General features: G+C 33.4%; 1 protein-coding gene across 1 annotated transcript; it reads left to right on the forward strand.

Annotated features, from left to right (window-relative positions):
• The first annotated feature begins 67,330 nt into the window (after positions 1-67,330).
• On the forward strand, positions 67,331-229,910 carry LOC143235039 (neural cell adhesion molecule 1-like). Its single transcript, XM_076472783.1, has 14 exons — positions 67,331-67,599; positions 120,905-121,237; positions 167,311-167,421; positions 168,209-168,412; positions 182,060-182,353; positions 186,357-186,647; positions 190,597-190,884; positions 194,654-194,959; positions 209,539-209,670; positions 212,690-212,720; positions 213,705-213,793; positions 223,945-224,060; positions 228,946-229,146; positions 229,641-229,910. Exons 1-14 carry the CDS (start codon positions 67,479-67,481, stop codon positions 229,671-229,673), a joined length of 2,550 nt encoding a protein of 849 aa, XP_076328898.1. The 5' UTR covers positions 67,331-67,478; the 3' UTR covers positions 229,674-229,910.
• The last annotated feature ends 518 nt before the right edge of the window (positions 229,911-230,428 follow it).

Genomic DNA, 230,428 nt, shown 5'->3' on the forward strand with positions numbered 1-230,428 from the left:
GCCCGACTCACCACTGTCTTTTTGAGACACCACAACATCAACATTCTTCCCTGGCTCTCCAGATCACCAGATTTAAACCCTATCGAACATCTTTGGGACGAGTTGGACCGACGTCTGCGACGGCGACAGCCTCAACTGCAGACTCTACCTCAGCTTTGCAGGCTGAGTGGACAGCCATTTCACAGGATGTGATTCGTCATCTCATCGCTTCCATGGGCAGGAGATGCCAAGCAGTTATTGATGCTCACGGGAGGCATACTCATTATTGATGTTGAGTGACGTTAAACTTTAACTAGTGAGCGTGGACTTCGCCTTTGCAGGCTTTGGATGTTCAGCAGTGAATTATATTATATATATATTGTTTTTTTGAAGAGTATATATTATTTTATATTATATATATATTGTTTTTATTTCATATATACTATTTTATATTTCTAAACTGAAACGTTATTTAACGAAAGTAATATTAGTGACAAGTGTAAATAAAATGTTACACTATCCTGTTTATTAAGATGTAAGTTTTTATGAAATGTCTTTAACATTTTCCTTAAAATGTAAAACAATTATTTTCCATTTTCCTTTTGCTGTTTACCGAGTTTTGATTTTACAGAAAGTATGAATATATTTTTACAGATTTCAATGAGTTAATGCATTAAATCAAATATTTTATTTATTACGAAACTACGACTGTCTAAACAGACGTTTGTATATTTTGTAACATCGAATGAAAAACTCAAACTCTCGCAAAATTGCTAAGAAACCGTTCGTATTAGTGTTTAGCATTTAATGTATACATTTATCTGAATTATTGAAGTTTCATGTTAAGTAAATAAACTAAGGTTATTATTGAAAAATAATTTTTTTCACCAGTAAGTTATTACTTATGGTAGAAAAGTTTCATCAAAATGTTTGTCCTACTTTTTAAAAATAACGTTGTGAAATGAGAGTTAACGTTTTGAGCTATAAGTGAAGGCAACAAATTGTAATAACTGGGGTAACTCAGAACATTATAATGTTAATTTCTTTCTGATTGCGTTTAATGTATAGAATCATATTTGCGGAAAAATGGAAGTTTTAATATTTTCAACTTATCAACAAACAACACATTTTAAATGAGTTTTTTTTAACAAACCATTACAGACGTTGTTCTCTGGATTCTATTCAATGTGGGAATCGAGATTGGATTTATAATATTGTCAATTATAAATCTTATCGCTCAATAATTAGGAGGCAGAGAAATATGTTTTTCGATTTAAGTGAAACACAATTAAGGCTGTAGCTAGGTTAACGTCAATCGATGTTATTAAAAGATTTTCAGCGATCTAATACAGCATTAGTTGCGTCAGTATTTTCCAACAGAGTGAGGAATAACTCACTTTACACAATTTGACAATTTACACTTGATTACCTTGAATTTTTTCTAGAAAAATTATACTTGAGGGTAAGTAGACAATATAGTTTTGAATATTTCGATATTACGATTATTACTTACGAAGTTATAAGTTACAAAGTAATTGACTTTTTAAACACAATTTTGGAATTTCGTAAATAGTTCTTTGTGATATATTTGATTTGAGCGATTCTATAAAATCTAAAAAAATATTATTATATTGAGTATGTCAGGCTACATTTAGTGTTACCACATGTTCGTTAAGGTTTCATAACATTTTCAAATTTTTACAAGTTACTAATAATACATATTCCTGGCATTTGAAACAGTTAAGGACATAATCAGAAAATGGCCAGTGAACAGATATTTTGTTTGTTTTTATTACTTTTCGCTTATCTCCTACACATCAGCTGCTTTATTACATGTTTTTAATTAGAGAAAACTAATACATTATTTAATTACGTTTATAAGGTTCCAGACGTATCAGAACGATTGCTTTGCAGTAACGTTTAAATTACTTAGTCAGGTTTAAGCTAAATATTTTAAGCCACTCTGTCTTACGTGCTGCTATCTGAAATGTTCGAAAACAGATTTTACAGCAAGTGAACAACGGTATAAGTTAGTGAAAGTTTATTACTGCAGGTTCTGTAACTTAATTAATTGACTAACACTTTAAAAGGTGTTTTGTATTCGTAATTTAAATTCATTTCAATTAAGTTGCATTTTAAACCAAGCGTTAGTAACTAACTGGTCATCTCTTACTTGTCAGGGCCCGGCATGGCCAAGCGTGTTAAGGCGTGTGACTCGTAATCTGAGGGTCGCGGGTTCGCATCCCCGTCGCGCAAAACATGTTCGCCCTTTCAGCCGTGGGGTCGTTATAATGTGACGGTGAATCTCACTTTTCGTTGGTAAAAGAGTAGCCCAAGAGTTGGCGGTGGGTGGTGATGACTAGCTGCCTTCCCTCTAGTGTTACACTGCTAAATTAGGGACGGCTAGCACAGATAGTCCTCGAGTGGCTTTGTGCGAATTCCAAAAACAAATAAACTTACTTGTCCAGTTGTTCTATGCGTTTTATTATTTTGGTTTTACGTTGAAGTTTTGGATTTACAGTGATTACGTTACTTACAAAAGTTTCAGCATTATTATTTTAGAAAAGACTGAAATGTTTAATTTAAAATATCTGAGAAATATTCTGACCCAACAATGTCTACAATGCACTTGCAACAATTGGCGTGACCTCATATCCCAGTATGGTGATATACAGTATAGATAGGCCTCATTTCGATAAAATAACCGTAAAGTAACGTACAAAAAGACCTTTTTATAGATATAAAATTGTGTCGAAATTAACGGGGCAACAGACAATTGTCAACTGATAGTTAATAAGATAGATTTTCATACTTGGTTTAATTTTCTTAAACCCATTACGCTTACATCATTTAAAATGAAGTCCTGACCCATATTTCGATACTGTCCTAACAAATCAAAGGTTAAAACAAAGAAGAAAAAATGGGAAGGAAAAATAGTTTGTATACATTTACTAAAACATTCCACAGATGGCGGAGAAATCACCATCTAGCACTGGTATCATTCAATTGCATACACAACTGTATTTGTCAGATGTAATAAGCGGGAAACTAAAACTATTAACACTTAGTTTAGAATTAAATCATTACAGCAAAAGAAAAACAAAGCATTCATCATACCTGAGACAATCTAAACAACACTTGAGTTTACAATCATTTAATCTTGGCAAATAAAAGAGACAGTTTTCTGCCGCTACAAAATGTGTTTTCTGTAAGATACTTGTATTTTATGCTTTCTACACATTGTCAGTTAAAAGAATGAGTTAGCAACATCGAATATTTATAATTATGTTAACATTTTGAGTGTAATGAATGTGATCACTCATCATTATTTTCTCCAGACCATTAATAGCTGATAGATCATGGTTTACCCCCACCCAATGGCTCAGCGGCATGTCTGCGGACGTACAACGCTAAAATCCGGGTTTCGATATCCGTGATGGGCAGAGCACAGACAGCCCGTTGTGTAGCTTTGTGCTTAATTCAAAACAACAAGATCATGGTTTATTTCAGTAATCTTTACGAACTATAAAGCACAGTGAGATGATTTAATATTACCGGTTGATTAAATTCAACTATTTTAATTTATCCATCAATGTACGTTGGTAAATCGTATAATGCAGATGTCTACTAATCTTAGACAACATCTCGGTCACGAAGAATAAAGCTCACTGTGGGTGCTGTTTGTATCTTTACTGAAACCGAATGAGAAAAGAGTATTGAGAAAAACCAGAATTAAGTGTTGTTCTCAACATAATATTTGAGAACTTAAAAACCTGCAGATAGGTATAGTAAACAAAGTAAGATACTATAGATATTATTTATTTAAGCTACAAATACCTATGTTGACTCCATGTTGTTTGCTAGAATTACGTGTGGTAAAGTCGAAACATGGATTTGTTGTTTAAGTAAGCAATTCTTACACCATCTTCAGCTTTGTATGTTTACCTGTTTACTATCCCTATTAGCAGTAAGTTCGTTTGGTCACTCTAATGACTATCTATCTTGTTTCTATATCTTCCAGCTCCCCTCTTCATTCTCTTCTTTAAAATAACAATTTTTAATTATCGTGTTTCTTAAGTTGTTATGTTCAATACAAACATAAATGCGTATAATAGCAGCAATGTACTATTTGAAAAAAATTAGTTTAATTAAATATATCGTTGGCGTATGATATTCTGTTTGGAAACAGTAACAACCTTTGGATTAGCTTCATGTAGAATGTTTGTTTGTTGTTGTTTTTTTGAATTTCGCATTAAGCTACACGAGGGCTATCTACGCTAGCCGTCCCTAATTTAGCAGTGTAAGACTAAAGGGAAGGCAGCTAGCCATCACCACCCACCGCCAACTCTTGGGCTACTCTTTTTACCAACAAATAGTGGGATTGACCATCACATAATAACGCCTCCACAGCTGAAAGCGCGAGCATGTTTGGTGCGACCGGGATTCAAACCCGCGTCTCTTGGATTACGAGTCGAACGCCTTAATACGTTTGGCCATGCCGGGCCCATGTAGAATGTATGATCACAATGATGCATGGTGATCAAGATACCACAAGTTATGTGTATACTTGTTAAACATATGTAGATTAGTATATCTATATTATGAAGATATATGGGTAAGCTGTAAACACTGGACTGGCAGGACTAACGAACTATAATGGAGTGATGCATGGACTGGATTTTGTAAACGCATCAGTTTTATATATGTATGCACAAGCAATGTATATTGACTAGTATTTATATCTATAAATACGTATTCAAGCTTTATGGTTTTTTTTTAAGTTTAAAAAGTTTATATATATAAACCATATATATAGATAATATGAATTTTTCAAGTTGTATAGGTGCATGCATATATATTCAATGCAAATACAAAAAAAATTGTTATAATATATGTCATATGATATGTGTTATAATATATGTCATATTATACGTGTTATAATATATGTCATATTATGTGTTATAATATATGTCATATCATATGTGTTATAATATATGTCATATTATGTGTTATAATATATGTCATATCATATGTGTTATATGTCATATCATATGTATACAAATAAGCATTTTTAAAATTTCTTATGGAAGTTATATTTCCCCCTTTCCTCATGATTTTGGTGTAGCTGGACAGATTTCCTCTTAGAGTGACATTATGAATGATCGACCAGATCCAAAGTTGTTAATTAATAATTACGAGTTCATTATATTAACATAACTTTCCCGCCTCCATTTCTAATGGAGTTTGGGTAGTAACATTTGTACGACCCTCTTCCACTATGATGATCTTTATCTGAAACTAATTATTTTTAAAATGGAATATAAAACTACGAAACTTATACCTCACTTTCTCCTAGAATCGCTATCGTTTTCACCATTTCCTGGTTGCATGACTTTTTTTACTCTTCATAGTCAGTTTCAACGATGGCTAGTCTGTGTGTAGTATCTATAAAATTTAGAATCTGGCTGTGTGGGTTATAATTCGACACTTATCATCGGCAGAGTCACCGTAATTACTAATTTGATGCTCCAAACTGAGCTTGATATTATTTTTTTAAAGTACGGTTTAAAGATGTCGTTTATTGGTGACTAACTGATATGGTTCGTGATGATTTACTGTAACCATGGGCTATTTGATCGCATTAGTTCGATATAAAAAATTTAAGCTGGATCTGGAGATTTTCATAGATATTTGTCTGAGAATATAGTAAGCATGTGTAGTTTTTGTGTCACTAAGTTCTCTTTATATAATGCATAGCAATGAACATATACATATACTTAGACTAAGATACAACCTCACTAAGGGCGTATAAAATTTTACCAATAGAAAAGAAGCATTTTCAAATAAAACATATACATCTAAAAATATCAATATTTTGTGGTTTCTAAAGTAATTATTTTGTGAGTGTATGCAATAAATGTATTGTTGTTGTTTGTTTTTACTTTTTCACGTCATACATAATACAGTGGCTGGTTTCATAAAAACACCGATTGTATAGTGTACAAAGCATTGAGTATCTACATGTTACAATCATCTGATGTTCATATTATTGAATGGTAATTCTTGTTTCACCCTGAATTTAAGTTTTATTAAAGAACACCATATATTTGTAATAGAAAAAATCCAAGGGGTAATGATCATATAATTTACTTAAGAATGATGATTTATTTAGTTTATGAAAATAATAGAATTAACATTAGAATTACCATGCGCAATGCGCAATGATCCTTTTTTTTGCTTAGGTTTTATAAAAATACTCACGCCCGTTGTTGCTGTAGGCTGGTGAAGCAATACCAATAATAATAATAATAAGAGCAAATGGGCGATCCCTATTATGAACCACTACCATGAGATTAAGTTAAGAAAATAATGGAAAAAAAGTTTCTAATTAAACTTTGGTAAATTTAAGAAAAGCTAAACCTGGAGGAGCTTATTTTAACACTGCTACACTGCTAACACTTCTACAATTTGAACAGATTTCGAATAATAAGATTATATAGTAGACTGATTTTAAATCTAAATAGTATTGAAAGTTTTATTTTATATCTTCCTTAAAACATAATATATAGATATAAGTTTTCAATGCAAGAGAAATAGAAGATAAATGTGTAGTCACCATCTTATACAATTAAGAACAAAACTAATTTTATAAACACATTTTAGTCAAGCTCTTCCTCAGTTTTGTCCTCACTGATCCAATTAACTGTACTTAAATGTCATGGCAACATTTTTATTCAGGTATGCAAACACATAATAACACAGCACAATCAGTTGTAGATACTGTGTATTGATTCAGATGTTTGTTTGTTTGTTTTTTTAATTTCATGCAAAAACTACACGAGGGCCATCTGCGCTACTGATTTAGAAGAAATGATAATAGCCAGAGTTCCTAATTTCAACTCGAAATGAGCCGATTCAGTGGAGCGTTTGTTCGTGATTGGAAATCAAATGGTGCCTCCTAAAGAGTATTATTTAAGGCCGAGAGGTCACCTGAAATTATAGTTTCACAAGGTAACGCCAGAGATCAAATAGTTCAAAAGTGTGCTATTAGAAGCGAATAAATAATTTCAAGTTGTGTTATTAATGGCGGATAGCTCCAAAATATGATGTTAGCAGACCATTGACACAGAAATGCTTCACAAAAAATGAGTGATGTTAAACCTGTTTTCTCCTAAAGTGCTGTTTGTATATTAATATAAAACACTTAAATTTTTATGTATATATCGTGTGCAATAAAACAAATATTATTTCATTCGCCATATTCAATACTATTTCACTTTCGTGATTAATATTAGAATCTGGTTTGTAGATTCATTGCAATATCACTAACACATTTGGATATGTTAAATTATTATTTCATCTATTTAGTAGATTTGTATAATGTTTGAATAAGTAAGGATTAATATCTAGTTTTGCATGTGAGGTCGCAACTTCAAATTTGTTTCTTTGTACTTATGTACAAAGCTCCATCATGGGCTATCTTTGCTAAACCCACCACTTTAAGTTCCCAGACATGCCATAGTGTTTGCGACTTACTGTTGTGACCTTGGGCAAAGTACTTTCTCCCACTTCTTTCAGTCTGCAAAGCTACTCGAGGGCTATCTGCGCTAGCCGTCCCTCATTTTGTAGTGTAAGACTAGAGGGAAGGCAGCTAGTCATCACCACCCACCGCCAACTCTTGGGCTACTCTTTTACCAACGAATAGTGGGATTGACCGTCACATGGTAACGCCCCCACGACTGAAAGGCTGAGCATGATTGGTGCGACCCTTATTCGAACCCGCGACCCTCAGATTACGAGTCGAACGCCTTAACCCACCTGACAATGCCGGGCCCAATTGTATGACTGGTATCAATTGTTAGGTGACCGGTAACATGTAATGGATGAACATATAATGTATAATCTCACTCACCTCAAAATAGACTGTTTATATTCATCTCATACGTGAAAAGTTTAAATTATACATAAATAATTTATTTAATACGTTAATTACTCATAATGCAGTACAGTTTGTCTATTAATCTATACCTATACCACCTTTAAAATAAATAGTTTTAAAAAACTGCTTTTTATATTACTAAAAAAATCATTGAAATTCTAAATGTTTTCGTCTCATTCATATATAAAAACATACACTGTGCCCAATTAGAAAATAAACACTACGACTGTATTCGCCCCCCCCCCCGCTAGTGCAGCGGTATGTCTACGGACTTACAACGCTAAAATTAGGGGCTCGATTCTTCTCGGTGGACTCAGCAAATAGCTCGATATGGCATTTCAATAAGAAAACACACACACGACTGTATTTTTTGTTATAACGCATTTCATTCGTTCGTCTGATTTTAAATAGATTTATTAAACTCTAAATGATTATTTTGCTTGAACTAAACACAGCCATCCTGATATTATAATTTTTTCAAAAGGTTTTCTGTATGAATACTTACTGTAGAAGAAATTCAATTATTCAAGGAACCCTTTCAAGTTTGCTATCAAAAAATGTAAGTAAAAATTAAATAGCAGCCTTACCAGTGTTACGTTCAGCCATGGCATCGGACACGATATAACAACTTATGTAATTTTTCTGTAGATGGTGTGGCTTGCTTTGTTTTAAATTTCGCGCAAAACTACACGAGGGCTTTCTGTGCTAACCGTCCTTAATTTAGCAGTGTAAAACTAGAGGAAAGGCAGCTGGTCATCACCACCCACCGCCAACTCTTGTGCTACTCCTTTTTACCAAGGAATAGTGGGATTGACCGTAACATGTAACGTCCCCACAGCTGAAAAGGCGAGCATGTATGGTGTGATGTGGATTTGAACCCGCGATCCTCAGATGACGAGTCGACTGCCTTAACCACCTGGGCATGAGATTGAACAAATTACATATAAAACACGATACAATTCTTCAAGACTGAGTGAATTAAAAAGTAGTGTATGAATATGAATATAATGCTAAGACACGATACAGTCCATCAGGACTAAGTACATTATAAGGTAGTGTATGAAAATAAATCTGATGCTAAAACACGATACAGTCATTAAGGACTAAGTATATTATAAGGTAGTGTATGAAAATAAATCTGATGCTAAAACACGATACAGTCCTTCAGAACTAAATAGATTATACGATTGTGTATGGGTATGAATATAATGATAATACATGATACAGTCCTTCAGGAATATGATGCTAAGATACGATACAGTCCTTCAGGACTAAGTAGATTATACGATTGTGTATGGGTATGAATATAATGATAATACATGATACAGTCCTTCAGGAATATGATGCTAAGATACGATACAGTCCTTCAGGACTAAGTAGATTATAAGGTGAGGTTTGAATATGAATATTATGCTAAGGCTAAATGTATAGAATGTTTTATGTTTATATAACAAATAGGTCTTTATATAAGTTGAACACATTAATAATTATCCATTAAATACGCAATATAAATATTCATAGTGAAAAACAAAACACTTGTTTTAATTATTCAAACGTTTTTATTATTCACTGTTGTTATTGGAGTGAAACTTAACGATAAAAAAGAAACAACTGTTATGTTAAAAACTATAAAGAATGAAACAGCTGTTTCTTCTTAACCCTTAAGTTGTTCAAAACGACCCCCTTATAATAAACTTCAAAGATATTACCTTTACAATACGGTTGGATCAGAACGACACACAAATAACAAAAAATTTAAACAGAAATAAATAGAACTAAAACAGTACATCCATTTTGCTCGAGAATTGATTGAGAATATAAAACAGATAATAGCAGGTAGAGAGTAGTACCAGCTGGTCACCAGGTTGGTACAGCGATAATCTATGGATTTACAACAGCAAAATTAGAGGTTCGATTCCCTTGGTGAAGTCAGCAGATAGCTTGATGTGTGTTGCTTTGGTATAAGAAAGCAGACACTACCAGCTGAGAGAGGATATCAACCTGGGTCATCTTGACCCCATCCTATACATCATATACGATACATCATATAATCATTTTATATTATTACGAAAAATTAGTCCTAGCAACCAATTTTTGAACTACCCATCACTTGCAATAAATTTTGAAATTCTCTACCCTTCTCAACACAACTTAGTACTGCTTACCCCTAATGCTACATTTGGAAGTGTTCGCTCTCTTGTTCCACTGTGTAAAATGGTGTCACTTGATCTCTCGGTATTGAAGGATATCTTCCTCTGCACCATTTTATCTCATTTCACACAAATCCAATAACATGTAGTAGCTGCTATTAACATTCAGTAACTTTTGAGTTTAATGGACATTATTTTATTACCAACGAACAGTCAATGACAAATAAATTGATGAACATTACTTTTTAAGTTAATACAATACATGAAGGCGAAAAACTTTAAGTTTCCATAGGTGATTAATAATGAGGCATGATCTTCAAGCAATTTAAATTTACAATAATCTTTAGGAAAGTAAGTATAAATGTCATCAGCATGACTATGAAATGTCATCAGCATGACTATGATAAATATTTGGACTATGGGTTTTTTTTTCAAATATTCCTTCTTAAAACAATCATATACATTTCACTTAAATGTCGAGATAAAAATCTTTCCATACTCTCATTTTTTAAATTATAAATTTTGACCAGGTGGTTAAGGCATTCGACTCGTAATCTGAGGGTCGATGGTTCGAATCCCCGTCATACCAAATATCCTCGCCCTTTCAGCCGTGGGGGCCATACAATGTGACGGTCAAACCCACTATTCGTTGGTAAAAGAATAGCTCAAGAGTTGGCGGTGAGTGGTGATGACTAGCTCTAGTCTTAAATTTCGCGCAAAGCTACACGAGGACTATCTACGAAAGTCCTCGTGTAGCTTTGCGCGAAATTTCAAACAAACCAAATCAAACTTATGAATTTGATTTTCAAACTGATACTATGTACAAGTTCCAAGTAATGCAACTAAGGAAAGAATTTCAATGTCATTACCAGGTGAAATATTCGTTGTGTCATTCGTGATTTAACAAAATTAATCGCTTGTAAAGCCAGTGGTTGAATGGAAAATATTTTAATCCCAATTAATATTATCCTGGTATTATCTCTATTTCGACATTTTAATTTAGTGACAAAGAAGATAAATGCTTATCTGTGTACTTACTCAATCCTTTAAAATTACTTAGAAGATTAGATAAATGAATCGTTATTCACGTGACACAGCGGGATTTCTGCGGACTTACGACGCTAGAATCCGTGTTTCGACACCTATGGTGGGCAGAGAACAGATAACCACTCGTGTTGCTTTGTCCTTAACTTAAACACTTGTAATTATTAGTGACCTTGTGCAATTCTGGTATCGTTACTAGTCGGGGAACATAGAGACTAGAACATTTCTTATTTAATGTGTGTGTGTGTTTGTTTGTTTTTTTTATAGCAAAGTCACATCTAGCTATATGCTAAGTCCACCGAGGGGTTTTATTTAATATGGTTTCGTTTTTGAATTTCGCGCAAAGCTACTCGAGGGCTATCTGCGCTAGCCGTCTCTAATTTAGCAGTGTAAGACTAGAAGGAAGGAAATTTGTCATCACCACCCACCGCCAACTCTTGGGCTACTCTTTTACCAACGAATAGTGGGATTGATGGTCACATTATAACACCCCCATGGCTGAAAGGGCGACTATGTTTGGTGTGATGGGGATTCAACCCGCCACCCTCGGATTACGAGTCGAGTGTCTTAACCACCCACCTGGCCATGCCGTGTCTTTTATTTAATATCAACCGGTATATATTTAACGTTTTTTTCAAGTTATTCTTTTCATATTTACACCATCCATTCATTATTTAAATATTTAGCTAATTTTGCGTAACTACCGTTGCTAAGCAGATCATTACTTCTTCTTTCCATGTTTATTCACATTCATCACTATATTCTTGTTTCCTTTATCTACTGTGCAGTTCTTTGATTAGTGTTGTTTCTAAGTACATTCAGTGCACTCCATTTTACAAAATTAAAATTATTTAAACTACTTGATGTAGCAAGTATCTTCTTCCTATATTTACTATATATTATATCCCCCTCCAGTGATTGAGCGGCATTTTGTGGCTTTGAGATTAACAACACAAAAATAACGCATATTTATAAACAATATAATAATGGTTTCACTTATATTATTATTGCTACTGGCGGTTTTATAATCACTATTCTAACAACAACAACAGAGAGTTTTCAACAATATTATGTGGAGAGACGTAAATATTTTCCACGATCAACATGGAGTAAATAAAAAATTAAATTATCTTAAAATGTTGCATTAAGTTGTGAGTTTAAACCAAACGTAATGAACATTTTCCTTAACAAACACTTTAACTGTAATTGTCAAAAAAGGAAAAACACTACGTTACCTAGTTTGTTAAAAGCATTCGTAAAATAAAATAATTAAAAACATGATTTTAGAATTACTTATTAGTCATTTAACAAAATGTATTTTTATTTGTCTAATTGTAAAAATGTCGCAAATCAAGAGAAAACACATGCCCAGGTGGTTAAGGCACTCGACTCTTAATCTGAAAGGGCGCGGGTTCGAATCCCCGTCACACCAAACACGCTCGCCCGTTCAGTGATGGGGGAATTATAATGTGACGGTCAATCCCACTATTCGTTGGTGAAAGCATAGCCCAAGAGTTAGCGGTGGGTGGTGACGACTACCTGTCTTCTCTCTAGTCTTACAGTGCTAAATTAGGGATGACTATCACAAATAGCGCTCGTGTAGCTTTGCGCGAAATTTAAAGCAAACAAACCATCGCATTAGACTTACACTATTTCTTCTCCGCGTGTTCAGAGCTTACATAATGTATCATTAGTACACTGCTTACAAACGGATAAAGAGAGCAGTATTTAAATGTCGACGTTAGTGCAAATTGGTAGTACTGTTACCAAATGTGACTTGAGCCAGCAGAAACGTATAGAATTTATTGATTTTAATATACTTATGCCTTTAAAGACGTTGTAGTGCGTGTAGCTGCTCAGTTGGTACCTGTCACAATAAGAAAGAAAAGTTAAACAATCTGTTTAAAACAACAGCTACAAGTTATGTAGACTTTACAAACTATTGTTACGATACTGGTGTTCATAAGATGTTAATTTCGTATATTTCACTCGATAATAGTTGGGACAAATTACTTGTATACCTCTTTTAATTCGCAATTGTTTTAAAATGTTTTATTGTTAAAATAATTTGTATAGTCGAATGGTATTTGATATAAGATATTCCCTGATCAGGTAATAATTTCTTCAATAATACGTGTGTAAAAAGTTGGAACTTCATATGTTTTAAAAATTAAAACTAAACATACGTCAATTTCAAACAAAGTTCTTTTGTCAATAACGTTCAAATACTTGAGATTTTGAGACCCTTAAATACATAATGTGAGAAATGATATCGTGATACATATATTCTTACAAAATAAAACCAATATATTTCAATCCAATGATGCAAGCTCTACTAAATAGTCCACGTATGTGTGGTTTAAAGAAAACGTAAAGGACAAAAAAGTTTCTGCTTATTGGATTGGCTAAAAGTTCACGAACAAAAATCATGTAAGGAAAACAGAAACAGGATCAATCACAATACTCTTGCCTTATAAAAATATTTCTCATATATTAAAAAACAAAGTGGGAAAACAGGAATACTTTATCCTCGAGAAAGATTTGATTATGGAGTTTAGTATAGATATTGAGTGTGTGTATACACGAGTAGTAATAATGTTTTTACAATATGTTTTTTTTTTTACTTAAACCAAAGCCACATGGAGCTATTTGCTGTGTCCATCGAGGGAAATCAAACTCCTGATTTTAAATTACCGATGTCCCACCGAGGGACGAATCACGTAGGAGAGTATTAAGTTAGTTAAGCGAGATATGAAAATGTGGTACCAAATAAAGTTCGTTTGGACTGAGGAACACATAGCATTCGAATAAACCATCTGCAAAGACGTTTTTGTATAAACATGTACAGAAACGTAGGTGAGTGTTTTAAAGTTACTAATGAAACGTTTGAATTACCAGATCACGTATTTTCAGATTGTGGTCATTGTGTTTATTCATAATTTCAGGTTAAAACAATTTTTTGAAAAGATTTTGCTGATTGTGACAGGTACCTGGTGGGTATGCACAACTATAGTTTTGGTTTTGCTTCATCACGTAGGAATTCTAAGAAATAGACAGTTAACTGTTTACCGTATTTAATTGCGTTTATCTTTCTAATACGCTATTACGTTCAACATAATTAAAAGTATTTTGCTCCTGATTTTCGTTTGTATTCGATGTCCGGTGCATCACGTTGCAGTGTCCAACAGTAGTCAGCAAGCATTGACGGATTCCAATTGCCCTGATATCGTTTTTCCATTGTAGCAATGTCCTGGTGAAACTGAAGATTTTGATGAAACGGTACGTGATGGGCAAATTTGGATGTGATTTTCCTGATTAACAGCCAAATATCTATAAGGAACACCCAACAGTGTTTAAGAAGTAATAGACTCTCTGATACAAGTAACTAAAATGAGAAAATTAGTATTAATTGTTTGTTTAATGTTTGCTAAGGAAGTCTACGTTTCATATCTCGGGTGATGTTCAGGATTTTAATTAGTACCCTCTTATAGAACGTGGCAGTATTTGGGAATTAGCAGTAAATAACTGGAAGTTTATAAACAAGTCTAATACCGTCAGTTAATTCAGTGTAAAATACTGAAGCAAACAACTAGAGTATCGGTTAACGTTCCCTGGTGGGAGAGTTGTAAGTCTTCAGGTTTACAACGCTAAAACTGAGGGTTCAATTTCTCCTCGGTGAACACTACAGGGATACCAACGTATCTTTGCTACAAGGGGACACATATCTGTTGTTTAACAGGTTGTAAGCCATTTTTTATAGGTTAATATTACTTTGACATATCTAACTTATCTTGCTTGTTCAGTATAATTTTTAGTTTGACAAACAAGTTTAAGTTCTTTTATAATTATGAAAATTGATAGTATTCGAAGAGAAACTAGAGAAATCTTCGCTACTCATAAGAGGATTATATGAAATCTAGCTAAGGAATAAAGGCTAAAGAGAATAAAAATGTCACAGTTATTTTTGGAAAATGGTTGAATACAAAATCTACCTTTCCTGACTTTGCTTTAGAGATAAAATTCGATATCTAGTTTGCAGAAAGAATAATCAGTCAAAGGTACAATAAGATTCGATAGGAAAAGTTCCGAAACAAAATTAGGAAATGGAAAAACATCAACGAGCCAAACCAAATAGGATGTAAAAAAATATGGTGGGAAAAAATGGGTGTTCAGTTCTTAAAAAAAAATATGGTGTGAAAAAATGTGTGTTCAGTTCTTAAGTAAAGCGAGAAAGTTGTAAAGAAATGATCGAAAGCGTGAAAAATGTAATCAAAGGGGTGCCAAAAGAACTATAGACAAAAAACCCTTATAAATATACAATAATGAAAACGAAGCTAAAAAAGTGAAGACGACCTAGTCAATTTAACATAGTCTCGTCTAAAAAATAAAAAAACAAGTAAAACTTTTGCAATTATATCGTAAAAGTTCGATTTCAAATTTACATTAAAAATATTTTACTTTTTTGTGGTTTAGGTTTATCTTCTTTTTATCACAAAGTATAAAACCTAATTTTAGGCATTATAAGCCATCAGACTAACAGCTGAGGAACCAACCAGGGAACAATTTTTTTTCTATTGTTTTATTAAAAGTTACACAATGAGCTATCTTGACTTTATATATTCTGGGAAATCGAACCCTGTATTTGAATTACGTACACCTAACGCAAACCCACAATGAGAAAGTTGTTTAGAAATAAGTTCCAGATCAACTGGTAAATACATACTTTTCATAAACGGCTCTTTTTATGAAGCTAGAATGTTAACTTGTTAATATCCAAAGGAAGAACGGAGGTTTAAGTCCAAATTTTCTCAACAAGTTATCTGTGTTGTACCAGTCCTAGAGGACTCTAACTTTATATTATTGTCCATTATTTCAAAAAAAGTAACATTAACTTCTTATGGTATTAAAAAGTCATAGACTTTTAAAATAATTCGAAAGCCATTCATTTATTATCTTATTAAAAATGCATCCCAATTGGTTCAAAAGTAAACCAGGGACTTAAAATACAAAAATCCAACATTTGATTCCCCGAGATGCACATTCCACAGTTAGTCTATTGCACATCTTGATTCACAGAGCCAACAAAAATTGTGCAATTTTTATACAGTTTAATTATATTTCAACCTCACTAAAAGCTAACCTTTTATAATATTCATACAAATGAATACAAATAATACATATTTTGACTACGTAACTTAGGAAAATGTAGAATTATTTTTAGTGGATATTCTATTTATTTCTCCAATGACACAGCGGTATGTCTGCGGACTAAAATCGCTGGAAACCGGGTTTCACTACCCCTTGGTGAGCAGAATGCAGATAGCCATTCGTGTAGCTTTGTGGTAAATAACAAACTACAACGATTATAAAGTATAAGGTTTATTTGCAATTAAGTACAAAACTACACAGTGAGCTCCCTGTGCTCTGCCAACCTTGGGTATCGAAACATGGTTTATAGTATTGTAAGTCACACCGCTGTGTCAATAAGAAATGAAAACAGTATCTACCAAGCTTTACTAAATAAGATACAATGGCTTTTAAAACAGTTGTTATTGCGTTATCTAATTTCATTGAATGTTGCGTAATTTATACCTGAACTTAACTAACTTTTTATAAAGTGAAAAGCGTTTCGAATAAAGACCCAAGGCAGCTTTAATTTCAAAAGAATTATAATAACCAAACGGACTTAAAATACTAAAGTCAGTAATAATGTAAAATAGTAAAACGTGATCTTATCTGTTCATCTCTGATGCTGACATTTACATGGAATTATGTTGTTAACCAAAAATACCGTTAAAAGTGACAACAACAAAAAAAACCTCTATCTGAATAAGATATTTCAAAATTTATGTATTCTGCTTTCTTCGTAAACTTTTAGAAGAGTTTTCAAGTTTTAGTGTTGTTTTTGTTTAAAGATATTTTTTATTACTTATGTGTTCGAGACAAATATATTCACACCACAATTCTGAACATAACTTTTGTGTTTTTTCACGTTTTACCCATTTTCAAAAAATCAAAGTAACCCGAAAAAGTGTAGTAAAACCTCTGGACGCAAGACACATCAAGAATAACCAATTTAACACAGAATGATATCTCAGCAAGGTTGGTAGTGGCTGGTAACGAACCATAAATCGATAAACAAGTATAACGATATCCACAGAAATTGGACTGTCGTGAATAAAGGGATTATCTCCTTAAATACACGTGAATAAAGGAATTATCCCCTTAAATACATGTATTTAATTCATTTCCAACAATAATGTTTTCTTTATTTCCGATAAATCATATGTTTTAACAGTGTAATCCGCAAATATTCTATTACTTTTTGCAAAATAGCCAAACAGCTTAAAACTACAAATAAAAATCTCAGAACTGAATATTATGCTCCATAGCAACATTAGCTACACATAAAGTAATTTCTGCTGGCACAGATGGAATATAAAATGATTTATTATTATATTTCCCAGATTGTTTGATACAAGAATTAAGAATTTAACTCAAGGAATGGAAAGAGTTTCGCTTTAAATAAAAAAATATAATAATAATATCGTGTTTGAACTCTGGGGATAAAGATGAGAGAGGGCGTCACAAGGGAGTAGTTTTATTGTAAACAGTTCATACATTATGCATAGCGATGCTCTAGGAATAAAATAGAAGGTGAGCTAAAGAGAATCAAATTCCACATAGGGATTGAGAAGACGTGGGGGGGCGTTACTGGTAATATACGTATGCATTTAATAGAGAAACAGTTTAACAGAAAACAGGGAAATTGTTTGCATTTTGCGTGAATATGAAAACTTCTTTAATATAATATATCGGCAAATTACAAGAGTTACAAAAACTGAAAGGGGTTGGAATATGCATTAGGCATTGCGAAAAATATATTAAGAAACACAAACAACAATAAGACTGAAGGATAATATATTTTCAAAGTTTGTTGTTTTTTTTATGGGTTGGTGAAAGTCGTCTGCTTAGTCTTCTGTTATTTAACCTGGTAACATCAGGTTTAGAGAACGTGTTACTGAACGCTGACGTAAGAGTGTCTTATTTTCTTTGTTTATGCACATGATACAGTTTTGTGTGAAACAGAATCAGCGCTCTAAAATAAATTATTGGTATTTACGGAAAAAGTAGGGAATAATCAAACAAATATCGCTCTAATACTCCAGTTTTATCTGTTAAAGAAATAAATTTATGTAAAAAAATGTTGGTTGAAGGAAGATGAAATAGAAATAATGATTCATTTCAAATATCTGGAGTTTTATTTTCAAAGTAATGATGATGGAAACTAAAAATCGTGCAACTCCAATGAAATTGATTTTGGGGCTACGGATATTTTAAACAGATTTCCAGATATGGATACAACTAGTCCTAAGACAGCGGTTAAAAACTGTATTAGCTTATGGAATAGAAATGTGGGGATGGTTTGATCAGGAAAAATTACAGAACCTACAAATACAATATAATAAACACAGAGGGGGGAAAGACCATGTTACATACATTGTGATAGAATGTGTGTTTGTTGTTGAGCACAAAGCTGCACAATATACGTTTCTGTTTCATTTGTTTCACCCTAATGTGGGATAAATAGAAATGTTTATTTCATTTTACAAGCTTGCCTGCGTTATGAAGCTTGCCTACGTTATCTTGAGTGTTGGTCATTACCAAGTATTTTTGATTGCTTTCATTAACTATACTTTCATTATCCACTTAATAATGAAAAACAACGTATAATACTTATCTAGTAACTTAGGTTGAAAGATTCAATTAATTGTCCTTTCGTTTCATAAATACCTGTTCTATTTCATGTACCTAATGTATTACCTAACTGAAATTATTAAAAATTACGATTTTAACAGCGGAATATTTGTACTAGGTCACTTTTTTCTAATAATGTTAAGTAGCAAAAGAAAGAAGATTGCTTCAAGTACCTACAGTCTTCATAATATACTTACTTTATGTGTCAGATATATGTATTACAAATACATAGGAAGTTATCTGGTGACTATAAAATAGTGTCTCCCAGTGGAACAGCGGTAAGTCTTCATATTCACTACATTAAAATCAGGGGCTCGATTCCTCTTGTTAAACACAACAGATAGTCCGATGTGGCTTTGTTATAAGGAGTGTTTGTTTGTTTTTCTTATAGCAAAGCCACATCGGACAATCTGCTAAGTCCACCAGGGGAATCGAACCCCTGATTTTAGCGTTGTAAATCTGTAGACTTACCGCTGCACTAACGGAGAACTGTTACAAGGAACTACTCACATGTACAATACAGTATTTTTACAGGAAATAAAATGTACAACTTCAAAGAAAATATTCATTGCTTTCAAATATAGCCCAACAAATATTTTATTTTTAGCATCTTGCATTAATTATGGCAAAATTATAGTTACATCTAAGTAAACGAATATTTTAACATTAGTATAAAATTATTTAATAATTGATATTTCTAAATGATTCTGTTTTGTTTTGTTTTTGTTTCAAACCTTTAGCTTGAGAATCACGCTGTTAAATAAAAAGCTATGAAGTAAAATATCATATCTGTGTTCACCCTCAAGCTCACAACTGAGCCGTAAGTTGAACATTAATATTGTTATTCAAAGAACTATTGCACAGGAAGTTATACTAAAATATCGTGATCCGATACTTTGTCGTGTTGAGCGTATTTTATAGGAAAACAACTAGAAAAGTAAACCATTTAAATGGATATTACACCCTATGAGGAAAGATGTATGCGATGAAAGGTTGTGAAGCCTGACGTAGGTCTCAGAACTCTTTTATTTGATATTGTATTCAACGAGTTAATTAGAATAGCATCTACAGGCTTTTTAGAGAATTAACAGGTAAATAATCATATTATATTCCAAGACGACTTCGAAATTGGTAACATCAATACTGAAAATTGGATGGATAACAAGTTTCCATGCATTAATAAGAAAAACCGCTTACTAACTTAATAGTTATATGTGTTTCAGAAAAAATCGCAGAAAGTACAGTTGATATGACCATTAAGAATGAAAATAGAACTAGATGTTCAAGGACGATAAAGAAAACAAAATAAAAATAAGGATAAAAAGCACAGCTTAAAATATTTCTTATCAAATATTGTAGTATGCTTAGTAACTACTTGTTTTAATGAAATAAATATATACTTACTTCTGTTAACAGTAATTCTGTTATGAGGCGCGTGTACGTACTCATGTTTATTTGTTTTTGAATTTTGCGCAAAGCTATACGAGGGCTATCTGCCCTAGCCGTCCCTAATTTAGTAGTGTAAGACTACAGGGAAAGCATCTAGTCATCATCACCCACCACTAACTCTTGTGGTACTCTTTTACTGGCGAATAATGGGATTGACTGACACATTATAATGCTTTCACTGCTGAAAGAGAGAGCATGTTAGGTGTGACTGGGATTCGAACCCGCGACCCTCAGAGTCGAGCGCCCTAACCACCTGGCCATACCGGGCCTGTCATGTATAAACACACACTGACATAAGCCATCAGTTTTCCATTATTCACATCATCAATTCGATGTCACAGAAATTTATAGACGTTGTTTCCGATGACGATACTGCGATGTCTTCTTATAAACTAGCATTAATATTTGCTTCGTTCTTCAACAGCTTGAAGTAGGTGATGTTGAATAAATGCATTGCTTTTCCAGACTAAGATCCTTCTTAATAATGTTACTGGGTGTAGACTGGGGCACGTGGACAGCTTTTGACCCCTACATTTCTGTTCAAAGATTTTCACCTGTTACAAAACACCGCACTTAGCTTACCGTGGCAGGTCTCTCTTGTAGATGGTCCTGAATTATCCAGGCTTATTCTTTACTTTACAGTATCATTTACAGAGTTACGATATGTCGCAGGTCTCACTGTAGATGGTCCTGAATTATCCAGGCTTATTCTTTACTTTACAGTATCATTTACAGGGTTACGATATGTCGCAGGTCTCACTGTAGATGGTTCTGAATTATCCAGGCTTATTCTTTACTTTACAGTATCATTTACAGAGTTACGATATGTCGCAGGTCTCACTGTAGATGGTCCTGATTATCCAGGCTTATTCTTTACTTTACAGTATCATTTACAGGGTTACGATATGTCGCAGGTCTCACTGTAGATGGTCCTGATTATCCAGGCTTATTCTTTACTTTACAGTATCATTTACAGGGTTACGATATGTCGCAGGTCTCACTGTAGATGGTCCTGATTATCCAGGCTTATTCTTTACTTTACAGTATCATTTACAGGGTTACGATATGTCGCAGGTCTCACTGTAGATGGTTCTGATTATCCAGGCTTATTCTTTACTTTACAGTATCATTTACAGGGTTACGATATGTCGCAGGTCTCACTGTAGATGGTCCTGAATTATGGCTTATTCTTTACTTTACAGTATCATTTACAGGGTTACGATATGTCGCAGGTCTCACTGTAGATGGTCCTGATTATCCAGGCTTATTCTTTACTTTACAGTATCATTTACAGGGTTACGATATGTCGCAGGTCTCACTGTAGATGGTCCTGATTATCCAGGCTTATTCTTTACTTTACAGTATCATTTACAGGGTTACGATATGTCGCAGGTCTCACTGTAGATGGTTCTGATTATCCAGGTTAATTCATTATTTTACAATGTTATTAAACACAAGGAATAACCAATTTTGGAAATTCTGAGTTTCCGATCTGAACACATCTTTACAATCTGAGTCAATAAGTATTTTGAGTCGCAAAGGGATACTGTATTTTTTCTCAAAAATGATCAGTTTTCAGTGGCATTATACTACCAATCAAATGCCAAGCAATGTCTAAATCTATTTCTGATACATGCCTCTCCACTTCGACTGTACATCAGCGGTGATTGTCAAGTTACCAGCTGATGTAAATATTCAAAATCGTTTTGATAGAGCGAACCGATTTCTTCATTTATCGCCTTGAGTTTTATATGTTAAGTATATTATTTGCTATTTATTTGGTATGTTAAAACTTTATATTTTTTCAGGAAAAAATATGCTATTTTTAATTGTGTTCACATGAATGTTTTAAGATGTGTGTGTATATATATGTAGGTTTTAAAACTCAAGTCCTAAGATGTTGGAATATTCATTGTATAAGTTGTTTTGTTTGTTTTTGAATTTCGCGCAAAGCTACTCGAGGGCTATCTGCGCTAGCCGTCCCTAATTTAACAGTGTAAGACCAGAGGGAAGGCAGCTAGTCATCACTATTCACCGCCAACTCTTGGGCTACTATTTTACCAACGAACAGTGGGATTGACCATCACATTATAACGCCCCCATGGCTGAAAGGGCGAGCATGTTTGGCGCGACCGGGATTCGAACCCACGACCCTCAGATAAGAGTCGAACGCCTTGCCGGGCCGTGTAACTTGTTATATACAGCTTTCAATTTCAAAATATAAAGTGTCATAAGTAATTACTTATAATTTTTTGTGCACATCTATGATATATTTAATACTGTCTTCAAAGTAATGATTCATATTTAGGCATTCTAAAATCCTTCAGGAAATTCTACTAAAACTCCTTTTAATGGGAATCACAAAATAAAACTTGGCCATCCGTATTTACTGCAGCGGTTAGATTTAAGATCTGATAGGCGCAGAAATTCTTTTTCCAATTCACAAAACACTCGCGAGAAGTATTACTATATCTTAAGTGTTAAATTTTTCCTGTATTTCTCATATTTATTTATCTGGCTGCAGGCTGAAATATTAACTGGTGACTGCAGGACAAAGGGATACTGGAATGCAACGGATGCAGATGCAAGAGGTTAAGAGGCAAAAATAAAAATATGATCAGAACTAGGTTCTTTGGAAAAAGCAATGTCAGGAAACATCAGACATTTGTCGAGGAATTGCGTAATCTCAATGTAGCCCTTTTAAGCGTGTTCAAAATTCAATAATATAGTGTTTTATACGCAAGATGACCTCGTTACGTGCAGAAGTCAATATATTATGTTTGCCGGTCGTGCGCACTAAAGTAAAAAGCGTGATTGGGTTTCAGTGTTAAACAGAGTAAGAAATTTAAAACTTGTTTCTTGCAATGTTCCGCGACAGAAAGTAATAAATTTCCTTTTCTAGACTAAGTTGTGAAAAAAATAGGAAGTGACATTATTAGTTATTATTAGTTTTGGGCAGAAGTATAAATTACTTATTAACAAATTTAAAAATACAATTACAAATTCATTACAGATTATAACTACAATTACAAACAACTATTAAATATTTTGTACAGATCTGTTGCAACAGAACAACGAACAGGATGTAAGTACTTTGTATACATATGTTAAAACAGAAGAGCAAACAAGTATTAAGTGTTTCATACAGATCTGATACAACAGAAGAACAAACAAATATTAAGGTTTGTACAGATTTGTTGCATCAGAATAACAAACAAGTATTAAGTGTTTTATACAGATCTGTTACAACAGAAGAACAAACAAATATTAAGGTTTGTACAGATTTCTTACATCAGAATAACAAACAAGTATTAAGTGTTTTGTACAGATCTGTTACCACATAAGAACAAACAAATATTAAGTGTCTTGTACAGATTGTTTTGGAATTTCGCACAAAGCTACTCGAAGGCTATCTGTGCTAGCCGTCCCTAATTTAGCAGTGTAAGACTAGAGGGAAGGCAGCTAGTCATCACCACCCACCGCTAACTCTTGGGCTACTCTTTTACCAACGAAAAGTGGGATTGACATTCTCACAATATAACGTCCCCACGGCTGAAAGGGCGAGCTTGTTTGGCGCGACTCGGGCGCGAACCCGCGACCCTCAGATTACGAAGCGCATGCCTTAACGCGCTAGGCCATGCCAGGCCCGTCTTTTACACATCTGTTGCAATAGAACAACAAACAGGATGTATTTTGTATACATATGTTACAACAGAATAACAAACAAGTATTATGTATTTTGTACAGATCTGTTACAATAGAATAACAAACAAATATTAAGTATTTTGTACAGATATGTTACAACAGAATAACAAACAAATATTAAGTATTTTGTACAGATATGTTACAACAGAATAACAAACAAATATTAAGTATTTTATACAGATATGTTACAACAGAATAACAAACAAATATTAAGTATTTTGTACAGATCTGTTACAATAGAATAACAAACAAATATTAAGTATTTTGTACAGATATGTTACAACAGAATAACAAACAAATATTAAGTATTTTGTACAGATATGTTACAACAGAATAACAAACAAATATTAAGTATTTTGTACAGATCTGTTACAACAGAATAACAAACAAATATTAAGTATTTGTACAGATATGTTACAACAAAATAACAAACAAATACTAAGTATTTTATCCAGATCTGTTACAACAGAATAACAAACAAATATTAAGTATTTTATCTAGATCTGTTACAACAGAATAACAAACAAATATTAAGTATTTTGTACAGATCTGTTACAACAGAATAACAAACAAATATTAAGTATTTTGTACAGATCTGTTACAACAGAATAACAAACAAATATTAAGTATTTTGTACAGATCTGTTACAACAGAATAACAAACAAATATTAAGTATTTTGTACAGATCTGTTACAACAGAATAACAAACAAATATTAAGTATTTCATCCAGATCTGTTACAACATAATAACAAACAAATATTAAGTATTTGTACAGATCTGTTACAACAGAATAACAAACAAATATTAAGTATTTTGTACAGATCTGTTACAACATAATAGCAAGGAAATATTAAGTATTTTGTACAGATCTGTTACAACAGAATAACAAACAAATATTAAGTATTTTGTACAGATCTGTTACAACAGAATAACAAACAAATATTAAGTATTTTATCCAGGCCTGTTACAACAGAATAACAAACAAATATTAAGTATTTTATCCAGATCTGTTACAACATAATAACAAACAAATATTAAGTATTTGTACAGATATGTTACAACAGAATAACAAACAAATATTAAGTATTTTGTACAGATCTGTTACAACATAATAGCAAGGAAATATTAAGTATTTTGTATAGATCTGTTACAACAGAATAGCAAAGAAATATTAAGTATTTGGTACAGATCTGTTACAACAGAATAACAAACAAATATTAAGTATTTTATCCAGGTCTGTTACAACAGAATAACAAACAAATATTAAGTATTTTATCCAGATCTGTTACAACATAATAACAAACAAATATTAAGTATTTGTACAGATATGTTACAACAGAATAACAAACAAATATTAAGTATTTTATCCAGATCTGTTACAACAGAATAACAAACAAATATTAAGTATTTGTACAGATATGTTACAACAGAATAACAAACAGATATTAAGTATTTTATCCAGATCTGTTACAACAGAATAACAAACAAATATTAAGTATTTTGTACAGATCTGTTACAACAGAATAACAAACAAATATTAAGTATTTTGTACAGATCTGTTACAACAAAATAACAAACAAATATTAAGTATTTTATCCAGATCTGTTATAACAGAATAACAAACAAATATTAAGTATTTTGTAAAGATCTGTTACAACAAAATAACAAACAAATATTAAGTATTTTATCCAGATCTGTTACAACAGAATAACAAACAAATATTAAGTATTTGTACAGATATGTTACAACAGAATAACAAACAAATATTAAGTATTTTATCCAGATCTGTTACAACAGAATAACAAACAAATATTAAGTATTTTATACAGATCTGTTACAACAGAAGAACTGAAAGAACAATTAAAACAAGTGATGTTTTGTTAAAATCACTACTACGAAAAAATATAAACGTGGACGAGACGTTTGTCTGAAGTCAATTGAAATGTTATTTTTATATATTAGTAGATTAAATGAGTAAAAAGGGATTACTAATCGTTTAACTCCTTGTGTGTAACCATCTTCAGAAACTAAAGAAAACCGTATTATATTTATTTTACTGAATGAAGCGTAGATTTTAAGTTTTCAGTGTCAGATATTTTAATGTCATTGTTCCACGGACGTCTTGTCTATTTAAAACTAATTAGACAAAAAATACCGCTCAATAAGGCAGGAGAAAAATTTGTATTAACCCATTACGTGAAGAGAAGCATTATGGAAATTATGTTAATCAAAACTGACGTTTAAAATTATGAAATATATACGGTTCATTTAAATCCAAACCAAATATTGAAATTTCTGAAAACAATTCAAAGAAACTACTTTTGATAAATAGAACTAAAGTCCTTCCTCTAAGTTGAAGAAAAGAGCGTGAAAAATGTAACATTAACTGAAAAGATTTGGTTATATTAATATTATATTCTAAGCATATTGCAATATCACAAAACATGGCATAAACAAAGCACATGAAGTATGTTAGTCATTATTTGTTTTCCCGCCATTTCAATTAAACAAGTTAATAATATAGATCTTTTGTCTAGTATGTATGCCCTATTAAGTATGAAATAATAATGGATCTGGTGTGTCTTGTACCAATACTTTAGTAAACATCACACGATAGCAAAAGTCGTACATTATGTGCACAGATTTCGATATAGAGGTATTGTGGTTCTAATAAATTGTACCTGAAAATAAAAAATAAAAACATAAATTATATTTGTGTAATAATTGTAATTTTATGTTTTTGTTTGTTTGTTTTGTTTTATCAAAACATAACCGCCTAACGTTATTCCTGTTTACATAATTTTATGTTGTCGTTGCTTTTGAACCGTATTCAAGTTTGGTTCATTTGTAATATAAATGTAAATAGACATCAACATTAGATGAAACCTTAGAAAGTAGTATTTTTTATCAAAACAGTATTCAATATCATCATTATTTCTACAACATTAATGACGAGTCATTGTCTGAGAATGTTCATCTTTATGGTTATTTTAATTCCCGTAAAAATATTATTTGTATGTTTTGTTTTGAATTTCACGCAAAGCTACTCGAGGGCTATCTGCGCTAGCCGTCCCTAATTTAGCAGTGTAAGACTAAAGGGAAGGCAGCTAGTCATCACTACTCACCGCCAACTCTTGGGCTACTATTTTACCAACGAATAGTGGGATTGACCGTCACACTATAACGCCCCCAAGGCTAGGAGGGCGAGCATGTTTTGTGCGACGGGGATTCGAATCCGCGACCCTCGGATTACGAGTCGAACGCCTTAAGACACTTGACCATACCGGGCCCATATTATTTGTAATATCAGACCTCGAGTTTTATCGCAGAATTAAGAACATGCTTTTTTGTGCTGAAATTATTATATGCAAGTGTAATAATGACTTTTGTTAATATTAATTTGTCGTATATTTCATAGAAAAAAAAGAGATTGGTAGTAAAAGTGCTTTGTAACTGCATGTTTTCCTTTGAAACGTAATTTAAAAATTAAGATGTTTTGTTGAATATTCTGAATGATAATTTGCAAGTAAATTGAAATCGACATTAAACTTATTTTATCGCAAATTATCTCAGAAAGTGAAATCAATTATAACATAAACTAGTTATTTTAACGAAAATGAGGAAGTTAATAGATATTTCTCGTGTTCACTTAACAAAAGAAATCGGTTTTACGCGTATAATAATGTGCAGACAAAATACAGTCTTGTCTCAACTGGTAAATCGCATAAAAACGTTTCCAACTGCAGTTTTATATCATGAAAAACAGAAGTTTTCTCTCTCTTCTGGTTGGAAGTTTCGTACTAAATTGTAATGCTCTATTGAGCTTTACTTATCTAAAAAAATTATCGCAAACTGCTTAAAGGAATTATTTAGTGATAAAATACAACGGGATGCGATCCGATAATTACAAATAACGTAACAATTATCATCTCGATAAAGTATATTGGTATTGTCTACACAAACGATACCTCTCGACATTCATTACTGAAACGGTCAGACAAGGGATTATAAAGTTTAGGCTTAGAAGTCCCTAATTTGGAGCTACTTTTCAGAAGAAAGGCAGCCATCAGCTGTGCTGCCCTCCAATAACATTCTAAACCGAATGGCGAAAAATGAATGCCACTTTTATAATGTAGCCACATCCTGATAGTATTAACATCATACCGTATTTAGTGAAAGAATCTTCACGGATACATAAAATTCAATCGTTAAATCCAAGGGCTTAGTATTCTCTGTTACAAATCGTATCAGTTACATTCTTTTACAAAAACTTACAAATTAGAAGAAGCATATATAGTAATAGATAAGGCTAAGAGAAATATTTTATTATTAAAGAAAAATATATATATAATATTGGCATGACTATTAGCAGGGCGACTGGTTAATTAGCAGTAGATGAATTTGATGTTTTAACAGAGAATACGGTTAACAAACATTATGATAATAACCCAAGGTGATTCCCAATAACACGACGCAAATAAGTGAAGAAATATAGTACAGACATGACGTTTGGTATGCAATTAATCACAAAGTTTTCAACAATTATTCGTTTCATATAATTTTCTGTTTTGTAAATAAACCACCATCGTACACTAGATGGATTAGGGAAAGAAAGCAGGCAACAGAGTTATGCTTTTGACATAACAACTTTACAAATTTTGTTTTGTTTGTTTGTTTGGAATTTCGCGCAAAGCTACACGAGGGCTATCTGCGCCAGCCGTCCCTAATTTAGCAGTGTAAGACTAGAGGGAAGGCAGCTAGTCATCACCACCCACCGCCAACTCTTGGGCTACTCTTTAACTAAGAATAGTGGGAATAACCGTCACATCATAACGCCCCCACGGCTAAAAGGGCGAACATGTTTAGTGCGCCCGGGATTCGAACCCACGATCCTCGGATTACGAGTCGAACGCCTTAACACACTTGGCCATGCCGGGTCATACTGTCTATATACGTACGTTAGCTAAGAATTATATCTCACTATTCTTCGATAAATTCCTGCTAAACGTAACTTAAGAACAAATAAACATACATATACTCGTTTTTGGTACTTATAGAATTGTATGCTGTTTTGTTTTTTTTCCAATAAACTGAAGCTGTCAGTATAGTCGAAAGAAGTTAACGAAATGCAAGGCTACTGAAATAGGAGTTTAACATAATATCTAAGTCTAACATAATACCTTTATACCTTAACTGTTAAGGAAAAAAAGTTAAAACACATTAAAAAAAAGATGTTAATTACATTTTTCTATTTCGTATTATTCATTCAGAATGTTATGATAAGCCCTGTAGAGTCTTAACATTTAAAAAAATGATGGTATGCTAAGATTGTTTTAATTCCCAAATGTGTAAGGAATATAAGATTAAAAACTTTCTATTTTATCAAATTATTACGTGTTTTGGTGTGTTTTGTTACTAAATTAGGCGCTCAGCAACCGTTATTAATTCGTAAAACGTTTCTTCGTGTACATGTTTGGGGGAGTGTGTGCGAGTATCTGTTCACATGCGTAGAAATTAGCGACATTAGGTTGCTTGTGAATTGGAGAAAATGTACACCTTCATTCTCTGCTAAAATACTACATTCTTAAATAAGGTTAATTGTTCACTAAAAAGTAAAAACATTAAGCGTCTTTTTGTTTCATTTTATCTCTACTGGCAAGCCTTTTCCTTATAAAACAATCTAACTCGTAAAAAAATATAAAACAAAACGAAGGAAAGCGTCTACATTAATTTTTATAAGTAAATTATTGATTTCTGTGGTTACTAGCATGAAGTTGAAGGAAAATAGAAGGTGTAATATCTAACGAACCTGTGAAAACATGTTCTGTCAGATGGTTGAGAGGAAATTTGTTATTCAGTACATGCAGGGTATACTGGTCATAAATTATTGGATCTAAGGAAGTGACTTGAGTTTATAGAGTCTATTTAAAAAATAGTAGTGAGGCGTAATCGAGTTACTACTATCACTTGTTTTTGTGTGTCTTTTTTCCCAGGTCAACGATGGTAAAGTACACAGATTAATTATTCAATGTCAAATTGAAAATGTAGATAAACAAGTAAAGGAAAACACTGGAAATAAGTGAAACATCAAAAGTTAATCAGCTGTATTCATATAGCTAAGATTAATCTTTCACTGGGATACGAAGAAAACTAATAATTTGTGTTTGTGTCTTATGAGTAATGTTATATTCTATTAAAGCTAATCTTATTAACATTTTGGATTAAAATGTTTAATTCATGAATATAATTATATAGATATATAATATAATTTATACCTTATTCTTAAGCCTTTTCAACCATACAATCAACAGAAGTTTTTACAACTGAAAATATTGATAACATGGAGAATACAAGATGCTGGATCGTTACATTCTAATCATTTTAACTTTCTTTGTTTTCGTTTTATGGTAATGCATACTGTAGCTAGATTAGCATGCTAAATTAGTAGCTATTATTTGATAAGTTAATTTCCAGTTCAATTCTATGTATGATTCCTACTGTGATGAAAAGTTGTTGTGACAAGACTTATGGAAATGGCATAAGTAGCCGCAAACTTGTTTAAAATATCTTCCAAGGCCAAAGCAACATGTTATAGTGATTATTCAAGAAGGCTGTTAGTCACGTGGCTAGGATTCTGTGTCACTCTCCTATTGCGATATGAAGAGCCAGTAACACAATTTATAAAAGTATATATGTGTGTGTTTTTTTTTTTTTTTATAGCAAAGCCACATTGGGCTATCTGCTGAGCCCACCGAGGGGAATCGAAACCCTGATTTTAGCGTTGTAAATCCGTAGATATACCGCTGTACTAGCGGGGGGCAAAAGTATATATGAACCGACAAATGGTCTTCTCTTGTATGTGTGATAGAAATAATCAGTCAAGTAAATAACATGGGATTTTGAGGTGTAGTACTAATTCATGGTCATCCATAGTTCCTATAGCCTTCGTCAAGTTCAGGAGCATTTTTTGAGTGTGGTCTAATAATTTCGTCGCCCAAACAACGACTAAAGCTGATAATTTTTTCTGATTAAATATTAATCCTTAAACGATAATTAATCTATAATTTAACGAGCTTACATTGTGTGTTGTGGATATTTGAAAGAAAGAAACGAAAACTATTGACGTCATGGAGAAAATGGAATTTCGTGCTGTGATCATATATTTGGTTAAACGGTAAATGACACCTACAAGAAATCCATTAGTATATGAAAACGGCATTGGAAGAGAGTACCTGGCCTATTAAACAGTGACAAAGTACTGGGCTGAGTTTAAACGAAATGGAGAATGGTATAAAGATGATCCAAGATTAGCCTTCAACATCGACCACGACAAAAACTGTAGATAAATTTCAGGATTTGGTTACATATTATAAAGAAATTACCATAAGGAATATACCAGAGGAGCTTGGAATCGGTAAAAGTACTGTATCAAGTATTCTGAATGACAGTTTGGACATGAGTAAGGTTAGTTTTAGATGGATTTTCAAAATGTTGTCACATCAGCAAAAACAGATCCGTGTTATTGTAAGCCAACACCTAATCCAAATATTTTAGTAGATTTATAATTATGGATTAACCGGGAATTTAACACTTCAACCCAGAGACAAAAATGCAAAGTTTGCACGGGAACACTCAAGTTTACCCATCTCAAAACAGTATAAGTGGCACACTGGTGCTGCCGTAGCAGCATTGTTTTGGAATTCCAAGGACGATTTACCAAATGATTACTTGAAAGGAGATCACACTTTACAGGATGTTACTGTGTATCCTTAATTAAGAATTAGCGTCCACAAACCACAGAAGAACGAAAAGGATTGCTCAAGAAAGATATCCTCTTCTATCAGGATAATATCCTTGCTCACAAATCACGTGTTGCTTTGAACGCTATTCACGATGCTGGCCTCGAATTACTCAATTAGACCCTCTTACTCACCGGAAGGCCCGGTATGGCCAAGTGGTTAAAGCTCTTGACTCGTAATCTGAGGGTCGCGGGTTCGAATCCCAGTCGCATCAAACATGCTTGCCCTTTCAGCCGTGAAAGCGTTATAAAGTGACGGCCAATCCCACTATTCGTTGGTAAAAGAGTAACCCAAGAGTTAGCGGCGGGTGGTGATGACTAGCTGCCTTCCCTCCAGTCTTACACTGCTAAATTAGGAACGGCTAGCGCAGATAGCCCTTGAGTAGCTTTGCGCAAAAAACGAACAAACAAACTTACTCACCGGAATTAGTTCCAAATATATTTTACTAAAACCTAAAAATCTTTATGAAAGATCGAGCATTTCAGAATCATTATGATGTCCAGTCATGGAAAGAGGGCCAAGGAGAAAAATTCTTTCACAAGGGCATAAAGTGTAGAGAACTGCTGGCGCAAGTGTATAGTGTGTGTTGTTTTCTGATAGCAACGTCACATTGGGCTATCTGCTGAGCCCACCGAGGGGAATCGAACCCCTGATTTTAGCGTTGTAAATCCGTAAATATACCGCTGTACTAGAGGGGAGCCAAGTGTATAGACTCAGGAAAATGTTATGTTGAAAATTAAGTGGTTGAATCAATGTCTGTTTTTATTTTAGATCTGGCCACGAACATTTCGGACATCTCTCGTACTGGTACTTCATTAAGCATTATAATTCGTCTTTGAAAATAACATGGTAGACTGGCGACATGGTTGCTATCGCTGCAATATTTAAAAGTATACGAAAATAACATTAAAGATTCTATTGAAATACAAGACAAAGAAAAAGGAGATTATGAAAACATTTATGACAGGTCTTTGGATATTGGTTGTAGCAACAGTTTAACTTTAGGTCATAAATGTTATTTTTCCCTTTGTTGATAATGTCAAACACAAAATTACACAATAGGTTAGCTGTGCTCTGCCCACCATACATATCGAAACCCGGTTTCTAGCGTTGTAACTCTGCAGACATACAAGTGTGCCACTGGAGGAGGGGATATTTGTCTTATGTTTCAAAAATTAGTTTAAGAACCCTGTAAGTAGTAGGAAACCATACTTATGTATTCTTTATTAAACATTGTATTTCATTGTTTACATTTGAAATCGAGTTTTTAGTTTGTTGTATTTTGTAATTCCACTTTTCTACAAGCACTGTTTTTAACCACTACTATTTGAATACCTAATAGTCTCTATTGGACGTGTATACATTGTAATATCACAGGATGTAAAATCTTTAATATGGTGTATCAACACAACAGTTTACGAAAAATATAAATAATGCACCTTGTTTGAGGTTTGTAAGAAAATGAAACATAACAGAATTGATGTAGATTGTCCATAACTTTCTATATTCTACTGTAGTGATTCTCAACGTGTGAAAGAGTCGCAAATAGACCAGGTAAATAGATAATAAGTTATTAATTTGGTATGCCACATGTTTTGGGTAATAATATTTTTTAATACGTAAAGCTACAAATCGAGTAGTTTGAAGACAACAAAATTGTAAATTATCTTTATACTCTAATTTACTACTTTCAAATGACGATCCCATTATTCGTTGGTAAAAGAGCAACCCATGAGTTGGCGGTCGGTGGTGATGACTAGCTGCCTTCCCTCTAGTCTTACACTGCTAAATTAGGGACGACTATCGCAGATAGCCCTCGAGTAACTTTGCGCGAAATTCAAAAAACAAACGACAAGCGCAGATAGCCCTCGTGTAGCTTTGTGCGAAATTAAAAAAAAAAAACCCAAATGACGAGACTTCAGAAATGATAATACACACAAAACATGAAATAATAATAATAACTTGCAGTAAAATTAACACATGACGAAAGGACAGGTGATACTTTAATTTTAAAATAATTACGTTTAACTCATTCAACAGAATTTTTGAAACAAGAAACGAAGGTTATACGTGAACACTAACATTCTAAATACTTTACCTTAATACACAATCAAGTCCCCCTGGTGGATCAGTAGTGAACTTGAAAAATTATAACTTTAAAACTGAATTTAGTTATCATCAATTCTTTAAAATATTTGAGAGAATAAAAACCGAATCAACTATTTTAAAGGAAATATGATAATCTACAAAACTTTCACCTGAATTTCTTGTCAGTTTTTTGTTTTAAAACACGGAATGCTGTGAAGTAAGATATGTCTTTTTTACGTTACGCAGTAGGTTTTATAAAACAAAATTAGATCATATTAGGTTGTCCCATAAATGTACAAGTTCACTACAGAAATGCTAAATAAACCTTCATTTGTTGTCCACGGTACGAATTAGCAAAGTCCACTCGTGATGTAATTATAAAGTTCACACCTCCGTCAAGGAAGAAAAGTCGAGCCAGACATAATGACACAAAATCGTGTAAAAAATATATAATCAACTACCAAGCAAAACAGATAACCACGTTCATCAGAATTTCTGTTGACGATCAAAACGAAGTCCACTCATTAATTACTCCTGACATAATTCACTGATACTGTCACCATGTATTTAATAAAGTTGACACCCTGCCAAAGCATTCTGCAATGATTTAAATACCAAACAATCAACCCTTCAGTTTGTTACAAACGTTAAATGAGATGGAAACATTTCAGAATGCTAAATTTAACAAGATCAGGCTTTATCATACTGATGTTATCTTAAATTTCTTAGAACAGCCCAGTTTGTTACAGTCATTGTAAACACCTTTACTCAAAGCATACCATCTATTTCAAATAATACGATTAGTCCACAGAACAACACTAGTAAGAGAGCACAAGGTAATAAAACTAGAGTTACGGTTATTAGACTGGAAATTGTTTCCATCTAGCAACATCAACAATACCATGAAATATTAAATAACCAAATAATATGCAACCCTACGAAGTAAAGAGTCAACCTAATTTACATCCTTTAAACCAGAATTTCGTGAGAAACCTACAACTTTCCTAATTCCTTCATGTCGTAGTCCATAACACTCAAAGTGTTTCTTTATTACTCACTTATTGTGACTTCCAGTTATTTGATACTTCGTCGAACACGTATCTTTACCATTTAAGCCTAAATATTGTCCTTACGGTTATAACAAAAACACCTTTTTGTCAAACATTCAAAATTTAAATTAATCTCCTGTTAGTCACATCTAACATAACTTTGGATCCTCGTGTGTCCTCTCTATCACTTTCTCTAAATAATTTCTTTACACAGGATCTATTTCTTCTCTTTAACAAAGAACACTTCGGAATTTATTTTCACAAAGTGCTTTCATCACATCCTGTTAAACTGGTTCTAACAGGCATTTATTTTCACTCAACATTATTGTCTACATTATAACTGTTGCTCTCATAGAGCTTTACCATATGTTAAAATGTTACATAATACTTTTATTTAAACAGCAAAATTATTATGCTAAGTGTTTTCAACAGGTGATAGCCGTTCTGAAACTGTAGACACACGAAGAATGAACTCTCTCACCAAATGTTCAAGAACATTATTTCTAGTTAACTACAATATTTTCAAACACACTGTTGTCATCGAAGATACATTGGACATTGTATTCACTTCACAATTTATTTTCCACAAAGCCAGCCTACATCTTTAACCTTTATAACAGTGTTGGAAGAGTTCACTACTGTATATGTCTTGCGATATTTATCTTAAACTCCTTTAACTTTATAGCACAATTCTTTCAGAAAATTTGATTACGTCAACTCCAATTCTCACTTGGACCTGGATAATAATTATTTTTATAGCGCTCTAAGTATCAGCAAAGACATTGGTGAAACAGTCCAGAACAACTTTTTCAGCTAAACAAACTAAGATTAACCTTAAATGCACACAGACATTCTTGAACAAAGATCTACGATGATTATACATCAACGTAATAACTCAAAGCACAAACTTATAAGGGAATGCACTCAATAACGCCATTAAAAAGCTCATCAAACCACATTAGTAACATTTCTATCGATCGTTCCTCCTTTTGAAAAAATCTTTTTTTTTTCCTTTTGTAAAAAAAAAAATTCACAGCGTAACAAAGAGCCAGAAAACGTGACACTTCTTTAATCTAAAAGTTTATTTTATTTATTTTATTTTGAATTTCGCGCAAAGCTACTCGAGGGCTATCTGTGCTAGCCTTCCCTAATTTAGCAGAGTAAGACTAGAGGGAAGGCAGCTACTCATCACCACCCATCCCCAACTCTGGGGCTACTCTTTTACCAACGAATAGTGGAATTAATCGTCACATTATAATGCCCCCACGGCTGAAAAGGTTAGCATATTTGGTACGACTGGGATTCGAACCCGCGGCCCTCGGATTAGGAGTCAAACGCATTAACACACTTACTAATGTCGGGCCTAACGTAAACGGCAAAGCATACAGATAATGATCTAGAAAAACTCAAAATATTTTCAATTATCCCTTTCGCAACAGGTCAGGGTTCAAAGACTATGCCATAGCGTTTGTTGACTTGCACTAAAAATTTTATTGAGCTACTATTTTATAAATTTATGTCAATAACTTTGGAATCAAATTGTAGATTATAATTCAAATTTTAATATTATGTGAGTTAATTTTCTTATTTAAAAGCAAATATTAAAATAACACATCAAAATATAGATATGCTGATTGCAGACTGTTCAAAATTAGATGTTTGTGATGTCAAAATACTAAGTTTACAGTTTCATAAAATTAGGAACTCAAATTACTGATACCGACAAGCTATAATATTAATAAGAAACTCATATCTTTATTTTGCTGAGATATGGTTTATGTTATCAATAAAACAAGGTGGCCCCGTTAAACTCCTTAATATTTTTAGAAACAACCCCTTATGTACTCTGACTACAGCATATTACATGTAAATAACCAATCAACAGCTTAGAATGTCCTCCATAGTGGTTTTTCACGCCATTTTCATCTTTTAAAAGGCTTCCATGTTCCCCCGATCCAATATTTCAATAAGGTGAGTTTTGTTTTAAGTCTGCTCGAAGTTCCATGTTTTTATAAAATCTAAATACATTTTAGCTCCTAAACTTAATAAATTATAGTGGAATTCTGTGGTAACAGTGTATTTATTTATAATTTTTTTTTATCTATTCAATTGTATAAATACGCTGCTGTCAAAAATTTAAGACCATATATTCCAAAAAGAAGTCCTAAACAGGATAGGAAATGCCCAACAAGAGGTCTCAGTAATGAGTTGCACGGCCGTCATTGCGAATAACTTCAAACATTCGCCTTGGCATAGTCGATATAAGCGTTTGCAGAAGACTGGCTGGAATGTTATTCCAAGTGGTGAAGATGGCTCCACAAAGATCGTGCACTGTTTGAAATTCACGTCCATTTCTATAGACTTTCCTTGCCATCCATCCCGCTTGAACACAAATGACTAAATTTTGTTAGGTGTTTATCGATTAACGCTTCGTTTCAGTATGGTCTTAAACTTTCGACCAGCTAGTATTTAGGCTAATTTCATAGTGTTCACATTTTCCCTGTTGAATGCTAAAAAAAGTGTTTTTTTTATTTTTCCTTATCTTATTTTCATCTTTCGAAGCTCCACCCAAATAAGTGGTTGAGTCTAACAACGCAAAATGAATATTTTTTCTTTATGTTCATTGGCTTTAAGATTTTGGCCAGCAGTGTATATATAATATTTAAAAAAATTGTTGTTTCATATCCTCCAAGTATGAAATTTTAAAAGGCTTAGTAGCCTATGTCCAGCAACAACCAAGTACAAAGGTCGTAGCGGAAAGAGATAATTGCCTGTTCTACTTCTTGATTTCTTTTCTATGTTTTACAAAAAATAAGTTAAATAAGTTGTTTCTAAACAGTAATAATTTATATGCACGTATAATGTATAATAACTGAGATGTGACTATGTATATTACGAAATACTTGTCCACTAAAACACAGCCAGAATAGGGAAGACTAATGGTCAGTTTTATGTTTCTAGAGACGTGACCTGCGTGCACGTACACCGCGTCAATGCAAGCTATGTAATGTTAAGTTAAGCATGTCTAGAACGTCAATATAATAAATATATATGTTCAAATACAGAACTATGAGACTAAACATTTGTATTTTTGTGTTATGATATGTAGTCATTCTGAAACAAATAAAGCATAGTTTATGTTTATTCCCTATTTTTTATGATAGTTATGAGGTTGGTCAAGTGACAGACCCCACATAGTTAGAGTATAGAAAATAACATAATATATAATTTTTTGCTGAAAACAAAAGTTTGAAATGTATTTAGGAGATTTTATAGCTACGCAAATAATATTTGAAGTTTGGGGGACGAATGATAGATTTTTTTAAATCATAACATGAAATAACTTTGCTGTTGTTGTTTAAGTACAAAGCTACACAATGAGCTATCTGTGCTCTGCCCACTACGGGTATCGAAACCCGGATTTTAGCGTTGTAAGTCCGTAGACATACCGCCGAGCCACTGGGGGGCATCACTTTGCACTCAGAGTAGTAATGAAGAAAAAACATTAGTGTGCAAGTGTGTAAACGGTGTATATTATACCGTAAGTGAATGTGTACGAATTGTCTTTCCATCAATACAAAAGTTGAATTATGATATTATTTATAAAACGAAAACTGATTTTTTAAATGTAGTTGAGTGACTGGAAAGAGTTTTGTGTTTCAAATACAAAAGTGTGTCATTGGCTGCGTAAAGATAGGCCTAATAAATGAAAAACAGTATGAAAGTCTCTTCTCACATTAAAAGACATTTTTCAAGGGCAAATACAAACATAACACCACATGTTTTGAGCTGAAATTCAGCTTTTAAGATTTACTGTTATGGTATACTACCAAAAATGAATTCAGCAAAAAAAATTATTTAGAGAACATTTATAATTTATTAAAGAGACAAAAATTCTTTAATATATGGAACTTTAAATATAAATAAGATAAACGTTTTTAGACTGTAAACAATTTCTGTTAACCATTGAAAGTTTGAGCAATTAATATATATTTTAACGTAAGTGTTCATAGCTGGTAGGCCCAGCATGTCCAGGTGGTTAGGGTGATTTGTGGGTCGCAGGTTCAAATCCCCGTCAAGTCAAACATGCTTGACCTTTTCAGGCGTGGGAGCGTTATTATGTGACGGTCAATTTTGTAGTAAATGAGTAGTCCAGGAGCTGGTGATGGGTGATGATGACTAGCTGCCTTCCCTGTAGTCTTACACTGCTAAATTAGGGATTGCTAGTGCAGATAGCACTCGTGTAGCTTTGCGCGAAATTAAAAAAAAAAAAAACGAAACTTAACTGGTAATTTAGAAAAAAAATCTAACGTAATATACTCCTCCAATTCCGAAAGAAAATAAAAAATAAGATTTCGTAACCCGTTCTGATCATTTCAATGAATTCAACTTCAGTTGTCATAATTATTATGATTTATAAAATATATTATATTGCATTTATTCCTCTAATTTATTAACAAAGAGATAAAACATTTTAGAAGAATCAAATGTTATTATTTTTATGGAATATACCAACTCTTGTTAATTCGTATAGTTTTGTATCCATCAGAATACATTATAAATATTTACATGATAAGTATAGACGTTAGGGATCATACAAAAGTTTAATTTAATAGAATTGAGTTTTTTAATTTGTTTATAGAAATTTATTTTCTTTGCCAGAATTTTAGTGAGGTCATCTCGTCAGTGTGTTTTATCTGTAACTAGCTTTCACTTTATTCGATTCTATAGGTGTTATTTGTTTTATTACTGATGCTGAGTTCTGATCAATCGAATGTACTTACTTTGAACAAAATTAATAATTAATCCATTAGTGAGAATGCCTAATTAAATTTACTTTTCTTCGTTCTTACGTATTATAAATATTATAATACACTTTCGTATGTGTGGTACCCTAGTTCTTAACGACATTGTTGACCTTAAGTCGAATAATAAACCTACATTAGCCCTAATTACATATAAAACCTATCAGTTTTAAAAATATATATTTGTAAAAAAATAATCAAAATATATATTTCACACACTCTAATTTATAGTTTTAATGAAAATAGCATTAAAGTAATAGATTATACCTCAGTTAGAGGAGACACATACTTGTCCTTAGCTTGAAGTACTGTTGTAAATTCAATGGTTGTTTTACACTTTAAGATCAGTGTGTCCGTGTTTCATCAAAACTCTCGACATTGCTCCCTGAAAACCTTTTGTGACAAACGAAATTGCTGTTAAACATCTGTGACGTGTTACTTTAGTAGGGCGTGGCATGTAAGATAAATTGTTATAATACGTGTCATTGGTTAGATGTAAAGTGAAACAAAAGTTCGGTACTAATTGTAGAGACAAATATTTATAGTTACAGAAACAAAAAACAGTAACTAATAAGAAATTCAAGCAGTTAGCAAAAAATAATGATATAATGTCACCTTAAATAATTAATAAGCAATTAGTGTAGAAGTGAACATTTTTGAAAAGATCATGGTATTCTGTAAAAAAAAAAAGTTAATTTAATAATTAGTGGAAAGAATGCTATAAAATTTCCAGAAAAAAATGAATTACTTTTGATTTAAAAGGGCGATAGAAGAAAGTTTATTTATGACAAATATGAATGAATTTAACAGTTTTGTCCACTAAATCTTGTCACGTATATTGTGTCTAATAACCTATAGAGAGTTAAACATTTCTAAAAATAATTAGTTTGTTTCTTTTACTTTCGCACAAAGCTACACGAGGGCTATCTGTACTAGCCGTCCCTAATTTAGCAGTGTAAGACTAGAGGGAAGGCAGCTAGTCATCACCACCCACCGCCAACTCTTGGGCTACTCTTTTACCAACGAATAGTGGGATTGACCGTACATTATAACGCCCCCATGGCTGGGAAGGCGAGCATGTTTGGCGCGACACGGGCGCGAACACGCGACCCTCGGATTACGAGTCGCACGCCTTACGCGCTTGGCCATGCCAGCCCAACTCTTGGGTTACTCTTTTACCCAACCAATAGTGGGATTGACCGTCACATTATAACGCTCCCACGGCTGAAAAGGCAAACATGTTTGTTGTGACGGAGATTCGAACCCGCGACCCTCAGAGTAAGAGTCGAACGCCTTAAACCCCCGGCCATGACAGGGCCTTCTGAAATTAGAAACTGAATTTTATAATATCGCAATTAAAAGTATTCGTTTTATTGAAACCTTCAACTGAATGTTTCATTAATGATGCTGATGTCTGATTGCTGGTTCTTTGCTTTGTTTATATAGAACTTTTCTTCTCCAAAATTTGTTGTGCATGAAATTCAAGTTCTAATAAATACAAAGCTGACAAATTGCGGTGAGCAATTTCCTCTTAATATAACTTTCTATACTTGTTGGGAGACACGTTAGCCGAATTTTACAAATGCGTTTCTTAATAAAAAGTTAAATACTTGTAAGATTCTGTTTATTGTGAAGGGATGATAATAGTTCTAAATTAAACTGTCGTAGAAACATTCGTGTTTACTAACGCAAAGTATTCATTTACCAGAATTAATAAAATATCTTGAAACTGTTCAAGAAATTCTTTATAGATTCACCAATAATTAAAAGCTTCTCAATACATAAACGTCTATTTTTGGTCTCAAAGCCATTAACATTCTGTTTACATTGTATGGAATTACTGATGGTAACGGATGAGTTGATACCGATTTTTAGTTGCTTATATAACCTTATTTGTTAAAAGCTCTTTACTGTACCTCAGACCATTACCTATAGGAATCGACGAATTCTTCGTCATGAGATTTGTAACTTACGCAGTAAACTAGTTTTTCTATGGTGATTTACGTAGTTTGGGAGTCCAAAATAATTTATCTATCACATTACAAAATATAACAGAATGTACTGGAAAGTTTGATAAAATGTTAATGTGTTTTGTGAGATACAATCTTTATCATGCTTGGTGTGCATGTATGTCTTATCACCCGAAGGTTTTAATGGTTTTAGATTAAACCCTCTCTTCTGACATAAAATTGTAATATACTTTTTTTTTATCGAGAGAAAACAAAGTTGTTTTCAGCTCTTTATACGAGAGTGATGTATTATCTACTACATAATGAATGTAAATAATATATACCTTTTATTAAAGCTGAAATTCCTTATGTATGTTATGCGATTACGGATTTTGTCTCTAACTCTGTTTTTACTTATTTTCTAAACAAGACTTCTGTTAAGCTATTTACATTCTAAGTGAAATTGTACTGATTGATATGTCGATAATTTGTACGTTTCTAATTAATTTTAGGACCTTTCCAGAACTTAAAACATTTCGTCATTAATGGTTTCAAATCTTCATTAGTTAGTAGGATTAACAGAGAGTACGTGTTCATTACGATAATTCATTTTAAGAGATCGTTCATATTTCCAACGAGATGATAAAACGTCATATAAATTCCCAATGTTTATGTTAACTGACATTTTAAAGTAATTAAACATTTTGTTTCCGATAGCTCTTTCAAGAACATCTAATATCTTGGTATTTAATTTTACAAGTATTAGCTAATCAATGCTATATATAAGAGCAGTATCTGACTGGTATATTCTAATGTATAACTGGTCTTAAACCTCTATGACAGTGGTTTTTAACCTTGTTGGAGGTACTGAACCCCGGAAGTTTCGTACTTTCATTCACTGAACACTTCGTTATTGGAAAAATAAAATAAGATTTTTTTCAAATTCAAAACATAAGTAGATATTTTATTAGTGCACAAAATTAACCATGCATCAGTTGCATACAATATCACTGTGTTCAAAGAACAAAACCAACAAAACACAAATTTCACACAAAAACAAAAACATAACTCAATGAATATTTACTGCAAATCAATGTGATTTTTCTTGTTGCCTTTCAGAGACAAGCTCAGAAATGCGCGGCTTCACCATGGCAAGTGCCACTCTCATATCATTTTCGCAACAAAGTCTGTTCCTTTTCTTTGTTTTTATGTCTACCATCCTCGAAAAGGATTACTCACAAAGATACGTTGTAACACACGGTATGAGTATCTCAAGGGCTTTCTCAGCAACGTTGACACCAAAACGTTGAGAGCGTTGTTGTTCTGAAAAGTTGCTGTTGAACCTGGCTCTGCTGAAGTTCAATGATTTCGTCGAGGTATTCATCATTGACATCTGCTGTCGCAACACTAAACGTGAACGGCTGTCTCACCCATGCTGGATATGACACTCTGGTGGGGAAGTATCTGTCGAGAGACTTTTCGAGCTCATCTAAATGCATGGCAATTGCTTGCTTCAGTTCCCCGGGTACAGAAATGTCTCCGATTTCAGACACATCTTCGATCATACTTACACAGTCGTCCAGCAGGGGAAAGTTTGCGAAGTTATCATCCTCTGTTCGTCGTTTCCATAACGGTAGCTTTTTCTTAAAAGCCTTCAGGTTTTCTTCCGCTTCGATGATGTCGACTCCACCGCCCTGCATCTGTTTATTGAGATGATTGAGAGAATTGAAGATATCGGCCATGTACGCCAAAATGAGAATGAACTCAGATTTTTCTAAGCAATCTGCATGACAATGTTTCCCTGGGATAACCACTGAACGTTAGAATGGTACAGAAGTACCTCGAATTCAGAGCCCATTTCATTACACAGCTCTTTGAAGATGCGGTGTTTCAGGGCACTAGTTCGTACAAAGTTCACACATTCCACTACAATTTTTAATACTTCTACCAGTTTTGAAGGCAAGGTTTTTGTTGCCTGTGCATAACACAGTGCGTTACAATGATGTGTGGTGCATTGGCTTTCACCAGCGCACCAACCACCAGAGTTTCGTCCCAGCATAACTGGAGTTCCGTCCGAAAAAACTGCAGAAACCATATCTCACAAAAGATCGCTGTCTCTGAAGAAGTCATCCACAAGTTTCTTCATGTCGGCTGCCTTAGTTGTTGTTGTAAGAGGCTTACAAAATAAAAAATCTTCTTTTATCTAGTCGTTCTTCACATAGCACACGAATACAACGAGCTGGCTTGGATTGGAAACGTCGGTGGTCTCGTCGAGTTGAAGGCTGAATTTTTCTGGGCTTGAAATCAGATCTGCAACTACTTGAGCCAAGATGTCATCTATTCTGCTGCTGATGGTGTCATTTGAAAGAGGAATTTGGGATAACTTATTTTTAGCAGCGTTTCCCAGCATGATATTCGTCATCTTCAAAACGCAGCTGGTTTTACGAGTGCTTCACCAATGGTGTGTGGTTTGCTCTGCTTTGCGATCAAGTACGCAACTTAGTACGATGCTGTAAGGATCGGTTTGTCGATGGGTACAAAGCCGAGAACAGGCAAAGTAGATTTTTTTCATCAAACCTGGCTCTCTTTACCTTGAATTCAGCAAGCGTTGTGTTCTTGTATTTCCCATCTCCATGCAGCTTTAGAGAGTGTTATCTTAGTTTTGCCGGTACTAGACTAGAATTGCTCAACTTGGCATTGCAAATCATGCATTAAGAACGCTGACTCCCATCATGTTCCGTTATACACATGAATCCATATTGTACGTATTCGACCAACCACTCTCTGTTTTTGCTCGACATAGTTAATATGAAGGGATTTAAAGATTAGGGAAAAAATCACAAATGACGCACGATTATTACAGTCACAAGTCGACTGATAAGCGCACGAAATTCCATGCAGCACAGATATTAAGGCCAAGTGATGTGACGTGATCAGCTGAAGCCAATGATGGCCAAGTAAAGCATGACGTCTCGAATCATATGAGTGGGGTGAACGGAATGGACACACACATAATGTGTGTGTCTTGACCTCCGCCGAACACCTGAGACTGACTCACCGAACCCCTGGAGTTCGATTGAACCCAGGTTAAGAACTACTGCTCTATGAGTAAATGGAACTGTAAGGTAAACCTTTTCTTGATTACATATAACAAGTAAGAGCTAGTCTAAATGAGTCATCAAAACTAATGACATTTGTATTTGAATTTTATTGGATAACGGCAAGCTTATTAACCAATGGTCTTCGTAGAATAACGTATAACTTTTAGAAAACGTTAATTTGATAAACTTCTAGAAGATCTCGTGCTTTTCTCTTACTTTCTTTGTTCAGTTTTTGCACTCATGATTACATAAATAGCCATAGTGTACTAAAACGTCTTGCGATCAACTAAAACCCAATAAAGTGTTCCAATAGTGGAACGTTATAGGAGTGTGATATCTGATATGAATTGCTATGAGACATATTATTGTTTAGTTGTCCCTTGATATAGCAAGTCAGACTCATAATACATTAAAATTAAATATCTATTATATTTAAAAATATATTAAGCGTACTATAAGTAGCTAAATGGACTTTTAATATCCTCTGTCATCTAATAAAACATTTAGAACGGATAACCTTAAGTAACAATTGATGTTTGATTCTTGAATATATAGAACTGAGCTAACTACTACGAATTTAACGTTTAGGCATAGTATTATGCCTATATTTTTTGGTGTTTTATGCTAAATAATATCTTTAGTCATTTTAAATACTATCCCCCCAGGTGGCACAGTGGTATGTCTGTAGACTCATACCGTTTAAAACTTGGTCTCGATACCCGTGATGGGCAGAGCACAAATAGCCCATTGTGTGGCTTTGTACTTAATTCCAAACAAACAAGGAAACACTTTCCTTATGAATTTATCAGTTATATTATATTTCTAAACGTGATATGGAGATAGTTTGTGATAATATAAGTTTCACTCTTAGATTGTATTTAATAAAATAAATCCTGCCCAACACAGGTCGTAATAAATTTAGATGTTTATATTTAATTAAAACCAAAACAACCCAAGGCTCAACCCCTAATTCTCTTCCACACTTTTCATAACCATCTTTGTATTGAAATATTTAAAGCTGTGCATCCAAAACATTGGGCTCCTTCAGCATTGGCCAAAAATTTTCAAATGTCTTTCTTGTATAAATTTCGTATTAGACTAATATCAAATGCAGTTTTCTGAGATCAAAACTATATATATCATGTAACGTAAAACAAGGTACTTCAGTCTAAATTATTCTTTCTAAAGGGTTTTTAATGCATATTAGACCAATACTTTATTATTTTATCAGAAAGATTCCAGTTATTTATATCAGTAAAGAAACAATGTGCATTTCATTTTAGAGCAGAAATAAATACTGCCGTGGATATCACGTGGACGGTTTCAGAGTAAGCTGTAGTTCTTCGTTTCTGTTAACAGATATTACAGGTTTTAAGTCTTTTTTTCCTATTATATCAAAGCACATTTGAATATAAAAATGATGCTTCTGAATAAAAAGTTAATCTAATCTACTGCTAATCTGTAAACATCATTCTTTAGTGATATATCTAATGCTGAAACTCGAAATGTACTTTTGCGATTAGGATTAAAACTGCTAAGCATCCATGGAGTTAGGTTTACAACCAATTGTGCGCTTATACAATATATGTTTTATTTTGTTTTTACACACATACGCGCAAATATATATATATATTGTATGTATGGCTGTAAATAATATATTTATTTATGTTTATTTATTTTAGAACAAATCCATATTGGACTATCTGCTGTGTCTATCCCGGGAATCGAACCACGGATTTTAACTATATATTAATTTTCAATAATTAGTATCATTGGCACATTAACAGTCATCTGGATTACACCGAAAATGACAGCTTCCAGTATACCTGAAACCCGATTGTACTCTTATGAATAGAAATAGAGTTTGAAATTGGATTGATGAACGAAATATAAAATATTCTTTTTTTTTGTTTTTCTTTCTTTTTTGACATTTCATACGGATAGTACAAAATAAAAATGTTATTTGTAATTAAACTAAAACAACACTACGACGTTAGACAATAAAACGACGTGTGAAAATAACACCAAGTCCACAGAAGTAATGTATATCGTCATCATCAGCTCTCTGTTTTAATAAAGATTTTTTGTGTGTGTGTGTAGAACATTTAATATTTTGGTGAAGCTTCACTTAGATCAGATTATCTATAAGTGATTATTAATTTTATTTAACATACTTATACTTTATTGGAATGTTCATTTATTGAAACATAGTACAGTAATTAATGAACTACAAAATACACTACTTTATCACTTATTAACAATGTATTAACCTACTCCAAGAGAAGCAATTCCACTGCGTAAAATATAACTTCAAACAATGTAATATAAACACACTTTTTACAAAATTCTCTAGCATTCTGTCCATACCTGTTTCCTTCATTTCACCATAAGCTGACCTCTTTCTTGTTGATTTATTGCATCTGGACCATATTTTTATCATTTTCCATTATCTCCAAATCACCTCTTCCCCTACACGATCTCTGACGTCCACCTTCATCACACTTATCTTTATTTCCAATTTGTACCCCTTGACCCACATCTGCAAACCACTCATTTCTAATGTGAGAAATATTTTTTAGCTCTGATTGTTAGCCTGACTTTTTATATGACAATATATTAATTACCCAATAAGTATTTCTATGTTTGACTTGTAGTATTAACCTTTTCGTTTACTGTAACACTAAATTTTTACTAGCTGACAGCCCATCATATGACGGTAAATACTGATTATTATTATTTTCTCAAATTTACATTGAACCAAATATTTTACTTATATTTTTTCTAATAATTAATTATATTATAGTTCATCACATGTATAAATAATGCTCATTGTTCGTACAGCGGTCCCCGCTGGGAGAGAAGTAAGTATATGGATTTCCAACCCTAAAATCAGGAGTTCGATTCTTCTCGGTAGACACTGCAGGTAGCGCGATGTCCGTTATCTTATGAAAACGATACATTCGGTCTATAATTAGAATTTTGACAATTTTATGCTTTCTTTTCAAACTTTTATTCTGGCCAAGCCTTATAGCTTGAGCAATGCGAAAATTTTTTCTCAGTGAAATATCCTACATGTATGGTCAAATGTCTTTCTTATTTTTTTAGTATTATTGTTGCTAATTTTTTAATTATTCAACAAGCTTGTTGTAAATATTATAATAAACATAACATAAAATACGGACTCAAAAAACTTGAATGCGAGACTTCTGTAGTATAATCAAATGTTAACAATTAATTAAAATTCTTAATGTTTGCAATTTTTATATACCGACGGGAATCTTTACAGCAGGTGTCTGTGATTTGTTGGCGATAAATTTCAACAACAAACAAACAGTGCCCAGTCATATTGTTTGAAAATGATATATGAAATCAAGTGAAACGTGCATACAAATGTATAACACTGTTGGTTACCAAAGTTGCAGCCAGTTGCTTTTAATAATTGTTTCTAGTTCAGTTACTTTAAAACACAATTTGATAAGAATAATTATTCTTCCTGATGTGTTGTTACAATACAGGCAGTGATAATTTCACTTTTAAAATCATCCTATAACTGTTTGTTATCGCAGTTGTATCATGATCCTTGTCTTTTTTTGTCGAATTCCATACAGACTGGTTCAGTCATTTTAGAACACGATTTTGCATGATGAACTATTCCCATATACTCTGTTATTGTAATACAATGTGTGGCAAATTAACTTTATAAATCGACAGTGTACGCTCTTCATGACTAAAGTCGCAATCACGCAGTCCAGATACAACTCTTTTTAACTAACTAACTCAAACTACACTTTGAACAATTATTTATAGCCCGACTAAGGCCTAGAACATTCCACATACTACGACATAATGCAATAATACTCATTTAAAACAATGATAAAAACTTAGAATGTTCTAGTAACATGATGAAACAATAAAATAAGTGTCAGTTCACAACACATTATTCACGCGGTTACATAAATAATTCTGTGATAAATTATTGCTTGTAAAAATAATTATATTTTACACTCACATTGTACTTTAACTATTTAAATCGTAGTACTCACATTAGACTTAAACAGTCGTGTATATCCAATATCTAAATGTTATTGATTTTTCCTAATATTACAATATCTTGCTCTAAACATGAGAAGTTAAGAATTTTAAAAAGTTATAAAAATTTCTACTCGACTTCTGCTTGACACAAACCACTGAACAAGTCTAAACATTACCATCAGAGAGTGGAGCGTTACGAACAGAGAGTTGCTTTTATTATACAGACAGCACAGATAAAGCAGTCAAACTGATTATTCTCTCTGTTGTATTAACTAGCTCGATCATAGAAATAGCAGTTTCTAACTATTTGTACTTAATGAAATTCTCAATGCTACATATATTAAATTAATTGAAATATTTCATAATTATATGTTTTATTAACTCATTCTATATTTTAATTACAATTTTAGTGACTTTTATTGTACCTTGGATTCCTTTGACATCTTTGCAGATTTAGTTTTCTAAGTGTGAAAAGACTGAAGAAAAAAACTAAAAAGCATCAGAGTTAATACGTTCAGCTTTACATTTAATTTCAGATTCTTGCTACATCAATTGTACCCCCAGTGGCACAACGGGATGTCTGCGGACTTACACCGCTAAAATCCGAGTTTCGATACCCGTGGTGGGCAGAGCACAGATAGGCCATTGTGTAGTTTTGTGTTTAATTCGAAACAACTACAACCATTGTCTGTTTAGTTTTTCTCAAATACCTATATTCTTGTTCAAACATGCCCGGCATGGCCTAGCGTGTTAAGGCGTTCGACTCGTAATCCGAGGGTCGCAAGTTCGAATCCCGGTCGCAACAAACATGCTCGCCCTTTCAGCCGTGGAGGCGTTATAAGTGCCGATCAATCCCATTATCTGTTGGTAAAAGAGTAGCCCAAGAGTTGGTGGTGGGTGGTGATGACTAGCTGCCTTCTCTCTGGTCTTACACTGCTAAATTAGGGACGACTAGCGCAGGTAGCCCTCAAGTAGCTTTGCGCGAAATTTAAAAAAAACAAAAAAACACCTGTTCAAAATTCAGTTTTACAGTACGTTATATCAAGACTATGCAACTGTTATTTAGCTTTTTTTCTGTTCAAAATTATTTTTGATGCAAAATATTATGACTCAATCAGTTATATTGCTGTGAGGTGTTTACGACATCAAGAGAAAAAGTTTCAGATAAATTGTTTTGCTTACTAAAAAGTTCAAAAAAGATCATTTACTAAATAGAAATAATTACTCAATATGTTAATACTAACTATACTAAATATACCAATAAAATATAACATTGTATCACTACCATTTGAATAACAATTATGTGTTAAGATTTCTGATCAATTTTAGATTCATGTCTGGTATATTTGCTAGATTCAATTTTCTATTGCAGTCTTTAAGTAATATATCTGTTTTGTTCTCTTATGCTTTATGCACTGGCTAGAGCAAAATATGAATTAATAGCAATTTGATATTTTAATCTGATTCAAACTTTCTGTGCAAAACCTTTATATTATACAATAAAACTTAGCAAATTGTCTGAAGAAAGAACAATATACTTTCCTTGTTATTTCCTACTTAGTTTTATTTTTTTACAGTGGTGTTGCTGTTCAAATAAAACTCTATAACAGGTGGATTTTAGTAAAGAAAACTGCTTATGTGTAATAGTTTTAATTCTATTAAAAATGAAAATTTTTTGTATAAAATAAAATGATTTTGAGATTTGTCATTAAGTTTCATTAAATTCAGTTATCATTCCAACTTTTTAATAATTTTAGAGTTGAAGGTTCATTTTTCTGATAACTTGTAACTAAGTAAACTTAATTATAGATTTATATAATTCCTTTTTTTTTTTTTTGCAAGTTTCCCAAATTAAAAGCACCTGAACTGCATATTTTCATAACCAGATAATAATATCTCTTTGTTTAGGTAAGATTAGTTATATTTTTTTAAATTATGCAATTACATGTGTAAATATTTTGCTTCTACGTAATTTGCATCCTCGTAAGCAGGATATATTCAGTTGCTAATTTGCATTAATCTAAAATTTTACGTAAAGGTTACTTGATACATCAAGTATTCTGTTGAAATTTATGATATTGTTCTGTATCATTGCTCCACGGGGAGTTTAAATTGGGCAATGACATGCTCAAGCTATTATGAGTTGGATGTTAATCTCTATTAAACTTGCATAACATAATGTACGGACAAGAAAAGTCAATATGATCCTTCAAAGCGCTTCGTATACACTCACTCATAGGGTAAGAAAATATTTAAATTGACCAGTTACTTTTCAGGAAATTATCGAATCCCGTTTTGAACTCCAGTAAAGAGTTTATCTTCACTAAAGGGATCTTGTTCTTTAAAACAATCACCCCTTCAGGGAAATAAAGCTGTCTTTGCCGGAACCTATCCTGGTGTTTTCAAGTGTGTACTCCTATTTATATATTCAGAGCACATCACAAAGAACACTGAGTGCCAGGGTATCTTAGCTCATTTCCTCCCTTTGAATATTAAACGTGTTATCATAAATGTTGATAACTAGAATCCATAACTTTTAATCTGCTATGATAATTTGCCAAATATTTATTCAAGCTGTCAATTTATACAAGTCATTGTGCAATACTACGGAATCCTCGCTGCAAGTAGAAGTTACATTAAATTTCCAAACCGTTTTCTTCGTGTAGGTAACAAACGTCATATTTAAAAAAAAAACAGTAACCAGTTAAACATTTCCGTGTTGTTGAAATAATTTTAGCTTTCCTTTATAATGTCAAATCTCACCAAATGATTTTATAAAGCTTTTTTTTATCTCATTATATAGAATCATCCCCGTTGATGAATTAAACCAATACTGCATATGAGAGAGCAACTCTTAAAACACTAGACAACTGCCTACTCTGCATAAAAACATCTAAAATGAAATAAAGAAGTTAAAGTATCAAACACTTTATGTCATTTAAATCCTTTTTGATCTAACCAAGTTTATTAACAACTTATAGTCTCTGTTTACTTATCATAAAGAGATTAGCATCTACATGAATCAATTTAATTCCAATAATTTCTATATAACGCTCAGGAATATAATATTCCTAACATTTGCTCTTGCAAAATTAGCAGAGAAGACAACATTTGAAACCTCAGACAACTTATAATCTTTACCAATAACCTTACTTTTAGCAACCTTCAATCGTTACTATTAGCTGTAACATTATAAGTCAGGTATGTCTCATAAGCTCGATTTTTTTAAAATTTCAGTAACCATATCTCTAGTCCACTAATAGTTCTGAAACTCTTCACCTTTTCTGTTAGTTTAAGCTTTTAATGTTATTGTATTTCTCGCAGATGATTTGCTTCTATGTTCTTTTTAAACCGGTTAGGTTCCGTTTTTTACGAACACACTTATTTTGAAATAAAATAAACTTAATTTTAAATATTTCTCCAAGATATCTTACGTTACTTCTAACGTATTGTTCCAGGGCCTCAAAGTTGACTTTATAAAAATTATAAACTAAAATTTTATTAATTTTTATGAAAAGAAGTATCAAAACATTGAAAGCAATTATGGAATGATCACTCGATTCCAGTTATATGTCTACTTCAAGTCTTTCATCCATATCTTCATAAATAGTTAACAATAGATCTAATTAGTGTACCCTGTTTGGTTCACTTACAGTTTGGTCTAAAAATCTATCATCACTTCAGAAGATCAGTCAACACAATTCCAACAGATGTGTCTAAAATTAAAGTAAAATAATTAGTAAATCTGTATTCTTATTAGTATCAAACTTCTTCTCACGATACAAGTTTTTATTTACCCTAGCTTTCTGACCGTTTTTTGTTACAGACAAAGCTATATAATAAGGCATTTGTACTTTGTCCACTTTGGGTATCGAAACCATAGTTTTAGTTTAGTAAGTCTCGCGTAACCCATAAGCTTCTTAAATGTCATTTTTATCCTTTCTCTTAAAATGTTTATCACTATCAAATTTGTTACAGTACAATTTGGAAGTTCAAAATTACTTCTTTATCTAAATCTAATCAAATTTTCGTAATTCCTATTATATCGTAGTTTTAAATTTCTATTATATCGTAGTTTTAAATTCCTATTATATCATAGTTTTAAATTCCTATTATTATTTCTATCGTAGTTTTAAATTCCAATCATAGCTCAAACTACTGACGTTTTAATTAGGGCAACCAAGTTTAATTTTGATTTATGATAGTTATACTTTCTTTATAAAAGTTGCACTGGACTTAATGTACCCTAAATACACTTTTCTACAAACTCCTTGTCACCTTCACTATAACATAAATTTATTTATTGGGAATGTTATCTATGACTTAGATAGCCTGGATTGTGGGTTACCACAGTAAGACTTCTTTCTTATTTGGCAATATTATATTATCACAATTCCTGCTTTTATTTATCTAGTGCAGGCATAAAATAACAATATCTGTATCACTAGCCAGAATACAACGACAAAACAATACCTCTGTGACCAATTAGACGACCTTGCAAGGTGCCCAATAACTTCCATTTTTGCTCAGAAACAGAAAAAAAGCTCAACGATTGACCAATGAACTTTAATTCTGTTATACGGCTTCACACGTTTCTTTACAGGACAAAGAACTTACCAGGCTTTTCACACGCTTTGAAAGTTTTCGCTGTTTGCGAGCCAAGAGTTAATTTATTGATTAGCGTACCGGACTGTGGATTTGATAGTCCTTCGATTTTGTTTCTTTTCTGCTAGTAAAAGTTCATACATTGTACGTTGTAGCTGTGAGTGTGTTATAAAGGTGACAATAAGTCCCACTAATCAGTCAGACAAGATTAATCAAAATATGTCGTGGGTTTTAGTGACTATTTCCTGCCCTTTAGTCTATCAGTCCAAATACTGCTAGCTTATATACCCCCTTACTAGGTTAGGACGAGGTCTCCACTGGTACAGTGGTAAGTTTACAGATTTACAATGCTAAAATCAGAGGTTCGATTCCCCTCATTAGACTTAGCAGATAGCCCTATGTGGCTTTGCTATAAAAACAAACACAAACGCTTTGCATCAATATCCAAAACAAACAAGTAAAACCGTTATATGTTTACTAAACAAAATCTATATCATATAATCGACCTGTACTTGAATTTTTAGGCTAAAATTTCTTTCTTGAAGGATGTATAGAAATGCAATGGATACCTACAATATTTGTTGGAAAATATATCACTTGTATTGTTCTTTTAAAAAAAACATTCAGGTTACCCATAATATTAAAACTAACAAAATACTCATGTATAACATCCCTTCATTAACAAATTTAATCTTAAATATCAACTTATATACATATTAACTTGAAACTATCATAAGTTTAATTTAGAATAGTCTTTAAACATTCAAAACTTTTTTGGCTATGAAAACTGCCTTACAAATTTCCTAATCTTCATGACTTGTCTATCATTACACATGTGAATATTGTAAAGCCTTTTTGATAAGCAAGACCAAACACCTTTTAAAAGTAAGAATCTATAAAGATATGGATTTTTAAAAAAATAAATGGTAAAAACCTTTGCATTTCCTCAATACAACAACACTGAAGAAAGAAATCACCAGCTAAGTTTGCTTTCTCCAAATCGTCCATCCACAGCAGAGTCAGTAGTGATATAGAAGATACGAGAAAAACTAACATTTTGCAATTCACTATCTACCCTATGCTCAATAGCACACACTATTTCCTTAAGCTATTCCCCTATATGACAGCTGCTAATCTACAGACTCTTAACGCCTAAATCTGTGGTTCGATTCCTCTCAATAGATAAATCAGGTAACTTAATATTGATTTTCTTTAAAAACACAAGCAAATCCCTTAATCCCTACATTATTAAGTCTTGCTTTATGTAGTACAATATTTGTGTAGTCGAATATTATTATATTGTTTAAATTGTGTTATAGTTTGTATATCTCATTCCGTATACTTCGTTTATATATTGTCGTCTACAGTTATTTAAAATGGTTTTGTATTTTATACTCTTCAGAAAACTATATTTATTAGATATGGAAAAGGTAACCAACTGTATTCCAAATGTTATTTTTCTTAAATAATGGCCTTCATTTTATTTCTTCAATTTGTTAAGTATCTACAAACCAAGACACTACCGACTCTTATTTTAGGTTATTTTGAGCAAGATATTGAATCTCCTACAAATTTTACACACACACAGATATGAGTCTAGTCTACATTATTCTAGTGAGTATGTAAAACATACATGGCACCATTTATTATCTAACTATCAAAATATTTGTTCTTCCTTCAGAAATGTACAAATTGAGCAGATTTTTAACATATTTCACACTACATTGAAAGACAATTTTAATCCTAAATAAAAATTCTGACCTGACTGACAATAATTTGATACATACAAATACACAGTACTAAATCATACTGCAATGGAACTTTTGCTTATATGATGTTAGAAAAAAAAATTATTTCGCAAAGTGCAACCACAAACTTTGCGAAATTCTTATCCTTTGCGCATGTAGATCTGTAATATAGGTACAATTTTTCCGTTTATCCTCCTTTTTGTGTCAGAGAGAACTTTATTTTCATCTATCATCAGGGTGCAAATATGACGAAATAAATACGTCCCACTAGGATCTAATACCTTAACGCCATCTATACAAATATAATAGTACTGCCAGCTGTATGTTCATGGAAATACTTCACAGGGTGTGGATGGATCTTCACCAAAATTGGAATGGAAGCTTATTAGATCCATGTGGAAATATACACGAATTTTCAATTTTACATTTTGGTGTTTTTATGAGTGTTTTTTTTGTGTTGTTGTTTTTTACCATTATTTCGTCATTGTTGATGTATCTTCACCAAATTTGGCATGAAGGTTTGTTGGGTCTATGAGGAGATACATGCAAATTTACTATTTCACATTTTTTGCTGTTTTTTTTACATTTTAGGGTGCTTTTTAAATTATATATAAAAAACAACTTTTCATGTCCTAAGATAACCTTTCATTAGTCGTGAATTCATATAACTACCCTTCAAGATACAAATTAGTATGTATAAAGGTGTTCCTTCAAACGCATAAGTTGGCTGCAACTTATATCGAAAATACAAATTACAGCAAAATATATGCAAACGAAAGTAACACTCTGATTACAAAAACACATTTAGCACAATCTATTTTTACTACAATATGGCTAATCTACAAAGTTCATTTTAACTATCTGTTTCTCCACATTTATTTCAACGTTTTAAAATTTCTTTATAAATATTTTACAGTTAACAGCTGACGTTACTTCTCCAGCACAATATATTCTTATTTCAGCAGTATTACCAGTTATATTCACAATTGTGCAAAGATACACGAATACTATGTTTCTTTCTTATACAGTTTGTCGATGGGTCACCAGTAAATTTCTTAATTTGCAAAAGGTTCAATTTTTCGTAATGAATAAAATACTGCTGATTTATTGTATAGCTTTTCACGAAAAAACAATGACGAAAATATTTTCCAAACAAGTTTTCTAGAGGGTCTACGGATAGCTTCTAGACTTACAATGTTAAAATCCGTAGTCCACTTGGTAACTTCGAAAAAAGCTAACAACAAAATGTTAAAAATTAGATACGTAAACCTAGTCAGGTTTAATTTATAGCTAATTTATAGCTTCTTCCATATTATGTAGCTTCTTAGAATGTATTTGTTCGTAGATTTTTCTTTTCTTTCAAAGTTTTTATTTCTCTTTGTAAATACTATTGCTATTTTAATTCTCCAAACGCTACAATTGCTTTTCCTTCACTTAGAAAAACCATAATGCTCCTACTTATTATGCAGTGACATTATTATGTATTTATTTCAACTTAGATGGAAATATTCTTTCATCTATATGTTGTCCTGAATTTTAGAAATAATTGTTTATTTTATTTCAAGTTTTTTGTGGTTGTTCAAAACTCGTTTGAAAATAACATATTTTAACTTAAAGTCGCAAAGTCTTACATTTACGCATTACCAGCATAAAAAAACAATCTGTGACAGAAATCCTTTTGATCTTATAGGTTTTACAAACCGCTCCACAAACATAGTAGACCCAAAGAGGCAATGACTCCTTCATTGTTTTGACCCAGCACTACAGAATGAGTCAATTGTGATCATCCTTACCACGAAGAGCAACGTCTTTATCAATTCTATTACATCGATAGGATCAAGGTATTGAACATTCTGGCAAAAACTGTTAAAATATCTTGGAAATAGATTCCGTGGTATTTCAAAATAATCAGACAAACAAAGTTTTTATTAGTTGCGAATCTGGAACTCAATATGCAATGATGATGTTTTGCAGAACATGTGAAGACAGTTGGAAATAACGAGATTTTTTTTGGTCATTTTGCTCACCAACAGGAATTGATCATTTGTTGCTTTTGATAGAAATGTGAGAAATATTTTAGTTTACCAATATCAAAGACATGTAGTTTGAAGTATGTATACATGTGTAAGTGTAGTCACGCACACACATATATATGTATTTGCAAAGAATAACAATAACAAAAATCTACAAAATAATAACTGAATAATAAATCACTGAAGTATCAACCTCTTACATCTACCTAAAATCCTTATATTCTTACTACTGCACCATCGGGACACCTGCTTGAAAATATACATCACATCTCCACAACTGGTGTCGTAAATTTTCAAAATCACCTTTCAGTCTATTTCAAATACTTCTTTTGTAGTCAAGTTTAAAGAAATTAGCTTTTATTCTTGTGTTGTTTGTTTCCTTTAAACCAGTAACATAATAGGCTATCTGTTTTCTACCTACTGTATTGAAACCTGAATTTAAGCATTATATTATAAGTCCTAAATTTTATTACTGAATCACCAGAGTGGGGTCTTACTACGTGTCAACACAAGTTAGTTTTATGTCTTTCCTACCCGTAAAACCACACTTCGACGGGTTCATGTTTCCAATTCTCAACTGAATGGTGTTGAGCATAGGTTAAGCCCTCTTCTGGATTTAATGGTTGCTGCAATGACTCCTTTGTATACAGATTGTAATTGAAGGAGCTGAGGTCCATCACGCACACATTTGCAATGTGCAAGCAACTCAGTCGTGTGGCTAAAATATTTTTTTCATCTATAGCTTTCGTATGTAGTTGTCACTACAGTGATAATTTTAAATAATTTTAGTAAACAATGTTTCAAATCTAGTACATCATTAAATCACATATATACAATATATTTATAAGTATATTTTCTTTATTAATACTTCTGTTTCTGTAGAAACGTTAAACGTGAGATATAACAAACATTTGAATACACATTCTCATATTTTCGACATTGGTTTTGACTATTTGGTCTTTCATGTTCTGCTTTAGATGACCAAGCTGTTATCAATACCCTGACACTCTTGCTGGCAGATCTGCTTAACACGTACAAGAACAACAAATGAGTTTTAAGTTTAAAATACGAGAACTTTGTTGTTTGATAACGTTATTCTGAGTGAAATAACAATTCAAAGCTGAATGTGTTCTAAATTCTCAGCAACAGTCTTTTTAATGTAAATAAATTTAATGTTATTGAACTATGAGTGCAGACGATGATACATTGCAAACTGCTTCAGTAAAGTTGAGCTTTTGTCTTATAATCGACATTCATAAGAAAAATCCCAGATTCTTTTCTCAGCCATTCTGTGCTATGTGTTGCCAGATAAACATCTGATTAGTAAATGAAATCAGTTTTGAAAGTATTTCTACAAAGAAAATGTAGTAGAAAACTTACGGTGATAAAAATCACATGGCTTAAAAAATACAACCCAAATATTCCTGATAATATGAAGTAGAAAACTTACGGTGATAAAAATCACATGGCTTAAAAAATACAACCCAAATATTCCTGATAATATGAAGTAGAAAACTTACGGTGATAAAAATCACATGGCTTAAAAAATACAACCCAAATATTCCTGATAATATGAAGTAGAAAACTTACGGTGATAAAAATCACATGGCTTAAAAATACAACCCAAATATTCCTGATAATATGAAGTAGAAAACTTACGGTGATAAAAATCACATGGCTTAAAAAATACAACCCAAATATTCCTGATAATATGAAGTAGAAAACTTACGGTGATAAAAATCACATGGCTTAAAAAATACAACCCAAATATTCCAGATAATATCCAAACGAATACAATAATGACTACGTTTTTCAAACAAAACATTTCGAACAGTATGCACTTGAGATTTTTCAATTCTCTCAAAATAAATTTAAAATCTAAATTTACTTTATATTTTTAATAAGTAAAAACCAAGTTTTACAAATGTTTATTTAAACTCATTTTTGTTCAGGTGTTACGAATCAAAAACACAGATTTATCGGCTACAACTTTAATCTCATTAACTACAAATAAAGCATAGAACGTTAGCACCCTACAGTCTTTAATACAACTTGATATCGGTTCATTATTATATTTCGTATATCAAAAATACACAACATAATTTTTTTTAAATGAGCGGATATATCGACATTCTAACTTGCATAGATTGTTGTTTGCTGATGTTTTGAATTAAGCACAAAGCTACACAATGGGCTATCTGTGCTCTGCCCACCACGAGTATCGAAACCCGGTTTGTAGCGTTGTAAGTCCGCAGACATACCGCTAAACCACTGGGGGGCATATAATGTGTTTTCTTTTAGCAAAGCCACGTTGGACTATCTGCCGAGCAGCCCACCGAGGGGAATCGAACCCCTGATTTTAGCCTTGTAAATCCGTAGACATACCGCTGTACTAGCGGGGGGCAACTTGAATAGAAACAACACAAATAATTTTTGAACACTATACATGATTCAAAGTAATTACGTTTTAAAAATTAGTTGCCATTATTTTACTCATTACCAGGCTTCTGTCTCTACTGCCCAGTTTTAGTGGTGTTTTTCATTTAGCAATAAATATTTTGAGCACCTTCTTGCTGTAATTGGAAACAACAACAATAATGTTATAGAAAATTTAAAGGTCTGATAAATAACGTATCGTCATGGTTAGGGCGCTCGACTCGCAAACTGAAGGTCGCGGTTCGAATCCCCGTTACCTTAAACACGCTCGTCCTTTCAGCTTTGGGGACATTGTGATGTGGCGATCATTACAACTATTCCTTGGTAAAAGAGCAGTTCTAGAGTTGGCGGTGAGTGGTAATGACTAGCTGCATTCTCTCTGGTCTTAAACTGCTAAATTAGGAACGGCTAGCGCAGATATCCCTCGCGTAATTTTGCCCGAAATTCATAAACAAACATCGTCGTAAAAGCCTTTGGCAATATAATCAACATATCACAGAATATTATGGTTTAGTCTATAAACACTTGCTCATTCGTTTGAAGTTGAGCACATCTATTTGTGCTCTGCCCACTATTTATATCTATTATTGCAAGTTCGTAGACATACTGCTTTGCCACTGGACAGGGATGGTAACTTGTTAGCACTGGTGGCTTTGGATTGTTTTTGTTTTGTTTTTAAATTTCGCGCAAAGCTACTCCAGGGTTATCTGCCCTAGCCATCCCTAATTTAACAGTGTAAGATTAGAGGAAAGGCAGCAAGTCATCACCACCCACCACCAACTCTTGGGCTATTCTTATACCAACGAATAATGGGATTGACCGGAACATCATAACGTCCCCAAAGCTGAAAAGGCGAGCATATTTGGTGCGACGGGGATGCGAACCCGCGACCCTCGGATTACTGAGTTGCATCCTTAACCCACCTGCTCATGCCGGTTTCCCAGTGGTTTTGAAGTATAAAGTCATATGAAAATGTAATTTAATGTTTAGCCTAATTTATCATTCTCAAGATTAAATCTGAGTGCACTATTTGTAGCTATAATTACAAATGCAAGATTTATAGCTCTGACATCACTATACAAATAATTTATTGATGTGATGTTTTAGACTACTAATAATTTAATAATTATTTAGCATAACCACGTGACTATCAATATTTAGTTGTTATAGTCCCAACTTTTTAGTATTGCAGGGCTACCACTTATAAATTACATTTGTTTATAACAGTAGGAAAAATAGTTCATATTAGTTTTAGATGGAGGTTAAAACTATATAGTTTAAATGCTAAATATATTAAAATTATAAACTTTCGTAACAAAATAACATAGTATTATAATAATATTTACTTATCGTAATCATTGAAACTTCTGAAACGTAACATGTCTCACAGCGTGTTTTGAAACTTACTTCTCTGTTCATGTTGGTTGTCAAACTCATCGGTCGTTACGTTTTCAGATGTTAACAAATAACCATTCGTCGTTCTGACAGCGTTGTTATGGTCTTGTGGAACACATTCCATGTCTAATAGGCACAGAGTGTTTTCCGCTAAGCTACGAACATTTTCACTAATAAACACGGAAATTAGTAGAGCTTAGTTAAATTGGACTACCTGCCTTTCAACATACCGATTTTTCTCTTCAACCTTTTATGTACTTCACAAGAGCTGACGGACCAAGCATTCTTTATACGTTCACTGCCACAAGTAGTATTAATAATTCCTACCTTATTACCTGCCGACTAAGCTTTTCCATTTCTTACTTAACCCAGGTGTTCACTATTTATATGGGTAACTATACTATATTTAATTAGCTCATTGAAACCACTTGTAATACGTGACCCACAGTGAGTCACGCGGTTCTTAACCGCGAAAGTGTTAAAGATAATAGCGATTTGTGGGTCTCAGTTTCTTTCAAAACAACAACATTTGTGGAGAGCATGCTACATGGACCCAAATAATAGCGCTCGTTAGATTATAATTATGTACGGATGCAGTAAAATTTCGGATAACATGTAACAAACTTTATTTCTGCCCCTTTTTTAACAATAAGAACAAGTGAACAACCGAAAGTTTGTCACGCTATATGACGTTACTTTCTTCTGACCTCTTAGTAAATGTATTGTTTACACTTCCACTTCACTGTCGATAGTGCGCATGACCAAGCATTGCTACCATTGTAAGCACAAAACTTTCACTCTCTCAAACAACTCCCATCTAAATCTTACTTAACAAGTGGTACAGCGATAAGTCTACGGATCTACAACGCTACAATCAGGGGTTCGAATCCCCTTGATGGACTCCGCAGATAGCCCAACGTGGCTTTGCTATAACGCACTTAACAGGTAACGCGTTGCACATGTTGTATTTTCACTCGTTTCTAATATACTTGTCTGGCGTGTCTTTGCTACTGTTGTTGTTGTTAAGAGCAATGTTACACAACGGATTATTGCGGTATGCTCAACACAGTTATCAAAACACAACTTTTAGTGTTATAAGCATACCGATGAGCCATCAGAGGTCCTACGGTTTCAGTATTTTTAAGAAGTTTCATTCATATAAAATAAATACATTATTTATTTTAGATGTTTAAAAGCTGTTCAAACATTTACGGAGAACACTGTATTCCTAGCTTCTAGTTATATTTAGAAATTATCCACGCCTATTATTTTTAACATTTTAAATAAGATTAAACTTATTTGTTACGAGATTTCCGAGTACTTTCGTGAAGAATATTTCTGGGTTGAATATTATTTAGCCCACGTTCGAACATTAGGATAACATTTTTAAATTGTAGGAAAAATGGTTAATTACAGTTGAGTTATTGATTAATATATCGGGCTGCATATCAGAAGGTTCGTAGTTAGAGACGCGATGTCAATGAATACCCTCCACACTCTCAGTTGTGACTGCATTATAAAAGTCACAATCAATCCCCTTATTTACTTCAAAGAGTCAAATAAAGTCTCTCTGGAGGCTCTCTGATCTTTATTTCTGATCTCTGATCTCTCTTTATCTCTGGGTAGCAGTTCCTTATAAAACGATGCTCTGGTTGAAAACTTTCGAGTCAGTTGAAAGATTTAAACTTAGCACAACACTTTATTTCTAGATTGATTATAATTTTAGTAAATAATCTAAACAAGAAAAAAAATATCTCCACTGAAAATCTAAATTATTATTATTTTAATTAATTTATGATGTTTCTGAAACAGAACTGCAAAAATACATTTAATTAAACCTACACCTTGCCAGAGTTTAACCAACGAAACATTGTAGATTTATTTTGTAATTCTGTGATTGGTCACTTGTCATGAAGCTTAACGTTGGAATACCTCAATGAGTGCAAAAAAATGTATTAATTTAAATCATGAAAAACATGAAATTTTAATTTGATTTTTATGTACATGGAAAATTATTAATGTAAAAATTCATAAATATTTTAAATATCACTTCGTACATAATATTTAATAGCATACGTATTTCTCCTTCAACAATAAATGTAAATTTCTTAACGTAAATCTGCATATAGTTTCTGCATTTCTAAAAGCTTAATGGTGAGTTTTCGAACTTACTATAACTTCGAAATTGTTCGTTTGAATGTTTTTAATTTCGTACAAAGCTATACGACGGCTATCCGCGCTAGCCGTCCATAATTTAGCAGTGTAAGACTAAAGGAAAGAAACTAGTCATCCCCACCCACCGCCAACTCTTGGGCTACTCTTTTACCAACGAACAGTGGGATTGATTGTGACTTTATAACACCCCCACGGCTGAAAGGGCGAGCATGTTTGGTGTGACGGGGATTACGAGTCGAATGCCTTAATCACCTGGCCATGCCGGGCCTAACTTCGAAATGTTCTTCAATGCATTCTACAGAAATTCAGTTAATGCTTTTATTAATAAAGTTAAATGTTTAATTAACTTGAAACTTTCCTGGATTACAATAACTTCTGTTTCAAACTTATCGATATTAGTCTTTAGCATGCAATTTGAAGTCTTTTTGTGGTTTAAGCATCTTTAAGTAATGTTTTGACTTGTTCTATTTAATTTAAACTCCTATATCAGTCGTAATTTATAATGAATAAGCTTCAAAACCACTTAATAATGATAAATATAAGTAATTTTTCATCGTGGAAGACATGAAATGGAGACAGCTCTCTTAGTGATTTGTACATCAAAAAAAAACTTCAAAATAACGTTATATATTGCGTTCTGATTAAAAATTACAATCTTATTTTCCATTTTCATGAAAGCATAATTTCTGTTAAGTTTAAGCACAGCCATTATGAGGGATTATTGTCAACTGATGCAAGAACTCAATATTTCCTCATGAAATCACGTACAATAAGACCACGCAATGCATGAATTTATTGATTTATATGCAGAATTCAGCGTATAAAAATCATACGTTTGAGGTCTTAGCTTCAAGGAATTTCTCCTATACATAAATTTTTAGTTTGTAACTGAGTGAAATAATTCTCAAACATGACAAACTTTTTTCTCCTCCCATTGTCTCTCAGTAGCAGAATACTGAAAAAATATGACTTATTCCCAGACATATCCTTAAGTCTTAATTTAAGTTGTCAAAATGCCAGGCACTTCTTCTGAAATCAGGTGGGCAGCTAAATTAGTTTGAAATTTTTATTACTCTAGGAAAAAATCTCGGTTGATTTAGTTTGTTTGTTTGTTTTTGAATTTCGCGCAAATCTGTACGAGGGCTATCTACACTGGCCATCCCTAATTTACCGACAGCTGCTCCTCACCAACTACTGTCAATAGTAGGATTAAAGGTCACATTATAACGCCTCCACGGCTGAAAAAGGACGATCATATTTGATGTAACGGGGATTCGAACCCGTGACCCTCTCATTACGTGTCAAGTGTCTCAACCACCTGGTCATGCCGGGTACTGTTACTTAGTTTATTTCAGATATTCACACGATGCCATACCAGGACTTTCTATTCTAGTTATCCCTAGCTTGAACTGATAGACTAGACGAAAGATGGCTGTTAGTCAACATCACCCATCTCCATCTATTGAAATATTCCAAAAGTATGGTGGAATTTTACTGTCATTTTTATAACGCATCCAATGCTCAAAGTTTAAAGCATGATTCTATGTCATATGAACGAAATTGAACGAACCTCAAATTCACAGTTTATCAAACTAACCACCGATCCACGCATGACTACTTGATATAAAATTCATTACAGTAAACTGATAATTAAATAGTTGTGTCCCCGTAAAATAACCACAGGTTCGTAGGAAACAGAAACATATATATGGATACTCGAGATGTGTCAGCTGGCGAAATGAAATAGACGAGCCGGAAGATGTGCAAAAAATAAAAAAAAACACATTTTTTGGATCACTGGAACAAACAACTGATTCTGATGGCTAAATATGACAGATTGTCGTGTAGTGGTAAGACAAGTCGAAATTACAGTAAACATAGTTTACCATGAAATGTTACTTGTGTAAGTTATTTCTACTTGTAAGTAAACTTTTGCATTTTTCTGTTTCCATCTCATCAGCTCCAGCCAGAATAAATTTAGTATTCTCTGCTGTAAGTTCTTGAAACACTACAAGGTAATATAACAGTCGTGATTGACTCAGTACCATCTAAGAGCAATACTATGCATGTGTTACTACCAGGCAATGTTCGAGCCAGTATGAATTGAATGAATTATCAAACCTTTTGACATTAAACTTCTTCATAGTTAAGTGACCTAACTCATTGTGAAACTAGTTTGTTTAAAACAGTTCTCATGGTTTGCAGTTATTCCTCTCACTTGTGGGTGAAACTTCGGTGAAGTACGTTCTTTCTCATCTTTTAACGTACTTCAGTTGGAAGTAGACAGTCCGCTTTCCATTGTCCTATACGTTCTCAGTGACGATAGCTTGGAGATTAATTGTTATAATAGGCTTGCCACAGCTGTTGTTCAGAAATTTAGACATTCCTACCTCACGAATATATTCCAAAGTTATTGCTATTTAGTAGTCTATTGGGACTTTGAAGAAATCGCCTGCCAACATACATTTATTTAATGATAAAATGCCTAAGTGATGAAACATAGGCTTACTTGGAAGACCCATAATGAGTTATTCCACAGATTTCGTAAGTGGCAGTTGTAGAACTGTTCACAATGAATACAATGTAAGTCAGCAATATAGAAGTTTGAGTTATACCGATTTTGGATAATTCCGCTACTCATAAGAAACAGGCAACAAGGTCAAATCGAAACTTAAAGAACAAAATAATTTGTTTTGATTCGTTGCACAAATAAAGAAGAAATATAACCATAAGTTATCGATGAATTTGACAGATTTTTACATGATAATCAGATAAAACAGAATGCATAAAACTAGGTGTAGAAATTTAAAGTAAAGTTCTGTTATAATTTCAGGCTAAGACAAACTCTTAACTGGCTGTCTTAGCACAAGACTCTATATGAATAAAACTTTTTTACTTTGATGTTTAGAACAAGAAAAGTAAATAACATATTCACAGATGACTCAAACTGTCCCTTCTAAAGCAATAGATGTGTTACTAAACAAGTAAAGAACAGTTACATCATTACAGCACAAACGAAACTAAAAGGTAGAATGCGCGTGTTCTATTTCTGTATTTGCTTATGTGGTCGAACCAGAACAAATATCTTCGTTTATAACTTGGAATATATTGAGGTAGTGTTCGATTCAATTGACATAAATCAAAACAGGTCCATAAGAAAGCTTTAAACAGATTGTCAGTCACCGATGTATTGGTTACCATGACTAACAATAATAAAACAAGCATTTTGGATGGTTGTATAGAGGGTTACAGTAGAAATAATGCAAATACATATAATACGAATTCACAGTCTTTGAATTTTGTAGACTGTTATTTATTTATCTTCAAACAAAGTTACAACATTGAGATTAATTACTTAAAATTAAATTATCTAAGAAATACGTTAAGAAATATCAAGACATTTAAGAAGCAAAACCAGTTAAATAAAGCCAAAATATAATAAACCAAATAAACTAGCCATAATTATAGGGCAGTTCTTAAATTCTTATAAATCATAAAGCTTATCAAGTAACTATTAATTGTTTCTCTGTTGAACAATGGTAAGCTTACAGATTTTAAACGCTAAAGTCCGGGGGTTTGATTTCTCGCAGTAGGTTTATTCTAAAAACAAATGAACAAACTGCATTATGTGGCCAGCAGAGTATTTTAGTTACTGGATTTAAAAGAGAGGTGTGTGTTTGTCTTATAGCAAAGCCACAAAGGGATATCTGCTCAGCCCACCGAGGGGAATCGAACCCCTGATTTTAGCGTTGTAAATCCGGAGACATACCGCTGTACTAGCGGGGGGCTTAAAAGAGAGGTAAAGTATGTTTAATTCATGGCAACAATAATTTATTTTAACCATATCAGGTACGATTTATGTTCACAATGTAATTTACTGTGTGTATTTTCGCTGTAAAAACACTTTGAATCGAGTAAAGTGGTTAAACGTGTGATTCCTGAAGAGTGATGTTTCTACTTTGATAATCAAGGCATCGTAACACACAAAAGCAAATTTCGCGTCTATTCTACCCTATGGTTTAATAGACTGAGCCAGGCTATGGTAACAAGATGCGCACCACATCAGCTAGTGTGGCGATTGGCAGTCAAGGAAGATGGTCGTTGATTCGCTCTTCCCTTAAGATTTAGATTTTTTTACAGTTGTTTAATGTTTAATATAGATTTTAGAAAACATTTCACGACAGACAATATTTTGTATTCTAACTAACTGATGTATCAGATTGGAGATTTGTGATACGATGGCTTACACACATATTATATCACATATTAAATGGTTTAGTTGTCATGCGGGTTTGTTTGGACATTTTAGTCTTCTCTTCTGGAGATTTTTGTTTGTGTTATTCATTCCTCTAAACTCAGGTAAGAAAGCCTGGAATTTATAATATATTCAACTATTTATTTTTATTTTAATAACCCCGTGAAGGATAAGGAAATAACATACAGCAATAAATAAAACGTTAGGTATGTTAAAATAACATTTCTGTCCACAGCTAAAATATCAAAAGAACTGTCAAATAACCAGACATACATTTATAAAATGTCTAGAAAGGTAACAAACGTGGTCACTATAGACGTTCTTTATGAATGGATAAGTGAGCTTCCATTTGTTTATTGTTGCTTAAAGTCTCTTCTTCGTGGTGCATATGTTAAATAATTACTAGTTGGTTGTTTTATAGCAAAGTAACTTTGGGTTATCTTCCTCTCGGGACATCCAACCCTGTATTATAACTCGCAAGTTTGTAAACTTATTGCTCTCTGTGTTGAACAAGCACTATACCAACCGCAGAAACAAACACCCTAGTTCAAAGTAGATACAACTGTATCTAATATCTGGACAATGAAAATACTTTTATATTGAGATTTTTGATTTCCATAAATAATTAGTACAAGGGAGACCGCCACTGTTACCTCTAAATATGAGAAGTTACAGTTCACAGTTAATACTTTATAGTGTATTGAAAAACACATCAAATGTACATATTTCTGTAATTTTGTCTCTATTTCGACTATCAGAAATCAGCGAGAGATTGTTTGTTTGTTTTGGAATTTCGCACAAAGCTACTCGAGGGCTATCTGTGCTAGCCGTCCCTAATTTAGCAGTGTAAGACTAGAGGGAAGGCAGCTAGTCATCACCACCCATCGCCAACTCTTGGGCTACTCTTTTACCAACGAATAGTGGGATTGACCGTCACATTATAACGCCCCCACGGCTGGGAGGGCGAGCATGTTTGATGCGACGGAGATTGTTTTCTAATGCGATCTGTTTTCGCAACAGCCAGTAGTTATCTTCATGATTAATATATATATATAAGTATATTTATAATAATCTGAGGGACAAAATATTTAGGGTTAGCTCAAAATAAGTCATATTAATCTCCCATGATTTATCATAAATTTCATTTTCAAAGAGCTGATGTGTTTTCTCGTGATATTATAGCTATTTACAAATATTATTTAATCACGATTTCCATGGCAAAAATGATCACCTTAAGAAATGGGATAAACGGTAAAACTATACATTCTTATGCAGTGCTAAGCTTAACATACGAAACCCAGATGACAGAAGATTTAGTCGTATTTTACTTGTACACAGAGAAAAACACAGTTACATCACTGTTGAGATTTAAGCATAATATTATTAATTAAGGTAAGTCTAAGAGCAAAGTGTCGATCAAACAAGTTTAAAAATTGAAACATCTTTAAATGTATTACCTAATACAGAAGTGTGATCAAACACGTTTACATGTTAAAACAACCTTAACTATTCTAACTAACAGCAAAATGTCGTTAAGTAGGTTTCACGCGTTAAAGCATATTTAACTATACTAACAGTGAAATCAAACAGGTTTCACATGTTAAAATATATTTAGCTATACTAACAGCGATGTATGGTCAAACAGGTTTATATAATAATACTCAATTTTCGTCTGTTCTGAAGATGCGCACGCAACTTACTATCTAAATGCGCGTTCGCGCATATCTCATTTCAACGGATGAAAATTTACTTTAGTTTTATGTCTGTTCTCCAAGTGCGCAAGCAGTTTACTATTTATATGTATATATGTGCGCACACTTCAACAAATGTAAAGAAAAGGCAAATATAAATTCACTTTAATTGAAATTCTGTACAACAACGTATTAAAAGCTTATCAAAGTTTATAAAAAAAAAAAAGGTCTAACTTTAGGTTGTTGAATAACATCATAAGTTTACTTATTGGTCATTTTAAGTAAAGTAAGTCTTATTCGTAACTAAACAAAAGCAAAACGCGAGTACAAGTTAGGCCCAAGACTAGTCCATTCATAGATTTTATTGTCTGTGGTTAGAATTCTTTTGCATTATCTTGATAATCCTGTATTTAAAGAAGTATACTCTTACAATGAAGGTATTGATTTCTCCGCAATTTTTTTCAGTTTTGCAGGCGTCTGATAACAGTAAGTAATAGCGTAGTGTAGTGATACAGACATAGTCGTCAAAACATTCTTAAGTGTACTGAAAGGATAGTCATAGAGATTTACACATTAAACATTTTTACCTATTCTAACAAACAGCGAAATGTGGTTAAACGGGCTTATACATTCAAACATCATTAATTATTTATTATAATTCATCTTCTTCATCAGGATTCGATCCATGTTTAGGACAGGTTCAGCTTTGGTCTCTTCCTTCCTCTCATGAATTATTTTGTTTTCTTTGTTACTAAATCCTAGTTAATAACTCTTGTCACATTGTTGCATCACTCACAGTATATTCAACTTTCTCCATTATCCCGTAGGTTATAATTAATATTCCTTTTTCAAGCCATGTCCAATGCACTGGGAAATATAAACTCGTACATTTTCACTAGTTTCACTTATGTATGGTCGCAACTATTAGTCTGTGTTCACAATAGAGGTTCACTTACCAGTCATATACAGACACACATAATTCTATTTTTAAATACAAAAACATTTTTCAAATATATCTACGTTTGTGTCTAGGATACTTCTAACCTAAAACTGTTTGGGAGAGGTATTTAGGGCTTGCTTCATCATGTATTAATTAACTCTTTAATTTATTCAACTGTTCATTTTTATGTCCTACAGTGGCAGAGTGGTATCTCTGCGGGTTTACATCGCTAAAAATCGGGTTGCGATACCCATGGTGGGCAATGCATAGCTAGATCATTATGTAATATGTGCTTAATTTCAAACAAGCAATCGTCTTTTTTTAAATATCGAGTTATCTAGGAGTCTTTTTGGCATGTTTGAATGGTAAATCTAAGACTTTATATACTTTCATTGAAATATAGTTTGGTATTTGCTATAGCTTGTTGAAATGTTTTTTCTTATATATTGATCTATGTTACACAGACATATTCTATTAATGTCATTATGTATATTCCGTAAATTAATATATGGTAGTTTAGACCATACAGGCTCCTAATTCTCTCCAAATTCTGTTTTTTTACACTATTAATGTGTGGTGTCCAGTTTAAATTATTGACATTGCTATCTGTAAATCTCGTCTAGATGTAACTGTAGTATTACTTGACTTGTTTTATCGATTATTACAATTAATATGACCTGTGTTTTGTGTGTATTAATTTTAATTTCCCACTTATACAGATCTATTATAATAATACTCAGATAAAATGCTCGTGCATCTTACTACCTAAATGCGCGTATAGATGTAAATGTACATTTGTGGACGTATTATGCAATAACATATTAAAACGTAAGTTTTTAAAACATCCAGCATTAGATCGTAAAATATCAGTAAACTTCACAAAACCAAAGCAAAAAACGTACACTAGTTACAGTGTTAATTTATCTCTTCATCCAACACAAGTCATACTTAATTAAAGCTTGTCTGCTGTTAGGCCTAAAATTAGTGGAGTTATAGATTTCAGTGCCTTCAATTATAATATTTTTTTATAATTATAGTTATTAATTTGACTGCTAATGTTTTGCAAATCTCTGCTAGTACTAACAAATAGAGAAGTGTAGTTAAACAGATTTACAAATTAAAACATCATTAACTACACTAATTAATAGCGAAGTGTAGTTAAACAGATTTACAAATTAAAACATCATTAACTACTTTAATTAATAGCAAAGTGTAGTTAACCAGATTTACAAATTAAAACATCATTAACTACATTAATTAATAGCGAAGTGTAGTTAAACAAATTTACAAATTAAAACATCATTAACTACACTAATTAATAGCGAAGTGTAGTTAAACAGATTTACAAATTAAAACATCATTAAATACACTAATTAATAGCGAAGTGTAGTTAAACAGATTTACAAATTAAAACATCATTAAATACACTAATTAATAGCAAAGTGTAGTTAAACAGATTTATACATTAAAACATCATTAAATACATTAATTAATAGCAAAGTGTAGTTAAACAGATTTATACATTAAAACATCATTAAATACACTAATTAATAGCAAAGTGTAGTTAAACAGATTTACAAATTAAAACATCATTAACTACATTAATTAATAGCAAAGTGTAGTTAAACAGATTTATACATTAAAACATCATTAACTTAACTGTGAAATCTTTCAATACAACGTTTTATTATTTGACCTGAAAAAATATTATTGTAATACTATTTGATTAAAGTCTTTTTAAACAGCAGTTCAACGTATTTGTAAGATCAATCCTGTAAGGTTTGATATTGTTTCTTTTTATTACAATTCGTAAATATAACTACAGCAGAAGATATATAATTACATTTTGTTACTTAATCACAATCTTTTGCATAATGTAATAAGAGTATTTACTTTTATCTTTGCCTCATTTTTTATTACATATGCTATTAAGAAACTAATTTTGCTTCTCCAAGGTCTCTTACACAGAAGAGTATAACTTATATGAACTCTACTAGAAACTGAACAAGTATGAAGTTCATAAACATAACAAATGATATCTATATATCCTGGATATAAGCTGTAAATTTGAAGTAAATGAAACAACTCCTTGAGCTCAGCAGCAAAGCACAGGAAATAAGAAATGACTGGTATAATTTAACCTCCGTGAAGGTAATAGTTGTGATAAATAATCTATCTAACGCACTACAATAAAACGTGGGGGTTCGTGCATTGGAACAGTTCATTTCGTTAACTGTTGTGGACATGGAATCATGGAGAGTACTATTAACTTTCAAATAAATCATATTTTGAGAGCTAAATGGTTTACATGTCTTCACAAGCTAAGTGACTTCGTCTGTTCTTAGCAATGTTTTGTGGATTGTAAGATATATATATATTATTAATGTTATTATTTTAAAAATAACTTTGAACAATAAAAATATTTCGCCCCTCCAGTTTATGAACCGAAACCCATTAACGTAACACTAAACACTTAATACAATAAACTTGAAATATAAACTAAGAATATTAAAAATTATTGACGATATAACATTTCCATTTTGCACGTTCACTTTGGGTAACCTAATAAATAAATTCGCAATATTTAAACTGTATTTCTACTCATATAATAAGGCTCTTTTATACTTAAAACTTAAGTGTCATAACTTTGTTTATAACTTCTACTTTTAAATTCATTCCGTTTATAGAAACAGTGAATTAATTACATTAATATTTAGTTTACGATCTTTGTACTGCCCGGGATGGCCAGTTGGTTAAGGTCGCGTGTTTGAATCCCTCATCACCCCAAAATTACGCTCGTACTTTCAGCTGTGAGGGCATTATAGTGTTACTTTCAATCTTACTGTTCGTTGGTAAAAGAGTAACCCAAGAGTTGGCGGTGGGTGGTGATGAGTAGCTGCCTTCCCTCTAGTCTTGCACTGTTAAATTGCGCAGATAATCCTCGTGTAGCTTTGCGCGAAAATTAAACAAACAAACATTTCTTTGTTCTAGGTAGTATTTGTTTGTGAGTTTTAATTAAAATGAAAGGTTAAGAATAAATTAATATCATATGTTTTAGAATGAAATATGTTCTCCGTTGTGACAGCCGTAAGTCTACGTGCCTACAACGCTAAAATCAGAGGTTTGATTTTCCCGGTGGACACAGCAGATAGTTTGATGTGGCATTGCTATAAAACACACACATACAGAATGAAATGTAATGACTTATTCCAAAAAATGATTAAAGTGCTGGATGATTTTCATAATGCCTGCACTTCTTACTATACTATACTATAATGTTAGTGGTAAAAATATTTATATTCAAACAATATTAACCGAATTCTTCCTTTTGTAATAAACTATTTTAGCAATATAAAATAATTATTTCTTTAGTTTTGCTTGTTTAGATATTGAGCACAAATCTACACAATGGGTTATCTGTGTTCTGCCCACTACGGGTATCGAAACCCGGTTTTCAGCGATGCCGCTGAGACACTGGGGGACATTTTTTTAATTACTTGCAGAAGACGAGGGCGTAAAGCACTTAATGCTTTTAACTGATGTGAGGCACAGATACATTCACGAAATGACTCTCAAACCTGGAGTCAATTTTGTTGTTTTTCACATTATGCTTTTTTTGTTCTTAAAAATAAATTACTTTAAAATTTGAAATCACACCACAGGAAGCTACTATGGAATGACTGTTTCATTATGTATTAAACAGCTGGTAAAAAATTAAACAAACTGTATAGTAATAATAATTATGCCCCAGAAAAAAAGGGAACAATGATCTTTGGGTTATTATTGTTTTTGAAAGGTGATTTGTGCATCATTTTCATTTTATGTGCATTCCAAGCATCGTGAAAATGTCCCTCAAAATCTAGTGTAATAAATAATATTGAACTTTATTTTTAAACATATTGATTTTTGCCCGAAAAACATCAATGTTATTTTATTAGTATGGGAGAGTTAACTGAAACTGAATACCTGCTTAACTAAGAGTCACTTACAAAAACTTTACCATAAACGTAAGATATATATATATACATATATTTTCATTCAAACTTAGTTTTTATGTTGAGTAACTAAGTTCATTTTATCTCTAGACCAGTTTCAACCTAATGAAGTATAATATAGGTTGCAGTTTACTGTCTTATCGGTTTATCCTGTTGCAAATGTTAGACTTTTTTGTCATTTTCGATGGTGATACTTTAGGTCCATTCAATGATTGTTGAAATATCTGTGAAGAGATTTACTTCAAATTTAACTGAAGAACTGATCTGTGATCACGTTATAAAGGCATTTTTAGATAAGAGTAAATAGCTCATACAAGTGATTGTGTCTCGTCTAAATTTTCTTAAACACAGGGTTTAATCTTTTTCAAAAAGTAACTTATCACCACTATTTTAGAATTAATTCCAGCAAGCTAAGTGCGAATTGAATAAAACAAGAAATGCTATTCTTGTATTTACATTAACGAATGTTCCTAAACGTCAAATGAAAAGAATGGAAAATAATCATTTATGTTTCTTTGCTATTACCATAATTTCAGTAATTACGTAAAACGTATTTTTTGTTTATTTTCGAAATTTGCAAGAAACTGTTCCTAGTTTTTAAATAAAAGACTACAGAGAATGCAGCTAGTCAAGACCGCACGCCACCAACTCTTGGGTTACCAAAAAGAAAGGTGCATTGTCACTTTAGAGAAATAAATTATGAGGGTAATAGCTGTGATCTCTATTTTCTAACAGCCAATTAAGATGCTAGAAGTCACATGACATTTTTTCCTGCTATATCTAATTAAGTTCTAAATGTTAAAAACAGAGTAATCCGAGAGTCGAATCCTGGTCGCACCAAACATGCACGCCTTTTCAGCCGTGGGGGCGTTATGATGTAACGGTCAATCCCACTATTCGTTGGTAAAAGAGAAACCTAAGAGTTGGTGGCAAGTGGTAATGACTAGCTGCATTCCTTCTAGTCTTACACTGGTAAATTAGGAACGGCTAGCGCAAATAGCCCTAGAGTAGCTTTGCGCGAAATTCAAAACAAAACAATTCTGAGTAGTGAAATGCAGCGTACAAAAGGTATACAAAAGTTGCTGGAAGGTTTAGGAAATATGACTCCAATGTTTAAAATCGCGCTTAGATACCCGCGATATATCACATCACAGATAGCCTGTTATGTAGCTTTGTGTTTACAAACAAACTATAGCTAGTACTCTGTTTTCAGGCACCAGTAAACCTGACTGTATTTTTTGCAAAATAAGGAAAATATTTATTTAGAGCTGAAACTTTGTTTGTTTATATATATCCATGTGTATATATAGATAAATTAGAGCGTACTTATATTGCTGAATAAAATTATTAAACTGATAACGGTGACACACGCATGTACGCACTTACAAACCTCACCGATTTGCAGCCATCATGAAAGCTCGTTACCAATGTGGAAGACAAAAACAAACTTTCAAGTTTTCCTCTGAATGATTCAGAGAAAAGGTGGGAAACGTATTTTAAACATTATAATCATTAAGCGCATATGGCCCTCGTGTAGCTTTGCGCGAAATTCAAAATAAACCTAACCAAACTTCTCTTTGTGTCTCAGTAGCAATTCTTAGACAACAAGTTTTCAGAACGCAAAACATATTTATGTTAATCTAGAGATTACTAGTGAGTAAAGTGTTTGGTCAGTTTACAGTATGAGTGAGCTTTCTGAAAAGAAAAAAAAATCAACCACATACCTCTGCGTAATTTTGTTACGTAAACACCGCTTAATTTAATCTGAAGAATGCGTTTTAGGGTGTGCCTTTACCAATTGTAATTTCATTTCCGGTTTATAAACCCGAATTATAATAGCATAATACCTAAGTAATCATTCAACAATCTTTGTGAGACTTGTGCTCTAAAAAGAAAAACAATATCAAATAAATGCTTTGAAGTTAGAATGCTATAAAAAAAATAACTGGTGCATTTGTGTTTGATATAGTGCATGTTCTTTATTATTTCTTCCTGGTAGCTACTTAGAGTATTGTTAGTTATTTAGTTTAGCTATATCTGATGCTACAAATAAGTTACAGTTTTCAGAAAATATTCTAGTTTACAGACTTCGTACATAACAGGCCATTAGAGAGCAAGTGCCGATAACACGGTAACTGTTAAAAACAAAGGGAGAGCTCTAACCGTTAATCTTTCGTTGTCAAAGGGATGTCGCGTTCTGAAAACTTATTGATAATGAAGTTGAGTAATATGGTACATATAAGGCAGGAAATGTCGTCTATACACATTCTAAGTGCTGCCTATATTAATATAAATATTGTAGTCTAAACCCTTCGATGTATTCTAACTACCTATCTTTCATCGAAGCTTGCCAATCAAAGAATCGTTCTATCTATTAATTAATTGTGGAAGTTATGTAAATTTAAATACGATGACAACGTATAAAAATGTTCTAATTACACTCGGCATTCTCGATAGGGGGAACTCAAAGATATAGTTTATCAATTAACACTGAATAAAATTAACACTGTTCATTTGTTAAAAGGTATCTCAGGACAGCTGGTATGGGTATTAACACTTTTGCTAAGAAAGCAGAGAAGAGCGTTTCGACCTTTCTAGGTCACCTTTGTTAACTTTATAAAACAGTCGTTGTATTCTTTGTTGCTACGTTCTTTAGTGTAATATTTTTCAGCTGTTGTTATCATTTGAAAGAAATGATTGATCTTTATCCAAAAGTAGTTGAAAGTATGGATCCTGACGAACGTGTTATACTGGGATTGGAAGAATCAGCATCATTGTTAAATCTTCATTCATTTTCAGTCCTTAGACACATCTTCACAGCTTTTTTAATGCACCTTGCTCTTCAAGATGATTTTTGGCTGCCTTAGTGATCCATTGGATAGCAGCGAGGTGCTGACTTGAACACCCAGTAGCTTTGTGACACTTCACAAAACATAACCACCCCTTGTATCTCACCCCACACCTTCACCGTGAACCACTTTTTGTAAACCGTAAATGCTTGATCCATATAATACATTTATCAGAGCCACCTAGTGGTCACCTCAAGCAACTTGTGGATATCTAGACTGATGTCTATCATCATGAACCACCGTTGTTACCCTATGAATGTGGTAGCTAACATATGTAGAAATTGTATAGCAGTAACTGAGTCGAATGTATATGTAAAAACGGCTGATTGGGGTTGTTTTTACATATATATTTTTCTCTACAAGTGGATTTTCTCGTCATCACTGATTAGTAACTGAGTCTCTCTCAGTCGCTCAGTCTCAAGGTCAAACTGAGAATGTGTACACGACCTTCTTCTCTGTAAAACTATTTTCATAAATAATCTGAATAACAGCTTATTTGTGCGTTTTAAGGAAGTTTTCTTTTTCGATAGCGCTGGGCTCATTTTGTGATGTAGTTTTAGTAATCCAGGTCTAAGTTAGTAGCTAATATTTTGGGGAATTATCTTTATTATTACAGAATTTTTTAATTTTTCTTCGTCATATCACAATATTTTGACAAAGCTAAAATGCACGTAAGATCAGAACGTTCTAACAATCTCTGTATAACGTATTAGGACTCGATTTATATGTTTAGGGTTAAATCTAATTTTATGCACTAAAGCAAGAACGACAATCATAAACGTTTATAATCAACAATATAATCAATGTGATAATCAACAATTATAATTATACACAATACAGGCATCAGTTAGTTTAGATTAAATACAATCTCAAATTATTTATTTCTTACGAGACAGAGGAATATACAAAACATCCATTATACTGTTTTACACTGAAAATTCTATTACGTTTCATTTAGCATTTAAGTAAATTGTAAAAGCGTACATCATAATATTTATTTCCTACGTTTTAAAGAAGGTTTTAAATATCTCTATTTGTTGATAGCTTTTATATAATATACCAATATTTTGTCTACTATTACTATTAAAGTTGGCCCAGAATTTAATATGCAAATACCTGTTCGTCCTTTAAGAGTTGGAACGTTCTATATATATCCCACTCTTATAATATCACACGAACAAATGCAAATCTTAAACAACAAGCTATAATTTGCTGACAGTTGAATCTTCAGGATACCATATTTTTATTCCTTAAAATTACCGAAAAATCTAAATATTAAAAGATTTTATATTTACGTATATTATTTTTAAGTTTTCTTTTTTTATCATCATAATATAATATACATGTTTTTGTAAAACAACTAATGCTACTAATTTCTCCTTCAGTCTTCATCAGACAAGCTGTTTAAGATAATATTTGTTTATCTCTCGTCCCCATAATTGTAACTTCCCTTTGAAGTAGACTGGTTTCGGAAGATTTCAAAATGAAATCAATAATCCTGGATAGGAAATTCGAAAAAAAACAACAACCCACAAATATAAATTCAGTGTCATAAACAAAAGACAATCTAAACATAGTAAATGTCTCCTAATAGTCTGCAGTTTGTTTGTTTTTATAAAAAGTTACAATACATTTTAAAACTGCTTTATTTACCCCTTTAATACCATTATTTCATTGCTAACGACCGTTTTTTGTTAACCATAAGGATACAAAATGAGATATTATTGTTCTGCCTACCGCTAGTATCAAAACCCAATTTTGACCGTTATAAGCCTTTAATATTACCACTGAGCCAAAGGTGGTCTTTCATAAAGAAGGATGATGTTTTTCTTTGCTTGCTCATTTTTCATGTTAGAGAAAACACAAGGCAAAACGTTCAGTGTTTATAACTTCCTTAAAAACGATGACTAAACTAAGCTGATCCTTCTGCACTATGGAAAGTAATCAATAGATGAAGTTTTGAAAAAGGATACGATATTAGAAAAATCATTAATTTTCTATTTGTTGTACTTTCCAATTCCTTGAGATATGTAAAAAACTTGAAATATTAGATAAACATCACGTAATTTACTTTTGAAAAGCTCGTGACTTGTAACAGTTTGTGGTATAGTAAATTCACAACAAAAGGAACGTGTTTTTTTAAAAATGAATTCAGCTATTGACAAACTAATAAAGAATGAAGCTTTAGCTTCATAAAGCACCTAACTTCTTCTCTTATAATTTACCTTTTCTTTTTACCCTACGTGTTTTATATTTGTTAAAATGGTAAAATTGAAGCTACAGGCATTGTCTAATTTAGTTTAACTTTTTTGTTTAAAAATAGTGTTAGTAACTGGATTTAATTAATAGAGTAAAAAAATCTTAAAGAATGTTTACCATACATAAGTACAAGCCACTATTGTTTGTTACAGTCTATTCTAATTAGATATGGAAAAGTTCTTACAAAACAATGTTCTAATATGACCAAATACTTTATAAAATGAAAGTAAGCAGATTGTAACAATTTATTTAGTCTGAAAACGAAGTTATTAGTGAGAAATAAATAACGTTTTTAGTGGGTATTTTTTACATCTCAATTACATACGATGCTGAAAGCATAAGACATTGAATATCTTAGTTTAAACCTTTTTAAGTGAGTTTCCAGTAACAGGAACAACTGATAGTAATATGAAGGGAATTTTACCAATTTTATCTCTTGATTCATTAGTTGTTTTTAAATTATTATCTATGACCTTTCTTGATCAGAAAAACTAGCTTATAAGCACTAGTTGTCGGCATGGCGTTTTGCATTTGCAGTGACGGATATTGGTTAATCAAAATTGTTTTCCACGTAATATTGCAATTTTTCTATTAATAAATGAACAAATAAGCAGGCGAACAGCTTCCTACGTGTTTTTTGTAATTTAATAATTCCATTTTACGAATTCTTTTTAATTACCATAAGCGTCATTATACGAAAATATTCACCTCTCAGTGCCACAATGGAAGTATGTCTGTTGACTGGTACCACTGAAAACCAGGTTTCGGCTTTGTGCTTAACCCCAAGCAATAACAAATATATTAGAATGTTGTGATTACGTCTTTGTTTATAAATCTGACGTAACTGTATACTAAAAGGAAATATGTTTATTTACATAATTTGAATCGATTAGCAATTCAGATATTAGATAATTTTATGTTTCTTTTTGAGAATTTTCTCGTATCTTAGTAAAAGATTTTATTTTCGGAGAACGCATTCGTTCAAAAAATTATTTTGATTTCACTTTACTGAATTTAATTATCTAGTGGGCAACTGGTAAGATTTCTGATTTACAACGCTAAAATCCAACGTTCGATTCCCCTCTGTAGACAGATTGCATATAGTAAACAATGTAGCCTCCGTACACAAACTTTATCAAAACTGTGTAATAATTAACGTGAAAGATTTCGCTGTTTCCGTTGCAAAATACTTGGCCTTAAAGGCTGTCATGTTAAAAGTACACCACTACGCTCTACATGCTCTCCACTAATAATGTAGAGTACAAAGATAAGGTTTCCTAACTCATGTGTCAGTAGTTTGGCTGCTTTGAAATCCACAAGTTCTGCATTTAGCAACTTAAATGGTGTATTTGTGTAAACAAAACCCAAAAACAAACATGAACTACCGCTTTTCTATGTAGTCACTAGAAACATGCGACGGTTGAACGGATATACCATGGGAATGACTTGGATACACATAACTTACGTTAGTTTTACTGATAAAGATCCTACTTGATTATATCGTGTACTGTTACCTTTGACACAGTGTCAAAGGGAATCCCAGTAATAGTAACATGTTGCAGATATCTTTCAGAATGGTAGATATCCTTTACTTTACCAACACTTTTATGTGAAAGAAATATTTTCACCTTGAAACTTCTTAATTTCCAATCTGAATATGTGAATATTTTATTAGGAAAAGTAGCTACACAACCTTCTCACAAGCGATCAGGCCCGGCATGACCAGGTGGGTTAAGAAGTTCGACTCGTAATCCGAGGGTCGCGGTTCGAATCCCGGTTGCACCAAACATGCTCGCCCTTTCAGCCGTGGGGCGTAATAATATGACGGCCAATCCCACTATTCGTTGGTAAAAGAGTAGCCCAAGAGTTGGCAGTGGGTGGTGATGACTAGCTGTCTTCCCTCTAGTCTTACACGGCAAAACTAGGGACGGCTAGCGCAGATAGCCCTCGTGTAGCTTTGCGCGAATTTCAAAACATACCAATCAAAATGTAGAGAAGATTTAGGAATATTGGGTTTCTATTTTTATTAACTGTTATTTGAGGTGAAATATTTTATAAAATATGACAATTCTGAAAGAAGGTTTTTATTTTCTTTGAAAGAAATCCTTAAACTGATAGTGACAAATCGTATCAAAGGTTTTCGTTCGTTAATCGAACTTTTCTAAAAGTAAGTGCATGCGATAATTCAGTCGACGCATTTAACGTTAATAAAAAGTTGTATCAGAGAATTATTACTATATATTCCAACTAAATACAACGTTAATAGAGAAAATCGGGCCTTGTATGAAATCGGCTGTTTCCGCAGTATGTACAAAACGTCGTCTACACAATGAATATTGAGCCAAAACGTCGTCTACACAATGAATATTGAGCCAAAACGTCGTCTACACAATGAATATTGAGCCAAAACGTCGTCTACACAATGAATATTGAGCCAAAACGTCGTCTACATAATGAATATTGAGCCAAAACGTCGTCTACATAATGAATATTGAGCCTCTTATTCTCATGTACAAAATATAAAGAACAGTTAGAAAAAATAACCCATTGCGAACTAGATTTACGCTAATTAAATTCGGGGTGTAAACTGTTGGCTCTGTTTCAAACTTCTCTGAAGTAGGAGGCATGTGTTGTCTTCAAAAATTAAAATCAATGATTTAGCAAGTATATAACTTACTTTTCACGTTATAAGTACGTTTGAATTTTCTGTATAAATTAAATAAACATAACATCATCAAACTGATTTATAAGACAAGCAGTTTAGAAACATTTACTCTTTTGCTTATGTGTATACTGATTATTTTCAGGTGTGAATTTTTTGGAACGTTTGCATAAGTTAAATACAATAATTCGAATATAAATAGAAAAAAATATAATTAAGCCAACAGGTGTCACCATATATATAATGAAGATGTACGTGCCGTTGTAGATATCGGATGAATCCCGGCATGACCAGGTGGTTAAGGCACTCGACTCGTAATCTGAGGGTCTAGGGTTCGAATCCACAACAAACATGCTCGCATTTTAAGCCGTGGGGTTTTATAATGTTACGATAAATCTCACTATTCGTTGGTAAAAGAGTAGCCCAAAAGTTGGCTGTGGATTGATGACTAGCTGCCTTCTCTCTAGTCTTGCACTGCTAAATTAGGGATGGCAAGCGCAGGTAGCTCTCGTGTAACTTTGCGCGAAATTCAAAAGCAAACAATATGTCGGACGTTTACTTATAAACATTTCGAAACGAGGTGTAAGATATTTTCTAAGAAAACCAATATATTTACTTTCTACAAGCTTACAAATATAATATGAATAACTCTTTTGCGTATTGTTATATATTTTGGACGAGTCTCCGATTTCTTACGATATATACATTAAGTATTACTACTTCAACTAACAGGAATCTAAACTTGATCTTTGTAGTTAATCAAATGTTAATGCGTATTAAATTTTGTTATTTGCCAAATAGAATGATACACACAATCTCATTTTTTAACACAAATGTATTTTAATATACAAATATAAAAAATACAATTTAAAATAACAGTTATTACTAAGAGCTATTGCAAATGACGGTTTACATACAACAGTTTTACAAACTGACAGACAACGGAAACGCTTATATCTGGTTTAGAACTGAGTATTTTATCGATGATCCAAGTCTACGCCGAGCACATTAATTCCGAATTAATACTGTTACACTTCTCTCAAGCTAACAACATCTTTCACGGCTAGCCTCACACCGGCTACAAGTTCACTCCTTGGCGAAGAAAATATTTAATTTCCCCCTTAGAAACAGTAATTTCTGAAGTAATTCACTGAAGTTGAACGGTTTGTAATGTTTGTTATATATAAACGTTCCTTGTAAAATTCTGTAGTTTTCCAATTAATGAGGCGTTAATCACAATTATAGCTTCCTAGGCCTGTAGCACACTGCCTTTTACTGTCCAGTAATATTCGTCTTCACTGCCTCTACGGCTGGTTGATTTTTATACAAATAATGCGAGACTCTTGAAGCTTCACCAAAGCTCGCGACAATACTGTCAATCACTATTATTATATACACATACAGTGCATTGTTGATCCTCACTCAAGAATTCTCTACACGTTTCGAGAACAGGCGGGGCTTGTGCAATACAGAGTTAAGAAGCTATGTCACAGGCAAAAAAAAACTGTACTGAAAGAAGGGTAGGTATCAAAGTAAATGTACAACAGTAAATTCGATACACTTTTATAGGTCAAACTTCTGAGCCTAAGTGTTCAACAAAACCTTTTTGTGATCTATATAGATGATATTATGAACTATAAATCAGCTGAGCATACTAGAAGCAAAAGTTTAGGAAAGATAAAAACTGATCAGAGCTTTATAAGACCGATGTTCCATATCTTACTGTTGACCTTTGACCTACTTCTTTCATTTGGTTTTCTGTTGTAACAACCCAATAAGAAGAATATCTCAATTACTATTAATATACAGAATTCCTTGTAATTAATGTCGGTTTTAAGGTAGCATTTAAGCAAGTCAAAAGCACAAAACTGTATTGAAGATGTTGTTTCTTATGAAAAGATATGTTGATTTCAAAATATAAGTGGGAAAGTGACTTTTAGGGCCATATTTTTATATTTTGATACATAACACAGTTAATTGTTTTATTGTTTATGTTTTATTATTTCATATTAATTTGTGTATGTTGAATTAAGCCTTAAACTCCACTATATATATATATTGATAAAGGTGTCTAACACGCGTAATGTCACTTATCTAAATAAAACGAAGTTTTAATATCAAACTAGTTAGATTCTATAATCTGAATCACCTAATCCAGTGTTCAAAAAGTATTTAAAAACTATATGTGACACTACTGATTAATTAAGAAATTTATTGTTTTCAGTTACATTGTTTTAAAAGTCAAAGACGTTTATGTAATTGTTAATTATCTTATGCTAAAAAATGGCTTAAGTTCTCCATTGTTATCGGAAGCAATTTAGAGTTTTGAATGGCATGGATGAATTAAACTACTTTAAAAATATTTGGATGCAAGTTTATCTCTAAACTTGCAAATGCCTTTTATCGGTACCTGTTTCGATGTGACGTGATTTTAACAGCAGTTCTAGGGGCATACGTACTTCACATTTCGAAAACCTTTACATGTAATAGGGTTATTGTTGTTACGAGAGATGCTCAAAAACATGAGCAAATGTACACCCCTCATTAATAGAACGATATGTATGCACTGTTGGCCTACGTTATCCGGATATTCGTTGATTTTGTAATAGGATCCAACCATCATGTTCTACATGGTAAGCTGTACCAAAGAAAGAAATAACTTAAACATCTTAAGATAATAGTTGAAAGGTATTTAAATAATATATAAAAAGCTGACCCGTGTGTTAATACCTGAAGGGCTTAAACAACCCAATTTAAAGATTATTCCTTTTTACGATAGTGGTTCTTCGGTTGGTGTTAGAGAGGGCATGACGTAAGGCAAGCACTTTAAAGTGCTCAAGAGAATGATCAGCTGTGTTGAAGTGTCGTGCTACAGGTTTATCTTTAATCAGGATGCTACGTAAATGTTCCATTGTACGTTCAGCGAGTATTGGCTGGTTTCTCCTATGTATATTTGGTCACAGTTGTTACAAATAATACAATAAACTAAACATTCAGACGTTCAGGAAAAATGACTGTTCACGGAATACGTTGATGCAGGGCCTCTGATAGATGTTTTATAATCAGTGTAAGGGAAAGCAGCAGACGATAGTTGTATGTTTTTAGTATGTTGACTACAGACGAGTAAATTTTTGATGTTAGTGTCTCGTTTATAAGAAATTAGAGGTTTGTTATGGTACATGTGACCAATGGTATTGACTTGTGTTATGATGTAAAAGTTATCATAAAATATGTGTTATTTGCATGTTAAATGGGTGATCATTAACCGGATCAAACGAAATATCCACTTTCATCTCTACTTTGATTTCAAGTTCAGAAGCTAACTTTACAAATCTATTTAATTTTACGATAATTTTAGCAGCATATAAGTGGTTCATAGAATTGCTCCGAGTTTGTTTCTTATCAATAACAAACTTTCAGCTCATAGCTCCATTATCTCTTGACCGATTTGAGATCTAATGACAGTTTTAGATTTAGAATGTAAAATTCTTTCGGTTTTATTTTGCCCAGATTAATATACTCTAATCCAACAGAAAAGAATTCCAGTTTGAGGTTAGGTTGGCAGAGATCCTGATAAATAATAAAACCGAATCGAGTATACGCACACCTCACACTTGATATTGCTGGCCCACAAACATACAGCTACTAAAGTTGGGAAACAAAAGTTTCATAGATTACTCTAATCCTGCCTAAAAGAATTTCAAGTGCCGCAGCTATTGGGGATTCGTTTTTTATCTGATACGTTTTGCTTACTTTTTTAATGAAATGACGTATGGGCATTGCGAGGTTATAGAGTACATTCTATAACCTTATAAATTGTGTATAGAATAACAATAAAATAGGTATTCAAATATCTCCAAAACTGACGGCGATAGGCCTGTTGAAGAAAGACGACAGCGAAAGAAAAACAATAAATGTTGAATTTTGGTTATTCACTGGTTTTCAACTTTTGGACTTTCTGGTTAACTGGACAGCGGCATATAAACCAAAAGTAGAGCGATGGTACCAGGTTACTTCTTCATGTTTAGTTTCTGATGACGTGTAAAGAAGAAACTAAAAATGACATTTGTATTGGATTAACACGGGCGTCCGTTCCATAGTGATAGTTTCCCTCGATGGACTCAACAGATAGCTCGATGTGGCTTTCCGATAAGAAAATATACACACACATCCATAGTGGTAGCCCACTCACCTATGTATAAATATTACTATTATTAGTTTTCCTGTTCCACACTAGACTTACAAACATTTGAGGTTTACTTTAAGGAGAAAGTATCCAATAATAAGTAAGAAAAAAATTGTTTGAACGTATTTGTTTATTTAATTCGTCCAAATCTAGAAACAAACTTAATGTTTAGGATTATTTTTAAAATGGACTCAATGTTCATTGGATTTTTTCTGTATTTTCTTCCTTGATAATATTTGTTTCATAGATATTAGGTTCTACTGAATGATCCAGGAAAATCATTTAATTCATATATTTATAAAAATATTTGTGATACAAATTCCAACTAAAAGAATAAAAAAAGGCAAATAAAAATAATTTTCCGTCCATATTTTTAAGGGCTAGCAAATAAAACTTTTCCAACATGTTCTACAAGAAATGTGATGCTTTTAACACGGAAACTTTTGGTTCGTTTTGAATTTCGCGCAAAGCTATACGAGGGTTATCTGCGCTAGCCGCCTCTAATTTAGTAGTGTAAGACCAGAGCGAAAGCAACTAATGATTACCACCCACCACCAACTCTTGGGTTACTCTTTTACCAATAAATAAGGTGTTTGACCGCCACGTTATAACGTCCCCACAGATCAAAGGGTGAACATGTTGGTGTTACAGGGATTCGAACCTGCGACCTTTGAATTACGATTTGAGTGCCTAACCACTCAGTCATACCGTGCCACATAGAATTTCGCTTAAACTTGATACATGTACGTAACATATATAACGAACGAGAAAATCATAATTTGTTAGAAAGTTAAGCACAGATGAATTACAACGTTTCACATTTCAAGAACGACGTACTTCTTTTAGATAGTAATTTTTTTTCTTTCAAACCTATAACATGTGTACAAACAGATTCTCTGCAGCTAACAATCCTGGTTCATAATTTGCTAACTCATTAATATTATATACAAAATGGTGTTGTGACTTCGATATGAAATTTCACTTTATTTTCAATAAACCTAGTGAAAATTATTATTACATTATTGAACCTTGTCAGAACAATTGCATGATGAAGCAACAGTGTGATACATGTCTTATTTCCCTCTATAGAAAGGTACTTTCTGTGTGATTGCTCACTCTTTCAACTTGGCCCGTCCTGACCAGGTGGTTAAGGCACTCGAAAAGTAATCCGAGAGTCGCGGTTTCGAATCCCCGTCACACCAAACATGCTTGCTGTTTCAGCTGTGGGGCATTATAATGTTCCAGTCAATCTCACTATTCGTTGATAAATGAGTAGCCCAAGAGTTGGCGGTTGGTGGTGATGACTAACTGTCTTCCCTCTAGTCTATCACTGCTAAATTAGACACGACTAGTAGAGATAGCCCTTGTGTAGCTTTGCGCGAAATTAAAAAAAGTCAAATTTATTCAACTTGAAAACATACAGAAACAGTGATACAAGCTTAATTACAAATGTACATTGTATTCCTCTTTACGTATCTGATGAATTATTTAGCTTTGTAGTTGTAGTTAATCAAAAATGCGTCCTGCAGTTCTTCTTAAAGAGAAAAATAATTTATATGTATACTTATAATATACATATATTATATTTCAAGTACAACTGAGCTAATTTGTTTGTTTTGGAATTTCGCACAAAGCTACTCGAGGGCTATCTGTGCTAGCAGTGTAAGACTAGAGGGAAGGCAGCTAGTCATCACCTCCCACCGCCAACTATTGGGCTACTCTTTTACCAACGAATAGTGGGAATGACCGCGACCCTCGGATTACGAGTCGCACGCCTTACGCGCTTGGCCACGCCAGGCCCTGAGCTAATTTGTAATATAAACACAAGTAAATAAATTAGTGATAAACAATAACTAATGTATATTTTAAGAACTTGTTTTACTGTAATAAACATAGATTTTTAATTTTAAAAAAATCGTTTACAAATTGCTTCGAAAACGAAATGTTTTGGTGTTCAAAATTTATTTGCGTTGCATATATAAATAATAATTATTGAAAAGATAGCTGAATTTTTAAAAGCACAATTGAACTTTTTATGCGCTTAAAAATTTCATCAGTTTTATTCAGAGACATTTGATTAAAAGACGTATCATATTATCGTTTTTGAACTGCATCTCCGATAATGTGCTTCATACGTTATTTTGTTCTAGAACCCAAATCAAAAACGTGTATCTAACACTGATTACGCTGAATAAATAAACCACAGTACATTGTACCACATTCTTAATAGCACTTTTATCGTTGATATATGAGTTATTTTTATTCATTAGTTGTGTAGGAATTAGTGTTCATAGCAAATGGAAATAGCTTTTTAGCTGCTGGGCCTTTGTTCGGAATAATTGGTATTTATGTTGCTTCAAGAAATTTTAAAGTATATAGTTATATACTCACACAATAAAATTAACAAGAAATGTAACTATACAACTAATGTTTTTTATTCTTCCCAAAGGCATGGTATGCTAGTGTACTTATGTCTAAGTCGGGTAAAATCGAACAGATTTATATCTTGTTATTGTGCTAGCTTTATTATATACGATCCATGTTACGTAATGATGTATTATATTCATTTCATATAATAATAATACAATAATGTTGGTTATTTTGAGAGAAACAGAAGTGTTTAATGATATCTTGTTCAAAGAAAGAATAGTTTAAAGACATTTTTTACAACGACTCAAGTTTAGTCTGGATAAACTGAAGTGGTCAGCTGTATCGACAGAGATAAAAACTTGAAAATAGCTTTCACAATCCTAAATGACAAGATGAAGCCAAGATAATTTTTAAAGAATCCAAATAATATTGATTACAATCAAAGAAGTCTATCGTATGTGCCTAACAGAATATATCTTTTAACATGATTTAGCTAAGGAAAATAAGGTGCAACAAAACACAGTAACTCTGTTTCTATGCAATTAAACTTCCATATCAATGATATTTTAATAATTTCGAACACTTCAAATACTTTACTGTGCATTGGTTTCTATGGCAGCTCTTGGAATTAGTACAATCTCTCACCGTTTCAAACCATCCATCTTAACCCTGTATATCACTGATGACTATCACAATGAGTAAGTTCATGAAGCAACACTAGATGTAAAGATATGAGAAAACGTGGGGCGAATTTCCTTTATTTTCTACATCAAGTACACGAGAGTCTCTGGTAGTAATTATTGTGATTAATTACACTACTACGGCCAGACTTGCAATCTGAAGGTCGTGGGTTCGAATCCCAGCCGCACCAAACATGCTCGCCCTTTCAGTTGTGGAGGCTATATTATGTGACGGTCAATCCCACAGTTTGTTGATAAAAGAATAGCCCAAGAGTTGGCGGTGAGTGGTGATGACTAGCTGCCTTTTCTCTAGTTTTACGCTGCTAAATTAAGGATGGCTAACGCAGATAGCTCTCGCGTAGCTTTGCCCGAAATTCAAAACAAAAAAATTTAAACTGCTTTTGATACTTTTGTTTATTTTCTTGTGTGTGGTTTATAGATTATTATGGTCGAAATAATCAACTAAGTAATGAGCATAGAAACCATTTGCTGCTTAAACAGTTTAAAAAAGATGTGTAAAAAGCTTAAAGTGTCCATAAGGTCTCCATCTGTTTTGTCTTTGTTTCATTTTGTTGATGTATTTTACTGGTATTACACTATATATGAAACATATGAAACTTGAAAATGTTCATTAGTATTGAACATTGGAAATTACGTAACATAATTTGACCACATCTTAAGTATTGGAATTCCAATTGTGTATTGAGTTTATGACATGTTCCCATGCAAAATGTGAAACATTTCAACCATTTTTATTGTATTCATAACAAACTAGTAATGTAAATGTATTTCTAGTTGTTTATTTCTCCAATCTTAGTGTAAGTATTAGTTAAACTATAATGAATAAAACAAGTTCTCACATTGTCCTGTGTATTCTAGAAACTGCTGATCCATACATAATATTTAATCTTTAAACCCACACTATGACCACTGCTAGAAGGTTGTACTAATGTGTTTTAATACAATGGACCTTGGACAATACAATATTTGTCCTCTTAGTACAGATAACTGATACATATATAGATACAGAGATTTATTTTTAAAATGTGATTTATCAGGAAATAACTTCTCTACGTTAAAGTTACGATAGTGTCTTCAGAGAACTTCCAACCCGCAGATACATTTATTATATTTTCTTTAGCTAATATACACAGCTCTTCGTTTTTGTTCTGAGTCACGAACCGAGTTGAAAAACCGAGTTGTTTAAGAAATGATATCAGTTTGGACAATGTTATTGTTTTTGTAATCATATGTAACATCCATAAATATATTAAGATTGTTTGTTCGTTTTCTGAATTTAGTTTTGCGCAAAGTTACTCGAGGGCTGTCTGCGCTAGCCATCTCTAATTTAGCAGTGTAAGACTAGAGGTAAGGCAGCTAGTCATCACCACCCACCGCCGCTTCTTGGGCTACTCTTTTACCAACGAATACTGGGATTGACCGTTACATTATAACGCCCCCACGGCTGAAAGGGCGAGCGTGTTTGGTGCGACCGGGATTTGAACCCGCGACAAATATATTAAGAACACGTAAGTTTGGGTGTTGGGTGAGCAGTGTTATTTTATCACGATTTTTATTAAGTGCATAAAGAGTGTGTGTTTAGTCGTTAAATATATAAAATGCATTAATATCTATTGTCTCATTTCCCAAACTACATATCATACTGGTTTTAAAATTTCGCATCTTTTTCATTGAAAACGTACAATACTAATATTTATTCTAACAGCAATACGTGTACACCAGTTTATCAAAAACAACTAAAGAACATACTTTAATAACTGAATATGGATTTTCACAACGAGTGTCTCATTTTAATATGGAGTTGGTACAGCTTTGGCGTTAATGATCGTCTGAATTCTGATGATATAGACTGTCACTCCTATTACAAATCACCTTCAAGTATAGTGATGTTTCAACCTATTCCCTAACTGTTTTACAGGCAATGTTCAGAAACTTCCCATAATTTGACTAAATCAGAATCCTAGAGGAGGTAATAAATTGTAGACGCTATTTGAATCAGACCATTGCTGGCTACATAGACCATATGGTACGTCATACAGAATTGGTTATTATTATCATGAAAGAATTATGGTTCCTCTCCATAATATCACATAAATTCTAGCAGAACTAAACTTTATAAGACAAATCATTAACGGCTCTCTTAAATATAACAAATGAACCAATTCCGAGCACAGTAAAAGAGGTCATGGTTGTACGACGAGCACATACACAATTCGAAACAACCTTATAAAATCCAATGTTGTCCCAATACTTAGGATACTACACTGTATATATAGATTTATATATATACATACATGTTCACATAACCTGTAAATATTACAAGAGGATAGATAGACAGGAAGAGAAAAAAAGAAACATGCTATTATGTATCTCAACTGCCAACTCTAATTCACACATGAGTCGTATTTTTCATGGTGTCTCTGGTGAAATGCGAATAATAAGCCATTCATAAACCACAGCCATAAAAATGGAACAGCAAAACAATGCTTACGGTAACACATACATCTAAATACGAACACGCATATATATAGATGTATAAAACTCACTTATAGACTCTACCTCAGTTCATGCTGTTATGGTAAATTATCTAAAATTTCTAATCACTTATATGTGTGAGTGGAAATACATGAAAATACCAGTTCGGGATTTGCAATAACAAATAAAATATGTCCAGGCTTCGGACAAAACAAACTATAGGATATATGTAGACAATAGAAAGAGTTGATATTACTTGCTTGGTGCTTGAAATGTATAAGATAATTTATAGCGAGTATAATATAAGAATTGTGTTTATAATAAATAATCGTCAAAGAATATAATACGACAGATAAAACATTATACTGAGAGCAAAAATGTCGGAACAGGAAATGTTTATGTTAATTGTTTACAAGAAATAATCTGCACACGTTATTTTGTAGTGCAGATAATTTATGAAACTAATTTATGTAGAAACGACGGTTGAAAGAAAAGATGTGTTTTTTCATTAAAATATCATCACAAATTTTATATGATTTTTGTTTTTTTGAATTTCGCGCAAAGCTGCCCGAGGGCTATCTGTGCCAGCCGTCCCGACTTTTGCAGTGTAAGACAAATAGTCATCACCACCCACTGCCAACTCTTTTACCAACGAATAGTGGGATTAATCGTCACATTATAACGCCTCCACAGCTATAAGGACGAGCATTTTGGTGCGGCGGGAATTCGAATCTGCTACCCTCGGATTACGATTCGAACGCCATAACCCACCTGGCCATGCTGGGCCTAATTTCATGTGCAAATTAAACTTTGCTAACATGTTTTGACTTCACAGTTCAGCTATTGGTTTTTGAAACTTTATTATAAAAACTAATTTTCTCTGTTTAGAATCAAGCACAAACCTACACACTGGGCTACCTGTGCTCTGCCTGCCACAGGTATCGAAACACGGTTTGTAGCGTGAGTCCACAGACATGCCGCTGTGTCACTACGGGGCAAGAGGTGACTTATCAATCCTTCACTACAACCTTCACCTTGTTTGCTTTGTTCCTTGTTTTATTTAACAACCTTGATAAAGCTTATCAGGATGAAGAATAATTATTCATTTACTTCTTATGAAGTTGGCCAGGTGGATTTAGGTGTTAGACCCGTAATCTGAGGGTCGCGGATTCGAATCCCCGTTGCGAAATTCAAAAATGAGCTAAACAATATTATGAAGTTAATTAACCTCATAACTTACACATGTCAACTTTTACATCAATTATATATCTAATAACTTCGATACTTAGTGCTATTTTTCTTATCAACTTATAGTTATAACTACTAATTATTGCCTGTAAGGTTACAGTATGTAATTACCCATGTTTTTTATTATTTTACAAAACTGAAATTCAATTACCTTGTAAAAACTGTTACTGAACATAGTATTGTAGGTACTGACGTTACAATAAATGTAACGGGTCAAATGTATCACAGATTTATATATATTTACATTTATATATATATTCTACCTGTAAAAGACATACTTTTTAAATAAGAAAAGTAATAATAATGAAATATAGAAATTGGAGCAACTTGCAACGTAAGTTTAACATCAGACAAACCTCAAACAAACTGAAAAAAATTACAAAAAAATTGTAGCACTTAGATTATGTTAGCAGCCAACATTTAAGCAGTTTCTTGTGTTTTATATTCATGCAAAAACTTTCTACAAAGATATTTGAAAATTGACTTTTCATATAGATTGGGCTGGTTCAAAGATGGTTGTGTCACAAAGAAAAACAATCGTTAATACGTAGATCTAATATGAACTATTGTACCACTTATAGGGGGTTTGAGCCCGTTTAACTTCACCGTATAATAACCTGAGTTAATTTAGGCATGTGAATAATATAATGACATTTCGTCAAATTCATTATTATACAGCGGACTAAAGGCTTAATAATTGTGTGTGTGTGTGTGTATATATATATATATATATATACATACAGTCTACTACGCACTTGATAAATAAGATTTCATATTAAATTATACGTATCTAAGTTTCTTGTGTTATAGTCAGAAACATCAATAATCGAAACTGTTAAATATACTGCTAACAAACGGCTAAGTGTACCCTGGTGGTTAGTGTGTTCGGGCTATGAATACATACAAAAGAAAATGCGATTTTTAATTCTGAAGCCATACACGTTATAACACTAACGGTAAAATCCAACAGTTTAATGAGACAAGAGCTTGCTGAATTGTTTTTAAGCAGCTACCTTCCTTCTAATGCCCAGCATGGCTAGGTGGTTAAGGCACTCGACCCGTAATCCCTGGGTCCCGGGTTCGAATGCCCGTCACACCAAACATGCTCGTTCTTTCAGCCGTGGGGGCGTTATATGTCACGGTCAACTAACTATTCGTTGGTAAAAAGTATCCCAAGAGTTCGCGATGAGTGGTGATGACTAGCCGCCTTCCCTCTAGTCTTACATTTCTAAATTAGGAACGGACAGAACAGATAGCCCTCGAGTAGCTTTGCGCAACATTCAAAACAAACCAATCCTTCTAGTGTCTATGACTTCAAAGTTAAGGACAACTGTCCACATAAACCCGCATCCCAATTTTTAAACTTAGTACCAACTCAAGAAATATTCCTCCTAAAGTCGGGTTACCCTGTTGATCAGTGATGAGTTTTTCGATTTGCAAAGCTAAATTTTGGAGCTCAATTCCTCGCGCAGAGAGACCAATAACAGTTAGCTTTGCGGTAGAACAAAGCTTTCTTATAATAGATACTCATAAAACGATCTACAGTTCTCACTTAGCAAAATAGGCCAACGCATCTGCTTGTTATCACGTCTGTAGAAATGACGTGTTCATCGCAAGGCAATACTAATGGTTTTATATGTGTAACTTAGAAACTATCTCCAGTTGAAACACTGTAAAATAAATATTCCAATATACAAATATTTATGTATATTGTATTTAAGCATATTTTATATTACAGCGATTGTAAACCAATGTTGAAATAATTTTCACATTCCGGTTGATATTGACAGAATTTGAACAATAAAAGGTATGTACTATACAAGTTACAATATGTCCATAGTATACTGGAAGGCTTAGTATGTTATATTAAGACGATTTTAGACAAATAATTTGCAATTTACATAATAATTGCATTCGAGAAAAACTCGCGGCAGAAGATAATCTATCAGAACTACATCTTGATATTGCTTGGCTTGATATGGATAATGTGACGTCACCGATATTTGGTTGCTTTTGAATAGGGTATGTTTGTTTGTTTTTAGAATTTAGCGTAAATCTTCTACACGAGGACTATATGTACTAGGCGTACCTAATTTAGCAATGTAAGACTTGAGGGAAGGCAGCTAGTCATCACCACTCACCTTCAAATCTTGGGCTACTGTTTTACCAACGAATAGTGGGATTGACCATGTCATTATAACGCCCCCACAGCTGAAAGGGCGAGCATGTTTGGTGCTACGGGGATTCGAACCCGCGACCCGCGGATTACTCATCGAGTGCTTTAACCACCTGGCCATATCAGGGATTTTAATAATAATATACTGAGATAATAAATATGTGTTAATATCAGGGATTTTAGTACTAATATACTGAGATAATAAAGATGTGTTCATATCAGATATTTTAATAATAATACACTGAGATAATAAAGATGTGTTCATATCAAGGATTTTAATAATAATACACTGAGATAATAAAGATGTGTTCATATCAGGGATTTTAATAATAATACACTGAGATAATAAAGATGTGTTCATATCAGGGATTTTAATAATAATATACTGAGATAATAAAGATGTGTTCATATCAGGGATTTTAATAATAATACACTGAGATAATAAAGATGTGTTCATATCAGATATTTTAATAATAATACACTGAGATAATAAAGATGTGTTCATATCAAGGATTTTAATAATAATACACTGAGATAATAAAGATGTGTTCATATCAGGGATTTTAATAATAATACACTGAGATAATAAAGATGTGTTCATATCAGGGATTTTAATAATAATATACTGAGATAATAAAGATGTGTTCATATCAGGATTTTAATAATAATACACTGAGATAATAAAGATGTGTTCATATCAGATATTTTAATAATAATACACTGAGATAATAAAGATGTGTTCATATCAGGGATTTTAATAATAATATACTGAGATAATAAAGATGTGTTCATATCAGATATTTTAATAATAATACACTGAGATAATAAAGATGTGTTCATATCAGGTATTTTAATAATAATACACTGAGATAACAAAGATGTGTTCATATCAGATATTTTAATAATAATACACTGAGATAATAAAGATGTGTTCATATCAGGGATTTTAATAATAATACACTGAGATAATAAAGATGTGTTCATATCAGGTATTGTAATAATAATACACTAGGATAATAAAGATGTGCTCATATCAGATATTTTAATAATAATACACTGAGATAATAAAAATGTGCTCATATCAGATATTTTAATAATAATACACTAAGATAATAAAAATGTGCTCATATCAGATATTTTAATAATAATACACTAAGATAATAAAGATGTGTTCATATCAGGAATTTGACATTTCCGAAGGTGGAACATATTTCGTACTTATAGACATTGGAAAACAAAGGTATATAGGTTAGAACCTCCCAGAAAAAAGATATTCAACAGGTTGTATTTCAGTAATGATAAGCAAAGTGTGGTTATTTGTAACACGTGAGAATCCCCGAACATAAAACATACTAGCAACATACGTTTCACCAGCAGCAATACACAGCATAATAAAGAAGGATCTCCTTCTATAAAAGCACCTCAAGTCACATGTACACAATATATTTTCATGACGTATCAATCGTCACGAACTCCAAGAAGATGAGGAATGTTACAGATATTCATTTCATACCAAAACGTGCATGTTGATTTGCTGGAGTCGGTGCTTTTAAATTTCTCTGTATGATTCAATTGTTCAAACGAGTACTGGGAAACCGTATCCCTCGTGCACTACATGGCTTATGGAAAGCAGCAAGGAAAAGAATGGAAAGGAGCGCGTGTGTGTGTGTGTTCTGTGAATATATAAAGTAGCATTATCACTTGTGTGTGTTCTGTGAATATAGAAAGTAACATTATCACAGTGTCTTTCTCAATGAAATCTACTTCTGAAGTTTCGCTATTAAAATGCAAGGTCGTCAGATATTCACGTGGCGACATGAAGTGCAAAGACGTGGTGAAGCTTTCTCTTTGTTGTAATATAACGTTCTCAACCACTGGAGCACTAAAGAATAACATGTTTAACCCAGTAGAAAACCAACACTCCTACCATATTTGCAGCTACGCTAATATTTCATTACTACTACAATTTAAATTCGTCTTTAAACGTTCATTGCTTTAAAAACTTCGTTATATGTTTCTGGTGTTTTAATTGCTGTTTTGTTTGAAGACGATCTTTCAACCACAGAGTCTGAGAAATACCTAAAATCAATGTACAAACACGAGTCCCTAAACATTGAAACTCCTTCTTCCATACTGATTGTTATCTGTGTTATAACCCTCGTCATGTGTGTTATAACCCTCGTCATGGGCCATTGCTCTGGAAAGCAGTTTCTACTATTGAAAGCTTCTCCACAACAGATGATGTCAACGTTGTCCACTCCTTCTTACATGCTTTCCACATTCCGTCGCCCTTGTGCAAACAACGACTTCCCAGAACATGCTTGAGTAGCCCATGAACATAGGATGACATCATAGTTTCCAAATAGTAAGATATAAATTACCTTTCGTGCTTAGATTTTGTGGAAGTAATGGGATGTTGTTTGTCTGGAGATTACCTAAGAATGTCGAAACGTTGTTCTCTGCTTTATTAGTGAAAGTGTTAATACCCATACTAGCCGTCTTGAGATATATTTTTACTTTAAGTGGGTTTCTGGTCATCACGAGAGACCTGGTGAGTCGATATGTTATTATGGGTCAAGAATTGGCCTGTTTATAAGTCGTAAACCTAATGATTATTGCAGTTTAGTGATTCGTAAGAGCAAAGCATTACAATGATACGAAATATAAAAATTTGAAGACATGTAATACTATAAAAAAGTTAAACTTACTTTAGTTTCAATATCAGCTTTGTACCAGAAGAACGTTGCCGATTTTACATCCTTAGGATTATCACACTGAAAATTCTGAGCGACGTAAATAACAGATATCGCATATTGTTCGAAAACTATAATTCTTTTCACTGTCTAACTTAAGCAAAATATTTAACATTCTTCAAGTAATTTATACACAAGTATATTTTGTATAACAAGAAAAATGGTGTGAGAGTTACGATATTTATGATTCAAGGTCTGTCCAATAACTTAGTATAAATTATATTTGCCAGACTTTGTATATAAATTTTTCAATGATAATTTTTGAATGAGAAGGAGTAATCCAACTTAGTTCTCTTGTGACTATAATACTACCATGCTTAACATTATAGGCAATTTATATGTGTGTGTGTGTGTGTGTGTACTGGTTGGCCACTTTATTAAGGACTGTTTTCTTCTAACAAAGGCCCGGCATGGCCAGGCGGGTTAAGGCGTTCGACTCGTAATCTGAGAGTGGCAGGTTCGAATCCCCGTCGCACCAAACATGCTCACCATTTCAGCCGTGGGGGCGTTATAATGTGATGGTCAGTCCCACTATTCGTTGATAAAAGAGTAGCCCAAGAGTTAGCGGTAAGTGGTGATGGCTAGCTGCCTTCCCTCTTGTCTTACACTGCTAAATTAGGGATAGCTAGCGCAGATAGCCCTCGTGAAGCTTTCTGCGAAATTCCAAAAAGCAATCAAACAAACTGGTCTAGTTAATTTAAAATTAAAACACTGTCATTCGTACAAAGAAAATATAGGTTGTAATTTGACTTACGTTTATAAAAATATATCATAATAAACTTCAGTTAGCCTTAAACAATGTTAGTAATAATAAATGACACCTGGTATTACATTTATTGGATATATATAGGATAATAATGAATATAGAAAATATATCGATTTATCCGATATAATATCGGTAAGAAAAAGGTTATAGGTTGGTATATAGGGAACTATAAATAAAGGAATATTTTATACTTTAAATAGCCCCCAGTGGCTCGGCGGTATGTCTGCGGACTTACAACGCTAAAAACCGGGTTTCGATACCCGTGGTGGGCAAAGCACAGCTAGCCCATTGTGTCGCTTTGTGCTTAATTCAAAACAACAACAACTACTTTAAATAATAAATTATGAAATTCAAGCTTTAATTTTATATCGAAATCACGACGAATAAAATATTTTATGTTTTTTATCGGTGGTATCCCTGCAGTATTGAGTAATTGTTGTTCGATATTTTCCACTGGTGGTCCACTGTCTTGCCTTGGATAGTAATAGCTTCATTGGTGTTTCTACGTTCGGTGTTTGCTTTTCTCTCTATTATTTTGGCATTTTTTTAGATCTATCATATGGCCATTTTCCTTAACGTAGAAAGCTATATTTGACGTGTTCGTAACACAGTTCTTGATATTTTTTTTATTCTTACCTATAACAGGCTTTGTATTTCCCTGGTATATTGTTTATTACTCTTACACCTAATGCAACAAATCAAGTTCTTTGTGAGAGACTAGGAATTAATAATTTTACCTTTGTAAGGCTCTCGTGTAGTGTAAAAACATTACAATAATGTTAAATTTATTAGAGTTGAGTGCCTTAACCACCAGGCCATGCTGAGCCCTACTATATTGAATTTTGGTTGATTTTATGTGATTTAACTACTCAAAACTATAACTGATTCATGCTTGGAAAAGTTAAGAACTAGAGATGTGTTTTTGATTTGTTTTAACATTAACGGGAATATTCACACAGATACACATACGTATATTAGAGGTTGAAAGTTGAGAGTTAACAAACGTTTCACACATTCACAACTAGTTTTGTAAGATTTTTCTTAAAGTATCAATTTACCTAAATGGTTTGGTTTGTTTTGAATTTCGCGCAAAGCTACACGAGGGCTATCTGCACTAACCGTCCCTAATTTAGCAGTGTAAGACTAGAAAAAAGGCAGCTAGTCATCACCACCCACCGCCAACCCTCACGCTACTATTTTGCCAACGAATAGTGGGATTGACCATCACATTATAACGTCCTCAGGGCTGAAAGGGCGGGCATGTTTGGTGTAACGGGGATTCAAACTCGCGACCCTCGGATTACGAGTCGAACACCTTAACCCACCTGGCCAGTGCGGGCCAAATTATTTGCATCGAGACAAATGTCCGGCAAAATAACTATGTTTAGGATGCTATTAGACGTTCCTGTCGAAAATGAGATGTCGCCACTTAATAATTGTTTGTGTCTTGTTTCTCTGGTATCTGTAGCAGATATCTTGATAAAAAGAGATTCTATCTCGAGTTTAATCATAATATCGTCTTTGAATATTATTTGGTCAGAATTTAGTTAACGAATTTTCGTAAATTTCTACTTGAATAAGCTGGATGTCTTTTATCGTAGAGAAACGTCCATGTTTAATTCTATAGGTTAATTTATCTTCGTTACGAGTGTTGAACAGAAAAGTTTGATTGTAATATAATGTACGAAAATAACAAAACCCTTCATTTCTAACTGCTATCAGTGATAACAATTTCTACTTATGTTAAGCTCGTAATAAGATAAAAGTATTTAATAATAAAGTTAAATGTAAAGGTTATGTTCAAATTTGAATAAATATCTATTTATATTTGTTCTATTACACGCCTTTATACTCTATAATAGCGACACAGATTTTTAAACCAAAATACAAGATAAATAATTTTTTTAAATCATTTTTAATCTCTATAGAACAGTAGCTAAACCTAAGACCTGGCATGGCCAGGGGGTTAAAGCACTTAATTCGTTATCCGAGGGTTGCGGGTTCGAATCCCTGTCACACCAAACATGCTTGTCCTTTCTGCCGTGGGAACGTTATAATGTGACGGTCAACCCCTATTCGTTGGTAAAAGAGAAGCCCAAGAGTTGGCGGTTGGTGGTGATGACTAGCTGCCTTCTTTCTCTCTGGTCTTATACTGCTAAATTAGGGACAGCTAGCGCAGATAACCCTCGAGTAGCTTTGCCCGAAATTCAAAACAAACCAAACCAGCTAAGCCTAATAAAATCAGTATGTTATTAGGCCTAATTATTATTTGTAACAGATGAACATAAAATTACATACGAAATATGTAAATAATTTTTAATGTGGATATTTAAGTACCTCATGATGACGACTCTTAATCGGGTGAAAGGTCGTGTGAAGTATCAGATGATTGGTTTTATACGTCTATGTTCTCTCGTTCTTGTTTTATTTCCATTTTGTTTTGTTATAAATTTAATTCAAAGTTAAACTTGTTTTATTAACATTGTTTATGTTTTTTTCCGATCTTTTGTAATTTGATAATGATTTTAAGATGAGAAACTTTTATATTTAACACATGAATGACAACATTTAATTTATTTTGAAAACGAGAATTAAAAGGATGGTGCATTTAAACACCAGAGGTCATCTTTAACTTTATTAATATGTAGTTATGAGTGATACGATTATTTCTTTCCTGGGTTTAAAGTGTAAAATTATGCCTTTTATCAGAATTTAATGATTATTCTAAAAAACAGCCTACCCTTTGTTAATTTACATAAAGTAGTTTGTTTGTTGAGAATTAAGCAGAAAGCTATACAATGAGCTAGCTGTGCTCTGCCCACCACGGGTATCGAAACCCGGTTTCTAAGAGGATGAGTCAATAGACATGTTGCTGTGCCGCTGGAGGGCGAATGTACATGAAAACATCCTATCTATGTTAAACCTTGTAATATAGCAAATATGTCGTTTACCACCTCTCGTATTCGTTCGTTTGCTTAATTTTATACACAGCCATTCGAGGGCTGTGTGCGCCAGCTATTTTTAATATTAAAGTGATAAGCTAGAGAATGGTCAACATCATTCACTCCCAGCTTTGGTCTACTTTAATTCAATAGTGGGATTGATCGTCAAATTATAATTCTCCCATGGCTGAAAGAGTAAACGTATTCGATGATAGGATTCGAAACCACGACACGAAGATTGTGAGTCAATTACCCTAATCACAAGAAGGCTCAACAGGTGTGATGAACCTTTACGTTTTACGAAAGGCTTAGTCAGAAATTGACGTAGCAGATATAGTTTAGTTATCATGTTATTGAATTAGTTATTACATGACTCATAGTTTCTTGAAAGTAGAAAAATTTTCCTCAGCAAAATGAAAATACAGAATTTACTTTGATATTTATTTGAAATTAGTCACGGTTAATCAATAAAACCTCTAAAAAGTACTAAGTTTCTATTATTAATTTTAACCAGGCTCTTTCGAGACTCGTTTCGGTTCTCTTGTTATGTTTGATACCGTATACTATCACATAAGTGTAATTATGAACAGCTTGTTAAAATTTATATTAGTACTAATTAAATTATATCTTTGTGTCAGCTGCAAAAAGTCTTTTGTATAGTGAGAATAGTGGTACGGAGGCAATATTGTGTCTTCGTGATAAAAAGACTTGTGTGGTACCACTGTCTTGATTGTCTGGAGTTCCCTCTTTTTAGAATCAATCAAGTATTTCAATGCTTTAAAGACGGGCATTCATTTTATATGGACTTCTCAGTTGACTGAGTGCATTATCAGTTAGGTGATTCAGAAGACTGTTTAATTTTTTCCTCTCGTGTATATGGTTCATATCCCATTATTTTCATGCTATTCCTTTTGAATATGTAGGCCTCTATTTTTGGCATCAATTGCAGATATATCTGTATTACAAAGATTTCTTAATATTTTTGTTTTCAAACTTATTGAAGTCCACATTCACAAAAAATGTTGAAAGAAATGTTTTGTTCTGCATTGGGTCTTTACGTAGTTTGGTGTGTACTAACTATCATTATACTGTGTTGCAGCTTTTGAATAAGGAAAAACGAGGTAAGAAGTCCACTATTGTATGTCATCAGTTATAACATTCTGCTATCAGAGGGATTATTCATCAACACTTTGGAGAATGACACTAATGTGTTAATGATCACATGACTCCACTTATTAAACCCTTGATTTACTGTAAGCATTTTCAATATTTTCATCGTTAAGGTGGTGATGGCTAGCTGCCTTCTCTCTGGTCTTATAGTGCTATATTTAGGACAGCTAGCGCAGATAGCCCTCATGTAGCTTTGCTCGAAATTTAATAAAACGAAGAAAAAATAAGCAAATTTGAAGAATTCTAAATAAAAAATCAAGTTAATTAGTGAAAGCCATGAAATGTAAACCCCACTCTGAATCCACCTGATCAGAAAATCTGCCCTTAACAACTTCAAAAAAACTGATTCAAAAGACAAAACAGTAACAATTCTGTCACTAGACAAAGGGAATACCACTGTAATTACAGACAAAGAGGAATAACCCATCAAACTCTAGTTAAGGATAGCCATTAGACAAACGTCAAGTCTAACCCGACTGACACGGAAAAGAAACTTAACTAACTGAAGGAATGGGAGAGTGATCTTGGAATAAACAAACAACAGTCATACAACATCTGTTTACACGTTCATTGTTTATGTAGGGTTCATAAACAAGGCTTTTCTTTCCGTCCTTTGGTTAATTTCAGAAATTCACAATGCCATTCTTTAGCAAGATCTGTTATATATAATAACACCGTTAAGATATAAACATTCTCGCATGTTAAGAGCTTAGCTCTTTTTTTATAAATATTACAAAAATAATTGCGATATCCTCACAAAATAAAGCAGTGACATATTAAACAGTTTCACTAATACATCCACCTTTCACGCACCACAAATACTTCAAAGCTGATACAACTTAAAGAACGCACCCAAATGACATTACTCATAACAGTTTGTTTGTTTTGCTTGTTTGTTTTTTTAATTTCGCACAAAGCAACTCGAGGGCTATCTGTGCTGGCTCTCCCTAATTTAGTAGTGTAAGACTAGAGGTAAGACAACTAGTCATCACCACCCACCGCCAATTCTTAGGCTACTCTTTTACCAACGAATAGTGGGATTGACCGTCGCATTATAACGTCCCCACGGCTGAAAGGGCGAGCATGTTTGGTGCGACCGGGATTCGAACCCGCGACCCTCAGATTATGAGTCGAACGCCTTAACCCACCTGGCCATGCCGGGCCTTACTCACAACAGAACTCACAAGTTAATAATAATAAGGTACGAACAAAAGTTAATTAAAATAATGTTCAGTTACAGATTACAGTCAACTATTTCTCAGTTTCATGCATCCCATCCTTTAGTGGTCGATGACTTTTAGATGGGTAAGCTCCAAGGACTAAGAAATGTGGGGTCTTGAAAACTTTCTCGCAATGTCCAATCACTCCAGTAGTCTTGCATACACAGCCTGAAGCTTTTAAGTAATTGTAAAATGAATGCTAGGTTGCACTTCACAAACTATTTTTAAGCAGTTAAGTATTTAGTTCTTACAGTTCCAAAGAAGAAACTCACCAGGCTTTCATAAAGAGCCGAAATCATTATATGAATGGTCATTCTTTGGAACTCCACAAGAATGACAGAAAATTAGACGCAAAAAACGTAGGTTAAAATAAGTTTGTACTTAGTATTTAGCTAAAAATAATTAATAATTACACATAGGTGATCGTATCTACTAACCACGACGACATTTAGTATCACTCACCAGGACCTTAGAATAAGTACAAGTTAATAATTAGCCTGAAGTAAAACATTTGACTTAACCATTCCTATAGACTATTAATTATGACACCTAATGATATCTGAGCTCCACAGCCGTACATTAAATGTTCGTTTTGGTTCTAATTTGTACTTTTTGTATTTTTAATGAAGATCTAGATGTTTCTCCCTTTAATGTAAGTTACATTTAGTTGGATGTTTTTATTTAAAAACGCTTATCTTATCTTTCTTGTTAAAAAAAAGTATTAATAATATATCATAACAACATCAAATACTCTGCGATCAAATGGTTTCATAACCCAAAAGACAGTGTCGTAACTTGAAAATTCATACACGTGTCGTTTAGTGTAGATAAAATAAGCAATAGTGCTAGTTGATTGCCCTATGGGATAATATTGATAGTGTTACGACCCTGTATTACCATCTTGTATGATACGTAAAAAAACAAAAAATGACAACTCCGCAGTTTTACAGTTTCATAGATATATGTTGAAATACAGACATCAAATGTTAATTTATATAGAATAATTTATGAGTTTACAATACCAAAAAAGTCGCTTTTTCTTGGTAGATTCACGTAAGAACTGTCTCTCCGGTTCAACGTAATCGCTTCAAACGTAGTATGTCGAAATTCAGCTTTAGGTTATAAATTTAAAATTGAAATTCAAGCAGGATTTAACGGTTACAAAAGTTTAATGTTCTAATGTCAGTTGCACCAAAACTTCTCGATATTTTCAAAAACAGGTTTCAACAGTTCTCAGAAGCACAAGGCTTATAGAAGTTAAGACTAAATGTTAAACTTACTACCTCTTCACAGACATAAACAACAAAACATATTAACTTATAATAAAAACCTACAATTAATATCTAGGTTTAAAAACTCTTTCAATTTCGATGCAGAAAATATCTGTCTCAAATGGTCACTCAAACTAAACCTCAAACCAAACTTTAAAAGAAAAATTATCATTTTATATTAACGGTTTGTTTTGAATTTCGCACAAAGCTACTCGAGGGCTATCTGTGCTAGCCGCCCCTAATTTATCAGTGTAAGACTAGAGGGAAGGCAGCTAGTCATCACCACCCACCGCTAACTCTTGGGCTACTCTTTTACCAACGAATAGTGGTATTCACCGTCACATTATAACGCCCTCACTGCTGAAAGGGCGAGCATGTTTGGTGCGACCTGGAGCCGAACGCTTTAACACGCTTGGCCATGCCGGGCCCTTATATTAACGGAAACTTGAGACTTTTTACACACAACCCCCCCTAAAAAAACGATTAAAGGGTACCCGCGTGCGAAAAACTGTTGGTTACGTTAATGATTAGGAAATACATCTACAGTGCCTCTCAAGTAAATGTTTACAAAGATACGACATCGTAACAATAACGCTTAATGCAAACAATAGTTAAAGGAACGGAAAAATGGCTGAGGGAAATATTGTCCCTTTACAGAATTATAGTCAGTATCTTATATCCCCCCTCAGTGTCATGCATCTTTCGGTAGTCAATCAACTTTACATGGGTAAAGATCCCAAGTGGCACAGCGGTATTTACGCGGACTTACAATGCAAGAAACCAAGTTTCGATGTCCACAGTTGGCAGAGAGCAGATAGTCTATTGTATGGTTTTATGCTTAACTTCAAACAAACAAATACATGTGTTAGCGCCAAGGGTTGAGAAATGCGGAATGTTGAAAATATTTAAAAATTGTTTGATTATTTCAACACTTTTGTGTTCGTTGTTTTAAGATAATACATATTGTGAAGAAGGTTTGTTCTTATAATACAATGTGTCTTATCTCAATGAGATACTAATACAGTCCTCTGTTTAGGGGCAAAGCTACTCAAGAGTTATATACGTCACCCTGTCTCTGAGTTTGAATAGATAGACTAAAGAGAAGGTGACTACTCAATAGAACCCACTACCACTTCATAAGCTACTCTGATGAAATAATAAAACTCTTATAACTAACTCACAACTAAAGACGGTGCGCAATATTATTGCAAAGATTGAAATATAAAGAAAACAAATCTCACACTTAGGTTTCTCTGCTTGTATATTAGAGTGCATAGTCATGTGCAACAACTATTGTGTAATTTAAATAATCAAGAAAAAAACTTTCTTAGGCTCATATTACGACTTTCATATTTCCTTACATTCACATTACAACTTTCATACTTTCTTATACTCACATTACAACTTTCATTTCTCCTTACATTCACATTACAACTTTCATACTTTCTTATACTCACATTACAACTTTCATTTCTCCTTACATTCACATTACAACTTTCATACTTTCTTATACTCACATTACAACTTTCATTTCTCCTTACATTCACATTACAACTTTCATTTCTCCTTACATTCACATTACAACTTTCATACTTTCTTATACTCACATTACAACTTTCATACTTTCTTATTCTCACATTACAACTTTCTATACTTTCTTATACTCACATTACAACTTTCATACTTTCTTATACTCACATCACAACTTTCATACTTTCTTATACTCACATTACAACTTTCATTTCTCCTTACATTCACATTACAACTTTCATACTTTCTTATACTCACATTACAACTTTCATACTTTCTTATACTCACATTACAACTTTCATGCTTCCTTATACTCACATTATGACTTTCGTTTCTCCATACGTTCACATTACAACTTTCTATACTTTCTTATACTCACATTACAACTTTCTATACTTTCTTATACTCACATTACAACTTTCTATACTTTTTTGTACTCACATTACAACTTTCATGTTTCCTTATACTCACATTACAACTCATTTCATCCTTATACTCACGTTACAACTCTATACTTTCTTATACTCACATTACAACTTTCTATACTTTCTTATACTCACATTACAACTTTCATACTTTCTTATACTCACATTACAACTTTCATACTTTCTTGTACTCACATTACAACTTTCATGCTTCCTTATACTCACATTACAAATTTCATACTTTCTTATACTCACATTACAACTTTCATGCTTCCTTATACTCACATTACAACTCATTTCTCCATACGTTCACATTACAACTCTATACTTTCTTATACTCACATTACAACTTTCATACTTTCTTATACTCACATTACAACTTTCATGCTTCCTTATACTCACATTACAAATTTCATACTTTCTTATACTCACATTACAACTTTCATGCTTCCTTATACTCACATTACAACTTTCATTTCTCCTTACATTCACATTACAACTTTCATACTTTCTTGTACTCACATTACAACTTTCATACTTTCTTATACTCACATTACAACTTTCATACTTTCTTATACTCACATTACAAATTTCATACTTTCTTATACTCACATTACAACTTTCATACTTTCTTATACTCACATTACAACTTTCATACTTTCTTATACTCACATTACAACTTTCATACTTTCTTATACTCACATTACAACTTTCATGCTTCCTTATACTCACATTACAACTTTCATTTCTCCTTACATTCACATTACAACTTTCATACTTTCTTATACTCACATTACAACTTTTATACTTCTTCATATTCAAATTACAACTTTTAAACTTCCTTTTGCTCAGAAGTGAACATTTAGTCTATTCAGCTCTAAATACTATAAAGATTTTATAAGGATGCTGTATTTTGAGAAAAGAAAACAGAGTATTTGAATAAGCAGATTTCATTTAAAGAAAATATTCCAATAAAAATAATATTTCTATACTACAGAAACTGGATTTCTTCAATATACTGTAAAAGAAAACACTGATTTACTATAGAAAACTACATCTAAAAGTGTTGAACATTTCAACAAATAAAATTTGAGCAAATAAGTGGCATAATCTATCCAGTAAAAATATTTTTAACTGTTTTTCTGCAATGTTCTAGTATATTTCTACTACAAAATTACAACGTTCAGAACAATAAACTTTAGGACTACCAGATGTTTATATGGATGTCAATAAAAATGGTCGACTTAGTGTTTGTACAGAGTTTGTATTTCCTATTACATAACTGGAATTCTTTGCCCTGCCAAGTTATATTCTTGAAGTGCATCCTGTTTGATAAAGTAAGAGAAATTTTTATTATATAGTATCAGAGGTTTTATTTTCTCATAAATTCATAGGAGGAAATTTAACATTATCCAAATAAACGGACGACAGTGATCCAATTAGAAGTTGGTGACGCTGAAATATGTGGTTCGATTCTTTCAGTGAAGTTATCACAATTAGCACATCGTGCAACTCTTCGTATAACACTAAAAAACAAAGCAAACATATTATATGAGATTTAAAGCATTTTTAAATTATTTTATTGAAAAGTTGAACGTAATCAGATTTTTATGTTTTCAGTAGCACTGATACACGGTAACGATTTATCTGAGAATGAGTAATTTTCAACATTAGATAGTTAAGGTTTATTGCTAAGCACAGTGCTACACAATGGACTATCTATGGTGTACAAACCAAGAGTATCGATACCCTACTCGTAGCGTTCTAAGCCTTCAGATGTACTGCTGAGCCACTGTGGGGCTCAATATTAAATGAAAATAGTTGCCTCTGCAAAATAATAATAAAAATGTATCGTAAACATATTACTTACATTGTTTCATATACAGCGTTATATGTCTTAGAAACCTGATATATGCAAACAAACCGGATAAAAACTCACTTTCTTAAAAGAAAAAAAAAATTTTGTTAACATTTCTTTTTTATAAAAAGACAGAAATAATTTTGTAAAAAAATATTAACCTAAAAAACCTTTACGTCACCGTATTATACATTGGATACATCATCAAGTTACTGTAGTCCCTCCCCTGAAAAGAAATATTACTATTTTTATCAAAAAAAAGCCACCATCTTTACATTATTTATTTAAAAAGCTTGTGGATCATCCTTATTTTTCTCTGCTAAGTACATGTATGCCACTAACAGGTGGCGCCATTATTTCTTAGATGTTGTCGGTTTCTCTTTGCTGAACGTGTTAACGGAATGTATTTAAAAAAGGAAACGAAAAACACTTTTATTTTGTAAACTTTGTTTTTCTAACCGATAAACTCCAAGCTATGAGGAGCTCTATGCTGGGAGTTTATGTGGTATATAGGAATATATCTGCAGTTGAAAAGTTCGTCTATATTATGTTGAGTTTATTTTTAACCGAAACGTATTCATCAAATAAGTTTCGCGAAGTATATTTCTCCAACTAATCGTAAAGTTTTATCTCAAGTAGCCAGTATTTCAGTAAATCTGTGGTAAATGTGCAATTCTCTATTCTAGATTGCATAACAGTATAATTTAGAAGATTTAGTACCATTAAGTGATTATGTGTACAGTTTGTTTGTTTTTTGAATTTCGCACAAAGCTACTCAAGGGTTATCTTCTGTTTAAGACTAGAAGGAAGGCAACTTGTCGTCACCACCTACCGCCAACTCTTCTGGGCTACTCTTTTTTACCAACGAATAGTGGGAATGACAGTCACATTATAACGCCCTCACGGCTGATAGGGCAGGCATGTTTAGTGCGACCGGGATTCGAACTCGCGACCCTTGAATTACGAGTCGAGTGCCTTAACCACCTGGCCGCTCTGTGTACAGTGTCATATGGCATTTTGTGTATTACTATGTCCATCTGCAATTTGCTGAATAACAGCGAATAGAAACGATAAATAATACTGAAAATTCTGGTCTTTTTCTCACTATTTCAGAGGTTTATTCGCTGCTTATACTACCACATCAAACAAGATAAGAATTATATCGTAAAACAAATTCAAGAGAAATAGAACAGAATAATTAGGCTACGTAATAATATTTTCTTAACCGCATTAATTTCTATTCTACAAAAGCAAGTACCAATGTCCATGCTGGAAGTGTTATATTACACAAATAAGTATTTATAAAAAAGCTTGAAAAGTTAAAAGTGATAATAATTGATGTTTTTAATTTTATAAACAAAAACAACAAATATAACACATTTTTCTTACCTATTTTATTTACGAAATTGATTTTCATGACCTTACAAAGATTGTTTTTCAGTATTACTAACTGGAGAAATTTTTATAATTTTTATCATTGGTTAAACTTTATTATTCGACTATCATTTTGGACTTCAGTTTATTGAAATTAACATTAATTTTAACTTATTTATGTTTATTATTCTGAACGATTTTATATTTTTAAATGTCGTTTTTTACTCTTTTAAATTTGAAATATTTTAGTCTCTAATTCTGAAAAATATCAAGTTTAATTTTATTATTGTAAAAGAGAGAACAGCTAAGAGTAAAGTTTGTTTGTTTATTTTTTTTAATTTCCCGCAACGCTACACGAGGGCTATCTGCACTAACCGTTCCTAATTTAGCAGTGTAAGACTAGAGGGAAGGCATCTTGTCATCACCGCTTACTCCCAACTCTTGGGCTACTCTTTTACCAACGAATAGTGGGATTGACCGTCACATTATAACGCCCTTATTACTGAAAGAACAAGCACGTTTGGTTTGAGGGGGATTCAAACCTGCGACCCTCAGATTACGAGTCGAACGCCTTAACCCACCTGACCGTGTTGGGCCACATTTAATATTAGAAACAGATATCTCACATTACCCAACAAAAGGTTGAAGCAACTACACATAATTTTTCACAAGTTTAACACCATGTTTCTTACTTGGTACATTACTGGAACAAAAGAAAAAAACACTGTTATTTTAAGATTTAGTCAAGTAGATTGAGTTGAACAAACTATTTACCAACGAATAGTGAGATTGACCGTTACATTATAACGCCCCTATGGCTGAAACAGCGAAAAGTATAAAAGTGTAGCTAATTTAAATCAAAACTAAGTTAAAACTTTAAAAGTATTGAATTTTTTCGAGAATGCTTCAAAACACTGAATTATAAAGAAACATAAAATGTTACTTTCCCTATGTGCACGACTGTTTTCCTATTTGTAAAATAAACAGTCTTCCTTTTTCTCCTGTCCATGAAATGAAGTTTAAAACTGTGGAAGTCTTCTTATATCACGAAAATAACATGAGGCCACTTAAAAACTAAGAAATGTAATTCAGAAATACCTCATAGACATTCCTTGTTTGCAAGTTAATTAAAAGACTGAAGAAAACGCTAGAATAATAATAAAAACCCGCCTTTCAGGCCTAAGCTTGTATTAGCTGTTGAATGATATACATATCTTTACTCTTTTCTTCTCTTAATTATATGTCAACGTAAAGTAATATTTATTAGCAAAAACTATACCTTAACTATGATGAGATCTACTTGAAAAGAACTTAACCGTTTTCTTCCAGGTGTATTGTTTTGTATTGCATTACGCCTAATTAATGTTTGGTGTATTGTTTTGTATTGCATTAGGCCTAATTAATGTTTGGTGTATTGTTTGCTTTGTGCCGTCCTTTCAGATAAAATTAAAATGACAACATATTATAAATGACATTACCACCATAATAGAAATTTTAAAACAAGTTTTCTTGTGTAAGTATTTTTTTTAATTTAACATGCACATTAGACAGACTTCATGTATCTCCAAATAACTAAAAACACAGAAGCGAAAATTATCTGGTATTGTTGTTATATTTTTTATTTTAGCGCCAAAAGTGTAAGAAATGTCGTGTGTGATTAGAAGATGTGGTATTTCAAAAACATCAAATATTAATATTACATTTGCTCTGTAAACTAAGAAACAAAAATATGTAAAAGATATATCGTTTTTGAATGATAACTATTAAAATAAATTCTGTATATTGTTTTATTTTCTATATATTGTTTGAATTTCTCGCTTAGTTACACCAGGGCTATCTGTGCTAGTCGTCCCTAATTTACCAGTGTACGACTAGAGTAAAGGCAGCTAGTCATCACCACTCACCGCCAACTCTTGAACTACTCTTTTACCCAAAGAATAGTGGGATTGACCGTCACATTATAACGCTCTTACGGCTGTAAGGGCGCGCATGTTTGGTGTGACATGGATTTGAACCGGTGCTCCTCAGATTACAAGTCGAGCGCCCTAACCACCTAACCATGCCGCACCGGAAAAAAAACCAAAAAAACATAGTTGACTTCTAAGGAACAAAATATTAGAGGTCAATAGTTGTACATACCAAGCTCAACGTTAATGTAACAGGGATTGAAAATATTATAATTATCATACAAGTAAACTTCTGTCATCTCTCTACTTCCCTTAGACCTAAAACTAGTTTTGATATCCGAAATAAATCATATGGTTGATATAGAATTTTTTTGTTGTGCTGTTTTTTACTTTTTACGAGAACACGACTTCATCTTTGTAAACGAATAATTTTCGAGTTCCAATAAAACTATAAGATCATACATAGAGTAGTAGTAAATAGACCCAAAGAGATTTGAAAACATAAATCACTTATGCAATAGTATAATTATACAGACATGTCACTAATCTTTGAAAATATAAATTTAAGAGATAAGTTAAGCTATACTAATTACTATCAAACAGCACAACCTTCAAACACATATCTTTAAGGCAATTGATTTAATGTTCCATTAGACTTTGGGTGAAAATATTTATCAGCCTCTTTAGTAAACCTAGAGTTTCATAACTTCGAGGTTTTTCAGTTGCACGGAAAGGTTTATAATTAGAAATTAGAACGAAGAGGCATCGGTTCTCGTTAAACAAACATGATTAATGGATTTCCTATTGTATCTCTGTAGTTTATGATAATATGTCACCTGTAAATCCAATGCATAGAATAGAAAGTACATTTTCTAATTAAAATAACCAAACTTATTCCTTTACTTTCTTTGAATATGCGTATTTTGCGATCCCTTTAAACTTCAGTTTCGTGATCAGATTAATACAAAACTACATACAAAGTTAAAATATTCCTTCCAGTCATGAAATAATTATAGATATTGTTAATTTAGATTACTATTATACTTTAAAGGTAGACAATAGTTCGTTTAAAAAGTTATATAAAGAGCTGTTTATATCATGTCTAGAAATCCTGTAGACTTAAGAAACATTTCTTAAGTTTGACGATATTTCAAATTATTTTGTGTTTTTTTTCAAATATTTTGTACCTTCTGCAGTTCCTACTTTACTTTATATATGTTTGATCGAGTTGAGTGAGCTTTACCATTTTTATTGGCCAAGAGGACAAGTGTCTCTCAAAAAATTTGTTGTTTAAGGGCTAAGCTGCTCAGCAGTTTACCAGTCATGTAAGTTTTCTAATGTTTTGCCTAAAAAATGAATAGTGCAGTAATTACAAAAGTTAGAAATTGAATTTAACCAATGTTCAAAAATTAAAAAATCCTAAACGCAAGGAAGATGCAACTACACTTAAACCTTTATTACCTTGGGTTGGGGGTGGAAGAATCCTTGAGATACCATGATAGTGAGATGATTTAGATACTACCTTCAGATGCAAATATCTGCAAATAAATTGCTACTTCAGTTCGTTGCCCACCACCTTATCATAATTAGCGATTTTGAGACTGTTCTACTTTAACTACAGATCTTTCTTCCACAGAAAAGTAAAAAACTTGACAGATTTGTTTCTTCTGGAAATTAATGATCCAACCCAATAGAAGCAGATACGCTCTGCTACGGGGAAGAAGTCAGTCTGGGTTCCCTTGACTAAGAGGGCAGCACACTCTTTTTACACACTATAAAAACAGTAATGAATTATAACGAACTTGATGATTTAGAAATTAACTAAAAAGAAATTCAAGTAAGTGGTACGAATACAGGTTTCACTCACATAACAAATCCACAAAAAAAATCGTTTGATGTTTCAAATCAAATAAACGCAACCAAGACAGATATGTTTAAATAATTTTATTGAGCCTCAGAAATTGACACACTGTTTAAAAAAAACAGTTCACTTGATGTATAGACAAGTTATTGATATTATTGAAACCAAATCAAACAGATAAATTGTTTAAAAACAGATTGTTGTCGCATTGTATGTGAAACACATGCATTGGCAAGTAGCCCCCCGCTGATACAGCGGTAAATCTACGGATTTGCAGCGTTAAAATCAGCGGTTCGATTCATCTCCGTGGGCTCAGCAGAAATAGCCCCAAGTGGCTTTGCTATAAAAACACACACACACACATTGGCAAGTAAAATATGTTGTTCTAAACCTTTGTATAGATTAAATTTCTCTAGCTAAAGAGATATTTGGATGTTAAACGAACATGCTTTCTAGTCTTACTACAAAATAAGATATTTTTGCTGTCATAAACCTTCAAAAGATAAAAATAAAGGGTTGAAATTTTCGATATTTCTTTTATTAATCGTAAGCCATATTAAAGTATCATTTTATAGTCTAGTTTGATTGTGCAGGTACGTAAAACATAACTTTTACTGCTTTGATAAATATATCTTATGAAATAGTACATATATCAACATTTTGTGGTTCGTAGATATAACCTAGTTTCTCTTCAAAATATAATATTTTTATTTTGTATGCATAAATAGTTATTCTTGAAAAAGAACTTAAAATTTTATAAAGTTTTTCTCATTTTATTATTCTTAATTTTTCTACTGCTGTGCATTTGAAGAAAGAAAAATTGCGTAAGAATACGAGGTCTGTTCAAAAAATACGCGGACTGACGTCATAAAACAAAATGTACTTTATTTAGAAGTTCCAGGTCTGGGACCCCTTCAAAGTACTTACCTCCCCAACGCACACACTTATCCCAACGGTGTTTCCACTTGTTGAAACAGTCCTGGTACGCTTCTTTTGTAATGTCCTCCAGCTCCTTCGTCGCATTTGCCTTAATCTCGGGAATCGTCTCAAATCTTCTTCCTTTCAAGGGTCTTTTGAGTTTGGGGAACAAGACAAAATCGCAAGGAGCAAGGTCAGGTGAGTAGGGGGGTGGGGAAGAACAGTGATCGAGTGTTTGGCCAAAAACTCATGAGTTCTGAGGGCTGAATTTCGCAGCAACGCGGTGCATCTTCAATTTTTCGGTCAAAATCTCGTAACAAGATCCAACTGATATCCCACACTCTTTAGCAAGCTTCCTGACAGTCAGACGTCGATTTGTCCGCACCAAGGTGTTGATTTTGTCGACGTGTAGGTCGTCAGTTGACGTGGAAGGACGTCCAGGACGCTCATAATCTTCAATGGACTGTCGACCATCCTTAAAACGTTCATGCCACTTGAAACATGCCGTACGCTTCCTAGCAACATCACCGTAAGCCGTGTTAAGCATAGCAAAAGTTTCAGTCGCAGATTGTCCAAGTTTAACACAAAATTTCACAGCAAGTCGTTGCTTCTTTAGGTCATTCATTCTGAAATCCGCCAAACGAAAAAATCGCACTTCACTTAAAACCGCGTAGCTAATACACAAATGAAGATATCTGCAATCGGGAAATGGCGTCGTAATCAGCTGATTTGTGCAAACCTAGCGACACCAAGCGAATTCCCCTGGAACCAACTGGAGCCGCGCAATTAAAACAGTCCGCGTATTTTTTGAACAGCCCTCGTATCAGAAGCGTATTTTTCACATCGATTTCTAACTGAGTTTAACTGGTACATTAGCTATCGGAAGTAAGCACGTGTCGTTCAACTACGTATAAGTAATAATCCCAAAGGTCCAACATAGCCATGTGGTTAAGGCGCTCGACTAGTAATATGAGGATCTCCGTCACACCAAACATGCTCGCCCTTTCAGTCGTTGGACTGTTATAATTTACGACCAATTCCACTAATCGTTGGTGAAAGAATAGCCCAAGAGTTGGTGGTGGGTGGTAATGACTAGCTGCCTTCTCTCTAGTCTTACACTGCTAAATTAAGGACGGCTAGCGGAGATAGCCCTCGTATAGATTTGCGTGAAATCCAGAAACAAACAAACAAACAAGAACTCCAATATATTCAAATAAAACTCGAATATTAACAGGTTTGCAAAAAATAAGAGCCTACTATGAATTTCCTATCTTAGTTTGAGACTTTAATTTATTGATAAATTAAAATAATTTATGCAGATGAAATGTAATTTCAAAACCTCTATACGTAAAAAATGGTTTCTTCTTGAATTTCGCGCGAAGCTACACAAGGGCTATCTGCGCTAGCCGTCCCTAATTTTTCATTTTAAGACTAGAGGAAAAGCAGCTAGTCACCACCACCCACTGCCAACTCTTGGGCTACTTTTTACCAATGAATAGTGGGATTGACCGCGGAATCATAACGCCCTCACGGCTGAAAGGGCGTGCATATTTGGTGTGATGGGGATTTGAACCCGAGACCTCCAGATTACGAGTCGATCGTCCTAACTATCTAGCCATGCCAAGCCTCAGCTGGAAGTCTGAGGGCATATAACGCAAAATATTGGTGGGTAGGACACATGTGCCCTATTGCGTAACTTACCAACAAACAAGCAACAGCAATATGTACATTTCTCTTCTCAACTTGTAAAAGTATACTGGATTCAGATTTGATTATTTTTTCTAATATGTTATTTATGTTATCAATGCGTCGCAGTGTTACCTGCTGGTAGGAGACAAACTATAGTTTAACTACCAGAACAGCTCACTTGTAGAAACCGAACTGACACAGAAACGCCCGTTAGTTAATGTTAGTACATCCAGTTTGTTGTGGGAGATAAAGGAATTATAATCTAACAGTTTGGAACTTAGACTGTTTTCAAAATTTAAGAAAAATCCAGTTACGACAACTAAGTACCATTACCCACAAAACACTGTATTTAAAATTCTCCAATTCATTGTCCACAACTAACCTACAAGGTAAATTGTATCTACGTTTGCCCAGTAAATGAGCAAACACTACTTTAATTCTTTGTAAAACTTGTTTTGACAAGAAAGTTTTCGGAAAAAACACTTTTCTTGAAGGTATTATAGTTTATTGTGAAACAACGACCATGTGAAAGGTATACTCAAAAATAAAACTATATTTAACGCGTGTACTTTTTAGTTTGCATTTATCATTCCTTTAATAAAAGGTGTGATAAGGGTAAATGTAAAAGTTGTACCGGTATCGTTTGTGTATTCTGACTCTATTTCATTTACGTACTGTTCCAAATTTTATCTTAAGAAGTAAAAATACGTCATTAAAAATAGTGACTAAAAGAGCTTTTTTTAATGTGTACACTGAGATAATGTAATTTTTTCATTAGAAACATGATTTCCTTCGTAATCTGAGGGTCGCGGGTTCGAATCCCGTCACACGAAACATGCTCGCCCATTCAGCCGTGGGGGCGTTATAATGTTACGATCAAGTTCACTATTCACTGGTAAAAGAGTAGTTCAAAAGTTGGCGGTGGGTAGTGATGACTAGCTGCCTTTCCTCTAGTCTTACACTGTTAAATTAGGGACGGCTAGCGCAGATAGCCCTTGAATAGCTTTGCACGAAATTCAAACCAACCAATCATTCGTTACAACCATACAACACTGTTATTTTGTTCTTGCAGTGTTACGTGAAATTATCCAGTACACCATGCTAGACATGATTCATGAAACAAAAGCTACATATTTTTAGTAGTGCACTCACCAACATTTTGCAGTTTGCATTCACGAACATCTTCGGACTTTGATAGTTTCCAACTATTATTGTTTCTGTTTTTCAGCTACGAGATTTCCTGGAATAGCTGTTTTCTTTGCAATAGAGGATTGGATTTTACCCCTAAAGAAGAAAAGTCCACCTTTCGAAAACGCTCGGTTGATAGTGTTAAATTAATATATCTAAAAATTTAAGATAACTCTAAAAATCGTTGATGTGCTGTAAATATTTTACATATTTTTTTGGTTTTTGTTTATGAGATGTATATTCCGAATTAAAATGGAAATTAAAACATTCTTAAAACTTTATTGTATTAGAAGTTCATTTTTTAATATAATAAAGTTATATTTAATTTCTATTTACGGATAAAACAAGTATTTATGTTCTAAACTTAGTTTTTTAATTTATTTCTATTGATGTAACGGTACGATCACTTATTTAAGTAATCTAATGTCCAACTTTAAGCCAAGAATATCACCAAAGCACCGTCATAATAATTGATAAAAATGCTGTTAACATAGAAAAATAAAGCTATTAGTCAAGCAAAATCCCACAAGAGGAATAAAAACGGGACTGAAGAAGAGAACCCGAAACGTAATGTTGAATCTTAAAAATCAAGACAGTAGTTCAATAGTAACACTGATTCTTCAAAAAATCTTTTTGGTTTACCAAACGCATCAAGTTTCCGAAAGTGATTTCCCTTACTTTCCAAACTACCATTCTACCTTAACACTATTCAATAGTGTATCCATGGACGTCATTAAGGGCTTTTATCGGTCCCCTGTTTTGATGTTCTATTTAAAACCAGAAGAATTAAAAGTCTTTAAATCTCTTTAAAATGGTCAAGACATTATTTTGTTGAAAGCATGTTAAGGTTGGTTAGTTTGTTTTTGAATTTCGCGCACACTCTAAATATTCACCAAAGGTGCCTATTCATGAAGTAATACTCTGTTTTAAAACGTTTATAAAATGACTTCAAATCTTTGTTAAATGTTTCCACGAAAATTATTTTCACTCTTCCTTTTCTCATAGAAATTTTCTGTCTCAGAAAGTCATTATGTTCAAACCAATAATCTAAGCATGAGAAATCGTATTTAAGCTGTGTTACTTTATTTATTTATTCATGATGACAGAAAGGAAGAAATTGTCATGTCCAATTCACTTTTCTGTCCAGTTTTTTAATCTGTTACATAGATGTAATTTTCATAGCTTTTACTGCAGTTGATCATACAGATGAACTTCTTCTGTAGTGAATGTAAACAAACACTTTAACATCATGTACTCCTCCCCGTAGTGAGTGACTTAGCAGCAAGTCAGAGAGATCACATAGCTAAAAGCAATGTTTTGATACTCGTGGAAAGTATAGCACAGATAAGCTCATTGTGTAGCTTCGTGCTAAAATAAAACCAACATTCATGTTTACAGTTAACATGAAGTTTATGGAAAATGTTTTGGTCTGGAAAGAGAAAGGGAATGTCATACCATTGTCTTCTGTAGAAAAACGTATTTCAGTAAGTGTATTAACTGAAATTGTTACCTTACTCATATTCAAACAAATATATAAAAACACAGCTAGGTCCGGCAGAGCCGGGTGGTTAAGGGTGTTTCACTCGTAGTATGTAGGTCGTGGGTATGATTCCCTTTCATACCAAGCCTGCTTGCTCTTTCAGCCGTGCGAGCGTTATAATCATAGGGTTAATCGCACTATTCTTTGATAAAGAGTAGCCCAAGAGTAAGCGCTAAGTGGTGGTGACTAGCTGCCTTCCCTCTAGTCTTACACTGCTAAATTAGGGAGAGCTAGCGCCGACAGCTCTCGTGTAGCTTTTCGTGAAATTCAAAACAAACAAACAAACGTATACAGACAGAGCTAAACATACTAGCTTTTCAGTAAAGAAAAATATGTAAAAACACAACGTGATTCGCAAACAAAAAATATGACATAAGAAATGTAAAACACATCACCTCTAAATGTTGAATCACATACCTGAAGATACAACCAACGATTTAAGAAAACCATCTTGTTATTTTCCAATATATCCCTAAACATTCACACGCCATCCAACAAATTAAAAAATTCAACATTGACTCAGATAAAAAAATGTATATCCTACTAGCAAGAAAACCAACTCAAGTTGTATCACGCAAGTTTATTGATCAAGATTTTTGTATCAAATTAAACGTAAAGGTCGTGATAATTCTTACATTAAATAAACCTGCCGACGAGATTAAAAGACCACTTAGAAGACTCTTCCTCTTTACTTGTTGTTTTGTCGGATGATAAAAATAATGCTTTCCTAATTTAATAACTAAAGGGAAGACAGCTAGTCAACACCTGCTACTGCTATCACTTCAAGCCCAACATGGCTAGGTGGGTTAAGGCGTTCGACTCGTAACCTGAGGGTCGCGGGTTCGAATCCCGATCGCACCAAACATGCTCGCCCTTTCAGCCGTGGATGCGTTATAATGTGACGGTCAATCCCACTATTCGTTGGTAAAAGAGTAGCCCAAGAGTTGGCGGTGGGTGGTGATGACTAGCTGCCTTCCCTCCAGTCTTACACTGCTAAATTAAGGACGGCTAGCGCAGATAGCTCTCGAGTAGGTTTGCGCGAAATTCAAAAACAAACAAACAAACAAACAAAAAAGCCATTACTTCAAATACTATTTAGAATAGTGAGATTGAATATCACAATATAACGTCTCTAGGACTAAAGAAAATATCGTTGACACAGAACATAGTGTAATTAGGAGAAAAAACAAAGAAGCTATCTTCATTAACAAACAAAATCCATTAATAATCAGTATTCAGGTGTAAGGATTTAACTACTTTACCTTCTCACTGTTTAACAATTATGTTCGACTGAAGGAGTACGTTAGGGTACTTATTTATCTCAGTAGTAATCAGCTTATAAATAGTTCAGACTAGAATGAGACGTTTTTCCATTAATTTTGTCGTTTTCGTTATATTAATTTTTAACGTAAAACTAAAATATGTTAACCTCTCTCCGCAACTAGGTCTGCCCTCTTATGAAGCTCTTCTAGGCGACGTAGCCGAAGTTCCTTGTAATTTCACTAGACTGTCTGATGACGGAATATCTCTGGTTTTGTGGTATCGACGTAATTCTTCGACACCCATTTATACACTTGATGCCAGAAATGGACTTAACAATCACCCAAAACATTTCCCAAGTGACATTCTCGGTGATAGGGCCTACTTTGATGTTGATGAAGTTCCCTCCGTCCTTCGAATTCAAGATATCAGACAGGAAGACAGTGGACAGTACAGATGTCGTGTGGATTACAAACATGATCGTACAGAAAATATTTGTTTCTGGCTGGACGTAATTGGTAAGTTGTCGGTATTATTAACTTTCTCACAAATACTTTTCAAACAGAATATTTTTAAGTTTGAAAAAAAGCATTTGTTAATGAGGGTAATTAATATAAATAGTAATACTGTATGATTATTAAAATACATTAACATTCAAATTAAAGAATTTGTTAGTGGATTATTTCGCTTTATAACAAAGATCACTTACTCAGTTGTCTGGTACACCAGGTGGTTTTGCATTTAATACACTTAAACACTAGGTTGTTTCGTATTTTACACTAATACGTTAGGTTGTTTTGTATTCTACACTAATACGTTAGGTTGTTTTGTATTCTACACTAATGCACTTATATTTTGATGTCCATAAGGAAACGAATTAAATCTCTGTAAAAAAGTTAACATTATTACTAATAAGGTATGCAGCATAATGTAAAAACGTATAATAATGTATTCATGTATAAAACTACGAATATATTAGTTTATGTGAAGTAGATTTACTAACTACAAAATAAAACTGTTGTTTTTGCAGTGGAAAATTTAAGTGTCATTATTCGAAACATAATAAACTGAGATTTAACCATAAAAAGGTGTCGATAATTTGTTAATAAGAAACTCGTAATAACGCAGAGTTCTAGAGATATTTCTCCTTTTTGCTTCATATTCTACGATATGACAAAATTATATATTTATAACCTCTGTGTGCTGTGTCGTTTTTAAAGATTTTACCGAAATATACATATTGGTAATGATTTTTACAATATACGTACTGATAGCATGCTTACAAAGTTTGGAGAATGGGTTTTAAAATGAAGATACTTTTGTGGTAATGTTAGTAATATGCTGTTCAGTTAAAAACCAAGAATGAAAAGGAAATATGAACGCGTTTAACATTTTCTTAATAGCATTAAAATATCATTCATAACTAGTCATGTGGAGATGATTTTTTCTCATAAAATTGCTATGGGTATTCCAAAGCGTAAAACAGTCTACGTGTAATTCTCTCTCAGAGTTAAAATGTGTTTATCAGCTATGTTGTGTTCTGGTAGATAACCCTATTTCAATAAAGCAAAAGATTATTGTACCGTCAAACTTGGACAGTTTATGGTTAAAATTAACAAGCTTTATACAGCATTGATTAAGCTGTGAGAAACATTTATGAAAAATTTTTTTATCGTTCTGAAGAATATAAAATATATATTTTCTACTATTACGACATTTACATTGAACAAAGTGTTTCATATAACAACTCCCAACATAATCGACCCGAGAATGCCCTGATAGTTATCGTGCCGGTATAGTAAATCTGAGGGTTCATGGTTCACATCCTGTTAACAGAAAAATGCACTTAGAAATTTGAAACTGACTTTGTGGTTTCTTAGTGACGATCGAATCTCATTATTCAGTCACGCAATGCCCACACCGATAGAAACTGGGTTTCGATACCCGTGGTGGACAAAGCACAGATAGCCCATTGTGTGGTATTGTGCTTAACTTTAAACAAGTATATAACGAAACAAACAGTCACACAAGAACATACCAAGTTTTGTGCCAAAATTTTAAAAATCCACACTCACACGCATGCGTTTCTACAACAATACTGATTTGCACATAATTGTTTGTTTTGGATTTCACGCAAAACAACACGAGGACTATGTCCGCTAGCCGACCCTAATTTAGCAGTGTAAAACTAGAGGGAGGGCGACTAGTCATCACCATCCATCGCCAACTCTTGGGTTACTCTTTTACCAACGAATAATGGGATTTACCGTCACATTATAATGCTCCTATGGCTGATAATACGAGCATGTTTGGTGTGACAGGGATTCGAATCTGCCATGTTCAAACTACGAGTCAAACATCCTAACCATGCCAGGCCTATTTGCATACAACAAAATATTCTAATCATATTTCAGATAGTTGCTTGAGCTTATAAATTAATAAATGCTTCGATATGACGATGAATCCACGAGAAATGTTGGTATAGGAATGACCTTTTGAGATTTCATCGATTTCTTACATTGGGTGTCCATGCTTATTTGTTTGTTATTTCGCGTAAAGATACGCGAGGGTTATCTGCGCTAGTCGCACCTAATTTAGCAACGTAAGACTAGAAGGAAGGCAGCTAGTCATCACCCCCAACTCTTGGACTACTCTTTTACCAAAGAATAGTAGAATTTACCATATTATTATAACGCCCCTTCAGCTGAAAGGGGGAGCATATTTGGTGGGTTGACGGAGATTCGAACCTGTAACCCTCAGATTACGAGTCAAGCGCATTAACCACCTGACCATGCCAGACCGGGTATCCATCTAGAAAAAACAACCATATTTTCCTCAGCCCGTTCACTTTGTTGTGTACAATTTTTATATTATACAACATATGTTTTATTTCTGTTTAAGGTATTTAATCTCGTCTTTAAAAATATATTTTATGTTTTAATTAAATTTAAACGCCAAGTTTAATACACACTACCATTCAAAGAGAGAAAATAGAATTCCCTCCCTCCAAATTGCGATAACACGGTACATTGTCTCTTTTACTTTTTATCTTACTTTCATACTGCTTGTGGGTCATTGAACTACCAATTTCAGGAAGTAAGTTTCATTTACCACCTTCAATGGTCCGTTTATTAACTTGATTCTTGCGATGTGTTTTCTTATCCTTATTTTATTTAACGAGTTTTTGATCCGTTAATGTTTCATTTAACTTTATTTTGTTCAATCGAAATGTTGTCTAATTTTGAATTAACCGTATCCATTATACGCCACTGAAAAACCAAAATTATCTAATGCATACTTCTAATTCTGACGATGTAGGCCAATAACCAACTTCTTAACAGATCAGTATACTGTGCAAATAGATTTTCAGTCAAATAACAAATCGTGATCAACGTTTATACGTTTGAATTTGAGGGTTACTTACTAAGTGAAATTAACATATTTGGTGCGACAGGAACTCGAACCTGCGACCCTCAGATTACCCGTCGAACGTCTTAACCCATCTGGCCATGCCGGGCTGACATACAACATTTTTTTTTTAAAGTATTAAAAATCAAGGGATATTATCAGCATCTAAAGCAAGGTCATAAACTTGAAAGGAAAAATCACGACTTTTATGAAATATATTAAAACGGCTATTTTGAGTATGAAGTGTTGAAGAATTTTACACTTTTACATTTGTAGAATATGTGTATGAATAAAATAGTTCTTAAAATTCCGGAGCCCCGCATAACCAGGTGGTTAAGACACTCGACTCATAATCTGAGGGTTACGGATTCGAATCCTCGTCACACCAAACATGTGGGGGCGTTACAGTGTGACGATCAATCCCACTATTCGTTGATAAAAGAGTAACCCAAGAGTTGGCGGTGGGTGGTGATGACTAGCTGCCTTCCCTCTAGTCTTACACTGCTAAATTTGGGACGGCTAGCGCACATAGCCCTCAAGTAGCTTTGTGCGATATTCAAAATAAGCCAAACAAACTTAACATTCCAATTATTTAAATCAAGTAAAACCTGCTAAAATGGGAGTATAATGGATAATGTTCATAGTAGTTGCTGTTTAAAGAAATTTATGTTGATATAAGTTTGTTTGTGGAAGCTTATTTATTAGGTGCAAATAAAACAAGCGTAGCGTTATGTATTTAACATAGTAGAAACAGTCTTGATATGTTATTGTCGTTAAACTACTCGTCCGTAGTTTTCTTAATAAGTTAGAACATGAAGCGAAACACTATCGATATCTAATTATTTAAGGACGTATCAATAATTTCCGTTACATTTTCAGTGCATACATAATTCTACACACATAAACTACAATATCATAATTGTTGTGGCTAATGAGTTTTGAGCACGTAAAGTTCTCATTCAAGATTAGCGTTTGCAATTTGCAAAGGAAATTAAAATAAGAGCAAATAGTTCAAGGGGCTCATCGCGTATCAAACTGATTCTTCCAGACATTTATTATGCTTTAACCTAAATGCTAGTCTTCACTTCATCAAGAAATTAAATAAGAATCTGTCAGTTACAAAAGTACAATCTGTTAATGTTAGCAAGAGCGTTTCGGCCACCAACGGTTCATAACAAATTAACTGCGAAATACAACATGTTGTGTCATATTATGTTATACATGTTAATAGCATGATGACCACATAATTATATTTGAAATATGTCAGTTCTATTCAATCCATTCAGGTGAGAAAAAAGAAAGAAAAATACGCTCATCATGAAGAAAGAATCCGTAATAACCGTGTCCGTAATTAGATCTCATCATCAAGAGAGAATCCGTAATAACCGTGGCGTAATTAGATCTCATCATCAAGAGAGAATCCGTAATAACCGTGTACGTAATTAGATCTCATCATCAAGAGAATCCGTAAAGAGAATCCGTAATAACCGTGTCCGTAATTAGATCTCATCATCGTAATTAGATCTCATCATCAAGAGAGAATCCGTAAAGAGAGAATCCGTAATAATCGTGTGCGTAATTAGATCTCATCATCAAAGAGAGAATCCGTAATAACCGTGGCCGTAATTAGATCTCATCATCGTAATAAAGAGAATCCGTAATAACCGTGGCGTAATTAGATCTCATCATCAGAGAGATAATCCGTAATAATCTCATCATGGCCGTAATTAGATCTCATCATCAAGAGAGAATCCGTAATAACCGTGTCCGTAATTAGATCTCATCATCAAGAGAGAATCCGTAATAATCCGTAATGGCGTAATTAGATCTCATCATCAAGAGAGAATCCGTAATAACCGTGGCCGTAATTAGATCTCATCATCAAGAGAGAATCCGTAATAACCGTGTCCGTAATTAGATCTCATCATCAAGAGAGAATCCGTAATAACCGTGGCCGTAATTAGATCTCATCATCTGTCAAGAGTCAAGAGGATCTATGGGCTATAAGTTTGTGCTTGAAAAGCAAAAGCTCCGATTCGTGTTGACGAGAAACCCGCTTGAAGAAAAACTCAGGTATATAAGTCGCTAATAAAAGTTTGTACTTGAAAAAAAAACCATTCTATGAATCATTATGCTGCGTCTAATATGGTTCGTACTTCTAAATTGAACCTTTTAGTTAGTTACGTTTCGAATAGACATCATTCACAACAACGACAGGCTAAGAAACGAATGTTAAACAGAAATAATTTGTATCGTAGAATTGAAGGCCTAGCGCGTTAAGGCGTGCGCTTCGTAATCTGAGGGTCGCGGGTTCGCGCCCGAGTCGCGCCAAAACATGCTCGCCCTCCCAGCCGTGGGGGCGGTATAATGTGACGGTCAATCCCACTATTCGTTGGTAAAAGAGTAGTCCAAGAGTTGGCGGTGGGTGGTGATGACCAGCTGCCTTCCCTCTAGTCTTACACTACTAAATTAGGGACGGCTAGCACAGATAGCCCTCGAGTAGCTTTGTGCGAAATTCAAAACAAACAATCGTAGAATTGTAATTAGAACAACGGTCAAAGACGACACAGTCTTCGTAAGACTGATTCATTAAATTCGGTTTATTCTGATTCATTAAATTCGGTTTATTCTGGCAGTGAAACCTTAAACAAAATTCTGTTGGTTTATGAAGTTTGATGATTTTATTGTATACCGTTTGTTTTAAAATGAATATTGATCTTAGAGCATTCTGTCTTAGCTCTTTTCCTTTTATTCAATTTAGCATATTTTCGTTCATTTGTATCTTGTATATTATAGACTTGAACAGCTGTACGTCTTTCCAACTGCTTAACTTTATGGAGTTCATGTGTTAATTTGCACCTAAATCTTCTTATTTTATGAGCAAGCTAGTTTCTAATTTTTGTATTGTTGGTAGTACGTCCCAAACGGAAATATATTAAAGTCACAGCTCTACATAGCATAACATAGCAAATTCATAAACTCAGAGTAATGACGTCACCGAAGACTAAGCTACATGTGTGCTCATACATTGGAACACATTATTTGTTGTTGTTGTTTTCGTTCTGACGAATTTCAGTTTATATATTTGCATTTTCAGCAGATATTTGTTCAGATATTTGAACCAGTTTTGCGAAATTAGAGTAATTTTATTGATGAAAGAAAAATATGCTTAAAACTACATATTTCAAGAATATAATATCTGAAAATAAGTAGTTTTCCATTTCTTGGATTTATATACACGACAAGACTCTTGATTATCCGCGAACTTTCAAAGAGTTCTATTCCTTTCTTCGAACGTATTAGTTTCATATTTTTATGATCTCTATGTTTAATTACATGTCTTGTCGTTAACTCTAATGTTCATGCCGAATATCATTTTTCTAACTAAAACATTAGATTTGACATTTTTAATTCATTTCGCAGCTGAACATTCGAGAATTTGTTCATTAGTCCTTTCTGAGATACGCATTAACACGATCAGCAGATCGTATGAACAATGAACAGGCTGTAAATATAACCCTAGCTATAATTTATTGAGCTATCCTATAAGTGTCGTTGGCCGCGTTTTGTATGAGAACAAAATTAACTAGTGAAATAACTGCTATTAAAATTACATGAAAAGTATGGAACAGAAATAATGGTCATCCACGTTACGTTAACTGGTGTATATGTGAACCTTGTATAAGTTTGTTTGTTTTGTTGTTGTTTTTTTAATTTCGCGCCAAGCTACTCGAGGGCTATCTGCACTAGCCGTCCCTACTTTAGCGGTGTAAGACTAGAGGGAAGGTAGCTAGTCATCACCACCCACCGACAACTCTTGGACTACTCATTTACCAACGAATAGTGAGATTGACCGCAACATTACAACGCTCACACGGCTGAAAGGGCGAGCATGTTTGGTGCGATGGGGATTCGAACCCGCGACTCTCAGATTACGAGTCGAACACCTTAACCCACCTGGCCATGCCAGGCCTCCTTATATAAGAATTTACAGTGCTATGTTAGGTTCTCAAATGAAACCTATATGGAAATATAAGTGGAAAACAGAGTAGACAGAAGACGAAAAAGGAAAAGTATAGAACATAAGAGGAAGCAGAGAAAGAGAATCAGAATGACAGTTTGGAGTTGAGGATGAAAGATGAGATATTACTCTATTGTATCCTACTCATTAGTTCACAAACTAGTTTTGCTAGTTTATTTACTTTTGTACATCTTTGTTACCATGCTATTTTCGATAATAAATATCGTAAGTTGTTGCTTATCTGGATTGGTTGGAGGATATTCCGATGCGAAAAACAAAAACGCCGATACAGACACATAATATAGACCGTTTTATCTTCATTCGTGTAATGTTATATTCCAGTAGGCATATATAACGTATAAAGATTGATAACCAATACATGAGCGTTAATTACGTGATGCTAGTGTCCGAGGAATGCATCATAATACCACTGTCTGCCATAAGCCTTTAAAAATTAGAACAGTGACCAAAACATTCTATCAGTATCACTTCAAATTTGGTTCGGTACATGATAATAGAACTAATTAAAAACATCAATAAGTAACCATATTCGACATTCACGTTAATGGTTTTGTTTGTTTGTTCAATTTCGAGCAAAGCTATTCGAGTGCTGTCTTCGCTTGCTACACGTACTTTAGAAATGAATGATTAAAGAGAACCGAAACAGCCAAAATCCTTCACTACCAAGTCTTTCGCTATTCTTTACGAACGGGTAGCTGATTTTGTCGTCACATGTCGTCTTGAAAGACGAGCATGTTAGAAGGCGATATTCGAACCCATATTTTTTCGAGTCGAGTGCTCTAACCGCCAGGTTACGCTAGGACATTTTACTAAATTGAACTAAAATACTTATAAGGAAAATAACATTCTCATTTTTCATCCACATAAAATTTTCCATTGTTTTCCATGAATATTAGTTTTGTGTGCTGTATGGCAAGCTGCCAAAATATATCACCACTGCTTGAGAACTTTACAAAGACTAAAGGTTCTGCGTTTATTGTAGGCTTATTTTCAGCTGCTCAACATGCCATCGAGGTGCAGTAGTTTAAATAATATATTATCTTTATTACAATGTTTTACATTATATTCCCATGTTTAACGTCCCATTCATCCAAACATCCATTACGAACGAGTTACGAACAATGAGTAATCGCAACTTTTCTATAACATTTTACCACCTTAGCTATATTCTTTGGAGCATGTCATGTTGGAAAGTCTTATTCCTATATCAATGATTTTAGGAATATGATACTATTTTACATATCTGTAGACATGACAACATCAAATGTGTGTACATTTTTAAGACCATTCCCTCTGGTTGCAGTAAAACTCGTATTGGTCCTCAGTATGTTTCATCATAGTTCTTCTGCTGTTGCCGTTATATCACTCTTCTCTTTGATGTTCAACAAGCTGTAATTCACTGTTTCCAAACAATTTCAGTTTGGATATGCTCGAGAACTACAAGTAAATTTGGTCTAGGATATTACTAAAGATGCACTTTGAACACTCCTATTTATACTTATTTCCAAATGATCTAGGTGCAGTGAGCAATAAGCACGGAAAGCGCTTCCATCAAAATATTTCTGAAATGGAACAGCAATATCAAGGATGACAGGAATCATGCGATGACTGGAGATTACTGTTGGCTCTTACAGCGGGAAATTGAGAACATACACAAATGGTTTAACAAGTGAAAAAGATATTTTGCAACAAAGAATAAAATATAATACCATGATGAAAATTATCAACATAGCCTGAATAAATTTTCAGCATATAATCTTGTTATATTCGTTGCAATTATGTATTGTTTTCGACCAATCTTAAATGTAAATGAGTAAATAACGCTATTAAAGAAAAAAATCTTTTCCCGATTTATAAAAATAATTCGAATAGGTCTATCATAACTCGAAAACTAGTGAGTATCATCAATTTTCTACGTAAATTTTAAAATCAGAATCGTAAGTTACAGTTTTTCAACTATCAGAAGAAAACTGGTTGCCCTGTAAAAAGTACTAGTAGGGGACTTTTTGCTGATTTACCTACAGTGTAATTTTAATAAATACAAAATAGTTACAAAAATATCCAAAACCTAAACTTTACTACTGTTGTTTGTTTGTTTGTTTTTTTAATTATGCGCAAAGCTACTCGAGGACTATCTGCGCTAATCGGCCCTAATTTAGCAGTGTAACACTATAGGGAAGGCAGCTAGTCATTACCACCCACCGCCAACTCTTGGGCTACTTTTTTACCAACGAATATTGAGATTCACCGTCACATTATAACGCTCCCATGGCTGAAAAGGCGAGCATATTTGGTGCGACCGGGTTCAAACACGCGACTTCAAATTACGAGTCGAATGCCTTAACCCACCTGGCCATGCCGGGCCCTTACTACTGTTGAGTTAGTTCTCTGTAATCGGTTTATTCTATTCTTATGTGTATATGAAATTCACATATATAAAGATTGTTTTAAAAACCTCTGGTGACTAGAAGTAAGTTAAGTATTCGGACATGGCCAGGTGGTTAAGGCACTCGACTCGTAATCCGAGGATCGAGGGTTCGAGTCCCCGTCACACCAAACGTTCTCACCCTTTCAGCCATAGGGGCGTTATAATGTGTTGGTCAATTCTACTATTCGTTGGTAAAAGAATAGCCAAGAAGTGACGGTGGGTGGTGATGACTAGCTGCCTTTCCTATAGTCTTACATTACTAAATTAAGGACGGGTAGCGTAGATAGCTCTCGTGTAGTTTTGCGCGAAATTAAAAAACAAACTATTTGGATATAGATTTAAAAAATGTCAAATTTAATGCTTACATTAGCAATTGATGATAGTATCTCCGGGAATAAATCCACGTTCATTATTGTACACAAAAATATAATCAATCATAACATCCACATTCTTACGGTTGGTTTGTCATATAATGCATATTGCCACCAATTAGAAGTGCATAATTTAGCAGTAGCTATTGTATATGTGTTTAATGCTGTCCATTTGGGAGTGCTGAGCAATTGTAAATAAATTTGACATTCATACATTTACTCAAGATGTGAGATGTGATATATATTGTATGAGCTAAAATAGGACTAAACATTATTATACGTAGGCTCGCCTGAAAAGTGTAGAGATGTGTTATACTTTTATAAGCTTCAGTCTTTACATTAGAGAAGAATATAGATCTGCTAATCGTATATTCTAAGACTCAAGTGCATGGTACTAACGTTGATCATTAAATATATCTCAAGACACAAAACTGTTTCGTGCGATATTATTTTAGTCTAGGAAAACACACAAAATAGCCTACTATTTGCATATTGAAGTAATCTTACGACACATGCAGAAAATTATAGGAATCTCCTAAATCGGTAAAAGAGGCATTTATCTTAAGTAATACACACGTCTGAAACAGTCTTTAAAATTATAGTCACTGTTTCTATATGAAAAATATTTTCAGAAATATTTAATAGAATAATTCAATTTTCGAGGAATGTTATAAATCTTTTTAATTGAATATATTTACCTTACGAAACACGTATTGGTTAATTTAAAACTTCTATTATTGTCGAATCTGTAATACGTACTTCAAAATATAGTAATGAACAGATGCAAATAATTAATATATCAAAGCAATTATCCATTTAACTTATGTAAATTACTAAGGTTTTATATTACTCCGTAAAAAGCTGGTGTTCTCTTAATACAATTTCCTGTTTTTAAAAATGATAACTGTGAACTAGTGGAACAGAGCATAGTCTTCATCTTGAATTTTATGAAACCTAGATGCACATAATAAAAATGTTATTTCTCGATAGAAGAGTGTGATAAAGTAAACACGATTTTCAGTTAAGAACCACACTACATTTGCGTTGCTATAAAACATATAAAACAAGTGTGGTTATATTGTTAAAAATATATACTGGGTTCTACATAGTTTACACAATATCTGAAGAATCCGTGCGTGTCTTTGTAAAGAAATGTGATATTGGTGTTATTGTACACTTTCTTTCCATGTTTCGTGATTTTTAATGCTAATAATAAACAGAAAAAAAAAACCAAACAGAATAATTTCATATAAAATGCGTGAACTTTTAACAAAAGGTATTTTTCACACATGGACTGTTTGTTTGGTTTTTGAATTTCGCGCAAAGCTACACGAAGGCTACCTCCGCTAGCCGTCCCTAATTTAATAGTGTAAGATTAAATGGAAGGTAGCTACTCATCACCACCCACTCTTGGGCTACTCTTATACCAACGAATAGTGTGATTGGCCATCACTTATAACGCCCACACGGTTGAAAGGGCGAGCATGTTTGGTGTGACAGGGATTCGAACCTGCGACCCTCAGAGTACGAGTCGGGCGCCTTAACCAGCTGGCCATGTCGGGCCAGTCATACGTCTACTACTTGATTAAAGATATCAAACTCAGAAGGGCACTGCATTACACTGGAGTAAAATACCATGTTTAGCAATAATGATATAAATGTAGCAGAACGTAGCACAACTTTCCAACATGCTACAACAAAACAATAACATTGAGATTACATTGCCAACCAAAATAATCACTTAAAGACAAAGGTTTAAAGATTATTAATACCAAATACTAAAACGTAAAAATACCTGAACAAACAAAATATTTCAAATCAACTGACATTTAATAACTATTCAAAAATCATAAACTGACAAAATATTTTAAAATCATACTGACATATGATAACCATATCAAATAAGTCTGGTTTGTAATGAAGGTAAAGCTTTTAAAGCAATTAAAAAAACAAAATATTTTAAAATCATACTGACATATGATAACCATATCAAATAAGTCTGGTTTGTAATAAAGTTAATGCTTTTAAATTAACTAAAGAAACTAAAGCTTTTAAAATCTTCCTGATATATATGACCTTGTCAGATAAATTTGGTTTGTAATAAAGTAAATGCTTTAAACAAAAATTAATTTTCTTACGACTTTTGCTTAGCCCTCCTCTTACGAGCTACCACATTGATTACTACAACTCATTTGCGGTAATAACCGAAATTGTCTGCTGAGATATGTTGTTTGTTTGTTGGATTTATCGCTAAAATGCCCGAGGGCTGTCTGCGATAGTTATCTCTAAAATGACAAACTAAGATGGAAGACAGCTAGTCAACATCATTCGTGGGCCATTGTTTTACCAGTTAATAGTAGATTGGCCGTCTCATATATCTCTATACTTAAATAGTTACGTCTCAAAAAATATAACAACCATAATTTTGTGCTACAAGTTTATCAAAGACGAAATTAAATAACATTTTGTTAACTAATATTGAAAGTCATGTGTACAGCAAATACCAGTTCAACACTGAAAGAAAAACATAAATAACTTACTTGAAGAGAAAAGAGCATATACATTGAAAACTAGTGTATATTTAACACTAACATTAAATATAAGTTATAATTATAAATAACTATCGCAGAACACCTTAGTTTATTATTTTATGTAAGCTTAGGTTTCTAATAATGTATCTTAATTCCAAATTTATTATAGAACACCTTAGTTTATTGTTTTATGTAGGCTTAGGTTTCTAGTAATGTATCTTAATTCCAAATTTATTATAGAACACTTTAGTTTATTGTTTTATGTAGGCTTAGGTTTCTAATAATGTATCTTAATTCCAAATTTATTATAGAACACCTTAGTTTATTGTTTTATGTAGGCTTAGGTTTCTAGTAATGTATCTTAATTCCAAATTTATTATAGAACACCTTAGTTTATTGTTTTTTATGTAGGCTTAGGTTTCTAATAATGTATCTTAATTCAAATTTATTATAGAACACCTTAGTTTATTGTTTTATGTAGGCTTAGGTTTCTAATAATGTATCTTAATTCAAATTTATTATAGAACACCTTAGTTTATTGTTTTATGTAGGCTTAGGTTTCTAGTAATGTATCTTAATTCCAAATTTATTATAGAACACCTTAGTTTATTGTTTATGTAGGCTTAGGTTTCTAGTAATGTATCTTAATTCAAATTTATTATAGAACACCTTAGTTTATTGTTTATGTAGGCTTAGGTTTCTAGTAATGTATCTTAATTCAAATTTATTATAGAACACTTTAGTTTATTGTTTTATGTAGGCTTAGGTTTCTAGTAATGTATCTTAATTCCAAATTTATTATAGAACACTTTAGTTTATTGTTTTATGTCCTTATCTTATCACGCATCATATACCGAATATGACATGTCATTACAAAAACAGCTCAATTATAACCTCGTCCGTATATTACGTTGAAATTAACACAACTAACTTAAACATTCTGGAGTTACAAAGAACGCAACAAGGATTTGTAAAATATGTCACGTACTGGTTGTATGTAACTTGCATGTGTATGTTATTTATTGACAATTCTCAATCTTATAGAAGACAGTCCACGATATACTTCCTTTATGATAAAATTAACTCTGTCAAATTAATTATGTAAATAAATTCAAGTAAAGTAAAGACAATTTCAATAACTTGAAACTAAATCTCAGTGACAAATTTAAAGAAAATAAAATTCGGAATAAGTTTAATTTGAAGGAAGATTTGACAGCTGTAAATCCAACAGTTGTTTTACACTTAAAACTATAATGAAATATAACCCAACTTTTAAAACTAAAGCTGCTATTTCCAAATGGGAACTTTATGTCCACTGTTCTTTCTTTGCACATGGTGTATACTTTTATCGAGATTTGTGAGAATGTGAACTGTTGTAAAGGTCATCCTGCACTTCTGTAAAAGAATGATGGCATTTAGGATTTTCATTATAAGTGACCTTGCACTCATTAGGATGGATTTTACAAGTTGTTTACAAGCAGAACTTGTACGTAAAGCCTCCAAAAGCTCAACGGTAAACTTTAGAACTCATAAGTCTACAGTTTGGCACATATTAGCTAGGCCATTGTGTAGTTTCGTTCTTAAAAATACCCATAAAAGACAGATGTTATCATGAAATATGCTAACTTCAATTAGAGCATAATTAATTAATATTGCACGTGTGAATAAAACTTAATAATTAACAGTTTTAAGCGAATACGAAAATAAAAAAATAGTACCCCGAAAGGGGTTGATCAATATAATGTGGTTTGCTACAAAACAAGGACCTCTAAATCGGAATTTCAAGAAATTTTTACTTTATTGAGTTAAAATAATTAGATTACTGTGAATCGTTTTCCAAATAAGCTGGAAGGTTTAATAACTAAGTTTATAAACAGATTTTTGGAAACTCATGTGAAAGTAAGTAATAAGTATTACTGTAAAAATAAAATATATGAAACTCTTTAGATTTTTTTAACATTTGTTCATGGTTGTGCTTATGAACATATAAGCACACAGAAAATCATACTATTTGTTTGTGATGAAGGGAAAACACCAGAAATAGCTGAATCCAAAAACTCCACACCAACATCATTAACTTGGCTGGAGACTGGATGGCTGTTAGTTGTTCGTGCAACATCAGTTTTGTTCTTTTTGTTTCTTTGAATTTCGCTCGAAAGTACACAAGTAGTATCTCCAGTGGCAGTCTCTAATTTTTGAAATAAAATACTAGAGGGAAGGTTATCACTGCCACCAACTGCCAGCTCTTGAGCTACTCTGTTACCAATTAATAATGTGATTAACTTCACATTACAACGCTCCAATGGCCGAAAGAGCTAGCATGTTTAGTGGGACGGGGAATCGAACCTACGACTCTCAGATTGCGAGTTTAGCGCCCTAACCTGCTGGTCATGCTAAGCCTGCAGCAACAGAGAACCAGTAAATGTGGAATACTTTAACAAAACCGTTCAGACTTACCGTTTTGAAAGACAATTTATGGGGAATATATTTTTATTACTTTATGAGGTGAATGTTTGTATATAGTGCTTAGTGCAGTCCATTGTGAACAGTTATTTTGCTGATTCAAATTTTACATATATCCAATTTCTACATTCATTTCGGGGTTTCATATTCTTAGTTAGTCTGATACTTAGGCTATTTAACTACTATTATCCCCTCTATTTAACTACTATTATCCCCTCTATTTAACTACTATTATCCCCTCTATATAAACGTCAGGTTTCTCTTTCTCTAATTTTTAAACACCAAGCTGCAGCAGCACGCTCAACAGTTCTTTGATTCACTTCGTGCGATCTCGAAACAGTTTGGGTCAAAATATTCTTAATATTATTTTTGTGATGTACTCATTTCTCATTATTTCTACATTAATTTTTTATTATTCTCAGTTTTACGGATGTGGAAATTTGTAAAGAAATTGTATGATACTGAAACTTTACCGAACATTCTTTCCAAACACCTGAATCGAAGCAAGTGTGAAAAATAAAGTTCTCATTATAGAAACCCTCGGTGCATTCAGCAGATAGCCCGATGTGGCTTTGCTATAATAAAACGTCCATCAATGGATTAAACACACTTAAAATACAGTACTTATGCTCAGCAGTTTGATGACATTTTGTGATATTATTTATGAAATAATTAATTGTTTTTATTGCATTTACAAAGCGATAGTTAGCAATAAAACAGAAAAATACAACATAATACAAGAATGGTTACTATTACTACATACGCTGTGCTAAAATAAAAAGAGTGGTTACTATTGTTGAGAGCTTTGTGTGTTAATAAGAAAAATATATATTTTGTTTTCGGAATCAAACGTGAGACTTATACAATTTTCTAGGTTCTACTTACTTAAATACGTATCCTTACGTTTCTCACCGCCTAGGTTAAAATCTGAAAGACAAATCTTAAAACGTGTTAATATTTTGAAATAATTTATTGAAGTCATTGGGTTAAAAGCAATCTTTTCTAGTAAATAACAACAATTCAATATAGAGAAAGCTGTTTGTGTTGGAATTTCGTGCAAAGCTACATGAGGACTATCTGCGCTAGTCGTTCCTAATTTAGCAGTGTAAGACTAGAGGGAAGGCAGCTAGTCATCATCACCCACCGCCAACTCTTGGGCTACTCTTTTACCAACGAATAGTGGGATTGACCGTTACATCATAACGCCCCCACGGTTGAAAGAGCAAGATGTTTGGTGCGACAAGGATTCATACCAGCGACACTCAGATTACGAATTGAAAGCCTTAACCCATCTGGCCATGTTGCGCCATAGAGAAAGACAGGCAATAGCAAAATTCGGGAAATTATTAGGCGAAGATAAAAAATTATTTTGGACACAAGAAACGAAAAACATGAGAATAAAGTTCGCATAAAATAACAATTATAATAAAATAAAATGTTTAATAAATATTATTACGCTGGACATTATTATGTTTTACACATAATAATATGTTCAATTTAATCTTTTTACCTAATATTAAGCAAATAATTATATTTATAGGCAATTTATTAGCATAATATAATTATTTGTTGTTTAACTTGCTAAAATCAATGATTTTTTTATTTTATAAAAAAATAAATAAACACCCAATGCTATAATATACAAATCCTAAACGTCCACCGCTGATACAGCAGTAACTCTATGGATTTACATCGTTAAAATCATGGGTTCGATCCCACTCGGTGGACTTTGTTATAAGAAGAAAAAAACTACTAAATTGTCAATAATAATAATTTTATGCTTAAATTATTGTTATCACATTAACATCGGGCTGTCTTGGCCAGGTGGTTCAGGCACTCGACTCGTAATCTGAGGGTCGCTGGTATGAATCCCTGTCGCACTAAACATCTTGCCCTTTTGGCCGTGGGGTCGTTATAATGTGATGGTCAATACCACTATTTGTTGGCAAAAGAGTAGCCCAAGAGTTGGCGGTGGGTGGTGATGACTAGCTACCTTCCCTCTAATCTCACACTGCTAAATTAGGGATGAGTAACGCAGATAGTCCTCGTGTAGTTTAGCGCGAAATTTCAAAATACATTAACACCTACTTGTTACAATATTCATGCTGTTAGAAAAACACGTTAGTTCAAGAAGTCTTGATAGAAATGAATTAAAAACCCTAAAACCCGAATGCTTCCGAAAGGATGACATTTTCCCCCTTAAAAGGAAATGTCCACCTTTCGAAAGCGCTCGGGTAGTAGGGTTTTTATTTCATACTTATTGCAATAAATACAGAAAGTAAATTTTTAACTTTGAGTGAGGTGTTCTTCTTTTTAAATAGACTTTACTGTTCAACAAGAAAGGTATATATTCTAACGTTGTATAACGTTGTATTGTAATTTTACATTTTATTATCGGTAACTGTCTCTCACTTTTCACCAATATTCGCTATAAATATATATCACTGTTGGTACAGTGAGCATTGAGATAATTGATATTAATATAAAACAGTAATTTTCGTCATTTATGGAATTAGACGTGGCCCAGTACTTAGAACGAATTCAACAGTCCATGATTACCCTTACTTTGTCACAAAACCGCGATCAAATTCCACTGTATAATTAGAGTAGTCCTAGAATTTGTATTGGATACTAATGACTTTCTACCTTCCCACTAGTCTAGCAGCTTAAAATTAGGGGTGATTAGCGTTGGTATTTCTTGTGTAGTGTTGTATAACTTCCCAAAACAAGTAAAGAAATGTGATATGCGTTATAATGTTTGAATTATAATCGATAAACTAACAAGAACATCCGATTAGAATAATTTAAATGTATTCCTATAGTTACACATGCATAAGGCTGCTCACACGTGCTGATTTATTATAAATAATTTCAGGCACGAAGTACTAGTTATACGTGAAATATTTTCACATATGTAGATAAATATAGCAATTCGTATTTTTTAAGCTTTCACAGTAAACTTAAATATTTACAAACCGAAACATGGACTCATAGAGACTAATGCTATCTGATAAATCTTAAAAGTTTTCGAACTTGCCTTGTAGCGTATTCTTCATTTCTTTAACACTTATAATTCATGTTGTATTTATTGAACGCATGTTCATTATGCTAATCTTTAAGAAACTACAGAAGAAAAGATTACCTGCGCATTGCTATTTCTGTGTCTATATTTCACTAACAATTAGCGTTTGATCTACAGTGTTTACCGCTTATTTTCACTTGTCGTTGAACCATATTTGTTAAAGCGCAGCAGTTTCTCACTCACACCTAACTTACCGAAGACACGTTCAGATTCTTTTTATGACATCAGAGCGAGCCATACTTAATCTTTTGTGTATCACGACTGTTGTTTGAGGAATGACATAACACTGCCAGTGGGAAGCAATCAGGTGCTCGCATGTTATCAATATATTGACCGTGAAACTTCCGTACCTTTTTATCTCGGTATATGTGGTACTATCATCTAGACTGGTCCGATACTTTCTTGCTAGTACACTGACATTTATTTCCCTTATATTAATTTGTTCTTTTGGTGCTCTGGTTATGTAGGTTATTGAGTTTTCAGATAATTTGTATTTTCTTCAAAAATCTCATTAATATTTAAGAAGTTCTTACATGTGAAATTCTATTTCCAGGAACACTCATCTGCAAAACACTTAAACGAGGCTCCACTGTTGAATATCTCCATGGAAAATAACGTTTTATTTCATAAATCCATCACTTTAGCCACCAGTAGTTGTTTTGCTTATTTAACACTGAGCTGTTTGTATAGAAGATATAACTGTCAGTATCTTAGTTGTTCACAACCAGTGAGTGTTGAAACAGTCATCCATACTTAACCTGTGCTTTGTAAAACTTATCTTCCTTCATATAATTGTCTTCAAAATCTTTTCATTATACACTCTTATATTTTCTTTGGTTTGATTATTTTTTAATCGGAATGGTTTATTTTCAAACCAATAATAGTTTTTATTTGTGTTATTTAATTTGGGTAAAGTTACTAGAGGGGTGTACACTAAACGGAAGGCAGGTAGTCAATATCACCAACTGCCAACTCTTGGACTACACTCTTCAACAAGAAAAGTTGGATTGACCTTCACGTTACAACGGCCTCCACTACCAAAAAAGTAAATATGTTCAGTAACAGGTTTCGATCTCGTGATCCAGATATTGCAATTTGAGTGTTCTACCATCAGGCCATATCAGACCAATGTTGTATCCAAAGTATAAATGATATAAAATTTCTGAATATATATATATATTCCCATATCATATACACGATATTCTTAAAGAGCAAAATTACTTCAAATAATAATAATGAGTGAAATATCTGAACTCTAACAAATAGTTAGGTAAGACGAACTGTTTATTATATCCTTCTTGAACCCCTGTTATCAGTAAATATCTGAATAACCAAATGAGGCTCAAAAGACCAGCATGCTACTTACTTATGTAACGATACACATTTATTGCTAAGAAGTAACATGAGATTTACACCATGAAGGTAAAAAAAAGCAACACGTTATTTCTTCTGACAGATGGACAAAGAAAATAAGTTTTCTAAGATTTGCGACGTTAATTTGGTCTGGGGGGGGACTCGTTGAACGGCAGCATTGAAGACGTTTTAATTAAAAAGGTAAACTGGATGTGTAGCTCGATTTCAGATCTCAACATAAACCTAAATTACCTTCATTTACTTCATTTCAGGAAATTTATCTCTTATTCATATTAAATTATGGACATTTCTCAAGCAAACTGCTCTATTGCCGGACAAATATAAGTTTATGTGAACGTTTAAACAACTTCATCTGAATTACCTAAATTGTTTTTATTTATGAACATAAAACCTTCGAATGAGAAACGATATTTGAAAATGTTTAAAACTTATATCTTTATTGCAAAATATCTGTCGTGTCAAGCAAATATTGATTTTTGTACGTTTAATAGATTGGTATAACACTTCTTTAAATTTTAAAAGGTTCCGCTTGTTGAATTGTTTTAAAACTGTTGTTTTACGGGCTATGCCTATCAACTTAACTGGATTATTACAATAAGATGGTATTGGTTTTCTCTATATTTAGTGTAAGAAACTGATTGTATATTATATGTGTGTGTGTTTTCTTATAGCAAAGCCACATCGGACCATCAGCTGAGTCTAACTGGGGGAATCGAGTCCCTAATTTTAGCGTTGTAAATCCGTAGACTTACTGCCGTATCGGCGGGGGACTTTATAATATATAAAATATCGCTGTAGAACGTAAGGATTCAAGTCAGAGTCCTGCTGATCTTTTTGAGAGTATTTATGAAAAAACTTTTGTGTTTTTAAGGGCTCTTAATTAGATTATATTATATTAGCTAAAAGATTTAACATCAATATATATATATAGTAGGCTACTCTTTTACCAACGAATAGTTGGATTGACCATAACATATTAACATTTCCACGGCTGAAACGGCGAGATGTTTGGTGTGACGAGAATTTGAACCCACGACTCTCAAATTACGACTCGAATGTCTTAACCACACGACCATCTCGGGTTCTTGTTATGAGGAAGCTGTTTGGTTTGACTTTTCACTCTGTATTCACATACCCCACGGAATACTTGACACGTTGTAATATAAAATTATTATTGTCTTGTTTGTGTTGTTAAATGGGTGGAAGACACTCTAAACCAATATTTTAAAAAATAACGCACCCACCACACACACAAATATATATACATAGCAGGTGATTTTTTTTGCACATAAACTAACCTCTTAAAGAAATGTTCCACAACGGACTGTTTGTGCTCTTTCTATGACGATGAATCAAACCCCAAATTTTAGAGTTGTAATTGTCTAAGTTTACCGCTTATCTTTCTGAACACTTTTCTATTTTGATTCTCACATGATAAAAACTTCTCATAAAGATAAATTTATTGTAAATTTTAGTTTAGTTTATATGCGGCACTTTGATACAGTAAAATTAATGCATTGTTTTTTTATAAATATATCAGTAAATATTCTAGCTTTATGTCATTTATAGTTAAAATATTTACTTATTATATCATTAAATTTTTCCAAGTTATTATCTGCTTGTAATATACAAGTTACTGAAATTTAGCAGACATTAAACAGTATTGGTTTTTGTAACCAATATTATTATTATAAAGTAACTTTTCGTCACTTCTTCCATTAAACGTATAATTTATCCATTAGCATGAGAAACTTTAAATGTTGCTTTACTCTGTAAAATACGCACAAGTAATTCACTGTAATCTTTGCGCTTGTAATACCCTGTTGTAAGACATTAATAGCATTTGGTTTGGCAATATGGGTATAAGTAATCGCTAATGGATGCGTTAAGTCAAGTAGCTGGCTTTGCCTCAGTTAGGGGGATTTGAAATTCAGCAATTAGAATTGTTGGCAGTAACAATAAATTATTAAGATAGAAATGATGAACAGTTTAGTTCTGGTTTTTGTTTCGTGTGTGTGCGTGTGTTCTTATAGCAAAGTCATATCGGACTATCTGCTAAGTCCGCCGAGGGGAATCGAACCCCCTGATTTTAGCGCTGTGTTTTTGTTTGGTAATTATGTTTTTTTTTCTGTTTTTATATCATGAATGAAGTTGACTATATTATTTGTTATAAATTTATGATGGGTGGTACCATAATTAATTTATGTTTCTACATAATTTATTTCCTTTGGATGATACCAAAATTAATATAAGTTTCTACATAATTTATTTCCTTTGGATTATACCATATTTAATTTAAGTTTCTACACAATTTATTTCTTTCCATTGGATGATAGTATTAAATGATTTATATTATTAGGACAGATAATGCTTATATATGCTTTTAGATTTCTTTATTTTGTTTGATACTTGATATTGTGTTTAATGTTATGCGTTTTCTACTATGTCTGCAACTGGTTTCAAATGGTGAATAAAAAGTTAGCTTATGTTGCGGATTTAAGCTTCCAGAATCTGTTTCCTTCTTTAGCTGTGTGTGTAACAGTTTTCCACCTGGGGTAACACTTCGTTCTTCTTTCTTTTATGCAGCTATCCTGTAACATATATATTATTTGTTGTTGTTTCTTCCATCTCAAAGAAAATGTTTTTACCAATCTGTAATACTGAGATATATGCTAGCAATACCACATTATTAAATAATAATGTATCTGGGTGAACAGCATTTATACTAGCAATACTGTTGGGAAAGACCAGCTTCTTACAAATTGGTCTGAATTATATTGAACAATTGGAATGAAATGGTGGTTGCTGATTTGGTTTTGCACCCCGCTAGTACAGTGGTATGTTTCCGGATTTAGAACGCTAAAATCAGGGGTTCGATTCCCCTCGGTGGGCTCAGTAGATAGCCCAATGTGGCTTTGCTGTAAAAACACACACACACACACACACTGATCTGGTCTTCTTCAAATAGATATAATAATAATGTATGTTTAAAACTGAGGGTTATTCAAACATTATAAAAATAACATTCTATGCCCCGTGTCACTCGCTACCCTACATAATTCGTCGTTAAGTAGACTCAATCTAATACCCATGATTACTCACTATTGTCTGATAAGGTCCTCCATGGGTTGTCCTCTGACACACTTTTCACAATCCCACACTTACGGGATCCTCCATTAGCTGTCCTCCAACAAACTTCCCACGATCCCACACTTACGGGATCCTCTATAGATTATCCTCTGTCAAACTATCCACAATTCCACACTTACGGGGATATCGTTTTAAGAACCACTTGCAGATCGAAGGCGCAAAGGTTCAGCGGATATCCACTGGATGACTTAAAACATGTGTACAGAAACTAATTTGTTTGGCTAGCACTTTGTTCGTCCATTGTTTTCAAGAAAAGTAACTGATTTCGGCGTATGCTGAAAGCTTGTGATTCTTATCTATAGAGCCTTCTCGAACTTCCAATCTATAGCTACAATTCCTTATTTAAGTGGAAAAGCTATCATTTATATCTTTAACCTTCCATTTTAAGAAGTTAATGAGGCAGTTGATTGGCTAATGGGTGAGGTGGGGTATCGCAGCCCGTTGCTTTTCTAAACGCTGTGAGTTTATTCGCTTCTGTGGAGAACATTGAAATGCCTTTTCTTCGAAACATTTCGTCTCATGGCTGTCGATCGTTCAATAAATGCGTTTTGCTAATATCTTGTCTCCCGGATAGCGATAACTTTATGGCCATACAACGCTAAAATCCGAAGTTTGATTTCCCGCGTAACCATGGAGATAATCCAGTGTGGTTTATCCTAAAACAATAAAAAAATATGTAAATAATAAACGAGTATCCTTTCTCAAGAAGGCAGTTCCATAATCCTCAATATATCTATGTATATATCTTTTCTAAGAAGAAAGTGAAGTCAACACAATAATTATTTGTGTCAATCACTAAAATTAAAACTACAGTACCGTTCATATATGGATGACTACAGCAGCCAGTTATTTGTTATTCTTGGCCACATACATAGAAACTTTATTATGTCTCACGTTAATGTGTTTAAAAATAGTCAAACACGAAGGAAAATCCATTGTTGAATGATTAACGAAAAGCATATAAGTTCACTAAAATAATTTATCAGTTATTCCAAAATTCACCTATTCTTTACTTATTTCATAGATCTCAAAGTAATTTGTAATCGCTACAGGTTTAGTAAAACATTACGCAAAAAAATTAAATGTTATCGTGAAGAAACGTATGTGTATATTCTGAAAACAACTTAAATAACAATTTTTAATGTGGTCTTTTCAGTATAAAAATATGATTAGGAGTTTTCAACACAAATATCCAATTCTTTAGACTGTACAAGGTGTAGAAGTTAAATGGAAGCAACAAACGTTTAATTTTTCTTTACGTTTTAAGGCCAAGTAGCTAACACGTATGTATTAAAATACTAAAATAAAATATTTATTAACCACTGAAATTATTTTTAAATATTGTATCTATAACATTAGTAACAGGCCAGTTTGTAGTTAAGTTATTAGACATAATACATAAAAGTAACGTATGGCTCAGCTGAAATACTATTTAATATATTTACTTTGTTGTTGTTTTTTCAGTATGATAAAACTTCTGGATTATACTATTTTCTGTTATATCACTGAAGTTATAAAAAATAAAGAATAGAAAAATAAACGCTTATAACAAATCAGCATAAATATCGGACATTGAATGTAACCACCATGAATGGCCTAAGAACAATTAGATGATAGCTTTGTTGTTAAACGACGGTGTTTTAAATGGAGCATTACAAAAAATCAGCGTGTCTCAACAGAGTAGAAAAGTGAATAAACCTTTCGCAGTTAGTGATTCATTATTTAAATATAAAGACACAATAATAAGTATTTAATTAAGATTCTTATGCCCAAGACCAGGATTACAGCGGAGAATACTAGTTTGCTTCTGTTCGTTCGCCCATCTCGACATCATGAACAGGATATCTTACGATATGATGTTAGATTTTGGCCAAATGTTTACAACAAGTAGTGCGTAGAAAGCTGCAGTTTTGATTAACACTGGTTAAAGGGCGAGTGGTTATTATCGCACAGAAAACTTTCTAAACATATAGTCGTGGTATTTCACTATAGGATGAAAAGATACTGATCAATTTGTTTGTTTATTTGTTTTAAATTTCGCGCAAAGTTACTCAAGGGCTATCTGCGCTAGCCGTCCCTAATTTAGCAGTGTTTAGAATAGAGGGAAGAAAGTCAGCTAGTCGTCATCATTCACCGCCAACTATTAGGTTACTCTTTTACCAACAAATAGTAGGATTTACCGTCACATTATAACGCCCCCATGGCTGAAAAGGCAAACATGTTTGGTGCGACGGGGATTCGAACCTGCGACCCTCCGATTACGAGTCGAACGCCTTAAAGCACCTGATCATGAGGGGCGATACTGGTCAGACCTATACAACAGATACTGTAAGCTAAGGTTTTGAAGGTCCTCCATAGAAGATTACGGTCAGAAGTCATTAACACATAGAAACTCCGCTCCAATCTTGTGGTTGTTGTTATTGTTGTTTTGAATTAAGCACAAAGCTACACAATGGGCTATCTGTGCTCTGCCCACCACGGGTATCGAAACCCGGATTTTAGCGTGTAAGTCCGCAGACATACCGCTGAGCCACTGGGGGGCTCCAATCTTGTGGACATAATATATAAGCACAACGGTATGTCTGCAAACGTATACCACTAGAAAGCGGATTTCGATACCTGTGGTGGGCAGAGTACAGGTAGCCCTGTGTGTAGCTCTGTACGTAATAAACAATATATGAAGAATAGCAAGATAGATCTTAAACCTGCTTATACAACAGAATAAAGAGGGCCACTTAAACATAAAAAAGGTACGAAGACTTTATAAACACAACCTGGTTTTGTGTGTGTTTGTTTTTCAATTGTATCTTTCCAAACACTCTACTATATTCCTTCTAACATGTGCAACAAATCTTTATTATCGCCTAATGCTATACCGTAATACAAATCAGATTATAATGTATTAAAATTAGATGGTTAGTGTGCCAAAATTCGAGCCTTTAATATGTATTTGAACACGTTTTGCACTTTCAGTTGAGGTATTTAATTAAGAGTAGCCACGTAGACAGTGGGTACTGATTATTACTTGTCCTCTATCTTGTTAGCAATCCTAAATTAACGACGATTATTTCTGAGTCTTTGGACCTGTAACCTAGTCCGTTTGTCACATGAGGCGACACTCCGACTAAACACATCAAATACTAAATGTAAGTTACAAATCACAAGAGAATTAAAGCACAGCGTTCATACTTAGGATATCGCATTATCATAAAATTTAATGTTTGGTAGTTAAAACATTTCAAGAAACGTTAAAATATTATACTATTTACAAAGTAGTTAAACATAATTTGTGAAACACTGTGACCTTGTTAAGAGTAGTATTACAAGTTAAATAAACCTATTGAAAGTCATTCATCCATATTTTTTTTAAATCTAGATCTCTTTTAATATTTTGATATCTATTTCATCTATTTAGATATTTTATTAATAGAACTTTAAACATAAACTGATTATTGCACTGTGCAGTAATTTGTCAGTTTACTTATTTCTATTTTGTCTGTTTTAAGTATTAGCTAGTAATACGTTCAGCTATCTGGTATAAGTCTGCAGTCTGTGATATGTGGTAACATGAGCAACGTATCAAAGAACAATGTTCGCCACATCCATTGCTGACAAAGCGTTTCACTGAATCCAAAGCTCACCGGGCCTGTTTGGATAAAAAATGGAGTAGTACAAACATTAATTGCACAAGTAATTTTTTGCAACAACAATTGCTGTAGTATAGAAACTCAAGCTGGCAATGCATGACTATGATTAATGATATTTGGTCTATTATATTTCTTGATACTGTATACTTTAGTTAGACCCTCGGGGGTTTTCAGGTGTTAGAATAATGTATAATAACATAATTGCAGCCAGGCAATGTTCGTCATATCCTTTGCCAATGACATGTTTCGATCAATGCAGCCTCCATACCCCACCTTCACTGGCCCACTGATAAGTTTTCTTTGTTTGTTTCGAATTTCGTGAAACGTTACACGCTATCCATCCTTAATTTAGCAGTACAGGACTAGAGGGAAGGCAACTAGCCATCACCACCCACTGCCAACTCTTGGGCTTCTCTTTTATCAATGAATATTGGGACTGACTGTAACATTACAACGCTCCCACGGCTGAAAGGGCGAGCATGTTTGTTGTGACGGAGATTCGAACCCACGACCCTCAGATTACGAGTCGAGTGCCTTAACCACCTGCCCATGCCGGGCCGACGCTTATATAGTTTTTAAGTACCAAAGCTGATGTTTTCTCATTTGTTATTTTGTGTTTATTCGAATTCCAAATTTAATCGTTTCTAAAACAGTTGAATTTAAAACATATGGATTAAAAGTTAGCATACAGTACGCGAGAAATGCATGTAAATTTGTCCAACTTTGAAAATGTGATTAATAAGGCCTTCTCTATTATCCAGATCAAATATAAGAATATTACATTGTATGCATTATGACTGTAAATTAAGTTTTAGATTAAAAATAAGTTGTCTTATTACCAAGTTAGAGCACTGTTAACACCACTAATGCAAGTATTAAAAATTAAATAATATATGCAAAAACGGCTCGTTTGGGTTGAGAAAATATTTTATAGAAGAGCGAACAACGTTTCGACCTTCTTCGGTCATCGTCAGGTTCACAGAGAAAGAGGTAACTGACCGGAAGCTGACCACTAAATACTAAATAAAGAAATAAACATAAACAAACGCAAAATTAAAGAAGCCTTACTTATACAACAACTTAAACCCAAAATAAACCAATATAAAGGAACGCCTTTATACCGATATTAATATAATAAAATAAATAAAATTATATATTCAAACATCTAACACCGCCCTCTACATTCCGACACTCAGTTACACAACCCCTTTCAAACATGTGGTCAGCTACCGGTCAGTTACCTCTTTCTTTGTGAGCCTGACGATGACCGAAGAAGGTCGAAACGTTGTTCGCTCTTCTATGTAAAATATTTTCTCAACCCAAACGAGCCGTTTTTGCATATATATTTGTATACATGTGTATTAATTTTACTAAAAATGTACTATAAGATAAAACACTTGTTTTCTGTAAATAAGCCAGACAAAGTATGAGTTAGTGTTTGAATAATTAGTAATTTTATGTTTTTGGTAATTTTCACTTAATCGGGAAACTTCGACAATTCGGCCCGATCATAAGACTCAAGATTCAGGTATAACCACCTCCGATTTTGAACTACTGTCAAACAGAAAAGAACCCGCCATTTAGGGCCCATCATGACCATGTGGTTAAGGCACTTGACTCGCAATCTGAGGATAGCGGGTTCAAATTCCCATCATTCCAAACATGCTGGCCTTTCAGCCGTGGGGGCGTTATAATGTGACGGTTAATTCCACTATTCGTTGGTAAAAGAGAAGCCCTCTTGTCTTACTCTGCAAAATTAGGGACGGCTTACACAAATAGCACTCGTGTAGCTTTTCGCAAAATTAAAAACAAACCAAAAAAAAAACCCGCCACTTTTTAGATGGATACTTTTAACAGAATTAATAGAGTAGATTTGTTTGAATTTGCATTTCGCACAAAGCTACTCAGGGCTATCTGTGCTAGCCGTCCCTAAATTAGCAGTGTAAGACAAGAGGGAAGGCAGCTAGTCATCACCACCCACCGTCAACTCTTGGGCTACTCTTTCACCAACGAATAGTTGGATTGACCGTGACATTATAACGCCCCCACGGCTGAAAGGGCGAGCATGTTTGACGCAACCGGAATACGAACCTGCGACCCTCAGATTACGAGTCGCACGCCTTAACACGCTTGGCCATGCCGGGCCAATAGAGTAGGAGAATTGACCGTTCTTTCTATAGTCGCTTACAGCTGAAAGTGCAGAGTGTGGTCAGAGACATGACACGGGATCGCACTTTGGACCTATCTGTGCGCAGCCTGGAATGTTATCCGCTAAATCTCCTACGAGCCAGTAATTTTAAAGACAAATAAAAAATCACAAAATATTTAAGAAAATTGAAGATGTGCTGTTTCAAATTGTATATGTGCAATTTTTATTTTTTTTTTTTGCTCAAAAATTGACGATTAATACACTTAAAAATAATCCACGGTACCAATTTAATTTAAATTTAAGGTTTTACGTCGTCAAATTTTGGACTTACAACACTGAATTCCGGGATTATATTCCTCTCAGTAGACAGAGCACAGATAGCTCATTGTGGAGCTTTGTTTTAAAACAACAATTTCTTGTGCAAAAAAAAAAACCTAGTAAAGACGTGTGATATGCATAATGACAATTGTTAAAGCGGAACAATGTTATTTTCTGTATCAAACATACAAACAAAGATTTAAAAACATTACATGAATAACAGTGTATTTAAGAGACGTATAATTGCTTATAAACATGTAACTTTCCTGTTTTTAACATGTACTTTATCACTCATTGCCAAATAACAATAAATCAAACTTGAACGAGTTTATTATTTATAAGGACAAATCGACTTAGAAATTGACATACATTTTCACCAGATTTGTGGTGAACTTCTGTGGGATTTTTAGTTTAAATATCTCAATACCTCTTATGAATTCAATCCATCAATTCTCAATAAAATATTCTACATAAATAGTTTTTATTCTTTCATACAAGATATTCTGTTCAACAATGAGTCCAACAATGAATATTAGAAGACAAAAATATTCTGTTTAAATATTTTGTATTTAGACAATCTTGAGTTTGATCATGTTTTAATATTTCCTTTAGGCAATTGTATTTAATCTATATAATTTAAATGAGAAAGGCACAAGTTCACTTTTATTTTTACTTCTAATTGTAAGTCACTTTAGCAACAGCTGCAACATAGTATGTATTTGTAACATAAACAGTTAATTCCGGCCCGGCATGGCCAAGTGGTTAAACTACTCTACTCGCAGTCCGAGGGTCGAGGGTTTGAATTTCCGTCACACTAAACATGCTCGCCCTTTCAGCTATAAGGCGTTATAAAGTTACGGTCAATCCCACTATTCGTTGGTAAAAAGAGTTGCCCAAGAGTTGGCGGTGGGTGGTGATGACTAGCTGTCTTCCCTCTAGTCTTACACTGCTAAATTAAGGACGACTAGCGCATATATCCCTCATGTAGCTTTGCGCGAAATTTAGAAACAAACAAAGGGTTAATTCCCACTGTTCTTGTTCATGTTTAATACGGGTCGTATAAATTCTAGAGATTTCATTGTGCATTTACTTAAGCTTGTATATGAGAACTACAATAAAGTTATTTCTTACTAAAACATGCTACCCACATATATCAGAAGTAAACATTAAAATAGTAATTAATATAACTACATTAATATACCTATCAAGGTTCCTGACCGGACAGTGCAGGCCATGTTTAACTAAGTGTTATCCAATCAAGTATTAACTAGCGAATTTTATGAGTTGCATAATTTACAAGCATTACTTCCTGGCCTCTACATCAAGAAAATCCAAAGTATCAGAATAATAAACCATTTATCTTTAACTTATTGTGAGAGTAAACTACTTATACAAATCATGATCATAGATTAACCCAGTAAATAGCACAGCTATGTCAATATACACTTCGTTGTACATCAATGAACTACGCTGTCATTTCTAAGACAAAGGTAATCAAAAGTTATTTATCGAGGACTGTTGTCGATACTTATTTGTGCAATAGCAGTGGATTGCAATGAGGAAAGGAAATTGTCGCAAATGTGTTTTAATCAGACTGAGACCATTTTACTGTATTTAGTATACAATATAAGTGCTACAGCAATATAAACAGTTTTTTTTCCTTATGCTCTTTGACCCAATTTTCTCCTCTACAGACCAGGCGGATTGTCTCGAAAGAGCTTTTCTTTATCAACGAGTAAGTGCAGCATCACATGTGGGTATTGTTATCCAACACGGTTAAGTATGCAGCATTACATGTGGGTATTGTTATCCAGCACGGTTAAGTACTCTCCGGTTGTTTACTGTTCCTCTGAAACAATCAAAGCCAGAGAAGTTTTCCAATCAATTACAATATTTGCAGCAGCATGCTCTGACGGAACAACGCAAACAAAGACGAGTATTTCGTGTGATTTTCTGCACATTTCTTGTCTATTATCAATAATGGATGAAACCTGACTCATTAGCTAAATTCACATTAAAAAAAACCGATAGAATACAAATGATTTAAACACGTGAAACTTATATCAACACGGAATATTAACAACTGTATTAAAATTGAAATTGGATTTATTATTATTATGGCTTAATAAGGCTAGTAGAGAAGCTATAATTTGAGTGACTTTAAAACCCAATAACTGGGTACTTGTAAAGAAAAGACACTCCAAATCGAATACCCTTGCAGTAAAAGCGTTAAAACAGTGCAAGGTAAATAACATTCAATCGAAAGCTGTGATCCAGGAAAACATTTATATCAATGATTTTGCCAGTAATAATGGAAACCTGTGTTCGATAAGTACTTCTAGACACTTATGACTACATATCTTTTTAATTCACCGGCCTGGCATGACCAGGTGATTAGGGTACCCGACTCGAAATCTGAGGGTCGTAAGCTCGAATCCCCGTTGCACCAAACATGCTTGCCCTTTCAGCCATGGAGGTGTTATAATATGACGGTCAATTCTACTATTCGTTGGTAAAAGATAGCCCAAGAACTGAAGGTAGGTGGTGATGACTAACCGCCTTCTCTCTAGTCTTACACTGCTAAATTAGGGATGGCTAGCGCAGATAGCCCTCGTGTAGCGTTTCTAGAAACTCAAACCAAATCAGAAGTTTTACTCCCTCTTATTAGAAAGCTCTATGTCACACGTTTCTTCAGGCAAAGTCTTGGTAGAACACGTAGATCATATCCAAGTTAGGCTCTTTCTTTAGAGTTTGTGTATTGAGATACATGCGGAATAACATCTAAAACTGAATAAATGGTCCTGAAGTGAATAAAACTATTTTACATTAAAAATGTATAATTCTACTCGTTTAATAACTCCACTCAACTTTTTTATCTTAAGATATTGTAATTGGTTTAATGAAAAACACAGTTGAAAGGAATTAATCACCATAATTGTGTTTTAACCACAAAAGAATATTCTTGCCTATCGGTTTAATTTTTGTTTGTTTGGAATCAAACACAAAGCTACACAGTGGGCTATCTGCATTCTGCCTATCACGGGTATCGAAACCCGATTTTAACAGTGTGAGTCCGCAGACATACCGCTGTCCCACTGGGGACTCTCAGCTTAAATATTTTTGTTTCATTGTAGAAAAGTACTGAAATTGAGGCCCTGCATGGCCAGATGGCCTCATAATCTGAGGGTCGCGGGTTCGAATCCTCGTCACACCAAACATACTTGCCCTTTCAGCCTTGAGGGCATATAATGTAACGGTCAATCTAACTATTCGTTGGTAAAAGAGTAGCCCAACAGTTGGCGGTGGGTGCTTTTCCTCTAGTCTTATATTACTAAATTAAGAACGCCTAGCGTAGATAGCCCTCACGTAGCTTTGCGCGAAATTCATAATAAATCAAACCAAACTAAAATGAAATCTTTCGACGATAAATGCCGTTAACTATAGTAATATTTGAAGTGAAACGTACGAAGAACGCTGAGTACTTAGAGTGAATTATGTGGCCAATCTCAAGAATGTTATTATCTACTAGCTAAACGTATCCAATAAAGAAGTAGAACCAATATAAAGAACAATGTTAGATAGTGTTTCGCTTCCTTCTTCCTTTTGTTGTTAAATCCCTAATGATCTCATTAGATGTTAATTACTTGCCCTTCTTTGTGGAAATTAATAATTGACTCATTTAAGTGATTAATTAATTATACTTTGTCTTTAAACTCAAAGCGAAAAGTAAGAGAAATTCCAACCTTTTTCTGAATGTTTTTATCTCTCTTCTATTGCAGAAATCCTAAAATAAGGTGATCCAAGTGCACTTTAAGACAGTTATCATACATGTGATCCTGATCAAATTAGTCAACTCTCGTTATTGGATGCTAACACGCACAGACCTGGATCACTTCTATAGTATAATATATAAACGTCCACACCTGAAAGTTATAAAATAATAAAAATCCGCAATACTTCATTTTTGTTCCTGAAGACAAACAGGACATATCACTATTGTATTCTAGTTGTAAATTTATCATCTTAAATATTTGCATTTGTTTGCATATTTTACATAAATAATTGGGATGCTAGTCCAAAACTGCCACCCGGATGATAAAAATATTCCGCGAGTGACTAGCGTATCATTTACAGTTACTTCACAAGTCACTTGGATTCAGTCAAACATGATATAGTTTTCATAATCTTTCCCAGTCATACTTCTTTGAACAGATGTCAATATCTTAATGAATCGGAATGACAAAATGTTTCAGTTCATAATCTCCCTAAAAGTAGGAACTTTCTGATAGAGTTTCAAATATTTTAGTAATTCTTAGACTCTTGAAACACATCAACAAGACCTAGATTCTTTAAAAACGGAAAAAGTCGAAAGTTTTTGTTTGTTTTTGAATTTCGCCCAAAACTACTCGAGGGCTATCTGCGCTAGCCGTCCCTAATTTAGCAGTGTAAGACTAGAGGGAAAGCAGGTAATCATCACCATCCACCGTCAACTCTTGGGCTACTCTTTTACCAACGAATAGTGGGATTGACGGTAACATTATAACGCCCCCACGGCTGAAAGGGCGAGATTGTTTGGCGCGACGGGGATTCGAACCCGCGACCCTCAGATTAGGAGTAGTACACCTTAACACGCTTGGCCATGCCGGGCAAGTCGAAAACAACCAGCATTATTAAAATTACGTTGTACTTGTTGTTTTAATCGGTGGAACATTAAAATTAGAAGAAATTATAATTGCCATGAAGATACCGATTTAATTAACTAAAGCTACAAAAATCAGATGTACTTCAACACTTTCTGCTAGTATCACATGTATCTGGGTCTATGTGAAATAGTTTCGTTGAAACGTTTGAAGTAACGCAGCTGTAACTAAAATATGTGAAAACTTTACCAGTTTTACTAGAACGGTTTTTTTTTTACATTTAAGCATGAATGCTTTAGCCTTAATGTGAAGGATAAACTTAACACTACAAATAATAATGATAATTTGAATAAGAGTTTTATACGATTTTAATACATTTTGTTTAAAATCATGAACTCTGACGCGACACTACTAGTTTTCCACTGATTAAAACCTTAATATATATAAAAGCCAGTTGTCATTTTGTGTGTGTGTATGTAAAACGCACATGTTACGAGTTATTTTTAGTTTAAGATTGCCCAATTGTTACTAATATTTTTTACAGTGTACTTGGGTAAATCTGGTTAACAAAACTCACTCAAGATATAATCCCTCTCCACGAGTAATTTATTTTATTATATATAAAACTCTAATCTCTCGTTCTTTGACAGGTCAGACAAACCAAATAGTATTTTTAAGTTCTGCTTATCTATATAATAACAGTAAATATATAGATGTTTAATGAACTGTATACTTTTTTCAGTTGGGTGATTATGCAGTACAGTTACGTATACAAATTATATGATATGAATGAGCATATATCATAAAACTAAAATAAATCGTTCTGACTAATAAAGTTCATACACGAACTTATTTTTTATGGCTAAAATCTTTAGTGTGGCAAAGGTAGATTTGGTAATAATAAAGTTACCAGATGTATACATTTTCATTAACTATTGAGCACAAGTTGTTTTTGTTGCATATTCATTCAGTCAGTTACAATGATGGAAATACTTGTGTGCTTTGATTATTACTTGTTATACAATGTATAAAAAGTTATTAATTTCCACTAAGTCTCATGCAACAGGTTTATATAAAGTAATAATTACTGTATTTCATTCAATACAATGAAAGTATCGTAATTTATAAACACTGTTTTACTTTTATTAATTTATAGACTTTGTTATTATGTAATTACGATCAATCATTGTTTCATAGACCAACACTATAAAATACAACACAATAAAATTATTTTTTTCCTTTATAGTTTAACGATTACATTTCTGAGAACTGGTAGTTAAAAGTGATATTTTATACGTTGCGTAAACTGCATTAAAACCCAAAGTTTTGTTAGCCAGTATTATTGAGTCATAGAGAGTAGGTGACAATAAGACCGTGAGGTGATCATCAATATTATATTAAACACATGATTTGTTCATAACATGTGACTCATGTTGAAGGTTGTCTCCAAATGGTTAATTATTTAATGTCACAAGTTGTCTAATTACAGTAGTTTGATCCAAAATCTTACTCCAAAAGTTACGTATGCTATTATTGCTTTATTAATTCACGTGAAATTCAATATATACAGGCCCGGCATAGCCAAGCATGTTAAGGCGTTCGACTCGTAATCTGAGGGTCGCGGGTTTGCATCCCGGTCGCGTCAAACATGCTCGCCCTTTCAGCCGTGGGGGCGTTATAATGTGACGGTCAATCCCACTATTCGTTGGTAAAAGAGTAGCCCAAGAGTTGGCGGTGGGTTGTGATGACTAGCTGCCTTCCCTCTAGTCTTACACTGCTAAATTAGGGACGGCTAGCACAGATAGCCCTCGAGAAGCTTTGTGCGAAATTCCAAAACAAACAAACAAACAAACAAAATCAATATATACGTGACATTTTTTTATTTATTTTGAACTAAAAAACTGTGAATCTGGACTATATTACTGTGCAAAAGAAAAGAAAGAGTTAACATCAGTAAAGTTTTAGTATAAGCTATAGACTTACTTATCACAATATATATATATATATATATTAATATATTAATTGTGGTTGATCGAATCCCAATAACCCGAGGTTTTTAAAGCTGTGCGCTGTGCAGTATATAATTTAAGTGGCGCTTGAATATTGAGCAGATTAAGCAATTAAGAAGATGATTTACCACCACTTTCAATGTGGCAGGGGTTAATCATTCAGCAGCTCAATATAGATCTTGTTAAATGATAAGGTCCAGAACAGTAACGCGTACATTAGCGTAATGTTCTGCTCATAAATTAATGCTTAGGAGAGAAAATAAAACCAAACACTGCTAAAATAGCAACAAACTTTAAATAATGGAATGACCCAAGCAAGGATGTAATTACTTTTATAATTACGTTCACATTGGCTGACAACAGTCACCGTTATGATGTTCAGTGACAGAGAGAATAACGGCACCACGATCAATGTACAACATCACATTAACGCTTGCTGAAAAACCAAAATAAGTGTTGCCACCATTTTGGTTACTGGTATTAGAAGTCCACACAAAATTGACGACATCCACAATAGTGAGAACTACCATCTCTGTTAGTGGTATTGGAAGTCTACACAAAATTGATGACATCCACAATAGTGACAACTACCATCTTTGTTACTGGTATTAGAAGTCCACACAAAATTGATGACATCCACAGTAGTGAGAACCACCATCTCTTTTACTGGTGTTGGAAGTCTACACAAAATTGATGACATCCACAATGGTGAGAACTACCATCTCTGTTACTGGTGTCAGATGTCCACACAAAATTGATGACATCCACAATAGTGAGAACCACCGTCTCTGTTACTGGTATTAGAAGTCCACACAAAATTGATGACATTCGCAATAGTGAGAAGTATGAACATATCCTAATCCATCGTGTCATTTCTTCAAGAACAAACACTGTTGATCAAGGGTTCATCTTCCAGTAGGACAGTGAGCCAAAGTATGCAGCAAATATGGAGAAACGATACCTGAAGAACCACTTACAGCCCTGTCTTAGCCTGCAGCAAATCCCATTACGAATGTTGTTGAGATTTTATGGGCCTTTATATCGAAACTGAGAAGGTTAAATGGCAATCAAACAACTTTACTAAATTATGGACTCACAAGACAATTTCTCAATCATACATTGGTAAACTTATTTGACCCTAAGCAAGATGTATATCTCTTTATTGTAAAGCAAATACAAAATGCTAGTGCGTTATACAACTTACTGAAGTTTCTTTGCTACTTTCCGTAATAATATATTGTGATAATGATAAATTTGCCATTTAGTTACAATTACTCATTGTTTGTGAGTTCTATATATGTATGTACAATCTTTGCGTTTCCATAATTATTTCCCAACCATATGTACATACTACATTATAGCTGATAACAGATAAATGTATTTATTTTACACTTTGTTCGTTTCGTTAAAAACAACTTGCTACACGTATATATATTCATATATACATGTTGCAAGTAATTACTTGGTTATAAGCAATGTTAAATTAATCCTAAATGTAACTTAGATATTGACAGTATATTAAACATTCTCATATTAAAATGTTTTTAGCAACTGAAACAAATTCAGCAGAACAAATAAATGATTAAACTATATTCAAGTACGAAGTAATTTAAACTCTCTTATTTCACTTGTTTTGTCAATCTTACCTTTGACTTCTAAAATACCTTTGGGACGTATTACTGCAGTAATCTCTCTCTTGAAATTACATCTTTGATGCTTTTCTAACAAATATTGTTTTCCTTTTTGATTGCTTTGCTTTTAAGGTAATTTTTTTGTACAAACTATAATGTGGGATTATAAAATGTATCCAAGGTTTTGGAGGTGACTGATGAAATAGGATCTACATTATGATGGGGATACACTGTCTATCAGTCTTAATCTCCATTCTCCAGTCTCACATAAAAAGTAAAAAAACGTAACAATAGATAAAGAAATAGGCTTAAAACCCACATCTAGCTTTCTTAATTTTTATTTCTATATCTATTGATACTTTCTTGCTTCTTATGTGAGACTAAAGAATGGAGATTAAGACTGATAGACAGTGTATCCCCATCATAATGTGGATCCTACTTCATCAGTCACCTCCAAAACCTAGTGTACATTTTATAATCCCACATTACAGCTTGTACCGTGGGATCTTTTCAATCAGTGCAGCTTTTGTTGTTTAATTTATTCTTGTTTCGGCTTGTTTTTTTTTAAGTTATAACGAACTAATAAATATATACATAATTAAACAATTGTTCACTTTGGATTCTTCATGTACAATATAAAGTAAATAACGATATATAATATACACATATAAATATCAACATTACATATAATATGAATGAAACTTCAGATAATTTTCAGTAATTAAAAAACAATAATAATAAATCAGCATAATCATAATGCATTGTTATTATTAAATAATTAAGCAAAACAAACACGATTGTGTTCGACAGACCAAACTTGTCATTCTCAAAGAATAAAGTAAAACTGTTCTCAGATTAAAATGATCTTAAGTGTTGACTTGATAAATGACAGTGGATGTTAAGATAATTTATAACTCTGCCAACATCATAGATCAGGTTAGTTACACTCACCAGTCTTGATCACACCTTCCGTTCGATTATGTCCATGCTCTAAGAAGATAAGGGTAGTCCTGGCACATAGGTACGACATTCTCAAATCAATGATATCTTTCCAGTACAACTACTATGTTCACTGAAGCCGAAAGATAAACGTCGAACTTTCAAAGCTTGCTATCAGTCTGTTCGCATCAATCAATGTTGACCAGCTATTAGTTAAATACACTACAAGATCTGTGATTAGGTACTGTTAAGATATGATAAAACACATCCTGACATATCCACCTGTTATCATTAAGCATATTTTGGATTGTAACAAAAGTTAAACAAAAAAAATTGAAAAAAAGAATGTTCTTATTCTAATGTGGACAGCAGTAAGTTAACGGTTTTACGTTGCTAACTTCACAGGTTCGATATACCTTTAGTGGATGACACAGCAGATAAACTTATATATTTGCTATAAGGAAACACGCTTACTATCCAGAAAATAATAGAAGCAGTTTTGATATCAATTTTTTAGTTTCAAGCGTTTAGAGTTAACAAATAATAATAATTAAAACTGATTTTCGAATTGATGTGGAATAATCAATAGTCCTTAAAACCAATCTATAGCAAACTATTTAATTGGAATTTTCTTTAATTATACATATATTTATAGTTTAACCAGAAACTTCAAAATACTCAGGTACTTCAGGCCCATAAGTACAAATATTACGTTTATAAGCAATGTTCAACATTCTATTTCATTTAAACTTTGATTGAGTTCAAAGTGCTAAAACATCCTACGTAAAGCGTGAAAATTATTGTAATAGTTTGAATTTCACGCAAAGCTACACGAGGACTATCTGCGCTAGCCGTCCAAAATTTAGCAGTGTAAAACTAGAAGGAAGACAGCTAGTCATCATCACCCACCGCCAGCTCTTGGGCTACTCTTTTACCAACGAGTAGTGGGATTGATCGTCACATTATAACGATCCAACGGCTGAAAGGGCGAGCATATTTGGTGTGACAGGGATTCGAATCCGCGACCCTTGGATTACGAGTCAAGTGCCTTAACCACCTATTCATACTGGGCCCTATTGTAATATCTAGAAGCAAAAGCATCTGCATTTTATGTTCACTAAATAAACACAGAAAGTGACTTAATTTAAATTTGAGGTGAAAATATAAAAAATAAAGCATTTTATGTAAAACTGATAGCTATATTGATATAGCAAAACACGGGTTAGTATTTAATTTATATAGATGATAGATAATACGACACATAATTTTATCCTTTTGTGGGATGAGATTTTCTGCTCTTTTAGCTTCCTATCAAATGGAAAGTGTTGTGTGTTTTGTTCAGATTATACATTGAGAAGTGAACTTTTTATCGCATTTACTTAAACATTAGTTTACTTAAAAGTTTTTAAGTGAATTTCGCGTTATATTTCTAATTCGAAAAAATAATTATTACTTGTGCAATTTTTAATCTTAAAACTGAAAGTAGTTTAAAATATTCCAATTATAACTTAGTTTCGGGGTTGCATCCTCATTTTGCATGGACGTGTAAGGCTTTCTATCGTATTATATCATCTTATAGAACTGATATTAGTTTTAGAGCAATTAATGGCAGAGTTAATATACTTATTTTACATCATTTACCCTAATAACATTGATTGTACTCATTATGTAACTGAAACATTATCGTTGCTTTAAAATTCATTCTCTTAGGATACAGACTTTAATAATAATTAAACAAGCTTTATTCTGATATTATTTTTCCCAACTTTTACCTCTACAGGATAGTTACGTAAAACGTTACAAATATGTCTAGATAAACAGTAATGTGAAATCCTATTCATGAACAAAAAGTCTTTGCCCGTGAAGAAGAATGGGCCATCTTTCAAAAGCGCTTTGGTTAATAGGGTTTCTATCATTTTGATTTTGAGATTAAATATTTGACAGTTAAGTCAACGGAACACTGGTGTTTTACATGTAATGATAAATTTATATTTCATCAATTTGTTGTTGTTTTCTTAAGTTATTTTACAGCACAAATGAATTATGGCTTAATAAACTTCATTATATGTTAAGTCTCCAGTGGTGTTAAAGGAGAAAATGATATTACTTGGATCAAATTATTAAGGTTCTATTAATATTTGTATATTTATATATATATATTTTACATAAATGCATTAAATTAAATCTTCTAATCAACTTTAGTTGTGATCTACTAATATTTTACAGCTCTCAATTTAGTACTAACAGTTAAGATTAAAAGCCTGCGTGTCCTGTCATCGAATGTTTGAGTGGTTGTACTATATCTTTGTTTGATTTTTTATTAGGCACAAAGTTCACAATCGATTATTTTTAACGTTAGAAGTCTGCAAACCTACCACTAAGTCAATGGAAAGTTTTGAGCTACACATAACGCTTACTATTAACCTGTTAACTACCAAGTATTTCATCTGGTACAATACAACTTTAATGCTTCTTCATTTTGTAACTTTTTTCGTGACGCCATTTTGGATCGAAAGTGAAACAATTTGTAAGTAGGTCAGCATTTGACATCTAGCGATGAAGTTAGGTATTATTGAGAACAAATTAACTCGTCCGTGGCACAGTGTTACCGATAGGCTTGGACGAGTTATCTCATCTACGGCACTGAATAGGTTAATAATATGAAATCAACATTGTATTTATGTTATTTTTTGTGATATGAATATCGAAGTTTATTTCTAACATTTGCTTACGTTACTAGATATTTCGAACCAGCAGTTATTTTGTGAATATTCAAAAAAACTATTGTCACATAATTATACAAAACGCTAAAAATCGGGTTTGAATACACGTGGAAGGCATAATCCATTGTATAGTTTTGTGCTTCACTACAAACACAAAAACACAGTATTAAAAATCTGATAATATTTATGAGAATTATTCAACTAGTTTTCAATATTGTTCAAATTAAAGATCAAATACCCACTTATACAATTACTTAGACATGTAAGTCACAAGTAGTTTTAGTATATGATAAAATGTATTTGTTTGAGATGAAAACACTAACTTCCAAATAAATTTACATCTCTGAAACTAGTGCTCGCCATTAAGTAAACTTGTAGCAAACAGAGATATTTCAAAAACTTAAGTTAGCTCTTATTACTACTGATCGTAAGTTAGCTCTTATTACTACCGATCGTAAGTTAGCTCTTATTACAACTGATCGACGAATGTACGCCCCCCAGTGGCTCAGCGATATATCTGCGGACTTACAACGCTAAAAACCGGGTTTCGATACCCGTGGTGGGCAGAGCACAGACAGCCCATTGTGTAGCTTTGTGCTTAATTCAAAACAACAACAACGACGAATGTACATCCCACAGGTGAGCGATGCTCTTTATTTATCGATGACTAATTTCATCGTGTAAAAACAACAAATTTAACGGTTAAGCCCTTTAACAATACATCAGATAAATTCGAGTTAGAAGGATTATTGTTGCGTTGTAGTTTGTAATAACCTGAGAAGTGATTGGCCGAAAAAGTTTGCTTTTCATCAAATTTCCAAACAACCTGCTTCACATCAGAAATTCTGAATAGAAGCTGCAGGACAAAAGTAGTGCGGAAATAACAATTTTTTTTTTCATAACAGCTAATATTGTGGAAGTTTGGAAAAGCCTTCCGTTATAGGTCAGAAGAGTGAAAATAACTATGAAAATGTTTACATTCCAACCACAAATATTCCACTACACGTTACTGATAAGGTAATAACTACTCAGAAAAACGTAAGCAGAAAAAATATAGCTATCAGTACCCTAAAGCAGCACAGAAGGGAATTGGAAAATAAGTAACGACTGAACAAATGTGTGAACTCCGAATCGACTTTTGACAATGACGATGTTCAGTTGCAGGTAAATGTCTAGTCATGTGAAATTTTGGCTTTATATTCTGTGAGATTGAATTACATTTACCAACACTAGATAAAACAGAACCGAAAACAGATTGTGTTGGTTTGCTTGTTTTTGAATTTCGCGCAAAGCTACTCGAGGACTATCTGCGCTAGCCGTATCTAATTTAGTAGTGTAAGACTAGAGGGAAGGCAGCTAGTCACCACCACCCACTGACAACTCTTGGGCTACTCTTTCACCAACGAATAGTGGGATTGGCCGTCAATTATAACGCCCCCACGGCTGAAAGGGTGAGCATGTTTGGTGCGACGGGATTCGAACCCGCGACCCTCAGATTACTATTCGAACGCCTTAATCCACCTGGACATGCTGGGCCAAGATGATGTTTATCACAAACATTGGCGTGAAATAACTCAACAGGATATACCTTGTGATACACACAGTCAAACTACAAACAAAGAGCTAGCAATGCAAACATCAACAAGTGTTAGTATAGCATGGATTCAAATTAATATTTTGTAATAAAAGAAATGTATTTCAGTTGGCTTCTTTTGTTCGAAGAATGGTCTCCAAACTTTGACTGATATTAAAAGGTAGAAGGTAAGAAAAATAATACTTGGTTTAAACAAGGAAATTCATCAAACGTATCAATAAAATTCTATTCTTCTAGAATGCTGAGAAACATATTTAATCTTACACAATCTCTTAAGGCTAACGTCTTGAGGCTCTTTCATGTCTTATAACATGATATTTCCTTGGTTACATTTCACGTTAAAGCAAACTTGGGTTTACAGTGACATGTGGCTATCAGCTTGTATTATATATTTCCCTTTCTCGAGAACAGTCAGTTTTTCAAACAATATCAGTATAACTACTTCAAAGTTTGGATTCTTGTCAGTAGATGTGTGTGGTTTTTTTGTTTTTTTTTAGAAAGTGGAGTATTGAACACTTTTGTGAATAACTATACAAAGTGCTATTCGCGTATAAAGTACCTAATATTCAACTAGTAAACTTTTCACAATCTATCATTTTAATCTGTAATACAGGGTTTTCGGAAAGTCACTGTACAGTTTTGTAATCATATTTTAACAGCATTCATTCAGTCTATTTCAAGCCAGCAACTGATAGCGATGTTTAGAAACAAAATAAGAAGGATCCAAGCCTGTATTGATGCCAACGGGGGTCACCATAATTGTCATTCATATTTACCTCCTGTATTCTATATTAAAACATGTCTGTTAATAAATATATAAGCGCACAGTGACTTTCTGAACACCCTGTACATTCTTCACATTGGCCAAAATAATTTGCATCAGAATCACAATTAGTCCTATAAAATTGCCACACCTCTAGTCTAGATACAAAAGGTAAAAAGAAACTAGGACAGTCATAACATTATTAGTTGAAACATTTATATACTAAATACCAAAACATATTTTTACAAAAATAATTAATTAAATTTCCATAATGAATCATACTAAAGTTTAAACCTTTGTTTCCATACAAAAACATCATTGTACGATAAACCTGGAGAAGTCACTTTAATGAAAAAAGTAAACGTTTTATGTTTTAATATCCACAGTTTTATACAAGTTACACTAAGTTGTTTTTGTCATACTGGCACTCAAGTGTTCTCTTCTACAGTATTTAATAAATTTATTTAATTCAATCTAGTAATGAATGTTTTCATTTGTATGAATTCGTTTTTAGAATATGCCAAACACTATTTACGAGAAGCAAGCTTTTACTTCTGGTGGTTAACAATAAGCCTGTAAAATTACGTTTTGGTGCCCATGGTGAGAAAAACACACTGTAGCTTTACTCTTGAAAATAAACTATGAAAAACACGTAATATTTATGAAACTGAACTCAGTTCTTGCTAATATTATCAAAGCACATTTATCAGACTAGTTAAAACACTTTTTTATGATAACTATGAGATAAAATTTGTGATTAAAATATTTGGGAATAAACATTGTATTTTTACCAAGAAATACAAATATCATATTTTTTTAATAAAATTGATATAAGAGTTTTATTTGTTTTAGGTCTCTTTAGTGTTAGCCTTGTCTAATTACTGTATTTCTCTCCATACTTTATGTACTCTCTTTTATAATATTCTGTAATGCGACTATATTCTGATTTAATTAATGTCCGTTCATTCTGTAATTCATTAAAGGTCTCTGTGTTTGTTAATTATATTCCAATTCCTGTGTTTTTTTAAGAGCACTTAATTTTGTCACAGTCACCTGTAGAATAAATACAATGAATTATTGAAAATTATAGATAGCATTTTAAAAAAGTACTTTTAAAAGTTTACCATTAATTATAAATCACAAAATGCTGTAGATCCAACTATTTTTTACAACCCTGAGGTTTTTGTTTAAGGTGAACATCTAATCCATTACTTATAGGGAACTTAATTTTAACTGTATTTTCATTAGTACATTGTTATATGAGAAGGTGATATACGTACTTTATCATCAAAAACAACAAAAGGTCACAAGGGGTCGAGGTTATATAATTCAAGAACTAAAAATATATATTGATTTATCTGTTTAAAGAATCCAGTTTCCTCCTAAAATATTACATGAACCATGAATACCAAAACTATAAATAATTTTTGTTTAGAATTAAACACAAAGCTACACAATGGGCAATCTGTGTTTGTTCACCACAGGTATCGAAACCCAGTTTCTAGCGTTGTGAATCCGCAGATATATCAGACTGCCACTAGGGGGCGTGACAATAATGATTGAAGCCATTCTCAAATATCTCTGCATTACGATGCATTTCAAAATATTAAGCACAAGTCTGAACACGTCTTTTATCTGTAAAATAAAAATGGTTTTGAAATAACTTTACATTAAAACCATTAATTTAAAATCAAACTTTTCACACGCCTCTAACCCAAGCACTGGGTTTAGTACCACTGCTACTATATTTACTTGGTATTGAATGCTGGCTAGAAACTTCTTGTAAAAACCATATTATTACCAGTACTGGCAGGTGTTTTGATGGTGGCAATTCCTGCTTCTTATCCAGTTTAATTGTTTTAAGTCAGATCGATTAGGCCCCCAGCCTCAATGGTATTTCTAAATAACTAAAATTACTGTTTAATCATTACTTACTGAAAGTTCATCCGATGTTTGTTTTAAATATTCTTTCAATCGGATAACTCAGTAACGTAACTACTACCCTACTTGTAAAGTTTTGCCATAAATGCATTGTATATTTTCAAATACATGACACCAATTACATAACAGCGTTCAAGTTTGTTTGTTTGTTTATAATTTCGCGCAAAGCTACTCGAGGGCTATCTGCGCTAGCCGTCCCTAATTTATCAGTGTAAGACGAGCGGGAAAGTCAGCTCAGCTAGTCATCAACACCCACCGCCAACGCTTGGGCTACTCTTTTACCAACGAATAGTGGGATTGACCGTCACATTATAACTCCTCCAGGGCTGAAAGGGCGAGCATGTTTGGTGCAACCGGGATTCGAACCCGCGACCCTAGGATTACGACTCGAACGCCTTAACACGCTTAGCCATGCCGGGCCAACAGCGTTCAAACGCACATGATAACTTTACTGTGTTTTTTTTTTTGATAAAAACCGTGAATAGTATTTCACTATTCTCAAGTAGTATTTTATCTAAAGTGTTAAAATATGTAAGCAAATGACAAATATTTGAAAAATTCAAACATTAAATCCGATGATTTATAGTTTGATTAGCTAGCTAACTAATTTTCCTCTAATCTATCAGTTCACAATTAGAAATGGCAAAACATAGATAAAGCTTTTCAAATTTTGAACAAATAATCCTTAAGATTCATTACTGTTGTTAATAATCGTGGAAAATATTTTAAATTTCCGTGTTCTGAAAGTAATTTTTATTCATATGTCTAATGGAATATATAGAAAGAATATATTATAATAACACTTACAGTTTTAACACAACGCAATACCGACAATAATAACTGAAAGACACCTTATGTAAAAAAATAGAAATTTGTCAGCAGCCTACATAAGTGTTTTGGTTTAACAGTTAGAACAAATATTACTTATAAAACCCTCCTGAGCTTATATTTAAGGCAGAACTCACATGAAACAGAACAAATAGCATGAATATCTAAAAAATAAAACTAGAAAAATAGTATGTATATATATATATATATATATCACATTTGTCTGCTGAAATGTGTCTTAAAGAAACCAGTGATTTTCCTTTCTTGAAAATGCTTATATTAAGTTCTATTATATTTCTTTAACAAAAATTACCTCTTACAGTTTTCGAAAACCTGAATAAATTTCAGTAACAACTTGATTACATATAATACCTGCTATAGAACACATTTTCTATATTTATGTTTTTTTTTCATTAAGAAATGTCTTACTAAAATACGGATCAGCATTTTCGTTTCTTTATTTATTTATTTATTTGTACTGTCTGTTCTGATTTCTTCTGTAGTGTAACTATCGAATGTTTTCTCGGAAAGAAACACTAACATTATATTAATATTTTCAGTTCCACCCAGAGAAACAATTATTATGGATGAGTTTGGACAACATCTGCGAGGTTTGATAGGCCCGTATAACGAAGGATCGTCATTACTTCTCATCTGTGAAGCAGATGGAGGTAAGTTAATAAGTTTCAAACAAATACCGATGACCTAATGTCATTATATTTACTCTTATACATAGTTTTAAGATTTTTTAAAACATTTAAGCTCTCAGCCTTTCCAACTCAAACGTTCGTGATTAAGGACAATTTTGTTAATAAACTGTGCGCTTTATTATGATTCTTATATATTCAACGTTTACTGAACCCACTCAGGTGCTTTATTCTGGTCGCGTACCTGCTTAATGTTGATTCTCGAAAACTATTCATTCAAATAACATATGATGACGCACAGATGAATTAATGCCAAAAACATAACATCAGCCAGGAGTGAATTGCTTTAGATATATGATGAATAACTAAAACTAAAATACGAACTTCAGAGTAGGAAATGTAACATTTATCTTAGTAACTCAAGTATCTAAGGTGTCTGTTAGGTTAAGCCTCATATCGACAAAAACTAGAAAAATTATAATGTATTATTGTGCGAACAATGAATGAAACCGAGTATTTCTTTTGTATTTCTCGAAATAACATGCGTGTATCAGAATCAACAAAAATAAAAATAAATATGCATTTGGAAGAGTTTCGTGGTTATCAAATTGAGCCACTTAGCAAAACGTTCATATTTTTTAAAATATTTACCAAAAATATACTTATTTAAAGAAACGAAATATAGGTATTTCTGTCACGCTAGTTAGGCGTTCCCAGCAAGGGTTATCTTAACCAGGCTTTATTGTCGCTAGTTTACCTTTCCATTTTAATAACATATCTCACAGAGAAAACATCGGATATCCTTTGGCAGGAATACCTCCTCCAGCCTTGAAGTGGAAAAAAGGAGGAAAACTTTTAAGTTCTAACTTTACTCTGACGCCTCAAGGTTTCTCCCGAAATGAAGTAATACTTCCCAAACTTCTGCGGGAAGACTTGTTCTCGTCCCTAACCTGTGAAGCGTCGAACAACGACATTGGATCTCCTGTATCAAGCTCGGTTACTGTTGATTTAAACTGTAAGTACTTTTGCTTGTTTACTTTTACGAATCGCACGCTAACGTTTTCCCTCTTTTACTATTTAAAGTTTGTTTGTTTGAAGTTACGCACAATGCTACACGATGAGCTAGCTATCTGTGCTCTGCTCACCATAGGTATCAAACTCGATTTCTGGCGTTGTAAGTTCGCAAACATACAGCTGTGCCATTGAGGATCAACTATTCCGGGATCATATCTGTTTTGCTTATGATCTAGTTGATTAACTTCACACCAAATCATATAAATATAAAAGAAGTATTAAAAATGAGAGATTTCACAAATTATGAGATCAATGAAATAAAATGATACTGAACTATGCCTATGTATAATTAAACATTACACAATTAATTAGGAAATTAGAAGACAGGTACCTATTTGCACTAATAATTAGTCATATAGCCGGACAAACATTCAACAAAGAATACATTTTCTACAACATATACATATTAAACGGCAAGATAATTAAAAAAATAACAAGGAAAAATATACGATTACATATTTCATGTACACTAATTGTTAACGACACATAGAAATATATTTTACATTCAGCTAGGTGTTTATGTGATTTCATATGATATAAATCTCAAGCCACATGAATGGTAATCTGCCTTTTTCTTAATTATATGTGTAAGTTATCGTGTGTATGTTTTTTTATTATTACCCTGTGAATTTTAGACATTTTTTAATACCCAATAAAGTTATAATTACTGTAAAACACCATATATTAGATTACTTTAACTTATTTAAATTGTATGGATTCCATTGTAACTAACAGGCAGAGAAGTAAATAAGGATTTTTACTTGAATGTCTAAATGTTTTCACTTTAATATAACTATGCCTACTTGAAAGTAATACAGTGAATCTCACTTTACGTTCGAATTATAAACCATAACTTTCACTATGTGCAATAGCATTGGTACCACACTGCATTTCACGGGGTTAATCGCACCAAGCCCCGTACAGCCTATCGTGCTCACTGTGATGAGTAAGAACATACAACTTTCATTCTAAGAATCTTCTGCTAAGAGTGGTTATGTTAGTTCTAAGTACACATTTTACGAATGTTTCCACAACTTCTACATTGCACATGTAGTTTGGCACTTAAGTCCACTTTTAAGCAGACAGTAATGTACGAACATCCTTAGAAATTGTATTTGAAGACTTGGTGGGTATGTAATGGAAGAAACTTGTCGAATTTTTCGGCCATTTTCTTCGTGAAAAGATTCGCTGATTTTGTATATAAACTCAAATCCTTGTTTGTTATCTTGTAAACTTTAGAAAAATATCACCGAAATTTGTTACAACTGTTTTAATGATCCAGGAAATTTTGTTTGATACACACTGATAATCGAGGACATTGTTTTGGATGTAGTTTTAAACACCATTTTCCTAAAATCTCTGATGCGTGATTTTCTCCACTTTCCTTTAAGAATATCGAATGTTTTTGAAGCCGTTGATGTGTTATAAGCATTCGATCAAATCCAACTGTTCGAAAGTTGGAGGTGTGTGTTGTTAAATAGCAGTTTCTGTCACTCTAGTTTGTTACTTCAAAGTTAGGGACAGCAAACATAAAGACTTATAATCAGTGATGACAAGAAAACCCACTTGTAGAGAAAAATATATATATGTAAAAATGGCTGGTTTGGGTTGAGAAAACAAAAACAAGAAAACAACCAACTGAAAGAAGAGAACTTCGACAATTTTATTGACACCCAACAACCAAACTTCCCAGAAAAAATTAAAAATTTATATTTTCCAGAAACACCTAAAAACAACATCTTAAACGATTTTTTCAAAGAATTTTCTCACAAGACCGTCAACATAATTTCACAAAACAGAAAGCTAAAAAACAATCTTACACAAAGAGACATTAATTCCATTAAAAACCTAAAACAAGACAAAAACGTAAAAATTCTAAAAGCAGATAAAGGAAACGCTATAGTCATAATAAACACAAATGAATACATCAAAAAAATGAAGAACATCCTATCAGACACAAACAACTTTAAACCAATACACATAAATCCAGAGACACGAAACGCAACTAAACAAAATACTACAAAAATGAAAAAATCCAACACAATTTCGCAAACATTTTATTCCTACCTACGCAAGACCGACTCACGCACACCCCAAATATACGGCATCCCTAAGTTCTCTTCTCTGGATAAAAAATTTTCTCAACCCAAACCAGCCGTTTTTACATATATATAAAGACTTATAAACTTTCTATATATATTGTTTACTTCATGGTCATATCATAATATTAGGTAATATGTAGATTGTGCATATACAAAAAATTGTTCCTTTTGTTGATTATGTTCAAACTGTAATGCTTGCTGGAGATACCTTAGAAACAAGAGATAAAATAAAGTAGTAAGAAGTGTTGTATGTAACTCGTATTGATGAAAACTAACAACATGATTGTCCTTACAAGTAGGCTATACATATTCATGATGATTTCGGATTAAGCAAGAGGGAGGAGCTAGGGCAGGGTGGATGTGCTAACGTCAATTTTGAAAATTGGCATTAAACATCTGCTAAACGTTTGTGTCGTATTCATGAAACAATATACGAAACAAAAATATAAGGATAAATAAATGAGCGTTAGAGAACTACTCAACATTAAATAACAATGAAGTATTTAATTAATCAATAAATAGTATTGCCAAAGAAACCTAATAAATGCAGTTTATTATAAAATGCTCAAGATATGACTATGAATAACAATAATAAATGTATATATAATCAAAATTATAATAAAGAGAAAACTATATGACTAGTTCTATGTTACAATGCAAAAACGTCGTCATTTATGTATTAATATTATTTGCTGAATCAATGGTTTCATGTTTCTAAATATAGTTGAGATTCTTAGAATGGTTGGAAAGATAGTGTGGTGAACACTTTTATCTGGTTGTACACCGTGAGAAGGAAGTGTTTAGGGTTGGAGAGACATCGGTTAAATGACTATGGGCTTTGTTCAAACTATTACAGACAACATTTTATACTGTACATTATTGTTGTTATTTGTCTGGTATTAAGCATAAACTCAGAATGTAATATGTCTGCCCTGGGATTCTTGGGTATATAAACCCGATTTTTAGTGTATAGCTCCACAGACTTACCTATGAGTCACCAGGGGGCTGTATAATTTGAATGATGGTGCCTGCCGCACAAGGAATACTCTTTGGAGATTTTATAATGCTTATAATTGGGTTTCTGGGATAAATTGGGCTTGTAGACTTATGCTTAATCACAAGGATAGTAATACACTGAAGTGGTATGTAATTATCTTAACCATAAACGGAGACCGTTAAGATTTTTGTCTCTCGTGAAAAAGTTAAATGAATTCTACGCACATGTTGTTTTATATTGTCCTTAAGTTGTAGCGAACTTGTGTGAGTTGTTCTCTTTACTTTTTTAATTAGAGAAGAGCAAGATATATTATAATGAAATATTTAGTAGAATTGCGATATCGATTTTCCATTGTGAGAGAGATTAGGTTTTTCCTCACTTACAGCGACTTTATACGTGTGTATGTTTTTGTTTCTTTTTTTATTCATTATGTAACTAGTTTTAATGTTGAGGACTCGTGTTATTTTGTTCAGTGTATTCAGATGGCAGATTTAGTCATGGGCACGTTGAGATTGGATATGTATAATTTACAGTAATGAAATAAAAACTTATATTTCTCTGAAAGTGAGAAATTAACACAGGTATAGTTCTTTTGTAGAAATATTTAACATTTGAAAAAGTATTTTATAAGGTTCATCACCACCTTTACCAAACACTGTAGAAATGAAGCCATTGGCTTTTAGACAAGGTTATACAATCATACGTATTTTGTCAATACTAAGGATTATCTTCCTTTTGACTTTTGACACAATGTGAATAAACTTGAAAATCCCATGAATATGAAACGCATTTGCTCTTAATAGATATCAGGTCCTCGTATGTAAAACCTGCACCATAATAGCTGTTAAAACTTTTTAATTGAAATATTTGAAATAATAATAATTACTCGTAATTATCTGTAACAGATAAACCACAAAAATACTTTATGATTCGTCTGCCTTGTTTGTTTCTTTGTTTTGAATTTCGCGCAAAGCAACTCAAGGGCTATCTGCGCTACCTGTCCCTAATTTAGCAGTGACAACTAGTCATCATCACCCACCGCCAACTCTTGGGCTACTATTTTACCAACGAATAGTGGGATTGTCCATCACTTTATAACGCCCCTACGACTAAAAGGGCGAGCATCTTTGGTGCGACGAGGATTCGAACCCGCGACCCTCAGATTACGAGTCGAATGCATTAACCCACCTGGTCATGCAGGGCTAAAATGTAATGCCTCGGATTATTTTGGTGTTTTATTTGTGGTAAGTGTTGTAAGAAATAATTTAATGTCACTTGAGAGCATTTTCATTTATCAAAATGTTTACTGACATCGAGTAAGGGTAAATTGGTTGTTAGAGTTGCTGTAAGTTATAAGACTGAGCTTATATATTTATATTTCATGAAATTTTCGATATTTTTGTATATTCTGCCTTTTCTCAGTTTTTTTGTGGTAGCATTTTTAGGCTAGAAATGAACACATGTTTATGGGATACTTTTAGGAATCTAGAATAACTTGAGAATTACATTGTTTTATATAATTGTATTAATTATAACTTCTGTTAATATTTTAATGTCTCATTATGTCTATCCGAGTTGGTTTTAACAAAAATATAAACAGAATTTTTTACAAAACTCAAACAATGTAGAATTTTTTTTAAATAAAAGTTATTGATTGTTTTACAAATTGTGCAGGCCTGCGAATGTAAACTCCATAAAAGTGGGTTTGGTTTCAATAACGGATTTTTTATAATTCAGCTACACAGATTTCAAAAATAGTATTCATTTTTTCAATTATGTAAAAATGTTTTTTTTACAAATCGGAAGGGAAAGCTTTTGCTTAGATCAAATTGTTATTTCGTTTACCACAAAGAAGATTTTTTTATTATTATCTTTGGGTTCTAGAACGATCAATAATTCTGTCAAGTGGTTATTGGTCTAGAGAAAGCTATTGTGCGCTCGGCATGGCCGAGTGGTTATGGCACTCGATTTGTAATCCGAGGGTCGTGGGTTTGAATTCCCGTCGCACTAAACATGCTCGCCCTTTCAGCTGTAGAGGCGATATATAATATGACGGTCAATCCCACTATTCGTTGGTAAAAAGAGTAGTCCAATAGTTGGCAGTAGGTGGTGATGACTAGCTGCCTTCTCTCTAGTCTTTCATGCTAAATTAGGGAAGGCTAGCGTAGATAGTCTTCGTGTAGCTTTACGCAAGATTCCAAAACAAACAAAGTGTGACCAGATTTAAATGAAAATGATTCATTTATGTAAACGTACATGTTACGTTTCTTGTGGTGGAGAAAAATAAATTTTATTTTCAGATTCACGAACTACTGTAGAACATGTAAACATTTCAAGACAGTAATACCATCGCAGGCCAGTGTAATTTGTATTAAAGTATGAGGTTATCGTCTTTAACACTGATTCTGGTTATTCCTAACCACTATGAAAAGTAACTAATATATATTTGTTTATTTTTACACAAATTTAATATTAGACCTTTTTAGTGACAGCTTTACAATGTTTCAGTAAATTTCAGATTAATATGACAGCATTCCAAAAACTTAGGTTCCTTACACGTGGAAACATTTTTAACAATGTATAACTTCTAATAATTATATTGTTGATGTATGTGTAAATGTAAGGTGAAATAAAACAATGGCATTCTGAGGAAAGAATTTTGCTCAGTACATAATTGATAATTTTATCTAAAGTCATATTATAATTAGAGCATTATATATCTGATTGGGTTTCTATTGTCGGGATTTGATTTAAATGCTTGTATTCTAGACTAGTAATTTTTTTCGCTTTTGTCCATGAGCAGAATATTGATAAAAGCTTTATCTTTATATTTGATAAAGTTTTTTTTTCTTGTTTACCTAGAATGATGAAAAATAACACGTTTATAGCTCATTTAAATTGCTTGTCAATCTCTGTGGAGCTTATGTTTCCAACTGATTTGATAAATGTTTGACACCAAGGTCTCATAATGCAACATAAATTGAACGAAGACATTATGTAAAACATATAAGAAGTACTTTCTACTGAATGCAAAGTTGCTTTAGTTGTGTTTAAACCCTAATAATTATTAAAAATGGTAGTAATTAATTTAAACCTCTATGGATTACAGTTACAGATTTCAAAAGGAAAAAGAGTTTTAATTGACTATTGTTATAGGCCATGTGATTAAAGACATGATATCAGTGAAAAATTATATAATGAACTTAGCGTTGTTATTGTTATTAACAATACTGGAGTAATAATTACTGGGACCTTAGCTTTAAATGTATAGATTTGAATTGTAAGGATTCAAAGAATGAAATAGTCTGGTTTTTTAACGTGATTAAGCGTGATGTTCTATAAGAAATAGTTAGAATTACAACAACGGAGAGGATGCCATGTTCTAGATTTTTTTAACCACTAATGATGATATGGTTGAAGATGCTAAAGTTGAAAAACATTTTGGAAAGAGTGATCTTTCATTGGTTTCGATATTTTACTAAAGGTTTAAGTCAAAAGGAATGAAGTTTTTATTTCCAATTTTCACAAAATCAATTTTGAGACCATTAGAAAAGATTTATCATTCAAGAAATCTGGATAATAAGTCTAAAAGTTAATGTGTGACTGATTTTGGATGCTTTTAAAGCTAAATTGCTTTTAATTCAAGATAGACATGTTCCTGGAAAAAGTGAAAAGATAAAGGAGAATTTAAAAGGTAATTAGTTGTCAAAAGTCATAAAAAATAAAATTAGGTATAGATGGCAGTAGTTAAAGATGTTTAAACTGAGAGATAGGATTGAAGAGGTAGCGAATTGCAGAAAATGTAAATATTTGATATAAAATAAACTACCAATCAAAAAGAACTTATGAAAAACTAACTTTAAATCTAAAACAAGGAGTTTCAAGTGTGGTTAATGCAAACAATATGATGAAATGGAAATTGGACTTCAAAGAATATTGAAAAGGATCCACTGAGAACTCTGCTTTAATTTTGTTTTTACCCTTCTACTAAAGAACTGATGAGAAATATTTTTAGTGTTGTATATTATTCCATGAGAAATATTTTAGTGTTGCATATAATTCCATGAGAAATATTTTAGTGTTGTATATTATTCCATGAGAAATATTTTTAGTGTTGTATATTATTCCATGAGAAATATTTTTAGTGTTGTATATTATTCCATGAGTAATATCAAAATTCACCTGAAATATTTAGTTACTAATTCCTTGGATGTAAGTAGAAATATTTAGAGATTTAAAATAAAGCAACATAACCAAACAAGGTTTTCCTTAGGATTTTAAAGGGGGTAAAATATTAGATTTCATTTGTGTTTTTTGTTAAATCAGAAGACAATGGGCTGATGCCTGAAGATTGAAGGATGTTACTCCTATTTTTATAGAAGTTGACAAATTCATTGGAAATTGGAAATCATTGAGTTTTATTTCCGTAATTTGAAAAAATTCAAAATTCTGGAGTTTCCTAGAATAAAACTTTCAAAATAATTTACCGAAATATGCTGTCATAAAAAAGCAATATCAGTCTAATAAAAGAACATCCTGCCTAACTAATGTATTAACTTTTTACGATGGATGGAAGGTTTCGTGAAGGAAGTTTGTGATCGTGACGTGCTTTGGTTTTCAAAAAAAAAGCTATTCATAAGGTTTCACACAGATTAATAGTTAAGAAAGTTACACTGGCGTGGACTGAGAAAAACTAGTTAAATTGATTGTCTTATGACTAAAAAGAGAGACGTTACTCATGAATTAATGCTTGGTTCTTTGTTTCTTCTTATTTGCACTAATGGTATTAAGACGTGCTGATTAGGTAAATTAGTACACTTGGCTTAAGTTATTAAACCATAAGACAGTACAAGCTGTATTGAGGATGTTAGATATTATACAATGACTCAAATCAATTGAAAACTTGGGCAGATAGTTTCCAAATGAACCTTAATTATAGTAATATTACAAGCTGTATTAAAAATGTTACGTATTATAGAATGACTTAGATCAGTTGGTAAGTTGGGCAGATAGTTACCGAATAACTATTAATTGTAGTAAGTGCAAGGTAATGCATTTGGGTTATCATAATTTAGATTCTATTTCTTAAATAGGCAGTAACCTATTCAGTAGCAGGACTGAAAAAAATACTTTAACGTGATGATAAATAATTCAGACAAGGCAAAGTAGTGTTGTTAATTATAATATTAATCAAATTTTAAGGTATATATTTATATACACAGTTCATAACGTGTGATTACCACTGAAAAGTTAGTGTATTTTATTTTCATTTTATTTTTACGTATTTGACTCTAGAAGTTCACCTGGTGAAGGTTAACGATACTAAAAACACTAAAAAGAAATAATTAAGCTCCCAAAATTAATTCATTCCATATCGTCAGTTTTTAAACTAAAATATTATAATTATAAACGGTTTAAACATTACACGTATTGACCTAAATGTGGTTTATATTTCATGTACTAATACAGTATACGTCAGTATTAAACCTCGGTATAGACCAATAATATTATAAATGTCTTGACGAAATAAATCCCTCTACATTCAGTTTAGGTGAAACTATTACAAAAAGTTGTATTTTTGAGGGAAAACTATACGAGTACCGACCTAAATATAGTTTCGTTTTATTGTACTAATACAGTATACAGACAAACGCACACATATATATGTATGAAACTTTATAGGTCAGAAGCGTGATTGATGTTTTGGTGAAAACAACTGTCGTTGCTTTCAGTCTGTTCCTCATGTAACAAGTCCACTCAAAAGATTGAGTGTGTCACGATTCACGGTCTATGAGATTCGTCAAAGTACAACATGAAAATAGCTCATTATTTAACGTGCAGCGAATAGAAATAGAAACAAAAGACGTTATCGACTTCAACCTTTTAACTTTTCATGCTAGAGGATCATTGTTTACTGTTATATAATCATAAATACTCCGAAGATTTGTGCGTTTTTCTGTCAGCTCCGCGCCTGTAGCCAACATATCCACTTGTACAACTGATATTCTATAGTTCGAATACTGGCATGGCTAGGTGGTTAAAGGAATCGACTCGTAATCCGACGATCGCGGGTTCGAATCCCGGTCGCACCAAACATGCTCGCCCTTTCAGCCGTTATAATGTTACGATCACTCCCACTATTCGTTGTTAAAAGAGAAGCCCAAGAGTTGGCGGTGGGTGGTGATGACTAGCTGTCTTCCCTCTAGTCTTACACTGCTAAATTAGGGAAGGCTAGCACAGATAGCCCTCGAGTAGCTTTGTGCGAAATTCAAAACAAACCAAACCAAACAGAAAAAAGAATCACCTTACACACTTCGAGAGCATGGATACTTTATAAGAGAAACTGTTAAATTGACAAGAGTAGATTAAGGAACAGTTGGCACTAGGTGGCGTTAATTAAATGGTTTTTATCTTGTTTAACACCTCAAAATTAGAATGGTCTGCAAATACAATTTTACGGTGGATCAGTGGTGTGTTTAGCTTACGGACTAACAACACTGAAATCTGAGGTTCGGTTCCTTACGGTGAACAGAGCAAGACCAATTCTCTGTGAAGCTTTATACTAAAACAAACAATCTGCGTGTGCGCACCTTGAACCCTGATTTTGTTTCGCGCAAAACCCAACTGGAACGAACAAAGAGTCTTTTCATTTCTAAAAGGTGAAAGATTAACACGAGCCCAAGAAAAAACCTGAATGTTAATGTATTTTCATGAATAATTGGTAAATATCTTTAAATAATTTTTCTATGAAATTAACAGTACATTATTCAGAATTAAGTTAATATTGTTTGTTTGTTTTCGAATTTCGCACAAAGCTACTCGAAGGCTAACTGTGCTAGCCGTCCCTAATTTAGTAGTGTAAGGGAAGGCAGCTAGTCATCACCACCTACCGCGAACTCTTGGACTACTCTTTTACCAACGAGTAGTGGGATTGACCGTCACATTATAACGTCCCCACGGACGTTATATCTGCGGACTCAAACCGCTAGACGCTGAGTTTCGATACTCGTGGTGGACAGAGCACGGTTAGCCTATTGTGTAACTTTGTGGTTACTTCCAAACAAGCCTTTAAAAAGGATGTCAATATCACGTAGATAAATATTTCATTTTTCCTCTATATGTTTGTTCAACTTTGACAAACAGAAGCCTTTAAAAATTCTGATGATTTCTGGACTTTTAAATTTAACATTAGCTCCTTTCTTATCTTTTATTTTCTGTTGGTAAGTGAAAATGTTTCACAGTTAGAATAACATAACTATAGAAAATAAAAAAAAAATTCTAAAGAAAAATGTAGACTGTGTCTGTTTAACTACTTTCTCCATATACAACACCGTCTACATTTTTTTCGTTATAACTGTTTTATTAATTGTCTATAGTCCAAATTAACAACTATCTGCTTGCATATCCATCTCTTCGTCTACTTACACGATGTAATAAAATTTTTACTTTTTTTGGTCCTGGGCCAAAAGTGTTATTTTCCAATTGTTTATGCCTAAAGTAAATGGAAAAGACCTATTTCTTTCTTCAAACTTTGCTTTTGTGACCTGAGTAATGAAATTTTCAAATTTACCCATTTTCCAGAATATTCCAGGTAGATTCAGTGCTGAGTAGCTGATAGAGAATTTTCTTGAACTTTCTAGAATTTTCTAGAACTTTACATACTAATATATATACAGGGGTTCAACACTCGGCACTTCAGTTTAGTTCTAGCTGCCTAAGTGAACACATAAACCAATCTGATTTTGTCAGAGATGGCATCAAGAAGCTGTAAGCATTCTTCAGACGCAATCTGCTATGTATGTGGCCAATTTATCAAGACAAAAGGGAAAAGTAATCTGTAAAAGAAGAATACAACAGCGTCAAGACCTTGCTCGAAGCCTTGAAGTACGATGAGTATGGCTGGGAGGTTATCGGAAACTTCAAAATGGCGACATTCCTGATGGGTCTCCAAGGAGACTTTACCAATTTGCCTGCTATCTTTGCCTTTAGGACAGCAGGGACACAGCCGCACACTAATGGGAAGCACTGGCCACCGAGTCCTCTGTGAGGAGGCACAATGTCAAGTGTGAGCCACTGGTGGACCTCCAGAAGGTGTTGTACCCATCATTGCATATAAAATTGGGTCTTATGACATAATTTGTCATAGTTCTTGATAAGGAGTATGCAACTTTCAAGTACCTTCGAGACTTCTTCCATAAACTGTCTGAGGCAAAGGTCACAACTGGTGACTTCGTTAAACCACAAATAAAGAAAATCCAGGAGTGCACAGAATTCCTCAACAAACTCTGTAGGAAGGAAAACAAAAAGCTTGGGGCAGCTTTGTCGCAGTGGTTCGGAGCTTCTTGGGCAATCACAAGGCCGAAAATTACGTGGAACTGATTGAGGCTCTGGTGAAGAACTACGGCAAAATTGGCTGCAGGATGTCCCTGAAATTCCATATCCTTGCCGCTAAACTTGATAAATTCAAAGAGAACGTGAGAGTGTACTCAGAGGAACAAGGCGAGCGCTTCCTTCAAGATACACTGGACTTTGAACGCCGCTACCAAAGAGAGTATAACGAAAACTTGATGGGAGACCATATTTGGGGGTTGATGCGTAAAAGTGATTTACATTACAGTCACAAATCTCGAAAAACTTCTAAACATTTTTGTTCATTTTTGGATAACTTTAGTATAAATACATGTGAATCTTGATTCATATGTTGTTTTATTCAGACCTTATGTAAATGAAAATGTGCAAATTTGCCCATTTTTGCATAAAAGACAGGTTAATTTTTAAACTTCATTATCCAGATCACAAAAGCAAAGTTTGAAGGGAATAATGGCCGTTTTCTATACTTTTACAACATAAGCAATTAAGAAATAACACATACTATCCAGAAACAAAATTTGTGTCATGTAGTGTTATCTGTGTGTGAGGTGAAGGTGATATTTTAAAAAGATGTTATATGACCTGATGACTAGGGTGCTTGACTTGAAATTTGTGGATCGCGAGTTTAAATGCTCTCAATGAGCATGCATGCTCTTTCTGTCATGGAGATTTATGTGAGAGCCAATCACAATTTTTCTTTTAAAGAGTAGCTTTAAAGTTAGCGGTTGGTGGTGTTGACTACCTGTCTTTCATTATTTAAGTAACACAGCTTTGAAAAAGTTTTAAAACTTTAATTATTGCTTTGATTTATCCTTCTGCCTTCTCCAATCTGCTTTCAGGTATTGGTACTATTTTGACACAATCTTTTTATAATCTTACGACAAATACAATATACCCTCTTTTGAGCACAAAGTTACACAAAGTGCTATCAGCGCTACTATCAGTACAATGTAATCGAACCCTGCTGGCCTGGCATGGTCGAACCAAACATGCTTGCTCTCCCAGCCGTGGGGCGTTATAATGTTACGGTCAATCACACTATTCGTTGGTAAAAGAGTAGCCCAAGAGTTGGCGGTGGGTGGTGATGACTAGCTGCCTTCCCTCTAGTCTTACACTGCTGAATTAAGGACGGCTAACACAGATAGCCCTCGAGTAGCTTTGTGCGAAATTCTAAAACAAACAAACAAAACAAACGAACCCTGTTGAGCACCAGAGATGAAACAAAAATCATGATTTTTCTAAATTATTGTCTCAAAATAAATTACATTTTTCCAATTTTTTCCTTAATGTTTGAATTAAAACCTTTATTCAGTTATTTAAAATTTATAAAACACTAACACAAAATTTAATTAACAGTTTTTAAATTATTTTTATCCGCAAGGAATTAACTTCGATCTGTGTATTTTTATAATAAATGGCTAAAATATAAATTACCATGACAACCTTGATTTAAGTTAAACCTTATGAAATAAATCTAAGAATTATTTCCATGATTTGTTTTAATGCATATACAATATTATTTACAAAAAACCTTGCATAAATACACCGCGATCATTGTTGTAGTTTTTTTTAGTGAAAAATTTCACACGATGGTTGTATAAAATCTCACACCACAAGGAATCAAACCCGGGATTTTAGTGTTGTAAATCTCTAAACTTACCACTTACACTCCACGGGGGCATGGCATGGCCAGGTTGTTAAGGCACTTGACTAATAGTACGAGGGTCGCGGGTTCGAATTCCCATTACACCAAACATGCTCGTCCTTTCAGCCTTAGGGGCTTTATAATATAACGATCAATCCCACTATTCGTTGGTAAAAGAGTAGCCCAAGAGTTGAGGGTGGATGGTATGACTTCTCTCAAGTCTTACACTGCTAAATTAATGACGGCTAGCGCAGATAGCCATCGTGTAGCATTGCGCGAAATTCAAAAGAAACCAAACCAAACTGTCCACAGGAAATATCATAGTCATTTAATGTGTTTAACATGTAATATTTATATGCTGTAACATTTAAACATTTCTCAATAATTCAAAATTTAACACTTACAACAAATAATTTATAAAACAAACATTTTATTGTGGTTAAACATAACAATATTCATTTTCTTGCCCCACAGTGAGGCCTTTAGAAGTAAAGATCACCACACCAAATATACCTGTACATGCTGGTAAACAGGTGGAGTTTGTATGCGAGACGTGGGGTGCCAGGCCTCCGTCTGAAATCACCTGGTGGAAAGGAACTGAAAGACTGACTTTAGTATCAGACGTTTCAGCTCCTAATAACCTAACTGTAAGCACTGTTGTATTCACCCCTGAGGTCAAGGATGATGAGAAAAATATCACGTGCAGAGCTGACAATAAAGTTCTGAAAAACAGCATTATCTCCGATGTTCGTAAATTAATAGTTTATTGTAAGTATTACCTTCTCATTACCTCACTTATAACGCCGGAGGTAATCAAATCCTTCGAAAATAAAAGTATGACAAAACATATTAACAATATTACAAATATCTTTTAAAATATGCACTAGGTTTTAAAATGATTAAAAAAAATCATGATTGAGGTAAGCTTGGTAAATTCTAAGATGTTCTAAAGAAATTTGAGTACAATAATTAATGCTTAAAACGAAATTAGATAAATAATATTAAAAAATCGTAGTTAAGGTAAACTGGTAAATTCTAAGCTGTTCTAAAGAAATTTGAGTACAATTCACAATGTTTAAAATAAAATTAGATAAATAACTTCATACTATTAATTTTCTCAACGTTTAAAGTTCCTTCGCAAATAACATAGTTGTTGTAAGTTAAACAAACGAATTACATTTGTGTGTGTTTTCTAATAGCAAAGCCACATCGGGCTATCTAATGAATCCAGCTAGGGAAAAATTATATTTGTATTTCTGTATTCTAAACTCCTTTCACACGTAAAAACTGAAACGTGGAATAAAAATTAAAACAATGATTTTAATTTAGTACCTATTCAATAGCAGTGTTAGCACAAAGCAATGTAAAGAGCAACAAATACTAAATCAGTCGAAACCCTGTTCATAAAAGCACAAACTTTTATACATAACACCCAGTGTTTTGAGTTATGAAACTATCAAAAGAAAAAAGGAAAAGTCGAGAAAATTTTACAACATGGCTTCAAGTAGTTTAGACTCCTGCCTCTTAGCTAAAACTATGCAAACTTCTTCCAAAAAAGTGTTCTTATAACACTTATTATGCTTAAACAATGTAGCAAAATGCAACTGATGTACTTTGCTAACCGATAAAGCTCATGGTATTATAGCTTTAGAAATCGTAATGTGATGTGATGGTTTCATACTTTCAGCTGAAAAAAAAAAATGTTAAAGGAGTTAGACATTAACTCTTTGGTGGAAAAGTGTTAGAACAAAGTCAAGAAATAGATTTAAGTATACTTTCAAAGAACAGTGAAATAAAAACCCTATAATGCGAGCGCTTTCGAAAGGTGGACCTTTTCTCTTCAGGGGCAGCCTAATGAAATTAAACCTTTTGAAAGATAAATGTATGAAAAAAGGTAGTAATAAGATTGAAAATGCTTTAGATATTTTATTTTTAAAATACGCAGTACAGATTTCAGAATGGTTAAAAATGGTTTAAAAATTCCAGTCTGCCCCTGAAGAAGAAAGATTTCCCTATTGAAAGTGCTCGGGCTGTAGAGATTTTATTTCTATTTTATCAAGACTTCAAAGAACCATGGTAGGTAAATCACATGTTAAACATTATAATTTTATCACTCTTTATATTTAGCAAAACAGAAATTCTGCAAGTGCTTGAGTTCAGCAAACAGTTAATATTTTCTGTATTTCCCTTTTGCTTTAATAACTACAGACGGTATTCCAGGCATTGTTGAAACATGTTTAATTAAAGTGTCCTTTAGAATTTTACTCCATATATCTCTAATACACTCCAATAAAGTTTCTTTGGAAGTAACTTTTGATTTGTAAGTTTCTGATCTATCAAATCCCAAGTATGCTCAATTGGGTTGAGATCTGGGCTCTGTGTAGGCCGTTGTATCATTTGAATGACTCCAGCAGTTTCTTCCTTAGCTTAGTAATTTCTACAGGAGTGAATGATTCATTATCATCTCTAAGGGTTCATTATCTATTTGGTAGTAAACTACTTTACCAATAATACACAAACTACTGAGTAACCACCATGAAAGATCAGTAACCACCATGACAGATCAGTATCATCTAATGGTACTTCTGCTGGTACATTATCCCATCTATTTTGCAATTATATCCTGTCGTTTTGACAGAAAAACACCCCCATACCATCACACTGCCTCCCCCATGTTTCATAGTGAGTGCTATGTATTAAGGTTAGTATATTTCACTTGTATTTTGCCAGACGTACAACCTATGCTTTGAACTAAATATTTGAAACTTGGGCCCATTCGTCCATAACACTCTTTTCCAATCATCAACAGTCCGATTTATGTACGTTTTATCAAATTTCAGTCTCTTGACAATATTTGGATATCAAAGTAAATGTTGTTTTTTTAACTGCTACTCGACTAAACATTCCATTCTTGTTAAGTCTTCTTAATACTATAGATCTGGACACTTTTCTGTCATTTGTTGTTTATCTCATGCTTGAAATCAGTGGCAGTTTTCCTTCTGTACGTGACAGTGTCTGGGGAACATTTCAAGTCTGCAACAGCTTGTAGGACGGTCTAACCAGAATCACGTAGAATTTTTATGCAAACTTTCTGCTCTACGTGAATTCTCTACGCTTTCTGGGCTGTAGCAAAACAACAAAACTAATCATATAGTGTTAAACATGGTTTTTGCCACAGATTACTTGTGGAATGCGATTAAATTGATTTCTTCTAGCACATACCGGTACTATACGTTAGCTCTTTACTAGTTTTTTTAATATAGTTAAGAGACTGCATGGGATACTACGACTAATGTTTCAGATCCAAAGTCTGATTAGTATGTTCATTGAAGCAGAACTCTTATGACAAGTTCTTGGTAAATGTATATGGGAATTTTAAAGAATGATAATTATTCTCACCCTGGATCATTCATTTGTCAACAAGGATCAGTGTTGACCATAGTGTTGAAATTAACATTCTGTAATAGCATAGAACAAGTAGTCACATGAATAAAAACATAAAAAAACATAAACATCGGTTTTGTACTTTCCAGGATACTTTTAATTTCTGGCTTTTATCAGGTTTTTGTTGGAGAATGTATTTGTGTTTTCATGACGTATGCTTTCATTTATTTGTTTTGAATTAATAGTTATAAAAAAATTGAAATATTTTAAAGATATTTAGATTTATAAAACAAATTGTTAAAATTAACCTAACGAAAGAGATATTGTACTGACCGAAACACCTAACAGGCAAATATTACAATTATGAAAGTGTTACTTGAGTCATAATTAACAACTATTTTTACGAGAAATGTCACTGAAAATGTTAAATATAATGGCTAAACGTGACATTTCTTTTCTAAATCGTAAGCTAATTTACTTCAGAGAAAATGTATTTATTTCTGAAATGTAATACAATAATCGATATCTCTATAATGTTACTCAGGAATGTTGGTCCCGGAAATTTGCCTGTTTGTCTATCACACGTTTTGTGGTGGAAACTGCATAGGTTTTCAATTCAAATATTTAACTTAATGTTTTTCTATATTCCTATGAGATTTTTCGTTTGACCAAATTTTATACACACTATTGTGTGTTTAGAGATTGCATGGGTCTTTACTGCCACACTTCGTATTTTTCATGTGACTCTTTAGTGTGGTAAAAACAGTATACTGGTTTTCATAGTTTAACTGTTATACTGGTGTTCATAGTTTAACTGTTATACTGGTTTTCATAGTTTAACTGTTATACTGATTTTCATAGTTTAACTGTTATACTGGTTTTCATAGTTTAACTGTTATACTGGTTATAAATAAAATAGAAAGTAAAGAAAAAAGACCTCTAAATACTAACAGAAGCATGAATGTATAGTAATAAAGCAGTTCATTTATTATGTGATAATGGATGTTACTTAATGTAGAACGTGATATATATTTATACTATGACACTTACGGTAACCTAAGTTGTAAAAACAGCTACAAATATTTCAATCTACTGAAGTTAAATAAACACTAAACTTGATTAACATTAATAATTACGAGGCATATAGCAAGATCCAAAATAAGTTTCGTTCAGAAATGACGAAGACAGTAACTGTCATTAGTTTTGGTTATTTTCGCATGAACAACTGGTTTGGTCTCAAATACTTCGCATTTCTTGTACATGTATTTCACAAAAACAAGTATTAGAAAATGCAATTATCTATTTCAGGAAAATATTTGATAAAACTCTTTATTTTTATAAATGTGTTTATGTCTAAAGAATGACGTAGAAATCTCTTGATGTACAGACACTCCTCGAGTGAAAATTATCTCACGGTACCCAACCAACCTCAGCAATGTGCATGAAGGTAGTGAGGTTTTACTAGAATGCATCGTCGAATCGAACCCACGAGAACTGAGTGTTTGGTGGCTCTTTAAAGGTTTGCCAGTGTACTCCAATCCGAAGTTTGGAATCCTCATCACCAACTATTCCCTAACAATTCAAAAGGTTCAGAAACGACACAAAGGCAGATTTCAGTGTATTGCTGTAAACGAAGAAGGAGAAAGTTATAGTAGAGAAGTATTTTTACGAGTGATATGTAAGTTTAAACAGAGGTTGAATTTTATCATGTCATAATAGGTATAATCAGACAATACTTCACACTGTTTTGTTGGAGTATAACCACCTACACCTTTGTACCTATATTTTTAAGGTCGTTATTCTTCACGTTCAAACCAGAATGTTACTTACAGTTAAGTCTTGGCAGTGAGGATAATCTGCCATGAAAAATAAATACATTGAATCTTCAACGAGAACTATGAATAGACGTTTAAGATTTCCAAAACCTTCAGAAATCAAAAACGAAAAGGCTTAATAAATCTTTACAAATCAGTTATCATTTAATATTTACAAAATGTAACTCTTTCCTGATTTAAAAACAATAATAAGTTCAGCTTCACACTTTTAACGTTTATTAGAAAATCATCTTCTTTGAAATACCATTTATCTCATTCTGGAGAAATAAAGCCTAAATTTCATCGTCTTTGTTTACTTTTACCTTGTGTTAAACCTTCTACCGAATATAAGTAATTCACATCATAACCTGAAGCCTTGTGATAATTACAAAATTACATCTAAACAGAACAATATCAATCTTTATTTGTGATTTCTGTTTTTGTGATATGGATATAAAATATAATTTTAAGATGTTGGGCAAACCGAAGTTAATTTACAGGAGTTTTCGACAAAAACAACGTTTCTATGAGCAACAAACAAGAATCCCCATTATTACAGCTCACCCAAACTTTAGTAAAATACCAACAACGTTTCTATGAGCAACAAACAAGAATCCTCATTATTACAGCTCACCCAAACTTTAGTAAAATACCAACAACGTTTCTATGAGCAACAAACAAGAATCCTCATTATTACAGCTCACCCAAACTTTAGTAAAATACCAACAACGTTTCTATGAGCAACAAACAAGAAGCAACAACCCCCATTATTACAGCTCACCCAAACTTTAGTAAAATACCAACAACGTTTCTATGAGCAACAAACAAGAACCCCCATTATTACAGCTCACCCAAACTCTAGTAAAATACCAACAACGTTTCTATGAGCAACAAACAAGAATACCCATTATTACAGCTCACCCAAACTTTAGTAAAATACCATATACCTCAATACAGAAATGGGTTTTAAGTCAGAAAAGGCAGTAAAATAAAACATTCTTTTTTAGTATACATCCAGGAAACTGTTACTTCTAGTGAGATTAACCTTTGTATTAACTTTCATTGACCATTTTGTTTATCCTTTATTCAAGTAAAAATGTTTTATCAGCATTTTTTAATATTTTCGTTTTTTTAAGTAAATTTTATTAGAATTTGAAAGTAAAAATAACATAAATAACATTTCTTGTCAATGGGCTCATAGAAGTAACCATCATTAGGATTCGAAAGGTTTATAGTATTTATTTATTACTGGGGAAAAGCCTAATTTTCTACATAAATAACACCTGATATTTTAACATGGGCCAGGCATGGCCAAGCGTGTTAAGGCGTGCGACTCGTAATCTGAGGGTCGCGGGTTCGCATCCCCTTCGCGCCAAACATGCTCGCCCTTTCAGCCGTGGGAGCGTTATAAAGTGACGGTCAATCCCACTATTCGTTGTTAAAAGAGTAGCCCAAGAGTTGGCGGCGGGTGGTGATGACTAGCTGCCTTCCCTCTAGTCTTACACTGCTAAATTAGGGACGGCTAGCACAGATAGCCCTCGAGCAGCTTTGTGCGAAATTAAAAAAAACACAAAAAACAAACATTTTAACATCATAATGAAATACATGTACTATGTAATACGTTAATATTAATATATTTTAAATATAATTGTTATGCTAAAATGTAACATAACACTACACAACAATTTTTTTGAAAAGTTTTTGCTGATTGTGACAGGTACCTGGTGGGTATGCACAAATATGGTTTTGGTTTTGCTTCATCACGTAGAAATAAACAGTTAACTGTTTACTGGCAATAACGTATTTAATTGCGTTTATGTTTCTAATACGCTATTAAGTTCAATATAATTAAAAGTGTTTTGCTCCTGATTTTGGTTTGTATTCAATGTCCGGTGCATCACGTTGCAGTGTCCAACAGTAGTCAGCAAGCATTGACGGATTGCAGTTGCCCTGATATCGTTTTTCCATTGTTGTAATGTCCTGGTGAAACTGAAGATTTCGATGAAACGGTACGTGATGGGCAAATTTGGATGTGATTTTTGAGATCAGCAGCCAAAAATCTATAAGGAACACCCAACAATGTTTAAGAAGCAAAAACTTTGTTGTGCAGTGTAATCAACACAAATCACAAAGTAAAGAGCAAGTTCATTTGTATAACATAAAATAGATTCTGAGACATAAACTGTGAAACATTTGTTTAAACAATAGTTCTCGTACTGAAACATATTCTAGTAAAAGTATTCCCGTCAAATTTTCATGAATATCGTTTATATTTCTGCAAGGTAAATCCATTGTCAAACATTCTGTTTTAAGTTGATATAGGTAAAGACACAAAATATATTAATATTCTTGATGGTATATCTTTTATATTTTCTCTTTAAAAATGCGATTCCCAATAAATTCACATTGAAAGATTTAAACATTTACAAGTGCACTAGTATTTCAACACTTCTATTGCAAACAAGACAACATATGAAACTTCAATTGAGCATAAATCTATCCTACAAATTTAAAGTTAGTTCTAGAGATTCATTACTACGCTCACAGCTGTCATATAACAGTAAAGAATAACTTGTATCCGTAACTAGATTTTGAATGAAGTTTATACGATCTTATCATATGGTATTAAGTCAGTTCCTCTAGCGTGTTTATTTTTTTATGAAACCCAACTAAGATGTTAAATAAACTTCAGGCCATTAAGAGTATGTTACCATACACAAATAGAAACAAACAGAAATATTATAAAGTAACTACTACAATCTGCTATAAATTTTGTTTTTTAAAGTTTGCATCGTCAGTATAAAAATTAGTACAAAACATTTTAAACATTTTTTCTCAAATGTTTACTATTTGCTTAATGTCAAGATTCCCTATACCATCTGTTCCCCATGAACTTCTGAAAGTTTCTAATAATTAAACGGTCATTAATAATATATAAAACAACAAAAAATGTCTATTTTATAGTAATAAGGCAGTAAGTAACTGTTCATACATTATTATAAAGAAATATACCATTGATATTATTAATAATAATATTTGATTGGAAGGTGGAACTTAGTTTTGTATAACGAATAACACCTTCAAGTGACTTAACAATAAGGGTAAAAGTGTACAGCGCAAAAATCTGGCTTTCGATACCCCTCATGGTCGCTCAGATGGCCCACTGTGTGTCTTTCTGATGAACAATTAACAACGAACAAGTAACTAGAAATTAAATACCTAGGCAAAATGTATTATGTAATGAAATATTTAAAAGGCAAAACTGCATTTAAAAATTTATTTGTGAGTAGAGCCGTTTATCCAAAGGAAAAAAGAGCAGTTGATCACGGTCCACCGCCATCAGAGACCTTCTGCACCTGAGAATGTGATGTGGTCAGGATTGAGGAGACCGTCCTTGGTTTATGTAATTAAAAAAATAAATCAGTTATTTTAGTATATTTATTTCATTTTTTTTCATTTCATTTTTATCATGAATAAAAATAGTTTATCAAATTGTATGGCATTTTCTTAAAATTAATAGAAGACTACTAATACCAACAACTACTAATAGTAGTTATATCTACTAATACTATTCTTCGCCCTAAACCCGCCAGTGCCTTAAAGTAGCTCTGATTGTGAGGAGAACTAACTATGGATGCCTTTTGTTTTTGTTGCTGTTCACATCAGCTGAAAGAAGGGTAATACTACAATTAAGAATATATTTTATAAATATGTTCATATTTTTGTAAAACAAAAACATAAGCATTTCTCCAAATGTATCCTTACACTGATATCCACTATTGATTGCTAATATTGTTATTGTTAATTTATCAGATCCCCCGGTTTGTAAAGCACAAGAAATTAAAACGTATGCTGGTATTGTTGGATCCAAGTTGAGAGTGACGTGCGAGGTGGAAGCACAACCCCCAGAAGTTCATTTTCGTTGGTCAATAAACAACAGTTTCGGCGAACTGTCATTAAATACGTTCATTCACAATCAAACATCTAGTGTGGCCGTATTCTCTCCAAAATCTGAAATGGAATATGGGACTTTGTTTTGCTGGGCAAAAAATAAAGTTGGGGAACAGAAACGCCCCTGCATGTTTAATATTATTCCTGGAGGTAAATATGTATTTTTACCAATATTTGTAATCCAGACATTACTAATGTCACCTGTAGATTCTTACATTAAGGCATTGTTATGAAGAATTTCCATTCAATGGCTTATAATATTCTGTAATAAACAGTAATATTTTAATAACTGCTTACATGTTTTAACAACTACTTACTCGTAGCTTAATTTTTATAACAGCAATATACATAACTCAATAAACTCTAAAATTATGTTTCTCTAATAAAATGATAGAAACTGCTCTGCGTCTTTGAATTAAAGACAAAAAAAATGCTAAACGCCATGATGCGTGTTACGACCAACATGCTTACCTTGTTGTTTATGAGAAACTTTTATTTTAACTCAATAGCAATTATTCCTGTTTCTGCTAATGTTTAGAAATGGTCATTCCCCTTTTATAATTTTACAATAATAAAGTAATATCACTCCCAAGACCTGGATACTTCTGTTATGAATATATCTCCACACTTCATATTTAGCCAATAGAAACAATAAGTTTTTGCATACTTGTATCAAAAAACCTTTTCCAGTTGTTATAATAGCTCAATCTTAGGCTTATAATGCTAATAACCTAGCTCTCTAGTGTAACAGCGACGTATAAGCGAATTTACAACACTAGAAACCGGGTTTTGGTATCTGCGAATTTACGACACTAGAAACCAGGTTTTGGGAAGATGGGAAGAGCACAGAAAGCCCTTGTGTAGCTTTGTGCTTAATTACAAGAAAATAAATACCAAGTTTTTATATCTATGGTGAGCAGAGCACAGAGACTCTATTATGTAGCCTTGTGTTTAACAACAAGCAGATATGTTTTTTTAATTCATACACAATACTTGGACTCATGTAAATTTTGTAGTATTAAACTTAGCGTGTTGTTAATTTATCGTTTGAAACTATGATCGATGTTTTACCAACATGTTTCCAAGCACCATTCCTATTTGATAACAGAGTTTACAGAAAATAATATAGCGAATACTTATGGCTACTTTTGAGAGTTCCAGCTTTGTATATATATGTTTGCTCCTTAAATTTTTGCACAAAACTACACGAGGGATATCTGCACTCGCCGTCCCCAATTGAGGAGTGTAAGACTAGATGGAAGGCACTTAGTCATCACCATCTACCACCAATTGTGGGATTGGCTGTCACACTATAACACCATCATGGCTGAAAGGTTTAGGATGTTTGGCATGACGGGGATTCGATCCCTCGATCCATGGATTACGAATCAAGCGTCTTAACTACCTGGCCATGCCGGGTTGCAGTCATGTAATTTCTCATGACTTAATGAATGAGTCATTTTAACAAAACATCTTCCACTATTGATTCTCGGAAGATTAACAATCATTTATATCTTTTAAAATGTCTGGAAATGTTAAATAATTCTTCCAGACAGCAATGTGAACGTTATTACTTATATCACCGTACTACACGATTTCTTAAAAAATCGTAACGCAAGAAAGAGTCATAAAAATTGCATTAAATGAAGTTATTGAACACAAGCATATTCCGTGTATCATTACATGAGATGTTCCTTAGACATCATTACACACGTTTGAGTGATATAAACCTCAAGAACCTCTAGTATCACTCACTACTAAATTATTTATTTTAGTATTAAACTAGAATACGCCATAACATTAAGCGTTACTACATCAGAAAACCCAATAGCAAGTTTTAAGAATCATTACATTATTTCATTCTGTTAAGAGATAACGTTAAACTTTAATTACGTTTGTTTTGTTTGTTTGTTTGTTTTTGAATTTCGCACAAAGCTACTCGAGGACTATATGTGCTAGCCGTCCCTAATTTAGCAGTGTAAGACTAGAGGGAAGGCAGCTAGTCATCACCACCCACTGCCAACTCTTGGGCTACTCTTTTAACAACGAATAGTGGGATTGACCGTCACATTATAACGCCCCCACGGCTGAAAGGGCGAGCATGTTTGGCGCGAAGGGGATGCGAACCCGCGACCCTCAGATTACGAGTCGCACGCCTTTACACGCTTGGCCATGCCGAGCCCAATCACGTTTCAAACATCACTTATTCACTATACTATTTATTACACCTTATCGCTCTGTATTGCACCAAACAGTCGTTAATGGACACCATGTATTACACTCCAATACTTGAGATTACATTAAACACGTCATTACTGTATTTAATATCATAGATACTACTACTTCATACCAGTTATTAAACTTCATTCCAAGAAACGTGATATTTTTAATCGTCTCGATCAATGTTATCATACTGGAGCTCCTATTCTATTCATCAGTCACGTCTTAAGACTCATTAGTTTAGTTCAGATGTTCAATGACGGTAAACACGTGTTAACATTCATTATTCATACAGGCCGTGTCAGAACCCATTGCATCACACTACAACCACAAAGTCGAGGACGTGGATCACTGAGAATCAGTTTTTGTTTACAGAAAAATTTCTATCTAACTTTACATTAGAAAAAAATTCTAAATACTTGCTTTAAATGTAATATCTTTTTATTTAAAATAATTTTCTAAACTTTTTGTTTCATAAACTGACAAGACCGAAGCTGAGCACAGGCAACTTTTAAAGTGGATGTCAGTTGTTACCTACGTGCAAACAAAAAAATCATGGATACAACCAAATAAATAGATTTTAAAAATTCAAAATACATGTTTAAAACGAAGAGTAAAAAATTATTAGCTCAATCGTGACACCTGATACCAACAAAGTAACTGGGTAGATGTTTGGATGACTTGTCTATTTTTAGTGGATGTACAAAGGTCCGGCATGGCCGTGTGGTTAGAACACTTGGCTCTTAATATGAGACTGGAAGGTTCGAATCCCCGTTACATCAAACAGTTTTCGCCTTTTCAGCGGTGGGGGTGTTATACTATCTCACGCAATCCCACTATTCGTTGGTAAAAGTTTTTAGTTTTTTTTAATTTCTCGCAAAACTACACGACAGATATCTGCGCTAGCCGTCCCTAATTTAGCAATGCAAGACTAGAGGGAAGGCAATTAGTCATCACCACCCACCGCCAACTCTTGGGCTACACTTTTACCAACGAACAGTGGAATTGGCCGTCACATTATAATGCCCCCACGGCTAAAAGGGCGAACATGTTTGGTGTGACGGGGATTCGAATCCGCGACCCTCGGATTACGAGTCGAAAGCCTTAACCAACCTGGCCATACCGGGTGTCGTTGGTAAAAGAGTAACCAAACAGTTGGCGGTTGGTAGTGATGATAAATTGCCTTCCCTCTAGCCTTTCACTACCAAATTAGAGACGGCTATAGTAGATTGCCCTCGTGTAGCTTTGTACAAAATTCAAAACAAAATTAACCCAGAATTCTAACTCGTCTAACAATCAAATAACTTGTATTTTGTTGGTTAAGAGGTATTAGAATACAGGTAATAGGCAGCACTGAGTGTCAGAATGTGTCATATCATCTAAATAAATAACATAAACTCCCATGAAAAAAAAACTATTTTTACTGAAAGCTGTTTTCTCCCTAGTCTTACATTGCTAAATTAGAAACGGCTAGTGCAGGTAGCCCTCGTGTAGCTTTAAGTAAAATTCCAAAACAAACAAAATGAAGCAGTATATTTTATAAGAATAATTTTATTACCATGTTTCAAACGTCCAGAAACAGACTCGAGACTAGTTTTGAATATAGAATAGTTTTAAAATATTTTATTTGAATTTTTTAATCCTAGTTGTTAGAAAAAAATAATGACATATAGGTTCTTTTCTTTTCCTCTTTCCGAAGCTCCTCCCGAGGTACCAAAGGACTGCTTGCTCATCAACCAAACGAGAATGATGTTTGTTGTTCGTTGTTCTCCTCCAATAGATCAAGGGTTATCTCAACATTTCCAGCTTGAAGTCTACAACAAAAGAAACGACCGTCTCCAAGAAAATATTTCTGCTTCAGATATTCCTTTGTTTGTTGTTCGTTCCTTACCTCCTGGCACGCCATTCGTGCTTCTCATTTATTCTGTCAATGCGAAAGGAAGAAGTCCACCAGTAACTCTTCATGCCAGAACATTAGATACTCACTCAGAGTACAACAAAAAAGGTAAGACTGTGATATTTTTTACAGTCTTTAGAATTATTGTTTTCGTAGTCCATTTATTTTAAATTCTGTAATGGTACTATGATATTTATGTATATATATGTGTGTGATGTCACAGCAGGCTAAATGTTTAAATAAAAGCTAACGTGGGAAGTAGAAAGAAAACCGTATGACAAATTCAACATTTCATATTACAAAACTGAGGGAAATGAATGCAGTTGTATGTTTCACAGATACATCATATATTTACTCATTTGTTATTTAACTTCTATCTGTAACCCGATTGGCTCAGCAGATAGCCCGATTTGGCTTTGCTATAATAAAACATCTGTAACTAAGAATTTGAACATAATGACTGTGTTTTATGTTAGAATAAACCAAGACATTAGTTTGCCACTCTTTAATGGAAGTTGAAAATAATAAATAAAAACAATACATTTTTGTTTTAATTATATTGTGATTTGAATTAAGGATCGGCTAATCACACATTAAATGAAAATTACTGTATGTAATTCATTTCATGGTATGTGTTTTGAGTGTGCATTGCATTTTTCATTCTAAAGAAGAAATAAATTAAAACCAAGATTTTCAGAAAAAAGAATGTATTTAGTGTTAATAAAAAGTAAAAACTATAAAATTATAAAACCAAATTCGAATTAAAAATTGCATACAACTTTCATATGTATTACATCTGATTGTCATAAAAATTGTATACAACTTTCACATATATTACATCTGATTGTCATAAAAATTGTTTACAACTTTCATATGTATTACATCTGATTGTCATAAAAATTGTATACAACTTTCATATGTATTACATCTGATTGTCATAAAAATTGTATACAACTCTCACATATATTACATCTGATTGTCATAAAAATTGTATACAACTTTCATATGTATTACATTTGATTGTCATAAAAATTGTATACAACTCTCACATATATTACATCTGATAGTCAAAGAAAAAGACCTCTCCTGTAGACAAAGCTACACGAGGGTTATCTGCGCTAGCTGTCCCTAATTTAGCAGTGTAAGACTAGAGGGAAAGCAGCTAGTCATCACCACCCACCGCTAACTCTTGGGCTACTCTTTTACCAACGAATAGTGGGATTGACCGTCACATTATAACGTACCCACGGCTGAAAGGGCGAGCATATTTGGCGCGACGGGGATTCGAACCCTCGATCCTCAGATTACAAGTCGCATGCCTTAACACATTGGCCATGCCGGGCCCCTGAAAGAGCGAGCATGTTCAGTGTGACGAAGATTCGAACACGCGACTCTCGGATTACGAGTCGAATGCCTTAACCACCTGGCCATGCCGAGTCTCAAGCCAAACGAACTAATGATGCAAATACATTCCAATATACTGTTTACGACAAAGATGAATTATTTGTTTCATTTTAAAACTTTAGGTTTCATATGTTCGAGTCACATTAACTAGAAATGAGTCGTTTCACTATCTGATAAATACTTGGAAAGCTACTATTTTTATCAAATACTGTATCAGTTTAACGTAATAACTTCTTTATTTTTTTATTTAGTTTAATGTTATGAAACTTATTAGTTATAATATTAATAATTTTGATAACACTTGTATATATATACACATATATTTTTTTTTACATTTTGAATATCATTTTACACTGTTATATTAACGTATGTATTTAGAATTGAATGTACCTTAACTTTTAAAAAGAAAAAAAACTTTTTTACTACAATCTCATTATAGATTCATTTTCAATCACTCAGTAAACTATATTTTTCTTTTTGGAAATAATTTATACGTTTTCTGTTCAACCAGTCCGTCTCAACTAATGAATTGAGGACATCAGTGTGCTGGGATAGTCCAAATGGTTGAAGTATTCAGAATATGTTTTTGAAAGTTCAAGGCCGCGTCACTGTACCGCAAAAATGCACTCGTGGGTGCTTAATAAAATTTGGTATTAAATCGAACTGTTATTTCTAGCAAGTTAGACGTGAATACCATTGAGAAGCAAAAGTATTCACCCTATATCAGTAATGTCACATTTTGATGAAATATAAATAATTTAAACAATTTTTTAATGAACTTGTTTTTATTCCAAACTCCTGTGATCAAACTTAACACTATTATGTGTGAAGAAGGGTAAATGCCAACAGAACCTGCAAAGAAAATATATAATTTGAAATTTGCTAATTGTGTAAAAGTATTCACTCCTTAAGTTAGCACTTGGTGGAAACACATTTGCAAGCAGTTACTGCTGTGACTATTTTTGGATAGGTCTCTACCAGCTTTACACAATGTGATGATGTAATATGTATACATTTTTCCTGGACAAATTGCTCCAATTCTGACAAGTTCGTTGGGAATTGTTTATGGAGTGTAATTTTCAAGTATCATCATAATGTTGCTGTTGGATTCAAGTCAAAGCCATCCAAAACATTGTCTTTCTTCTTTTGAAACAAGTATCGTCATAAAATTTCTGTTGAATTCAAATCAAAACCATCCAAAACGTTCTCTTCTCCTTTTAAACAAGTCTCATCATAAAGTTTTTGTTAGATTCAAGTTAAGACCATCCAAGACATTCTCTTCTCCTTTTAAAACCACTCCAGTGAAACTCTGGCCTCATGTTTCGGATCCCGTTTAAAATCAAATTTTCAAGCCCATTGGCTGACTCAAATAAGTTTTCCTTCTCTATTTGCCTCTACTTTGTACGATCCATCTTCCTATCAATCCTGAGAAGCTTTCCAGTCCTTGCTGATGAGAAGCAACCCTACAATATAATTCTGTCACTGGGATTGTGTTGACTTCTTGATGTGCTTCACTGGGATTGCGCTGGATGTAAAGCTCTGAATATACACCAAAAATCTCAACTTTTGTCTTGTCTGACCACAAAACTTTCTACCACTTTTCTTGTAACCTTCTGATATTTACTTTTCTACATTTGATCTCTGACTTGTTTGAAAAGCTCATCGTTGATTTGTTCTATCCTTGTGTGAGTTGTGTCTTGAACAGAAGCATTTTCACTGAAGTCAAATTAAACCCATTTACCTACACATAGACCATTACACTAATTTTGTGACCATTCAATTCAATATTTTGTACCTGAACTGGTTTGGTATTGCCAAAGCAAAGGAACTAAATACTTATGAAACTGAAAGTATTCTAATTTTCTCTGAAAAGCTAACTTACTTACAAAATACCAGTTTTTTTAGCTATACAATGAGCTATCTATGCTCTGCCCACAAAAGGTATCGAAATCCGAATTTTAGCATTGTGTGTCCACCGCATACCGCGATATGCCAATAGGGGGGGGAGAGGTTCAGTTTGATTGTGTAAATTCTAAATAAAATGCCACATATGAAAGTTTTGTGATTGCAAGTTGATAAGACAAAATAATGTGGAAACTTTGAGAGATTAATACTTTTTCAAGGTACCGTACCTCCTCTCTATAGTGGTTTAAAATTAAAGGCTGTTACGTACATATAGCTCTTGTGTAACTTTGCGCGAAAAATCTGAAACAAACAACTTAACATACCTACACACACAAAGTAAGTTACACAATCCCTTACAATAATCTCCTGCTCTGTTCTTTTTTTCAGTTAGCACGGACAAACTCCATCAATTCCATAATGAGGAAGCGATTTCGGTGGGCGTATTTCAATTACAGCGAACATCGTGACTCACTAACATAAAAACGAGTATTAGTTACTTGAACAAAGACAAATTTGTTCATCACGGCATCTTTTCTTTCCTAAGCCTAAGTAACAATACCGAATTATCACTCACTGTCACTTATCTTTATTTTTTAAAGTAAATTATAAAGAAATTAAAATACGTACTCATAAACACTAAAGTGGTGGGTAGATGTCGTGAGAGTTTTTTTCTTAATGAAAACAACCCTATTTAAAAACATGCCATATGCATTCTAAGAGATGAAAAGACTTTCCTTCCTTGTGCTTTGAGTTGGCTTTGTTACTTATCATTGAGAGAGGTCGGTATACAATTTAAAGCATTCCTTAAATACGGGGTATTCCAAAATTTACTTACAAAACACTTATTTATTTTTGTGTTGTTTAGCATTAGAATACGTTAATTCTTTGTCATTCTGTTCCCATATTTATTCACTGTCCACATACTGTTGTATATTATATAGTTGAATTCCAGATTTTAAAGTTGCAAGTCCATAAACGTACAGCTAACGAATCGAGAGACTTGGATTATATAAATTAGTAATTTTCTCAGTCAACTATTGGAAGACTCGTAAAGTATTCGCATAACCTCTCACACTGTTAAAACCAAACTTAAATTCTTTTTGGGCAGAAATAGAAAATATTAATTTATAAGACGTTGGGCATGGTCAAATACATCAGTTAAAAGGTATTGTCCTTGTGAATCTATAACTGTAATTATACCGCAAATCGCTCTAAAAGTTTGTTTGTTTTGTTTTGAATTTCGCGCAGCGCTACTCGAGCGTTATCTATGCTAGCTGTCCCTAATTTAGCAGTGTAAGACTAGAGGGAAGACAGCTAGTCATCACCACCCATCGCCAACTCATAGGCTTCTCTCTTACCAACAAATAGTGGGATTGATCGTCACATTATAACGCCCTCAAGGCTGAAAGAGGGAGCATGTTTGGTGTGACAGGGATTCGAACCCACGACCCTCAGATTAAGAGTTGAACGCCTTAACCCACCTGGTCATGCCAGGCTCGGTCAGAAGATGACGGACTATGAACTGAAGGACTGAACTTGAAAAACTCAGATTCGTTGTATCAGCCGCTATGCCGCAGCTAAAAATATTTAACATTATTGGCAGATAATACAGATCCTGTAAATCGTTCTTCTGTTGAATCAGAAACTTATTTGTTTATCTCAAATTTTTTACGGACCTACTGGGAGCTAAACAGTAGAAAGAAATACCGAGTTCACGCTATGGCCAAAACTATCTACATCTAGATTAAATTTTAGAAGAAATAATATATAATCTTTCTTGAGGAACTCTTAATGGAGAATGTATAATTATCGGAGAAATTTGAATTATAGCCCAAATGTGATATTATTCTGATTGATTAATATTTGTGTCTTTTTAAAGACATTATTTACAGATAATATTTTACTTGATCTTTTTGTGGGACTGGGCGTGTCAGGTCATACATTCATTCTAGCATCGGTCTTTTGATACCTACAGTGAAGATTGAATAAAATAGGTTGGAACAATAATGTCTATAATTTACATCTACAATATTCATGATACTTAAACACTAATGTTCTAGTAATTAAATATGGAAATTTTAGACTTGTTAATTTGTGAAAATGTAATGCTAAACTATCTATTATCATTTTAACAACAGTTATTTGCATGAGATACTTTTATTACTCGCATGTAACTTATTTTACATTGTATGACCGGCATGTTCGACTCGTACTTTTAGGGTCGTAGGTTTAAATTCCTGTCACACCAAACATGCTTGCCGTGGGGACGTTATAATGGTACAGTCAATCCCACTATTCGTTGGTAAAAGTAGCTGCCTTCTCTCTAGTCTTACGTTGCTAAATTAGGGGCGACTAGCGCAGATAGCCCTCGTGTAGCTTTGCGCGAAATTTAAAAGCAAACAAAACAAAAAGTAATGGTCATTTTGTTGATTCAGAAAACTTTTTTCTGTAATGCTCTAATCTTCACTTTCTAATCATAATTCTCACACCTCTCGAGGTGAAGAGACCTCCCAGGATAGATTCTGTAATTTCACTTTTTCTCCTCTAGTATCTGAACATCCACCCATATGTTTGCTGTGCGTGGTGTTCCTTGAATGAGAGGAGAGAGTTCTGATATTTGAAGGATAGCATTGATGAGTCACTTTTGTCAGAGGCACTTTAACACATCAATTTGACCTTGAATTCCTGCGGATGGGAGACCTTTAGATAACTTCTTCTAAATCAGTTTGCTGGTCCTGTTGGGTCAACTAAATGCCAGTATTGGATGTTGCCAACAGGTGCTGTGGGTATTTGTCCAGTGCTTTTCTTTGGATATAGTACCGATAAGATCCTGGGGTAGCTACATTGTTAACTTGTGGTATTGTAGCGTATCAACACTTAGGGGAATGGGGTTCGTGGTCATTGAATTTTAGCCTGCTTCCGGTTTCCCCAAAAAAATTATGGATAGGAAAACGACCATGTTTGGAAGGCTCTAAAGAGTAGTCACCACCCATTTTAGTTTCTGTACCACTAAACAGTAATCACCACCCATTTTAGTTTCTATACCACTGAACAATAGTCACCACCCATTTTAGTTTCTGTACCACTGAACAGTAGTCACCACCCATTTTAGTTTCTGTACCACGTTTTTTCATTCTACATTCTTTGTCTGGCCAACCTTTATCATTCACTAAATTAGAGGGACTTGCTGGCTCTCCAAAGTCAATTAAGGAGCATCGTTATAAGAACACTTTGAGAAAACGTCTATAACAAAACACAGCAAGCTCCTTTTGAAATCAAAGGCCGTACTTCTGTGAGTTATACCATCACTGTATTTTCTCTTTACCTGTATGCAGGAGATACTTACGATCAAGCAGACTTTGATTCTATATTGGACACAATTCCCTCTGGGATGATTTTGTTATTGGTTGGAAGGGTTGGTCTGTAGAGCCGTTTGCTTTCAGTTAACAACTCGTTTATTTTCTGTAGTAGTATTTTTGCCTATTTTCATGCCACTAGTCGGTGTTTTATTGCTATTGATCAATCCATCTGTTCACCTTCATTTTTCACTTTTTTTTTGGAATGTTTACAGTGACCCACAGGTCAGAGATCATTTTCTCATTGTTTCGAGGAACGCTGACTGTAATTGATGCCATCCAATCTGTGTTCTATCTCAAAAACTGATACTGGTGTCGGTATTAATCCTTCTATTAATGATTGTCAGGAGTCAGTAGCCGTTTGTATCATCAAGCAGCTGTTCCTTCTATCCATAAAACCTCGACACATTTCCCATGCTATCCTCGTACATAGTGGTCTCCTGTCTCCCAGCAGACATGGAAAACTCAGAAACAGGCCTGAAATATCTTTTGCAGGTATCCCACTCTTTGTAACTGCATTGCTTTTCTATTGACTTGTTCCCCTGCTCGGCCGGTCAGACAGCAAAGCCAGAAGGAATCCTGGATTACGTTTTTCACCAGCATCTCTTCTACCACCAGTTCAAAAGCCTTTTGGGACAAGATTCGGAAGATCCATTGGACTTATGGCTCTCATTCTCTTTGAATTTTGCTCTCAGATAACCAGAAAGTTGCTGATATACAGAGCATTACCAATTTTCTTGGGAAATGTTTTCCCACCTTTTCAGCACTTCTGTCTCTTCTTCTGCCTTGTTGTACACCAAGTCTCAGGATGAGAGATTACAATTTTTCTTTCAGGCAAACCATCTCCTCGATTACAATTGCCCATGAACAGTGATATAATTTAGGTTTGCTCTTCATTAATCCGATAGTACATCATTCAGACCTGATGATGTTCACTATGAGACGCTATGTCATTTCTCTCTTGCCTCTCTTGTAATTCTTCTTGTTGTTTTAACCAATTATTTCAGGAGGACATTTTTCTGATGTTTGGTGCAAGTTTATTTTCTCCCTTTTTCAAAACCTGAGAAGGACCTGAGGATTCCTTCTAATTATAATTCAATTTCTTTAACTTGCTATCTCTGTAAGGTTTTGGAAAGAATGGTTAATACTCATCTTGTTTCGTCTCTCTCGCCCTCTCAATGTGGTTTATGTTGACAGTTCTTTACAGTAGACAACCTAATTCATCTCATAACTTCTATTATGGAAACCTTCTTCAAGAAAGAGCATCTTGTATTTATATTTTTTATCTTGAAAAAATGTATGACACATACATTAAAGGTTTCGTGTTTTGCAGGACCTCCATTTCCATGTGGCCATTTATCCATTTTTATTCATAACGTTTTACCAGACTAAATTTTCCAAGCCTGTATCGGTTTCACCCTGTATCAATTCTTGGATTTTCTCAGGACTGTGTCTCGAGTATTAAATTTTTCAGTATAAAAATCAATGCTATCATTAAACAACTTTCTCATACTGTTAAAAACAGCCTCTATATCAATGATTTCCACATTTCTTACCGGTCATCGAACATGAAGTTAATTAAGCAGCAGCTTCATATTCTCTCAATCACTTGTTTGCTTGGACCACACAAACAGTTCACATTCTCGTCTTTAAAACCATTTGTACCCCTTATTGCACAACGGGGTTACACCTAATTCTGAGTTTTGACTTGGTGGTGGTGGTGGTGCTTCTTAAGGCTTATATTTCACCATAAACTTACTTTCCTTTCTTACATTAAGCAGCTCCATGTCATATATACAAGGGCACTGAACCTCCTCTGTGTCCTCTCTTCCAGCTCTTACGAAACTGATAGATGTTGTCCAAGCTCAAGATCTCTCGTGCTCTCGTACAACCCCAGCTGAATTATAGGTCTCTGGTGTATGATTCTGCCAGACCCTCTGTTTTGAAGATGTTAGACCCTGTACATCATCTGGGGTCTCGGTTCTGCACAGGGCTTTCCACATTTCACAGTTCATAGTCTGTATGCTCATGTATCTTCTTTACTACGGACATTCGCAACTTTCTGTGCTATATACTAAAAAGCTTTGATAATTATGATGACATCCCACCTGAGGTTGTGTTATTTAGAAAACAGACAGTCTTTCATTATCCTTTTTGGTCTTTGTATCCAGGAACAGCTGGCTGAATTAAGTCCGTCATTGTATGATGTTTGGGAGTTTAATGATCAGCTCATTCTGTCTTGGTTCATTACCATCCTCACCTATGATATTTCATCTAAGTCTAAAGAATCATCTAAAGAAGGCAGATACCTTCAATTGGAAATACCATCTTCTCCTTGCCAAACATGTTTTAACAATTTTTTCCATTTTCGTTTCAACGAATATTCGAAATCAGCGACTCTGTGGGCTCTGCTGTGGTTTGATGTGACTCGGTGATTGCTCACAGGATCACCTTTACAATTTCTGTGTTTACTGTCAATTTGAATACCATCTTTCTTGCCTTGAATTACATAGAAGCTAAGTGTTACACTAGCTGTACCATTCGCACATCCTCTCGTAGCTCTCTAGCCTGGAACAGCTTCACGTGAGTTTCCACCTAGTTCTCTCAGACATTTAGAAAATAGTGGCTTAGTTTACTATATCATCCATTACTTTCCTTTTTTTTAATATCTCACCATGTCAGTGTTCCAGGAAGGGAGCTTGCTGACGTCATAGTTAAGTCAGTCTGTTCTAGTGCTGTCACAACCATGCCTTTTCCGTTTATGAGCTGTGGTCTTGTGATCAAGGCCCAGCTAAATGTCAGTTGGAAGGCGATTTGGAATAACAATTTCATAACAAGCTTTTCGGTATCAGACTTACTGTCACTGTTTGGCTTTCTAGGATCAACAGGAAAAATATATTGAGTAAGTTGCATTGGTTGCAGTTTTTTTCATTGTTTTCTTTTATGTGCAACTGATCTCCTAATTTGTGGCCCTTGTCACGCTCAGACCACAATGTTTCACGATTGACTTTCGTGCCGTCGTTCAAATTCATAACGCCATTTTAGACATTGGACGGTGTCTTGGCGATGGTGACAGTGGCCACCTTGGTTATATTTTTAGCTTTCTGTCTAGTTGCTTTGCATCCGAAAAACAACAAACCAATCATAATTTTTATGGATGCTCAGTGGGTTGATATTTTGCCTTTTTCCTTTTTTCTATGAAAAAAAAAAAAAATATTCATACTTATGTTTCAGTTATGCTATCTGAGGAAAATGAATATAAATTTGTGAAATATTTCTTTAGCTGTATCAAATGAAATCACACTGGTTGAAGTTATGAGCATCTGTTCATGATAGTTTGTTAAAACATTATAATATTTATAATTAAAGAGAATTAGCCCCCAGTCTTCATGTGCCACACTCTTTACACTGATAATGAAAGAGTAGTTTGTTTATTGAATTCCTCACAACGTAGGCTATTTATACTGGTTATCCGTAATTTGGAAATGAGAGATAAAAGAAAAAGCAGCTTACTGATACCAACCGAAGACAGCTCTTGGACAACTGCTATTATACCAAATAATAGGGCTTGACTTTCACGTTCTCGACTTGAAATTATGGGGCTCGATTTTTTTGTACGATAATATATTTTGTTTGAATTTCGCGCAAAGCTACACGAGGGCTATCTGCGCTAGCCGTCCCTAATTTTGCATTGTAAGACTAGAGAGAAGGCAGCTAATCATCACCACCCACCGCCAATTCTTGGTCTACTCTTTTACCAACGAATACTGGAATTGACCGTCATATTATTACGCTCCCACGGCTGAAAGGGCGAGTATGTTTGTGGTGTGATGGGGATTCGAACCCGCGACCCTCAGATTACGAGTCGAGTGCCTTATCCGCCTGACCATGACGATCCTTACACAGTAACAGTATGCGAGTTAAGAAACGTCAGACCTACAGTCCAGTAGACTAACAAATTAACTGCTATTAGATCTGGGTAGAATGGAGAAAAAAACTTATCACTGACCGTTATTTATCTTCATTGTTTTGTTTTGTTGTGTTTTTTTTGGAATTTCGCACAAAGCTACTCGAGGGCTATCTGTGCTAGCCGTCCCTAATTTAGCAGTGTAAGACCAGAGGGAAGGCAGCTAGTCATCACCACCCACTGCCAACTCTTGGGCTACTCTTTTACCAACGAATAGTGGGATTGACCGTCACATTATACGCCCCCACGGCTGGGAGGGCGAGCATGTTTAGCGCGACGCGGGCGCGAACCCGCGACCCTCAGATTACGAGTCGCACGCCTTACGCGCTTGTCCATGCCAGGCCATTTATCTTCATATGGAGATGTTTGTTCCGGAATACTATGTCACATAACAGAATTTCAAGTATAAATGAATTTATTATTAAATTCTCCAAAATGAAAAAGGCACGTTCTTGACTTAATTTTATACTCAGTTTGTATTCAATACTTCAAGGGCCAGAGGACTGTTGCAATAGAATGTTTTTCAATACAATAAAATTGAACTAAAAGCGCAGAATAGGAAATTGGCGAGATAATATTTCGAACGATAATTTGGAAGATTCTTCTAGGAGTTGACAGCGGTGTGTGTTAAAGGGAAACGGGAAATAGACAGAGAAGGCTGAAATAATGATGCCAGGTAACCTCCTTTTTCATACCAGTCTTCTCTTATGCGTTTCTTAGCTTTCACAGTTCTGGACTGAAAAATACGTAATTGTTATCATCACAAATGAAACCGAAATCCTTGACAAACAGCTCGTTCAGTTCTCGTTGAAAGCGTGGCTAATATGTATAATTTGAGACACCCGTGTTTATTTGAGAGACTTTCCTTATATTTATCTCAGTTCTATATGAATCATGTTTGTATACTCAATGCTGAATGAAAAGATATTCCCTGTATTCGCTCCTTAGGCATTAATAAACGGACCAGTCTTTTTACATTCAAAGAAACAGTTGAACGATATTTCTGTCGTATTAGAATATTAAGAAATGTTCGGTTTACACTAAGTATAGTTCGTATTAAGACTCATATACCAGATGCTGTTGCAATCAACTCTATAATGTTAGTCAATAGGATTACTTTGTGATTGGTATTAATCTTCCCTGTCGAACCTTCGTAGAGACACCTAAAATATGCGTCTTCTATCAGCGAGCAGCTTCAATACTTTATCTTTCTAGCACTTAGGACTTATTTCAGTATACAAAACATATAACTAGGTATTTGTCAAAGTCTTTAACAGGACATGTTGCAGGTTATTTTTGTTGAATTTCGAGTAAAACTAATAGAGCGCCATCATTAATTGCTGTCCATAATTTGAAGTTATAGACTAAAGATGAAACTCGCTTTAACAACACCAAAGAAGAAACTTATTAATAGGCATATTGACGCTTCACTGCCTTTTCAGGACCTGCCAGCTTAAGTTTAAGTCTTTCGGTTGTTATATTGATTTTTTTCTTGCCTTTTTTTTTTATCTAGGTACAATTAGAAAAATTAATATTTAACGTAGGTTCTGCTTTACTTACAAACTATTATTTCAGAAGTTTTATTTCTGTTGACCATACAATTTAAAGAAACAACAATAAACAATGTCACAGTAAAGCTGCTGGGAATACAATTCCAATAACGTCTTAAAATATTATTAGATTTTATTCAGACAAACTATATATACTTTACCAAATGCTAACCGACTTATATTTGTTTTAGCATATAATCAAACAGTGAGCTGTAGGTGTTTTGTCAACCGCAAGAAATGAAACCTTGAATATTTGAATATTAATGTTGTAATTCATTTTGAACACAAGGTGGGGCTGGAAGCAGTTTGTTTGTTTGTTTGTTTGTTTTTTGCATTTTGCACAAAGCTACTCGAGGGCTATCTGTGCTAGCCGTCCCTAATTTAGCACTGTAAGACTAGAGGGAAAGCAGCTAGTCATCACCACCCACCGCCAACTCTTGGGCTACTCTTTTACCAACGAACAGTGGGATTGACCGTCGCATTATAACGCCCTCACGGCTGAAAGGGCGAGTTATGTTTGGTGCAACGGCGATTCGAACCCGCGAATTACGAGTCAAACGCCTTAACACACTTGGCCATGCCGGGCATGTGATTGTTTTACTTTAAAAGATAGATAAACAGTAGTTAACTCGAACCTTATTTTTATATTAAAACATATATTACGTGTGTCGGTCAAGATAATTGGAGTTAGCACAGGGAGTCACTTCCAACGCAAGAAACCGTTTGCAAACAATTCTGGTACATCTTAGGAGTCTCAATATGAATCTTGTATAACTGTATGAATATGTTGTTTTGAAGAAAAGATATTACTTTTGTTAAACTGCTAAACAGGTCTTTGAATTTTAGAGTTGTCGAGCAGTGTTTGAATCCTTGCGGTATAACAAAATAATCCGAGCAATTAACTCTGTAGATGTGTTATAAGAGTAAAAGTAAATTCTTCTGCAAGAATGGTAGTGGTACGTTGTAGTTTACTTACTGTTCTTCTGGACAGTAATTTGATATTAGGGACGTTGGAACAGCGTTATTAGTTTGGATGTGGCCACAAATAATAGTCAAAACTTAAATCACTTGAACATCAGTAAGATAAATATTTGTATTATTGTCATATAAACTAAATCTAACACGATTTTTGTTTTGCTGCACTTACATTGTAAGATCAAGTGAATAAAAGATTATTTTGAGAATACATAATCTATCAGTGTGAATTGCATTTCGTAGTGTATCGTATTCGGGTAAAATTAGCGTGTGTAGAAGATACAGTGCTCCAAAATCTGTACATTTTAATCAGTATAGCTTATTTCTTTGTTAAGCACTTACGTGGTAATACGGATTTGCAATTTAATTCATTATAATTTATTATTTTACAGTGATTTTCCGCAGTTTATATACCACGAATATTATTTATAGAAAATCGTTTAAAAGGTGACATTTACCTTGAAAATGTTTTATCTTACATCTTCAAAAAACAATCTGTTTTTACTTTGTAGTGTTTGGTTGAAGTTCTTTACCGATCATTTATAACTTAAAATACTTTAGGTATTTGAATAACGTGTAAATATTTTGGCATGATTTTTATTTGTTTTATAATTTTTCAACGGGCTAGCTGTGATATAACATGACTAATGTATTCCTATAGTATATTTGGATTTAAAATATCCGTGTGCTTTTCTTGTAGCAAAGCCACATTGGTCTATCTGCTGAGCTCACCTAGGAAAACGCACTTTCTGTATTACATTTTTGACATTAATTATGGGATGACTTGATATAAAGGAGAAGAATGGATAACACACTGTTTATATGTATATATATATACAGGAGAAGAATGGATAGCACGCAATGTTTATATGTATATATATATAAAGGAGAAAAATGGATAGCACGCAGTGATTATATACATATATATAAAGGAGAAAAATGGATAGCACGCAATGATTATATACATATATATATAAAAGGTATGGTTTTGAATTTCGCTCAAAGCTACACGAGGACTATCTGCGCTAGCCGTCTCTAATTTAGCAAAGTAAGACTAGAGGGAAGGCAGCTAGTCATCAACACCCACTGCCAACCCTTGGGCTACTCTTATACCAACGAATAGTGGGATTAATTATAACACAATTGTCCCCACGGCTGAAAGGTCGAGCATGTTTGGTGTCACGGGGATTCGAATCCGTGACCCTTGAATTACGAGTTGAATGCCTTAACCTCCTAACCATACTGGGTCAAAATAATTGATGGTTTAAAAGTAAAAGCAACAGACGTAACTACCAGTTCAGTTTCAAAAAATTACAAAACTAAATAATTTTTATATAATGATCTGGGGCTCCATTCTTACTTGAATAAATATATCAAGTAATAAGTCGTTGTTACCATTCGCATAAATGAAACAAAAACATAATTACATGTTAATGTTTCTATGTGATGTAAACATTTTACTTATAATGTTTTTCATGTCATAAAAACAGTTTATGTTACTGCGTTATGCTTTGATTTATCTTTTTTCAGATGAGTCCACAGAAGGTTTGAAATTTGCTCATGTCTTGGGGATCGTCGTTGGAATCTTTCTTCTATTATTGAGTACGTTCGTACTGAATTTCGTGTTGAGGAAATTACGCCGTACGCAACTTTCTCGTCGAGGTAAGTGACTTCGTTACATTAATTTTACTCACTTTGAACATATGATGATAATACTTAAAACCTCAAAACAGATAATATTGATAAAATGTCAGGAAATTTCGTAGATAATACTTTACCACCAAAAGAGATAATATTGTTGAAGTCTCATCAGTAATTTTAAATTACAAATTAATCTTATCTGTTTCGCTAATCTCTTTTAAAAGTTGTCTAAACAAAGTAATTTGAGAAAGTAATATTACACGTTATACATCAATAATAGAAAAAAGCAAATACAAATTTATTATAATGTCAACGAAAGAAACTATAACAAAAAATTAATTAATTTGTTTTTCTTCTCGTTCGGTATATTATATTAAGTTTCATATATCAAAGTTTCCTGAAGAAAATTACAAGTAAATAGAAACATATAATGTAATGTTATATTTCTGTACAAGTAAAATACATCTACGACGAAAAATACACTAAAAGAGATCTATAAGTTAGGGTTAATTCTTACTTTCACTTGAGTGAAATTGTTATAACTGAAGACTGTTTATATTAAGTACAAATGGCTATGTGTGCTCTGCCCACCACAGTTACTGAAATCCTGTTTTAGCTGTATAATTCTGCAAAAATTACTGCTGTGCCACTAGGATACAACTGAAGGCTATAAACCATATTTACGTAAATATTCAATTTGAAAAGAAGAATAGATTCAAGTAAAACCATCACCGGCCGAACCTGTTCATTATGCTTCTGATATTTTTTGGGTGGTTGACAAGCGCAAAGCAACACAATGGGTTGTCTGCACTCTCTTCACCAGGTGAAAACGAATCCCAGATATTAACATTTAACGTCGGTAGATGTACAGCGTAACAAGCTTCTGGTATATAAATAAATGATGGATATTTTAGAAGACTACTTATTGCGTGTTCTTCATAGAAAACGACAATTCTATTCTTCCACAGATGTAACATCAAATGAACTGAATAGGCTAGTTTTATCATTTGGAAAATTTACTAATCTCACACGGACAACAAACAATTTTTCTGTTTCGTTAAATCAGAAAGGTTTTATAAGGTAACACAGAATTGTTTGTTTGTTTAAAAGTAGAGCCACACTGAGCTATCTGCTGTGTCCAGGGTGAAAAATCGTAATGACCAAAAAGAGTTCGTGTGTGTGTGTGTGTGTTTTCTTATAGCAAAACCACATCTAGTTATCTGCTTAGTCCACCTAGAGGGAATCGAACCCCTGATTTTAGCGTTGTAAATCGATAAACTTACCGCTATACCAGCTGGGGACTAGAAGGTCCGTAAGCTTACCATTGTGGCACTGTGAAATCAGTAACACGGGAATAAGTATGTATTAAGATATATGAATGAAGAAGACTATATGAAATGATTGTCTATTATCTTAAGATTTGTAGTTCAGTATTTAACGTTTTCAGTTTATATTTTCTTGCGCTTTCAAAGTGACTCACAGGTACGTTTGCGGATTTACAACGCTAGAAACCATGTTTCGATACCCGTGGTGAGCAGACAACAGATAATCGATTGTGTTGCTTTGTACTTACTTTCAAACAATTCTTTTTGTAATAAAGCTTAAATCGTCTATGGCATGCCTCTAGATATCCCACATATAAAGAAGATAAAGGTTTCTCTTTATTTTTCATTTTCAGTAAATTTTATTTCAATACAAGTCCTGAATATAATTCCTCACTATTTTATGTACAAGATTTCAAGTTACTATGAAAGTATGTTTCATTCTTAAGTTTTATATTTCCTATATTGTTTTCATTTTTAGAATACACTTTACATTCAACCCTGCCTTCTCCTAGTACAGCGGTAAGTCTACGGACTTACAACGTTAAAATCAGGGGTTCGATTTCCCTCAGTGGGTTCAGCAGATAGCCCAATGTGACTTTGCTATAAGAAAAGCATAAAGCACAGAAGTATATCTTTGGCCCGGCATGGAAAGGTGGACTAAGGCGTTCGAGTGGTAATCTGAGGGTCGCGGGTTCGAATCACCGTCACACCAAAGATGCTTGCCCTTTCAACCGTGGGGCGTTATAATGTGACAGTCCATCCCACTATTCGTTGGTAAAAGAGTAGCCCAATAGTGGGCGGCGTGTGGTGATGACTAGCTGCCTTTCCTCCAGTCTTACACTGCTAAATTAGAGACGGCTAGCTCAGATAGCCCTCGTGTAGCTTTGCGCGAAATTCAAAAAACAAACAAACATTCAACCCATCTACAACAATTTTATTGGCTATTTTCTTATCAAGCTTGAACTACACGACTCTGATGATGTTCAGTACTTGTTCTCACCTCTTGTCCACATTTAAATTTCCATACATCAAGATCAACGAGTGTAGTATTTCTGTTTTATGGTTAATTTGCTTATCTTCAGTCGGGAACTATTCCATTCTAAGATACATAGAATGCTATAAGATTTAAGAAGTCACCTCTGTCATAATAAGTAAATTAAACTACAATTTCGTGTCGCGCAACTGGATATGTTTTAAGAAAGCTTCGTTTATGTAAAGTTTGAAGCCAACATAAATTTTGTTGGGCATAAACTAACCATTTTAAAAATAATATCTTTCTCATAAATACTGGTTCGTGGCTCGCATGTGATGCTGTACGTTACGTCTTTAACATTATGAACTGTTATCTCGCGCAGCCATATGACTACTAAGGTAATATACGAAATTTATTGTGACATTGCCTGAAGTTAGAAGAAGCAAATTCTATAGATTTTCTATGTTTTATTTTATGTATTTAGCTTAGAAATGTCGTGTTTGTATTAAACATTTTTTTTCTTGTATTCCTCAATAATATTTTATAATAGCAGTAACAGTGCGTGATGTGTAAAGATGGATAAAGCTGTTTCACTGTTTAGAATTAAAGAAGGTACGTAAGTTGGATTGAAATCTGTCAAACAAATGTTGAGCATCATAATATTACTACTTGTAATGTTAATATTTGTAAATTCGGTTTCATTAATGTATGTTTATTTTTGTTGTTGTTGATTCTTTCTTAGCTGGACGACTACAAGGCACTCGAATTGAAAAGTAAGTTATAATCTCGAAGTTCAAACTGTATTCTATATTGACATACTGCGATCTTGGTTTGATTTTTGTTGTCTTATTTCTAGTTGTTGCTGTTTTTGTTTGGAAATATCACGGATATCGAAACCCAGGTTTTTAGCTTTGTAAGTCCGCAGATGTGCTGCTCTACCACTTGGGAGCAATTTTTAGTTATATGGAGAAGCTTAAATTACAGTTCTGTTTAACAGTATGATATTGATACCTTGTGAACGGTATATCTGCAGAAGTAATCATTGGATCGACAAGAAATAACAGATAGATAAATTATCTGGGAAGTGTATCGACTGACGATAATAGGATTTATCAGAATGATTCAAAGATTTCACGTAAGATAAATCGTACGTCATTTTCCGATCGTTACTTGTGTTTCACAACTAGCGAAAATAAATGCACTTACAGTTTACTTTTGATCACTTCTTATAAATTCCTACTATATTTTTAGCATTTTTAGCTTTATTTGAAAATCTGCAGGGGTTTTATTTTTACATCTGTGCAGAGAAGATGATATTTAAACATTGTAAAAATACTTGATTCTATCACATCTAAACTACCAGTTAAAATGTCTGACGACAAACTAAAGATATCTATTTAACACGTTAACGCACTCACTAATTTCTAGCTCATCGTAATTCCTAGTTTCAGAATATATTGGCAAAACGGCTGTGTTTGATACGTTTATCAAAATACTCTAAAACTGGTACTGGAATAATAAATATGATCTGAACAATTTGTGATTTTGAAAAAAGAAATGTTTTGGAGAACAACTTATTCTTGTTTCTATGCCTTAAATATAGCAAAATCAAAATCAATAATTATACCTGTTTAACATGAAGACACGTATGAATAGATTAATTTCTGAATGTCTGTGTCAAGTGACTAGCATTGAATCCATCAGTTTCTGATATACAAGTGGATGTTTAATTATCAAACAATTATATTACGATTTAGACAGCAAACGAACTCTGTCGTGGAAGAAGATTCGCCCAAACACGATGTGCAGCTACTGGACCTCATTTCTACAAAGAGAGATTTTTCTGGTAAGTTACTTTTATTGAAAAGCTTTACGGCCCGGTATAGCTAGGTGCGTTAAGGCGTGCGACTCGTAATCTGAGGGTCGCAGTTTCGCATCCCCGTCGCACCAAATATGCTCGCCCTTTTAGCTGTGGGGGCGTTATAATGTGACGGCCAATCTCACTATTCGTTAGTAAAAGAGTAGCCGAAGAGTTGGCGGTGGGACTAACTGCCTTCCCTCTAGTCTTACACTGCTACATTAAGGACGGCTAGCTCAGATAGCCCTCGAGTAGCTTTGCGCTAAATTCACAAAAACAAACAACCGAAAAGCTTTTTGGTGAAGAGTAATCTGAGGTATATATATTTACTTTTCTGTGATTACCAAACTTTAATACTGTTATAATGGAATACAAGTTATAGTAAAACAGAAATATGTTTGCATACTCTTATCCTTGCTAAAGTACATGTGAAATCAATGTTCGTATAAGAACAATATTAATTAATCCTGGATATAACGTCATGCAACATTATGTCATCTACTAAGTTATATAAGTTATAACATAAATCTCAGATTAAATCATCATCCATTTGATTTCCACTCTTTGACCTATGTACCGATGGTCATACTTCTAAATCCAGTAACGTAAATTAGATAAATATAGGATGCTTTAATTCTGTGTGTACGATAAGTCAGCATTATTTCACTAAAATATTGTTTTGACATGTTATTAAAAATATACATATATTAATTGTACTTTTGGGTAATTCTAAAAAAAATCGCCATATATGCTCAACAGACGAAAAATGTGTGAGGTGTTTGATTAACCTGAATGTATTGTTGGGCCATATAATTAACTATTTATTCTGGGAAAATATGATTTTGCTCTCATTTATGTACAAAGTGAGTGATAAAAATAAAAAATGTAATGAAGTCATTCATTTAGCAGGACAAAAAAAAACGTTCATATTTACGATATTTTCTTAATGTGAAACAACATTGTAATTTTAATTTCCATTATATACATTTATATTAGTATGTTAATCACAATAAATAAGTGTTGTTGTATCTAAACGATTACCGATTCTCATTGAGTCATCACATTCAATGTCGCTATGTCTAGGTACGGCTATGGTCTTGGCAGTATCAGAGAGCTAAAATGTAAAAAGATAACTCCACTTGAGAAAGACCATGAGCTTAAAAGACAAACCTGCTTTTGAAGTCCAAAGCCTCGAACTAGAATAAGAAAGTTTAAGGGCTAGTAGTGGGATCGATAGTAGAAAAGGCCCTACTTCTCTCAGGACAAAAACAACCCTTTTTTAATCAGGTTAAATACAATATTGATCCTATGCTGCTTAGGTTTGAGCGCATGCTACGTCTCAACGATTGACTGGACCAAGTGGTCATTGAATTTGAATGTCTTAATCTCCCTGTTTAGACATTGGAATGTATTCTCGGCTATTAAAGAAATATACAGAATCATACAAGTTTTCAAATAAGCCCTTTCAAAACATTTTAACTTCACTAGAAACGGTTTAAAAGCAAGGCTTAAGAAGGCTAAAATCTGGTTACTGTGAAAACAGATATTCAGTTCAAAACCATGGAAGTTAACAACGTTTTTGAAAGAAAAAAACCTCAAAAATTTCATTGTAAATATTAAAGCATCAGAAGTTTACTTGGATATCCATTTTAAGGAAGGAACGTAAAACAAATTATTTGATAGCAAATAGAGTCCACATCTGTAGAAATAAATAAACTTGAACACAAAAGAAACCAGGAGGAGCCCTATGCTCACTGACCAATATATTTCGTTTTATTTGCAAAAAGATGGATCACTCGTCTAAGAATTATTTCTATAGGAAGAAACCAGAACATAAATGATACTTATTAATATATTGAGGGACTATAAAACACACTGTTCTGTAGAATAAAAAAAACTATCACTAATGGCTGCATTCGATTTTCCAGAAGCACTTATTCTTCTCACAAAAGAAGTGTTAAGAGGCAAGAAAATTTAAATTTCGATATGCACGAGGTGTACAATGATTTGTAATTTAAACATCGTTAGTTTAAGAAGCGTCAATAATTGGACAATACCAACATGGCGAGAATGGTGCCACTAGTATGGTCTATATAAATACTCATTATTTCATTAAACAACCTATATAGAAGTACCACTACATGATTTATTACTATTATTTATGGATGAGGGACAAACAATATGTTGAAAGAAATTAAGTGTTTTTTTTTAGATAGCAATAGAGCAAGAAGCTTGTGAGAAAATAGAAACAAACAATGGAGCCACATAAAGTATCTACAAACAACACAGACCTAGTTACTGATATCAAACCAAAACAATGAAGCTACATAAAGTACCTACAAACAAAACAGACCCAGTTACTGATATCAAACCAAAACAAGTTGCTACTGCACAAAACGTTACGTGAAAGTATAGAATTACCTGACTTTGATTTTAGATAGCTTGCCTTAAGAAGCGACGAACTTTAGAAGATCAAATGATGCAAATGAAAGAGTGGTTTGTCATACAAATTTTAGATCAATCCATATGAATGAAACATATTATCTCAATTGATAGTTCCAAGTAAAAATCAGAAATATAGTGAAATTATCATGGTTTATCACCTTGGAGAAAAATAAATTTACGACACAATTATGGTAAGCCTAATTTTGGCCAGATATCCATGGTGGTAAGAAGATATTGTAGAGAGTGATTTGTTTGATAGTAAACAGTATAAATGGAGAAATATTAGATTGTTATTAGATCAAAGTTTCCTTATTAGAAGTTCCACTTCATGAAGTTGTTATGGATACAATAGGTGGCATTTAGCCAGCAACAAAGAAAGGGAACTGATATATCCTTGCAACATTATGTTATGCCATAAGATATCCAGAAAAGGTTGCTTTATTTGATATTGAAGATAAAAAAAGAGCAGAAGCTTTAAACAAAATTCTCTAGAGTAGCAACCTGTCAAAATTTTAAGTTGTGTTTGTTTTATAATTATTAACAAAGCCATACAATAAATTATCTGTGCCATGCCCGTCATTGCTATCCAAATCCAGTTTCTAGCGCTGTAAGTTTGCAAACGTACCACTATGCCTCTAGGGCAAATGTTAAGTAACAGAGTAACAACACCGTAACAGTCTCAGCACAATATAATTGTCTAAAGATTCACCGGAACATTGATAGAGAGGTTCAACATCATATACATAAAGAATCCAAACTACTAGGACAGATATGTACCTGTTGTACTTATTTTTTGCTTGTTGTGAATAACAACAGGAAATATTTTATATTCTTGTCAATCAAGTTACTCCTTAGTAGGATAGCAAAAGGACTTATGGCAATTATGAAAGACTCAATACAAAACTCAAATTTTGTTCTTTAAATTATGTAATAAGTCACTTAGTTTTCTTTTACACACATAAAAGATCAAGTTACTTATTAGGTGGAAAAAACCTTTGATATAGTATGTCATGGATTGAGTGATTTTCATCTACAGATATTAGGACAACTAACAAGATAAGTTGTTGCAAAACTGTACCGAACGAGAAGAGTTTATTGCAGTAACTGTATGCCTAGAAGTTATCGAGATTGCTGGAAAGGTGCTAATTGAGTTAAACAAGGAAGAGTCAATAAGCCAGTCTAACCTGTCTAAATTAATTTTCAGAGTCACATCTTGATGTCAATATAAAACTTCGTTTGGATGGCAGTCATATCTATGAACTAAATAAAATTCCTTCCAATTTGAAGAATATATTTAATAATCTGTCAGGTAAGCTCATTTTGAAGCGTCACATAATTTCAATGAGTTCCCAATTACTGAATAAAAAAACTGTAAGAAGTGTCTTTTGTGACCAATAAGACCATAACAAAAAGTGATGAAAAATATGGAAAAACAAAACTTTGTCAAATCATCGCAGTCTCCCATCTTTAATCATTCTATCTGATAAGAAGTACGAGACACACATAATTTGCATTGAGAACTGCAATTGAACATTTTGGTTGCCTTTAGTTCTTTAACTTTTCCAAATGGTAAACGATCATTTGCTGAGCTAGCAATGGGGAAATATCAATACTTTATAAACACTGTCTTCAGAAAAGGTATTGGCAAACTACCATGACAGTCCTTGTCAATAATTAACTCAGTAGTAGAAAATTATGCGCAACCAATTTTCTCATGAATGATTACCAGACTATTAAAATATTTAATATATGTCCTCATAGTTTCAGCAAACAAATATCTCATGGTTAGTCAAATCTCACAAAAAAGGAGACCAAACTATATCAAATAGGGCGATTCATACGATAAATCACTTGAGACATTAACGAAAAAGGAATTTTCAAAACAAATTTATGTACAAATGCTTCGGATACTGAGTTTCATGTAGTACCACTCCTAGACCAAGAAGGACAAAAATTCGTTTTACTGTATGCTTACAGAAAATTGCTACTTCACGAAATGGCATATGCAACTATTGCAAAATAATGTCTCAGTTTAATGTGGACAATACCACAACCCCAAAACCTGACGCATGGCATTACCAAGTGGTTAGGGCGCTCGACTCGTAATCTGAGGGTCGCGGGTTTCAATCCCCATCACACCAAACATACTCACCCTTTTAGCCATGATGGTGCTATGTGACGGCCAATCCCACAATTGGCGGTGGATGGAGATTAGTTGCCTTCCCTCTAGTCTTACACTCTTAAATGAGGATCGACTAGCGCAGATAGCTCTTGTGTAGCTTTGCGCGAAATTCAGAAACAAATAAGCAAAATCTGCAAAGACAAATCACGGGCCACAAGCTTTACTTATATCAAATTATAGTGATTTCAGGAAGAAAGCATTGGAGTTGTATATATTAGTAGACATCCTATAAACGAGTCATAGATTGCAAATCTTCATTCTTGATATATTGACATAAGGACAAATAAAAATGTTACAACTCAAATATTTGTTTTTTTCTGAATGTTTATTCGTTGCTTTGATTAAAACAGTTGAGTATATAGTTGTTGTAAGACTGTCAAGAAGATTTGTTTGTTTTTGTTTTTCAATTTCGCGCAAAGCTACACGATGGCTGTCTGCGTAGCCGACCCTAATATTGCAGTATAAGACTAAAAGGTGTGTGGTTGTGTGTGTGTTTTTCATATAGCAAAGCCACAAAGGGCTATCTGCTCAGCCCACCGAGGAGAATCGAACCCTTGATTTTAGCGTTGTAAATCCGGAGACATACCGCTGTACTAGCGGGGGGCAAGACTGAAAGGAAGGCAGCTAGTCATTACCACCTACCGCCAATTCTTGGTTTATTCTTTCACCAACGAATAGTGAGATTGACCGTAACATTATAATGTCCCCACGGCTGAAATGGCGAGCATGTTTGGTGGGACGGAGGTTCGAACCCACGACCCTCAGATTACGAGTAGAGTGCCTTAACCACCTGGCCATGCCGATCCTGTCAAGAGGGGAGGAAGGTAATTTTAAGGTGTAAAATGCTTTTCTAAAGGCTTTTTGTAAGTAATATTGGGGTAAAACACGTATACTTCACGAGGTAGTTGATTTTCTTTCAAATTTGAATTGGGTTTATGTATATATGTATATATTACACTGAGGCAAAGAATTTGATATAATTTTCTAATCCAACACTCGTCGAGAAATCAGAGTTTTATATTTTTAGTAAAAATGTTATACTAATTTTGTATTGGCTTGTCAGGATAATACTACGTAACTATTATTAATTATCATTATGTTATTGAGTTGTTATACTAAAACATTTAACTCATAGCTCCGTCATCTCTTGGCTGATTTAATATCTGATTTCCTAAGTACGGTTTTAAACGCAGGAGATCAAACCTTTTTGATGATGTATTTGACCACGCTCTGGGTCTCATAGGTTAATTTACCCTAATTTACCTTAAAAGATTTCCAGTTTGATGGTAGGTCTTGATTAGTAATAAAATCGAATCGGGTAAACGCACATCTCACACTTGGTATTGCTGGCGCAAAATTATACAGGTAATAAATGGAAAAGGTCTCATTAACTAATTAACTCTAATCCTGCCTAAATTACAGGTATCATGGCTATTGAGGATCATTTGTTCTTATTTTTGATCTAAGTCTATTTTTTTCTCTAGTAAGAGTGACAGTTTTATTTAGGTATCTTTACAAATAAATAAGATAATCCAAACACAATGGGGTTGTATTAGGGCTTGTCTCTGAACCATCGTAGCTTTGTTTGTTTAAGAATTTCATGTAAAGCTACGCGAGTGCTATCTGCGCCAGTCGTCCTTAATTTAGCAGTGCAAGACTAGAGAAAAGGCAACAAGTCATTAGTACCCACCGCCAACGGTTGGGCTAATTTCCTACCAACAATTAATGGAATTGATTGAACCATTATAACGTCCTACCGGCTGAAAAGGCGAATATGTTTGGGGCGACGGGAATTCGAACCCGCACCCCTCAGATTGCGAATCGAGTGTCCTAACCACCTGACCGTGCCGTACCGCTATCGTTCCAATTGGCACATATTCAATTCAAAGCAAAAACCCGACCGTTCCCATTAGCTCAACTTTTCGTGTTTCGCATTACAAGACTAATGCTATAAACCGGTTTTCGATACCCGTAGTTGGTACAGCACAGATAGCTCATTATACAACTTTGTATTAGTAAATGTTACGTTTTGCAATTTATTCTGGAAGAGCTTCCAGTTTATTATAATTTCAAAAAATTATGAAATATATCGAATAAATTCATTAGTGTTACAAATTACAATTTATTCAGTCTCCGAAAGAAAATTTAATATTATTTATAAGTTTGTAAAATTTTTGTTCATAAATCATACTTTGTAATAACAGTTACTATAAATTGTATTATTGTTTGTATATTAAAATATGCTTATATTTAAAAAAATTGTGTGTACGAATATTGTTGGCAAATATCATAAATTGGTTACGACATTTCGTGATGACGAGAAAACCCACTTGTAGAGAAAAATATATATGTAGAAATGGCTGGTATAGATAGAGAAAGCTATATGTAGAGGAGCGAACAACGTTTTCATCTTCTTCGGTCATCGTCAGGTTCATAAAGAAAGAAAAAGGTCACTGACCGATAGCTGACCATATGTTTGAAGGTGGTTGTGTAATTGAATGTAGGAATGTACTTGTGATACTTTCCACAGAAAAAAAAACAACAAGAAAACAACCAACAGAAAGAAGAGAACTTCGACAATTTTATTGACATCCAACAGCCAAACTTCCCAGAAAAAAATAAAATTTATATTTTCCAGAAACACCTAAAAACAACATCTTAAACGATATTTTCAAAGAATTTTCTCATAGAACCATCAACATAATTTCACAAAACATAAAACTAAAAAACAATCTTGCAAAAAGAGATATTAATTCCGTTAAAAACCTAAAACAAGACAAAAACATAAAAATTCTAAAAGCAGATAAAGGAAACGCTATAGTAATAATGAACACAAATGAATACATACAAAAAATGAAGAACATCCTATCAAACACAAACACTTTTAAACCAATACTCACAAATCCAACAAAGACACACGAAACGCAACTAAACAAAATACTAATAAAAATAAAAAAAAAACAATTTCAAAAACACTTTATTCCTATCTACGTAAAACCGACTCACGCACAACAGAAATAACGGCATCCCCAAACCTCATAAACCAGATTGTCCATTACGACCAATAAGTTCCACCTATGAATCGTTTAATTACAATCTTGGTAAATACATAGCATGGGCATTCATGAAAGACTCTTTTAATTTCAAGTTTAATCTTAATCAACTTAATCAAGTCTCAATGGTCAGTTTCGATGTTATATCCCTCTTTACAGAAGTTCCAACCGCTGAAGCCTACAAGATAGCCTTAGAACTCTATATCCGAGTTCCCATCAATTGACGTTCGCAGCAACCAATTATAAACCCTCATAGAATTCACCACGATGAAGACAAACTTCATGTTCAACAACCACAACTATATACAAACAAATGGTCTAAGTATGGGCAACTCAATATCACCAATTCTAGCCAATATTTTTATGACACAAGTTGAAACACAAGTAATTAACACAGCGTTACATCCACCACTATACTGGTACAGATATGTAGATGACACGGTTGCAGGATTCACATCTACAAAACACACGCTTAATTTTTTCAATCACATTAACTTTATACATCCCAACATTAACTTCACATGTGAACAGGAAGAAAACAATCAAATATCATTTCTTAACCTCAAAATTTCAAGAACCGATACACAATTTAAAAAAGAAATCCACTAAAAAAATCACCCATACTAGACTATACATTCCTTGGGACTGAGCATATGAAATAAAACAAAAACTCAACATACTAAGAAACCAAATAAACACAGCCATAAAACTATGCTAATCAGATAAAATTAACGATGAATTAGACAAAATAAAACAATACTTCATCAACATCAATAAGTTTCCTCCACAAACCGTAGAAAACATTATACGCACACGCCCAGACAAAAAGCAAAATCAACTAACAAAAGTAAATATGTCTCACGAATAAAAAAATCATAAAACCATATTCTGCTGCATTCCATATATTCCCAACATCTGCAGAAAAATAACCAACATTTGGCAAAAACTAGTAACAAAATATGACATTCGAGTTAATACCAAATTTATTCAAAAACCAGGCACAAAAGGTCTATACTATGCAAAAACTACACTGACAAACGCCACGACAACATTATTTATTAAATACAATGTGATAACTACCACGACTTCTATATTGGAGAAACAAGTAGAAAAATGGAAACCAGATTCAAAGAACACAAAATGTCACCTTCACACGTTTTCGAACCCTGCAAATCAAATAAACATAACATAACCACAAAAAATACCCAAATACTAAATAAAGAAACAAACATAAACAAGCGCAAAATTAAAGCCTTACTTATACAACAACTCAAGCCTAAGATAAACCAATACACCTTTCTACCTATATTAATAAATATAATTAAACATCTAACCACGCCTTCTACATTCCTACACTTAGTTACACAACCCTCTTGAAAAATATGGTCAGCTTTCGGTCAGTTACCTCTTTTTTTCTTTTTCTTAATTTGTAACGGTTATTACAAATTATGATTATGAACAAAAGTTTTACAAACTTATAAATAATATTAAGTTGTCTTTCTGGTCTTATCTAGAGTTTTAGGTAAGCGAGTTAATTGATGTAGGTACATTCACTTAACAGAGATCTAACTAGATTTTGTTCTTCGTTCTTTGCTTATCACACGTAGTTTTTCGCTACTGAATTTAAATAATGTTTTCTTAAAAAATACTGATGTCTGAAATTAAACGGGTTAATATGTTTGAAATCTATAAACGTTTTTGGTCAAATACTTGATGATCTCGGTTAGTAAATGTTAATCACAGTTATAGCTTCCGAGATTTGTAGTGAACTAATCACATAAACCGTCTCTTGACGCATCTCGTTGGCTGCATTTATAAGCGTGAGGAGAGTTACTCGAAATTTCAGCCTGCACAAGAATACTAAATATACACTAGTGTTTACGTACACACATATATTGTTTATTATTAAAGTCGAAAATCTTTTACAACTTTAGAGAACAGCGGGAATTTCGCAGCAGATATTTAACAGTATATGCTACGTACTTTTCTAAATATAAATTTAACTTAAATAAACATCGATATCAAAATACATATATAATAGTAAATCCATCACTCATAAAGCAGGCAGAATGGAAATTACGGATGCACGATAATCAAATAGGTATATTATTTTGTTGAATATTTTGATATACAGCATAGTTTCAATAGTTCTTTTCATAAAACGTCTTAAAAACGTAGCACTCCCTAAGTATATTATTTTAACGTTTTAAATGTGTTTTAAGAATTTTACATAGCACACCTGAAACGTAAAAATCATAATTCGGAGAATAATATAGATATATAGCCTGTGTCACTTAGTCATTTATCCTTCACCTACATACTTCCTATATTATATTTTATTTTCTATATGCAACTATACATGTTTTCTTATGTAGATACATCAAGCTTGTAAATAATTTTTATATAACTTCTTATTGATTCATCATTAAATTTTAATTATAATTGCAAAATACACTCAGGTCCACCTGACGTTACTCACACAAGCGTTAACTGGAACCATATGACGCCAGCAGATGATGCTGTGGATTATACGAAAGACCAACTAATTCCTGTTTCACCCAACGAAAGGGGTCCGGTAAAAACATTTGATTTTTTTTTATAATCTACTTCTTTGCATCTCGTGTGTCTCGTACTCTCACTCTGACACTCGCAAATCGTGTAGAATTATTTATTTACTAAGGCTATTAAGCTGTAGTTACAAATCACTTTAATATAATTTATAATCTCTTCGATGCTAGGAAGTGCATTTAAATAATTTTTAAAACATTTCTGTCACAAAGAAATGTTTTATTTTCAACAAAAATAACCCTTTATCTCAGAAAAATGTTCAAATAATTTAACGAACTTTTTTAGCCATCCGTAATTTAGCAGTGTAAAGGTTGAGGGAAAGCAGTTAGTTATCACAAGCCACCGGTAACTCTTGGACTCCTCTTTTACGAACGAATAGTGGGATTAACCGTCACGTTATAACGCCCACGCGACTGGTTTTGTGTGACGGGGATTCGAACACACGACCTGCAGATGAAGAGTCAAGCACCCTAACCACCTGGCCACGTCGGGCTACTAAATCGACCGACAAAGTAAAATTTCGAATAAACGTTAATATAGAAAGGAAACTCACAAAACTAATATTCGTTCACAGTGAAGTTTAAGAAAAACACATGACCTAATACTTCAAATAGTATCCAATAAATGTTTTTCTGTCCTTAATTTGAACATTCATTTCAATTATCATTTGACAAGAATACAGTTATTAACTGTGGAAGAGACTAAATCTACAGTAATATAGTAATTTAACAAATGCATGCAATCCATTAAGACGTGCCATAATATAAGTGTACGGTTGTTATGTTTCCTTCGTACCAAGAATAAATCAACAAACATCATTTATATTTTCATTTTCTTTGATTTAGTGTAAAAGGCAGTTTATTCAAAATTTAACTACGTAAATCTCTTGTGTTTCTTAAAGACAGCTTTAACTGTTTTCATTATTTTATTTGTTTATTTATGAATCGAATGATATCCACTCAGTGCTGGAATCAATTACGTCTTGATGTCTTTTTTTTTTTTTATAGACGAAAGAACTTGTAGTTATTATTATGTAATTAATGGAGTGGATTGAACAAGGTCCTGCGACAGTTAGCTTTTCGTCCTCGATTTGACGTCAAATAGCATTATACAAAAACCTCAAATGTTGTAAGGTTTGATCCATCTTCATGTTTTGAAGTACCCTAGGTTTCGTTTTGGTAAACAAATAATTAGATTACATAACACACACACTGCGATTTGTTTTATTTTTCCTGTTAAAGTTTCACTTTAATATGAACATACTAATACAGATTAGTATATCTGTCATGTGTGACAACCTAGAAATTCCATTCTGCTCTATTTTCCCATTGGTGCTTAACGGCTTAGCCAGTCCTATATCGTTAAATAACTGTGTTTATTTGTTGGTGTACACATTTCTGCTCATGTTACTAACATATACCAAGGGTAGACGGATAAAACTATTTCATCGATTGTTTTTATTATAGTAGAACAGAGATACAAAAGTATTATGTGTTGAAAATACAGTGGTTTCCTTCCTACATGCGTTCAAGGATTAAAGAACATTTTCAACCAATGGGTTCTTAAGTCATAGTCCATTATTCCATGTGTCTTTACTCTTATATCATTTTTGTGTAGATCGCTTTACATGATGGCTATGTCCGCGCCTGATTTTAATATGTATTTGTTTTCAATCTCTTGTTGGTGGAACCCATATTTATTTGTTATCACTACGTTTATCAGAACTTACTACAACTTATCTTCTTCCTTAGATTTCAGCCTATGTTTTTCATCTATACCCAGTCGTGATCTAATAATCAGTGAGCCCAAACTGTGAATGCAAAGGCAAAACTTCTCTTTACATTTTGAGACAGTGAGTGAAGTCAAAGTATTCGATCAGACGAGAGTTTCCCAAGATTTGACGGTGGGTTCTGCCGACTAGCTACCTTCCTTCCTTTCTATCAGTTAAGAGATAATGATATGTTTGTAAAGATGGTTCTTGTGTGAATTCGTGCCAAAATTCTAAATAAAACTAACATTCACTCTCATTTGCTGTTTCTTTCAGTGTTATAATTCACCTTTCATATACTGCTTCAGGTTGTTTATTGGTGCTGTTTGTGACATTATTTTTGTTACTCTGTGTATTTCACAATTCAATGATCCGGTTTCATATAGCGTACGACGTCCAATGTTTTCCACGTTATAGACTGGTATCATTCACTCTCATCCCAGTAACTTTCACACGTTATAGACTGGTATCATTCACTCTCATCCCAGTAACTTTCACACGTTATAGACTGGTATCATTCACTCTCATCCCAGTAACTTTCACACGTTATAGACTGGTATCATTCACTCTCATCCCAGTAACTTTCACACGTTATAGACTGGTATCATTCACTCTCATCCCAGTAACTTTCACACGTTATAGACTGGTATCATTCACTCTCATCCCAGTAACTTTCACACATTATAGACTGGTATCATTCACTCTCATCCCAGTAGCTTTCACACGTTATAGACTGGTATCATTCACTCTCATCCCAGTAACTTTCACACGTTATAGACTGGTATCATTCACTCTCATCCCAGTAACTTTCACACGTTATAGACTGGTATCATTCACTCTCATCCCAGTAACTTTCACACGTTATAGACTGGTATCATTCACTCTCATCCCAGTAACTTTCACACGTTATAGACTGGTATCATTCACTCTCATCCCAGTAACTTTCACACGTTATAGACTGGTATCATTCACTCTCATCCAGTAACTTTCACACGTTATAGACTGGTATCATTCACTCTCATCCCAGTAACTTTCACACGTTATAGACTGGTATCATTCACTCTCATCCCAGTAACTTTCACACGTTATAGACTGGTATCATTCACTCTCATCCCAGTAACTTTCACACGTTATAGACTGGTATCATTCACTCTCATCCCAGTAACTTTCACACGTTATAGACTGGTATCATTCACTCTCATCCCAGTAACTTTCACACGTTATAGACTGGTATCATTCACTCTCATTCCAGTAACTTTCACACGTTATAGACTGGTATCATTCACTCTCATCCCAGTAACTTTCACACGTTATAGACTGGTATCATTCACTCTCATCCCAGTAACTTTCACACGTTATAGACTGGTATCATTCACTCTCATCCCAGTAACTTTCATTATTGATTTACTTTCTGCTCGACTGTTTCTATTTTCAATTTTTGGCAAGTGCAGCTATGTGTCTTTATGGTCTTTTCTGCAAGTCACCGAATATAATTTAGAGTACCTTTTTTTTTCCTCCATCCACTTTTCGTCCCGGTCTTAGCCAGGTTGATAAGTTTCGATACGACAGTAACGATCAATGAACAAACTTCTGGTTGTGAGATAGAAAGTCAAAAGGCTCACCATATATCTTCACGTTGTAGTCACACCCCATCTTGATAGCAGTATTCTCTCAGGGTAACATAGTTTTCAGATGAAACATTCTCTTATACTAGTGAACATTTCACAATTTCCTATTTCTTGGTCGTCAGTCTTTAATAAAACAATATTTTTATATTTATTTTTTTATGGCTACAGGTCTATAAGAATTCCACACATAGATACTCAAGTATATTTTATGCTCCAAGTGTGTTAATAATAATTGATGTAGTTCCTAACTAGTTGTGATAACTGTTTCTTTTTCCTTTTTATTAGCCCGACATGGCCAGGTGGGTTAAGGCATGCGACTCGTAATCTGAGGGTCGCGGGTTTGAATCCCTGTCACACCAAACAAGCTCGCCTTTTCAGCCATGGGGGTGTTATAATGTGCGGTCAATCCCACTATTTGTTGGTAAAAGAGTAGCCCAGGAGTTGGCGGCGGATGGTGATGACCAGCTGCCTTCCCCCTAGTCTTACACTGCTAATTTAGGTACGGCTAGCGCAGATAGCCCTCGCGTAGCTTTGCGCGAGATTCAAAAACAAACAATCCTTTTTTTTTTGCGATCAGAATAATCTAGTTCCAGTTTTACACACTGGCTTGTACTCAAGCAAATATTCCTCCTTCAAAATAGTCCCCCCGCTGGTACAGCGGTAAGTCTTCGGATTTACAACGCTAAAAATTAGGTGGTTAAGGCGCTTGACTCGTAATTTGAAGGTCTGGGGTTTGAATCCCTATCACACCAAACATGCTCGCTCTTTTAGCCGTGGGAGCCTTACATTGGACGGTGAATCCCACTATTCGTTGGTAAAAGAGTAGCTCAAGAGTTAGCGGTGGGTGATGATGACTAGCTGTATGGACGGTTAGCGCAGATGGTCCTCGTGTAGCTTTGCGCGAAATTAAAGAAACAACAACACACAATCACTTCCTCCTCCGGCTAATATATATCAGCAATAAAAAATAGTCCCACAGTGGTGCAACGGCATGTCTGCAGACTCACATCACTAGAATCCGGGTTTTGATACCCGTGGTTGGCAGAAAAGAGTGAGTCCATTGTGTAAATTTGTGCTTACTTCCAAACAAACAATAAAAATAATATTCATTGCCTTACATTCTAATTACATAAAGAGGGGTAGAACTATTTCTATAGCTTGTAGTTTGATACGTAGTTCAACTAAAATGTTGTATAATTTTCTATTTAGGAAAACGTGAACAATAATATTGTGTATTTTAGTATCGGCGAATTTCGCCCCCAAAAAAAAAAAAAACTTCAAATACTGTCAGCTACTCGGTTTCGAAACTTACGTAAGATAACGAAATGATAACCAGTTCAGTAGCTTTATGATTAACAAGTATATAAAATATAATAATGTATTTATAAAGAGATAGATTTATAATAATAAATTATGTCATACTATTTACACTCACTGATATTTTTAATCGAATATATTTTGTGTACTTACTTTAGGTTTTATTATTTCCACTGTAGTGGCAAAATCAGGATTCTAACGTGAATTGTAAAGCAGATCGTGACGACGAACCCACACTTTGCATTATTTCCGATAACGCTCTTTACGACACAATGAAGTGGAGAGCTAAACCATTTAACTCTCAGACACTAATAAAATCTGAAGACAAATGTATAATTTCCGAAACACCATTAATGAACACTATTAACGGTGGAGAACAGGTTTGTTTTCTTTATCGTCCTTAATTTACTCACAAACAACTAAGAATATGATTTTTATTTGACTTAGAAAATCGCTGCTAATATAACTATAGACCATCTTAAATCCTCAGAAACGTTTTAGGTATTCGAGACCGTTTTAAATATTCGAGACTACATTCCTGTTACAGACAGAAAGTATTACCAGTTCTGTTTTTAAGCTCTACATAAAATATATTTAAAAATAATTCAAAGCACAAATGAACTATTTTCGTGTGTCATCATTCGTTAACTAGTTGATAGAAACTGCAAAATACATATTTTTGTTCTAATTCCAATATAACATAAATTATAATTTTAGGTAATAATAAATTAGAAAGCGTTCTGTCATTTCAGTTACTTACCATAGGTTGTTATATAGAACTTAGTGAATGTAATTTTGACTCAGATTACTAGTTGTCCCATTATTTTAGTTAACATCTGTTGATGTTTTTAATCAATATGTTTCTCTTTCATAGTCTCTCCAAAATATCGTTTCTACGGAAGTGTGAACTTCGTTATTCGTATTTCATACTATTTATAATCAGATGTTTCTTTGTGTCCTGTTAAACTGTGCCTTTTCTTCATATTAAATACTTCAGAACGATCAGTTTTATATGGCTCTCTGAATCCCTGAAATATCAACTGCTAATCCTGCAATCAGAAAATTATCAGTTTCCTTATCAGCTTTCCTGCTTATGTTCCGTATATTAGTCCTAGTTCTGTTGTGGTACCGCTGGTATGAATATTATGTTTCCTGTATTAACAAAAATAATATATGTACATTAGTTTCAAATAAAGCCTCAAAAATATATAAATATTATGGCGTGAGTTAAACTTATTAGTACATTTCGGAAGCTGAACACATAATATATAAAGCAGTAAAAAGAATGGCTTACAGTAATATATATATATATATATTTATCAGGTCATCCCTTAAGTAATACCCGATTTTATGTTCAGAAAAAGAAAAAGGTTTTCAAACGTTTTTAATGTTATTTAATCAATAATGTATGTTACGTTATTATTAATTAATTCCTGCCAACGATTCACAAGCTTCTGAATGTCACTTCTATAAAATCCTTGGGGTTTCGGGGAAAATAATGTAGAGAGGGTAGTTTTGACATCTTTATGTGTTCCAAGCTCTATTCCATCAAGATAGTTCTGCAAACTTCAGAATGGGTGATAATCAGATGCCCTTTAACTGTTGGCAATAGAAGTCTGATGTAATCGTTACATTGAGTGGCAGCAACTCAAAGTGGATCAC

This window comes from Tachypleus tridentatus, chromosome 12 (assembly GCF_004210375.1).
Source record: "Tachypleus tridentatus isolate NWPU-2018 chromosome 12, ASM421037v1, whole genome shotgun sequence".
Lineage (NCBI taxonomy): Eukaryota > Metazoa > Arthropoda > Merostomata > Xiphosura > Limulidae > Tachypleus > Tachypleus tridentatus.

Bases quoted from the DNA above. Each gene is read 5' to 3' on its own strand.
- LOC143235039 (XM_076472783.1), top strand. From the start codon at position 67,479: ATGGCTTACACACATATTATATCACATATTAAATGGTTTAGTTGTCAT. The intron at 67,600-120,904 runs GTAAGAAAGCCT...CTCCGCAACTAG, and splicing joins ATTCATTCCTCTAAACTCAG to GTCTGCCCTCTTATGAAGCT. The intron at 182,354-186,356 runs GTAAGTATTACC...CTTGATGTACAG, and splicing joins TCGTAAATTAATAGTTTATT to ACACTCCTCGAGTGAAAATT.